Source organism: Bos javanicus, chromosome 22, assembly GCF_032452875.1.
Source record: "Bos javanicus breed banteng chromosome 22, ARS-OSU_banteng_1.0, whole genome shotgun sequence".
NCBI classification, from domain to species: Eukaryota; Metazoa; Chordata; class Mammalia; order Artiodactyla; family Bovidae; genus Bos; species Bos javanicus.
In genome coordinates, this window is record NC_083889.1 from 43,117,384 (window position 1) to 43,325,791 (window position 208,408).

At 46.9% G+C, this 208,408-nt stretch overlaps 3 protein-coding genes and 1 non-coding gene across 10 annotated transcripts; 2 read left to right on the top strand and 2 right to left on the bottom strand.

Annotated features, from left to right (window-relative positions):
• The first annotated feature begins 9,331 nt into the window (after positions 1-9,331).
• On the top strand, positions 9,332-28,959 carry DNASE1L3 (deoxyribonuclease 1 like 3). The gene is made up of 8 exons (XM_061397442.1): positions 9,332-9,776; positions 14,151-14,239; positions 17,374-17,463; positions 18,022-18,134; positions 20,651-20,763; positions 23,353-23,510; positions 28,374-28,470; positions 28,781-28,959. Exons 1-8 carry the CDS (start codon positions 9,636-9,638, stop codon positions 28,895-28,897), a joined length of 918 nt encoding a protein of 305 aa, XP_061253426.1. The 5' UTR covers positions 9,332-9,635; the 3' UTR covers positions 28,898-28,959.
• Positions 28,960-29,774: 815 nt separating this feature from the next.
• LOC133235693 (protein SPMIP1) lies at positions 29,775-41,506 on the bottom strand. The gene is made up of 2 exons (XM_061397466.1): positions 38,885-41,506; positions 29,775-36,477 (listed from the first exon to the last, which is right to left on the bottom strand). The coding sequence occupies exons 1-2, from the start codon at positions 39,405-39,407 to the stop codon at positions 36,359-36,361; spliced, it is 642 nt and encodes a 213-aa protein (XP_061253450.1). The 5' UTR covers positions 39,408-41,506; the 3' UTR covers positions 29,775-36,358.
• On the top strand, positions 41,394-41,466 carry TRNAG-CCC (transfer RNA glycine (anticodon CCC)). The gene has a single exon. It is a non-coding gene; the product is annotated as a tRNA-Gly (tRNA).
• Positions 41,507-45,003: 3,497 nt separating the features above from the next.
• Positions 45,004-184,514, bottom strand: FLNB (filamin B). Of its 7 annotated transcripts, none has more exons than XM_061397396.1 (47): positions 184,041-184,513; positions 124,593-124,841; positions 122,351-122,448; positions 119,776-119,923; positions 113,890-114,008; positions 112,997-113,074; positions 111,719-111,881; positions 110,938-111,135; positions 108,206-108,343; positions 106,341-106,467; positions 105,237-105,373; positions 103,726-103,919; positions 101,704-101,817; positions 100,969-101,112; positions 100,615-100,738; positions 100,122-100,282; positions 98,891-98,981; positions 98,459-98,628; positions 95,074-95,191; positions 92,179-92,441; positions 90,141-90,738; positions 88,938-89,111; positions 87,663-87,825; positions 86,557-86,717; positions 82,964-83,131; positions 81,878-81,970; positions 81,026-81,149; positions 79,746-79,902; positions 78,522-78,711; positions 76,055-76,302; positions 73,054-73,092; positions 72,171-72,273; positions 71,329-71,469; positions 68,240-68,368; positions 67,345-67,518; positions 66,448-66,606; positions 65,950-66,153; positions 64,899-65,051; positions 64,675-64,797; positions 61,755-62,021; positions 61,015-61,152; positions 59,544-59,659; positions 56,180-56,312; positions 53,258-53,434; positions 48,808-49,026; positions 47,471-47,674; positions 45,004-46,624 (listed from the first exon to the last, which is right to left on the bottom strand). In XM_061397396.1, the coding sequence occupies exons 1-47, from the start codon at positions 184,330-184,332 to the stop codon at positions 46,437-46,439; spliced, it is 7,869 nt and encodes a 2,622-aa protein (XP_061253380.1). In that variant the 5' UTR covers positions 184,333-184,513; the 3' UTR covers positions 45,004-46,436. The 7 variants fall into 7 exon arrangements, with proteins under 7 accessions (XP_061253380.1, XP_061253379.1, XP_061253381.1 ...); XM_061397395.1 differs by having other exon boundaries at positions 73,021-73,092; XM_061397397.1 differs by lacking the exon at positions 73,054-73,092.
• Between the last annotated feature and the right edge of the window lie 23,894 nt (positions 184,515-208,408).

The following is a 208,408-nucleotide window of genomic DNA, read 5'->3' on the forward strand; positions in this document are numbered from 1 at the left end:
CTTTGTGACACTCATGAATCACTAACTGGTTAAAGATTGACACCTTCTGCTCATAAATACCCTCCTCACCCTGTCTCTATGATTGATGTGGTTTTCAATGGTTTATGAATAATTTCCTAATGCGTGATGACCCAAAAGGGGTATCTGCCCCTAGAGAATACCACACACCTACTCAGGTCTCCTACTCACAGCCTGGGGTGTCTCCCAAGCTCTCATGTGGCTTCTGTGTGGAGTAAGCAGAAGGCCTCAGAAAATGGGGCAAAGCTCCATATTTACAGGGAGTCAGGGGAGGAGGACGTGGATGGCTCTTGGTGTTCTAAGATGGAGTACTGATGGGGCCACGTCACTGCTATGTACCAGGGAAGACATGGTACAGGAGACTGACCAGGTGCTCGGACTCCGGTGTCAAACAATCCTGGCTGCGCCCCTTACTAGCTGTGAGATCTGTGGCAAGTGAATCACCCTCTCTGGGACTCTAATTCCTTACAGCAAATTGAGGATAGTAGTAATACTTGGTTGTAGGGAGGCTTTAAATGCCTAGTATCTAGTCCCATCACTTTATGGCCAATAGATGGGGAAACAGTGGAAACAGTGGCTGACTTTATTTTTCTGGGCTCCAAAATCACTGCAGATGGTGACTACAGCTATGAAATTAAAAGACACTTGCTCCTTGGAAGGAAAGTTATGACCAACCTAGACAGCATATTAAAAAGCAGAGACCTTAGTTTGCCAACAAAAGTCCATCTAGTCGAGGCTATGGTTTTTCCAGTAGTCATGTATGGATGTGAGTTGGACTATAAAGAAAGCTAAGCACTGAAGAATTGATACTTTTGAACTGTGGTGTTGGAGAAGACTCTTGAGAGTCCCTTGGACTGCAAGGAGATCCAACCAGTCCATCTTAAAGGAGATCACTCCTGGGTGTTCATTGGAAGGACTGATGCTAAAGCTAAAACTCCAATATTTTGGCTACCTGATGCAGAGAGCTAACTCATTGAAAAAGACCCTGATGCTGGGCAAGATTGATGGCAGGAGGAGAAGGGGACGACAGAGGATGAGATGGTTGGATGGCATCACCAACACAATGGACATGGGTTTGGGTGGACTCCAGGAGTTGGTAGACAGGGAGGCCTGGCGTGCTGCGGTTCATGGGGTCACAAAGAGTCAGACACGACTGAGCAACTGAACTGAACTGAATACGTAAAGAGGGGGCTTCCCTGGTGGCTCAGTGGGAAAGAATCTGCCTGACAATGCAGGAGACCTGGGTTCAATCCCTGGGTTGGGAAGATCCCTTGGAAAAAGAAATGGCAATCCACTCCAGTACTTTTGCCTGGGAAATCACATGGACACAGGACCTTGGCAGGCTACAGTCCATGGGGTCGTGAAAGAGTCGGATACGACCTTATCAACAACACACACACATGTAAAGAGTATGTATAATACGGGGCCTAAAATAGAGCTTAATACCCTCTATACCCTAACAGGGTCCATAACTGCTATTAGTTTTATATTGTTGTGATTCAACATAAGCATCACATATAATATTGTTTCAAGGGGAGAAAACCCCCCAAATCAACAAATGCTGAGAGGAGTGTCAAACAGCAAGTGCTCAATAAATGTTAGCTGTTAGTAAGAGCTTTTAAATCAATCTACTTCCTGTGTCTCAGAATCACATAGCTGCCCTGTGAACACAAGGAAAAGCTCATTTAAGGCATTCCAAGAGGAGCTTCCCTGGTGGTCCAGTAGCTAAGACTCCGGACTCCCAATGCACGGAGCTGGGGTCCCATCCCTGGTCAGGGAACTAGATCCCACAAGCCACAACTAAAGATGCTGCGTGCTGCAACAAAGATTGAAGATCCCACCTGCTGCAAGGAAAACCCGCTGCAGCCAAAATAAATAAATAAAAATAAATATAAAAACAAAATTCTATGAGACACATACATAGTATTCATGCCCAAAATGCATCATATGATTGCAATCATGGGGAAACCTCAGACAAATAGAGGGAGCTTCAACAAGATAACCGGCCTGTACACTTCAAAAATGTCAAGAATATGAAAGACACAGTAGAGACCAAGGAGACAAGCCTGCTAAGAACAATGCTTAATCTTAGATTGGCTTCCAGATCAGAAAGAAAATCCTGCTATAAAGGACATTATTATGGAGAAGGAAATGGCAACCCACTCCAGTGTTCTTGCCTGGAGAATCCCAGGGATGGGGGAGCCTGGTGGGCTGCCATCTGTGGGGTCGCACAGAGTCAGACATGACTGAAGCGACTTAGCAGCAGCAGCAGCAGTGCATATATGTGGAATCTAGAAAAATGGTATATTAAACTTATTTGGGAAACAGAAATAGAAGCATAGACATAGAGAACAAACATGTGGATCCCAAGGGGGAAAGGTGGTGTGGGATGAATTGGGAGACTGCAATTGATGTACATACACCCTTGATATTATTGTAAAATAGGTAATGAATGAGAATCTGTGGTTCAGCACAGTGAACTCAGTGCTCTGTGAGGAAGTCCAACAAAAAGAAGATACGTGTATACACATAGCTGATTCACTTTGCTGTGCAGTAGAAACTAACCCAACAGTGTGAAGCAACTGTACCCCAATAAAAATCAAGAAAAAAAAAAAGGACATTATTAGAATAATTGGTAAAATTTGAATAAGGTCTGTAGATTAGGTAATAATATATAATTGCTAAACTTTCAAGTTTTATAATTGCTATAATATTTTATAATTATAATTGTCCTGTGATTATGTAGGAGAATGTACTTATTCTTGGGAATTCACCCTACAGGATTTAGGTTTACCGTAAAAGGTCATAATGTCCCAAACTTACACTCAAAAGGTTCAGAAAAAAATAATTTATGCTTAGAGGAAACGAATGATGAAAAAGTGAATGTGGCTAAAGTTTTGCTGGTAAATCTGGATGAAGGATATGTAAGCGAGGGGGCTTTTTTTGCAACTTTCATGCATGTTTGAAATTATTTCAAAGTAAAAAGTAAAACATAAATAAAACGAAGCTACCAAACCTTTAAAAGAAGAGTAAGAAACTGCAGTTAAGGAAGCAGCCAGCTCCCTGCTCACCAGTCAGCGGCTCTGAGAAGCCTCTTGGTCCTATTTCCCACTGCCCCTTGGCCCTGTTTCTTCACTGTCCCTTTTCATGGTGAGGCTGGAAAAGCCAACTTTCTATTAACAGGCCTGCCTGCTAAGTCACTTCAGTCGTGTCCGACTCTGTGCGACCCCATAGACGGCAGCCCACCAGGCTCCCCCGTCCCTGGGATTCTCCAGGCAAGAACACTGGAGTGGGTTGCCATTTCCTTCTCCAATGCAGGAAAGTGAAAAGTGAAAGTGAAGGCGCTCAGTCATGTCCGACTCTTCACGACCCCATGGACTGAAGCGCACCAGGCTCCTCTGTCCATGGGATTTTCCAGGCAAGAGTACTGGAGTGGGGTGCCATTAACAGGCAGCTTTTAGCATATTCCATAGAAATGGAGACAGGTCATAGGGCATGTCCACACAGGTGGTAACAAGAAAAGCAACAGGACCCAGCTCAGAGAAAAGGGCAGTGGGAAGTGGTGGGCCTGGGGCTCCAACAGCATCATTTGACCTGCCTGCTACCTTTTAGCCTAGATGCCTCATTAAAGCATCATGGCAAAAGGCACTGTATTGCCAGAAGAGACTCTTCCAGCATGGAGATGCTGCTGCTTCAAGGGGCAAAGAAGGGGAACTGGCTCCCTGGAAAAGGAGCAGTGCTCACTACCAGCCAAAAGAGGGTGCTATTTTCTCCAATGTCATCCTTCCCAAGTCTGCCCACTGAGTGCACAGATCTGCAGATCCCAGGAGCAGGCTCAGCATGAGCTGAATGAGGAAGAATCATAAAAATGCAAGGTTGGGAGAGGGAGAGGGTGGGAAGATTTGGGAAAATGGCATTGAAACATGTAAAATATCATGTAAGAAACGAGTTGCCAGTCCAGGTTCGATGCACGATACTGGATGCTTGGGGCTAGTGCACTGGGACAACCCAGAGGGATGGTATGGGGAGGGAGGAGGGAGGAGGGTTCAGGATGGGGAACACATGTATACCTGTGGCGGATTCATTTTGATATTTGGCAAAACTAATACAATTATGTAAAGTTTAAAAATAAAATTAGAAAAAAAAATGCAAGGTTGGATCTTGTCTTTAAGATTTTGATACTTTGATCATTATAGATGTATCTGCATTAATTTGAATAATTCTTAAAATTAATTATTCAAAACAATGCATAAAATATTATTTATCTTGATTACTGAGTTGTTTGGCACCCCCTTAAAGTTTGCACCCAAGCCGGTGCCTCATTTGCCTCACGCTAGCCCCACCCTGGTGAATCTAACCCACTAATTCCAACACCACCAGCTCAGAGTTTGCAACTGGTCACATGAGGTCTGGAGTTAATGGACCATTTTATACCCACATGATCTGGCAAAGGGAATTAATCCTGAGAACCTGAATTCCTGCCTTTTATGTCACTTCACTATCAGCAACTGGGGCCTGACTTCTTTATCTCTAGGTCTCAGTATTCCCATCTGTTAAGTGGGAATGGCAATCCTTTATCTGTACAGTTTGTTCTGAAGATAGAGTATCATCCTAATAGAATACCCCTAAGGGCCAGACACTGTGCTGAGTCTTCCCTTTAGCTATAAACTCACAAAATCTTTACAGCTCTAACATGTAAGAGCTATAATCATCCCCATTTTCAAAAGTGAGGAAATGGGCACAGAGAGGTTTAGACACTTGCCTGAGGTTGAACAGCTATAAATGAAATGATGCATGCTTTAACCTCCAGCATTCTCAACATGGGGTGATCTCCACCTTTGTGGGAGCATTTGGCAATGTCTGGAGACATGTTTGCTTGTCGTGACTCCGGATGGGGGGGTGTACTACTGCCATCTAGCGGATAGAGGCTAAGAATGCTATTAAACGTCCTATAATGCATGGGGCAGTCCCCACAACACTGAATTTTTTGGCCTCCAATAGCATTAGTACCAAGGGTGAGAATCCTGCTCCACTCTGCTCGCAAGGTCAGGGAGTTATGTGATAATTTAGCACCCAGTGCTCTGAGAAAGGCAGATGGTATGGAGTGGTTGCTGTTATTATTTCTTTTGTCTCAGTGGCCTGGGGTCTCCCTTGGTTATCCAGGGACCTGAGTTACCCAGGCTCAGAACCCTCCCATGGGTGGTAGAGAAGCTAGGCTCCAGAGTCAGTCAGAGGATTATATCATGCATTCAGCAAAGGCTTACCGAGCATCTGCTGCATGCCCAGTCCTGTCCCAGGCAGCAGACACATGAAGGTATCCCTGCCTGTGAGAACTGTCGGGGGTGGGGTGGAGAGACAACAGACAACACGCGCGCTCATAGGTAACAATACATCGTCACAGATACCATGAAGCAAAGACCTGTGTTCCATGAAAGAGAATAAGAGGGAAGCTCCTCATGGGCTGAGGGGGGCCAGGGAGAGAACGGCATTTAAGCTGAGACTGAGAAGTAGAAGGAAGGAAGAGCCCTGCAGGTGGAGGGAACAGCTGTGTAAAGGCCCGGCGGCAGGAACTGAAAGCCAGGCAGAGTGAGGGGAGGCCAGCGGGGGAAGAAGAGAATAGAGGATGTGACCTTGAAGGGGTGAGTAGGTAGAAGCCACCACAAGGAGTTTGGTCTTTATGTCAAACAAAGAGCCTTTGAAGGGTTCTAGTCAGAGCACTGACTGCCTTCCGAGAGCAACCTGCTTGAGGTCCAGACACAGCCTGGTGTGGAAGACGCTGTGTGAGATCCAAACCAGAGCCTGCTTCACCAGTTGGAAACAAAGATGTGATCTGTCACAATTATGCAACCTTACATAAAATGCATGCTTCCTGCCCCAACCCCCAGGCTGGTTGTGAAACATAATGACTGGAGTAGTCTGCATGCTATACAAGATCATTACTAGGACACACTCCTTATTACACACGGAATGGCATCAGTCACTGGAAACACCTGTTTTGAGTCACGAGGATGTCACCTGCCAAGAGTAAAAACTTTCCCACCGGCGCCTCTTTTCTTTTTTGCTGCTTTTGGATAACTTGACTTGTGACACTTTCACCCCCCCGGAATCCCCATGTTGCCTTCCTCAAATTCTAAGGCGTCCTTTGTCTCCACTGACTCCCGCCTCACCAGCACCCATGGTGAATGGCCGTGGCTGCCGGTGGTGTCTGGGGCCACGTGTCTCATCCTCTGATCCTCACATCTGCTCATTCACATGACACGTGTGCAAATCTTCAGTAGGGTCTATTGACAAGGACTAGAGCTTAAGTCTTTGAGGGAATCCGATTGTCCCTGCTCAATTAGGATGGCGCTTCCCAACGTGGATGGAGCTCAAGATACTAAAAGGAGTTATGTGAATAAAGGGTTCCATGGACAATAAATTCAGGACATACTGTTCCAACATAGTTAAGCAGCTTTGTTCCAGCTTTGCAGGACTTTTTAGGACATTTAATATGCTAACGTGTATTATAAATCTCCAAGGAGGGATATATACATATTCTTTTTTTTTCAGGAGCATCTATACCCTACTGTTTGGAAGTACAAGGCACAGGAAATGTCATCCATAGCCACTGAATAGCAGAAGGAAGGACACCTCAGAGTGTTCAGTGTGGGTCAGGCCAGTGTCTGCCTTTCTTTCCAGGCTCCAGGCTTCTGGAAGAGACAGTCTCAAACTTCCACTTCCCAACACTGGAGCCCAACAGAAGGAAAAGCAGAGGGTCTCTGCTGTGCCTGGTCACCAGTGCAGCTTTGTCACTCCAGCCCCTCATATTTATCAGGAACTCCTGGGGTTGGCTGAGAGTCATCTGAGGCTAAGCTGACCCAGAAGGGCATGTTGGCATGGGCACTGTTTAATCAACTTAAAAGAATAAAGAGCTTTTTAGCACTTTGTCTAATTACTAAACAAGTACATGCTTTTATTTAAAAAAGAAAATTCAAACAGTACCCAAGGGTATACAATAAAACCTGGAAGTTCTCTTTTTCCTCCTCACAGCCCCTGACCTGCAGGTTTCCTATTGAGTTTGGTGTGCCTAGTTTGGTCGGGGAGAATGCTGGTCTGGAGTGAGAATGAGTGGGACCAAATCGCAGCTTTGCCACATGCTAGCTGTGTATCTTCGAACACAAGCCTCAGTGTGCTCACCTGCAAAACGGAGGGACCATGGTAAGGGTCTGGGGGAGCATGTAATGAGATGAAACAGAAGGTACTCAGCGAAGCCCCGCACTTACCCTGATTCAGTTAAATTTGATTCAAGATTTTACTTCCAGATACTTTTTTAAAAAAGTTCAAGTGCTAATTACAAAAAGGGGTCAAACTCTTCATCTGTTCATCTGATTTTTTTTGACGTCCTATATAGAGAAACCATTATTCAGAGGTTCCTTTATTTTTCAAATTAATATTCAAATTATCAAAGTTAAAAAAGGCAAAAACATTAATTTACTCTCTGATCCTATAGGTTAGGTTATTTTTGATGCTGAGAATGAACACCTTTCCCAGGACACTGGCAGGGTGATTACTGCCTTAGACAATGTCATGCTTATAAGTTCGACATATAAAGGTTTTTTATTTCATTGATAAGTCCAGCTAAGATTGCCAGGTAAAATACATGCTGCCTAACTAAATTTGAATTATCTAAAATTCAAATTGACCTAGTGCTCTGTATTTTTATTTGCTAAGTCTAGCAACTCTATATCCAACAAACTTAAATAATTACCTCTAAGGGGTTATAGACCCATTTACAAACATTTTAAACTTCTTTTATACATCTATTTCCTTGTAAAGTTCTTCAGTTATCTGAATTAAAAAAAGCCACCCTTTTTAACACCAAATAATCCTAATACATTCAACTTATAAAACACTGTTAGCCCAGAATTCTTATAAATGTTCCAGAACTGTACAGAAACTTAGGAAGGTTTCAAATAAGAGTTACAAATCTAAATACATTCCCTCAATTGCACATTTTATTTTGTAGTTACAAGACTGCCAGTTTAATAGGTTAAAATCTTTCATATGTTACAAGGTCATAAAATACCACATATGTAGAAATTCCTTCTTGAAAGACACAAAAAACTGTACCCACTGAATTCTCAACCTTCCTCTGGTCGGAAGATACCCACTCACCAGGGAGGACAATCACCACCGGCTTTTCACCAGAGATTCAACGAGGCTTAAGGTCTGGACTGTGGCCAATGGGGAGATTAACATCCCCACCAGTTCAGGAAGTCATTATTTCCTTCCACATATTCAACCCTTTGGGATTATCTCCCTAGAACGCCTGGGTGTGCTTGGCTAGTGATTTGGCCAGGATACTGACTGGATGCATGTTGGTGATACCTGCACACTCTTCCCTGTGACTATGATCACACGCCCATCACTTCAAGAGGGAGTGGTCTGGAGACCCCAACACTGCCTTCAATTTATTACTTCCTCTCTTCACAGAAGACTTTTCCATGACAAAGTCTGCAAATCCTACCTGGGTTTATAAATTGACTGGATTTTGTACTTTTTTGTTTTTCAGATCTTCTCATCTTCCTGCCCAAATCTCTAAAAGCCATTTTGTTGTTGTTGTTTAGTCGCTAAGTCGGGTCCAACTCTCTGCAACCCCATGGATTGTAGCCTGCCAGACTCCTCTGTCCATGGATTTTCCCAGGCAAAATTACTGGAGTGGGTTGCCTTTTCCTTCTCCAGGGGATCTTCCTGACCCAGGGATCCAACCCACATCTCTTGCATGGCAGGCAAATTCTTTACCGGTGGGAAGACACCAGGGAAGCCCCAAGAGCCATTTTACTTGGACTGAAATCCTACAGTTCTTGCAAAACCTTCCTTTCACAGGGCCACACAACTCTCACAAACATTAACTAATATCAGATTGAATCATGGCTCTCCCCAAAGGCTTAATTAACTCTGTCCTTTCAGTCCAAAGACTGACCCATCCCAGCAGATCTGCAACTGCTTTTCTGGCAATACACTGCTAGTATTTGGTGTGTTAAATTGTATATAGCAAAACTTGCCTTAAAAATTATGTTATTCAAACCAGACTTGACTTTAATTTCGCCCATCAGAGTTGTTGGCGAGCTGGAATCTGGGTGTGTCCAGGGACAGCTAACTGCCAAATCCCCAAACCTGGCAGAATTCCCCACTGTCTCCTGCCTCCTTAACCTCCCACCCACACACAGAAGGCTCCACACCCCAGGTGCTCTCTGGGGTGGACCATTTCCGAGTTCATCAGTTTCCAGGAGAAGGGATATGGTATGCGATCACAGCAGAAAGGACCAGATGTCAGGGCTGGCTTCCTGCTGGGTTAAGAGTGACTGCAGAGACTGATGCCTAGATTAAGCGGACCAGTTTCCTCATCTGAGTGACAAAAACAGGGGATCCTAAAAACTAGCTCATTTCCTTCATTCCCTTGGGGAATGAAACGCGTGATCTTCAGTTCCTCAGAGAAGTGAAAGCAGCAACAAGGAATCCAGTAATTCTTGTTATCAGCAAGCTTTACAAGTCAGCAGAGTCTGAGCAGGTGGCTCAGAGCCCGCTCTCCAGATACTGCTACCCTCTCTCCGAGCCCTGAAGTCAGAGGAGCCACGATGCCTCTGCCGCTGGCCTGCCTGCTGCTTCTCCTCCTCTCCACCCACAGTGCCCTGGCCCTCAAGATCTGCTCCTTCAATGTGAGGTCCTTTGGGGAATCCAAGAAGGCAAACTGTAATGCCATGGATGTCATTGTGAAGGTAAGCCCATTTTCCTGTTAGAAGGACTGCTGGATACCCCTCACGCTTTCTCTAAAGCTTTCGGACTTTTAAGAGACTCAAGAGTTGTTTAACTGAAGTTAGCCCCTAGGGTGAAGGAAGCTTGTGCACTCTCTCCCTCCCCTCCACTCCTCTCCCTTTCTTTTTCCTTCTCTCCCCCTACAGCCATCAATCTTTTTCCAATTCCCAAGTCTAATCTTTCTCCCCACTTAGCTAAGACTTCCCTTGGGTAATCTGATCAATGTCTTGAGACTGTTCACATTCTTCTCGTGTCAGTTGATTCTCTTTATCCTATGCTGGCTGCTGCTGCTGCTAAGTCGCTTCAGTCACGTCCGACTCTGTGTGACCCCATAGACAGCAGCCCACCAGGCTCCACCGTCCCTGGGATTCTCCAGGCAAGAACACTGGAGTGGCTTGCCATTTCCTTCTCCAATGCATGAAAGTGAAAAGTCAAAGTGAAGTCGCTCAGTCGTGTCTGACTCTTAGCGACCCCATGGACTGCAGCCTACCAGGCTCCTCTGTCCATGGGATTTTCCAGGCAAGAGTACTGGAGTGGGGTGTCATTGCCTTCTCCACTTTATCCTCTAGGTTAATTTATTTTTGATGCTGGGGCTGAAACCCTTCCCAAGACTCTGGGTTTTATTACCTTAGAAACCCCAGAGACACCACGTTTTGGTGGGAGCACCAGGGGCCCTGGGCTCACCTTTCACTAGGCAGCCAGGTGCACCAGCTCTGCCAGTCCCTTCTCCCTGAGCCCCTCAGTGCCTTTCAGTAAGATGGTCCTCACACAACCTGGCCAGCATGCAGGGTTACTGTGAAAGTGTAATGAGTCCACGGTGAGAGCTCACACTGACAGAGCCTTTGCAGAGCCCACTCTGTGCCAGTCACTGTATTAGGCATTTTATATTAAGACAACTTATTTAACTTAAGCCATGATCACATCTGTCACGTCTTCATAAACACTATCACCTCCTCACCTACAATTTCTTCCCCATCAGTTTTTTTTTGTAAAATAACATCTTAATTTTTTAAATTAGGACTGTAATTTTTTAAATTATAAACTTATATTTTACAAATTAATTTTATTACACTAAAAATAGTCAATATGGACTATTTTGAAAATACAGAAACATATAAAGAAGTATCCTATCACTTGAAGGTAACAGTTGTTGGCACTTGGGTAACTTTGTTGCGGATGTTTTTCTATCCAAAAATAATACATAAACATGCATCTATTTTGCAGCATGGAGATACCCTATTCTGCTTTTATATAAGAAGCATTTCATACGTTGTTAATATTCTTTTAAAACACAACTTTTAATGCCTTATGCTGCGTTTCCAACGTGTTTCATTCAACGCTTCTCTATCTGGGGATGCTTAGGATATTTCCAGTTTTTCTGTTGCAATACATCTTCCTCTTTGATCTGCATAAGTAATAATAAGGGCTTCCCAGATGGCTCAGTAGTAAAGAATCCATCTGCCAAGAAGCAGATGTGGGTTCAATTCCTGGGTCAGGAAGATCCCCAAGAGAAAGAAATAGCAACTCACTCCAGTATTCTTGCCTGGGAAATCCCGTACAGTAATAATAATAATAACAACATTTTGTTGTTTGCCTCCTACATGGCTGGCCCTGTTCTAAGTATTCATTTATCCTCCAACAATCCTGTGAGGGAATGACTATTATTATGCCAATTTACAGATAAGGAAACAGATGCAGAGTAGTAGCAGGAACTTTTTTACAGTGGAAGACATTCCTCAAAGTGAGAAAACTAGATCAAAGTATTAATACATTTCCCTGGTGGCTCAGATGGTAAAGAATCTGCCCACAGTACAGAAGATGCAGGTTCGATCCCTAGGTTGGGAAGATCTCCTGAAGACGGGATCTTCTACCCACTCCAGTATTCTTGCCTGGAAAATTCCATGGACAGAAGAGCCTAGAGGGCTACACTCCATGGGGTCGCAGAGTCAGACACAACTGAGTGACTAACATTTTCTTTGACTTTTCATATACATATTCTAAAGTGCTTTCCAGAAAGATCTGACAGTGGTTAAGTGACTAAATCAGGAGGCTGGCTGGGAGAACAGCACCCAGCTCTCTTTGGTGAACTCTACAAGTCTGACGCCATGATATGCAAGCCTGTTGATGGAAGGATGCAGACTCTGACATAGTCTCACTCCTCTGTCACTACACTGGTATATCTTCAGCCCCTGGCACTTTTTAATGGCACCAGGCCAGTGTCAGTGGCCCTCTCTGCTCTGGCCTTTATAGAGAGGAAACTAGAATATATATGTGCTCTGGAAATAGGACCAGTGGCATAATCCCCCTGCTCCGTGTTTCTGGAACTGATGTGAAAAGACAAAATGAATACTGAGGATGCTCTGTCCTTGACAACCAAATTCCAGCCCACTAGAATTCCATACAAAGGAAGATCCCAGTGGCCTCCAGTGGGGTTGACACCCTGGTCCTCAGCTTACTGCTCATTCTGAAGGGGACCCTCCTATATTCTTTACCCACTGAGTTCTTCTTTTTTCTTTTTTTAGCCACTCCCTATGGCAGGCATTTGGGATCTTAGTTCCCTGACAAGGGGTCGAACCTGTGACTCCTGCAGAGGAAGCCCAGAGTTCTAACCACTAGACCACCGGGAAAGTCCCCACACTGAATTATTTCTTGCCTCTCAGGGCTTGTTCAAAAGTATCCTCCATGGAGCCTTCCCTGATCCTCTGGGCAGATGTAACTAATTATTCCTCAACACTCTCATAGGCCTGACTTTTATTTAGCACAACTGTCTTTGGTCTCTCACTGTAGCTAGTTCTTTCCATTTGTCTTTTTCACTGATAACGAGTCTTTGAGGGAGGGAGTACATTTTAATAGTACAGCATGGTGGGAAAAGGCAATGGCACCCCACTCCAGTACTCTTGCCTGGAAAATCCCATGGACAGAGGAGCCTGGTAGGCTGCAGTCCATGGGGGTCCCTAAGAGTCAGACATGACTGAGCGACCTCACTTTCAATTGTCACTTTTATGCACTGGAGAAGGAAATGGCAACCCGCTCCAGTATTCTTGCCTGGAGAATCCCAGGGACGGGGAGCCTGGTGGGCTGCCGTCTATGGGGTGGCACAGAGTAAGACACAACTGAAGGGACTTAGCAGCAGCAGCAGCAGCAGCACGGTGGGCTTTGCAGTCATGTGAACCTGACTTCACATCCTACTCTTATCACCTATACTGGCTTCACGACTTTAGTCTTTCAGTCACTCTGAGCTTGGTTTCCTCCTATGCTTAATGAGTTCAGAATCATAGCTGTCTCAGAGCTGGTGAGGTTCTGAGTAGGCTCACAATAAATGTTAACTCTTACAATTATTATAATTATACTTCTTCATTTCTGCAGTATCCAGCCTGGTATTCTTTACTTACTAAGGCCATAATATATATATTTATTATTATTATTATTGTAATTATTCAAACAAAGCCAACTTGCAGGACTTACAGGGATCATGCGCTTTTGGTCTGGATTCTGGTTGCCTAGGTTCACATTCTGGCTCAGCCACTTTCTAGCTGGGTGATTCTGGATAGTATCTCAGCTTTCCCAGAAAGAACCTCAGGCTCTTTGTCTTCACAATGTATATCATAATAGTACTTACCTCAGTGAGTGAGTGAAGTCGCTCAGTCGTGTCCGACTCTTTGTGACCCCATGGACTGTAGCCTACCATGCTCAGGGCGTCTATCATTTATTTCAGAGAAGAGGATAGTTAATTTAACAAAGCACCCAATCTGATACTTAAAACATAGTAAGTGCCCCCCAAATAATAAATCAATCAATCTAATAAAAAAATGGGCAATCTAAACAGATATTTCTCTAAAGAAGACGTACAGATGGCCAATGTTGCTAATTATTAGAGAAATGCAAATCAAAACTACAGTCACTCTAGTCAGAATGGCCATCATTAAAAGGTCAACAAATAGCAAATGCTAGAAAGGATGTGGAGAAAAGGGAACCCTCTGACATTGTTGGTGGCTCAGATGGTAAAGAATCTGCCTGCAGTGCGGGAGACCCAGGCTTAATCCCAGGGTTCGATCCCCTGGAGAAGGGAATGGCAACCCCCTCCAGTATTCTTGCCTAGAGAATTTCATGGATAGAGGAACCTGCTGGGCTGCAGCCCATGGGGTAGCAAAGAGTGGTACACAGCTGAGCGACTACAACTTTCACTTTCATATGTATAACTGACTCGCTGCTCTGTACAGCAGAAATTAACACCACACTGTAAATCAACTACAATGAAAAAAGAGTAAGTGCCCAATAAAAGGTTTCATTATTTGTAGTAAATGGCCTCACACCCCCGGGGAATTCTCTCTCTGCAGGTCATCAAACGCTGTGATATCATACTCCTGATGGAAATCAAGGACAGCAGCAACAGGATCTGCCCCACACTGATGGAGAAGCTAAACGGGTAAAGATGGGGCCCCGGACCCTCTGCCGGCTCAAAGCCAAGTGCAAGGATCTGAAAATCCCCTGGGAACTGAAACTAGTGTAGCACCAGCACTGGCCCAGACCACCAGGTCACGTGGCCCACGCTGCCCAGGGTTTCAACTGTATTAACTGCGGCCCTGAGAGTTTTCAACCAGCTAGTTCTAATATGATAAAACAAAAGAGGGAAATGGGTGAGGAATCAGGACTGAGAGAAATGAAACAGACTAGAAGCTGAGCTGAAGTACTGTTACAAAGAAAAGACTGAGTGCAAATATGAAAACATGATATGCCCACGGGCTGGAATATTACACTGCGATTAAAAGTCATGGTTACTACAGAGTAGGTTAGAGCTAAACATTCCAGCATGGAAAGATGGCTACAATACATGGCAAAAAGCAAGTCCAGAACTATACGTAGAAGAGCCCATTTTAGTAATCACACTACATCACACATGAATAAGGGTGTGGTGGAGTTTGCATGGGCATAAAAGAAAGACAGGAAGGATGTGCTCAACTGTTAAGAGTGGTTACTTCCTGGGCGTGGTGGGTATGACTGGAGAACCACTTGGAAGGGGGCTATGAAGAAATGGGAAACATTTGCTTTTTATTTTATATACCTCTGTCAGTTCAGTCACTCAGTTGTGTCTGGCTCTTTGCAACCCCGTGGACATATACCCCATGGACATAAACCTCTGTACGATTTGAGTATTTTACAAAGTCTGAATTTGATGATTTGATTTGAATTTTTGAGTATTTTACAAAAAGTCTTAAGCCTGAGAGAAACAGCCTTCGATGCTCTCCTTCACAGAGCGAGGCCCCTGGGCTGATGGCAACCACCCCTCTCTGGGCCTCAGTTTCTCATCTCAGAGTCCAGACTTGGAGCAAAGCATCTCCTTTTTAGCCTCACAGGTCTGCTCTTGACAATGACAGAGGGGATGAAGCCCAGGCACTAGGCACCTCCACTCAGCTCAGACCACGTGGGCTTGGATTCTGGCTTGGCTATGATCTTGGGCAAGTTACTGAACCTCATTGTACCTCATTTTCCCCATCTATAAATAAAGCTAATAATAGAACTCATCTTCCTGGGATGTGGTGATAATTAAACCAAATCATTCATGTAAATGGTTAAGCTGTGCCTGGTATGGAGCAGGGGCAACTAAGTGCTGGGATGTTCATCACTAGTAGAAGTAAGGGGATGCGTGTAATGGCAAGTGATGATCCAGAGGCCCGCAGGAAACAGCGACTGATGACCACAACGGCACCATACAGGCCAGGCATCCCGTCAATCCGTTTGTGTGTGCTATCTCATTCGCTCCTCACAACAGCTCTGTGGAGCAGGTTCTCCCACTACTTCCCTTATAGCTGAGGGACAGAGGCACAGACAGCAAGGATCTTCCAGGTAATCCAGCCAATAAATGGCCAAACCCACCTTTGTGCCTGGGTGGTGTCTGAGTCCAAGCCAGTGCTCTGGTCTGAGTCCCCTCAACCTTCTTTGAAGTGGCCCGGGCCAGTGTTCAGAAGTATGAGGGACCGAGGGGACGGGGGTTACAGGCACCACCTGCAGCTGGTCTGGATTAAGCCCTCCCACCCTCGGTGGTCTCAGTTCTCCCCACCCTCCCTAGACTGTGCTGTGGACTCCAAGCAGAGCCAGGCCTGTGTGTCTCCTAATTCTCTGTAAGCCAGGAAGGGCCTTCGTCACTTCATAGCCGAGTCATTGCAAGCAGTTTGCCAACCCAGGACTTGGCAGGCTAGATTTAGAACAGAGCCAGTCTTTCCAAATTGGAAGCCCAGCGGAATCCACTGTCTGCGCTCCTGGGGCCCCCACAGCCAGATGTGCCTTAGAATATTAATTTCCAGGAATTTCTGCGGGCTCTAAGTTGGCCCCTAAAAGCCCCCTCTAGTTTCTCCCAATGGAACCTGAGAATATGCCACAGCTTAGACATACCCCAGATCTTCTAGAGGGATGGTGAAGTAGACTCTGCCCAGGGTGGAGTTATCAGCAGGTTTGGCACACACATGTGAGTCAAGTCTTCCTGATAAGGGTGAGGCAGAGGATCAATAGACTTTATGACTGTATCCTCAGTCCCCAGAACAGAAACAATAGCCATTTGGAATCACAGTTTCAGGACTTGTGAAAAAAATGCCTGGGATGTTTCAGAGCAGAAAAGAAATGTCCAAAAAAAATCTTAGTAGGTCAGCCATAAAAAGGAACGCGTTTGAGTCAGTTCTTATCAGGTGGATGAACCTGGAACCTATTATACAGAGTGAAGTGAGTCAGGAAGAGAAAGATGAATACCGTATTCTAACACATATATACAGAATCTAGAAAATTTACTTACAGGGCAACAATGGAGAAACAGACATAGAGAATAGATTTACGGACATGGGGAGAGGGGAGGAGAGGGTGAGATGTAAGGAAAGAGAAAAAAGGAAACTTACGATAGCCAATGGGAATTTGCTGTATGGCTCAGGAAACTCAAACAGGGGCTCTGTATCAACCTAGAGGGGTGGAAGACAGGAGGGAGCTTCAAAAGGGAGGGGATATATGTCTAACTAAGGCTGATTAATGTTGAGGTTTGACAGAAAACAGCAAAATTCTATAAAGCAATTATTTTTCAATAAAAAAAATAAATATAATTTACAAAAAGTCTTAGTAGGAATCCTGCATATGATAAATGCTCAGGAGTAACCCGGTGAAGTTAATTCTACCAGGAAGTATGAGATGCAGTCCAGCCACGGGCCAGAACAACCTTCGGGGCTGACTACGGCCTGAATCTTCTATGGTCTCAGTGAAGTCCTGTACCTGTCTTCAGGTACAGGACAAAGCAGGTGGATTTGGGGGTGAGCAGGATCTCAATTCAAATCCCAGCTCTGCACTTGCAAACTATAAAAATGGAGTAATAATAGTACTCCTCTTATCAGGACAAGAAATAATGGCAGGTGTCACATTCCCAGTAAGTGGTGGCCCTTCTTATGAGACTCAAAGGTTATAATGAACAGAAGCCCTTCTACATGATGCCATTGGGCATACGGAAGCTGACTGGAGGGAGCGGAACCTAGGCAGAGAGAAACGTTTGTTCTTTAAGATGCAATGTAAAATCTTTTTGTTTTCCAGAAATTCAAGAAAAGGCATAACATACAACTATGTGATTAGCTCTCGCCTTGGAAGAAACACATATAAAGAACAGTATGCCTTTCTCTATAAGTAAGTATAAATTATGCTTCCCGGAACATGGTTTACTTATCAATATGACCGTGAATGGAATAAAAATCTTTTCCTCAAAACCAAATTTAGATGTCAAACCAGCTCTCAGTACTGATCAAATTACTGAGCTGTTAAAAGTGGGGCTGATGGAAAGGATAATATTAACTCTTCAAAACTAATTTGCTGGATGACTTGGTGACCTGGTCAGGAAAGTCAAAGAGTTCTTTATCCCCCATGGTCAAGTCCTGGCAGGGGATGGAAACATGAATTGCCCAGCATGGCTGCTCTGGGACATCACATTCTCATTTTCTTCCTACTAATAATCTCTGCTGAGTCTGACCTTTAAGTTTTGAGCTCCCCAGATACTCAGTTCCCCAAGGGCTCTGGCCCTTGTGGAGACTGACTGAGCCTTGTCCTCAGGTAAAAGATCCCTTTCGGCACTCAACTCTGCAGGGGAGGCCAATAAAGCTGTGGGAACATTCATCTCTGCTTCTTCAAAGAAGTAAGAAGAAAGCCAACTCATCTTGGAGGACTGTCTTTTTTTCTTTTTTCTTCCAGAGAAAAGCTAGTGTCTGTAAAACAAAGCTACCTCTACCACGACTATCAGGCTGGAGACGCAGATGTGTTTTCCAGGGAACCCTTTGTGGTCTGGTTCCAGTCACCCTACACCGGTGAGACCTACAGGCCCCTCTCACTTCTCACTTCCCCAGAGAGCCCATGAATGGGCAGCAGCCCTGAGTTGTGAGCTGTGATCCCAGGGTTTATGCAGCATCTTTAGGGAGGCATTTCGCTTGAGATGACCATTAGGGGTTCCTAACACTTGAATGCGGAGGACACAGTATAGTTTGATGACACCAGGCTGGCTGCTTAGAATGCCACAGCTCAAGACTTCCTTGTCCTAGAAGCCACTTTCTGGAATCAATAATAACCTTACTCTTACCTGGTAAGAGTAACCTTTGGAGCGTTTAGGCTGATGGCAATTATTTAGAAAAATCCCCCAGTCCCAATCAAGGACAGCTGCTCCTTCATTTGAAAAATCTGAACACTGGCCAACGAAGATGATCTCCCAACCTAGAGCCACACTGCCCCTCCAGTGATCACAGAGCCATCTCCCCCACAGACTGGGGGAAGAAGCACCCTGATTTCTGACAACAATAGTACTTGTATTAGTCACTAACAATTATTCATCTGTGATGAATGCCAGGTTCCTCTCATCTTTGCAACACCCAAAAAGATAGCAACTAGGACTGTCTATGCTTTATGATGGAGGAAGTTGAGGTTCAAATAGATGGAGTCACACACCCAAGCTCATCCAGCAGTTATTGAAGTGGACAAGCCAGGGCTGTAACACAAACTTCCATCTCAGGAGCCCACGCTCTTAACCACCATGCAATACTCAACAGAAAGTCAAGAATTACTTTGATTTGTAGACTGGAACTATAGAGAATCAGATCTTTTTTTCAATACCCACTACATGGGTACTGGACAAGACAGAAAAGGTCCCTGTCCTTGTGCAGCAGGGGAGACAGATAATAACTAAATAGTCAGAGCTGTACATATGAACATCTATATCTACATCACACAAATATTAACATCTTCAACTATGAAGTTAACTATTTCTGCACAGGGTTAATAGCTCAGAACAGAGTATTTTAGGAAAACAAACATGGAAGAACAGCAGGAGATTTTTCAGCAGGAAACAAACAAAAAACTGAGAAGGAGGTGAGGGCTACTGAGGAACCAGAAGTGCCTTTCAGAGAGGACATTCAATAATCGTTTTTGTCACGCACGTGATTCACATTCAGCTGATCTGGCAGCGTTAGGAGAGGCCCTTCCCACCAAACGATTCTTCTTTGAGAGAGTACTCAACCTTCGTGAACTGCTGAATAGACCTGTTTGTCTGGAGCTTCTACCCTTCCCTACTACCCTCGCCCCACAACACCCACCCGCACTGGGATGGCATTGCTCTGCCATGTTTGGAGTTTTCTCTCCATCTGAACAAGCAAATGTCTTTATGTCGCCTCTGTTTGGGATTAAAGAGGAAGGAGTTCGCCATTTATCTATCTTTTCTTCCTTCATTTATTCTCTCAATCATTCATTCATGAGTTCAATCAACAAACATTTCTGAGCACCTCCAACGTGCCAGGCATGGTGCTAGGTTCTGGAGCCAAGAGGGTGAACAAGAAGATAAGCCTGCCCTCAGAGAACTTAGGTTCCAGTGGGCTAAGCAGGTAATTTCAGAGCATGAAGGCAGTAAGCAGGGCTTACTGAATAGCAGGGTAAGGGGCCACCTTAGACAGGGCAACTGGGGGACACCTCCCCGGAGGTGACAATGGCTCTGACCAGAAGAAGCCGGTCACAGATTGCTGGTGGAAAGGCATTCTGGCGGCAGGGCACAGTGAGCACCCAAGCTCAGGAGGAGGAAAGGAGTTGGGATGTTCATGGGCCCAAAAAGAGGCAGGGGAGTGGGAAGGAGGAGGGAGGAGCAGCGTGAGAGACAGGCTACTGAAGCAGGGCAGGTCTTGGAGGCAGGCTGCTGGTCTGATGGACTTCCACTGTGGGACTTGAGCAGGGATTGCCTCATAGAACGTAGCTCCTGAGAAGAGAGGGCCCTCAGGTGCAGACCAAGGGAGAGCCTGAGGAGGAGGTGTTAAGAAAGACACCACCTCCTCACTTAGGCTCCCTCAGTCCCTCCTGCTGGGGAGGCCCACAAAGGGCCACTCTGCTTTTTAAATAAAATTGTTCAGGCTTCCCCGCGCCCCCCACCCCCCCGCCCTTCTAATTATAAAAGGAGTATAAACTGAAAACTCTTAATTTTTATTTAGAATGTTTTTTTTTCCTTAGTATAAAGTCAAACAGGCTTAATGTTTTTTTAAAAATGGAAAATACAAGGCATTTTTTTAAAAATGAGAAAATAAAAACACCCACAATGCCAGTGAGGAACACTGTCTACCAGCTTTCTCTTAGTCAGGAAGGGCAACTGGGAGAAAAGAGGCTTTGGTGTGCTGAAAATGGCAGCCTAATGACCATAAGGTTATTTAAATCTCGACCAGTGGACCTTCTGGAAATGGGGGGCCCTAGATGACACAGTCCGTGCCTTTTGAGGGGACAACCTGTTTCCCTGAAGCAGTGTTCATGGAATCTTGACAAGGAAATGTGTGACCTCTGCCTCCTTCCTGTTCCTCAGCTGTCAAGGACTTCGTGATTGTCCCCCTGCACACCACCCCTGAGACATCCGTTAGAGAGATTGATGAGCTGGCTGATGTCTACACAGATGTGAAACGTCGCTGGAATGCAGAGGTGATGACCCTCTATGTCTGCTGAATTCCCATCTAGCAGGGGCAGAATCTGGTTCCTGAGAGGGGATGAGCAATTCTGAGGGAGGGTGAGGAGGCGGGGTCTGTGCAGACGACCACCACTTGAGAGCTTCATTTTAGGCCTTTTCTCAGCCCAAAATATCTTTCTGCTTAAATGTGCCTAGGTACGCTCCCTGGGGGTCTTGGGAAATTCACACCCTGCTCCACTAATAATGGCTGCCAACATTCACTGAGCAAATGAATAGCTGGTGCCAGGCACTATGCTAAGGCTGGACATGGATAAGTTTACTTAATCCTCCCAATAGCCAGATGAGGTAACGACTTTGATCATTCCAACTTCACAATTGAGAACAGTGAGACAAAGAGATGTCAGAAATCTTTCAGTTATAAGTGACAGAATCCCAAAATGGCTCATGAAAAGAAAGAGCAATTCATTGGTTAAAGGCAGAGTTGGACAAGGCAATCAGGGCTTGTCTTCTCTCTCTCCAGTCTCCATCTCTTAGCCTCCCATTCCCCTGGTGGGCTCCATTTTCAGGCTGTCTCCACCCATATGATGGCAAGATAGTCACCAGCAGTTTCTAAAGCAACTGACAAGTTTTCTGTCCCACAATGGAACAAATATAATGGGATGGAGTCTCACTGACTAAGTCTGGATCACATGTTCATCCCTGAACCAATCACTGATGAGGTGGTTGAGATGCTCTGATTGGTTAAGTCTGTGTCAGTTCCACACCAACTTCACAGACCCAGGTAGAAGAGGAAGATGGTTTCTCAAAGAAACTAGGGGTGCTTTCACAGAGGGGAATAACAATATGTCCACCACCCGTCTTGGCCTCAATTATTTCCTCATCTGGAAAACAGCGGTGGCACCCCACCCTCCACCCCCAGACGCTGTGAGGTGTATGAAAGTGTGTGGCACATATGGAAACGATCCAGAGGGCTCTTCCTCATTCTTCTTTCTCCTTTTAAGATGTGACTCCAATGACACAATCCCTCCACCTCAGTTCTGCTGCTCAAAGTGCAAAATCAGTCCAATACAGCGTGGACACAGAGCTGGGTCATGGTGCATGCAGGGGTGTGTTTCACTGCTGTTTTGTAAAAGGCAAGGTATGAGAAAAACTCACTTGTTTCTAAATTATAAATTCCATTCACTCATTTGGCAAGAATTTATGGAGCATCTGTTAAATGCCAGGTACAGGGGAGGCCTCAGTGGTACAAAAGTGACCTAGAGGGGAAACTCTTGTGCTGAGCGAGGAAGGGGCTTTCAGGGAGGCTGATTTGGATTCAGTCCTTAACTTCATTCCAAGTCGAGTAGCCTACAGCAGGTCACTATATCCTCTACTCTTTCCACAGGGGACAAAGGTCCCTTCTACCTCTTAGTGCTTATTGTCAGATTTAAAATAAACTTCATAAAGTACTTAACGTTTGGCTTGGCACACAGGACGTGCTCAGGAAATCATGCCTACATAAATAGAAGCTGCCTGACACTCCAGTTAAGGATGACATCCTGTCTCAACTGCACCCACCAGTCTCAGGGAAAACCATGATACCCAGAGTCAAAGGAAAATGTTTTTGAAGAAAACTCTGAGGTCAGCAACAGCACCAAACAATAGCACTAACAAGGAAATCTGTTTCCTCTCATAAGAATACTAAAATTCTGTTCCAAAAGCCCTACAGGAGAAACCACTTCCGAGACAGAAGACTCTGACGGTGGCGTTGGGGCAGAGGTGGACAACTCATTCCATCAGCCCCTCCCCGTAAGCCTATTCGCACCTCCTCAATAGGCAGAATTCCCACGAGGAGTTAAGTTCCCAGCTTCACAACGAGAGAGGAAAGAGCAGTGCCAAACACACCACCTGAGTTCACTTTTCCTTTCTTGGAAACAAAAGGCGTGGATTCATTCAGATGTTTATACCCACAGAGGCAAAAGATGTGAGGGAATAACTGAGCTGTGTTCTTTCATCTTTAATCTGTACTCCCAATTGGAGTGACTCGGTGATTAAGAACAGGAGGGAGCAGCTACAACAAATATCCTTCTTCCCATTAAGAACATCCTTCCTTGTCATACTCACCCATCCAATACTCATCAGAACTGTGGCTCGGTTTTAAACTGTGGCCTCTTCTTTTAAAAAACAAAAAGAAATTAAGACCCTATATTAGTCTGCTTGGGCTGCCATAACAAAGTCCCAAAGACTGAGTGGCTTAAACAGCAAAAATTTCTGTCCTCACAGTTCTGGAGGCTGGATGTTCAAGACCAGAATGGCAGCAGGGTTTGGCTTGGTCTTCCCTCTGTGTCCATGTCTTAATCTCTTTTTATAAGGACACAAGTCATATCAGAGTAGGCCCACCCCATATGTAACCTCATTCTATCTGTATTAACTCTTTAAAGGTCATCTGCAAATACAGTCTGAGATACTGGGGGCTAGAACATATGAATCCGGGGGGACACATTTAGCTGATAACTGAACTCATCATTTACTGGGTATGCAAGGTGGAGTCCCTGCTACCAGTTCTGCATAAAAGTGTTAGACAACAATGCCTATATGAGACAGTTATAAATCCTGTCTTTCAGAATTTCATTTTCATGGGTGACTTCAATGCTGGCTGCAGCTACGTCCCCAAGAAGGCCTGGAAGGACATCCGCCTGAGGACGGACCCCAAGTTCGTTTGGCTGATCGGGGACCAAGAGGACACCACGGTCAAGAAGAGCACAAACTGCGCCTATGACAGGTAGGAGGCGTCTGCCAGACCACCATGAGCCCACACGGTGCCTGGTGCGCGTTGGGAAAGGCGGCTCCTCCCGGACAGGTGACGCTCCTGCTTGGAGAGCCGAGCTGCTCTGACTTTAGGCCCTTCCACTGGGTACTTTGTGAAGCATGCCAAGTGAATGGCCATATATGGTGGCCTTAAACACACAGCTTAGCAGTGGCAAGAGAGGGCTTTGCTGTTGGACGGGCCTGGATTCAAATTCTGTCTCTACCACTTAGTAAGTCAGGGACCGAGAGAGCTAAGCTCTTTGTGTCTTTGTTCCCTTAGTGGTAAAACAGAGACTATATTAAACAAAAAAGTATAAATCTTCTATATCTTCTAACACAGTATCTGGAATATAGTTAAGCGCTCAATATATTCACTGGCTGTTAAGTACTACATCACAAAGTCATACTGCAATTTATTCATTCAATTCTCTGTTACTGGGCATATTAGGTCATTACCAACGGTTTGCTATTAAAAGCAAAGTGTAACGAACCCCCTACATATATATGCATTTTGTATTTATGATTTCCTCAGGATGAAAGTCTAAAAATGAGAGTAGTTACTGCAAGATAATTTATACTTCTAATGCTTTACCATACACTGGGGGTGGGGGAGGGGTGGATGGGCTGCACTGTGCAGCTTGCAGGATCTAAGTTCCCTGACCGGGGATTGAACCTGGGCCACGGCAGTAAAAGCACTGAGTCCCAACCACTGGACTGCCAGGGATTCCTATGCTGTCCTGTGCTTAGTTGCTTAGTTGTGTTTGACTCTTTGCAACTCCATGGACTGTAGCTCGCCAGGTTCGTTTGTCCATGGGATTCTCCAGGCAAAGAATACTGGAGTGGGTTGCCATCCCCCTCCTCCAAGGGGATCTTCCTGACCCAGGGATTGAACCCAGGTCTCCTGTATTGAGTTGGATCTGCAATCCTTTACCATTCTAAATGCAAATATATACAACTAAATAATAGCATTCTTTAGTATTTATAAACTCTCCTTGGAGATTTTCAATCAGTTGCATCCTTAAGTTAGAAAGTGAGGAAGGACCTGAAGTGTGGGAACATTCATGACTGGCCCATCCACAGCAGAAACCACGGGTGGGGAAGTCCCAAGGAGCCCTGGTCCTCAGAGTGGTTGCTATTCCCTGAGCTCAGCACGCCACCAAGGAGCATGATGTGGCCCAGAGGACAGTTCTCACTTCTCTAGTTTTAAGTTCTGACTTTCATTTTCATCCCGTGACCTCCTTTTTACCTCTAAGAGCTTGAGGGCTAGTGTGCCTTCTGCTGACTTCATCATTCCAGCTTCCCTAAATGGAAACAGCCCTGGCCCTGGGAAAAGCAGAACAAAGGTGGGGAGTTACAGGAGACTGAGCGGCCTGGGTACTGCCCCCTCCATCCTATTATGAGGGGCTACCTCAAAGCTGGTTGAAAAGGGTTGCTTGCTCCCTCGCCCACTTGCATATGCCAGCTGTGTGGCCTTGGCAGGTAAATCCCTTCTGTGGTTCCATTTCTCTTCCCTGGCAGAGGAAAGGGAGGTGACTGAAAGCAATGCCACAGAAGAACAGTGCATCCCAGGAAAAGATAGATTAGATGGGGCAGTGGGGCAGGTCAAAAAAGATGTTTACTAAAGGACTCCCAGATTTTTTTTTTTAATTGTATTTTTTTAACATTTATTTTCATTTATTTATTTATTTGGCTGCCCTGGATCTTAGCTGCAATACGCAGGATCTTCGATCTTCACTGTAGCATGTGGGATTTTGTGTGTGTGTGTGTGTGTGTGGCATGCAAACTCTTAAGTTGTGGCATGTGGGATCTAGTTCTCTGACCAGGGATCGAACCCAGGCCCCCTGAGTCTTAGCCAGTGCACCCCAAGGGAGGTCCCCAAAGGACCTCCAGTTTTACGCACTTGTATGCCAAAGGATGACAGGGTTACATGATTTTTTAAACATTACTTTCTTGTTTCGTTGCTCTGAATTTTCTGTGTTTTCCGTAACAGTATATGTCTCTTATGGTTGTAAAGAGGCATAAAGGGAGAAGATGACATGGCCTCAGGGGCAGTCTTTGCTCTGTGTGCTGTGTGCTGGTGGACACGCCAAGATGCTCAGAGCCAGCTGGGCACTGGAGCAGCCTCAGGAAGCTTAGTGGGATCCCCTGACTCGCCCACACACAAAACCAACATAAGTCCAAGATAGGGGAGCCCTAACTATGCTGTTCTTCACACTCTGGGTCTGAAAGGATGGCTTCAAGAAACCTCCGCCTGAATGCCAAGAGTTTACTTATGGAGACGAGGTCAAAATTAGCCAGGTGGTGTTGGTAGCCAACAAAGGAAACTAGGTCAGCTGGCTGGAATCGGGGAAGGCTCAGTGGACAGTCATGGGTGAGCAGTCCGGCCCAGGCTGTCCCTCTTCAGCCAGCTGGTTAGGGCCATGAAGACCCTAACCACGTCACCACATTTGAGGTATATTGGACTCCACTTAACCACCACTTTCCGGTTCTCTGTCAGCACTGCAAAGCGACAGTACTATAGTCTTTTTTCTCTGTATTAGTCTTTAAATCTATTCCATTATTACTGAAATAAAATTAATTTCAAGAGAAAATTTGACAAAACTGAAGGCAAGGAAACAGCATTACTTGTCATCAATCAAAAAATAATTGTAAAAGTAAGCCCAATGAAAACCAAAAAATGTTAAATTATGCCTTCATTCTCTTGTCAGCAGAATACTCTGTCGGATGAAATAGGAGCATAGGGAAATATTAAAGATAAGCCAGGACCTTTTTCTAAAATTGAATCAGGAAAAATGAAAATAACTGCAAAGGAAACATCTTTCAGTACTCCAGACATTGCTATGTGCCGAGATGTCCACATCTCTTCCGCTGCCAGGGCTCCTGCTTGGACAGGGGACACTGTCCTGGTGCCCACAGGCCACAGCAGGGATGACCCTGTGTTTCAACCACAGGTGCTGTGCTGAGGGTCTTCGTCAGGGAGGGGGAGATGCCCCCTTCAACCCCACTTGAGTTCTTGTGGCTGGACTGACAATAAAGGTGGCACAATACTGACTAATAGGAGAAAAAGAAACAAATCTCAATTTGTACACACAGAGGGCTTACAGAAATGGGACCTAAGAAGTGGTCAAGTTGCAGAAATATCTCTTTTGACCCACCTCCTAGAGTAATGAAAACAAAAACAAGAATAAGCAAATGGAATCTAATTAAACTTAAAAGCTTTTGCACAGCAAAGGAAACCATAAACAAAACAAAGGAAACAAAACCTAAAACAAAAGAAAACGAGACAACCTTCAGAATGGGAGAAAATATTTGCAAACAAAGTGACTGACAAGGGATTAATCTGCAAAATATGCAAACAGCTCATGTAGCTCTATGTCAAAGAAACAAATCAAAAAATGGGCAGAAGATCGAAATAGATATTTCACCAAAGAAGACATACAAATGGCCAAAAAGCACATGAAATGATGCTCAACATCACTAACTTTCAGAGAAATGCAAGCCAAAACTACAATGAAGTATCACTTCACAAGGGTCAGAATGGCCATCATCAAAAAGTCTACAAATAATAAACATTAGAGAGCATATTGAGAAAAGGGAACTTTCCACTGTTGGTGGGAATGTAAATTGGTACAATCACTATGGAGAACAGTATGGATGCTCCCTAAAAAACTACAGATAGAACTACCATATGATCCAGCAATTCCATTCCTGGGCATATATCCAGAGAAAACCATGATCCTAAAGGATATGTGCACTCCAATGTTCATTGCAGCATTGTTTGCAAAAGCCAAGTCATGGAAGCAACCTAAATGTCCATTGTCAGAGGAACACATAAAGAAGATGTGGTGTATATATATACACAACGGAGTATTACTCAGCCATACGCAGTGAAATAATGCCATTTGCAGCAACATGGGTAGATCTAGAGATTATTAAGCGAAGTAAACCAAAGACAAATATCATATGATGTCACTCATGTGGAATCTAATTTTAAAAAAATAAAGATACAAATGAACTTATTCACAAAATAGAAACAGACTTACAGATCTCTAAAACAAACTTACTGTTACCAAAGGGGAAACGTGGGAGACAGGGATAAATCAAGTGCTTGGGATGAACACACACACTGCTGTAAGACATAACCAATGAGCAACCACTGCATAGTACAGGGAACTCTACTCAATACTCTGCGATAACCTGTGAGAGACAAGAATCTAAAAGGAATGAATACATGTATATGTATAACTGAATCACTTTGCTGTGTACCTGAAATTAACACAACACTGGAAATCAAATGCACTCCAATAAAACTAAATTTTTTTTACAGTGGTCAAAACAGAAGGCTTTTTTATAATTTTTAGACAAAGAACAACAAATTTGCAAGGAATTGAAAGGACAAAAACTCAGGTTTGGGTGCTCAATTAGTGAAGAATTTAAACAGTGTTGGCTTGGGGGTAGTCAATTAAATAAGTAACAAAGTTTGTTTATACAGAAGTGTTGGCCTGAATTCCCTATTTCTGGAGATAAGGGTGCCTGTCCTTCCTTCTACCTCCAGATTCAGGGAGTGTACCATTCAGGGGAGATTTATTTCCTGCTTTCAAGGAGACAGAAAGGAGTGTTCCTCTTACATTAGCTGTTTCTTCGTATGCCATTGTGGCCTATTTTGGGGGTGGCCTATTCTGAGCTTCAGCACAAGCTAAAACCAGGGCTGGACTTTTGAACTCCATGTGAAAGGGCCAAGCAGTTCAGTCATTCCAGAGGTCAAGCAAGAAACCCAGTTTGATCTCAGATAACAACAGGGTGGATTAATGGGATTCTTTTCTCTTTCCTTCTGCAGGATCGTGCTTAGAGGACAAAATATTGTCAACTCTGTTGTTCCTCAATCAAACCTCGTCTTTGATTTCCAGAAAGCTTACAGGTTGTCTGAATCGAAGGTATAGCTGTCATCTCATCTTTCTGTGCCACTGTCCTGGGAAGATGGGTTGGTGTCACCCAGCGATGGTTTAAGTCACCAATGGAGACCTGACCCTGGGCCACTGGGCCTTGAGTCTCAAAGCCTGTGATTCCATGACTTGAAGACCTGCCTCAACTTCTGACTGATCTGGTCCAGGGATGATGCTCCCAGTGTGTGTTCCTTTGGGTGACTTGGGGCATTTCATTCTCAGCCTCCCTCAGCTTGAATTCATTTGTCACTAAAATCAAGGTGTCTCCTAATTCCCAAATCTATCTCCCTTTTCTCTACAGGCCCTGGATGTCAGTGACCACTTTCCAGTTGAATTTAAACTTCAGTCTTCGAGGGCCTTCACCAACAGCAAAAAATCTGTTTCTTCAAAGAAGAAAAAAAAGGCCAGTCATGCCTAGGTACAAGGGTGCCATTTTTATTAACTATTTCTTGCCTCTAAATAAAGCAGCTCCAACAGGTATGAACTGTTCCCTGTGCTCAGGAAACAAGACTGGCCCAAATGCTTCCATTTTTCAACCTGAATCTACTTCATCTTAAGCCAAACTGGGAAGAGTGTCTTTTATTCTCCCTCTTGAGCCCAAACCTCCCTTGAATGTCTAGAAAGGAAACTGGGGGCTTCACATCCTGACCCCAGCAGGTGTCACTGCTCAAACGGCTGAGAAGCTACACGAAGAGGAACATCGGCTTTCTGTTTTGAGCATCCTGTTCCACAGGAAACGACCCTAAAGACCAAGATGCCAAGGCCCCAACAGTACCCCATGGTTTGGGCAATGAACTGCTTTAGGACCTGGCCCTCATGTGTGAGGTCAGGCCACCATCGCATCTCGCAGGGATGCAGGGTGAGGCCATTCCCACTGGTCTCCCTGCCTCCAAACAGTCCTCCAACTCAGCTAGCCCAGCGATCACCAGTGTCATCCTTTGAAATTCCAATCTGACCACAGCCCAGCCCCATCCCCAGCCCATTTTAAAATCCTTCAGGAGCTCCTGACACCACATGGAGAGCACCCAGGGTATCCGGATGCCCAGAAGGTCTCTATTTCCTGGTTTCTCATGTCGGCCTTCCCTTTGCCCACCATGGACTGCAGCCCAGCAGGACTGCCCCTTCCTTGCATGCCCCAAGCTCTCCCTCCTTCTGGGCTCAGCAACCGCCATATGCCATACCCTACTCTAACGTACACCTCGTCGTATGTTTACCAGGGCCACTATTTGGGCTCTGTGGGGGCCTGGGGGGACAAAGGCCCAGCAGGCTGGGAGGGACTGGAGGACCCTGTTATCTTTCCGCAGCTGCAGACTTGCAGAGGAGTCCAGCAGCAAGGCACCGTTTTATCCATATCCACGGTGACCATTTTGGTTTGTTTTGCTTTGTCTTCCCTTATATTGTTTCTTTGAGTAGTACATGAGCAGGACTAAATCTGTAAGCAGTACCAAGAAAGAAGCCATGACAACGGACACTGTGCCCAGCCCTCCATCTCTGGTTTCCTGTCTCAGAAGAGGTCCCTCTTATCAGCTGATGCATTCCACCTGAGAGACTCTGCAAAATAAGCACCATGTGTAATCTTGAGAAATAGAGCCTGGCATACTATATGCGCAGTCCCACTTTTTGCTGATTTTCCTAATTATATTGAGGGCGATGTGACTTTTGATATAACAGAGACTGTAAGCCTGATACTTGAGATCTGGTTACATCTGGCTGAGAGAATAAAATCAAAAGTGCCCTGCTTTAAACATGCCCTGATTTCTCCAAACATCCAGTGAACCCCAGAGGTCTTGCTGGAACCGGCGGTGGCAAGGCTACAAAGCTTCCGTGACCCCTTATGAGCAGTGCTCACAGTCCCAGGAAAACTTCCAGTTTCCAAGGCGCAAAATGGTCAAGCAAGCAATTCACAAATGAGCTCACTGCTGAAGAAAAGGTCATCCCTTTGTCCCAAAGGCCAGCAACGTGGCTGGGAAGACTCTGTGCCAGAAGGGGGAGGCAGGGGAAGTGAGCCAGACACTACCTGAGTCTGTCCATGTCTCTGGCCTGGTCTTGCCACCCTGCAGCCTCTTTGGCTATAAGACATCTCTCTGTCCCTGCATTGGAGCAACTTACTGGGCCCACGGACATCTGCCAGCTCCCATTCTGGGCAAACTATGCCAAGCAAGAGGGTACGAAGTGCGGCTTCTTCTCACGGGCTGCAACTTAACAAGCCCCAGACATCCTCCCATTGTTCTGGCTCATTTGGCCTGGCTGGGACAAAGAGTTCCTGTGACTTTGGGGGAGTGGGGTGTACCCTGGTCCTATGTATTCAGCTTTGGCTTTGTCCAGAGGGTTTGAAATCTTAGGGAACCAGTTACCATGCCGATTCCCCAGGGTCCAGCACCCTTGGAGTCTGTCTCAGTAGGTCTGGGGTGGCCCTGGAACCTGCATTTTTAATAAGCTCCTAGGTGATATGAGGGCTTCCCTGGTGGCTCAGCTGGTAAAGAATCCACCTGCAATGCAGGAGACCTAGGTTTGATCCCTTGGTTGGGAAGATCCCCTGGAAAAGGGAAAGGCTCTACCCACTCCAGTATTCCAGCCTGGAGAATTCCATGGACTGTATAGTCCATGGGGTCACAAAGAGTCGGACACGACTGAGTGACTTTCACTCTGAATGACCTAGGTGATATGAGGAGCAGATTTTTCTTTCATTATTTACTGGGGACCAAATTTTTCACCCACACTCCTATACCCTCCTAGATGAGAAAAGTTGTAGCATGGTGTACACCATCACCTACTAACTGGGGGACCTTGAGCAGCTCACCAGCCTTCAGTCTCCTTATGTATAAAATGGCGTTAAAAAAGAATCAACCTCCTGGAGGAAGTTTAAATAAGATAATGCACTTAAAACACTATGTGACCGACCACCTCAAAAGCCCTCAACAAATGGAGGTGTTATTTTTATTAATAAGACTTGTTTCGTTAAAGGGTAAGCCAGTCAAGCCTTTGGGTATATGTATCCAGTTATTTAAGGCTCTCAGTTATTTAGAATGAATTTCTGCCATACAAGGATCAGGCCAAGTTTCCAATTCTTTTTCATTCACCACAGCAAGTATTTTGGCGTAAGTATTTTGGCATCAGTCTTGAGAAATGGAGATGTCCCTACTTCCAGTCCTTGCTATCTTCTCATCCTCATCAACACTCCTTTCTTACCTCAAACAAACATGCTCTCTAGTGCCCTTCATCCTGTCCCTGTGGGTTGGAAGGGGCAGGGAGGGGGATGCAGAAGGGAGCTTCTCCAGTTCAGCCACCCTGGCTCCCATCTCTGCCTCAGGTTGCACAAGGCAAGTGTAAAGGGCAGATGCAAAACCAGGGGGAAAAAGAAGGACAAACTGGAGGTCACGTCTCTCTTCCCTCCCAGAAAAAGTACAAGGGCAGGGGCGTGTGTGGGTGAGAGAGGTCACACCTGTATCAGTTACCAAGTCTTCACCACGGCCCACAAAGCTCTGACAAAATAGTTCTTGGCTTTCACTTACCTTTCCAACTCCACTTTCAACCGGGTACACTCTGCAGTCACACGGCTTAGCTCCTTGTTCATGCTCTCACCAGCCTCTGGGACTTTTCACATGCTGTTTCCTTCCTCCTGCACTGCTCTTCTTCCCCTTCACTTAATAACCTTCTCATTCCTTGAAACTCAGCTTAAGCCTGGTTCATTCAGGGAGGCCTTTTCTGGCCAACTTCTCCCCAAACTGTTTTGGGATCTACGATTACATCTTCCCATGGTGCCCTGTGTGTTCCCTTCCTATACCTCATCACAAGTGTAATCACCTAGCCAATGTCTGTTCTCCGTCCCCAACCACTACCTCTATAAGGACAGAACTATGTCTTCTTAGTCACTGCTTAATACACTGTTGTTGGTTAAACTCAGGGAGTACTACAGTACCATCCTGGAGTAAAATGCAATAGTCTTTACAGAGTTCTCCTTAAAAAAAATATTCTTAGCAAAAGGTAGTAGACACTGGGTAGGAAAATTATTATAATTTTTCTTTTAGAAACCCTCCCAGATGGAAATATCTAATTTACAAAGTTCAGTTCTGATGCTCAGTCGTGCCTGACTTTTTGTGACCCCATGAACCGCAGCACGCCAGGCCTCCCTGTCCATCACCAACTCCTGGAGTCCACCCAAACCCACGTCCATTGAGTCGGTGATGCCATCCAACCATCTCATCCTCTGTCTTCCCCTTCTCCTTCTGCCCTCAATCTTTCCCAGCATCAGGGTCTTTTCAAATGTCAGCTCTTCGGATCAGGTGGCCAAAGTATTGGAGTTTCAGCTTCAACATCGGTCCCTCCAATGAACACCCAGGACTGATCTCCTTTAGGATGGACTGGTTGGATCTCCTTGCAGTCCAAGGGACTCTCAAGAGTCTTCTCCAACACCACAATTCAAAAGAATCAATTCTTTGGTGCTCAGCTTTCTTTATAGTCCAACTCTCACACCCATACATGACCACTGGAAAAACCATAGCCTTAACTAGATGGACTTTTGTTGGCAAAGTAATGTCTCTGCTTTTGAATATGCTATCTAGGTTGGTCATAACTTTCCTTCCAAGGAGTAAGCATCTTTTAATTTCATAGCTGCAATCACCATCTGCAGTGATTCTGGAGCCCAGAAAAATAAAGTCAGCCACTGTTTCCACTGTTTCCCCATCTATTTGCCATGAAGTGATGAGACCGGATGCCATGATCTTCGTTTTCTGAATGTTGAGCCTTAAGCCAACTTTTTCACTCTCTTCTTTCACTTTTGTCAAGAGGCTCTTTAGTTCTTCTTCACTTTCTGCCATAAGGGTGGTGTCACCTGTGTATCTAAGGTTATTGATATTTCTCCCGGCAATCTTGATTCCAGCTTGTGCTTCCTCCAGTCCAGCAGGGAATAATTTTTGCTGGTACTAACTAGGGATTAAACAGAAAACTAGCAGGGCCTTCCAGTGTAGTGCAGTTTCTCAAAGAACATGTGAGGGATATAAAATAGAACGGCAGGAATTCCCTGGAGTGGTTAGGAACCAAACGTGCACTCCCCAGGGAGCAGGTTCAATCCCTGGTCGGGGAACCTCGCGGCATGGCCAAATAAAATAGGACGGCATCCGAGACAGAAGAATTAAAGCGTAAAACAGAGATAAAGGTAAACCTCACTGCGGTTCCTCAAACGTACCCCCCCCCCACCTTCCTGCCTCAGGTCTTTGTAACGCCGTTCCCTCTGCCAAAACTGCCCTCCCCTCTTTGTCCTTCTAACCTGCGAGAACAAAGTCCCTCAACTCTTTAAGGCTTTCAAACACTTCCAGGCCAACCTCCCTTCACTGAGAGGAGCGTTCTAGTCGCTCTCAGACGCACGCACGCCTGTCCGCACGCACCACGCCGGCCCACGCACGCACGCACGGTCGCAAGCACGCACGCACCAGCCCCTTACCCGAGCTCACGTGGGCCCCCACCTGGCGCACGTGCCCCAGGAGGCTACGGTTTCTGCTGATTGTTACAAGCCCAGGTTCCTACCTCATCTGAGTTCCCTGATGACAGGAGAAAATATGTGTTAGTCCCTTGCAAAAAGTTCTTCTGCTGAGCCTTTTTTCTCTAGGAACCTCTTTTACTTCCCCATCAAATACCCTGAAAGTTTCATGTTATTTTTCCATCCTATTTACGATTCTTGCTTGTTTGAAATATTTTAATAATTTCATCAAAGTTAGAGCTGAAAAAGTCTCTATTTGGATGAGGGGGGGGGGCAGAATTTTTAAAATATGTATTTGGCTGCACCAGGTCTTAGCTGTGGCATCTGAGATCTTTCATCTTCCTTGCCGCTCTCAGTCTCTTTATTTGCGGCATGCGGGATCTAGTTCCCTGACCAAGGATGGAAGCCAGGCCCCCTGCATTGGAGCGCAGAGTCTTAGCCACTGGACCATCAGGCGAGGCCCTAAAAGGTCTTTAAAGATAATAATAACAGCAGCAGCACTTGCCATCTTGCCAAAGCTTACTCTGTGCCAGGCTGTTATGGGTTCTGTTGTCATGTCCATTTTATAGAGGAGGAAACTCAGGCCCAAACAAGTTAAACAACTTGCCCATTGTCGCACAGCTGGTGAGTAATGGAGGTAGTGCCTCTCGCAGGAGACAGTAGGCACAGGGCCCAGAGCCACAATACCTTTAGAAGCCACAGGAATGTTGTAATTTGTTTCAGAATAAGGAGGAAAAGAAATTCAAAATTTAGGTTGAAGACACATTTTTTGCATTTACTATTAATATAAATGTATTTGTACAAGTGTTGTAAAATATAATTTTTAATAATTTTTTTATGGAAGAGATTCGTTAAGGCAGAAGTACCCTAAGAACCCACAGAGGTCATAACCTGACCTTGGTGGAGTCAGAAGTACAATCAAGTAAGTATGCCCCCAAAGTTTGTGTTTTCACTAGTCTAGTCTAACTCCACATTGTTGCTGTTGTTTAGTCACCAAGTTGTGTCTGACTCTTTGCCACCTCATGTACTGCAACCTGCCAGGCTCCTTTGTCCATCAGATTTCCCAGGCAGGAGCACTGGAGTGGGTTGCCATTTCCTTCTCCAGGGGATCTTCCCGACTCAGGGATCGAACCTGCATCCCCTGCTTGTTCCATGGTAGAGATAGGTGGATTCTTTACCACTGAGCCACCTAGGAAGCCCAACCCCTGGTGTTTTTACAAGTGTGAAAACTGCAGTCCAAGGCCACACAACAAATGGATGGCAGAAGGCAAGCAGAGAAGACAGGTTTCCAGGGGCCAACCGTGGCAACGACCCTTGTGGTCCAACAGCACCACCTAGTGGTCTTTCTAGGAACTTCGCTTGAAGAGGGTGCAGGTCCAAATAATCCCGAAAAACAACTACCAGTCTACCCGTGGACTCCATACTCAGCAGTAGCGGAACGCAAACACACCCCCAGAGCAGCCGCAGGGCCAACTGGGCTCTGGCAGAGATGGGCTACAATTTTGGGGACCCTTTCTCCTCTTCTCCTGGTCACACACCACTCCCAGCCTTCTCAACAAGTCGTGTGATTTGTTCCACCGATTTGTTTCGTCAGCTCCAGGCCAGGGTAGTCAAGAGTGGGCGTGTTGTCTCCGGTCCTTCAGCCTGTCTTCCCTCATCCCCCAGTTGGGTATAGGGGATTCAGGCGAGGACTCTGAGGCCCTCGGAGATGGCAGAGCCACCAGATAGATGGGGGAAGCCTGGGTCCCCTGATCACCTTGTGGTGGGTGACCCGCTGAACCTCAGATTGCACTGTGCTGTAAGAAATATATCTTTATTTTGTCAATAAGTTTGAGCAACTGGGATTCAGGGCTGTTTGTTATAGCAGTGAGGCAACCCTGACCCTTGCAGGTTCTCGGGCTGGGGTGAGGGGAGGGCGGTGTGTAAACACGGAAACGACTTCCTCCCTAAAGTGTGGGCTCCACTGGGACAGAGCACTTCTGCTCTGGGTCCCTTCAACCGAATGTAGAGTAAGGACAGGGAGGTGCCCGCCCCTCCCCCGCCCCCACCCCATACTGGGCTCCACATAGCACTTTTAAAGAGCCCTCTCCTCTGCCCCAGGTCTGCTGGTGAAAGACTTGCAGGTTCCATTGTTTCCCTCCCAGGAGTGACTTGGCTGGCAACGGTGACGGCAGGGTGGGGAACTCTGCAAGTAGCTAGGGTCTCTGAGGGCAGACAGGCCGCAGCAGGTGAGGCCCCCTGAATCCCACCTTAGAGTAGACCTGTGCCCCTCCCCTGCTTGGCAGAGGAGGCAGAGCTGGACAGAACAGAGAGAGGGTGGGTGGGGCTGGCAGCCTCTCTGCCCTGCAGGGTCCACATGGACCATGGGAAAAGGAAGGAGCAGCTTCTGAGCCCCCAGCTCATTCACATCAGCTGGTCTGTTCGCCGTGCAACATGGAAGATGTTACTTTTGATGCAAAAGCTCTTTGTGATGGGCTGGAACCTGGCATAAGTCGGAGGCCTGGTGTCCTTCATGGCTTCCCCTGGAACACAACAAGGGCCTGGTGGTCCCGGGGCCACCGTGCCTCCTGCCATCCCAGCTCTAGCCCTGCACAGCATACAGCCACAGCAGCTTTGGGTGCTGGACAGCGAAATGCTCCGGTGCACTTAGTAGCCCCTGATCCCTATCTGAGGCCCCCCTCCCCTTCCTTCTTAGAATCTACTAACTAAACGGTATGCTTGGCAAAGCATAGGAACCTCAACACCCTGCTTTGGCCCCAGGACCAGGATCTGCCCTGATGGGTGGCACCTAGGGTTCTCTAGTTGTTAACTATTTTGACAGCATCCCTACCCCAAGCTCACTTCCCCCTCATCACATTTCTCCCCTTGTCCAGAGACTCCCCGCCCACTCCAGTGCTCCACGGCAAACACGTCCAGTGTCTTGGCCAAGGCTGAACTAAGCTCCCCAAATGCCCACTGGCTGCAAATCCTGCCTGTTGAATTAATAATAAAAATAATACCAGTAACCACTTCTTGAGCATTTACTGTGTGCCAGGCACTAGATGAGTGCTTTCTATGCATAAAAGTCACTCGGGGCTGACCCAGCTGGGGCCCAGACAGTGCCTTCAGCCCCTCTGTTCCATGGCTGTTTACACCCACTGGGAAGACGCAGCTCCTGTCTGTAACTGTTGGGGAGGGGACAAGTGGTCAGCAGAAGGTCTGTCCATCTGTTCCCCTTCTGGCCTATGAACCGGTTGGCTTAGGGGCATGAAGTCAGACACAACTGACAGAATGTTCCGGAGATTCTGGGAGCAGCTGTGGCTTCAACAGAACACTGTGCGGGAAAACTAAACTTTGTCCTGAGCCTGTACTGCCCTTGTACCCAGGGGATCATTCAGAATCAGCTCCTCTGACCCCAGCACTTGGGTTGCTGGATAAATGCAGGGTGTCCAATTACATCTGAATTTCACGTAGGTCCCATGCCATACTTGGGGCCTACTTACACTAAAAGGTTATTGCTTATCTGAAACACAAATGCAACTGGGCCGTTTGTATTTTAATCTGCTCCATCGGCAACCCTGTGCTTGGCAGTGGCTTCAGAAGCAGTGGGCATGGACCCAGGGGCCCAGCAGAAGAGGAGGAACGGGGAAGCCCTATGTGATGCCTATCTCGCTCTGTAGACAGAGGAAGTCAGGCCCTTCTCAGAAGAATCTGATGGAGGAAATTCGGCCTGGGACTCTACTCCAACACACCGTTCCAGCAGGCCTTCGCTGACCACCTTGTGTACTACCAGAGCAGCCCCTTAGCCTCTATCTCTTTCTTCTGATTTACCGCTTGTTAAAGCCTCAATTGTGACCCATGGACCAAACTGATAACATCAGTGTCAGCAGGGAGCTGGTTAGAAATGCAGAATCTCACCCCATCCCTGAAATTCACTGAAAGATCACAACCCACATTTTAACAAGATCCCCAGGTGATTCCCCAGGTGACAATAAAGATCAAAAAGCACAGTTCTGTAGCATGGACCACTGCCTGACTCTACTTCATCTATCTGTCACCAGCCTTCTGTGAGGGGCCATGTCTGTCTTGCTCTCTGCCAGACACTCCAGGACAAAAAGAGGAGCATATATGAGGTGCTCAATAAACATCTGTTGAATGAATGAACCAGAATTCAAACCCAGTCTGATAATATCAACCTGCATAGCTCTGTGCCTGTTGGTTCACTGACTCATTTTGGGGCAGAGCTGGGATTCAATGGCTCCACATCTCCCTCTGCTGGCTGCTCTGAACAAGATTCTACCAGGATTACATGCAGAAGGAATGTGTGTCCTTCCCACCTCATGCAGCTTTCTGAGAGCTAACTCCTGCTCAAGGTGTTCTCCTACCAGATTTCCCCCAAAACTCTGTGACAAAGGCAGGGAAGTACTTGTTTGTCCCCATTTTTTGGATGTGGAAACTGAGGCCCAAAGAGGTTAAGGTTCTTGCTTGAGCTCACACAACATGAAAGTCGTGAAGCCAGGATGTGAACTCATACTTCTTGATTCCAAATCACATCCTCATTCCCTAGTTCATATTCATTTCTCCCACAGTCCCTGAGTGCCAGCCCCAACCTGGGAGCTGGGAGGACATTAATGACCTTCACTAAGAAGCCCTGGAACCTCAAGGCCTCACCAGGCTAGAGGGATGCTCAAGGAATGGCAATGGTGCTTGCACAAACTCAGAAAGCTATGAGTGCATAAAGATGGGCTCATCTGCCTGAAGGTCACCTGGAAGACTTCTCAGAGGAGGTGACATCTGAAAGTTAGCCAGCAGAGGGAGGGCAGAAGAAAGACCAGAGTGTGAGAGATCTGGAGCCCTGCTCAGAGCATAGTGAACCAGAGGAATGTGATGAGGGGCAAGGCTGGGCCCGCCTGCCAAGGCCTGGAATGGCAAGAGGGTGGTGGCTCTTACCCATGTGCCAGCCGTACTCCCAGGATGACACTATCGGGTACAGAAACTTCTCCTCCGGCTTCTGCCGATACCGCTCCCGGAGGTATGAGGCACGGCCTTGGCCGTCGTGGGAGATGCCTTGGAAGAGCAGCTGCAGGGTGCAGGGGGGGACCTGCCTCATCCCTGAGCCCACAGGTTTGGTTTGATCTGCAGGCCCCCGAGTTGCTCTTTGGGCCTGCCAGCCTCTGTCTACCTTGGGTGCAGGGCCCTGGACACCCACTCCCCTGGACAGCTGATCCTGGAGCTCCCTGGTCTCTGGCCGTCCAGCAGGTACCTCCTTGCTGTCAGGGGAGCTGGTGGCCTGCGATGGCCCTGCTCCCAAGGCTGACCGGAAGGGGGCCTTCTGAGGCTGCTTCCTGGGCAAGGCTCCCTCCTTCAGGTGCTTGTGGCCATAGTTGAGGTTCCAGGCCACCCGAGCGGCAGTCTCCTTGCGGATGTGCTCCTGCCAGCAGGCTTGCTTCTGGGAGGTGAACAGATCCTTCATGGCAGTGTGGGGGAGGGGCCAGGGAGGGAGGAAACATTCTGCAGCCTGTGTTTGCACCGCCTGGGCCTCGTCTCCAGGGATACGTGCAGCCAATGAGGACTGAGTTGCCGAGGCCCTGATGGCAAGGAGGGGCTGGGCTGCTCGGGGCACTGGGGGGCCATCCTCAGGCAGCGGGACAGACAGGACCGAAGGCCACAGCCAGCCGGGCTGCCTGGCAGGGGGCCGCGTTCTCCCCTAAAGGAACCAGGGCCGGCACCTTTGCCCTTCATACCCAGAGGATCCCCGGTGACACACAAGGTTCCACAGCCTCTATTCCATCCGGCAAACCCAAGTGTATCCCTAACTGTGTGCCAGGCACCCAAGGGAGTCTAAAAGAGAGGTCCGGTCTCCACTCCAGGAAACTCTGGACACGTGGCTGGGAGCCAACCCCTCACACAGCTCTGCCACCTGACAGCTACACGGCCTCATCTGTGCAGCGAGGTGATGGTGGGAACTTAAATGCTCAGACAGTGACATTAGGACCGTGTGTAAGCAATGGGAACAAGCACCTGGCACAGAGGGAGCCCTTGGTAAATGTCAGCTGATGACTAACAAGTACCTGCTAGGCGCCAGCTGCTAGGCTGAGCTCCACGAGCCTTAAACCACCCACTCGATTCCTGGGGCTCTCATAGCCTCCTCCTCAGGTGGGCAAGGGGAGGCCTGGAGAAATGCTATGCCCTGGGCACACTGCCCAAGGGCGCCAGGCCCTGGGCTGGGGGCCTCACTGAATAACCCTACTCAGTGACTTCTTAATAGACTCCTTATGCCATTTCTCCAGGTGAGAACAGTGATGCTCAGCACTGTTAAACAGTCGCACTGGGACTGACTCCAAAACCCACAGCTCCGTTACAGACCCTCCTGGGAGACAGGCATCGTGAGAGAGGCACAGACGGGACGGGGCCCGCCAGCAGGACCGTGAGCTCAGCCTCCTGGACCCTCACACTCTGCCTCCCTGTATCAGACAGAAGTTTACCCAGTGCCCTGAGGCCACTCACCTTTCTGCTCTGCTGGGTGTGCTCTCATTTATTCAGTCAACAAACAGTCACTTTCTCTTGACCCTGTGCCAGGCACCCAGCCAGGTAATAAAGGTAGATGAGAAGGGACAGAGCCCACAGGCTTTCTGCCCTCAGTGTTTCTCCGTCCAGGGGAGACAGATACATAACCAGATGGATAGAAGGGTAGGCAGGGAATTAGGGGGATGGTCTGGGTAGTCTTCCTGGAGGAGGTGTCCTTTGATTGAGAACTGAACCACGAACATCGGTTCATTGCAACTCTTGCCACGAGGCAGGTTAAATAAGGATAGAGGGAGGAAAGTCTAGAGTTAGGGGGTCGGGGGTGCCAAGACCCTGTGGTCAAACGGTGCTGGGGTGGAGAACTCAAGAAAGCGTCCGTGGCCCAGACCGCCCCCACCCACAGACTGGTTAGCCCAGGTGCTCAGAGCACAAGAGGGTGGAGGCGGATATCCCTCTCCCTTGGAGCGTCGGAGATCCTGTGCCTTCCCCACCACCAGGGCTCCCCACGGTGCCACAGTTTGCGTGTCTGAGGCCACCCCTGGTGGTCACCGAGGTGACAACAGCCCAGGCAGCTGTCCTCTCACCCAGTGGACAGGCTTCCTGCCTCCATGGGAGGGTGCAGAGGCACCCCTAAAGTGCTGCCTTTCAGTGGGCCCAAGGACAGCCAACCACCCACAAGGCGACTGGCCTTCAGATTCTGTTCCCGTGTTAAGGTGTCCAACCTGGGCGAGGCCCCTTGGAACAGCTTCAGGACCCCAAGTTTTAGTTTAGACTTCCGGAGTTTTAACACAGCCTTGATCATCACTATCCTTTCTGAGCCCAGGCACACTCCCCTGTAAGGAATTGCAGATGATCCTAACAGTGCTTAGCATTGTTACTTATATTTTTCTTACTCTAGATTTTGAAACTGATTTGTAAGCCACCAGCAGGGACTTCCCTGGTGGTCCAGTGGCTAAGACTCTGTGCTCCCAATGCAGAGGGCCCAGGTTCTATCCCTGGTCAGGGAACTAGATCCCACATGCCGCAACTAAGACCGGGTGAAACCAAATAAATATTAAAAAATAAATAAAAGCCACCACCCACCCCTGGGGTGTGGGGGCAGCCCCCAGGCCTGCCTCTGGTCTCTGGGAGCAGGGTCAAAGGTGCACCTGAGTCTCCACCCAGCCTTCTGGCCACACCCCAGGCCACCAGGGACCCATGCTGTCCACTCCCACTGATGACCCCACCCTAATCCCCCACCTGTAACTTTGTCCAAGGGCCTCTCCTAGGACTCAGTACGTGTGTCTTTAAAGTAGCTTCTCCTGGAATTAAGCTCTCAGAAGAATCCTTTTAGGCACTGAGCGAGTAATAATCATTTTGTGAACCTTGTCAGTGATATTCTTTACGGCATCTTGTTGGTTAAGCCTAAGACCACTCTACGGAGTAGGTCCCATTACCCCATGTCACCGGAGCAAATCAGGGAGGCGCTGTTTTCTGTGAGTGTGTGCGATCGGCCGAAGGTCATGGATTTGAATCTGCCGGCCTGTGCTAATAAGCCCCCATGCTAAAGGGTTTCTCCACAAACCGTGCTTCCCCCTGTGAGGCACCCCTTCCACTTCACCTCGGGCAGCTGAGTCTCCTCAAAACTCACGCAGCCCCTCTCCCGGCAGCTCAGGGTTTGCCTAGGTCAGTTGGGAGATGGATGTGTTGTGAGATCTTTCTGAAGATTCATCCTAGAGTGGATTTCCCCATTATCTCCCCATTTTATGGATAAAGGCACTGAGGCACAAAAGAAGGTAACTGCCTGAGGTGGGCGAACTGAGACTGGAATCCAGACTTCCTGACCTGCTGCTTTCTGAGTGTTTCTCACACATGGGTTTCCTGTGAAGCAGGCATTTCTGGGGCTTGGTGCCTCTGCCAAGGCTTCCTTCTCTGCTATCACCTCACTGGCGCCCAGCATCAGCTTTGCCCTAAGAATGTCCACGCTGACAGGGAGAGGTGTCTGGTGCTTGGGAAGGCGACGGTCATGGTCAAGGCAGAGGGAGTAATGTGGGCTATAAAAGGCTGCAGATTCTTTCATCTTCCAGCTTTGTCCAGGGGAGACAAGCAGGCCCAACATACAGAACGCCCTTGGATGCGAGCCACAAGTCAGCCTCGTAAATTCCCCCCCTCCTGCAGGCCTGCTTGAGAGAACTCTTGAAGAAAGAAGGGGTGTAGGGTGGGCCACCCTAAATTCCTTGCACATGAGCTGGTCCCCTGTGGGCTCAGGGGCCCAGACAAAAGCCTTATCACAAAGCAGAAAGGATCTCTTTGTCTAGGATTCCTCCCACCGTGTGTTTGGGCAGCACCCTGAGGACAAAGCCGAGGGAAAAAATGGGACTCAGCCTTGCTTTGAGCGATGTGACATTTTCACTCCTTCTTGGAGTTATGATTTGCTATTGTGAGGAGCAGAAAAAAATTAGCCAAACAAGCTGTGTTTCTGGGAGAGTTTTCATTAGTTGAAATTAGTTGATTACAAAGCCCCATCTTCCCACGAGTTAATGGAGACTTGGAGAGAGTCCATCCTTTTGCTCAAGCACCAAAGCCAAAGAGCACTTGAATTAACAATCTTGCCCATTTTCACATACAAACTTGGGGGGTTGACGAGGATTAAGCACCCATTTCACCATTAATTTTTACTCTGCTAATTTCTAAGGCTGTGCAGTTTTCAAGGAAAATTAAATCCCTGTGTGCCCAACTCATTTTACACCAAACTCATCAAAATGTGGCTTTCAAGGCCCCTTTGAAGTCTTAAGACCAGACATGTGGACAAGGGCCCATGTTGATAAAAGGTTTCTTCCCTGGTTGCATCGCTTCCCTGAGTCGCAGAGAGAAACTGGTTGAGGAACAGGAGGGGGTCTGGGCGTGGAGGAGACGAGCCTGTTCTGAGCTGGAGGTCTCTGCATGGCAGCTGGAAGCTGCTGTGCGCCTAACTTCCACGGGTCACCAGAGAGCGATGGTCCAGCCAGCTCTGGGAAGGAAAGGGGCAGAGTCAACCAGTGAAAGTCAGAAAGGGCCGGGCACCCGGTAAAGGGTGATAAAGGGTAAGGTTTCAAAGGGTCAGGTTTCAAAGTTTTCAAGGTGTTTGTACAAACAACAGCTGGTTCCCATAGCAGCAAGTCCAGGTGCAGATAACAACTGCCCTGTGGTACTAGCCACTGACCTGTTGAGAAATGCACAGGTTTCATCCTGAGACGTCCTTCATGTAATTGGCAGGGGGAACGCCAGGAGCAGCACCTCTGTACTAACAAGCAGCCTGTGGAGGAGGCCCATTACCTCTGGCGGGGTTTGATCACAGACAGCAGTGGCCAAGACTCTGACAGCTCCCAGAGGGCTCACAGCACACTCTGACAGGTGAAGCAGCTTCCCCAAGCCACACTGCCAGTGAGTGGCAGAGCCAGGACATAATCCCTAAGTTACTTGATGCTAAAGTCCAGATGTTAATTTACCAATGCTGCCTCCCCAGAAACCAGTCAGGCTTCAACAGGGTGGGATCCTGGTCTCCTCTTTGGGCAAACGCAGCCTACCATGGCCTCTCCAGATGCACTGGAGACAGCCTGCATTCTGCAAAGCCCATGGACGTCCTGGAGTCCAGGAACAGACGTTCACAGCACAGGCCCACAGACAAGGCTGCTCTATCCAGAACAACGGGCAGAAAGACCCTCCATCCCTGCAGTCTTCCTCCCACCTCTCAGAGGTACACAATGCATCACCGTCCTGATCACCAGCTGGGCATTGGGAAGAAACACACCAAAAGAAGCCTTTCTCTCCACCCCTCACCCCCAGTGCAGGGCTGGGGGTCCAGAATGGACTTCCTGTCATCATGGCACCTGCTGGTGCCCAGGGGGAGAGAGAGGGATCCTGGGTTCCTGTTGTGTGTTTGCTCCCACAGCAGGATAAGCAGGGAAGTAGAGCTCCTACTCTGGGGACAAAAGGCAGGGGCCAGAATCCGCCCCCAGTTAGCCCCAAGACTGCAAACATGTTACCGCAGCATCTGAGTTAGCATCTTCACCATGAAATCATATCACGGCACTGCTGCAGCACAGGAAGCAGGGGCAAAGAGTGTCGTAAGCACACGGCAAGGAGAAGCTTCCCGAACAGCAAGGAGCAGCAGAGCGAGGGAAGACTCACCACCACCTCCAAACCCTGCTGTCCCAAGGACTGACAGGTGACGCCACTTCTTGCCTGAATACATTCCCTCCAGCGAGGGTTTCACAGCTCATCAGGAAAAAGGCTTCCTCTCCCTCATAAAACCACAGCCTTCCCCTCAGTGGGTTTCGTATCTGGGACTCTTAACCAGGGCAAACCTCAGCAGACTTCCCCGGGAGGCTGTGTTGGTGCCAGGGCGCCTCACCCTGATAAACTACCCCCCGGGGCCTGCGGAGAAATAGAACATCCCCCAGTGAAAAGAGACGAAGTTCCCTGTCGAGAGGCTTAATCTGCATCCTTTCGGCCAGGGTTTGGGAGGGTGGGTCAGAGCCTCAAACCACTTAGGGAAGGACACCATTCAAGAACACCCGGGGAGCTTATGGAGCAAATGTATTTAATAAGTTATAAGATACAATTTACAGTCGGCATTTGGTTCCAGTTTCACTTCCACGTCCCAGTTCATGAGGCCTGTGGTCCTTCCACATCAGGCTTTGGGCAGTTCCAGTTTCTAACAGGTAGGCTTTGCCAACACGCATCCCCAGCTGCTGCACCTCGGGGAGGGTCACCCACCGCGCCCCATGCCGCCCACGAATGCAATCGAGATGACAGCAGCCGCCTCGGGAGGGGTCGGCAGCCAGTCTGAAAGGACGGCCTGCTTAGACCACACCGCACATCTGGGCCCTGCAGTCAGCCAGCAACCCCCCAACACTTTCATTTTTATTCCAAAGCAGGTATGCAAGAAGGCACGCAAAATGCCTTATACCCCATTTTCGGAATTTTGCAGCTGCCCCTGGCTTTCCAAACAGCCTCGGGTGGCATGTTCTTGGGGCCGAATATGTTTTCCTTGTTTCTGCGAATGGCGAAGGACCACCAGTGAGCTGTGGTCCTTCCCTCCCCTGTCATTCCTTGACTTTCAGGCCAAAGGTCGGCAGGGGTTTCCCTTCTATAATTATTTTCCAGAAAAGGGCCACGCTGGGGCCGACTGGGGGTGGGTGTGGAGTGTCTTGTGGCGCAGGAGGCCTCCGCTAACCCTCAGACCCGTACGCGGTCTCTCCGGACGTGCTGGAAACTCAACAGACAGACCGATGGCTGGAGCGTGGCTAAGAATGGGGACTCATGTTGGTTTAAAAAAGCGGGGGTGGGGGGGGTGGGCAGGGAATCTTTGGCAAGTGGGGGACTGCTCACCTCTCAGACCCGGTGACTGAAATGGACTTTGAAAACAAAAGCAAAGATCTAGCTGTCAAGATGGTCACACGGAATGATCCCGCAGGGAAGCAAGCAGCAGGATGAGGGCAGAGGCACCAGGAGGCCGTTTCGGCCGGTCTGTCACCTTGGACTCTGCCCTTGGGGGCGGCGGGGGGGCGGTAGTAGTGTTAAAACAAAGGTGTCCACCTAGTACCCCTTTCTCACATGATACGGTCATCTTCTCTAAATGACAGCATAGACTAGGTCTCCTCTTTTTCCCTGCCCCTCCTCCCAGCCTTGTTTTGTAAACTAACTGATTTCATTTCTTAAAAATATGAGCCTGGTCTGTTCCGGTTCTGTCTGGAGGGGGTGATCTGTGCCACAAGAGGTCTGATTAGCCAGGCCTATTGCATTAATTTTCACTTCTTTACTCCCCAACATGTCCCTAAAGAGTCAAGTTTAGGACTTCTTTCTGTACTAAAAGGGAAAAAAAAAAAGAGACAATGTTTTGAGGATGGGGTTCTCAGACCCACAAACAGGCCAGAGGACTTTGTATAAAACGAGTTAACAGACAAGCAACAGAAGCAGCCGCCAGCATGGCTCCCGGGACCCGACGAGCAGTGTTTTAAGGCACGGTGACGTGGAACGGACTGCCGGGGATGTGCTCCTCTCCCCACTTCACGGCCAGGACGTAATCCCCCCGCTCCTTGACGACGTAGGTCACGTTGTACTGCTGGTTGCCCACGTGCTTCATGGAGACTTCTTCGCAGGGGGTGGTGGGCCCGTGGACCCCGATCAGCAACATGTTGGAACCTGGGGGTGGGGGTGAGGGGCAGAGGAAGGTGGTGACGTCACAAGGATGCACCCAAGAAGGCGGAGGAAGAGGAGGGGAGGTGGGAGCCAAAGCAAAGGTAGGGGTTACTGCCTACACTTCTTGGATGATGCTTGGGGCCAGTGAGAGGCAGGAGAGCAGAGGACTCATACAAGTTCAAATCTCTGCCCTGCTGCTTCCTAGGTGGGTGACCTTGGACATGGAACCTCACCTCTCTCTGCCTTAGCTCCCCCAACTGTAAACAGAGGGTGAAAGTGTTTTAAAAAAAAAGAGACTTCCTGGGCTACTGGTGAGGTTTAGAGGAATTGTTATATGTGAAGCCCTTAGCACATAGTAAAACGGCTATGTAAGTGCTGACTACTCTAATCTCATTTACTCTCTTGAGAACCTTGAGGAATATTATTATTCCCATTTTAGAGAAGAGTAAACTGACTTTCAGAAAGACACTTAGTAACTTTCCCAAGGGCACATGGCTAATAAGCACTGGGAAGGAAAGGAGGGAGGGAGAGAAAAATAAGTAAGTGGTGGAGCCAGGTTTCCAGCCAGATGTGCCAGATGCCAGGACCCAGGCAACGAAATCACATTGACACCCAAATAAATACCCAAGTTCAGACTGCAGTTAAAGCAGCTAGTGGCAGAGAAGAGGCCAGGTTACTGATTCAGTGTAATGGGGATAATGAAACCTCTCCTATGTACCTTGAGGTCATTTGAAAAACATCAAGTTGCAAATCATTTAAAAATACTCAGCACAAAATAAGATGATGAGCATGTGACACAGAAGGTGTCCCCCCACACCTCCCTTCCCCGGGCAGGGCCAGGGTGCCTACCGGCTTTGCTGCAGTCCACCAGGAAGGAGCTCTTCTGGCCCAGGAAGGCCTTCGAGAGCCCTGCGCCCTTGGAGGTCACCTTGCTGGCGTCTGAGGATGCCTTGGGGATGGCGCTGTAGCACGTCTCCGTCGAGGACCTGGTCACTGACTCCACCAGGATGGAGGAGGTCTCGTTGGCCGAGCCGGGGCTGACCAGACGCTGGCCTGGGAACCAGGAGGGAGCAAATGGGTGTGACTGGTCAGACAAGGCAAGTGCCCCGAGCAGAAATCCCAGGAGAGCCCCAACTCCCCAACAATGGGATCCAAAAGCCACCACACCTCTCCCACACCCCCCCAACACCTGGGTCTAAATGCCACAGCTTAGCCATCTCAACCTGCCCACTGTCTTCTGTGGAGTCCTAGGGTCCTGCTCCACAAAACTTAAGATCTGGCTTTCTGGGAATATTAGGAAGTCTGGCCTTGGTTGACCTGACGGAAATCCTTGATCTGGAAATCCCTCCCATGTAACCATGTGCCATCCTATGGACATCTTCCATTTATATAAAATATTTCTAAGCTGTGTAGAGGTATGGGAGAACACTGACAAAATATCAAAAATGATTCCCTCTACATATTAGAAAGTGATTCTTTTCTCTGAATTTTTTTTTTGGCGGGGTGCAATGCCCCACGGCATGTGGAATCTTATAGCTCCCCGACTAGAGAGTGAGCCCAAGCTCCCCTGCAGTGGGAGTATGGAGTCTTAAACACCAGACTGTCAGGGAATTCCCTAACATTTTAAGTTTATTTTTAATGTAATTGTCTGCTATGAACCTATACTACTTGCATGACAGTGAACCAAGCAGAAAGAGACATGATGATGGAATTCACCACAATATTTACGGTGGTTACCTTGGGTGGCGGGCTGTGAGGTGGTTTTTACTGTTTGGTACTTTTTTCAGTGTTCTGAAGAAGGCACGTTTTTATAAATTTATTTAAAAAAACAAACAAACCACTTTTGATTCTTTTAAAAGTGAAGGTTAGAAATGAGAGGATTTTTCAGGCCCTGATCAAAACAAATACATACGATTTCAAATATGTAAGCACTCCTCCTTTTCTGTTAGAGACCTAACATGTTTTCTCAACTTCTACAGCCCTGCTCTGCCTCCTTATTCTGCAGGTTTTGAACATGCCGTCCCTGCTGGCATGTCCTATTACTTCTTTACCCCAAGATTCAAGGCAGATTCAACGTATCTAAAATCATCCAGTTTCTACCAGTGGTTAGCTCTGCCGATACTGTAACAAGATCACCTCCCCTGCTAACAAGGGGAAGATTAACTTCAAAGTCATTTGGTCGTTACCTGTCACCTTGGCCTTGAACGGGCTGCCCACGATGTGGTTGGGCCCGCCATATTTGACGCCAATCAGGTAGTTTCCAGGAGCCATGGGGGTGTACATGACCTTGTACCCTTCGGGGGTTTCCTGGCAATCCATTTTAACCTTGGACGGCCCTTCGATGGTGACGGATAATGTCCCTGGCCCTGCTCGGGTGGTATTGATGAAAAATTCTGACTGGATACCTGGAAGAAAGGAAGCGGGAATAAAGATCACATGAACAGCTGGAGGGATTGGTGGTGGTGGGGGTCTGAGGGAGTGTGCTGGGGGCCCTGAAGCAGTGGTGGGGCACACAGAGGTCCCCTCACAGAGGGGTCACCTTGGTGTGGGAACCCACCTGTACTAGCTCTGAGTTCCTGGCACAGAGAACTTCAGGTCCTGGGGAATGGTGACCCCTTCCAAGGTCCAGGCAGAAGTGTGGCTGACCTTCTGCCCGCAAGCACCCACCCCCGTTCTCCTCCGGGCACGAACCATGGCCGAGGGCGAGAAGCCCAAGTCACCATTGTGCTCCCGAAGTGCTGCTTCAGCCCCCGGAGGCCAGCTCTGCCTCCAGGGGTGGGGCAAGCGTGGGCCCCTCTGACCTTTTCTTTCTCCTCTGGGTAGACTTGGAGAAGCCCAGGCCGCCCAGAGCTGCCTCCTTCCTTCTCAGGCTCCTCACCCCAGACACCATCCTGTAGATGGGCCAGCCGTCTTTCCGGGATCTGCCAGCCCCCGCACTGTGCCCTGAACACCAGCAACAAGAAGGCGACGAAACAGCAGCTCTGCTAATTACCACTCACACCTCTCTGACTCTTGATCCTGTGCCCAGTGCTCTACACGCCCAGTGATTCCTCTTTAGCAAACAACACTGAGGCTCAGGGAAGTTCAACCACATGCCAGTCGGAGCTACAGGAGAAGTGGCAGAGCTGGTATCGGAGCATGTGTGTGTGGCTCCGGAGCCCCAGCCTATCTGCTGGCTGGCTCGGAAGCCCTAACCCAGTTCCAGGACATTCTACTTCCTACCTGCCTGGTATACAAGGGCCCCCTGCACAGACATCCTGCCTTGTGATAGAAGGAAAGCTGGGCCAAGACAGAGTGCCAGCCAACGATCACAGTAGCGTTCCTGCCTGAGCCCAAGGCCCTGCAAAAGCCCCAGCCCCCTTTCCAGTTCCAGGCAGGAAGAGGTAGGGCCCAGACACCCGCTGCAGCGCCCTCTATGGGGCACCCTTGGCATAGCATCCCCGTGCAGGGCTGTGCTCTTCCCAGAGCCCTGGACCCCGCCCCAGCTGGGAACTATTTTGGTTTAATTATAGCTCTGAGGCCAGAGAAAGAATTATTGTTCTGGTTATCAATAAAACAAAGGAACTGCTATCACACAACCCCAAACACAACCCAGCTGTTTCTGGAAGCTCCTGAGGCTCCTGTCCCAGCAACACCCACCCCCATCTTGTTCCCCCCAACTATCTCAAATGTGCCGTTCAGAAGCCCTCACGACAGCTGCTGCTGAAGCAAGGCTTTGCAGGTAAAGGGAGGAGGCTGTGCAAACAAGGGACAGGATTTCCAGGAAGTAGCTGCAAGTGACAATAAGGAAAAAAAGAGATACTTTTAAAGTGAAGATGAAAAGACCTGGCCTTGCTCTTGCTCCATCCCTGAGAAGCATCAGTTCATCATGACTGTGAGGGCCCAGAAAGGAAGACCAGGTGCAAAAAGAGAAATAAGGAATTACAGGACAAGAGCAACCTATCAGGTGGGGTTCCTTACTATCCCCGTTTTACTAGAACGAAAGTGGAGGCTCAGAGAGGTCAGACCACTCATCCCAAGTCACACAGCTGGGGACTGACTGAACTGGGATTTAAATAGAAGGTCTGTCTAACCCAGAGCTAGTGCACTCACCCAAGAGTGGATGGGAGGAAAAAAGTCCACACACAGGAGTTCCCTCTCACCACTGCCTCCAGCTAGAACCAGGACCCAGGACATCTGTGGGCATGGCCCTGTTACGTATTATTTTTCTAGTGTAATATTTGCTTTTTCTGTTTGTTTTATGAAGTCCAAAATTACTGCTGCTCTTTTTAATTAATTAATTTTTTGGCTGCACAGGATCTTCGTTGCTGCTCTCAAGCTTTCTCTAGTGTCCCCCCGCATTGCCATGTGTGTACAGATGAGTCCCTGTGAGTGTGATGGAGCCCTACTACATCCTGAAGGTGGGTGAAGGGTGCTGGGCCAAGGTTGTGCTCATACACCTTGTGCAGAGCGGGGTTCCGGGAACATTTCATCAAGAAAATGGCTCTTCCAAGCAGAGAAGCCTGGAACTCCCTGGTGTAATTGCTGGCCTTCTCAGCCCCTCTGCAGCGAAGAGTCCCACCCCAAATTCTCCACATTCCCGTGCTTCAAAACCTGCAGAATGGACCATTCAAAGCTCGAGCAAAGAGATACAGCAAACCCACCCATAAAAACACAGGGAAGCCCGCTCTGTGCCGAGGGTCAGGATGCGGGCCCTCTGGCAGTCGTACACAGACACCTTTTCATTCCACACACACTGCAGCTGTGTAAGCCGGGGATGGAGATTTGGGAAAAGGCCTGGGAGCGGGAGGGCTAGAAAAACAAGACGCCTTCCCCTTGACAAGAGCAATATTTACACAGGGCTTGAAACAGACGCGCTCTGTACCTCCTGCTCCCGGCTGGGAGTCTCCCTGGAAGACCAGCTCCCTCCCTCAGCAGCATCCAGTGCCTGCAAAGCACAGTCTGAAACCCGAGCTCCTGAGAAGGCCTGTGTGCCAACAGCCTAGAGGAAGCACCACAGGCCCCAGCACTGCAGGTGTGATCCACCAGGGGATGAGGTGGCTGCTGGCGAAGCAGGAGACCGCAGTGGCCATGGTGGGGCCTGGCCTGAGGCCTGCTGGGGCTCCAAGTGCCAAGAGGACCCCGCCTGGGCTTCAAGGGTTGATGGTGCATCAGGGGCCAAATGCCCGCACTGCTGCTGCCTGGGGACCTTTCAAAGCAGCTGGGAAAACAGGGGTCCTGGTGTAGGACACCCCACAAAGCGCGCCAGGGGTGTAGCTGCTGCCTCGGGGCAAGTCAGCCACTTAGGAAAGCAGAACTAAGCGCCTAAGGGAACAGGCCTCGAGGCTGTGAACCCAGACAGATTTCAGCTCTGCCCCTCCAAACTAAGTAGTGTTGGGGAGCAGCCCAACCTTTCTAAGCCCCACGTTGCTAATCTGTAAAGCGGACATGTCCCAGGCCAAAGCAGTCCTGTGCCTCTTACAAAGGGCAAGCTGCTGGCCCAGAGCTCGGTGTGGAGTCAGACTAGCTGGGCCTGGGGAGATGGGGAGTCCTCACACAGACCCCGTGGGAAGTACTGCTGAGGCCACTGTTTTGGCCCAGAGTCTCAGTGTGGCTAGCCAGCTGGTCAGTCACTCCTGCACCTGGGCAGGTTCCTCGGGGCTGGTTGCCAGGAAACCACAGCTGCTCATCTCCTTGCCCATGGGCGAGAGGGGTCTCCTGTCTCACTCACCCAACCGGGGAACACTAAGAGCAGAATGTGTACACCCAAGGGACTCAAGAAACTGGGCTGCCTTCCTAAGAGAGCCCAAAGTAACACCCAGACGCCAGCCGTGCCCCAGTGGATCCAGGCCTGCAGAGAAACCCACCCTGGCACCTTGCCTGATAGTGACGCACTGGACATGGCCGACACCCACCTCTGTGTTCACAGCACGGACACTAACTGCAGCCACCACGCGGTGGGCAGATCTGTAGGTCTTGACACAGAAAGTTCCTTAGGATGTCAGGTGACAACAGCAAGTTGTACTACAACACAAACAGCACTAAGACCATAGCTATTTAATAAAAGCAAAACTCCATGTCTGCTTCTTTAATGAACTGACTAGCCAAGAAACCAAGTGATCAAGACTGAAGACCAACAGAGAGACAATCTGAAGGTCCTCCCTTGATGCGTTAGCCTTCCTTCCTCCTGGACCCAGAGGGAGGGAGGGGCGAAAAGCACGATGGAACTTTACCTATTTCCTCTCTGCCCATATTTTTTACAAGCTAACACGCCCTATTTGTGTCAAGGGTTAAAGATGAATTTGACTGTTTGGGGATTTTCCCCTCCTCTGTTAGGATCAGAGTAAGAAGGAGCCTGGCTGAGACAAGTCTTACTGCGGATCTGATATGTTTCTAGGAGCCCAGGGAGCTGGCAGGTAGGGGACCTCTCCGGAGGCCCGTTACATGCATCACAAACTCTGCGGATCCTCAAAACGAGAGATGCTGTGTTGAATTGCCTATCAGTGTCCTGATCCTAAAAGGACCTGGCAAAGGAAGACAGCTGACTGCAGTTTCCCTGGGGAGGGTAGGCAGCTGGCTTCCCAGGGCTTGCAAAGCTTCATCTGCTCTTCCTTGGGGCAGGCTCGTTGCACACGAGAGGCAGAGGCAGCATGTTACCTGTGGAGCCTCCCTCAAGCCCTGCGCCATAGGCCGACACCAGGGCGGGGTTCCCCGCTTGTCCAGGCTCCCCGACGCGCACTTTGAAGGGACTTCCAACCACGTGGCTCCCGTTGAACTTGACATCAATCGTGTGGATACCATTCTCGTGGGGGATGAAGCGAACAGCATACTTATCTGCGAGAATGAGCAAAGGCACAGGGTAAAACGGGGCCTGTGAACACAACCCTGATGGGTGGGGACAAGAGAGAGGAGGCCAACCTGAGAGGGCCCACCTGAGGTTACTAACGAGACCATGGTTCTCCCACAAGCCTAGCGCCCAGTGTTGGTGATCTAAACCAGACGGGCCTCTCTGCATGTCCCTAGGCTGCCCTGCAGGAAATGCATCCAGGTCCCGAACGCAGTGTTTAATCCCCTGTGGCCTCAGCCTCAGGGGGACGCTTCTTTTATGGAAAGCTCACTTCTGGCAAAGTTTCTCCGCTTGGCCACTTGTAGGGGGGAAAAATGGTTTCATCGGACATTAATGCTCCTTAAGTAAGCTCCAAGCTAGCAGCTGCCCCACAAGGCAACAGCCAGATTTCTCACTCTGTGTTTGGGTCACAGCCTGTGGCAAGAGGATCTGTTAGCTGAAATGGGCTCCTAGAATATCCTCCCATCACGCACCCCTCAACAGCCTACTTCTTTCCTGAAGGGCTCTCAGCTGGGAGGCAGAGTCTGTTCTCCTCCAGTCGGTCTCTTGGCCGCTCCCTGGCTCCTCGTACCCTCCACCCGCTTTAGAACTTCTGTTGCTCAAAGTTCCACCCAAACCCTCTTCTAGTCTCTTCTGGACTCTCCCCACATGGAACTGTCACCCATATATCCTTCAGCGCTGCACCATCCCCCACCAGGGAACCACTCCTCCTCTCAGAAAGCCAATGTGTTTCAAGGGAAATTGATCCCACCCCCAGGGATGGTCCTTGACTGGGTCAAGCTAATGGGGAAGAGTGAGGGGAGAAATCCCTTTTCCCCCAAGCCTAATTCAATTAGCACATAGCATTTAGCCACAGGAAGTGACCAGGAAGGAGCATGTGTGTTCAGTGAGATAAGAAGGGAGGTTTGCTGAAGACTTCTGCAAAAGGAGCATCTTCTGAGAAAGAATCTTGAGGAGAGGATGTTTCCCTTGATTAGCATTGTGTGCTGCTGCAGCTATCTTGCCACCAAGAGGAAGGCTGTTGCAAAATGAGGCCCACAGATCAGAAGAAAAAGCAGAGATGTTTGGGGCCATGGACAAAGTAGCTGAATGGCTGAATTAAATTGTCACTGAAACCCATCTTAGATCCTGAACAGATCCCTTTAATGTGTGTAATGGACCCCCTTTATTATATGAGTTGGTTTGAGATGGGTGTTCTGTAATTTATCAAGAGCTGACTCACTGGAAAAGATCCTGATGCTGGAAAAGATTGAGGGCAGGAGGAGAAGGGGACGACAGAGGATGAGATAGTTGGATGGCATCACTGACTCAATGGACATGGTTTTGGATGAGATGGTTGGATGGCATCGCCGACTCAATGGACATGGGTTTGGGTGAACTCCAGGAGTTGGTGATGGACAGGGAGGCCTGGCGTGCTATAGTTCACGGGGTCGCAAGGAGTCGGACATGACTGAGCGACTGAACTGAACTGAAACTCTGTAATAAGGCATCGACCAACCCTCGTCCACCCACGGCCACTGTCCTGAGTTTTCCTAACTGCATCATCGTCTTTCTACCCTATCGCCAAGCTACATGTAACCTTCCTGAATTCACTTTCATTCCTTATGGCCAACTGCACTCTGTCCTCAAGTCCTTCCTCTGCATTTCTAACACTGCTGATTAATGCTAGTTTCTCACATGGACCACTCTGGGAGCATCAGCTCATGACCATGTCTTTCAGATGAACCAAAGCACTCTTTCTAATCTGGTCTAATCCGATTATCTAATGCTAACCCAGGTTTCAAGTGTCTACCCTCACTGTGCACAGAGCAGGGCACACAGCAAACACCCAGCAAGGGCAGTGGTCGCAGGGCCCGTCCTCATGCACCAGGGCCCACACTTAATGTTACCTTCTCTGAGAAGTCCTCCTGACCGCGTCAAGGCAGAAACCCTTTTCCTCTCCTGCTCTGATCATCTTTACCATTAGATTCTCAAATCTCCTGTGCTGTTGGTGATCAGCAGGGATCCTCATCAGGGCACTGCATTTTTCTGGCTCACTCTCTCTAGGTCCTCCCTAGAGTCTGTGCTCCTCCTTGAGGAGCAGGAGTCATGTCTTCCTCAGTCTTACCTTCCTGTCAACTCTTGACACTTCATATTTGCTCACTGCAAAATGGTCTTATTAAAGCTGATTGACATCACACAATTCCATACACCAACCAAGGTGGCGAGCAAGAAAATCCCATGCTAAGTCCTATTGAGGACTCAGATTATCTCTCTTTTTTTTTCTTTTGGCAGCAAAGCTTGCAGGGTTATAGTTCCCCAACCAAGGATTGAACCCAGGCCCTCAGCAGTGAGAGTGCAGAGCGCTAACCCCTAGACCACCAGGGAATACTACAGATTATCATTTACATCAATCAACCTTCCCTTCAGAGTAAACTGAAGTCAAAGTGTATTTATTCATTTCATAAGGTCAACAGTAAAAATCTGTGATATTTACTTAAAAGATGAGAACATCACAATGAATGTCATGTGAAAGAATTTGAAAAACAACCGAAAATAAAGACATTTGTTAAAAAAAAAAATAGAAGGGGTGTTATATCTCAAAGCCTGTCCCTAGCAAATGTTTATACCCTCATTTGTAAACAGCGTCTGGCAATAGCAAAGGGAATCCGAAGGCCCCGGAAAGGCCGACGACTCCTCTGCTGGGGCAGTCACTTGCAGAAACATTCCTGGGTGGGGGCGCTGGCACTTACCTGGCTCCAGCTCAGACACGTGGCATTCCTCCACGGCTCCAGAGGGGCTGTGCACCTTTGCATCGATCTTGCCTTTTGCCCCGTTCAACCTTATAGCAAAGGAGGCTGGCTGATTAACTTTTAATCCCGATTCCTAGAAGTCAACACATGAGACTTGTTACAGCCCTTGGCTTTCTTGCTCAGCAGCACACACCATGCCAACTTAGGATTCCTAGTGGGGGGTAGTTCTCATGCAAATAGGCCTGGAACATGTTTTATTATATATTATCTGCCAACAAAAGAGCAGGTGAGTAATTCCACATTTCCAGCATTAAATATAGGAAAGCAGAGATAAACATCTGCACAGTCTTGTATCTAAACCATCTTGACTCAGACATGGTTCCTGGGTTTGGAGACTCGAGACATCCTGGTCAACAGGATTACAGTTTCAGCATCCCAAAGAAACCTGTACAAGCCAGAAAACCCAGGATCTTCCAGATCCACCCCCAGCAACCACCAAAAAAAAAGAAAGACCAAAAAAACCCTTCCATTCTCCACCCAGTTTTAGAAGTAACCTAGCAGCTGATAAAACCATGCAGTCACTAACATGAACAAAGTTTTTTTTTTTTAATCTCATGGGTGGAGATGGAGAGAACTTTTAATAAATCTGTAAAGGGCTACCCATGATTTTTCTTTCAAGCAGTACTGCACGGTGGTTAAAAATCAGCAGGACCTGGGGTTGCTGCCGTTTCCTAGGTGTGTAACTACTGCTGAACCTCTCTGAGCCATAGTTTCTTCATCCGTAAAAATGGGCATGATAACTAAAATCTACCTCAGAGAGCTGGTACAAGGATTAAACGAAGTTGTGCATTCAAGGCACTCAGCATAGGACCTGGCCCATACATCGAATAGTTTTAAAACAGAAATGTCAGCTTCTCCTTATATATTAACACACATTTAGAAGTTTTCAGTGTCCCCCCCTCCACCAAAAAAAAACATGGGAGAAGTATAGCTTTTGCTCTTTACTGGATGAGTTTCACTCTCCATGGTTTTGCCTGGAAATTGTATCCTCTGCTGGAAAAAAGGGATTAGAAGTTCAGATGCTTGAGGTATTTCAAGATTGGCCAGTCCTGAAGAGCAAAATTTTACAAGGCAACAGTTTTGATGTAAACTTGGTCGGACGGCTACTCAGATGATAACTCTCAAGCAGCACGGCTCATACTCAACGTGCCACCGAGGCACCCGAGGGTCTTGTGAAAATGCAGATTCTGATTCAGTAGGTTGGGGCCAGAGCCTGGGATTCCAGGTTTCTAGTAAGTCCCCATGCGATGCTGAGGCTGCTGGTCCAAGGATTACACCTTGGCAAGGCGCTAAAGCAGTGCCGTCTAGTTGAGTAGTCACTACTCACATGTGGTTTTATATATATATATATATAAACTGAAATATATATATAAATAAATATATATATAAGCTGAAATCAGTTCAACTGTAAAATTAAGTCCCTCAGTTACACTAGCCACATTTCAAGTGCCCAAGAGTTGCAAGTGGCTCACGGCTGCCCCTGGAGATATGGGACATTCCCACTGTTGCAGAACATTCTACTAGACCGAGCCACCCTAGAGTTACAGACGAGGGAGGAACGAACCCAAAATTACAGAGTCTTTGATCACCAGACCACCCCCATCCAACCGCCTCCCCTACAGAATGCCAGCCGACTCCAATTTTCTAAAAAGTCTCAAACGCGAGACAAAAACAAGCCTGTCCTTCCTAACCAGGCCCAGATGTTGCCATGTAGCCTGCTAGTAAACCTCCAGAAAATACTTTACATATCCCTTGGCATCAAGTAACAAGGGGAGAACAGGGGACCAAGTTGACACACAAGTCCGTCCTGTTGTGGCAGCGGGTTACAAAAGCTTAATGGACACACCAGCCTGCTGCACACTTATTTCAGTATTTCATGACCAAGCTGTCATAAGAGGATTCGACAGAAGTCTCTTGGAGGTGACTACTCCACATCAGCTCCTTTTGGATGGAACCATTTACGTTACCTGAATCCGCTTGCCACTAAATCCTCAAGAGGGAGATAAACACCTCGGAAGATCCAAAAGAAATCTTCGAGATGCATGAAGGCAGCTCTGAGCCCCTCAACAAACGCTGGGTTTATCTCCCTCCGTAGGTTTCAGTTAAGTTGGCCACAGAAGCGACTTCTGTTAAGAAGCCTTTAAATGAAACACAAGAAAAACATCTGCACTGCCATGACCAGTCAGCACCCGTGGCACTCACCGGAGGCCGCTCCAATCTGCAGACTGTGACTCTGGCTGGGGTTCTGATCGGGTTCCCTAATGTTTGGGACAGCTAGCAGTACCAGTTTCCCTTCAGGAAGAGTCAGACTCTCAAATATTTTAAACCGAGTGCATGGACCCAGGTCCAAAGATATCAATCATCAATCTGAGATACAAGGATGAGTTTTCATCCATCCATTATTTTCAAGACCCAGGGGCCACCGATGGTTCTAGAGAAATCCCTTTAACCAGAAATCATCTTTTGGGATTCTGGTATTATTTCACAGCCAAATTGCTATAGCTGACTCAGACAGCTAGTTATCTTCAGTGTCCTAAGACCCAAAGGGATCCCCAATGTTCTTAGTTTGCTGAAGACTCTAATGCAACCTTGAATGGTATGCCCTCTTTAAGCCAGGGTGAGAAACTGCACTTCCTGCCATTCTAATAGGTTGGGCTACGTAACCACCTGCCACAATGCCAGGACTGGCATTAAGGTGGCGGCTATTAAGAGCAAGGTTCTGGAGCCTCACTCTAGCTGGCTCCTATGAGCTGTATATTCTCTGCACCTCAGGTTTTCTATCTTTAAAAGGAGGGTCAAGAAAAACCTATTCACCAGGCTGTTGCAAGGACTGGGAAGTAACACCAATACAATTCTTAACACAGTGGCTTGCACACACTTATAAATAAATCAGCCTCGTAAAAGAAATCACAATTGACTTTCTCGAGGAAAAGGAAGCCAATGATAGCAAGCTGAACATCACAGAACTGTTAGTTTTGCGTTTGTTTTGTTTTAAAAGCCTTCCTTATCCCTTAACCAACGATTAACAGGCCTTCTTTGTTTCTCTTGGATAAATATTTAGAAAACAAACTCATTCCCAAATGCTAAGGAGTTTTGTTGACCATGGCTGCTTTTTGCTTGCCCCAACAGTCTCCTGTCCTAAATGTGACTCTGCCCCGGGAAAGCTCCCCTACGACTGGCGGCATCTGTGGTCAGAATGCGCCGGGGCCCTTGGCACAGAGTCGGAGATTGAAGGGGCCGTGGGAGTCCAGGGCCTCACTGGTCAGGCTGTGGCCAAGGAGATGGATGTTTCCTTGCGTCTCACCTGAAGGCTCAGAACAGTGAGGCGGCGGGCGTCGTCCGAGGGCGCGATCACCGGCACCACATAGGGACTTTCGGGAATATGCTCGTCATTGAACTTGATGGAGACCTCGTAGTTACCTGTGGGCAGAGGAGAGTCCCACAGTGTCAGAGATCCCGGGAGGGCAGTCCCAGAGCAGCTGCCTGGTTCTGGGAGAAGAGAGACCCCCCGGCACAGCCCACAGCACCCCCTGCCCATGGCTGTATAACTGGCTGGTTCAGAGAGGGTCACCCGGCTCACACCAGGCCAACGCGATTTTTGTAGTTGAATGAGGGCACGTATTCTTTTATTTTTTTTCCATCTTAGATACTGTGTTTAACAATTTCAAAGACTAAATCACTGAAGTGTGTCTTTTGTGCTTTGCCTGCGTATATGTGAGCCCATACACACATCAACATCTGGCCTGTATGCCCAATTTCTTTGCAAAAGAGAGGCTTATGACCAAGCGTTGTATCAGAAATTATATACTTAAGAATAAGAATGTTTCATGTAGCCAGGATCCCATTATTGATCCTGAACGATGAAGAGTAGGACAGAAACTGTGACAACAGGGGTAGAAGCAGAGTGATGACTAAAGAAAGTTCAAAGAGGAAGGGCGGGGACCCTTAACCTGGACCCAGCAGGGCTGCTGCACGAAGGTCTGTGCGCAGGACTCAGGAGATCCAAACTTGGATGGGAGAAACCTGTATCTTTATTTCTACTAACCCCTAACTGTACTTCAGCATTGCCCTCTCCTAGAAATGCTGACAAGAAACCACAGTGCATTAAGAATTGTGATTTTTGTCACCAAAAAACAATCACTTTTCAGTTTTATATGTATCCTGACACAGCAGTTATACTCATTACCACTTAGAAACTACAGGAGTTAACAGACCATCACCGAGTCATATGATTTAATGTATTCATGAAAACCTGTATACATTGCTAAGTTACTTATCTCTTCCTTTAAAAAGATTTTGAAAACAATACTTTAATTGATTTCTTTTATGATCCAAAGAAATTTATTTCATGTGTTTAAAGATATTTCCTGAGATGGTCCCCAGGGCCCTCACCAGATGCCAAAGAATCCATGGCACAGGACAGGTTGAAACCCCTGTTCAAGGGAGCTCAGAGGCTGAGGCCCCTCTTCCGGGGCAGACACACCGGCCACTGGTGAAGGGCGGGTCAAGAGAGGCTGCTCAGTGGGGACAATGAACCAGCTGAACAACAGCACACAGAGTGAGGCCAAGAGAGAGGCCAAGAGACAGGGAGAACAAGAATTCCTGCCCCTGCAAGGCCTGGAGGATACACCACAACTGGATTTCTAGGAGACATGCCCATGTGCCCATACAGAAAAACTCCTCTTCTACTGGTGCTAGCCTGACGAGTTTCTATTCCTTACAACCAACCATCCCCAAACAAGGATGATGTCCTCCATTGGCCCCTGAGTACCTACCAGGTTCCTGGGCAATATAAGACACACCACAAGATCCGTTTTTATGGTCATCGAATGTAATCTCGGCCTTACTGGGGCCCTCCACGGCGATGGAGAGGCCCCCGGCGCCTGCCTCCCGGGTCCAGATGCTGAACTCCGCTGAGACAGAGAAACATCTGGTCAGTGACTGAGCCCTGGTGCTGGGTTTCGTTTGTTCCCAGCGCTTTCCTCTTTCTCTAATCCCAAGCAGAGCCCAAGCAAGGGCACTGCAGATGTGTGCTAAGCACCATCCGTGACTACACAAAGTTCATGGCATCAGAGTGTCTTTTGAATACACGCAAACCAAGCCAGAACAAGATGAGATTGTGCAGACTGTACAGATTTTCCCACCCAGCAACCACTACTGCAAGGAACCACTGCCATCAGTTTTCAAGAATTCTAGCATGTTCCATACCTGCAAGATGCTCTGCAAACAGTTTCATGACCCTGATCCTCTCTGAGACACTCACAACACTCATCCTTAAATTACAGGCTCCAAGAAGTCCCTCAGGGAGACACTTGTTTAGTTCTGGATTAGCAAGCAACTCCCAAATGTCTTTAGCCACGGAAGCCTTGTTTTAAAGAAAGCCCCTTCATACCACCAGTCAGAATCACACATACAAAGTCTTCCTTTCAGCACAGGGTGAAGGGTACAGGGTGCTCACGCCGCCAGGCTGAGCTCAGTCTTCTCAAACAAAAAGAAAGCTGCCCAGAACGCTCACCCGGAACTCCGGCTTCTCCTCGCTCCAGGCCAGGGCCGCCTGCCCGGACCTTGTGGGCACCCCCCTCGCCCAGCGGCCCCACAGTGAACTGGAAGGGGCTGCCAGTGACGTGCTGGCCACGGTACTTGACGCTGACGGTGTGAACGCCCATCTCCTGGGGCACGAACCGGACGCAGTGCGAGTTCTTCCCCACCGGCACGATCTCCGCCTCGGTCACGCGGCCAGAGGGGCTGGTGACATGGGCCGACATGTCACTGCTGTCAATTTCTGAAAGGGGGCAGGGAGAAACAGAAGGGTCAGGACGAGGGCCTGAGGTGGAACAGGACATGCAGGGCAAGCAGAAGAAGGCAAAGTGAGTGCAGCCCAGGGGTGTGGGGTGCTCAGGCTTCCTCTCATCCCAGCTGGAGGCTTGCCCTCCTGTCTCCCTCAAACCCCCGGGTGCTTGTGGTCAGCATGGAGAGAGCAGGGCCCCTCCGGCCACTCAGTGCAGAGAACGTTCTGGGGGCACTGTACAGCCCTCCTGGCTGGAGCTGAGTTAATTCAGTCAGAAGTAACTCAGAGTTAATTCCATACAGAGGTATCAAACCAGAGCCTGAGCTGATAGTCACAGGGTGTAAATAACAACGATGATGGCTCAGATGTTTCTAAGCCAATGTGACATGGGGCTATCGGCATGCTTACAGGGGCTCTTTTCCACAGGTAACAACACAGAAAGCACTGTCAAGAAGCACTGGCATTTCTTCTAGGTCACAAGTCTAAATGCATTTAGAGGAGAAAGTGAACTTGGGTTGGTCCCAGTGGCAAAGGGAAAACCACGCGTGAGCAAACTGAAGACCAGAGGCTGCGCTTCCAGAAACACAGCGCCTTGGGTCCCCAGCATTAGGAAGCAGACTGTGTCTGTCCCACACGACGTGCTCAGCCATGCCAGCGACTTGTGCTTGCATGACACGGTGGAGTCAGGCGTGCCGCAAGCAAGGTGACCAAGTAATGCCATCATCGAGGGCAGCACAAAACCGCATCCTGCAGCCCTACGGGTTCCGGGTAGCAACTCATGACTCTGAGCCCTGAGGATGCAGGAAGGAGGTTGAGGGGAGGTGTCCCCACACGGCCTGGGTCTGCAGGGCCTCTGCTCCCTTCTAGTTGGCGAGAGGGGATGCTTTAGGTAAGGAGGGGCAAAGTGAGTCTCCACCAGAGTCATCAGGGAACACTGAAAAGAGGAAGGAGTCAAGAGTCAGATGAGACTTTAGAGAAAGGGTAACCGTCCTCATCACACAAAGAGAAGACACAGACAGATAAAGGGAACAGGAAACATAATTCCCCAAATAAGGAAAGTGAAGAAATGAAAACACAGTTCATCTGCCCAGTGACTGGAGAAATGGAGCTGCAAACTTTCTTTCCATCAGACTGATCAGTGTGAGAATGTGCTACTCAGTACCGGTGGGGAAAGGGAGAAACACCAATATGTTTTCTGGAGGACTGGCTGCTGAGGCATAGCGGCATTTGAAATGTGTGAGCCCAGCAATCCCATTCCTGGGCATCAGTCCACCGTGATGAGAGATGTCACAGGGCACTGATTAAAGAGGTCAAGGGATGGAGATGAGAGTACCTGAAATGATGGTGTATGTACCTAGAGGTGAAATGGACTCTTACGCAGCCAATCAAAGATGATGGGGAAGTGTATTTTAGTGTGGAAAGATGCCTACAATATAGTGAGCAAGAACTGCATCAGTGCGACCAGAGATGGAACCTGTCTGTCTAGGAGGCTGGAGCCACCCAAGGTCCAGCTCTGGACCTCAAACATGAACCACAGTCTCCATGGACGGTGGGATACCAGGTGACACTTACTTCCCCCGGTTTTGAACACATGAACTTTCTTTCTTTTTTTTTGACCACATGGTAAGGCATGCAGTATCTTAGTTCCCCAACCAGGGATTGAACCAGCGCATACTCCCTGCAGTGGAAGTTTAGAGTCTTAACCAGCAGACCACCAGGGAAGTCTGGCACATGAATTTTTATGATCATAATCCATGCATCTCTCTTTAAGGTCTCTTAGTCTGGACACTCCAGTAATGAGGTTTTTACCGACATCCAGAAAGGAAGAAACCATCAAGTATTGCTGCGAAGGCAGAGCAAATGGACATGGGACAAGTTAGGAAAGATGCGAGACACTGGAGTTTTATCTAGAAGCCAGAAGTTCATCACAACGTGAGCTTCATCTGAAGACTGTTTAGATTTTCTGTCCTCATAAAATCTACAACTCTACACACCGCATGCCAGAGGAGCCTCAAGTGACTTACACAGTCACTGCTTAATAGAAAGAAACTGGGCCACATTTCAGACAGACTAAGGCTGCTGACTGGCTAATTTGGGCAAAGGGCTAGCTGTGGCCCAGCCACCCACCCAGGCTCGCATCCCAGCCCTCATTCCAATTTTAAGAATGAAAGGGACAAATGGGAATCAGAAAGATGTCACTGGGCTGACACCTCTTTGCAAATATGAATATCAGTAGGGTCACTTCTCTCACTGTTAGTCCAGCTAACAGACAGTAAATTCTCAAAGCTTATCTATTTTTCCCCCATGGGATGTGATAAAGCTATTTTCACCTGGAAGAAGGATAAGTAAATAGATTTACTTATCATGGATAGGCCTCTGTGAAAACAAGTAAATAAATAAAATTAAATTCAAAAAGTAGGAAATGGCAACCGACTCCAGTATTTTTGCCTGAAAAATCCCATGGATGGAGGAGCCTGGTAGGCTACTGTCCACGGGGTCACAAAGAGTCAGACACGACTGAGCGATTTCACTTTCACTTTCAAAAAGTAGTCCCCCATAGCAGACACGGACGGTACCTTCTGGGCCAAGCCTGGACTTGGATTCCAGTAGCGCCCACTGCCTGGACCCACGAGCCCCTCAGGCTCACCTGGGATTTTCAGGTTCAGGTCACAGATGCTGCCAACAGTGGCCACAGACGGGGCTCGGCTGGTACGGGTGATGCTCTCCTTGACTCTTCCCTCCCCGCTGATTTTCACGGTGAACGGGCTCCCTGCAAAAACCGAGAGGGTCCTTGAGAGCAGCCCAGAGCCCACAAACAGTGTCTACGGAAAACCAAGCAAGGGACGCAGACAGCAGAGAGACCACACGCACCAGGCACGTGCTCGTCAGCGAACTTGGTGGAGACGATATAAACCCCAGGCACAGTGGGGAAGTAGGAGACCTTGCAGGTGCCGTCCTCCAGGTCCTCGGTCTGGATGTCCACCTTGCTAGGGCCTTCCACTGCCAAGGAGATGCCTCCGTAACCTGCAACACAGTTGCCCGGGGCCGCTGTGACAGCAACTCATCACCAAGGGGAGCAGAAAGGACCTCCACCCCTGCAAATGCTCCAGACAACAGAAAAGACAGTAACAGTGGCCCTGTGGGACAGCCCTGGGCAGAAGAGTCAACTACAGGTTTCTGCACTGAAATAAATAACCTGGCTGAATATGGCCTTGACCATACCTTTTTCTCAAGGCTCTCTACTAACATCCCACCGACCACCTGGGGAAGATACATTCCCCCTATGCCTCCAAGAAAGGCATGCACTGCCTGGAGGTTTATTACCAGCTGCAGGCCTGAGAATTTGACATTTCTAACTGCTCCTAGATGCCTTGGCTGTCCTGCCAGGGACCCACTAAGAGAGCAGATTTAAAGCTTTAAGAACTTGAGGAATCAACAGAGAACATCAGCCTATCAGGACCAGAAATTCTCCAGCTCCTTCCCTGGGGAATGTGACTTTGTCCAGAAGTCAGTGAAGCAGTCCTTCACTCACGAAGGCAGAAGATCATGACTCTGGAAGGTGGAGTAGCTTGGAGCACGCCAAGCTAATCCAGACCATCCAAGAGCAAACAGGAAGAAACTCCTCATTTCCTTGAAAGTCCTGCTCAGCTAAACATGACCTTGGGCCAGCTGGCCCAACATTCTTAGCTTAGGATGAGGCAAGGAGACCCTGGGAAGCTGAGAACAATGGTGGGAGTATTGATAATGAAGCAGCTCACGCCTAACCCTGGGCTGCAATGATAACCATGTCTAAAGATCGATAGCTTGAAGGATGCTTAGAAAGAAAAGAAAGCTGGCAGGATAAAAAGGCAAAACAATCGGAGCAAAAGAAGCCAGTTCCAAAGGACTGGGCCTCTTCCCCTGGGTCCACCCCCATACACACCTGCATCTCTCGTGTCCACAATGAAGTCAGACATCTCGAAAGTCCGGCCTTCTGACAGGCCACGGCCATAGACTTTGGCTCTGCGGGCATCCCCAATCTCCGACTGGACCACCATGATGGATACGGGGCTGTTGGCCACGTGGTTGCCGTTCTTCTTGATGCTGACCAGGTGTTCACCCACCTCCCGGGGAATGAAGGAGATGCCTGGACCGGAGCACAAATTGGGGTTTGTGGGTGGGAGGGTGAAGTAAAGGGGAGGAAGCAGAAGGGAGACAAGCTTGAAAGAATGGAAACAGGACTTCTTTCTTTACTTTCTAGCAATGTCCAAGAGGGTTGTCAACATTCCAAGGTGGAAGTGTTTGGATTCTGACCATGCATGTGACCCAGCGGGTTTATCACATCATATTTCAGGATGCTACCAATCTCCCATGCAATGGCTGGGATCCTCGACATGGTGGGAATCCCCAGCTCCCACTCAAGATGGCAACCTGGGCTCACCGATGTGATTGTTGGGCAGCCTCTTCAGGAGACAAGGCTCGTCACGACCGGACGGGGCCTTGATGCTGGCCGTCAAGGTGCTGAGGTCAGTCTCGCTGATGTCAAGCAAGAAGTCGGCGGCTGAGCCCAGCTTCACCTGAGAGCACCGTCTGCTGTCGTCTGGGAAACACCACCCCAACACAGCTCGGTTACACATGGTCACCCTGACTCTCCAGAGCCCTCATATCACACACCATTTACAGGTGGATAGGCAAGAATTAGTTAAGCAAAGTTAAGTGGAAAAAAAAAAAGTGCCCCAGACAATGATTAGACCTAACCAAGAAAGAATGACTGCTACTTATGCCTGGTTACTGGGAAGACTAGTAGCTGGCAGGAACTAGAGACCTGGGTCCACACAGACCATGTTTATATCCCACTGAGAGCAGGATTCAAACACACAGCACAATGGGAGTCAGGAGCAGAGCTCTGAGTCAGATAATCTCCACCTGAATCCCAGAATACCCATGAACCTAGCTGACCCGCTGTCTTTCCAACCCTCAGTTTTCCCATCATTAAAAGGGAGACAAAAATCTATCTAGGAGTGACGTTGATGGGCATCTTTGAGCTCATTCACTCATGCAATACATATTGTTTGAATGCCTCTCTTTGAGGGCTCTTTTTTGGACCCTGAAGTCAGACTGGAACAAATAAGTGCCTGAAATATGGTGCGCTTGCTTTTCCTGGGATTGCCAGCTGAAGGAGGAATTTAGCCCATCCGGTGTTGGCCTTGCACCCCTAGTTTGTTCCCAGGGAGTTGCTGTGAGACTTAATCTCAGACTTATGCCTAGCCTGCTGCTCCAGGTCTGAGGGGAGAGGTCCTTATCGGAGCAGAGCCTCCAGGAAGCCAGGCGACTCTACCTGTGATCTTGGCTGTGAAGGGGCTGCCAGGGATGTGTTTGTCATTGTACTTGACCAGGATGCTGTAGTCGCCCGGCAAGGTGGGCAGGTAAGTCACCGTGCACGTCCCATCTTTGTTGTCAATACAGCTGATTTCGGCCTTTGAGGGTCCCTCGATAGCCAAGTCCAGGCCACCTGTGAATGGGAGGAGACAGAGAGACCATCAGGGATAGGGTTTCTTTGTTTTAAAGTGGATCACCAGTCATCTGGAACAGCCCTGATGCCAGGACAGACAGACAGACACAAGCCATGGAAGCCACAGGCAAGGCACGTAGGTCAGAATAAAGTGATTGACACACAGTGTAAGTGTCACGGGGAGGACACTCCACCCTCTGAATTCTTCCTGCAAGTGACCCAGAGGTTCTGTTCTTCCAGATGTGTGGGACGAGGAAGGGATGGAACCCCACAGGCCAATCACACATACAGGAGAGAGTGTCACACACAGACTCACTGCTGGTTGGCTGATGCCACCAAGAAGATCCCATTGGAACCACACATGAGAAATGTCTGTGGTGACAGAGGGCACAGGCATAGAGCTTTATCTAGAATAAACTGCTACATCATTCACGTGGCCCTGGGGATACATGTATAGGTACAAAAAAAGAAAAATGGTATCTAATGAAATACACTTAAATTTCAGGCGAGTCACAAACAACACTTCATAGTATGACTGTGACTTTAATCAGAACATAAAGGACTTTAAAATTTCAGTTTCTGGTGAAAGACAGAGGAGCTCTAATAAGAGATTCATATGAGAGAAAAGACAAGATAGATGCTACCATTCAGGAGTCTTATTTTTAAAGGCTTCCGTGGAATTGCATTCCCTAAACTCTCCGATAGCCCAGAACTACAGTACCTTCTCCGGCGTCTTCGGTGACGATGGTGAAGGTGGCGGTTTTGTTGGCCACTCCGTACACCAGGCCTGGGCCGTACGCAGACACGCTCCCACTGTTGGGGTAGTTCACGTAGAACTGGAGGGGGCTCTCTGGGTTTGCAAAAAACACACACAGTGTTGGGACTCTGAAGGATGATTCACCTAACAGCAGGGGCAGGTGTGTCCTGGGCAGAGCAGAAGCAAGCGTGTCCTGGGCAGAGCAGAAGCAAGAGGAGACTGCGGGGCTCCATCCTAGGACATGCAAGGCGGGGCTCCTCACTGTGGACCCTTCTGTGATCACACGAGACAAACAGTCCTGAGGTGGAGGGAACAGCTCCACAGGGTGGGAATGACCCCCACTGCATGGAACGTGACTGGGAGGGCCTTTGGGAAGGACATTTGCTTCTGGCTTCCAAAATTTGTGCTTTCAGCCTCAGGAATCCATCTCACTGTGGTCCTCTGGCCCACCTACTCCAACCCCCAACCCTGCACAAGGACTTCCATTTTCAAAGTGGTCAGATGTAAATTAGGACAAGATGCCACAGTCCAATGATGGGGGGTTGGTTAAATAAACACTGGACTTGTAGGTCATTAAAAATAATGAGGGAGATCTATGTATACTAACTCAAGAGATTATCCACATGTGTTGCATTAAAAAAAGAAAAAGGTGTTTTTACTACTGTTTAATCTTTTATAAGACATACTTCATTTGCAATGAAAATACTTGTTCACCAAGTTGAAAGATGACTGGGTTTTTTTAGTATTTTAATATTAACCAGATCAAGGTAGGGAACTAGCAAAAGGGGAAAAATTAAAATTTAACAATTCTTCCTAAAACTTGTGTCCTTTTTTTGGTATGCTGGAGAAGGAAAGACTTTTAAATGGGAAATTTTTATTCTTTTATGCTTTGGCTAATTATGATTAATTAAATACTTGGTAAAAGTAGAAGACAAAAATAAATAGGATAATTGCTATATAATATTAATATATCTCATTATAGTAATACCATATATAATATTAATACCTGCTATAATATCTATATAATAACACCCTATATAGTAATATGGTGCTAGTGGTAAAGAACCTGCCTGCCAATGCAGGAGTCATAAGAGACTTGGATTCGATTCCTGGGGCAGGAAGATCCCCTGGAGGAGGGCATGGCAATCCACTCCAGTATTCTTGCCTGGAGAATCTCATGGACAGAGGAGCCTGGTGGGCTACAGTCCATATAGTAATATATACCCATTAAAATAGAACCTTATGTAATATTAATACCATTATCCCAGTCCAAAATAGGACAAAATCGCATGTGTATTTGTTGGTATAGAGAGACAGTTGTGGAAGTAGAAGGCATATGGTAGAAAGACATTTTTTCACTTTTTCTGTATCTGAATCTTTAGAATATTTAAATAGAAGCAGGTAAATATACTGTCCTTTGAACAAATATTATCCTTACACATAAACTAAATCAAACATCAAATTGGGAGAAATATTTGCAACTCCTATCACAAACGGCTAATCTCCCCAGTATTTAAATTGCCCTCAGAAACTGATATGACAAAGGTCAATAATTGAACAGAAAAATTGAGCCAAGGATACAAATGTCTAGTTCAAAGAAAAAGAAACAGATATAGTACTTAGCCATATAGAAAGTTGCTCAAGGTCACTCATAGGAGAAATGCAAACAAAGCAATACTGTTTCCTAACTATCCGTTTGGCGAAGATCTAGAAATTTGATGGCACATTCCACTGGCAAATTGGTGGAAAAGCAGGTGCTCTGTGACATGGTGGGTGGATGTGTGGACAGGAAGAGGCTGGGTGAAGGGTGCTTTGCTGAGACCTGTCAAGCAGATGGCTGTGATTGCATCCTGCGATTTCTCCCCTGAAAACCAAATCTCTTGGATACACCCTGTAGGTGTGAGAGGATGGATGTGAAAGGCTATTCACTGCAGCAAGACCAGTGGTCACAAAAGGCAGGGAAGAACCCTGTCTCACGGGACAAACGGTGCACACGTGATGTCCATCTGAACGGTGGGACGCCGTGAACACACTCTCCTGTATTCAGACACGCAAAGCTCTCCAGGTTATAACGTTAGATGAAAAGAGTAAGGTCGGAATAATGAGCAGTGAATGCTACTGTTTACAAAACAAAGAGGGATTAAAAATCTGTATTCCCATCTCTCGAAGAGTCTTAAAACTTATTTGGAAATCTAATGTAAAAAATCAGTAATGATAGGGTTCAAGGAGAGGGCAGATAGGGGATATGGGTGGGAAAGAAACCTTCCTCCACATCATTTTTAAATTATCTGGCTAGGTTACATACTTAAAATATTACACTAAAAAATAAAGAACTATTTAAACAATTTAAAGAAAAAGAAAGTAACACTGTGCTGGGCTTCCCCAGTGGCTCAGTGGTAAAGAATCCGCCTGCAATGCAGGAGATGCAGGAGGTTCCATCCCTGGGTTGGGAAGATCTCCTGGAGGAGGGCATGGCTAACCACTCCAGTATTCTTGCTTGGAAAATCCTCACGGACAGAGGAGCCTGGTTGGTTACAGTCCAACACGTCACAAAAATCCGGACGCAGCTGAGCACAAGCACACATGTGCCACCAGATGGAGGTGAAATGTGAGCTGGCTTTCCTTGTCAAGGGCAGAGTGACAATAAAACAACATATCCTCTTCTCACAACCTCTTCTCCTGTCCCAAACCCTGATGCTGCTTCAGGCTCTGCAGGCCAGGCTGGAAAGTCCCTCGACAAGTCTCACGTTTTTTCTCCCTGCTTCATCCCTTGGCCATGCTAGGCACAGTGACAAAGACAGACAATCCCAGACCGAAGGGCCTGCACTGTGACCCAGGACACTCAGCCGCATCGTCCCTGCTGGCAGTTAGCCGGATCTGCTGGGGTCACAGGCTGCTTGGTTCTGCAGGGAGGCCCACACTGCATCCGCAAATCTGCCACCAAGAACCGCACGGCATCTGACTGAATGACTGAAGACAACCTCCCGGGTGTTTCCGCCCTGACTCCTGCAGTTTTGTGGGGCCGCGCGGCAGCGGCACGGAACCCGACTCACCAGGAATGTGGCTGCCCATGTACTTGATGTGCATCTCGTGGAGGCCAACCTCCGTGGGGGCGTATCTGACAGTGACTGTGCCGTCCTTGTTGTCCACAATCTCGGGCGTGGCCGTCTTCCCGGAAGGCATGTGGACCTCTCCTGTTGGAGCACAGGAGACAGGGCGGTGACCCCACCAAAGACTGTCCCTGGAGGAGCCGAGCACAGAGGCACAGGTGGCCTTCACAACAAAGGTTCTCAGACTCAAGAACACTTACTGCTGCGTAAAACACCAAGCTCCATAACAGGAAGCAGAGACACACCTGCCTTCATTCTGTTCTCTTATGTTTCTACAAAATGCAGGAGGCAACTCACAAGCAAATCGTCTTTTGAACTGACAGCCATTAGAAGCTTAAACAGGACTTGAGAAGACCACGAGACCAATCAGATCAGTAAAGCATCAAGTCAGAGAGAAGCAGGCAATGAAAGAAGGCAAGGAAAAGTAACTCTTACACAGCAGACCTCAGGGACAATGTCACATCTGGAAGAGTGGAAGAGGAAGAAAAGGCAGGAACAGGCCGGGGAAGAGGAACCTGACAATCGAGAGAGATATCAACACAGTGGCTCTCCCCCTATAGACAATTTCTGGCCCTTTCTTCAGCATGCAAGTTATAAATGAACCCGCTCTTCAGAAACACACAGAACATTCTGTGATCTCAGGGGCTCATGGACTGACTCCCTACAGCCAGGGATGCTGGGTTCTGAACCCAGGTCTGGGGAACAGGTGGAACCAGCCCCTGGGCACCGTATGGATAGCTAGTGAGAGCCGGTGAGGACAAGAGGGCTTTCCCAATAGCGCTTACCGGTGATTTCTCCTTTCCTGACTGCAAATGGAATGACCAAGTCGAAAGGCTTAAATCCCAGGCCGTTCATGTTGCTCACTGGGACATAGGCCTCTTCTGTTACCTAGAAACAGGAAGTAGCGGTCACTGGGTAAAGTGGACAACACCTCCCCAGTGTGGGCTGAGGAAGCTGCAGGGGGCGGGTCAAAGCAACTGGGAATTTTGCAAGCTCGTCCAGCCAGGATTCAAGGATATGGCTGCCCATGCATTGTGGGCTTTGCTAACTGGCTCTGGGGCCAGAGTGGACAGCACCTGAGGGATTGGAGGAGTCATGCTGACCAATTGCTAAAAATTCCTAGGCTGTTTGGTTGTGAAATTCCCAGCAGTGCCCATGAGGAAAGTGGAAAAGTGAGAGACAGCAATGTCTGTGAGTCCCAAGAGGTTCCACCTGGAAAGGTTTAGTTGCTGGTGGCCTGGAAAAGAAGGTGCATTTTAAGTGGCAGAAAGGAGCAGCAGTGGCTTTCTCCCTGAACAGAAACCAGATGTGCAAGTGGCGGCTTTGAGAGTCAGCAGGGGGGCTGAGAACAGCTGTCCGTCTTTCTCTTTAAATGTGGAGACCAACTACACCGAGCGTGATCACAGACATGGGTGCGGGCGATTCGTGGAGCGCAGACGATGACACGGGTGGGTCTCATTAGAGAGAAAGCGGGGGTCATGGTGATGGGCTGATCAATGGGGACAAACCAATGACCAGGACACCCAGAGGGCTTAAGCAGTCCCCCAAAAGCAGGCTGTAGCTTTTCTAAAATGAAGGGTGAGTAAACACAGACGTGGAAAAGGGAAAACGTAAAAACAAAAACCAAAAGTGTACCCAGGGCCTGAATCCAGGGGGACATGCATTTACCGGTACTTCCTTCACAGCTGCGACTTCCCCATCTGTGGCCTGGTCAGTGGCAAATGCAAGTTAGTTGGGAATCACACTGGAGGGACATCACTACTCAGTAGATTCTACCACCCAAGGTCTCCCCTCCACCCCCATCTATCCTGCCCAGCAGGGACCCACTCACTGCAGAGGGAGCCCATATTCTTCCCTCCCTTTATGGCCAGCCAGCTGGCCTCCTCTCTTCGAATTTCATATCCACCTGCCCCCTGGACCTGTGACGCCGCTTCTAGGAAGCAGAACTAGCGGGAGAGTCCATAGGTATGTGATGTATGCAAGGGATTTTACTGGTGCTATTCATTGTTGGGAGAGGCTGAAACAACCCACATGTCCCTCTGTAAGGGAGCTGGTTAAGGAAATTATGTAAGTGTGCACAGCGGACCCCAGTGTAGCCACTCTGAAAAGGTGATCAAGTCTGATCAATTAATATAGAAGGGCATTTACAGCACATTGAGTGAAGGAAGCAAAATGCAAAGCAATGTGCACGGTGTAACCTGATGTGTTGTTTTTAATATTTTGCCATTTATTTTTAAAAATTATTTATTTGGCCATGCAGCATGTGGGATCTTAGTACCTTGGCCAGAGTTCAAACCCATAGCCCCTGCATTGGAAGCACAGCATCTTAACTACTGGATCATCAGGGAAGTCCCTGACGTATTCTTGGTGGTGTTGTTAATTTAGCCATGCCACATGGCATGTGGGATCTTAGTTCCCTGACCAGGGGTTGAACCTGTGGCCCCTGCATTGGAAGGATGAAGTCTTAACCTCTGGACCGCCAGGAAAATCCCGAAACTGATACGTTTCTTGTACAGGTTTTAAAAAAAAAACCTAACACTGGCCACCCCTGCAGCATGAGATTAGGAAAGGGGTCTCTTGTTACTTGGTATGCGTCGATACCTCCCTGGTGGTCCAGTGATTAAGACTCTATGCTTCCACTGCATGGGCCACAGGTTCCATCTCTGGTCAGGGAACGAAGACCACATGCCACATGGTACAGCCAAAACATAAATAAAAATGTAAGAACTAGAAATCCTCCCCTATGGAGGAAAACTTCTGTGCCCAAGTTTGGTCTTTCCTGTGAATTCTGGCATTTCAGAAAGGTGCTTCACTTACAAAGGCAGCTTGGTAAACTTCAACATTTGAAACAGCCCTATTCCCCAATTCCCAGACCGTCTCAGATTGGAGGCGAGTCCAGGACACCTCAGCCAGTAAGATCTTTCAATGGCTATGCTATAGCCTTTGATCAATGACTCCTCAACGGCAACAGGCAGAGAAGCTGCAAAACCCATGCCTTGCTGTGCGCACCCATGTGATGTATGTAAACGAACCAGCCTGCTGGGACTCCCGCACACATTGGCTACAAAGGAAGTACTGGATGTTCATGTCCCTTTGGCCCCAGGCCTATAGGGGGAGGCAGGGAAACTACCCACAAGAGGCCAATTAACAAAAAGTCACCCCAGCCAGGAAAGGCTGGAGCAAGTTCAAAGAATGAAGACCTAAATCTGTGCCCTGAGTGTCACCCCCTTCTGCCTTTGGCAGTCGCTGGGCGAGGAGGGGAGCATTTACACAAAGCAGTCTTGCTTTGTATGCATCCCAGGGCTGAAGAGACATTCATTCCTAAAGAGTTTGGCGGCCCCCACTTCAGGTTTCTGACTCATCTGCTAGAATGGTCCTTGGTGTTCTCTTCCAGATTTTCTCATTCCCACCCTCTAAATGTGGTCTCTAATCCCCAGCACATTACTCCAGTAGGATGGCAACCTCTGCCCAATCTAACCAACCAGAAAAGACTCCTGTGGGCTAAAACAGATCCTTAAAGCTACAACTGGGACTTCTCTGTAAATTAGGACATAAACTCTCTAGCTGCATCTCTTTCTCTCCTGAAGGAGAAAAACATTCCCAAGTCAACAGTGTCAAACGCTGACAAGAATCTCCATCCTTGAGACATAAAAGGGCTCCAGGTCTCGGGCACAATGTTTACAGATAAGCAAACATCTATGGAAAAGAATAAAGGTACAGCTGTGTATAGAGTGGGAGACAGACGTGACCTTCTGCTGCGATGGTCTTCACGCCCTTCTCTGTTGCTGTGTAAAGTCAAATCATTAGAAGGAGCTTTGCAGGCCATGCACAGGGCCAGACCACCGAGGTCTGTGAACCTTGTGGTCTGCTCCTGTTACATCAAAGGACGTCAGTGAGGACAGTGCTCAGCGACAGTGCCGAGCAGGCAGTCTGAGTTCAGCAGACTTCAGTCTGCTCCCTGCTCCTATGTGGCATTTGTAACAGGGCCAACAATGCTTCGTTTTAGGGGTGAAATGAAGGACTGCTCCTAAGGTTTCTAACCCCTTTTCCTGGTGTAAGAACCTAGGTAATCAAAGGAAGATCTAAATGTCACTGAGACTTGAAAATTAAAGGGTCTAGCCATTCTCTGGCCCAGAGGATTTGCATAATGCCTTCCTTTTATTGCAGATGTTCCCAGCTTCAAAAGACAAGCTATTTCCCTCTCATCATCAAAGTTCTGAATCTTTCCAAAACACAACTGGAGGTACTTTGAGTCCTCGGACATGAGAGACAAGTCTCTAATATCAAGAGCATGGGAGCCTCTCTCCTCCAGGGGAGAAGGGAGGAGGAAGAACCAGCAGAAGGAAAAACTGTAATGTTTTACTTATGGACATTTTTTGGGTCAAAGTGTAATTTTTCTGAACTGGGCTTAGGCCACAACATGGCCTAAGACCCAGTAGCATGATGGATACTTTGATTGCCAATATGATTCCTTAAAACCACTTAGAGACAAAGTGTCCCTGGGTCTCTAGAGATTATTGCAAGGTCCTGATTGCTTAAGGAGATTTTTTTTTTTTAACAGAAAAAAAAAAAAAAACTGGCCCAGGAAGTCTCAGTTGGGGTTTAACAATCAGCAGCTGTTACTGTCTGTGCTAACAACTGCATGCTCTAGAGAAGGGAGTTTCCTTACCATGACAGTGAAGGGACTGTTGGGAATGTCGACGCCACCAAAGCGCACATAGATGACGTAGGTGCCCGGCTTGGCAGCTGTGTAGAAGATGTCATAGGTGCCGTCCTCATTCTCGATGACATCGGCCTCAGCCTCGGTGCCGTCTGGGGTCAAAACTGTGCAGGTCACTTTGCCCTTCCCGGCGGTCTTGGCATCGACCACAAAGCCCACTTCCTCGCCGGTTTTCACAGTAGAGGCGATTCCAGGCCCTGGAGAAAAGTTTAAGAGGAAAGTATGGGAGTTTAAACCACAGACATCTGCCGTAGAGGCCCAAGAACAAACCGCACACCTTTGTTGTATCTTTGAACGAACGTCAGACCCTCAGCTGCTGCTGTGCAGAGGGATGACCCAGAAATGCCCTAGAGAGAAGATGCTTCTCCAGAGAGCATTCTATCCATCACTTATTAACTAAATAAGGAACATCTGTGAGTTCTGAGTATGCTAAACCTGCTTTGCTGGCATTCCAGGGTATGGGCATGAAGGTTGACTTTCATCAGCGAACACATACTGGGCATTTAAGTGCCAGATACATACAAAGGGGAGCACACCACAGTCTCAGCTCTCTAGATGCTCAAAATCTAACTGGGCCGATGGAGGCAGGTGGACACAAAGAATGACAGTTCAGTCTGCAGTGGAAACACCGAGGGAGGACTAAGTCACACACAAAATAATAATATAATAACCAGGAATCCCCTAGCAGTCCAGTGGTTAGGATTCCTCACGTTCACTGCCCAGGACGTGGGTTCCATCCCTGTTTGGGGAACTAAGACCCCAAGAGCGGCGTGGTGCAACAACAAAAAGCAGTCAATGGCTGTTCTTCAGAGAAGCCTCCTAGGTGAAAGTTTAAAGATACATCCCAGGGTTGCCCCACTGACAGAGGCATTCTTGAGAAAGGGCATTCTGAAGGATGGGCACTCTAGGCTAAGGAAGACTCACAACCTTTGCCTCCAAATGATGACCAGTGTCTGCCTCCCCTCATCTATGGCACCCCTTTACTGATGATCCACAGATCAGGGAGTGCAAGAAGCACGCTGGAGAAAGAAACCAAAGTGTGTGGAAGCAGCAGGGAGTGATAAGAGCATACTGAGACAGTGAGCAGTAGAGGGAAGATGACAGTCTGGCCCTGAATGACAGACTAAGAGGAGGGGCCAAATGAGACCCCAGGCTGAGCAGTCTCCTGCCTCAGCTGGGAGAAGCAGAAGAGCCTGGAAAGCCAGGAGGAAGTCCCTACCTCTTGGGAGTCCCTTAAACAGCAAGAAGATCAAGCAAGGCAATCCTAAGGGGAAATCAATCCTGAATATTCATTGGAAGGACTGATGCTAAAGTTGAAGCTCCAATACTTTGGCCACCTGATGCGAAGGGCCAACTCAATGGAAAAGACCCTGATGCTGGGAAAGACTGAGGGAAAGAAGAGAAGGGGGTGACAGAGGATGAGACGGTTGGATGGTATCACCGACTCAGTGCACATGAATCTGAGCAAACTCCAGGAGATAGTGAAGGTCAGAGAAGCCTGGCGTCTGCAGTCCATGGGGTTGAAAAGAGTCGGACACAACTTAGCGACTGAGCAACAACAACAGATTACCAAAACACAATCCAGCTGTCCCTGGAACAGCATAGACCTAACAGAGGGCAGACTAGCCAGTGTTAGAGAATTTCTCAATTTTGTGGTGGGTGCTGAGCCAATATGAACAATTTATAACCTTGCCAAAGGTTTGGCTTTTATAACCTAAAAGCCAAAAGCATTTCTCCATTCAGAATAAGATGAGAGAAACAGGAAACATCCAGGGTGGACCTCTGTTAAAGTTTTATTTAAAGAGAAGCAAATCTGTTTACTTTCAGAGAAAGGATTCATGGTTTGAAATCTGCTTGAAGCAGCATCAGAGTTGTCTATGATATTCAAATGGTTGTGTCTTAGAAATGGAAGGAACTATGATGCTCAAATATTCCTAGAAAATTCCCAAGACACTCAAACAGTTATAAACTAGTTATATTAACTAGTCCTGAGTACTGAGGAAAAACCTAGGTTCTCTAATGGGTTTCTCTAGTGCTGGCTTGAAATGCTCTTGAGTAAATCTCTAAAACTAAACCATCTACTCATGAAAGGCGTACATTTGATATTTTTTATGAGAGCTGCCATGACAGTTGAAATCTCAACAAATCACCCACTTTGAAAGTAATTATAATAGTTTCTACGTGCCAGGCACTGTGCTAACCACTTCTCAAGTATGACCTCATCTGATCCCTCTGTAATAGCCCTATGAAAGTCTCTGATCCTTGGAAGAACTTCGTGAACTTAAATGTTTTCCAGAAAGGCCTTCCATCTAAGTCTGACTGAGGCTGAGAATAGCTGAGCATCTTGCCCTGATCACACAGGGATGAGACGGCATGCGCTGGCTTTGTGATGCCCAAGTCCTTGAGCTGCACTCACCCGTGGCCAGGCACTTGCTGGCATCACCCGTCTGTGTGGCCCGGATGCGGTAGGGAGACAATGGGATGTCATCCCCACCGTAGGTGACCCCAATCATATACCGTCCAGTCTTGTCTGGGATGTAAGTGACGGCATATGTGCCATCTTTATTATCGTGGACAATGGCTCTTTTGGGTTTCCCCTCTTGGTCCTGTGGATCACAGAGAAATGCTATTTAGGATGTTGTCATCTAACCATTCAAGAAAAACCTTGACACATTAATTAATGTGGGGAAAGAATTTCTGGTTTAATCCATTTTGGGAGTGGTGGGAAGCAGAGGGTCACAGATCTTTTAACACTGTGATGGACATGAATAATTTTAGTGACTTTTCTGTCAAAGGAACAAATAGTTCTATCTCCAAATCCACTGAAATGTAGGGAAACAAGGGGGCAGAGGCTCCTGCATGCACATCATCACCTTCACTCCCCCTTCTCTCTTTACTAACGGGACCCTAATTCTTAGCTAGGTGTGCTGTTCCCAGAACATGAGATGCCACTTCCTAGTATCCTTGGCCACAAGGTACAGCCATGACTCGTGACAAACTTCCAGTACACAAGAAGAAGGTGAAAGTCTTAGGAGGGACTTCTAATTGGGCTGCTTAAGAGAGCTGATTGAGTTGGAAGGTCCCTTCTGCCTCTCTTCCTCCTTCTTGCTTGCCAAGTGGGTTGGATGGCCAGCATACCAGCAGCCTCAAGGTTCATGAGGAGAACTCAGGGACAGAAGCCACATGCTAGAACAGAGGAGCAGAGAGGTGGAGCCTACTTCCTTCCTAAGTCACGCAGCACACAGGGACTTTACCTGGCCTCCAAACCTCTCTAACAAGAGAGAACTATGAATGTGTTTAGCCACTTTTATTTAGGGGTTTACTGTGATATACAGCAGAACTTAGTCCTAACTAATCCAAAGAGCAATTTTAAACATTCAAAAATTTAAAATGTAGAAGCAGTTATACTAGGGAGCAAAATACACGAGATTCACCAAAAAGTGGTGCCTGGAGTTAAACCCCTTAGATTTCTCAGGCGAGCATGTTTGTTCCCTGCACAATTACTGACTCTCCAGTGGGGAAATCTGACAAACATTTTCGTGAGATCGGGAATTGGTTGTTAAAATCTGATTCTTATCCCTGACTGAGAAATGAGATCTTACTAACGCAGTCTGGCTCCAGAAAAATCACTCAAAATTACCGTTATCTGAACAGCAAGCAGGCCTTCCCCAGCATCTCTGGCATCGATGGCAAACTCCACAGGCAGGCTGGCAGGCACACCGTAGGTACTGAGGCCAGGACCACTGGCGGTCACTTTGCTAGCATCGTATGTGGGAAGGACCTTGACCTTAAAGGGACTTGACAGACACATGCACATCCCAAGTCAGTATAGACACACTTCAGTCCAGCTACATCTGACCTCTCTCACACAAAAAGACTGGGATCGAGTGGCAGGATTTCTACAGCATTTAGGACTCAAGAGCCTTAAATCCAGAGAAATTTACAACCATGTAACCATCATATAGCAAATCAGCTTTCCCTTACTGAATTCCATGGGACACCAACTAATATCCATAATATTTTGGGAAACATGGGGTTAAACACATATAACCCACTTTTGTTTTGCTAACACAATGGTCACCAAAATGGAAAGAAAAAATATTAAAACTGATGCTTTCAATATTATCCCGTCCTCTTATATATTTTAGTGTGTTTTAGATGATTCAAAACCTATTAATCAAGCATTAATAATACTACAAATGTAACTTATGATTTATACATTTCCACAGAGCTAGAGCTTTATGTAAAATATATATATTAGGAGTATAGGTGAAACTTCAAATTTTAACTATGCTAAAAAAAATTCTTTGTAGACTGTTCTGAGAGATAAAGAACTTATATAACATGCTTTGTATTAATATGAACAACATCTCTTGAGAATGCTATTGTCAACCAAATTCTCAATTAGTAAAAAAGTAAAAAAATCTTTGCCCTGATTAGAAATCAAGTTGCACAGTCACCAGAAAGAAGACTTTAATTTCAGCTCATCTTTACGTTAAAGGTGGCTGAAAGGAACAAATGTAAGGGAGCACCAAGAGAGAAGGAGACACAAACACCATGGCTAGTGTATTTTTAATGCTTGTGTAAGGCATGCAGGTTTTTAGCGATGCTGACTGGATGGATGGATTGATGGATGGATGGATGGATACTTGGATAGATGGATGTGTGGATGGATGGATACATGGATAGACAAATGGATGGGTAGATGGATATATGGATAGATACACAGATGGATACACGGATGGGTGGATGATGGATGGATAGATAGATGGGTACACGGATAGATGAATGGATAGGATAGCTAGATGGATAGATACATGGGTAGATAAACAGATGGGTAGGCCACCAGAGCAGAGCTAATCATGAGACAGGAGGTTTTGAAATTGACTTGGACCCCTTCTCTAAGGGTCAGGAGCTTACCTACGCGGGATCTCTTCATCCGCGTACTTAACAGAGACCATGTAAGGGCCCTCCTGGGATGGGGTGTAGGTCACTGTGTGTGTGCCATCGCCATTGTCCACCACGTTCACTGGCTCCACCAGGCCTAAAAACAGACGAGAGGACTGATGGAACTGCCTGGCCTGCCCTTCACTCTGCCCTGGGCTGAGTTCAAAAACCATTACATTCATCCCTGAGAGCTATGGGTTTCCACCGATGAGTAACACACAGGCAAGCAGGCCATAATCAGAGGTCTAAGAAATCACAGGAGACAGGATGGCCAATTCATGGTTGCACAAATGCAACCATGAACCTAAGAGACACCTTTAGCTTTTTGTTGGCTCAAGTACACTCAGTCAGACCGAGAGTATAATTAAGGAGACTGCCTGCACTTGTTGCTGGAGGGTGCATGCTGCAGACATGCTATCCTTTCAAGCTGGTTAGGCATGCTTGGGATGTGGCAATTTCAGTCTACAGCCGAAAGAAGGCCAAAGAATCCAGAACTCGGAACCGCAAAAGGTAACCAATGGGCCGGCCAGTCAAGACTTGTATCCACCTTTGAGCAAAAACCACTATGGCGCCAGCATGTTGGGTGTAGCATGCAGGGCAAGTGAGAGTACATTAAATCATAGTCAAGGCATGCATTAGGTTGATAGATTCTAGATCCCAGTTCTAATCAAGAGTCAAGAAATGGTCAACTGAAGGGGAGCCTAATCAAAGCATGCCATACTCATGATGCAGATGAGGCAGGCCCAAGGCAGTTTCAGAGGCAAAGGCAGCAAGAGGCATTCAGGTTCCATACATCAGAGCAGCAGCCAGTGGGAAAATGCAAACCTGTCTCCATAAAGTCACCCTTCCGGTCACGCTTAAAGAACCCTGAAATGGCTTTCAAGGGGCTGCGCCTTGACCAGGAAATCGTCTGATCAGCTAAAATTAAAAGGCTGTTATTTCGGTGTCCTCTGTAATAGAGGTAGATGTCTAAATAGAACTTTTTGCTCTTTCTTTCTTCTTCTTCCTCACACTCTCTCATGCACACCCCACCCCCAACACACACACGCATGTGCAGAGGTCTTGAAGCTCAGCAAGTCAGTGGAATCAAATTCCAGCCCTATGACTTCATTTCCCCAAAACCACTTCTGCACTGAGCTTCAAAGGGCATAACCTCATGCTGAACCCCATTAAGGAGAAAGTTCCTCTTCAAAGTAGGAAGCCCTTATTCACCACTTCTGTGAAACCAAGAACACATCATTGAGGGAAAATCCAGATAACTCAAGAGATGAGGCAGAGAACAGCACATTTTTATATGCTGGGAGAGGACATGCGATCACCTACCAAAAAAGGTAAATTTCAACACACATCCACATTTGTTCCAAAAGGGCCTGCTGGCCACACCCAACCCAAATTGCTTTCCAGGCTGCAAAAGGGGAGGTCAGACTGCCAAGGAAGCCCATTCCCTAAGAGACCTCTCTCTTGGGAGCTGGGACAACGACAAGGCGGTGTGCCACGTGGACTAAGTGTTGGTCCTTTCCAGAAATCTGGAGTGTGATCCTACATGAGCACCAAGGCAGCCTGAAGAGAGTCCCACAAACGCCAAAACATACAGTTCTGATCATTTCATATGAGAGAGCCCAAATAGTGCTTGCTTCATGTCACTACTTCAGAAAAAATATACACATAAAATTTTAACAAGACATTTAGGGTTACATTATTAAAGGAGGGGAAAGATAGGCTGCTAGAAAAATAACAGACCTGCCTACTTTTTAAGCATGAACTTCCACTGTTTAGCTATAAACAGAGCAATAGAGTAATTTAAGAAATTTAAGTTCATGACTAAACTCATAAGCAAACAGCCTGCTCTGGATCAGGCTGTCCCTGTCCTGGGCAGGAGAGCATTGGCAGGAAGGAAGGGTGTGTACCTACCTCGTGGACCCATGACCCTCACTTCCAGAGGGGCCAGGCCGGCCTTGCTGCTGTCCACCGTGAAGGACTGCAAGACGCGAGCTCGGACACCGGAGCCCAGCCCAGGGCCAACGATCTTGACCTTGCTGGGGTCCACAACATCCTTCACAGGAACCCTGAAGGGGCTGCCTAGAAAAGAGGTCACGGGATTCTAAGTACAACCTCCTTAGTGACTGGAGAGCTTGTGTGCACCCAGAACCGCCCTGCTGCCCCACTTAGGCTCTGTGTCAGCTCCTTCTGCCTTGCTGTGTGCATCCATGTGTACCTACTGTGTGCAGACATGGTGCCAGGTGCTAGGCCCATAGTACTGAACAGCACTCTAAGATTTAGGTAAACCAGTCACTACACCATCACATGTAACACAGACTGGGGCTGTGTACAAGGTGTCAGTAGACTCTGAAGGTAATGAATCCGGACTTGTGCCACAACTAAGGTCAGCTCAGTTCAGTTGCTCGGGTGCGGGCAAATAAGAGAAATAATTAAAAAAAAAAAAAAGACTATTGAAACTTGCAAAAGGCAGGGAGGTTGAGATTTGAGCAAAACACTAAATACAGAAATAAGAGCTGGGCCAGAACCCTTTAGGGATTCCTCTATCAAGGAAGACCAAGAAAGACCTCCCCAGAGGTCAGCCAGAGACAGGAGCTGCAGTGTCCCCAGGACCACACCTCAGGCTGTCAAGTCCATCACCAAGGAGCGACATTCACCTCTTACAGGAGACCTCAGGCTCCCCGAGACACCTGGCAAAGTTAATGATGTTAACTGCCATGTAAGTTGAGGCTTCTCTGCTTTGCACCACACAACATTTGTACTTTATAGAATCAAGGGTGGTAAATAACAAAGACCATACAAAGAACCAAGGCTCTGGCTTCCTCCCACCCCCCCTCCCCAATAATAGCCAGGCTTCAGTGGCATCTGGTTTTTCAGCTAAGTGAAGTAAACAGCTGACCCTGGCAAAGGCAAGCACCATGCTCCATGCTGGAAACAAAAAGGAGTTTTATTTTAAATACAGCTGAGGAATTCAATGCAATGGCAATGAACAAACTTTAAAGCCAATCACCAAGTTAGCCTCCCATGGAAGTGGTCTGAACTTAGCAGGAGAGTAGCCAAGAACCAACAAGGTAACTTAAGATCTAGAGTGGTAGCTATCAAGCAATCTATGCCACTCTCCTGCTCTGTGATCCAGGCAGACATGACCAATCAATCACAACAGCCTTTCTTCCTGATGCACTCATTCCAGTCAATCTGGTGGTTGAAACAGTCACCACCAACAGACCACAGCTGGCCCACCAGAGGAAACCAATATGCCACTGTGGGTAAGACAGATACCTTGTTTGTGTCACACCAGAAAAAACCATGCTAATATTTAACCAACCAGAATTCCTAGGAAAATAAATTAGAACCAGGGTGTTGAATGTTTCATGGCAGAAACTCTGCATTCTCTTCACTGTGAAGCCCGACACTAAGACAACCAACCAATGCTTTATTGAATGATTCTGTCTGGGAAAATTCTAGGGTCTAGAAGTTGGCATTTGGTTCTGGGAGGCAACAAAGCCTGAAAAATGTAAATAAAAAAAAAGAGGCACCATCTACATCTGATGAGAAAATTCCAATCAGGACTCTTGCTGTTGTTATGCTCCAACTCGGCCATTTAAATCTAGCTCATGAGTCAGCCACAGGGGCCCAACCTCTCACCTGATTCTACACAGGGAATTCCAAAGCTGAAGGCATCCAGAAGACCTTCTCAATAAAGTCAAAATAGTTTTGTTGCCATCAAAACCAAGAGATGCTCATCCCCACTGCTGTCCCCCAACAGGAGTCACCAGGTCATCCCCCTGGTGACAGCCATCCACCCATTCTCAAAGCTCTACTTTCCCATCCCAAGAACTGCACACTTGCAAAGCTCCAAAAGGTCCCCTTGGCTCTGTATTGTCTTGAGCCCGGCTGCCTTTGTAAATACTAGACAAGAAGCTCACAAACGGCAGGAGCTTTGTCTTGTCCGTGGCTGAATTCTCTTTGGCAAGTGATTATAGAAATTAAAAACTCTATATTGAAAGAGCTGTAAGGACAAGTTTGAGGAGAAATGTCATTTTAAATGAATTAAGGCTTCAACAATGGCATCACCGACTCAATGGACATGAGTTTGAGCAAGCTCTGGGGTTGGTGATGGATAGGGAAGCTTGGCATGCTTCAGGCCCTAGGGTTTTGCAAAGAGTCAGGCACAACTGAGCGACTGAACTGAATTGAAGGCTTCAACAAACATCTGAGTAGAATGAATTTGAGTTGAATGTCAATATTTCCCAATCAATATGCAAAAGGAGGAGTGATTATGGGTGTGTGTGCATGTTTGTATATGATAACCGGCAAGAAGTCAGGGGACATCCCACCTTCCTGGAAGTCATCCCAGAAATCCAAATGTAGGGCCCTCACCCTGCCGCCTCCTTGCAGTCTCGTCCTGGCTTATGGCCTTCAGAACAAATGACCCACCCAAGGTTTCTCCTGCTCTCACCACACCTGAGACAAGGTGTGCTAAGTTGCTCAGTAGTGTCCAACTCTTTGCAACACTATGGATGGTAGCCCACCAGGTTCCCCTGTCCGTGGGATTCTCCAGGCAAGAACACTGGAGTGGGTTGCTAGGCCCTCTTCCACAGGATCTTCCTGGCCCAGGGACTGAACCTGCATCTCTAATTTCTCCTGCATTGACAGGTGGGTTCTTTACCTCTAGAGTGACCTGAGATAAGCTGACCAAGAGCAACCCTGGAGTCCACAGTCTTGTGTCCGCACCATGCGCACTCATCTACCTTCTGGATGTGTGCTGGGTGGCAACCACTTCATTCAATAAACAGAACTAGACTCTATGAAGATTCCTTGGCCGGAGCATGAAAGTTAGAGAGCTCTTCACTATATAAGTCATTTTTTTAAATGTCTGAATCATTTATAGCAGTGGTTCTCAACTACAGGTGACGTTGTCCCCTAGCACAACATGTTATGACACAACAGATGTTATGACAACATCTGGAGACATTTTTGGTTGTCACAATATGAAATACAGAAATACCATGTAATGAACAGGGAATTATTATTAAATTATTCCTATTTTTCACAGTAAGTGTCCATATTACATCATTAAATAGAAATTTACATATAAAAATTTGAGTTTGTGTGTCTTTATTAGCTACCAGGACTCTCAATGGAAGAAAGAAAATAAGATGTGTATAAGATGAGTAAGAACTAACCACAAAATAAACTGGAAATTTTTAACTTTGTGAAGAATCAGCTTTTCTTTAAGATCTAGGTCCTTCAACATGTGAACAACCATGCTGTTCAGTCAAAACTGAATTTTCACAGTCAAAACTCTAAGCCAATGTTTTTTGCCCTATTACTGATCCTCTTGGGAATTGAAATATTCTTGGAAATGCAGCCCGAAGGAAAATTCTCCCTTTGCAGCTACTTTAAATATCAGACATTTTTTCCTACTCAGAGAGATAAGCTAAATCAAACCTGCTTTCATGCAAAACTCAGTTCTCCTTTGGGTTCCCCTCAGAAGGACAGCTTACCAGGAATGTGGGCACCTCCGTATGTGATATTCACGTCGTAATCTCCCGGAGCAAAGGGAACGTACTCTGCACTGCAGCTGCCATCTTTGTTGTCTCTGCAGTTTATCTTTGACTCGGACGGTCCCTCCACAGTTATGCCGAGACCCCCAATTCCTGCCCCTCTGCGAAGTGTGAGAAATAAGGCCAAGTTGTACTAGAGGTTCATGCCAGTCTGCTTACTGCCAAAATTCATGTAAATCCCTCTATAAACTATCCAACCTAGCCAACTGGACTCAACTTCTGTGATACCTCTCACAGTGTAATATGAATTTCTCAACAGTGTAATATAAATAAAAACAGCTTTAACCCCTCCTTTTCAACGCTTACCCTTCATTTGTTTATCTTATCTAATTGTATTGGCTGGGAATGAAAGGACAATTCAGGTATGTGACTTGTGACCAGTTTTAATAGGAATACTTCTAATATTTCACTTAACTATGACATCGGCTCTACATTTCTGAATTATCAAGTTAATGAGCTTCCATCTGGGCCTGCTTTTCTCAGCAGTTTTATGACCATTATCAACAGCTTTTTGGTACTTTTAAAAGCATACCTGGTCTTCCTCTGTAATATAAGTCACTACAGAGGAAGATGCCTCACAAATCATGAAATAAAAAGCCTCTCAAAAGTTGGGAAACCATAAGTAAGTAAGAACTTACTTACAAAACAGAAAGAGACTCAGAGACTTATAAAACGAACTTATGGTTGCTTGGGGGAAGGGGTAGTTTGGGAAGATCACGTACACACTGCTATATTTAAAATGGAAACCCAACAAGGACCTGTTGTATAGCACACGGACCTCTGTTCAGTGTAATATGGAAGCCTGGATAGGAGGAGGTTTGGGAGGGAATAGGTTCATATATACGTATGGCTAAGTCCCTTCACTGTTCACGTAAAACTAACACAACATTGTTAATCAGTTATACCCCAAAACAAAGAGAAAGTTCAAAAGAAAAAAAGAGTTGGGAAACCATGATACACCTATAAAACGTTTTGAGAGCACTTAAAATACCTAGGGCTACTCTCCTTTTACAGAGTCAACACACGAATCCCAGGCCTTTGCTTACCTGGTAACCACCGTGAAAACGTTGGGCTTGTTGGTGAAAGCCTCCTTCAATCCAGGTCCTTGAGCTTGAACCCGAGAAGGCTGGCAGCCTTCGGTCACGGCCACTTTAAAGGGACTATTTGGGACAGGCACGTCATCGTAGGTTACCTCCACTACGTGGAGGCCTGTTCAACAAAACACAAAAAATTTTACTTGCATAAGAGCCACTTGTCTGCAGAAAATAGCACTCTAGCTTTCAAGCCTATGTGCTACTTCAAGCTATTCGGAAAGGACAGGTTAAATAAATAGCAATGCTGCTATGATTTGAGTTTAAAAAATACAAACTCTTTATGCTTTTGTTCACTTGGCAATCACATACCAATCCCATTTCCTAACACACACACAAGGCCTGACCAAGCAAATATACCTAAGTTTATTTTCAAGACAGTCATCTTAAACACACCATCTTGATATGACAAAATACCCAGTCACTAATCAAAAGACAAAGAAAAGCCATGAAATAGAAAAGCATTCACGAAAAGAAACAGAAAATATCTACACCATAACGTCCAGGGATTATATACACAGGGAATAAGGACATATGCTGCTTATATTTTTTTAATGATTTTATGATTTAACAAAATTTTTAATAATTCCTAATATTAAGAAAGAAACTGGACTTCCCTAGAGGTGCAGTGGATATGAATCTGCCTGCTGATGCAGGGGGCTAGGGTTTGATCTCTGGTCTGGGAAGATTCCACATGCCAAGAAGAAATTAAGCCCGTGTGCCACTACTGAGCCCCAGTCTAGAGTCCGTAGGCCACAACTACTGAGCCCGTCTGCTCCAACTACTGAAGCCCACATGCCTCCAGCCCATGCTCCTCAACAATGAAGCCACTGCAATGAGAACAGTAACCCTTGCTCGCCACAGTTAGAGAAAGCCCACGCAAAGAAAGCAACGAAGACCTAGCACAGCAAAAAATTAATAAATTTTAAAAAGAATCATGTTAAGAAATTGCACAAATGAGCAACATGCCATGACATCACCCCATAACCTGCTCAGATGAGTCTGAGGCTAAAGTCAGCCCAACTGTTGTTACACAACAGAGCCAAAACACCAGGCACCAAGCAGGCAGAGGGCTCTGTTGGGGAGGCAGGTTTCCACATTCCCCAGTCACTGTGCCCATACTTCTGCTGAGGCAGGCAAAGCATAGGGGGCAGGACTTAGCGCCAGTCACCGGGAGAGGCGGTCTAGCACAGATCTAAGCAAGAATCACGTTCCAAGAAGACAACTCACCTTTCTCGAAGGGCGTGTATTCCACCTGGTAGGTCCCATCAGCATTGTCTGTGACGAAACACTCCGTGGAGGCTCCGGAGGGGTTGGCAATGTGGGCCTTGATGTGGTCGCCTCCGACCTGCGTCAGGGGCCGTGAGTCCACCGTGAAATCGGTGGTGGCTTCACGAAACACGTCTGTAGAACAATCACACAGGTAAGAATGTCCCTGGTGGTCCAGTGGCTAAGACTCCGAGCTCCCAATTCAGGGGCCTGGGTTTGATCACTTGTCAGGGAACTAGATCCCTTGTGGCATAACTAAAGAGCTCACATTCTGCATGCTGCCACTAAGACCCAGCACAGCCATACAAATAAATTTTTAAAAATATTTTTTAAAAAGAATGAATATCTCAGACAGAGGCTGTCTCAGCAGTCCAGTGATTAAGAGTCTAAGCTTCTTATTGTAAAGCAATTATCCTCCAATTAAAAAAAAAAAAAAAAGATTTCGAGTTCCCACGGTAGGAGGCTCGGGCTGTATCCTTGGTCAGGGAACTAAGATCCCACATGTGTGGTGTGGCCAAAAAGGAAAAAAACAAAAAGAATGTAGCTAACACCTCTTATTTGGCAGCAAACCCTAGAGGCATGGTTCTCAGCACTTTATTCTAATTTCAGTGACTGCTAAAACAACCAGTTTCTTTGTCTCAGAATCAGGAATATTAATGCCCCTCCCCCCGACCGTCAATCTCCCTGGCAAAAGATGATTCTTTCAGGGTAGGCTCCCCAAGTAACAACATAACCACCTGCCCACTTCTTGAGAGAAACGTGAGACTCAGGACAGGCCAAAGGGTGAAGACAGCAAGAGCGGTATCAGCCAGCAGCACATTTTAAACCTTTTTCAGATAAGTGCCAAAAATGCAATATGTTCTGTATCCATATTTGAAAGAAAAAAAAATTAAGATCTCTAGCTTTGCCAGAAAGAAAAGAGGCGGGGGAAATCTGCTGACAGTGCCGGGATTCTGAAGAAAGTGGGGCTGGGCATCAGAAACACCACGTGCTCACCCCTCCGCTCTGGTCTCCTCTACCACTCGCTGATGCAGAGACCACAGGTGAGTTTTCTTCTCCCTGGCCTGATCTCTGCAGACATTTGAGTTTGCAGCCCTGACATTCTGAGCTTCAGGGGCATCCCCTATTACTCTGGTGGCCTCCTTCTTTTTTCACGAAACCTACCTTTTCCTTCTATTCCCGGCCCAAAGACTTTGACCCTACTGGTGTCCACAGCGGGCTCCACCTTGACCCTGGTGGGGAAGTGTGGCACCAGCTCCCCGCCGTACTTCATGGTCAGCGTGTACATGCCGGCCGTCAGGGGCACATAGGTCACCGCATAGGTACCATCTTTGTTGTTCTCGATACAGACTTCGGCTTTTGCCCCTGAGTCCGAGACAGCTTCCAGGCCCAGGGTCCCTGGCCCAGCTTCTGAACAGTCCACGCTGAGCAGCCCGGGCTCGCCCACCTTCCCATGCTCGAGGCCCGGGCCGGACGCCACGACTTTGGAGGGGTCAAAAGGCATTTCAATGTCGGCTTTGAAGGGAGAGCCAGGTATGTGGACTTCTTCGAAGAGAATGTTGACGAAGTACTCCCCGGGCTTTGTCGGGAGGTAGGAGACAGAACAGGTCCCATCGCCGTTGTCTGAGCATTCAATTTTGGCCTCGCATGGGCCTTCCACGGTTAGGCCGAGACCTCCAGTTCCAGCTCCTTTGGTGTCGATGGTGAACTCGGCAGGCTTGCCCACAAGACCACCTCTGAGGCCAGGACCATGGGCCTTCACCTGTTTGAACACAGGATAAAAGTCAGACTTGGCTTTATGCTGGTATCAGCCACCGAGCAAGCCTTGCTTTCAACAGCCAAGCCTGCACTCGGCACTCAACTGCCCTTGGATGAAGTGGTCCTTCTCCCTGGGGACTAATGTGTCACACTTGCTCACCCACAGTGCCAAGTTACTGCCATGTTTCCCTTACTGGACGCTGAAATGGCCAACAAAGGGAGACCTGACTGTGAACTCACTCAGCATGGAAGGGCCCGGCAGAGGCGTGGTCCCATGTCCTGCCAGCCTCGCCTCCAGTGCCGAAGCTGGACACCCAACATCCAGTCCAACAAATGCACTCCAGTTTCCTGGGCTGAGCACTCGCTGAATGCCTTTCATAGATTTCACTGTGGCTTTGGCTGCCACACCTCCCTCAACAAATTCAACATAATAAAATACTAAACTGTAATGGTGAATACATGTCATTATATGCTTGTCCAAACGCATAGACCACATAACACCAAGAGTGAACCCTAACATGAACTACAGACTTCAGGTGACAACGATGTTAGCATAGATTCATCCACTGTAACAGCTGTAGCACCCTGGGGAGGGTGGTGACCATGTGGAGGTTATCATGTGGGGCGAGGGGAATCTCTGTGCCACCCTCTCAATATTACTATGAACCTAAAATTGCTCTAAAGGATAAAGTCAAATTAAATAAAAAGAACAACATTTTAAAAAAATGCTTTTAAAAGAGGGAGAGGATGGGGCTTTCATGTGAGATTCAACAAATGAGACACTTTTATAGGATTCATGCCATGCAGAACACTGGAAATACTTTGGAACTTTTGACTCAGGGCCACAAGGAAGACATGATAATGAGAAGAATCTATTTTTCTTTGTATTAGCCAAGTTTCATTATAATAGCTTGTGTAGGATGAGCTCACTGCATGTGCCAGACGCCAGACTGAGGCCTCCACACCCACCATAGGACCTCACCCTGAAGGCCCACTTTGCAGGGAGTACCGTTATAATGCTGATAAATGAAGGACAGGAGTCCCTCACCAAAGGTTCACAGCCAGAGAGGAGGAGCAGGACTAGGACCCAGCTTCGCATAGGACCCTTCATGCTGGATTACAGGAGACAGCTATTATCAGTCACTGAGAACTGACTTATGGGCTTGTTCTCTATTTTGTTAATGGTTTTAGTGCAGTTTAATTTCATGGGTGTTGTCTTTTTTATTGGGGGGGCCATGCAGCATCTCAGTTCCCTGACCAGGGATTGAACCTGCACCCCCTACATTGAGGGCAAAAAGTCTTAACCCGTGGATAACCAGGAAAAACCTAGAACTGCCTTTGACTACAAAAGACTTTTCTAAAGGTTTTCACCAGGCAGAACCGAAGAAGGACTGTTACATCTGCCAAGAGACGACACATTCTGGAACAAAAATGAAAAACTGACCTTGGTGGGATCAGGTGGCAGCGAGGCCTCCACCATGTAAGGGCTTCCGGGCACAGGATGTCCGTCATAGGTCAAGTCGATGGCATACAGCCCTTCCTCCCGTGGGATGAACTTGGCTGTGCTGCTCTCCCGGCCTGCCATGGGTGCCACCAGACACGGCACGACCTTCCTTGAGGGGCTCAGGATCGTCACGTCCAGCTTCCCCTGGCCTCCTGCTCCCCTGGTGTCCACGGCGAACTCCTGGTCCTTCCCAACTTCGACTCCTGCAAAGAGAAACAAGCCAGAAGGATGAGCTGACCCTGCAGGAAAAACACTGCTGAGAGCAGACATGGTTCCTTGGACACGGAATGTTTTCTCAGCTTCTGCAACAAACGGTTGACTCAGGATGAGAGGCAAGACTGAATAAGGATAATCAGCATTCTAGCCTCAATAATAACCAGTACAAGAACATGAAGTAACCATTGATGATAATGACAGCCATCATGCACTGAATGCATTTTCTATACCAGGCATGCGGATAGCATATCATCTCTCTTAATTTTCATCACAACCCTGCAGTGTATGTATTAGCAACCAAAGAATTTAACAGATAGGGAAACTGAGACTTGGGGGACAGGGGGTGTGAAGTGAGTCATCTGGGGTACCTATCTCACAGACCACAAAGCTGGGACACTGATCTAAATTGACTTGACCCATGATCTGCAGTAAGTTATAACCTGATACTGTTACCGCTTCTCTGCCTACTTTCATTATTAACTTTGCATCAAAACACTCCCAGAAGCCAATGTTTTATTTACTGGTTCTTGGCAGCAAATTCCATTCTACAGCCAAAGAAGGCAGAAGTCACAGAGCTGGCCAACGCAGAGGCACTGAAGCAAGTCCTGAGAAGTGACTCTCTGTACTGTGCTGATACTTGAAAAGTATTTGCAAAGCAGGGCCACAGAATACCCATGTGTTCCATTTGACAATAACAAGGAAGGGACTTTGCATCAAAACAAAAGCACTGGGAGCCCAGGGCCCCTAGCACAACCCATGGAAGTCCTGACTGGGGCAATACAGGGCATGCCAAGATGAATGGTGTCAAGCCACAAACAAAGACGCCTCAGAGATCCGCATCCCAAAGACTCTTTCTAATTGGCTTCGTTCTCATCCTAGTCTGAGTCAAAATCCTCAGTGTCTTGGAGAAAGGAGTACCAAGGGGACACGTGAAGGATTAGACAGTGGCTGCTCCCCAGGGACAAAAGCCAGCATCAAGCTCTTGCTTCAGAGGCCCTGGATCTGGGAGCTAGCCTCACTCACAACTTGTACATTTGGGTCACAGCACCCTGAAAGTGCTCGCCAAGCGTTCCCCCAAAACCCGAGGAAACCCTCATAAGCACAAGAATGCTGTCCTATGGATGTATACACAGCCCCATGTGACCCCGAAACTAGGAAAACACATGCCACTGAAATGCAGCCAGGCTGTGGCTACGCCGACAAAAGGATCGAGGTATGAATGTTCTTCAAGATACACTGTTGGCAAAAAGGGAAGCTGAAGACATACGAGTATCTCAGGGCAACTTTAGTGATAAGTAAATTTTGCTAAACATTTTCTGTTCGCAGTTAAGTATGTACAAATGCATTAGGTGGCCAAAGTATTGGAGTTTCAGCTTTAGCATAAGTCCTTCCAATGAACACCCAGGACTGATCTCCTTTAGGATAGACTGGTTGGATCTCCTTGCAGTCCAAGGGACTCTCAAGAGTCTTCTCCAACACCACACTTCAAGGCATCAATTCTTCGGCACTCAGCTTTCTTCACAGTCCAACTCTCACATCCATACATGACTACTGGAAAAACCATAGCCTTGACTAGATGGACCTTTGTTGGCAAAGTAATGTCTCTGCTTTTCAATATGCTGTCTAGGTTGGTCACAACTTTCCTTCCAAGGAGGAAGCGTCTTTTAATTTCATGGCTGCAGTCACCATCTGCAGTGATTTTGGAGCCCAGAAAAATAAAGTCAGCCACGGGTTCCACTGTTTCCCCATCTATTTGCCATGAAGTGATGGGACCAGATGCCATGATCTTCGTTTTCTGAATGTTGAGCTTGAAGCCAAGTTTTTCACTCTCCTCTTTCACTTTCATCAAGAGGCTGTTTAGTTTCTCTTAACTTTCTGCTGTAAGGGTGGTGTCATCTGCATATCTAAGGTTATTGATATTTCTCCCAGCAATCTTGATTCCAGCTTGTGCTTCATCCAGCCCAGAGTTTCTCATGATGTACTCTGTGATCATGTGTTAAACTAGAGAAGCTAAGCGAGCAGCATATCAGTGCCTCTATTATGCTATTCTCTTTACTTTATTATTGATTCATTCAGTTGTTTCATTACGTGAAATGAGCTTGTACTAATAAGATCCCTAACAAACTAAAGGATCATCTGGATGGGAATAGGGAGATGCATCATAGTTGTGGTTTCTGAGTGCCTGGGCATTGGTTTTTACGCTCGACTGTTGACCCTAAGGTAGATTCAGTGATCAAAAACAGTTGGTACAATAGACATTTAGCGGAAAGCGGCATGCCTCCAATTCTCCTTGTCATAAAAACCTTCCCTGTGAGGCCAGCAGTTACTGAGGGCTGCCTCTGAGTCAGCTCCTGAATTACTGGCTCGTTTAATTCTCACAATAGGCCTGTGAGTCTTCTTCCCCGACCTCCACTGAACAAAGGAGGAAAGGGAGGCTTAGTGAGGTGAAGGGACAGGCAGGGTCACAGAGATACTCCACAGCACGGCCCTAAGTCAATCGCGAGTCTGCCTGACTGCAGAGTCTCATATGGCAAAATTTGCTCCTCTGCGAATTATCTTTGAAGGGACTCTGACTGCTCTTCAATGACCCGTCTCCCCCTCCACTCTTGACACACTTACTGTTTTCCAGTCCATTAATTTTTATCCTGCTCAGATCCAGCGGAGCAGCCACACCCACGGTGAATGGGCTCTTGGGGATAGGGTCACCACCGTATGTAACCAGAACCTGCATGTTGCCCTGGAACAAGAGAGAAAACCAAGGACACACGTGGGTACCAACAGACTCACTCGATGTTTCAACCTGCCTTCCAGGATTTTCATTCTTCCCAGAAACGCAGGGTATATAACCCCAGCAGATTTAGAAGGTGTCTCAGATATATCTAAGTTTTTAGCCCCATGGCAAGAATGACATAGAAATCAGACAAAAAAAAAAAAAAGCAACTCTCAACAAGAGGGACAGCTTCAAGAGCACACCACTGAGGTGTGCTTTTAAGCATTTCCTCAATTCCATCTGAAAATGGTGCTAAGAGGTGGTCACCATTTTTCCAGGCAATAAAACTACAGCTCAGGGAGATGAAGTCACTTGTCCTAAGTGTGAGCCAGGCCTCACACCTGTGGCAGCTGAACCTGAGTCCCAGATGCTCTGCCACACAAGCTCCTCATCGAACACACACCCAGCCCGGCCACGGGCAAGGCAGGGTTGTCTGGGGGCCTCTAACTGAACAAAATCTTTCTTTCCCATGGCCTGGGATTTCAGGCCACTACGCTGCAAAAACGAATTTGCAAGAGTTCGCCTGGAGCTGTTCTAAGACCCCCCGCACAGTATGGAAACTCCCACATCGATGTCAAGGAGAGAAGAGTTGCCAGTGAGAAGGTGGACTGTGCCTATGGGTTCAGCAGGCCCCCTGCCAGCAGCACTGTGGCCGAGGAGGCATGGCCAGTCCCGGCCCACTCACGGCTGGCTTCCTCTTGCCACGGTCGGCTGAGTGCCTCCATCCACACCAAGGCCCCATGAAAACCCACAGCTGTCTCAGCGGATTAAGGTTGTCCTCACCTCAAACATCTGGGTATCACGTAAGAGGATGTGGGAGGGTAAGGAGCAAGGGGGAATCGCCAGAGGGCTGGCTGGAATTCAGCCCCCGCTGAAAGCTGTCACGGATGGAGTTTTAAAAGGGTGTAGCTTTTGACCTATGGAATATTTTCTTATATTCCTTTTGTAATAAAGAAGCAGGGAAAAGCCAAGATAAAAATGAGGTGCCTCTATGAAGGAGGGAGTATTGACTTTCTAGGATGGATTCTGCACAAAATCACTGGGTTCCCTGCCCCACGAGTGTCACATCTCAAGGCTTCCCTGGTGGTCCAGTGGCTAAGTCTCTGTGCTCCCAATGCAAGGGGCCCTGGGTTTGATCCTTGGTCAAGGAACTAGATTCCCATATGCCTCAACTAAGAGTTCTCAGTTGCAATAAGGATCCTGCATGCCATGACTAGGGATTCCCTGGGGGCTCAGTGGTAAAGAATCCACCTGCCAATGCAGGAGACGTGAGTCCCATCCCTGGGTTGGTAAGATCCCCTGGAGAAAGAAATGGCAACTCACTCCAATGTTCTTGCTTGGGACATCCCATGGACAGAGAACCCTCACGGGCTACAGTCTACAGCGTCACAGAGTCAAACACGACTTTGTGACTAAACAACGAAGACCCAGCACAACCAAAAATGAATAAATAAATAAAATATATACACATATATTACTAATATTATTAGTAATGCCATATTACTAATAGAGCACTGGGTCCAAAAGTCCTTTCTGAGGGGGCAAGTCAAAACCTGAGGCTGCCCTGACATCTGCTACTTAGCCACTTTCCAGCAGCTCAGCCGAAACCCAACAAGGCTTATAGATACAGGATCAAGGGTCTCAGCATGTTTTTAGAAGAACCTATGATCTTGTGATCTTGACCAGTGAGCGTGGCCATGTACCTTCTCCTCAGGAATGTGGAGAACTGAAAACAAAGATGCTATCGAGCTGGTGTCGCCAGTGCTGAGGCTTCCATCAGCCCTGATAAGCATCAGCAGGAAAACAATGACCTACATAGCACTGAGGTCCTAATGAGAAAATGGCATTCACCTATGAGAGCTTCCCTTTTACCATTACTAATAACCAACCCTCTTGAGGACAGAAAGAAACCATAGAGACAGGGCAGTGGTAGTTCCAAAGTCCTTTCTGGGGATGCAAGTCAAAACCTGTCCTGATGTTGGCAACTTAATTTCTAGCAGCTCTGCCGAAACACAAAAAGGTATATAGACACAGGATCTGAAAGAAGCAGACATGGAGATGAAAGGCCACACAAGAACCTGCCCTAGAGAACCTCGCACCGCCAGGGAGGTTTTCATAGAAAAGATTCCATCTCCAAGGATGTGTAGCCCCCACTGCACGGGGACACCCACACCATTCCCTCATCCTCACTGCACCCCTCATTCTGCCCCACTGCACTCCAGCGAGGTCCTCACTGACAAGGCCCGGGGTAGGAGTGATGCTTCTTAAACAGTGCTTTGGCAGAAAACATTGCCCTTCCTCTCTTACAAATGGCATTTCTCATATAGGGGGGGCTCTGCTTCAGGAATGAAGGGGGAGTTCCCTGGTGGTCCAGTGGCTAAGAGTTCATGCTTCCACTGCAGTGGGTGTGGGTTCACCCCCTGGTTGGGGAACAAAGATACTGCATGTCACACAGTGTGGTCAAAAAATAATAATCATTGTCAAAAATTGTTTTAAAAAATGAAGGATTCTCAGAGGTTTGGAGTGACTGTTTGAAACACTATGCAGAAGTAGCATAATCTAGTTTTTTCTACAGGAGTACATGCTCCACAGACCCTAGAGGTGTAGGCATGAATCAAAACAACATTTTTAACAAGTAGGCATAAATTCATATGGAGAGGTAGATTTGTAGGCCCTTCTTGTCTAGAACAAACAGCAAAGCATGTGGCATGACAAAATCCTGTCTGTATTCCTCTATTTTGTAAAAGGGAATAATTTAGAGCTTGAAGGACTGCTTCAGGATTGAGGGACTAAAAGCTCTTTGAGAAAGACCCCACTGTACCCCCTTGTAAAAAAAGGGTGAGGTAAGGCAAAAAGACCAGCAAGGATAAACAGAGGTGTGGCGATTCTTTCCCCCTGAGTAACTAACAAAAGACTCAAAGGCAGCTGGTAAGGAGGGGACAATGTCTATGAGAGAGAGGCAGACACTAGGTCCAATTTCAAGAGCTCAGCATTTCTCTGCTAAAACCCAGAATGGAGGCGGGAAATTGGGGTGAGGAGGGACGGCAAGCTTCCTGCCGGTCCTTGGGGAAGCCTCCTGGCCCTCCTGGTAGAACCAGCCAGGCTTCGTGTCAGCGTTCCTAGAGAGGTTCATAAGGAAAGGGTGAATCTCTTCTCTCACATAGGAGCACGGATCTGAGCTGAGATTATCCCCTGGTGTCCAAAGTGACCCAGCCCAGCCAGGCAGGGCCCTACCTGCTGGGTGGGTGTGTATTTAACGGTGTGAGAGTAGTCATAGTTATCGATGATATCCAGATCCTTCACGGCGTCGCCAGGGCCAGGGCTGCTGAACTGCACGTTGAGCGGGGCCTTTCCAGCCCCCTTGGTGTACACAGTGAAGTGGGTGGGTTTCCCGTTTTCCACACCTGGGAGGAGACAGTGAAGTGAGGAGACAGGCTCAGCTGGAGGAGTTTCACTTTTAGAACTAGTCTGACAGGTTCATCAACAGCAGCTTCCAGAAGGCAGGAGGTGGAGACAGGGGCTGGCACTCAGCCACGCCAGCAGCTCAGCTGAGCACAGCCTCTGCTGAACTGAAGCCCAGACAGAGCGCCTGCTCTAGGGGAGGCAGGTCACTTCCAGCCCTGGGCCCACTGCTTCCAGGGTGAGCTCGCGCACACGCCCTCTTACCTGCTTTGCTGAGCCCTGGACCTTCTGCCTTCACTTTGCTGGCATCGTGGGAAGGGTCGACCTTGACTCTGAAAGGGCTGGTGGGGATTTCCTGTAGCAGAGATACAGTCTCAGGAGGAAAGTCCCTGAAGCCATTGCCTGAGCTTAAACTTCTGCCCAAAGCAAAGACAGAGACCTCAGCACTTCCAGTCTAGCGGGTGGTGAGTAACTTCTAAGTAATGATCGGTCAAGTCGTTACATGCTAGCATCAGGTAAGGGCCATCAGTGGTCACTCATGAATCCCTGGATCCCTGACCTCACAGTTAAAGGTCCTGAGTGTCCATAAACCACCCTGAAAACTCTGAGCCTTTAATACCAAATGCTGAGTACTTTTAGGATGCAGAAACACTAACAAGAATAAAACCTCAAACAATAATACATGGGATCAGAGGAAGGAAATGTCCTTCAAGGACAGCAGAGAGCTAGGGTTAGAGGAATGCAAGGAACTGATTAGCAAGGCACTGACTGTAATGCTTCCAAAAGAATCCTGCAGGGACTTCCCTGTGGTCCAGTGATTAAGATTCTATGCTTCCACTGCAGGGGGCAATGGCTTTGCTCCCTGGTCGGGCAACTATGATGCCAAATGTCAAGTTTCCTGGCAAAATATTTTTGAAAATATAATAAACCTGATGTTAGAAAAAAAAAACACCTTATACTATAAAGGCAGGACAGGTCAAATGGATGAAGACAACTCAAGACCAATATTTGAGGCACGGAGCTTTCTCCTGAGGTCCCTATGTTTATGTAAGATGCATCTGAATCATCAAGATTCCATGGTTCCTAAAACGGGTACTGCTCCTCCTGGTCTTCATTATCACATGTAAATATGAACCCTACTTGAAACTTCTAAACACTTCCTATTAAGGCTGAGGCCAAGGTCATTGTTTCAAAGACAATGAAGTAGAACACAATCTAGAAATTCATTACATTTCATTCAAAAACCTGATGATAGTTTATAAAAATCTAACTTCTTTCCAGAGCCTGGCTTTCAACCACTGACTGACTATGCATCCCTACTTTCATTAGAAAGTGGTAACATTTTAGTTTTGGGTGTTGTTATTCCTTCTTGGTTTTAAGCAACCAGAGAGAAAAACTATTGGGCACAGTTCTCAAGATACTTTCTCTGTTGCTAAAAAAAAAAAAAAGGAAATATACACACACAGGTGGCCAGAAAGAACCCATGCCCACACACCTGAGAGGCAAAGAGAACTTTGATGGTGTATCGCCCGGCAGCAGGAGGCACATATTTGACAGTAAACGTATCATTGGCGTTGTGAATAATGTCAAAATCCACGTCTTCCTCCTCGTCACTTAACACCCGGGCATCACATTTAATGCCAACGCTGACATCACCTGGAACAGACCAGCCTATTAGCACTGATTTACAAGAAACAGCACGTCCCATGTAATCACTTCCAGCTCAAGCTCACACCCCAGAAAAGCAGCTGGGAACTTTCCAGTAAGTGACCTGAGAAAGGGATGGTATTCAAATCAGGGTTTTGGAGCAGGAACGGAGGATTAGCAAAGATCTCACCACTGAACTGACTCAGACACTCATTAGATGAACAATCATCTATTCAGGTGGACTGTTTCTCAGTTCAAAGTTCATTGCCCTTGAAACGTTACAAAGAGAACTTCTTTCCCAAGAAGCAACAAGGAGCGCACTGGGTAGAAACCCCTTTCACCTTCGCCAGCCTCAGTACAGTCCACGGTGAAGTGAGTAGGCTCGTGTGCCTTCAGTCCACTTCTCTCCACTCCTGGCCCAAACACTTTGACCTTCTGGGGATGGCTACCCTGTCCGATGCTGACCTAGAGAGGACAGGGACAAAAGCTGTAATCAAGTTCTGCTCCATGTGGACCCAGTAAAGACACCATCAGTTGTTAGAACGTTATACGTGGGGGCAATCTACAGCACCCGGCCCTTTTGGCCACGCCATCTTCCAAGGCACACCAAGCATGGTGTTTCCATGTATCTGCATTGACCATCAAGCATGGAGCCCAGACCTGCCTCAGGACCAGGCTTCCACTTCATAACCTACCCGGTAAGGGCTGTGCGGGATGTTGACACCTCCCCAGACCACGGCAATGGTGTGCTTGATGGCCTTAACTGGGGTGTATGAGCAGGCGTAGGTGCCATCCATCCGGCTCTTCATCTGGATGTCAATAGGCTGGCCGTCCCCGTCCTGCAGAAGAGCAGGGGCCAAGTACAGAGCTGGCTCTCACACTGTCTCCATCAAACAGGGTCATGGGTCTTCCCAAATCACCACTCACTCATCCAACCAAATTTCACGGAGCGCCTACGATGGGCCATGTTCTCAAAACAGTGAACACAAGTGATAAAACACTATGTGCATTTATTATCTTTAATTGCTAACAACAAACGGTCTCCCAAAGGAAAGCCGTGGTCACTCAGTGCTTCTTAACTGTGATTCCTGCCTTCAAATCCTGGGGCCAAAATTCAATTAAATGAGAGAAACATATTTGCTACACTCTTGTTTACAAACCCTCCCATCACAGCCACACTAAAGGACATTTATGGGGAGATCTGAAACAGACAAGCCTGATTTCCACAGAACACAAAGCATAAAGATGAGAAAAGCACCCTGCTTTACATATTAGAATCCCCTTTAGTCCTCACATAAACCCTTTGAGATAAATAATCATTTTTGCAACGTGTGAATGAGGAAACTGAAGATCCAAGGGACTGGTCACTCGCTGTTATATGTATCCCGTTACCTGACAATTACCTGCACAGGTGGCAGGTCGAAACTTACCTGAGCAAATATCTTTAAGGGAGCTTTTCCGGCATCCTTAGGATCCACGGTGAACTCAGCCAGGTTGTTGACAATGCATCCGGATTTCTCCAAACCTGGCCCGTATGCTTGCACCTGGGGCAAAGGGTTAATAGTGACTCCCTGTCTTTGTAATGCGCTAACTACACTATCAGAAGACGGGCGCCCAGGGAAGGGGGAGAGAGGAAATGACGTCTGGCTTCACGGGACAGTGTCCTCTACACATGAACTTTCAAGTTGTGAACTTTCAAAGATGGGAATATGCGTGCCAGCCCCTGTATGTCATCTGTTGTAAGGTACTACTGCACCTTTCAAGGTGCTATACTGTATGATTAAAACTGTCTATTTTTTGTGTTTGTTTTTTATGTACATATTTGTATGAAAAGTATTATAAATCTATTACAGTACATACATACATGAATGCTCAGTCGTGTCCAACTCTTTGCAACCCCATGGACTGTGGCCCACCAGGCTCCTCTGTCCATGGGATTCTCCAGGCAAGAATAATGGAGTGGGTTGCCATGCCCTCCTCCAGGGGATCCTCCTGACACAGGAATCGAACCTGCTTCTCTTGCGTCTCTTGCATTGGAAGGCAGATTCTTTACCACTGCGCCACCCGGGTAGCCCTACTACAGTACAGTACCATAGAGCTGATTGTGTTAGTGAGGCACCCAGGATAACATCCTTCGACTTAGGAAAGTGCTCTAAGAACAGAACTCATTCGTATATAAGAGACTTACTGTACCTACATAACAGGATGGTTATGGTAGTTAAAATGCTACGTAACCTGGAACTTGGAGTAGGAAGTGGCAACCCACTCCAGTATTCTTGCCTAGAGAATTCCATTGACAGAGGAGCCTGGTGGGCTACAGTCCACGGGGGCGCAAAGAGTCAGACACGACTGAGCGACTGAACACACACACACACACACGCAACCTAGAACTTAAAAACATGCAGGAGAAAAACTGTAAAACCTGGCCCCACACCAGCCCATGCTCCCTGTATTAATGTGTGCAGTAACCAGTGCACAGACCTCCAGCTGTGCTCAGTTTCAACGCTCCTGCTTGGAGGGGGTTCAGAGCCTTTCCCACTGACAACATCCCAACAGCCTGCAGCCCCCAGAGAGCAAAGAACCAGCAGCTGGACAAAGAGGAGCAGCTACCAGGCTGGACTGATGTCAGCCTACGGTCAGCTGTCCATGTGGGCCAAAAACAGCACACGTGGGGGGTGGGGGTGCCGCTGAAAGCCCAGCTGGCTCAGACTTCATGCTTATCAGCCTGCGAAACGATTCAGAGAAGCTCCTGAAGACACTGCAAACACGGCTCCAACTGAAGAGAAAGGGAGCTGGGGGTAAAAATTAACAAGTCTTTATCTAAGGAGCACCTTGAGATAACACCTATAGAAAGTGGTAAAACTGAAATGGGATGCTTGGGGTACAAGAAAAATAGTAGCTTATGGAGCCCCCTCTGTGGGCCAGGCACTATGCTAATAAGAGCTGGTTTTGTTCATGTTACCTCCTTGAATCATGCCAGAAACTGTAGGAAGTAGCCACTGGAATCGTTCCCATTTTATAGAGGACGATACAGAAGCCAGAGAGGTAAGTTACTTGCCACATGTTAGAGGTACTTGTTTTTCAGTCACTAAATCATGTCCAACTCTTTGCGACCCCATGGACTGTAGCCCATCAGGTTCCTCTGTCCATGAGATTTCCCAGGCAAGAATACTGGAGTGGATTACTATTTCCTTCTCCTAGGGATCTGCCCAATCCAGGGATCGAACCCACATTTCCTGCACGGCAGGTAGATTCTTTACCACTGAACCACCTGGGAAGGCCGCCAAGAGGTACTACCAGGCTTCTAATTCAGGTCTTTTCCGAAACTTCCTAAGCTTTAAAAGGCTCTTCTCTGTGATTTCTTCACATGCTACACAAGGAAACTCTGTGGGCACAGGAAAGGATGCCAGGAGCCAGAGGAGAGGGGATACAAACACGACACACTGACTCACCAGGTCCGGGTTGTAGTCTCCCGAGGCCGGGTGGATGTAGGCCATGAAGGGACTGTCCTTGATGTCCTCATCGTCGCACATGATGTGAACGGCATATTCGCCCGGCTCCTTGGGCCAGTACTTGACATCACACGACCCGTCATTCTGGTCGTCATACTCAATCTTCGCCTGGGAGGGGCCTTCAATGGCAAACCCTGGGGACGGGGTGGGAAGACCCTCTGGTTACAAGGTATCTAGTCTGGGTTATTACCAACCCATTCCTTCTGCCTCCCTGAAAACCAAGTGCTAGCCAGAAGATTGATATCTGCTAGGGTCCCTTTCCCACAAAATCAAGCTTACTAAGTCTTCAAAAGAGATGGAAGGTTGGATTTAACATATTTTTTTTAAACATCATTGAACGGAAAGGTCAACCAGCAGATCTTTCTGTTGGCAATATGGTAACACGAGCCAAAAACCTTAAAACAATACCCACCCATTGCCCCCACCAAATCCACTTCTGGGTTTTTATCTGAAGGAAATAACCAAGGATGTGTGTAAACAGTCAGATACAAGGATATATATTCAGCATTGTTTTTATAGCAAAACTCTTCAGCTATTTTGCTGAAGGGCCTAACAGTAGTTATATCCACGCCTTGGATTTCCATAGATGCCATGGGAAATTGAGACAAATCCTATATTCACCTGAGGCAGAAAGACATAAAGATACTTCTGCAGCAGATCAACATTTGTATGCCTATGTACAGGAATAAAGTCTAGAAGGATATACTGAAAGGTCTAATACTGCTTCTAGTCTATAAGGATATACTAAGATGTTTATCATTTCTCTAAACAGAAAAATTAAATCTGATTTCCTAATTTTTCCTCTTTGCTTATTTCTATTTGTTAACCTAGGCATCATTAAACTGTTGAACCAGATCTGACCCAATGCATGTTTTTGTAAATAAGGAACACAACCACACCCCTTCACTTACGCATTATCTATGGTCGCTATCAGGCTACAATGACAGTCACATAGTTGTGACAGAGAGAATACGACCTTCAATACGGAAATATTTGCTATCTGTTCCTTAACAGGGAGAGGTGCCGACCCTTGTTCTAAAATGATCAAATCTACATCAGATGCTTACTTAAAATACATTCAACTATGCTTCAAAGAGTATTCACTTTCCAAATTTCTAATGTCAGCAAACTTCATTCATTCATCTAAACTAAGGATTAGTCAATAATATATCCTCCATGTGTCAACTATTTTCCAGGTACTGTTTTAGGCACAACATCCACAGGCAGCCTTTGCCCTCATGGTCTAGCGAATGAATGAATGCTGGTGCCAGAGGCAGAGGACAAGCAGAACATGGGAACTGCAATTCATCAGGAGTGTCCAGAGATGGTCTTGGGTGGTCAGGAGGCTAGGAGGCTCAGGGTAGTGAGGCTCAGAGGAGGCCTCAATACACAGCCTAACACGTGACTCAGTCCCCCTGCAATCTCAGCCACCAGAAGCCACTTCCACTTACCCAGAGACCCCACTTCAGAACCAATGGACTCCACAACGAAGTCTGCTGACCGCCCAACAATCCCGCCGTGGAGGCCAGGTCCCCATGCACGGACTTTCTGCATGCCTGCTTCAGGGCCAACTTGAACTTCAAAAGGGCTAGAAGGAAAGGAACAGAGGAAGCATTAAAGAGAAGCAAAGAAAGGGCTACATACAACCACAAGCTCTTTATACACGCTCTTTCCACTGGCCTTATCCTTTTATCTGCAGCCCCAAGCTCCAGCCAAGCCCTTCCTCCATACAGGTTCCCCCACAACCATTGTTATGTCAACAATATCATGTAATAGGACTGTTTCAAACCACACTGCCTGGCACTATCCTGGTCATTTGCCTTGTATTCACACCAGACTGTGAGCCCTGGAAGGCCAAGCGAGTGCCTACATTCCATCTGCTGCCAGTGCTAAAACAAAAAACTGGGTTGAATATGCTTTATCTCAAACATGAATAAACGTGCTTTAACTTCGGCACAGGAGATTTAAAAAACATTGCTTAGATTCTCAGAAGCTTAAAATATACACAGACATCTCTTGAAGTAAATGGAATTTATTCAGAGCCTAAAGCTGCCCCCAGGAAAGCTGGAAAGCATGTGAATACAGGGAAGGCAAGTGAAGCCCACAAGGCAGAGCTATAGACTGTGCCCCTCGCATCCTGACCGCACTCACAGCGAGGATTCTAATGTCAACCATAGCAGATCCTGCCATTTTACCCATGGCATTCATGAACAGAGAGGCACACATCGAAAGAAAGAGAATCTGTTTAAATTAGGGGTATAGACACACAGCCCATTTGCTCTGTATCACTGTTCCTCCTGGCTTGTCTGCCTCCCCACAGCTTTAAACCGCCAGCTTTTGATTTGAAACGAGGCAGCTGAAACCACAGCGACTTTCTGCTGCATTTGAGAACAGGCCAAATGACTGTGTACTGTTCTGAAAAAAGAGAAAAAAAAAAAAAAAGCTTTTGACAGAGCAGCTCCCCTTCCCTCCTGCGGCCTGGGAAATGAGCACTACAAGCCTGTCCTGGGCCGAGCATGCCTCGGGAGATGACACAATTCCGGCTAGAGACTCACCTCTTTTGAATGTGGTGTCCCCCCCACGTGATGGAGACGCTGTATTTCCCCTGGGTGCTGGGGTAATACTCAAATGCATAGACTCCATCCTGAAAGCCTTTCTGTTTCACCAGCTCCTCCAGACCCTCTGTGGGAAGGAAGCACACCGTCTTTCCAATAGGCATCCAGACTCAGAACGAGAATCCATAAGACAGGAACAGAAAGACAGCAACAGCCACAAAATAAAACCATGTGGATGGTCTCAGAGTGTGGGATTCCCCCACCCCAAATTGGGAGGTTACTCCAAAGCTGAAAACAGACACATGTCTACTTCAAAGTAAGGGGAAATTGAAGATTTCCCAACTCACTGGCTTTAGAAAGCTTTCTCATGTATGAGGGGCCTATGAGGTCCTAAACCCCTGAGGCAGGTAATATTTTTCAATGATCAAAAAGCCATCCTTTTTAGCTGCCCACAAAAATTGCACAGGGAACTCTACTCAATATTCTATAATAATCTAAATGGGAAAAGAATTTCAAAAAGGATAGATACATATGTATGTATAACTGAATCAGTTTGCTGTATACTTGAAACTAATATAACAACATTGTTAATCAACAATGTCTCCTGCATCAGCAGATTCTTTACCAATGAGCCACTGGGGAAGCCTACATTCCAACATAAAAAAGGCAAAGAAAAGTTTTTAAAAATTGTAGAAGGAGTAAATGCTTATGAGTATTTGGCATTAGGATCCTGGCATATCCTTTTCAACTAAAGCTGGACAATGAAAGCAAGAATGCTCTTGTATGCTATCTCCAAGAAGACAGGTTTCAGAGGCTACCTCACAAACTCCAGACTGAGCCATCAGGCAGGAACTTGTTTTATGTTGAGCCCTGAGGTTTGGCTGGGAAAGCCATTTAGTCAAGTAAGAATCCAAGGTCAGAAAAAAAAAAAGAACGCCTCCTCAGTTCCTGTAGCAACAAGCCAAGAGGGAGGCCAGCCCCAGAGCAGCCTGACTCCAGGTCTGGGCAGTCTAGAACCTTGGCTGCCTTCAGGGCACAGCTGCCCCAAAACTCAGTGCTCTGAGATCAAATATTAACTTTCTGGAGCTCAGAACACTCCTGCCACAGCCTGTTAGGAACATAGGGGAGTGAGAACAGTCCCGGAAGAGGAAGCAAGGATTTACAAAGCCTGGGAGTAAAACTGCCGAGGCTACTGCACTCACAACTGGAAAATGTCGAGCTGTTTCTCTGACCCAGGGCGGGGAACTCATGAAGAGAGTAGATACCTGTTCCCCTGTCTCCTTTCTCAAGAAAGAGCGAGAATGAGTTGCAAGGTGCAATGCACTCTTCCACAGGTGGCATTTATCTACGGAGAAGACTTAATCGTAGGGAATTTATTCTCCTTCTATAAGCACTCATCAAAGTAATTAGGTATCTGCCATAATTTCATTGTCTATAAAATGTAACCTGTAGAGGGGTAAATTACTGGCTTTGGAGATCAGGCTTATTCCAGCTTTGGAGATCAGGCTAATTCCAGCTCAGATGCTTAAAAGCTTTGTGACTGTGGACAAGACCCTTCCTCTCTGAGCCTAGGTTTCCTCAGATTTAAAAAAATGGGCCATTTCATGTTGCTGTTCCAGGTCCAATATTTATTTCTTTTTCCGGAAATCCTAACATAATGTGAGGCTGTCAATCCAACACTGTTCCCACATCCAGGGCAGACATTACTAAACAATCAGTTTCCTTCTACATGAGCAGAGAGAGCCTCCAATCTCTGACACAGCTCTCTGGGATAAATTGATCAGAACTGGCTGTGTGATGAGACCCATATGTCATGGCTGTCAAGCTGAAATCACACTGAGACAGGGAAGCAAAGGAGCACTTACTAGGACCCTTAATGGTGACGCCGAGCTCTCCACTTCCAGCAGCTTTGGTGTCAACCTTGAAGTCTGCAGTTTCTCGGATGCGAATGCCTTTAGGCTGCAGGCCTCGGCCACTGGCCCGGCAGGCGTTTGGATTGCAGGCTGCAAGCACAGTTTCGACATCAATTTAACCTTTTATTCTTTAGTCTGAGTTGAGTAAGCCAAGGTAACTTTGAGCCACCCGCCAAGAAAACGTTTGCTTTGCAGAGTGTGCAGCAGCTGCCCGAGACCAGGGGTCTCGTTCAGGGAGCACACCAGGCTAGCAAATAAAGACACAATATAACTTTGTCCAGGGACTGGGGAAAAGTTACTTTGGCAAAGAAAGCAGGAGCGCACAGCATGAATTCGCTGGACTCCTGGTATTTGCTGAATCCTGGCATTTATCCTCTCCGTGGTAAAAGAGAGTTAAGACCTGGGGTTGGACATTGCTCAAACTTCACTGCCATACTCAAGGGTCCAGTAATTGGGAAGACTGGGCTTTTTCAGGTCTACTTGGAAAATGTAGCACTTGAAAACATCTGACCTGGTTCCAAACTTTGGATCAGTCGTTTCTAAAAGTCTAAATGTTGTTCTCTTCCACAGGAAGAGCCAGAGGATGGTGCAAAAAGAGACCAGATCAACCCCACCTCAACCAAGGCAGGCAAACATATCAGTGCTGTTACAAGGTCCTTGGAATGCAGGTGGCTACTCTATAATTAGGAGTAAACTCCACTCTCAATTTGATTTCTGGATCCAGTTAAAAAACCTAAACTTGTAAGTCTAGGGAAAAGGTAGCTTCTAACATTCCTACATAAGAGGTTCACAAAACGATTCCATGGGGTTTGTCGAAGGTTGATAAAAGACATCGATGTGCCTGGGACTTTTTTGGTAACATGAGCGACCTTATTAAATACAGAAATGGGAGATTAATGGGTAAAATGTCAGGTGGTTCCTTTCCAAACCTGACACTGCATATTTGACAGGCTCCCTCTATACACTAGGGTGTCACAGACTCCAGAAGACAAGATTGCTTATTATAAAATCATTTAAGTGGAGGAAGGAAGGGTCAGTACATCAACAGAAAAACTCTATTAAGTAGTAACTAGTACAAGTGATAGATGGATATGCCAGAAATGAAAAAAGTAATCTACAAGTGAAAGGAAGTCAGAAAACATCATTAAAACTAGGAAAGCTGTTCAATATTCTTTCTTGCATTGTGTCAAATGAAGTTCTGTTTCTGAATACGTTTATTTTTTCCCTTGTCAAGGGGAGAGAAGTTGGTCATACCAGAAATAAGTCACAACAGGATGACAGGACTTCCCCTGGAAGGTTTAAATGTATCTTTAAAAAAATAAAAGTCATGGAAATCCTGAGTATGGGCAAGAGTCTCAACATCAGCAGGATAACTGCTCAGTTCATATAAACACTAAATGGAACTAAAAAGTTTGAAGGAAACTACCAGATTTTCCAGCATCTTGAGATGACCTAGAGATGTGTAGATGTAATCAGAGAGTGAGTCTGGGGTCTGGCCAGACAGGTGGGGCTAACACCTGCACTGCAATTTCCCACAGTCATGAAGAGCACAGGCCCGGTGGACACCGGAGGCAGCACAAGGACTGGCAGAGATGCCCACCCAACCAGCCCTTACCCAGTGAGATGCCTCTGGCCCAGTGCTTTCGACTAGGAAGCCAGCAGCTTCAGGCTCCAGGCTGGCCAAGAGGCAGGATTCAGAAGAGGAAGCCAGGTCTGCAGACGCAGTTGCACAGAACAGAACAGGAAAGGCAAGTACTGGTTAGAAAAGGCAGCAGAGTTGGGGGTAAAAAAAGAGAGTAACTAAATCAGAAGGACAGAGTCTAACATTAGAGAAAAATGCATGCTTCTGGCTGCAGCGGGAGTTAAGGAGCTGACAGAGACCACGGTTCTATTCCTACTGACGTCTAGTCCAGCGGCCCCCAACCCTTTTGGGCACCAGGGACTAGTTCTGTGGAAGACAATTTTTCCATGGCCCGGGGTGGAGGCGAGTGGTTTGGAGATGATTCAAGCACAGTAGGATTCATGCTCTTATAAGAAATCTAATGCTGCTGCTGCCCTGACAGATGGGAAAACTCAGGCAGTCATGCAAGCAATGGAGAGCAGTTGTAAACACAGATGAAACTTTGCTCCCTGGCCTGCCGCGTGCCTCCTGCTGTGCAGCTCGGTTCCAGGGGTTGGGGACCACTGGTCTAGTCCATACTCATACCTTACGACACCTAAGCCTCAGTGTCTCAGGCGCCCACTGGGAACAGCAACAGCCCCTGGGTCACCGTGGCTGGTGTCGTGACTAGCTGCTGTCATGCTATCTGCCTGACAGCCAGTAAAGGAGGCCACGGGGGACCTGCCATGTCCCTGCTGTTAACCTCAGCCACAGACACCCTCTCCTCACACAGCTTCCATCCTGCATCTCTCAGTAAGGACCATGAATCCCGGCAGACGTGTTTTGGGGGCGGATGAAACAGGTTAATATAAGTAACGCACTTAGGTCACTGTACAGCGTGTAGGAAGCTATTAGTGTTAGTATCTTGAGGACAAAGTAGACACTAGTATTAATGTCTTGAGGATACTTCCTGCCAAAGGGGCCCTGGCAGCAAAATGACAAGTCTGAGTTCAGTGCTGGGCCCTGTCATGCACAGCCAGCCTGAATGCCAGAACCAGAGGTGGTCAGCTACCCCAGCACTCACCTTCCCCAACCTGAACAACGAAGGGACTCTTGGGGATGGTGTCCCCAGCAAAGGAAACCTTGACCACGTGGGGGCCAGGCTGCATTGGTTTGTACACACATCGATACACTTGGTTTCCTCTGTCTTCCACGAGCAACTCCACGGTGTTCTTCCCCTGGGGATCCTCCACCTCCACACCAATGTCGCCCACGCCAGCACCTAGGAGAAAGAGAGAACAGGCCATGAGTCCAAGTCGCCCTCTAGAAAGTTCCCTGTTAGTGAGAGCAAAAGCAGGTATAAAATGCAAACCACAGGAGACAGAGAGGCATTCAGAAGATGCATACCCAGACCTGTTTCCTAGCAGAAATAAGGAAGGTGGAGAAAGGAAAGTTGCTTATGGGGAGGAGGGTCATAACCAACTTTCATTTTCCCACAATCCCTATTTCCTAAAATTTCTATATTGAAAAGAAAGCTGAAAATTCAAGAATTGTGTTTTATTCATTCCTTTGCTTACCCCTCTTTCCCACAGGACCTTGCATAGAATTTGGTCCAAGAGATGATTGTTAAACCTTAGTCTCTTTGGAGTATTAATTTAGTCAAGTCAGAAATTGATTATTAATAGTCAAAGTTAAGATTGAGTATGAGATTTTAGAGAAGAAAAGCTGGTTTTGAAAAATCTAGAAATATAACCAACACATTTGAAAAAGCAATTTTGTAGTTTTGTTGTTGATTCAAAAGACAAAAAGTCCAGCATCTCAGGTTTCTAAGGATTATCTCCGGCTCTGGAAGAGGAGAGGTGTACCTGCTGTGTAGATGTCAAAATAGGTGGGCTTATTGGCGATGTTGCTGGCAACTTCCAAGCCTGGGCCTTTCGCAGTGACTTTACTGGCATCTCCCTGGGCCTTGTCAACATTCACCTCGAATGGGCTCTTGGAGATGTGCTGTCCTGCAAAGAGGACTGTGACCTACAAATGACAGGCAGGGGAGACATCATCACTTCTTGTTCGGTGAGACCACCTCCTCCTCCATCTTCCTGATCATACACACAAAGGTCCTGGAACCAGGAGCTCTGGGGAAGCAGCCTCAGTGGGACTCCCATCCGACTCTACCAACCACACAGCTGGGCCTGGGACATCAGGCCTTTAGCCAACTAAAACACACCAGACATGCCTAGACTAGCCTCTATAGTGGCATATGCACAAGCACTTCAGTCTCTAGACACCAGATTCTTTAAGGCAGCTGCAAAAGGAACCACTGTCCCTGTGGAATATCACGTAGGATTTCAAATCTAAGAGTCAAAGTATTTTTCACAGGAACAAGACCATTTTCAGATACATGGATTTGAGACATAAGATAGATTTCTATCTAAACTTTGAGTCGAAGTCCTCATCTTTTAAATTCTTATGGTTATCGGATTCGGTGGGCCACTGGCCTCCACTCTAGTCAGCTGGCCTTCTCCGCATCCAGGCTTTGATGCTGACAAAGCCTCCGGAGCACTGTGAAGACCGATACTGAAGGAAGCGCTAAAGACAAAGAGCCCATAGCTCAGCATTTACACGCCAGGCTTGCAGTTCCAGTTGTTAGTCATCTCGGTGGAGTCAGAAAAATCTTACGACACTGCAAAGAATTTAATGGAATTGAACCAATCTGCATGGAGTAGCGATTATCTCAAGTCTGATTCACAGGGATCTGAGATTTTTGACAATGAACATGGATACTTGTATAAACAGAAAGAGAAATCAGAAGAGAATTTAAGGGACTTTCCAGATGGTCCGAAGGTGAAGAGTCCACCTGCCAGTGCTCAACCCTTGGTCGGGGAAGATCCCATGTACCATGGAGCAACTGGGCCCACGCACCACAGCAAGAAAAGCCACCGCAACGAGAAGCCCGCACAACGCAACTGGAGGAAGCCCCCACTTGCCACAACAAGAGAAAGCCTGCAAGAAGCAACGGAAATCCAGTGCAACCATAGATAGATAGATGATAAATAGACGCGAACTTAAGAAAACCACGCTTCTTCTGCATCTATCAAAGCAAGCACAGAGAGCATTCAAGCAAAGGCCATGATGTCTTATCTTACTTTGTGCAGTCCGGTGACCTTGGGCAGATACTCCACAGAGTATGTCTTGTTCTTATCGCTGTCAGGGGTCACGAGTGCCTAGGAGGGAAGATGAGTGACAGTTAGAGAAGGCACCGGTGTGAGTAAAAGTGTGCTGTGCTCGCCAAGGGCCCATGGCAAGGTGCCAGGCCAAGAACCTGCCCTGGCTCTTCTCTGGCCCACCACTCCTGCAGGAAGCTCCAAGAGGAGCAGCCTGAAGTTATAGAAACCATGTCACATTAGCACACAAGTCAGGCCTCCATCGTCTCAGGGCTGTTACCTTTCCAGATGAGAGACACTATGAAGCTAGGAACCTAACCCTTTATTGGCCCAGTAGTTATTAAGAGCTTATGAAACACCAAGCCCACGGACAGGTGCCAAAAATAAATCAGGCACGATTCCTGCCTCAGTGGGAGAAACAGACAGTCACGCCGATAAACGTAGGACTTCAGATGGTGCTCAGCGCTAGGAATAAAATACAGTCTCAAGAAGATAGGCAGACAGAAGAAACAGTATGTGCAGAGGTCCTGAGGGAGGAACCAGAGGATGATCAGCATGGGGAAAGCGTCGGGAATCAGTATTGCTACTGGACTGTACTTTATCAGTAACAATAGTTAAATGCAATATTTTATTGTATTATATAATGTGTGTCCTTGGGTATCAATTTATATGATACTTTAAACACAACCCTTAGGCAAGTGAATTTAACTGCTATAAGACTCAGGATTCCTTTTTTTTTTTTTTTAAGAAAAAAAAAAAAGCTTTTATTTTGAACTTTAATAAGAAAAATAGAGACACAACTAGTTCCTGGCCCTGTTATAAGGGCCAAAGTTTCCATGGGATACTAACAGGAGAGGCAGCCTCCTCCAACATACCTCCTCTTTGTTCCCTTCTGGGTCCTCAACAAACACCATGACATCACCTTGCCCGGCGCTGATTGTGTCCACGGTGAACTTGGCCGGCTGCTTCACCATGTTCCCAGTGGGCTCGATACCTGTTCACAGGTTTACACAAGCACATTACAAACTGGCTCAGGCCCCAACAGTGTCTCCTTCAGGGAAATGAGACAGGAAACCCATTCCTGCTTCTGCCATGTGGGAGATGGTGACAAACCATGATGGGGATAATCAGGTCAAAAACTCACGAATTTGGGGACTTCCTTCATGGTCCAGTGACTAAGACTTCATGCTCCCAATGTAGGAGCCCAGGTTTGTTCCCTAGTCGGGGAACTAGATCCCACATGCTACAACTAAGACTCAATGCATCCAAATAAATTTTGTAAAATAACTCAAATCTTGTCCTTGGTATTTAAGCAATATTCAGTTCTGAAATATTCAGAGAACTTCAGTCAAAAGGCTACATTGTATGACTGTGAAAATGATGTGGGAACTAGAAGTAGGGCTTGCCTTGGGGAAGAAGACAAAGTGTGATTCATTTTTTGTTAAAGACCACTTTTGTTTTGTTTTGTTTTTGGCTGAACCATGCAGCTTGCAGGATCTTAGTTCCCTGAGCAGGGACTGAACCCAGATCATCACAGTGAAAGCTCCAAGTCCTAACCACTGGACCACTAGAGAATTCCCTAAAGATCATTTTTGTATTACTTAAAATGTTTTAAATATTGCACTTATTTTTAATTAAATTTGTAAGTTGAATGATTGAGCAAATTAATTTGAGATAGAGTAGCATACCAGTGTAAGAATTAATAATACCCTTTACCTAGTTTCCCAAATGGATACATCCCACAAAACTCTAGTACAATATCACAAGTCACGGCACAATCCAGATACAGAACATTTCTACCCCACAGGGAACTCTCATAGCGATCTTTCATAGCCATCCCTTTTGTAACCCTTCACAGTACTAATCTGCTCTTCATCTCTAATTTTATCATTTTCAAAATGTCATATAATGGAATCACACATTATATAACCTTTGGGGATTAGCTTTATCCACAAGCATCATTCTCTGCAGTTTCATCCAGGATGCTGCCTGTATCAGAAGCCTGTTCTTTCTACCATTGAGTAATATTCCACGATATGGACGCACCACTGCTTGTTTAACCATTCACCCAGCGAAGGACATCTGGGTTGTTTCCAGTTGTCTATTACTGATAAAGCTGCTATAAACATTCATACGCAGGACTGTGTGCAAATGTTAAGCTTTTATTCCTCTGGCTAAATGTTAAGGAGCGAAATTGCTTGGGTTTCTCTCAGTGTCTTGAAGCTGTAGATTTATGTTCTGTTTTTTTTTTTTTTTTGCCAAATTTAGGAATTTTTCAACCATTCAAGGAATTCACTACAGTGCCAGTCTTCAGACCCAGGATCTCTAGCTGCTTTGCCTTAATTTCTTTCTGAGACTCCTTACATTTACCCTGTAGAAAATTCCCAGGGGTTTTAGTTGCACTTAGTGGGAAGCATTAGAAAAAGTACTTCTACTCCATCTTCCCAGAAGTATTACTTTTTTAAAAGTTTTTATTATTATTATTATGGAGAATCCTCAACCTATACAGACAAAGAGAGATATTAAAATGAATCCCACGTACCTATCACTGAGCTTCAACTACTGTCAACTCACAGCCTATCTTGTTTCACCGCTTCATTCTCACCTCTTTTCTCCTCTTGTATTATTTGGATACAAACCCTAGTCCTCTTAGTTTTCATCCATAAATATTCACTACGTATCTTTAGAAGATATTTTTAGAATGCCCACATCAAAAAATAAAGATAATTCCTTAATAATATCAAATGGAATTCCTTAATAACATCAAATTTTCAGTGTTCAAAGTCTTAGAAGTGTCACAAAAATAAATAAATAAAATATTTTGGATCTTAAAAAAAAGTCTAATGAATTTTTTTTAACAGTTTAAATAAGACCAAATAATGTTCACATGTTACAATTGGTTGCTAAACCTCTCAAACCTCATGTACTCCCTAGATTTCTCTTCATCTCTTCTTTTCTTTCCCATTGGTCTGCTTGAAAACAATGGGTCATTTGTTACTATAGCTGGATGTATATTAGCTTTCCAATAAATAATTTAAGAAAAACTGGTGATTAGATAGTTATATAACATATCCTGTTAGGTAAAAAAATGCAAATTGAAGAAAATATACAGTTTGAACTCATTTCAGCATAGAAAAATGTCTAGAAAGGAATACCTCCAACTCTGAAGGGAAAAAATGGGGCTAGCAGCTAAGAAATAGGACTTTGAATTGTTGCTTTCTAACTTTTTCTTTTGCTTAAAATTTATATAACAATTATGTCATTTAACAGAGATTTGATCATGCACTTAAAATATTTATAAATATTTATAAATACCCACTCCATCTAACTCCAACAGCCTGCAGAGTCAGCCTATCCAAGGCCGGAGACTGGGCTCATCTCTGGCTAACCATGGTTGGTTAGGAAGCAGAACCACATCTATTTCAGAGACAATGTTTCCCGTGCAGAGAAACCACTGTTCCCTAGGATTACTCAGAACTAAACGTGCTGAGGGCTTCCTATGCAGTGGATGCTCCATACAGAACACAGGTTTCACTAAAGGCTTCTGCTTGCCCATGGATACACGCTTTCAGCATGCTGAAGCCTGCCAGGGAGCCCATCACAAAGGCCTGCTTGTGGCTGTAGGTTCATATCACGCCAGCCTTCCCTCCTTCCAGTCAATGGGTCTCAGTGAACAGATCTGCAAATGCTGACCAGCTAGTAACTGCAACTTGGTTAACACCAACTCTTTAAAGAAGATGAAACATTCTCTAGGTCTTGGTTCTGTCAGCAGAAACAAAGCAACATGGCCACACAGGAGAGAACAAATTGCCCCTCCGCTTTGTTTCATCAAGGACAAGGTAATACCTAAGGTGCTGCCCACGTGGCCTCACATGTGGCCCTGTTCCCTAAAATGACCATTCTGTCTTTCTACTTAACAAAAAAATTAAACATAGAATTACCATATGATCCAGCAATTCCACTTCTACATATATCCCCCCAAAATTGAAAGTAGGGACTCAGATACTTGTATACATATGCTCACAGCAGCATTATTCACAATAGCTAAAAGGTATTAAAAAACCCTGAATGTCCACTAACAGAAAAATGGAAAAACAAAATGTGGAATATGCAGACAACGAAATATTATTCAGCTTGAAAAAGGAGTGAAATTTTTATACATGCAACAACATGAATGAATCTTATAAACCCTATGCTACATACAGTAAACCAAACACAAAAGGGCAAATATCAATACTGTGTGAGTCCACTTACAAGGTACCCAGAAGAGGCAAAGCCATAGAAACAGACTGAGGCCAGGAAAAGGGGACGACTGAGGATGAGATGGTTGGATGGCATCACCGACTCAAGGGACGTGAGTCTGAGCAAACTCGGGGAGATGGTGAAGGACAGGGAAGCCTGCTGAGCTGCAGTCCATGGGGTTGCAAAGAGTTGGACACAACTTAGTGACTGAACAACAACAACAACATAGAAACAGAAAGCAGAATGGCACTTGCCAGGGCCCGGGGAAGTGGGGATGGAGAGTTGCGTTTAGTGGATACAGAGTTTCAATTCGGGAAGATGCAAAAAGTTCTGGAGATGGAGAGAGGTGATGGTTTCACAACACAGTGAACATACGAATATACTTAATGTCTTAGGTGCACCTAAAAAGAATTGTCTTAGGTGCACCTAAAAAAATGTCTTAGGTGCACCTAAAATTAGTGAATGTTATGTTATAGGCATTTTACCATGGTACAAAAATACAAAAGATACATATATGTGTGTGTGTGTGTTTCCTCCCTAAGTATATAAAACTTACAGAGTCAAACGAAGGAAATGGCAATGACTAGCCACATTCCTTAGCTGCAACAAGAGGTCATTTTCTAGAAAACAGCACTGTGAAAGGAAACCGTTTCACATTAACAACAGGGAAACTGGACACCAGCGATAAGCTTATTGCAAACAAGCACTTTATGCCTTGATTAGATTCAATCCATTTGACCAATTTTGTTGACAAAGAGGTTTGGCTGTTTGCAACTTTTCTGCCTTTAAGGGAAGCATAACCTTTCAAATCAGATTCCTTATTCCTGCCAGCGTCTTTGACTATGGCTCAGAGAGAGCACTTTTAAAGCATGCAGGGACGTGCCAACCTTCACTCGACTGCACTGTGGGTACGGCTTTGAACAAAGTCCCCTCTCTCGATATAACACAAATGATGGCACAGAGCCCACTTCATTGCCAAAAGGACTTCAAATGGCAAGTAGGTCTGTTCCAGAACTCTCTGTCCTCTTAATCATGCTGAAAAAGACAAGAATGGGGCTAGAACAGCGCACACTCAGCACACTGCCCTGGTCGTGTGTCATTTCAAGACTAAGCTGATGCCAAGTAGGGCACTGCTAACTTCAAAGGGAATGAGTGGATAGACAAGTGCTCTACATTTTTAGAAAGTCAATGCCATTTAAAAAAAGAAGAAAAGAAAGTTAGGGAAAATTATTCTAGATTAAGAGTTTCAGATAAAGTAACAAGCAAATGTAGAAAGTGAGTCTTAATCAGATCTCGGTGTGTAAAACAAGAAAAACTGTAAAACAGACAACTGTAGGACAAGAGAGAAATTTAATTATAAACTGCATATGAGCTGTTATGAAATTATTGTCCTATTTTCTTATGTGTGATAATGAATACTATGGTTACATAAGAGGATGTTCTATCCTTAGGAAAGGTTTGCTTAGTTCTGAGGAGCAAAATGTTGCCATGCCTGCAATATATTTTTGAACAGTTCAACAATCACACACATGCACACACACACATAGCAAGAGAACACATTAGAATGTTAAGAGCAATAGGCAGATTATAGGAAATCTGGGAAAACATGGGAAATACTTTGTGTGTGTGTTACCCTAATTGCAATTATGAAAATAGAATGTACTCTTCCCCCTCACCACAGAAAAGAGAATAAATTGTATCCTGTTGTACTAATTTTTACCAGAAACCACACTGGGCTGAAATGCAACTGTTTTCTGTAAAAAAAGCTAACAGGCTTGAAGTCAGGTGCCAACCAGAAAACCAAATTCCTCAGAATGCCTCTGACCTACTCTAACGTTTCGAGCAGAACACTCCTGGCAGCTGGCTGGGAGATTATAAACAGGATGTCTTAGCAAGGAAGTATCTGCCAGGGGTTAACAATAGCTCCCACTGCATCTGGAAACCTGCAGAGCTTTCACATAACCAAAAGGAGAAATGAATCTGCAGTCAGAAGACCCAGGCTCCTGCTACACCCCACCATGGTAATCTGGGAGACCTCCCCATTCACCTTCTCCCTCCACGCCAACGTCCCTTTTCCTTTGTGGATTGGGCCTCTGATTGCTCATCTGAAAAATGGAAGGAAGAGCCCTTTCTTTATCTCAGGGTTACTGCATCCAAATCACAAAGTATAAACTCATCCATCTCCATTACATTAAAGTAGCACTGTTCTTAGAAGCCTAGATTCACAAGACAGAAAAGGATGGAAATAAACACAAGGACCTTTAGGTAAAGAAGGAAAAAAAAAAGCTATCTGACAAAGGAGGCCTGGGATGTCTTTAAATATTAAGCTTACACATTCTCGATCCTGAATAATCAAGACCACAGTGGCTGATTCATGTTGCTATATGACAGAGACCAACAGCATATTGTACAGCAATTATCCTCCAATTAAAAATAAACAAATTTAAATAAACACACAAATAAAAATGAATAATCAAGACCAGAGGACAAGCCTCGAATCCGACATGACCAGTGCTTACCTCTACCATAGGCCCTGGCTTTCTTCGGGTTGAGTTTGGGTTTAAGGGGAGCTCCAGGCTTGAGCTTGGCTTTGGGGAACTGGGACAGGTAAGTCATCACTGAGTGTTCATCCACATCCGGGTGAATAATTTCTTCAGGAGTGATGACCTAGAATAATAACAGGGTAGATGAACACCCAGAACATAGCACTTTGCAAGTACTGACGTTTTTGCAAACATCTCTTAAACTAACAACTACAAGTATAAAGACATTGAGTCAGCTTCTCAATAAAGTGAAACTGCATCAAACTGGCATGCCAAGATTAGTTTTTGTGTGTTTTTTTTTTTTTTTAAAAAAAACCTTTTAGAAGTGTCACCATTACCTTTGGAAGCTAAAGACCTTCTCCAGACAATTCTGTATGTAATTTCCAGAGGTTCAAACCTCCCCACAAAAAAGGCTACCCACTCTCCTTTCCAGAAAGACTAATCTCTATCAAGTAAGGCAGAAGAAGAAACAAGAACACATGGGGTTAAAGCATATTGCCAAAATATTTACTCTTTTATCTAGTGTCTACATTTCTATTTACTCAGCTTCTACTAAAAATAAATAAATAAATAAAACCAAAATGAGATAATGCAATGACATTAGATATGTGGTCTAAGAAACAGACTGAATGCTTGTGTCCTCCCCTAATTCATATGTTAAAGGCCTAACCCCGGGTGTGATGGTATTAGGGGGTGGGGCCTTTGGGAGGTAAGTAGGTCTGGATGAGACCATGCGGGTGGAGGCCCCCCGATGGGACTGGCGCCCTCACAAGAAGAGGAAGAAAGGCCTGTGCTCAGTTTCTCACCACCACCTGAGGGCACAGCCAGAAGTCAGCTGGCAGCTGTGTGCAAGCCAGCAAGAGAGCCTTCACCAAGAACCTAATTTCTTGGCACACCTTTATCTTGGACTTCCCAACCTTCAGAACTGAGAAATAAATAAATGTCTGTTGTCTAAGCCACCTGGTCAATAGTACTGTTATAACAGCCTGAGCTAAGACACGTCTCAATACGTTTAAAGCCATTTTCAAAATAGGAAAGGGGAAAATTTCTCCTGACATTCAGCTTAGGAGCAAGATTAGATCCTTGCTAAATAGGTGGACTCCCTGAAGGTGTCATAGCCCCAGTTCCACCACTTGATCCAGCCCTAAATAGCAAAAACAAGTTCTCCTGCACCTGCACCCAGTAAACCATACCTCTTTGGAGTAACAGAAGTCTCTCATGCACCAGATCAACCAAATTCAGATGAACAACATTATGTGCCCAGCTTCTCCCACTCCATGGTAAAAGAAAAAAAAAAAAAGCCCAAACAGGAAATATTCTGATAATTAGCCTGCGGCAACAAGATAGCTATTTGGGTTTGTACACTTGCCTCCAATACATTCCGCAAAATGCAGGATGTGCATTGATTTGGCATTTCTTTTAGGCAGCTCCTTCAACAATTTTACACACTGCCAAAATCACATGAACACCAAAAGGAGATGGATTTCGGTTTAAAGGGAGATGAAAAACAAATCATACAACTTCTTGAAGGTGGAAGAGCCAAGGAATGGGCCTTGGAGCAGAGACATGATGCCAAAGCCAAACCAAAGAAATACAGGCAAGATTTTCTACCTTCCAAGGGATCCTGATACAAATACACTGACCTCAGCTCTGAATACCAACTTAAGACCTTAAAAGAGTCTGTAATGAGGTCATTCATTGCCTGGCACGGGCTACCCATAACTTTTCTTGACCGAGTCTTTGAACATGGGAGTCATGATGTCAGGAGATGCTATTTAAACTCCTTGGAGGGCTTAGAAGATTGGACCTCAACTAAGCAACGTGGCTACAGCAGATGGTGTCCAGGACATATTCAATTTCTAAGTTCCCTTGTTATATTCCTGTGTTAGGATTACAGGCAATACAAATTCTCCCACAATTTCCATTAATGGCAGATTATCTTGGTTTACATTTCTTTAAGAGTTCTAAGTGACTTTCTTAAAGATACTGGATTTACAAATGTTTCATAGCTGAAAAATGGTCAAATATTGGCAATTTCTTATGGTTAAGGTCAAGATTTGCAGTCTGGCTTCCAAACATGGCCTCTGTGATCTTTGGAAAAGAAATATACTAGAAAATCTGTCACATGTAACAGTAAAGATTTTTAGGGAATCTACAAGTACCTAGGCAGTGCAGTGATAAAGAATCTGCCTGCCAGTGAAGGAGATGCAAGAGATGTGGGTTTGATCCCTGGGTTGGGAAGATTGGCTGGAGTAGGAAATGACAAACCACTCCAGTATTCTTGCCTGGAAAATTCCATGGACAGAGGAGCCTGGTCAGCTACAGTCCCTAGAGTCGCCAAGAATCGGACACGACTGAGCAGACAGACAGACAAGTATCTAAGTCAATGAGAATCTATTAAAATGGATAAACTGAGACAGATGGAAGAGGGCCCCAGACAATGCTCCCTGAAAGCTGACCACTGGGGAGGTCAGACTGCCTGCAAGACCACGAGGCATGCACAGGGCATCAGAGGAAGCAGCTTGGTGGGACATGCACGCTGTACACGTACCTGTGGGACGCCTAGCCAGTCGTCTGCCTGCTGCATGGCTTCTCGTGCATTATCCACAGGCTTTCGTGGATCCCAGGATTCCCAGTCTGGGCAAAGACCTGTTAACAGCACACAAAAGATGCTCTTGGTGTTAACTAACTGAGAGGTGAAAGCAACTCAGTGCCTAAACTAAACTCAGTCTCTTGAGAGAACAGTTTCTTCCAAAAATCTTAGTGAACTGTATGCTTTCTGGGCCAAATGTATCATGGGTATGACTACACCAGGGTAGAAATCACTCTGCCTGAGCTGAGACTTCTTCCGGTTGTTCTTCTTGCATTCAGATAGAGATTATCCATTCCTTGACGGGGTGGTATAAACAAACAAACAAAGCCTATAAAACCATTTGGGCCTGGTGTCTTTTAGGAAGTGAGATTTTTTTGACACATCACACTCCTATTTCTCTGCTCTGGTGACCAAATGTGTTGGGTTGACATCAGCTGAGTGTCCTATAATTTCACTGAATTCTGACAGTATCTACCTAAAAATAGCATCAGAAGCCACAAGTTAAGGGCTCAGTTCCACAAGATTCCCTGACCCCTAACTCATTCAGAGCTGGGCTTCTGACTACAAATCAGAGGTTCCTACCACCTGCTCCTCAGGTTGGATCATTTCCTAGAGTGGCTCACAGAACTCAGGAAAACAGTTTACTTACTGGGTTACTGGTTTATTATAAAGGATCTTATAAAATGGAAGAGATGCATAGGGCAGGTGGGAGAAGGGGCAAGGAACTTCCATGTCTTTTCAGGCATGCCACCCTCCCAGGACCACGCGTTCACCAACTGGAAGCTTCCCAAACCCTGTAGTTGAGGGATTTTTATGGCAGCTTCATTACATGCACTGATCACATCACCTAATGTTAGTTACTAACTCAGTCTTTATCCTCTCTTCCCTTCCTGGAGGTCAGGAGACAGGGGCAAAGGTTCCAATCCTCTAATCACTGGTTGATTCCCCTAACATCTAGCCCCCATCCTTAAGGGCATTCCAAAAGTTACCTCATTAATAAACTCAGGCATGGTTGAAAGACACCACCTGGTAAATTTCAAGGGTTTTAAGAGCTCTGTGCCAGGAAAGGTGACAAAGACCAAACATATATTTCTTATTATAAGTTACAATATCAAAATTCCAAGCCTGGATATAGCTACAAAGACTGGACTAGGATCCTGTACATTTAAAACATTCACTTGCTCAAAGATCTAAATCTAGAATCATCTCAAAATCTTTGTACGCACAAGAAGTACAGGATTGGACTAAAAATCCTAAACTGGAAAGAGGCATCCTAAAATGTGTCTTTGGGTGAAAGTAAGGACAAGGGCACTGGGAAATGAACTAATGCTGAGCTTCTAGTTACTTCTGGATGGCACAGCTTACAGGCTCTCAAGGAAGACTGGGGACTGGGACCATCCTCCTTCCCTCTCTCCAGTTGACACCAGCTAGTTGTATTCATTGAGAACCACTAGCTTAGTTAATACTAATGTGCCCAGCATATACAAAGCAATCAGTAAATCAAAAATATGATTGTTAGAGTAGATTTTTTATTAAAAACAATTTTGGAGGTGCACACAAACACAAGCTCTGTTTTTTCTATTGAGTGTAACAGCAAACTCTACTCATCAATCTAAACCCTCCAGTGAGGGTAATTACTACCTTGGTGTACATTCAACCACTCAGAAAAGAGGAGCCCATCAAGGGTGGAAAAGGCTCCAACTGGATTACGACCAAGAACTATTTCACAGCAATGCAGAAAGAAAAGGGAGTAGAAAGCCATATATAGTCAACCCAGTGGTTGATAAAAACGGGTACTTTCCACTCAATAAATGTTTTTAGATTTTCATGCCAAACCACCTAATAGGGCACATGTTGAAGCCAACGGGAAACTAGGCACCACTGTGGGAAGCGGGGGAAGAAGCAGGACTTGGGGTCTGGAAGCTACACTCGAGGTCTGCTTAGAGCATGAAGGCCTTCATTCAGAATTTGGGTAAATAACTCCATGCTCAAACAAGTCTATGGAAAGTCTTGTACGACTTTTCATCAGAAGGCAAATGAAGCCATTTTTAGTTCCTTTAGATACCTTGCAATCAGCTAAAAACCAGGACAAATACAGCAGTCACAGCAAACCTAGCTTTCCCACTGAAAACCAGGTGATTTAGGGGTCAACAATCCCCCCACTCTGGAAGAGATGGCTCTGGCAGCCATGGGCACTTACCTGGAGCACAACTGTCTACCAAGGCTCCCAGGGCTTTGCCGTCTTGCCAGTTTTGGTTGAAGTTGGTGATGGGCAAGTAGGGGATCTTGTTCTGAATCCACCCAAGCAGCCTCTGCTTTGGCGTCTGCTTCTTGGCATCATCGTCTCCTTCATCCTCCCACACGGGCATGGAGATGGAGTAGTGGAGGATGAGCGTCCACACCAGGCCCAAGATGAGCTTCAGGTTCCCATCCACGATGGCTTTGCTGTCTGAGCAGAGAAACACAGGCAGGGTCAAGCCTCTAGCCACCCAGGTGTGAATCAGTCTTTTTAGAAAGTAAATGAAAGCCTCAACTGTTAAGAGACCCACACTGAGCTATTTAAGAGTGAAAGGATGTCATGCTGGCATCAGTTTCAAAATACTTGAGGTGCAGAGATGATAAAATTCCAAAATGTTGTTAACTGGTGTCAGTGGATCATGAGTACGTAAGAACACATTATTCTGTGGTCTCTAGTTTTGATCACTGTTTTGGTTTTTTTTGACGCACAGATGATGGGATCTCAGTTCCTGCCCAGGGATTAAACCCACACTCTGTACTGGAAATGTGGATTCTTAACCACTGGACCACTAGGGAAGCCCCCCCATTGTTTCTATTTTTAGATGCATTTGAAATTTTCCATTATAAAAAATCTTTTTTTTAATTTCAAGAAATCATTTCAGAAATATAGACAATGAAAAGAGGTGGCTGCATTCCTGTTAACCAGGCAGTATGCCAGCTAACAGACTGTGTATACATGTATGTGTGTTTGTTGTCCTGAATTTACATTATACTACATGATCAGTCTTGAAATCTTTCTTTTCACTAATCACAGTGTCACAGATATCTTTTCCCTATAAAAAGATACTTCTGGTACTTCTCTGGCGGTCCAGCGGCTAAGACTCCATTCTCTCAATACAGGGGCCCAGGTTTGATCCCTGGTCAGGGAATTAGATTCTGCATGCCTCAACTAAAAAGATACCACATGAGAGAACTAAGACTTGGTACAGACAAAAAAAAAAAGTTGCTTCTGTTTACACACCCATCTACAGATTTCAGAGGCCATTGTCCCTCAAATCTCACCAATACTGGGTGTTACCAATCATGTTCATCTCTGTTTCTCTGACAAGTTAGTCATTCATAAAAGGAAGTCACTAACAGTTGAGCTAAGTGTTGCCAGGAGGACAGGTGACTAGACAAAGGCATGGCCCCCTTTCTAGTCATTTCCCAGCTTAACAGGACATGCCCTGCCACTGGCCAGCCCCTCCTGGAACTCTCACTGAAACTGTTTCTACTTCCCACTCCCCTTGGCTTCCCTGTGACTCTATCCAACCTCCAACTACACCCACCAAAATTCAAACATTATCTCCAAGATAACTATCTGTCTGTCTGTCTCTCCATGTCTTATAACCTTTTCCCACCAAACAACCTCTGTTGCAATCCCCCATTCTGCCAGGACCCCAAAGTGAAAATGTCAGAACCTTCTTGGACTCTCCTTCAAAGCCTTGGTGCAGTTCTCACAATTCCCTCCCTACCTCTTGGCAAATCCTTTCCTACACTGTCCCCCAAATGTGGAGCCCCTCCTCCCCTCTGATTCCTCAACAGCCATGAAACTCCACCATTGTTCACAGAACCCAGACCCATCCTTCTGGTAGGGTACCTATATGCCTCCCAATTCACCAACTGCCCAGAGTCAAATTCTTTAAACATTCAGCACCTTGACAGACCCACATAACCTCTACCTGCTTTTCTACCTCTGTCACCATCACCCACCACCCTCTACAATCCAGGCTCAAAGACTCCCATTCCTGAAGCACATCTTGCTTTGAACCCCCTGGACATCTCCACCTGTTCTGTATCCCCTTTGATGGGAAGGCCCTTTACCCTAACCTCCTGCAGGATAAACCCTGGGGCACCATTCAAGGGCCATATCTATTACAAACAGTGCACTTCACTCCCACCAGCCTATGTGTGACCACACCAGGGTCCTCTTACGGCAAGGACCACTCTACCCTCAGCCTCCTCCAACCCCCAGGGCTGTGAGCACTGGACGGGGAGTAACTGAGCTTCTTCATCTTGCAGCTCCCCACGCCCTGTCCCTCCCACCCACTGACCACAAGCCACCTGAATGTTGGTTAAACACACATCAAAATTCACTGAATGAAACTCAACTGCAACCACATGAAAAATAAACTCACATGCTCTGCAGGAGTAAATGGCATGCCATTCAAAACTGAAAGGGTGGGTATTTCTTGTTTTTAATCAAACTGTTTACTGTTATGTCCTCTTACAAAGGTAAAAAAAAAACCCTCTTAAAACCCCACACCCAAACCCACAGAAATCAAAGGTAATTTCATGGTTACAGATTTAGTCACAACAAGACTTGATCCCATAAAATGACAGAGTTAAGGGCTGGTAAGACGCACTGAATGTAAGTGATCCTCATTCAAAGTTAAGGTACCCAGCGATTTTCTACACGATGAACTGTACGACTAACGTTTACACGTGACTGTCCGATAATTCACAGGACCCAGTAACAAATGAAAATGCAGGATTCTTTGTCCAGAAGCATTAAGAATATCAAGACAGCAACAGCAGAGCATGAAACCAAGCACATAGAACCTTTGTGAGTATGGGGCCCTGTACAGCTGCCCAGTCTGTGCAACTACAATGGCAGCTCTGCTTCTGAGGTCCTGTGGTCAATAAAGGAGCAGCGATCTGCATGAAACACTGAACCCTCCATATGAGCATCCTTGGACGCTCATATTCATTCTCCTGGACCAACTGCCAGTCCTTGACCATAACTGAGATTTTTGGATTAGATGCCCTGTTACAAGTCTGTCTTTAAAGTGCTACTGATTAGTGAGTTACTACCTATGGATGGCAAAAAAAAAAATCGGGTCAAACAATTTTCCATGTCCACTTCCTTTATTCAACTTAAAGAGCACAGAGCAGTTTTATGGGGGGAAGGGAGGGGATAGAAGCAGAGAGTATGCGTACTTATTGCTAATCAGGGAAACGAGTGTAACACGCGGGGTCAGATCTTGCAGCAGGCAGTATCTAACAGGTCAGAGTGTCACCCAGCCACGGGCATCAATGTGCAAAGCTCAAACTTTCCTGAGTGATGTGCTAACTGCTTTACAAATGCAAACTTGCAGATTTCATCCATAAATCAAAACATGAAACCAGTTTGCTCTATTTTTACCCAGCTTACACATGTTGGTTTAAAGGAATGAGACATGAGTCTTTTCCAAAACGATTTTGGGGGAAATATGACCCAGTAAAAGTCGGAGTCAAATTTATGAAATGTACAATGCCCAGAACGTCTGTTTCCAATGAATTCAAGGTGGGTGTTCAACCGGGAAAGCCCCCATTAAGGTCTCATTGGGATAAATGATACTTTCGTTCTGCTATTCTAAGAAGCTGGAAGGAGAGCGGTCCTCATTCCAAAAGTGATTTTGACAGGTGAGAGTTCAAATGCTTCACCGAGCTCTTGGAACAATAAAAAGATGGCGACTTGCCCAAAAGGCCTCCCCCATTTCCACCCACATGAAATAGGAGACTCCCTGCGCCTTGAAAATGAAATGCTACACAGCGTCACAGTGTCCCTGTGTAACCATTACAGTTGACTACAGAATTTGCAGCCGTGAGCGTGCTCTGGGATGTTTATGCCGAGTGTAAACATGGAGCAGAGACGTAAAAAGAGGCAAGGGCCAGGTCAGCTGGAAGCCTCTTGGGCAGCATTCCACCTTCTGAGTTACTGAGCCTCTTTTAGGAATAAAATAAGGCAACGCCCAAGCTCCTATAATCTGCTTAGATCGGGTTGGTAACTGGCCACAAGTTTCTCCTCCCCAGATCCAGCCAATCACAGTCCCCACATAAATGGCTCGAGACAACACTAGCTCTCAAGCCACAAACACCTTCTGTGAACATACCTTCTGCAACTACTTCAAATTAGCCTGAGTTATATGTAAGTGAGGGTCATGTTAGTGCTTTTATGTTTGTTTTTTGGGTTTTTTAAAGCTAGAAAGTTAAACCCCATCTATTACACATCCTTTCAGCACGCCAGTTCCCCAGGCCTGGTAAGCAGCATTTTGGAATGGGTGCAGATATGAGGACAGAAACCAGCTCCTCTTAGGCAATCTTCAGCAGCATTTGACAAATACCTCCTTTGTGGACAAGTCCCCACTGGGTCAGAAAGACGGTGCTGTTTCACCTCTCTCTATTCTTACAAGTAGAGGTGTGTGGACCCACACAACCATCGATACTCCTGCTACCTTCATGATGTCAACCTTCTCTCCCAGCTGTTGCCAGGGTGTCAGAAGTGGGGACCCAGGAGGAGAGGCCTGGGGGGGACACCATCCCTTATAAGGACAGCAAGGCATTCACTAGTCACAGTGCAGCCGGCTGCCAGGTCAGAAGCAGATGACATGTGGCTGAAGGAGTCCAGGACAGGTAGGGGTTTCAGGAAACCTCCTTCTAATGTGCTCTTGGGGACAACTCATCAAGGCCATGTGTGTGTGCTCAGATCCTTCAGTTGTGTCTGATACACTCTGTCTCAAGTCACGTAGCCTTGGGCAGCGGGTGGGCCTCCTCTCAGGCCAGCATCACAGTCACTGAACGGGACCTGTCCTAAAAGAGGCCAGGCAGGTGATGGAAGCAACCTGGGTCCCAGGAACGGGACCTGTCCTAAAAGAGGCCAGGCAGGTGATGGAAGCAACCTGGGTCCCAGAATAGGGTGTCCCACCAACCTAAAGACTGAAAAAAAATCCACTGTATTCTTCTAAAAAGCTCTTTGTCACAGCAGTTTGACTATAATAAGAAGATGCTCTGGGCTTTGAAGACCTGAAGTCACAGGGGCCTATTCCCATTTATGTCAGTAAGATAAAATATAGACCACAATGAAAATAAGGGTGGATCGGGGCATGGGGGTCAGCTGGATTTCTGATTCTGTTTCTTACTCATGAACTACTCAAGGATGACAAAGGAGCTGTTTGAATGAACACGTTTTACACATCCCTGCGTCAGGGTTCAGTTAAGAGAGTTCACTCAGAAGGCCTTTTCATGCTAGCAATTTTTCACGAGAAGATTCAGTAGACCAAGAGTGGTCATTGGTGTCGGCACATGAGGTGAGCTGAGAAAGGTGCTGAGGCCCCATCTGGATTCAGTGAGAAAGGCTGCTGAAGTGGCTTAGTAATCCTGCCATGAACAAGGCACGAGGAATATAGAGACACAGATCACTGTGCAGATTAGCAATGTCTGCCCTGGGCATGGCATGAGGAATGGTGGCTAGTATTTCTTTGCAGCAGAACAGAGTAAACCTTCTCAAAATCCCCGCTTCGAGGTTTCACCTACATGTCCATAAAACATTTCTTGCATGTCACTTTAGACGTCAAATTTTCTAATTTGCCAGCTACTCCTTCTGTTCTTTCTCACTTGCTGGACAATTTTTGCTGAGAATAATTAGAACAAATTACAGTATTCCATAAACATCTTATTTTTATTTTGGTACACAGTTTTGGGTGGACTTTCAGATCTTAGGTACTATGATAGTGCATTGCTTCATAATTTATCCGAAACACCTACTTTCTGATTAAGAGGTATCTTTTATTTAAAAGTTACATTTATGGGAATTCCTGATGGTGCAGTGGTTAGGACTCTGTGCTTCCACTGCCAGGGGCCCAGGTTTGATCCCCGGTTGGGGAACTATCTGCATTATTCCAGTGGGTTTTCTTTTCAATGCCATTTTTGAAAAGTTACCACTTTTGAGGATTATTTTATATTCAGTAATGAAGTCACACTGAACTAAACAAGATGGTTTATAGACAGTAAGTCTCTTCCCATTTACTATTAGTAGGAAATCCCTAAGAAGTTATAACAAGGAATCTAACCTGTTAGAAAGGTAAAAGAAAGAAGGAAACATGGAAAGATGCTCCAAAATGGTCAAAGCAGCGCATCTAAACCAGCTTTTTGACCCTAAAACTTCAGGTCCCTGCGTTAAGTCATCCCACTGCCGCTTCACAGTTCTCCTGAGTGGCCAGCAGGACAAGGGCCGCAGGGACTCCTGAGCTTGAGCCCCGAGTCAAGGAGCCCAGAGTTCAGCCACTGGGAGGTGCGGGTAAACCCCAGCGTGAGCTGGAGAGGCCTCAGCATGGAGGCGTCTGTCCCTCCCTCACAGCTTCCGGCCACAAATGCTCTGAGAACACGTCCAGCTGAAATAATAAACGCTGGCTGTGAATGGAGGCCCTCATCACCTTTAACTCCAGCTCAGCTTGTCACTGTTCATCCTGTGCAGAGCCCAGAGGGAAGCCCACAAGGCAAGGAGCACGGGCAGGAGGAAAGACCCGAGAAAGACTTCTAAAAGTCCTCTCCTGACATCAACAGCAGCCAAAGCAGGACAGCAGCCCCCCTGCAGACCTCTCCTCTGGGCCACAGGCATTGCCTCATGTGACCCTCACAGCCACCCTATCAGGATGGCTTTTGCAGTTAACCCCATCTTACAGATGAGAAAGCAGAGGCTCACAGAGGTGTCTCCCGAAAATGACATAGGAGAGCCTAAATTTAACCACAGTTCTCTCTGCTGCGCTCTGAGCCCAAACTCTTTATTTTTTAAATTCAGATGCTGATACTGTTAGTCGCTCAGTCATGCCCGACTCTTTGTGACCCCATGGACTGCAGCCAACCAGGCTCCTCTGTCCATGAGATTATCCAGGCAAGGATACTGGAGGGGTTTGCCATTTCCTTCTCCAGGGGATCTTCCTGACCCAGGGATTGAACCTGGGTCTTCTGCACTGCAGGCAGATTCTTTACCTACTGAGTTACCAGGGAATAGCTGATCTAGGACATGCTGGCATAAAAAAAAATTCCTATCAAGGATTTCTGTTTTCTTTCCCATTCAGGAACTACAATATGCTTCTTCTCAGATATCAAAACCCAGTGTTTATTTTTATTATCAATACTACTCTAAAGAGAAAGAGGATAAAGCAGAACTATTTCTTTCAGTGCATAAAGTCATCAAGCTATATAGATATTTTCTAAAGTCTTCTGTAATAGTAATGTTAACTGATGAAAATGTATTTATGCATCATTTTAGCAAGAAAAATTATGGAATTCCCCAGAGCCCAAACTCTTATCCTCCTGACTTTTCTGAACACACGTGATATCATGACCACTCTCACGAGGCAGGCACAGTTATGACTCTCACTCTACAGATGAGGAGACTGTGCACAGGCACAGGCCGCACCCCCGGGCAGCATGGCCAGTGAGCAGCTGAGCTTGGGAGGGGAGAGCAGCAGGCCTTCTGATCTGGCCCCAGTCATTCCCACCACCCCCAAACTGCTGAGGCTCCAGGGAAAGAACGTGGTAAATAGCGCGGAAAGAGACAGCTCAGGACCTGGGAGGTGCAAGCAGGAGGCGGGGCGGGAGCATTAGTCCCCTCTGCCTCATCCATGACTGACTCAGCCTCCGTGGCACCCTCGGGACTGGAGACTCTAAAATCCCCACCCTGGCCCTTCATCTGGCAAGTCCTCCACGTAGAACGGCTGCTCGGCAGGGAAACTGAGTTACAAGGGAGACGCTTCAGCTCTGCTCTTGCGGACCCAAACCAATATATTAACCTGCATTCTCCCTGGAAAACAGAAATTAGGACGCATGCTTGAAAAGCTCACTTTACTCATCTATTCTTGCAGCCAACAAATAACTTCCTAACTGCCTACTGAGTGTCAGGCACTGTGCCAAATACAAATTACACTTTAAAATAAGAAAATAAGTTAGATTGGCTTTAAAATATTCCACAAAAAGATACAGCATCATTATAATGAAAACCAGCATTAGCTTCCCACCCCAAGGCAAGACACTGAAGACCTTTTAAGGCAAAAAAAGAAAAAGAAAAGAAAAACAAACAAACACACACACATAATTTTTTGCCTTTTGTGTCTCATGCTAGGCTATGTCCCTTGAGGGTTCTTTATTCCTTTTACAATTAAGAATAAAAACTAAAAAATAATAACGATGATTAATAGGATAGGGATTCATTCTTCTGCAAACTTGTAAAAGTTGAGCCTTGTTACAAAAATCAGATCAAGGTGACTTCCTCAGTTTTAAAAGAGAGAAATCGGTTTGCATTTTTCCCCCCATACCTCACCTCATGTTACAACTCATATGAACCAGTTATAGAAATGGCAGCCTGCCCAAAGATTGTGAAGTCATAAAAGGAACAAAACTCCCAATTTAAAGTCTTGAATGGGAACCAAGCTGAGGGAAATTCCAAATAATTTATGACTGCTGGCTCTCACCATTACCAACAGAAAGAAGATGAGACTGGAGGAGAGGAAGTTCTCAAGGGACAGATACCTATATTGCCATTTTCTGTATCGGGTCTTCAGCTCTGTTCAAGGCTGGGAAATCCCTGAATTTGGACCTTCAACCCACAATTACATGAGCCTCTGGATACACATGCCACCCAATCACAACAGAGCTGTCTCAGCCCAGACATGGGGCTCCTTCCTGTAAATTAATTCCACACCACCAGCATCTCCCACTCCACCGTGTAAAGAGAATGGGCGTGGGGGGCAGGGCTGAACCTACTTAAATAAAGGGGCGCTCACTTGCTGAAATAACTGGTAGCCAAGTAGCCCAGAGGCCAGTGATCCTAAGTCAGTCAGTGAGCCTGGTCCCCCTCCCAGGCGCAGCCACGCCCTGCCCGTGGGACTAGGATGGGTCACCACCCTGCTCTGTCTCTTCATCTGTAAGAGGAGCGTCATAACTGGACTCGTCTCATTTCTCATCCAACAGTTGTGAGATAACGTAGTAAAGCAGGTAGCAGTCTGACCGATGAGGGTGCCGCCTCTTCAGCAAGGACTGTGACAACCACCACTGTGTCACTGTAAACACACACGAGTGTGGGGACTTCCCCATGTCCCGTGAGCACTGGGAAAGATTCACTGCCATTCAGTTCTGGTTCCAGACCACTCCGAAGACCAAATATCCCAGAACTCCGCCTTCCAACGCAGCATTCCATCTGCTAACAACCACAAAAGCCAGCCCATCAGGGACCCAGGATTAAGCCTGATAGAATCAAGATGTTCTTTGCTCAGGGAACTGCTGAATGAACTGGCAGTTTGCTAAAATCTTCAGGCCACCCCGACTCCTCCAGCAGATTCCTAAGAAGTCTGCAGAGGCCAGGCTGGGCCACTGCTGACAGAAAATTAAAAGCAAGGTCAAAAAATTCAACTGGAGGCACAAAGTATTCAGCGGGGTTCCCTAACGTGATTTCTTTTCCTAGTGGAGGAAAGAAGAAGTCTGGGTATGAAAATGGCCTTTAACCATTAAAGCAGTTCATAACTATAATAAAATGGCGGGGGTGGGGGTGGCGCGAGGGAGAGCAGAAACTGAAAACAATCTAAATGCCTTCCCAAGAATAAATGGTTAAATAAAGGATATAGAACACTCTCGTGCAGGAGAATAACAGGCAACAGGCCTCTGTGAAAAGAAGGAGAAAGATACATGTATTCCAGCAGAGACGGGCCTCCATGATATATTAAGGGAACAGGGCAATGTGTAGAAAAGCTTAGTTCGTGCAATCCTGGTTTTGACAAGGCATGACTCTCCGTCTGAGCAGAAAGATCTGGAAGTCTGCACCACAAACAGTGCTCACTGGCTCTCCCTGGGTAAAAGACTCGGGGTGATGGCAAAGATGGGCTTTCTGTCCTGTTGTTACATGCTCCTATGTCGTTTGAATTTTTTTTTTTTAATTTAAACCTTACTCCTTTTTTTGTATTTTTTTTAACTTATTTTGTTTTGGGGTATAGATGATTAACAATGTTGTGATAGTTTTCAGTGAACAGCAAAGGGATTCAGCCATATAAATATGTGTATCCATTCTCCCCCAAATTCCCCTCCACTTTTATAATAAATTTTGACAAACACTCCCCAGAAGAAAGCAGCATAGTAATGCAAACATTAAGGAACTCTTTGTTTGGACAAAGTTGCTTGTCGGGATCTATAGGCACTGATGTGGGAAAATTGACAGGTTTTATCAAATGATGAAAGCCATGGGTATGACAAGTTGGAACTGCAGTAAAGGGGTGGCCAGCCAGGGGAAAGGACATAATTGGGTTCATATATCTATAAAACTGCTCTAGAAGAGATATTTCCCACCAACACTGCCATTGCATCTGAGTGGAGAAGCAGGGGACAGCGGTGAGGGGAGCAGAAGGGAGCCAGTTTCTCACCTTTTCACAACACCCTTGATCGTCACCTTAGGCGATGATACCAACCAACAAATGAATACATGAGGCTTGCAAGGCTTGCAAGACTGTCCTTGTGGTGACTTCCTCTGCTCATCTTCCCATATTTGGCCATCCAACTGCTTTCCCATTCCCCAGCTAGGTACACCTATCCCAGACAAGCAAGCTCCATGCCTCAGGAGGTGGCCTTTGGCCACTTCCAAATAGCTTGCTGGAGGAGTGGAAGATGTTGAGGATTACATTGCACAAAGATGGAGACATCTGGGTGCCTCTGGGCATGTCTTTCAAGCCAACCAAAAAAAAAAAAAAACAACCATCCACCTTCCTGCTCCCTTCACATCCCTGTAGCCTAAGAGTGTCCTTCCCATGATGCAGAGGCCCAGCCTCTCAGTTATACATGAAGACCTGGGGTCCAGCCCAGTGCAATTCCTCCCACTGATTTCTCATTACTGCTTTATGAAGTATCACTGTTAGTAGTGTCCAGAGTCACGTAGCACGTAAGAAGAGGAGGGGATCTGAACTCCAGTATCTGCACTGATCATTCCACCTGGAGACAAGGCTGGGCTGCAGAGGAGGGGACCCAGACGTGGACATGATGGTATCGCACAGGCTTTCAGAACCAGCAAAAGTCAAGGAGGAAATAAACGCTGAGGGGTTACATCATCCTCCTAAAAGAGATTTGTCTCCGGGCCCTGAACTCTGTCCCATGATAAATGGCCACGCAGTAAGATAAACAGACCAAGCACACAGCAGGTCGGCGTTGCTGCTAAAATGGGAACACGTCCTAACATTCCTGAGGCACAGGGTCCGAGTGCAGGGCCGGTGAGTGACACGCTAAACACGCAAAACATCACCCAACCGCAGCTGCCACCGAGGCTAGAGACACACACCCTGCTGTCAAATATCTTCATCACCAGTTCTTCATCTAAAGAGTCCCACTCTTGGGTCAGAAGCTGCTTCCTGCCTTAGCAAGAACACCAGCACTGCCTGAACTTGGCTCTGAGGCACATCTGTCCCACAAGTCACATTCAGAAACCTGGCTCTATCTTCTGACCACCTGGGTCATTTTCAGTTCAGTTCAGTCACATCCGATTCTTTGCAACCCCATGGACGGCAGCACGCCACACTTCCCTGTCCATCACCAACTCCCAGAGCTTGCTCAAACTCATGTCCATAGAGTCGGTGATGCCAGCCAACCATCTCATCCTCTGTCGTCCCATTCTCCTCCTGCCTTTAATCTTTCCCAGCATCAGGGTCTTTTCCAATGAGTCAGTTCTTTGCATCAGGTGGCCCAAGTATTGCAGCTTCAGCTTCAGCATCAGTCCTTCCAATGAATATTTAGGACTGATTTCCTTTACGATTGACTAGTTTGATTTCCTTGCAGTCCAAGGGACTCTCAAGAGTCTTCTCTAACACTGCAATTCCAAAGCATCAATTCTTTAGTGTTCAGCTTTCTTTATGGCCCAACTCTCACATCCACACATGACCACTGGAAAAACGATAGCTTTGACTAGACAGACCTTTGTTGGCAAAGTAATGTCTCTGCTTTTTAATATGCTGTCTAGGTTGGTCATAGCTTTTCTTCCAAGGAGCAAAAGTCTTTTAATTTCATGGCTGCAGTCACCATCTGCAGTGATTTTGGAGCCCAAGAAAATAAAGTCTGTCACTGTTTCCATTGTTTCCCCATCTATTTGCCATGAAATGATGTGACTGGACGCCATGATCTTCGATTTTTGAATGCTGAGTTTTAAGCCAACTTTTTCACTCTCCTCTTTCACTTCCATCAAGAGGCTATTTAGTTTCTCTTTGCTTCCTTCCATAAGGGTGCTACCATCTACATATCTGAGGATATTGATATTTCTCCCAGCAATCATGATTTCAGCTTGTGCTTCATCCAGCCTGGCATCTCACATGATGTACTCTGCATATAAGTTAAATAAGCAGGGTGACAATATACAGCCTTGACATACTCCTTTCCTGATTTGGAACCAGTCTGTTGTTCCATGCCCGGTTCTAACTGTCGCTTCTTGACCTGCATACAGACTTCTCAGGAGGCAGGTAAGGTGGTCTGGTATCCCCATTTCTTTCAGAATTTTCCAGTTTGTTGGTATCCACACAATCAAAGGTTTTAGTGTAGTCAATGAAGCAGAAGTAGATGTTTTTCTGGGCCATTTACTAGTCTCCCCCGCTCCTACCCCACCTTAAACAAACTTTTTCTCTTTAGCCAAATGAATGAAAGAATGAGTGGATGATGCACTAGTTGTTTTTTTGTTTAAACTACCTGTGGAAATACGCACGTAACTGTTTCAACTTTCAATGTCGGTCGCATAACACCTGAAACCATCTTGAGTATCACAAGCACCACAACTTGAGAAATGAGTGCAGTAGACACTAACCAGTTTTCTAAGACAAAAGGGTTTCTGTGGCCAAACAAGCTGAAGACATATGGAGCTGAGCAATTTTAACCTGCAGCAGGACTTCTCAGAGCCTCTACTAGCCAATGTACCTGGACAGTCTCCAAGAGAACACTAGGATGTCACACGGGACTTCCCAACTTTATGTGACTAGATAACTTTTTAAATACTATCCCAAAGGACACTATTAGTCTCCAGAAGACATTCTGGAAAGTCTACAGTAAACTGCCTTCAGATCTCTATAAATACTTCTCCTAAATCCTCCCATAGGCTGGGAAATTGTGTTTTAAGAAACCGGTAGGTGTGGGGGTGAAGGAGACAAAGAGACACAAAAAGAAAACAGGAAGAACTTACAAAGGCTGTCTTTAATCTACAACTGCGGTGGTGGCAGTAATTAAGAAACTAGACTCTTGTGACTTGGAAGCCACCAGTTCCACAGATGAAGGCAAGGTCTCAAAAGGTCGGTTCTCGCTGATAGTGTCAAAGGGCGGCACACTCCTTAACCACGGTGTTTATGAAATTCCGGCCAAACCCACTCACTTCAAAACCACACTAAGAAACGTCTTACTGATCCTGTGAAAATTGTAATTCTTAAACAGAGGCAAGCCAGCCTCCTCCTGCTTGGGTTTGCTTTAGAGCTTCCAATGTCAAAATCCTTCAGCCATTGCATTGTCAAGCAAGAAGAGTCAGAGACTGAACCCAGCAATTTGGACTGGGAGAAATGGTGGGGGGTGGGGGGTGGGGAGGGTCATCTTGATGTGAGCAAGAGGAATATTAAATCATGTGATCTGGGGAAATCTCCAGAACCTCCACCCAAATTCCACTTAGCTGTCAATGTTCTATACAGGGGAGATGGGAGAACTTAGGAAAAGTTAACAAAAATATTTGTGAAATAACTGAACCAAACCCAATTCCTAGTTGCTACTGAGGAATGAAATACTCATAAGCATAGTAATAGCAACTAGCCACACAGTGTGAGTGCTAATACAGTGTGGGTGCTAATTAAATCCACTCTCTGTGTAGTTCTGGATCCGAATCTGAGGTTTACTCAACTGTAATAAAGCGTCCTAGGGTCAGGACCCAGACTCTGCCTGCAGCATCAATGTGATCCTGGTACTCAGTACGATGCCACTCACATAGGAAGAAGAAGGCATCTTCTACCCAAGCAACAACCACCCACTCATCAATAAACCAACCAGTCAACAACCCACTGATGCAAGTGCTCCAGCCACTCCCCACAGCAGATTCTGACTCAACAGCAGAAGTCGCCCTGGGCCCTTTAGGGTCAAGAGCTCTGTGACCTCAACTAGGTATGGTCTCCAAGCTTGAAGAAGTCAAAAGTCAGACCCTTCGTCCTTCATCTTCCCAAAAAAGACTTTTGGGGGTTTACGTCTCTCAGCGGGGATTTGAGGCAGGAGGCAGATGACCCCCTATCCCCACCCCACAGGATAAAGCAACTGGAGAGTCATTCCCTATTGCCTAAAACTCCAAGATAAGAATAGCAGGACAATTAAGGGAGAAGGCTGGGCCCAGCCCAGACCACATACTTCTCGTTCTTGAAGTCAGGAGATCTCCCTGACCACACATGCGCAGAAAACCTCCTGGTAGGCCAAAGGGTAGTTATGTCAAGGAATGTTCTACCCAGCTGCCTATTCAGTAAAATGCATCTTGGCTAAGAGATAACTGTGCACATGTGGGAGAATCCTGAGGTATACCAAATATGGACTGTGAACCAAGCAAATGAAAATGACTGGCCAAAAGAAACTGGAAGAAATACCCCATAAATTAATTCAGACCACTACAAGGGCACAATTCAGGGACTCTCCCTCTGCATCTGCCCATGTGTCTATCTACACATACTGTATTTTTTTTCCTGTTAATAAATACTTTGCTTCACTGCTTTCCGTCTTTGTGGAAATTCTTTTCTGCAAAGTCGAAGGCCAGGGCCCTTGTCACTGACCATTGGCCAAGTAGACAGGATCTGGTGTTTTCACCACCATGACCTAGCCTCAGTTTCTCTGGGAACCCAAGTCCCACTCCAAACCATCGCAGGCTGAGGCCACCTCAGATCATCACCAGCCAACCTGACCAGACAACCAGTAAACAACAAATCTTCTAAACAACCAATTACCAAGCCCAACTGGACCCCTTAACAACCCTCAAGTCACCAAATCCCCTCTCTCCTCCAAAACTGCTGACCACCTCTGAATGCATCCCCAGCTCACCATCCATCAGCTAATGTCAGGCCCACTTTACTGGCTACTTGATCTTAGCCCACATATCAAAACTCTACCCAAATTTCCCCACTGACCCTACCAGGGCCGTCTCATGGCCCTCAGGCACAGCTCCTTGTCAGGGATCTACAAAACAATTTGAAAGCTGGGTATAGGCAGATTAGGGGTATTGGTACCCAAAAGTACGATAAGCAAAAGAAATTGAAATTAATAAATGTTTTATTAAATGCCTACATTTAACATTATATATTCTTTAGTAATTGTTAACTTTGGCATTCACAGAAATTTCATTACCTTTTTTTCCCCAAAATTTTTTGGCCACGTCACAAAACATGTGGGATCTTAGTTCCCCAACCAGGGATCAAACCCACACCAGTGGAAGCATAGTCTTAACCACTGGACTGCCAGGGAAGTCCTAAATTTCACTACATTTTGAAAATGAGTTATAGGTTAGCTTTCTCATATCCCAGGAATCCCCAAATATGCATTATGACTGCTGAAACATCAGTCAGTAGTAAAATAAAGAAGTATTCATAGCCGAATAATATAACGAAGAACAGATATAAGTAGAGGCAAAACTATTTTCTTTTACATTTCAAATTATTATACATTACACATAAATATATTCTTTTTGCAAAGTGAGAAACGGGTGTGTTTTATTATAGTTGATAAGATGGGCTCAGGGCCAAAATTCTCAAAACATTCTAGCAGCTCTGGACACAGTCCAAACTCCTCTGGAAGGTCTCAGGCCCCTTGCAGCAGGTCTCTGCCTGGCTCCCCTAGTGGGGAGCCTCACCCCACGCCTCCACATGTCCTCTTCCCTGCCCTAGCGGCTGGGCCAGCAGCCACCCGCACACCCTTGCAGGTCTTTGCACAGGCTGTCCCTCTGCAGGGAATGTCCTCCTCTCCCACCGTTCACTCCGTGGCTCTTTCTTAGCCAATGCTGTTCAAGATTCAGTCTCCTCTGACACATTCCCTTTCCCTTTGGCATCACGCTTCATGATATACATCAAGAATATCCCAGACTTCCCAGGTGTTCAGCGGTAAAGAATCCACCTGCCAGTGCAGGAGACACAGGTTGGATCCTAGATCTGGGAAGATCCTATACACCGTGGGGCAACTACATCTGTGAGCCACAACTATTGAGGCCATGCTCTAGAGCGCATGAAGCCCAAGCACCTAGAACCTGTGCTCTGCAACGAGAGGCCACCACAATGAGAAGCCAGCGCAGCTCAACGAAGAGAGGTCCCTGCTCACCCCAATTAGAGAAAGTCGGCGCAAAGTAACAAAGCCCCAGTGCAGCCAAAAAAGTAAAAAAATATTCTCCCACAAACTAGACAGAAGTGGAACTAGAATGAAATTAAGTGTCCAAGACACTTAGCAAGACAAGCCACCATCCTCAGCTGGCCTCTAACTTCCCATGACTGATGGCCTAAGTCAGGGACTCTTGCAGGAGAAAGTGGGGTAGCTGGGGTTGGGGTGGGGGAAGGTTATGAACTGGAATAGGAAAAAACGTTTAATCTTTTGTTTTCAGTAACCTCTGACTACAATGTAGCAAGTCTTTTCTATATGAATGTAGACCATAAAACACAGGTGTACTATTAGAAGCACCTGTGGTTTTGCCACCAACGAAATCAGTCTTTTCCCATCATATTACAGTGTCAGCAATATCTCAAAATATCCTCTGTACTCAACACTATGTCAAGATTATGGTAGCCATTAGACTTGCTGCTAGATTTTGTTACTAAACATTTCAATACAGATGTGCATTTCTTACTAGATCCAAAATTTATTTCTGGTAACTGTATTTCAACATAGCTGGTTTCCTTTGTAACCCCATGTATAGTATCTGATGCATAAAGAAAAAGTGCAGTCTTCAGAGAGTCACAGGAGTCTAAGACACACAAAGACAAGAATCCTGGCTCCAATTAATAATTTTTAGAACCAGAAGTTAGAGGACTTCAGTGACGGACATTTTGTAAGTGGACCACAGATCAGTGGAAGTATATCTGCCAGGGCAAGGTCTCATTTTTCTCTCATGGGACACTTGGAGGTCACTATGAATGGGTGTCTTCACCAATATGGCCTACCTACCACCACCCTAGTTATCCTCTCAGGCCATAGACACAGACATTTTTGTCACTTTCTGCCTGGACAGCTTCTGTTGTTCCCCTGGGTCTATAGTAGGGAACCTGAAAACATTTTCTATTAAAGGGCCAGAGACACTTCATCCTTGGAAGAAAAGCTATGACAAACCTAGACAGCGTATTAAAAAGCAGAGATATCACTGTGCCAACAAAGATCCGTATAGTCAAAGCTATGGTTTTTCCAGTGGTCATGTACGGATGTGAGAGTTGAACCATAAAGAAGGCTGAGTGTCAAAGAATTGAGTCCTTTGGACTGCAAGGAGATCCAACCAGTCCATTCTAAAGGAGATCAGTCCTGGGTGTTCATTGGAAGGACTGATGTTGAAGCTGAAACTCCAATACTTTGGCCACCTGACACGAAGATTCACTGGAAAAGACCTTGATGCTGGGAAAGGTTGAAGACAAAAGGAGGAGGAGGGCGGCAGAGGATGAGATGGTTAGATAGCATCACTGAGTCAATGGACACGAATCTTAGCAAACTCCGGGAGATAGGAGAGGACACAGGAGCCTGGCCTGGTACTGTCCATGGGGTTGCAAAGAATCAGACACAACCTAGCAACTGCACACCAAGTTTTAGGTTTGATTGGCCATAAGGTCTCTGTTGGAACTCTTCAAAACTACCGTCTGAGTGAGAAAGTGGAGACAATATGCAGGAATGGGTGTGGTCTGTGTGCCAATAAAATTTTACAAGAACAGGCAGAGGGCCAAATTTGGCCCCAAAGACCATAGTTCAAACTACAGCACCACTGCTAACAACAGAATTGTTCTGTTGTTAGAACTTTCTGCCATGATGGAAATGTTTTATATGTGCACCTTCTAATACAGTAGCCACAAGCCACACAGGACTACTGAGCACCTGAAATGTGGTTAGTGTGACTGAAGTGCTCAACTGTACATTTTATTTAATTTGTTAATTTCAATTTAACCACCCTAAGTGGCTGGCAGGTAGCACATGTCTAGACAGTCCTATCCAAGACCTTTTCCACCCTTCTGAGGTTCTTCACAACCTGGCCAATGGCACAATGGATGGTCCATCTCAGCCTCAGCAAGTCCGAAGCACTGAGGCCAGAGGCTGATTCCAGACGCTCTCACATTCCACACTCCCCACACTCTGCCCGAGCAGTTCTGCAGCTCAGAACGTCCTGTCTCTTGACTCTGCCCCATCCAACGCCACCTTTGCCTCAGGCCTTCCTAGACACCCCAGATGAAATTTACTGCTCTCTGGGAGGCACTGTGAGAAGCCGTGTCCTATAAAACCTGCCATAGCAACTTGGGCACATTCTCTGGCTGTTTTTCTTCTCTGTGAGAGATTTGAAGATAAGGCCATATCCCTAGAACAGGGGCTTTAAAATTAAAAAGAAAGCACTAAGTTTGTGAAATGAACAAACTGTAATTAGACCTGAGTACCTAACACAAGCTGTCATTTAAAAACTTCTTTCTGGGGAAATTCTCTGGCTGTTCAGTGGTTAGGACTTCATGCTTTCACTGCTGCAGGTCCAGGCTTGATCCACAGTCACAGAACTAAGATCCCACAAGCCAAAAAAAAAAAAAAAAAAGACTTCTTTCAGAAATTAAAAGATTTACCAGATGAATTTCAGATCTACAAGTACAGAGGGATACTACCACTTGGGTTAACACCCAGCTTGACTATCACAAGACCTTACCCTCCCAAGCCTCAATTCTCCTCATCTGTAAAATGGGTTGACAGTGTCTAGACCTGGGAGAAACAGAGAACACTTAACTCCCATTCATTGTTGGCATCAGTGCCGAGAGACATAAGCAGCAGTGTCCTGGGAGACACAAATGCCTGCCCCCGACTCCATGAACACAGGGAATGGGAATGGAGGAGGCACATAAACCAGACTTGGCAGGAGCAGAGTGCAAAAGCAGCAGGACGAACACGGGAATCTGAAGCAGCCTTCTGTACGGTCTGTCTCAGGACAGGCAGGGCGCGGTGTTACACAGCAGCTGCGCGTCCTCGTATCCTCTGAGCACCCTGGCCACACCAGCTCTGAAGTCACTTAGAGTGGTGGGTCACTGTGCACAGCAGACGGTCACCAGCCCACGAGCCACTAAGCTGAGGGCCGCTGCCCCAGCTGCTGAGATGACAGTCTGCCCTCCCCAGAAATGTCACGGCCACTGCCCACAGAACAGTCCAGAGGCTGCAGCTTTTTGCAGCTTCTGGGGCCTCTCTGAACAGATAAGAAAATCCTGCCACTTGTTATCCTGGTTTTTCTGACCCAAGGCCCTGTTTTCCCCTCTTACTCAGCTGTCTTACTCACCAGGCTGGGTGCCAAGTAGCTGGGCCATTGTTAACAATCAAATCCACCCTCAGAGGGAGGAGGGGGAGAGATCAGCCACCTCTGAGGGAATTCAAATGATTGGGACTGGGGCCCTTTTAAGTCTAGTTACAAAGAAAGGCTTTGAACTCCGGCAGCCTTGTTGGAAGGAGTTCTGAATTTGAAGGAATCCCAGTCATTGCATATGTTTGTACTGCTATATATATATATATATTTATAAAGTGTTTTTTCCTGATCATCATCAAATTTCCCTAGTTATCAAATAGCATGTTGCAATCAATTCAAATTATATTCGAAGTGTGAGAAAAGAAGAAGTCTCCCCCAGCGATCCCATCCCTCCAGGCAGCCCCCTAAGAGATCAGGGCTGCTTTACTGTTAACGATGGTCATGACTGTGGTCCCAATCAGGCTTCGCTAGTCCAACTTGTCTTTTTAACCCTCAACACTTCTACTCACAGAAACCATTTGAGTTCCAATCCAGAAAATACAGTAATAATATAAAAGCACACTGCCCCTTCTCCAAAAGAAAATACAATTTGCATTTCTTGGAGGTGGGGCCAGAATACCATTAATGGTTAAAGTTTTCCCATTGGTTCTAAGGTCGCAGCCAGGGTTCAGAACCACGCAGCAGCCAGACCACACATGAATCCAATTACACCAGAATCCCCACCCAGGAGGTCATCCCTCGTCCCTCTCTTTGACAGCGAATGAGGCTGAGTCAGACCCCAAGAGGAGTGAACGAGGAGAGAGAAAAGAAAACAAGTGTGGCCTGGAGCCCAGTGCAGCCCTCAGCTCTTGGGTCAAGCCTCCTTTCTCACAGACTTGTCTTAAAGTAATGAAACTATATTCTAAACAAAGAAAGGATGATCCTGCCAGTTCCTTGGAAGAATGATGCTGCAAAGAATCTGAAGGGTCCTCTTAGAACTGCACTGCAATTCTTTTTCTTTTTTAGAGAATACCCATGAATAATGGGTAATACCTTTTGGACAGCAAGGGGATCAAACCAGTCAATCCTAAAGGAAATCAACCCTGAATATTTATTGAAAGGACTGATGTTAAAGCTGAAGCTCCAATACTTTGGCCACCCGATGCAAAGAATCGACTCATTGGAAAAGACCCTGATGCTGGGAAAGACTGAGGGCAAGAGGAGAAGGGGGTGACAGAGGATGAGATGGTTGGATGGCATCACTGAACCAATGGACATCAGTTTGAGCAAACTATGTGAAATAGTGAAGAACAGGGAGCCTGGTGTGCTGCAGTCCACGGGGCTGCAAAAAGTCAGACACGACTGAGTGACTGAACAACAACATTAACAGTGAACTCTCGTACACAGGAGTAGAAGGGTGTTGCAGAAGTGAGGGGTAAGCCATGCCTGAGGCACTTGCATTTTATAGACAGGTCAGAGAGATGGTGAGGGTCCCAAATGATAAATGGCCAGGCTGTGACAAGGTATACTCAAAAGCTAAAGTCTGACCAGGCCAAACTCTTTCGATGACATCCTCTAAAATACCCAGTCAACAAAAGCCACCCACGGAGTAAGAGCTCACAAAATACTGAACATCTTGGCTATGGCAGTTTGCCCACAGGAGGCATAAACATCGTGGTTTACAGATGCCAAAAGAGAGGCTCCCAGAGGCTGTACTATTTGCCCAGCACACAGGGACACTGTCCCAGTGAGTGGTGGGGCCCCAGGGGGATGATGTGGAAGAAAACAGGGGCCTGGGAAGATCCATCTCCGCCTCCCCATTATGTGAGCCAACCAGGAGACTCAGGGTCAATGCTTCCAAATTCTAATTTAACAAGAAAGCCAGAGACCATGGAGGCCAGACCTTCAGAAACGATGCTCTGAGCTTCCTGCCTGCTCACCAGAGCCTTCACAACCTGGCAGAGCATGCCTGCCAGCAACGCTTCCAGGAGCAGCCCTGCTCCTGTGGGCAGCGGCTTAAGCGAAACCTCCAACAGGACGCAGAAACCTGAATGCAAAACCTGATCAGAAAGAACTCCCACCCGTCTTTTTCCGGAATGTTTTATGGGAGATTCCAGATAAAATGAAATGGCTATAGTTACCACACTCAGGACTTGTTTGACAGCCCACTCATGCATAACAAATTACCCTTATAAAAAAAAAAAAAAAGTAAAGTTCACTCTATTTCAAGGTAAAAGGGAGTTTTGTGAGTGAGTAAATCCTAAGGACTTGTGCCCACTGCCCAAGCTCTCCCACACACACGCACCCAGTAGAGGGCAAGATGCCAGAGATGGTGCAGGCCCAGGTGGTACCAAGTGCACATTTTTGAGAATTGCTCTGAGCAGTTTAATGAACGATATCCACATCAGCCTCCCTTCCTCCCCAATTATGGGCCCACTCAGAGCTGCAAAACAGTCCTGACACCCCCTTTGTAGCTCTTGGAGTGTTCGCTGAGAGCAAGCCAATTTTTCCAGGGCCTTGGGCCAACGGTGTAATCGCACCCCGCGTCAGAAGCTTCTGGTTGTTCTTCAGGATTCAGAAACCTGGCTGGGGGCTGCGTACGGCTGAGAGGCTCCATCAGGCTTCCTGTCAGAATAAATTCCTCTACACCCCACCTGTGAAACTCCATTTCCATTTATTACCAAAACTGGAGCTCTGGCTTTTCCAGCTGATGACATCACTGACAGGCTTCTGACAATGGCTGAGAGCTTAAACCTCCCGCTAATACCTAGCAAGAGCACATTCCTCACGAGTGAGGTCAGGTTAGCTAATTACTAATCTGGCCCCTACCCTGGCGTGCTAAACCACAGCCTAATGAGATGCCTTAGCAGATCTCTCCTAGGACACTCCTGAAGCTGCAAATAGCACCCTGCAGCAAACACGAAAACCCTGGGCATTTCTGAGCAGACAGCTGGACCTAGGGTTGCCAGATTTTGCGAATAAAATACAGAACATCCAGTTACATATAAATTCGTACAAGCAACTGTTTAGTGTGTGTCCGGTTCAATGACTTGTAATATGAGAGAACCGCTTGCCATTTTTGGAACATACTTCTACTAAACAGTTATTCACTGTTTATCTGAACTTCAAATATAATTGTTTTCTCTGGCAGTCTTGGGGGACCACCACGGGGGACTCTTAACCCCTTCGTTTGACGTCAGTTTCCTAAACTGTCAGTTACACATTACAACAAATGTGTAAGTTGCTCTAACTCCCAAAATGTGAAACGGTGTGGGGGAAAAAAGGCACACATATCAAGTAGTTTTTAGGGGAAACAAAGACTGGGGGTGGGATGTGGGCTGTTGAATTACCTGTAGGTAAAAATCAATGCGGGCTTCCCCTGGTGCCTCAGTGACAAAGAACTTGCCTGCCAATGCAGGAGACTCGGGTTCCCTTGCAATGTTTTCCAGGTCCTTACCCCAACTTACCCCACCCGCTGGGGCTTCCCTGGTAGTTCGGCTGGTAAAGAATCTGTCTGCAATGCAGGAGACCCTGGATCAATTCCTGGGTCAGGAAGATCCCCTGGAGAAGGGATAGGCTACCCACTTCAGTATTCTTGGGCTTCCCTGCTGGCTCAGATGGTAAAGAATCCACCTGTAATGGGGGAGACCTGGGTTCGATCCCTGGGTTGGGAAGATCCCCTGGAGAAGGGAATGGCAACCCACTTCAGTATTCTTGCCTGGAGAATCCCCATGGACAGAGGGGTCTGGCAGGCTACAAGCCATGGGATTGCAAAGAGTGGGACACAACTGAGAGCCTAAGCACAGCACAGCACACCCCACCTTAAAGATGCCACAGCTAGAAGCTGGATGATGCACTGTGAATGTGGTTTCTGCAAGAAAACCATGGGCCTCCAGCCAAGGCAGTGACTGTCAGAAAACATCCTGGTTCTACACAAAACAGTGGTGATCTGCCACCACACATGGGTTCCACAGATACTGAAGAAGTGACTGACACAGAGTGAAAAGCTCAGGTAACATCTGTGGGATGAATCTCCCTGATTAGCACCTTATTTCCAGAATAATGGTGATTCTGAAAGTGGCCAGTGGTAATCCATTCACTTAACCTGCTGTCAGCTTAAGTATACCCAGCACAGAAAAGCATAAATATATATAACTTAAAGATCTCATTTCTTAAATTAGCTCAGTAAACCAAAATGTTATACAGAATCTGTTAGTATGGACCAATACTCGTTTGTTGAACAGTGAAAAATAAAATCAAGAATATGTGTACTTGAAAATATATACTTACAGGTTTTAAGTGAAAATAGGATTTAAACCTCTTTTTTAAGGATCAGAAATCCATTCAATCAACATGCATCCACAGAGTAATCAGCCCTGTGTCAAGCACTCCACACAGTCATCTCCTTTCATGTGTCCAACAACCCTAAGAGGCCAAGACCATCATTATCCCCATTTCACAGACAGGGAAACTGAGGCTCAGAAACTTGGTCATACTGCTGCTGAGACGTAGGGGTGGAATTTCGGACAGCATCTTTCTGACAGGGGGCGGGGGGCAGGGGGATGTTTGAATACTCTCCAGCCCTAATCTTTCTACCTCCAGACCACATAGTGAAGGAGCTGCTCAAGGTTCTAGACTGATTAGAAAAACTGTCATGCACTCCAACCCAGCCCTCACGTGGAAATCCCTCCTCGGCAGCTTCTTAGGGACCGGGGGCCGGGGAAGGGCTAGACCTTTCTGAGACACTTTTCCAGTGGATCCTATTCAAACACTCCCTCCCTGGCCACCCAACATTTTACTTCAATTAAAAAAAAAAAACAAAAAAACAGCTTATAACATGTGAGAATTGCCTGTCCAGCATAGAAGAGTGATTTTCTGAAGTCAGTGGGATATTTAAGAGTCCCAATAATAGTCCTAGCAAGCAACTGCAGGAGGTGCTAAAAAAATTATTTTAGTGGATATTTAAAATACGCCATACTACCCCTGGCTGCAGGATGTAAATACTTCTCAAGGGAATCATACAAAATAGGACTGTAAAGCTTCCAAATTTGGGAAACTGTAAAAGCCAATGTTAACAGTACAAATGGAAATGAACCTGCCACTAGCTACATTTTAAAAAATAAAAATTATTCACACACCCATATAATTAATTGCTAATTACATAAGAGGCAGTGTTGCCAGCTGGAGATTATAACCCAAGATGTTCCCCCACCCCCCAAGAAGCTGATTAATGGGTGAAAACTGTTGGGGACCAAGATATTCATGCAGTCTCAAAGATCACTTATTGATTACACCAGGAGGAAGGTGCTGTTTCAATGGAGAGCTGGCAAACACCATTTCAATGGCACTGAGCATCACAAATCATAGGACAAACTGATGCGATGGGCCTCTTGGCATGATGCAAGGGAAAGTGCCCATGACCTTGGGAAGTGCACCTGCTACAAATGTTTAACTTGAACTTAATCCTGAGGAAACAGTCAAATCTAAAATATAGAACATTCTACAGCCTCGGTTCTCCAAGTGTGGTCTGCAGGCAGGCAGCCCTGGCGTCACCTGGATGCCTACTGGGAATGCTAACTCCTAGGCCCCTCGGTGTCTTCCAGAATCAGAGTGTGTGCTTCACCAAGACATCCTCCAACTCTGTGATTCTCACGCACGTCACATTTAAGAAGCACCCATTCTACAAGACAACTGGCCCAACTTCTTCCAAAATGGCAATGTCAAGGTAAAAAAAAAAAAAAAAAAAAATTAATTATTTTTTTTAAAGATGGGGGCTGTTCTAAATTAAAGAAAAAGGCTGAAGTAACTTTGAAACCAAATTCAACTGAATAATCTTCAACTGGTTCCTGGGTTTTTTTAATTGACCATAAAGGACACATGGGATTTTATGTGAGATACTATTACTGTATCAGAGCTAACTTCTTGGGTATGCAGTGACATTGTGGTTAGGAACCTTGACCTTCATCTTAGAGACACCTGCTGAAGTATGTGGGAGTGAACGGTCATGATCTAGGTCCTTTCCTATGGAAAGTATAAAATGTAGAAAGACGTTTATACTTACAGAGAGTGACAAAAGTACGCAAATGTAGAAAGACGTTAACAAGCGGAGACTCCAGGAGAAATTTACATGGGAGTACATTATACTGTTCTTTCATATCGTCTGCAGGGTTGAAAGTTTCCAGTGAATTTGGGTAGAGCAAGAAAAATTACGTTATTGCTAAAATTAAAAATGTTTAAACAAGTCAAGTATTTGGAAAATAAACATAAGGAAAAAGTTCGTTACAACTCTGACTTTTGAGCATCTGTGTTAATTAGCATGTATTAATTTTCTTGGCAATACAAGAAAGAGTACACTTTCTTCCAAAGACCAACTTTTCTCCCAGGTGTCAAAATATTTAAGAACAGTATCAACAGCAACTGCTTAGATCTAGGGAGGCTGAGAAGGTCTCTCATTAGAGACTGGTTTCTCAGGAAAAATCTTACCAAGCAAAGGAAAAATAAATCTGAAACCGTTCAAACTTTATTTTCAAATTCAATCCCTATATGTTCCATCATTTGGCCATAAAAAGGGATGAAGCATAGATATAAATCGGTGAACCTTGAAAACATTCTGCTCAGTAAAAGAAGTCAATCACAAAAAGACCACATGTTGTATGATTCTACTATATGAATGTACAGAATTGGCAAATCTATACAGAGAAACAAATTTGTGGCTACTGGGGCCTGGGTGGAGGGAAACATGGGGAGTGACTGCTAATGGGTTTCTTTGCAGGGTAGGGGGCAGGGATAAAAGTGTTCTAAAATTCTATACTGGTGATGGTAGTACAATTCTGTGAACATACTAAAAATAACACAGTTTGAAGGGGTGAATTTTATGACATTTGAATTATATCTCAGTAAAGCTGCTTTTTTTTTTTTTAATCCTATCCATTACTCCAGACTCTAAGTTCTGCTTCATCCTTCCCAGCAGAAGGCAGTTACAGGGAGGACCAAGAAAAAAGAAAAGAAAAAGTGTTAGTCAGTCGTGTCTGGTCTTTGTGATCGCAGGGACTGTAGTCCACCTGGCTCCTCTGTCCATGGGATTGTCCAAGCAAGAATACTGGAGAGGCTTCCCATGCCCTTCTCCAGGGGATCTCCCTACCCAGGGATCAAACTCGGGTCTCCTGTACTTCAAGCAGATTTTTTACCATCTGAGCCACCAGAGAAGCCTTAAATTCAAGACCTGACCAGGCAGGACCAAGACAAGCCAAATCCCCGAGGCCTGGGACCCGGTGGTCTGGGATCTAACCTAGCCACAATGCCCTGTGTGACCTTGAGCACATCCTGTCCCTTTCAGACTCTTACCTTCCAGGCTGTAAACTCAAGAGCTGACCACAAAGCATTTCAAGGCTCTCCACGCCACTCTATGAGAACCAACTACCAGTTTTTCACCACTGTTTTACACAGCACAGTTAGTGAACTTTCACAGATTCAATAATAAAACTGCATTCAGTTCATCCAAGATCAAGTTTCAGTTACACAGAATTGCTTTACTTCCTTTAGATGACCTCGGGATTGGAGCATGGCATCTCTATTCATACTTAGCATTTGGGCTCAATTCAAAAGACATAAAGACAGAGGAGAAAAGTCATTTTCAACAATGAGCAAGGATTTTTATAGAAGCTTCCCTCAACACATTTTCAGGATTTCATTTCAGCAGCAGTATCATGACCCTCCACCCCCAAGTGTTAATGCTGGAGGAAAAGGCCAGCCAATGACCTATGAATTCAGTAATTAGGGTTTTTCACACCTAGTAAAGGTCGGTTTGGCAAAGGGACAGCCCTTCGCTCGGGCTCATCCCTACAAACTCATTTCTTGTCTTTTAAGCAGCAGGAGCCAGACACTGCGGCCACAACGGACAAAACTCTCTGCAGAGCCAAAGGCAACACGCTGGAAGTAATCAGTGCTGATTAGTGTTTGGGGAAATCCTTGGCCTAAGCACACTCTTTGATTCAGTTTTTCCAGTCGAAGCCATCCCGAGTCATGGGGCCTGGAAGGAGGAAATTCCCATTCATGCCTCTTAGACGGTGCCGTCTCCTCTGCAGGAAGGAAGGGCCCACGTTGGAGCAGACAGGAGTGCTCAGAGAGGTCCCGAGGTGCTGAGCCTGGGCGGTGCTTCCAGGCAGGAAGTAGGGACCCTGTTGCTGGACTGGAACTCCGTCCAGTGAAGTCTAGCTTGGGAGACAGGCCCTTGACACTATTTATACCAACAGCTAGGATGCAGAGAGAAGGCTTCTCACCCAGATGAGGAGAAGCATCTGTCCCTCCTGAACCATCAGCCTACATCACATCTTCTCCTAGAATTGGCTCCACCCACCCAGATTTGTCTTAAAGGGCCCCAGTCTCAATCTCCACAGCTAAAGGAACTGGGGTGGGATCTCCAATATGAGCTGAATCACATTCTCCCTTGAGGAGTGAGTGAAATGGAAACAGTCAGGAGCCATGGGGCAGTCGTGATGTGTGGGGTGCTAGTAGGGCTCGTCTAAAGAGAAAAGGAAACAAAATAGACTCCAGGGAAACAGAAACCAGAGGTAGTCTCCATGGCTTCCTGATTCCTGGTTCCAAGCCTTCCTGAGCCCCACCGCAGGACTGCCCCAGGTCTGTGAACCCACAGTTGTCTGTAAGGGTCACTGGTTGTTTCTGATGCTAGGCACTGGGTAGGGTAAATGTAACAGGTGCCCCTAAGCACAGAAGTTGGTTCAGAGCTAGGCATATATGACTAGCTGCTGCTGCTGCTGCTAAGTCACTTCAGTCGTGTCCGACCCTGTGTGACCCCATAGACGGCAGCCCACCAGGCTCCGCCGTCCCTGGGATTCTCCAGGCAAGAACACTGGAGTGGGTTGCCATTTCCTTCTCCAATGCATGAAAGTGAAAAGTGAAAGTGAAGTCGCTCAGCCGTGTCCGACTCTTAGCGACCTCATGGACTGCGGCTTACCAGGCTCCTCCGTCCATGGGATTTTCCAGGCAAGAATACTGGAGTGGGGTGCCATTGCCTTCTCCACTATATGACTAGAGGGGTCATCAAATCCTGGGACTTGTATGGGAGTCACAAACAACAATTCTGTGTTTGCCACTCATTCTCTCTCTTTTCTGGCTGGACTTGAATCTGGGAAGCCAAAAGCTATTCTGCCACCACATGGAGCCCAAAAGGACCAAAAGAGATGAGAAAATCAAACCCTTATGACTCATTTGAAGCTGGGGACCCAGCCATGCTTGGGAGGAGCTCTACTTTGGGACTTTTGAATTCCTGGGAAAAGTGGCTTTTTTTTTAAGTAGCTTCATATGGGTTTCTACCACACACCACTTTAAAAAAAAAAAAAACTTGATAAACCTTCCTAACAAAAGAACAATTTTATCACTTAAACAGGCTCAAAGAGAGTTTCTCTCACTTCACTTAAAAAAATGGTGCCTAATATATCACGAGAATGACTTATCCAGTCTACACAGCTAAAGTGAGAAGCACATTTTCTCAATATTACTCAACACTGCAGAGAAAATTCCGTGAAATTTCCCAATTCCATTCCAGTCCATCAGAAGAACTGAAGAGAAGTCTAATGACTTTGGTCAACAGAACAACATGATCCAATCCTTGGCCTTCTAGAATGAATTCGCTCCCAGCACCATGCTAGCTGCCATAAATATTCCCAGCATTAAATCACCTGTAGGGTAAGAACTTGAGAACCGCTTCACGGCGTAAGATGAAAGAAAGGACAAACTTATGGACACGAAAGCTCCTACAAGGGGAATAAACCACAACAAAGACTAAGAGACACAATAATCAAGCGGCGAATGCGAATCAGGAGTTCAAGAGTGTGAAAGAGGACAGTAAGTTCTCTACAGCTGCATTCCAGGCCAAATTTAGAAATCAAGCTGGGATGGGTCAGAAACTGTTCAGAAGTCAAGAAGATGTGTTCAACCTCGGTGGCAGAAAACCCACAGAAACCAAACCCAGGCAGCTTTGCCGAGAATACAAAATAGGCCTGCACCTGGCAGTCCCACAGAGGGTCGAGAAAAGAATGGGGTCAACTGGGAAACTGAAGAAATGAAATGGTTTACCCGACTGGCCGCAGAAAGAATCTCAGGAATGCTAAAATCTCTAACCTCTCTAATGAGATTCTCTAAAAAGAAAGCAGTGAGGCCATCCAGGGCAATGCAGCCAGCGGGGCGAGTCCCTTACGGGGCTTGCTTGACAGTGTGTGTAGCTGGGACCACCCAGCCGCTGACACTCCAGACCGGCTGTGAGGCCTCCCAAGGGAAGCCAGCAAAGACAGCCACGCACGGATGTGTGAGGTGGGTTTGTAAAGCACAGCCCAGAGGACTCTGCACAATCACACTGCTGCTTCAACCTCAGCTTGCTACAAGGAGGGTCCACAGATCCCAAGGCTGCAATTGAGGCTGCTTGGCAAAGGTTCAAGGCAGGTAATGTTTGTTTTCCAGCTGAAGACTGCCTGAGATACCAAAGCAGTGGGAGTGGATAAGCTCCCCGTTATTTGGAAGCTAAGTTAGGAATGCAAAGGTTGGCTTAGGCCTCATGGGCTTGCCCCATTGGTGGTGTGGTTTGGGCAGTGGGGAGGCTTGTTCAGGAAAAGCAAGGAGTCACACCCTACCGAAGCCTGCCAGCATCCCAGCCTGGGTATGCTTTGGCTCCAAGACTAACCAGCACACCAGGGGCACTGGGCGGCCTGAGACGGATGCACACAGCTGACAATTCATCTCTGGAGATCTTTGCTCACATGCCTTCTTGTTTTATAAATGACAATAATCTGTATGGCTTCTCTTCTGAAAACACACAGTACAAGCTCATTCTGTTACAAGGAAAGTGATACTGAATCAAACTAAATTCTTTCCTCCAGAAAGACACAGCACAGAGCTCTGGTCTCTGGAGTCCACGGACTTGGTGCTACCAGTTCAGGCTCAGTCACCTGCATACCAGTGGAGTGATCTTCATTGGAGCTTCAGGTTCCTCATCTGTAAAATGGGGATTAACACTATTCCTCTGACTGTGTGCGAAGACTGAAATGAGGCATAAAAAGCCACCGAGTACATACTAGGCACTCAGTCACTAAGGTTAGTACTCAAGTCACATCCTACCTCACTTATAATGCATAATACTCCAGCTTTTTTTTTTTTTTAACAAGCAAATATCTATTTTGTGATCTAAAACAATGAAGATTTAGAGAGAAAAGAAAAAAATCAAATACACTCAACCTTCACCTATGAAGAGGATGGGATGGAGGGGGAATATGTTTTAAAGAAGCTGTGCCCTGAGATCTAAGTCCCTCCCTCCCCATCAGGACTTGCATGCATAGACCAGGAGGCTGCCCAGCCCACTGAAGGAGAAGGCCAAACGCTCCAAAACAGTGAAAGGTAAACAGCCATCAGGCTGCTGGTCAGAGGCCAGTTCCATGGGGGTGGAACGCAGCTGTTTACTCACACACCCCTCCAGATTCAGCAATTGTCCTATTGGTTTTTACTCCCTGGGTCAGAGTGTACTGCTGCTGCTGCTGCTAAGTCGCTTCAGTCATGTCCGACTCTGTGCGATCCCATAGACGGCAGCCTACCAGGCTCCCCTGTCCCTGGGATTCTCCAGGCAAGAACACTGGAGTGGGTTGCCATTTCCTTCTCCAATGCAGGAAAGTGAAAAGTGAAAGTGAAGTTGCTCAGTCGTGTCCCACTCTTCGCAACCCCATGGACTGCAGCCCACCAGGCTCCTCCATCCATGGGATTTTCCAGGCAAGAGTACTGGAGTGGGGTGCTATTATCCAACAAATACTAATCCTACAGGCAAGTTGAAGAGGTGAGACATCCCAGCACAGCCTGGAGTTTTGCTGTGGCAGAGTCCCAAGGATCTGGCTCGCTTCTGGTGCATCTCTTCACAATGTGAGATCTCACCTCCTCGCTGGGAACACGTGCAAGTGTTGAATAACTGAGGCCAAACCCTGAAGCTCCCCACCTACTAATAAAACACCAATAAAATGGTATGGTACCATTCTGGGCAAAGAGGAGAACAGGCAATAAACTCACTGGCATTCTTTCAAGGGCAAATCAGAGTACTTCTGAATTCTTTGCAAGGAAAAGAAGCCCCGATATGTTTCCAAGAAGTCTGATAAGTTTCCAAGAAAGCCACTGTGGTTCTAGTTTGTTGCTCAGCAACTTGACTTACAGTAGAGAAAAAGTCTGGGAGCTTTCCAGGTGGCTCAGTGGTGAAGAATCCACCTGCCAGTGCAGGAGACACAAGTTTGATCCCTGGGTTTAGAAGATTCCCTGGAGAAGGAAATGACCACCTGCTCCAGTATTCTTGCCTGGAGAATCCCATGGAGAGAGGAGCCTGGCGAAATACAGTCCATGGGGTCGCAAAAGAATTGGACACAACTCAGTGAGTAAACAACATAAGTCTAATAGGAAATATCCTACGTGGGAAATCAAGGTGTGACAGTGGTGACCTATTCCCACCCAGTCAGGCCTCTGGGCATCACTTTTCCCATCTATGAAATGGGGGTATCTGCATCATCAGGCCTTCGCTAGATGTAAATTGCAAAGAACAGAGACCCAAGACATCATTTTCCATAAGAGTTTACTAAACGTGGAATCACATTTCTATCATTTTTTTTTTTCAACTATCAAATCCTAATCTAGCCAAGTCCTTCCTATCAGTCTGGCTTGCGTCAGTTGCTCAGTTGCCCAATTCTTGCAAATCCATGGACTGTAGCCCACCAGGCTCCTCTCTCTATCCATAGGATTTCCAAGGCAAGAATACTGGAGTGGGTTGCCATTTCCCTTCTCCAAGGGATCTTCCCGACTCAGGGACTGAACCTGTATCTGCTGTGTCTTCTGCATGGCAGGCGGATTCTGTACCTGCTGAGCCATCAGGGAGTCAGAGGCTACCCAAGTCACATACTTTCCACTCACTGTTCTCATGATCCTTAAACAATTCTTACTTTTGCAGTAAACAAAGGGGTTAGAGAATCAAATCGTTCAGCATCTCCAGAGATCTGTCTCTTCTGCGTGCTATGCTCCTGCTGAGACTCAACAGCCATTTCCAAGAAAAGGCAGCTTTTCCCAAGAAGGGGCAGGACAGATGACTGAGGTGAAAATTGCTAGATTTGGGTTGGTTCATGAAGACTCACATCCCAAGTCTAGGTAGGCCTCAGGCTCAGAGTGTTAAACAAGGTTTTCAAAAATGTAGTAACATTTGTTTCCATGGATTTTATTTTTGGAGTGACCTATCCTTTATGGCTGGTTTTAGAAAAGGCAGAGGAACCAGAGATCAAATTGCCAACATCCGCTGGATCATGGAAAAAGCAAGAGAGTTCCAGAAAAGCATCTATTTCTGCTTTATTGACTATGCCAAAGCCTTTGACTGTGTGGATCACAATAAACTGTGGAAAATTCTTCAAGAGAAGGGAATACCAGACCACCTGACCTGCCTCTTGAGAAATTTGTATGCAGGTCAGGAAGCAACAGTTAGAACTGGACATGGAACAACAGACTGGTTCCAAATAGGAAAAGGAGTACATCAAGGCTGTATATCGTCACCCTGTTTATTTAACTTATATGCAGAGTACATCATGAGAAACGCTGGACTGGAAGAAACACAACCTGGAATCAAGATTGCCAGGAGAAATATCCATAACCTCAGATATGCAGATGACACCACCCTTATGGCAGAAAGTGAAGAGGAACTCAAAAGCCTCTTGATGAAGGTGAAAGACGAGAGTGAAAAAGTTGGCTTAAAGCTCAACATTCAGAAAACGAAGATCATGGCATCTGGTCCCATCACTTCATGGGAAATAGATGGGGAAACAGTGGAAACAGTGTCAGACTTTATTTTTCTGGGCTCCAAAATCACTGCAGATGGTGACTGCAGCCATGAAATTAAAAGACACTTACTCCTTGGAAGGAAAGTTATGACCAACCTAGATAGCATATTCAAAAGCAGAGACATTACTTTGCCAACAAAGGTTCGTCTAGTCAAGGCTATGGTTTTTCCTGTGGTCATGTATGGATGTGAGAGGTGGACTGTGAAGAAGGCTGAGCGCTGAAGAATTGATGCTTTTGAAGTGTGGTGTTGGAGAAGACTCTTGAGAGTCCCTTGGACTGCAAGGAGATCCAACCAGTCCATTCTAAAGGAGATCAGACCTGGGATTTCTTTGGAAGGAATGATGCTAAAGCTGAAACTCCGGTACTTTGGCCACCTCATGGGAAGAGTTGACTCATTGGAAAAGACTCTGATGCTGGGAGGGATTGGGGGCAGGAGGAGAAGGGGACGACAGAGGATGAGATGGCTTGATGGCATCACTGACTCGATGGACATGAGTCTGAGTGAACTCTGGGAGTTGGTGATGGACAGGGAGGCCTGGCATGCTGTGATTCATGGGGTCGCAAAGAGTCGGACACGACTGAGTGACTGATCTGATCTGATCTGATCCTTTATAGCAAGTGATAGTGGTTTTCCATTTATGATTGTGTTCTATAGTTTCCTTTTGAAATGAAAGAACATAAAAATGAGTAGATATAGGTGGTCCAGTGGTTAGGATTCTGAGCTTCCATTGCAGGGGGCATGGGTTTGATCCCTGGTCAGAAAACTAAGATCCCACATGCCTTCAGGTGTCATGAGGACAAAAACCAAACAAACAAAACAACAACAACAAAATGAGTAGATTTAAAGAAAAAACATGCAGAAAATAATCCTGGCACTCTTAGCAGGTGGAAATCATGATGGTAATATAAGAAGATCAAAGGACTTTGAGGCTGGTCTGGTGGAAGGCTGTGGTCATAAACAGCATTGTGGCCATTTTATAATTGTAATAAGAATACTTATTATAATTTGTGTGGACGGTGCTGTGGGAACACAAGAAAAAATGATGACCTCCACATGGGGGATCTGAAGACAGATTCTCCGAGGGAAGAGGCACCTGAATTGGTTCCCGAACTAAGGAAAAAAATGAGTGGGGTCTTGCCTGGTGGTCCAGTGGCTAAGATGCCAAGTTCCCAAAGCAGGGAGCCTGGGTTCAATCCCTAGCCTGAGAACTAGATCCCACATGCTGCGACTAAAACCTGATGCAGCCAAATAAATAAATAATAATAAATAAATAAATAAATATAAATATATATATATATATATATATACATATTTTTTTTTAAAATGAGTGCTCAAATAGAAGAGGCAAGAGTAAGGGCCAAGGTTCGGGCTATGAAGGAGAGCATGCTGTCAGGGTAAGGTGCTCGGGGCAGCTGATGTGAAAACTGAGGCCATCACCAGCAGCCCACTGGGCACAATGGGCTTTGTAGGCTCTTCACAGGGTAAAATTCAAGCCATTGTAGATGAAGGGGAGGTCAAGTTCAGGTAGTTTCCTGGAGACAGTTAAGAACTAAATGGTTACCCGGAGCACCACACCGCAAAGGGACTCGAAAGTCAAGTCTGGGCTCGGCAGGAAAGAACAGTATGGGCATCCAGCAGTGTCTGCCGAGAAGAGAGAAAAGTGCAGCCCGCTAATTGCTGCCCCGATTCTGGGTCAGTGCTCAGAGCTTGCAGATGAGGAAACGGAGGCCCAAGGGCAGGGCTGACAAAGAGCACAGTCAGAAGAGCTAGGTGTGCCCGCTCCAAGTTCTTCTCATTCTGGGCTCCGCAGTCCCCTTTCATCTGAGTCAGAGCATGCAAAGCCACGGACTCATTACAAAGACAGCAAATCTGCTCTTAGGTCTTAAGTCAATTAATTAAGAGGCTTAAATTTATGGGTCCAAAACAATTATGCTTTATAGCATAAGGGCCCTGGTGAGATCACCAGAGAGAAAAGGATGGTCTCATTTGAAAGTACATCACAATAGAAAGTTAATCCCAGTAAGACTCATTCCCATGCTGCCACCTCAGGTCACGTATGTTGTGCTGAGCCAGACATCATATGTGGTCAACTCATCTGTCCAGTGACTAGGGTGGTCTCCTCTGGCTGGGGCTTTGATAAGGGAACAGTCTTGACTCTCCAATGAGGAATTCTCGAAGCTTTCACTTTACACCTAACAGAACCTTCCAATCTGGAATAACACTCAAGATGACCCAGGCTGCTGGTTTGTCAGAAGTCCAAGCCCCATAACCACGATCTTTTTTTAGTTTTTAATTGGGAAGAGTCACCAAGGCTGAGCTACATTTTCCTCTCCTTCAATGAAGACTCTGGAAGGTAATCAAATCCCCTATTCCTCACTCATTCCTTCTTTCAATTCTTCCCCTTAGAAAGGGGAATGGGGTGCCTCTTGCTGCCATTTTATACATTCTTGAGATGGCACTCTAACAAATCTGCAATCCCAAGGGTCACAAACGATGTTAATTTTCAAAGGCATGAAAATTATGTCATTTAAAGGCAAACTTTAATATCCAAGTCTAACTAACACCTTTTAATTATACAGATGATAACGTAAAAGAAACCTCAAGCATGCTACAATTTATGCTCTTTTTTTTTTTTTTTTCTGTTTGATCTGCTTGTGAGGTGAAGAGGTAGTCTTGCTTCAAGGGGGGACAGAAGTGATCACTCTAAGTCACAGGCCATATAATACCACAGCCAATGATACCAGTTTCATGAAATGAAGGAGGTTTCTAAGTAACAAAGAGCAACTTAAGGTAGAAATGATTCAGTATGAGAAACCCCTCTGAGGTCCTTTCTCCCAGATGTGGGGGAAGACAGGACATGTGATCTAGGTTAAGCCTATCCCAACACCAGTGATTGGTTGAAAAGAGGGCAGATGACATAGGCTGGTCCAATCAGAGAGAACCTCAGGGATTTCCTGAGACTTCCTGGACCAGGGCCTGCCTGTGGGAAGCGCGGGTGTGGCTATGGGGGCCAGGAACTTCTATACCAGCCTGTCCATGAGACAAAAGAATCTTAGAGAAACAGAGCCAAGGTTCTGACAATCCGGAAACCCCTAGATCAAAAGGTACCTGCAGCCTGCCCCACTGCTGGACTTTCCAGCTGCAGGAGCCAATGAGCTTCCTTTTTGAATGAGCCAGGATTAGCTGGGCTTCCTATGACATGGAACCATGCACACCCTCACTGATACATTTGCTTTCAGTCTGTGTCTTCTGCTTCCTGGCTATGTGGCAAGTCACTAAACAGCTCAGTGCCTCAGTTTCCCCATCTGTAAAGAACAGAAAATACATACTTCATAGGGCTGTTAGAATTCACGAGATACTTGATGAAAAGCACCACTTAGCAGTCTCCAGCACACAGCAGATGTTAGTTCTCCTACCTCTCCTTGAATGATGGCTTTGGGACACTCTATTTTATCCTCAAGAAGCACCCACCACTTACACCATGGTATAAGGACTTCAGGAACTTTTTCCTATAAGTAAACTAGTTATAGAATCTGTTGACAGTGAGAATGAAAACCTTTGTGGTGGAGGACAGACAAATGAAAAGTGACTAAAGCCACAGCTGCTTTTACCAACTAGCTTAAAAAGTACTCTCTTTTTATGGGGAAAAAAAAATCACTTCTTGTGGCTAGGATGTACAAGAACTGGAACTCTCATACACTGTTGGTAGAAACGGAAAATGGAAAACAGTTTGGCAGTTTCTTAAGAAGTTAAACATATACCTACCATATGATCCAATCATTCACTCAGGAAAAAAGGAAATATCTGTCCATATACAGACTTGTACAAAGTGTTCATAATAGCTTTATTTGGAACCAATCCAGACATCATTAACAGAACTACAGTATATGCATAAAGTGAAATACTGCTTAGCAATAAAAAGAAATGAACTGTTGATGCATGCAATATCAAGGATGAATTTCAGAATAATTACACTGGCTGAAAGGAGGTTTTTTTTTTTTTTTTTTTTTAAGTATATACTGTAGGGTTCCATTCATATAATATTCTAAAAATTGTAAACTGACCTACTGACAGAAGGCAGATCAGTGACTGTGTGCAGATGGGAGGGAGGAATTACAGAGATGCAAGAAATTCTGGAGGCTGGATAGATATGTTCATTACCTTGGTTATGGTGGTGGTTTCACAATGCTTCACAATGGGTGTGTGTGTGTATCTCAAAACATATCAAACTGTACACTTTTTTATATAGACACTGAGATAGAGACTCAGCAAGATTTCTTTCAGAGCAAAATAGGGGAAACATGGCACATGACTGACATTTAGAAGCTGAGATTTTGCCCTTAGTTCAGCACATACAATCATTTCTATCTCTTTTAAAAAATATTTGTATATATACATTGCAAAATGATCACAATAATTCTAGTTAACATCTGTCACCATACGCAGCAACACAGTATTATCAACTATAGCTACCATGCTGTATGCTACAGCCCCAGGACTCGCTTATTTTATAAGTGGAAGTTTGTAACTTTTGATCCTCCTCACTCATTTTGCCCACCCCTCAACACTGGCCTCTGGCAACTATCAATCTCTTCTCTGTATCTATGAGTTTGGTTTTTTTATGTGTGGGCGTATATGTGTGTTTTCTTTTAAGATTCCACATACAAATGAGATCAGATGGTATTTGACTTATTCGACCTCAAGTTTCATCCATATTGTTGAAAATGGCAAGAATTCATTTTTTATTGCTGAATATGTGACGTACATATATCACATTTTCTTTATTCATCTATTGTTAGACATTTAGGCTGTTTCCTTATTTTGGCTATTGTAAATAATCCTGCAGCGAACATCAGGTGCATATTCCTTTCCTGAGTGTTCCTGTTTTGAGATAAACACCAGAAGTGGAATCACTGGATCATAGGGTGGTTGGTCCCCCTTTTAATGTTTTTGAGGAACTATCATACTGTTTTCCTCTGGTGGCTGCAGTATCCAAGGGTTCCCTTTATTCCACATCCTCACCAATACTTGCTATCTCTTCTGATTTTAGATAATAGCCATTCTAACAATTGTGAAGTGACAGCTTGTTGCTCCATTTCCCTTTCATTTTTTTTGGATGCACCTTGGGGCATGAGGGATCTTAGTTCCCAGATCAGGGATGGAACCCATGCCCGCTGAAGTGGAAGTGGAGTCTTAACCACTGGACCACCAGGGAAGTCTGTCACTGTGGTTTTGATTTGCATTTCCCTGATTAGTCAAGGCTATGGTTTTTCCAGTGGTCATGTATGGATGTGAGAGTTGGACTATAAAGAAAGCTGAGCGCCAAAGAACTGATGCTTTTGAACTGTGGTGTTGGAGAAGACTCTTGAGAGTCCCTTGGACTGCAAGGAGATCCAACCAGACCATCCTAAAAGAGATCAGTCCTGAAAATCATTGGAAGGACAGATGTTGAAGCTGAAACTCTAATACTTTGGCCACCTGATACGAAGAGCTGACTCATTGGAAAAGACCCTGATGCTGGGAAACATTGAGGGCAGGAGGAAAAGGCGACAACAGAGGATGAGATGGTTGGATGGCATCTTCGGCTCAATGGACATGGGTTTGGGTGGACTCCAGGAGTTGGTGATGGACAGGGAGGCCTGGCGTGCTGCGGTTCATGGGGTTGCAAAGAGTCGGACACGACTGAGTGACTGAACTGACTAGCAATGCCAAGCATGTTTTTACATACTCACTGGCTGTTTGTATGTGTTCTTTGGGAAAATGTCCATTCAAATCCTCTGGCACCATTGTCTGGGGTTTTCTGCTTTTGAGTTCTTTATATATTTTGGATATTAATTCCATATCAGATACAGATTTTGCAAATATTTTTTCCTATTTGGTAGGTTGCCTTTCCATGTTGTTGATGGTTTCCTTTGTTATGCAGAAACTTAACAATTTGATGTATTCCCATTTGTTCATTTTTGCTTTTGTTGCCTTTGAATTGTACACTTTTAAACGTGTCATTTGTTATATGTTGGTTATAACTCAATAAAGTAATCTTTTTTTAAGTTAAAAATTTCTGAGCTTATACGTTCAGCTGCCTGGAACACCAAGACCACAGCCCCCATAGATAGGAACCACAAAACCACAAAATAGATAAGCTTGATTTTGGTCACAATGCAAAGGTGTTCTTAGAAAGTAGCTAACTGGTAACATTCATTTCATCAACAAACCATCCCCAACTCTGGACTTTGTCCCCTACTTTTAAAGACAATGCAAACATACCAGCAATCCCTTGAGATAGCTCCTTGAGAAATACTGCCTTCACTTAGACAAAAAGCCATTGACTAGAAGCTCCCAGAGGCAAACATTAGACATTCTCTCTGCCTTTGAGAAACCCAAGCCTGCCGTGTTCACAAACAATGGAGGGGCCTTACATTCTAAGGTTATGAGCTCAGGAGTTTCAACACACACTTGGGGAGTGGGAGGGTAGAAGCCTTGCAAAGTATAAATGTCTTCTGTCCTAATATCATCCTGACATCTTGAGGATGATCTGTTTTCTTTCTAACAAGCTAGGCCCAACAGGCAGACAACAACAAAACCTTTTAACTTCCCTTGATCACTTTCAATAATACACTGTACCGGCACTGAAAGTGTGTGAAGTTGCTCAGCTGTGTCCGACTCTTTGGAATCCCATGAACCATACAGTCCATGGAATTCTCTAGGCCAGAATACTGGAGTGGGTAGCCATTCCCTTCTCCAGGGGATCTTCCCAATCCAGGGATCAAACCCAGGTCTCCCACATTGCAGGCAGATTCTTTACCAGCTGAGCCACAGGGGAAGCCCACTGAAAGTATAAAAGGGAAATAATACACACACACACATAAAGGCAGAAAAACAATACAATCACCATGCAACTGAACAACTAAAATGTTACAAAGAGTGGAAAACCCCTGCACATCCCTTCATGACAGCACCCTTTATCCCCTACCGCAGGCAATCACTATCCATAGTGTGGTGGTAATTATTCCCATGAACAGAGCTGTATTTCTATTATCTATGTAAAACTTTATATAAACAGTATCACAGAGTGGCTATCTTTCTGCAGTTTGCTTTTTCTTGTAAACATTGTGGAACTGATGCAGGGTGATTAGCCTGGAGATGGCTGCTGATGGCTGTGACCATTCAATTGACCCATGTCTGATTTAAGCCACAGATATGATGGGCACTCCTGGGCCAGCTGAGATCTCCTCGCTGGAACCACCCGTCTACACAAGCACAGGTCTCTTCTTTTCCCTTTTGCCCCTGCCCCCGCCCCAGACTCATCATGCAGTGTGCACCCAGAATGGAAGTTCAAAGGAATTCACGTCTCCATCTTTAAGGAGATGGAGAGAAGAGGAGCTGGTGGGTCTCCAGCTTCCTGTCCTTCCCCAGGTAGACAATTCTCGATGCATTCTGTACACTCCTCAGGAGATCCCAGCAGAACTCAGTCCCTGCTGCCCACAGCAATGACCTTGATAATTTACCTTAATATTGGTTTCTCCTCCTCTCTTCTACTCATCATCCCTCCTTCCTACTTTCTGGGATCATCCTACTCCCAAAAGGCACCTCCACCTGGAGGCAGGTCCTTGCACCCAGCCGATTCTCAGAAGACCCCAAACTAAGCAGCTGCTGCTGCTGCTGCTAAGTCGCTTCATTCATGTCCGACTCTGTGCGACCCCATAGACAGCAGCCCCCCAGGCTCTGCTGTCCCTGGGATTCTCCAGGCAAGAACACTAGAGTGGGTTGCCATTGCCTTCTCCAATGCATGAAAGTGAAAAGTGAAAGTGAAGTCGCTCAGTCGTGTCAAACTAAGCAGAGTTATAGCTTATTCATTTTTATTGCTCTGTACTCCATTTTTATTGACATAATTTTAAAGGATATGCCCTTTATGATGGAGTGCTTTAAGAAATCAAGTTTTTAAGTGATACTTGATGACAAAGTATCATCAAATGATGAAATACAAAACTACATCCAGTCTGACTCCTAAGCTATTTATAACATGTTATATAAATACAGGTGAGAAAACCAGAAGGGGATGGTAACAATTCCTTGGTTATCTATGAACAGTGAGGTTATCAGCAATTTTTCCCCTTTTACTATTTTTATGCAATTTTCCAACTTCTATGCAAAAATGTACATTTACTCCTAACTAGGAAAGAAACAATAAATACAAATTATTTCTATTTTACAAATGATATGCAATCAGTAGGATTCCTACCAAAAAATCTGTGTGAAGGCAGAGGTCTTAAGAAGACAGGATAAGTAGAGATGGTTGGATAGCATCACTGACTCGATGGACATGAGTCTGAACAATCTCCAGGAGTTGGTGATGGACAGGGAAGCCTCGTGTGCTGCAGTCCATGGGGTCACAAAGAGTCGGGCGCAACTGAGCAACTGAACTGGACTGACCTGAACTGAGGCAGGATAAACAGTAGGAAGGATCTGAGAGGGAGCAGAGGGTGTGGACATGACCCCTGGGTATAAAACAAGGGGGCTGAGGGAGGTAGAGAGATAGAGGAAGACGCCTGTGGAATAAGACACACATCTTCCCCATCACACTCCTCCTTCCCCCCAAGCAAGTCCCAACCCCTTTTCTGATTCCACTTCCTACAACAGGCCCACCCAGTACCCAGCCTACTTGTCCTTCCTGGAACAGTTCTGATAGAAGTCTGAATAGAACCTGTGCACCTTCAAGGAAATGACTGTGCACTCAGCTCTGAAAAAGGCCTCATGGTCTCAGGACAAACCATCCTGCTTGCCAGACATGGACTCAAAAGTAGGCATGTGATCTAATTTGGGACGATGGGACATAAGGAGGATCTGTTACCACCTTCCAGGAAAGTTGTTCTTGGCTTATAAGAACTCCCAGGAACTGTCTCTCAACCTCAAAGGAAGAAATCTCTGCTATGGGAAAACACACAAGGGGAATCAGTCTCAGGAACAACGAATCCATGAGAGCAGAAACCCCAAGAACCTATGTCCTTGATGACATCACTGAGTCACTGTGTCCCAGAAACCCATAACCCACTCTGTCTGGGCTTGCTGACATGCACAATCAATTTTTTTTGTAAGTGAGCCAGTTCAGGGTCCCATTCCTCGCAACTGAAAGGATTCTAAATGCCCCATTTTCTCCTTGAGGACTCTTTTCTTTTTTTAATTTTATTTACTTATTTTTGGCTGTGCTGGGTCTTCACTGCTGTGTGGGCTTTTCTGTAGTTGTGGCAAGCAGGGGCTACTTCTAGTTTTTTTGTGAGGCCTTTCTATTGCCGTGGCTCCCCTTGTGGAACACAGGCTGTAGGCGCACAGGCTGCAGTAGCTGCGGGCTCTCAGGTTCCTCAGCTGTGGCGCATGGGCTTAGTGCTCTGTGGCATGTGGGATCTTCCCAGACCAGGGATGCAACCCATGTCTCTTGCATTTGCAGGTGGATTCTTTACCAAGTCACCAGGGAAGCCCGAGGGCTCTTCTTGCCATCCATTTCATCCATACACAATGTCTTAGGGGTCCTGACACCATTTGTCCCAAACCTAACACCAATCAGCACCAACAAACCAAACCCCAAATCTGACATCTCCCTTCACCTCACTCACCCACCAGCCTAGAGCAGTAAAAACGTAACCCTTTCAACCAGAAATGTGTGGGATTGATTCCCTGACAGTGTTTTCCAAATACTTCCCATGTGGCAAGTACTTTACTCATTAAATCTTCACACCCACTCCTGCAGGTAGAAACTATGATTATCCTCAGTTTACTGGTGAGAACTCTGAGCACTAACCCAGAGAAACCAGGTAACCCAATACTACATCACACAGTAAACGCCAGATTCGACCCCAGAGCTGCCCGACTCCCAAGTCCTCACTCTTAACCATGAGCTCCCCATTCCCAGAAACCCAAGGGAGGCACGTCATGTCATCAACTAGCTGATGGACAGAAAAATCTGACTCAGCCTCATACCCCTATCCTCTATCTCTCTACCTCCCTCAGCCCCTTTGTTTTATACCCAGGGGTCATGTCCACACCCTCTGCTCCCTCTCAGATCTTAAGACTACTTAAGAGCATACCATCCATTCCTGGAGAATAGCCAGAGGTAATTCAGAGATCCAATCCTGTGTTCATCGTGCTTTGTAGGAACTATGGGACATGCTAATCTGAGGGGAAGGGACCATACTGCAAACAGTATATCCAGCATATTTGTTTTACTTTATCTACTGACAGGGACTCCAAGAGAGTTTCAACTCAAAGCAAGCTTTAGGGAGGCAAAATCGGTTACCATCACATAAATGGTTAAGATGGATTGTTACTGTAAGAACTATGACACAATTTCAACTAGGATACAATAGTTGAAACAATGTATCATAGTTCAAGTATGATATAATTTCAATATGTTTTGTTTCTTTAGAATTATTCTGGATTTGTTATGTTCTCACTCAGTCTTGTTCGACTCTTTGCAGGTCAACCCCATGGACTGTAGCCAGTCAGGTTCCTCTGTCCAGGCAAAAACACTGGAGCAGGTTGCCATTTCCTACTTCAAGGGATCGTCCTGACCCAGGAATTGAACCTGCATCTCCTGCATTGGCAAGTGGACTCTTAACCACTTTGCTAACCTGGGAAGCCCAGAATTATTCTGGACTGAAATAAGTTTATTGTTCATTCAAAATACTCAAATTTAAAAATTATTTTCTTAGCCACTCTTCCAAGCCCCAATCCCCTCTATGCTCCTAGCCTCCAGCACAGCTCCCGGTGCACAGCAGAGGCTCCACAAGTCTTTACTGAACAAAGTATCTATGCATTACTACTCTGTGCTACAGGTAAGAAAACTTTATTCTCCTTCCAATTCTTTCTCAACTCTTTGGAGTAGGTCAAGGAAAAAGGCTGAGTGTGCTGTAGGTGACTTTGAATACCTCTTCACCTCTGGTTAATTTTCCTTTTAACCAAAAGAGTAGGCCTCCTGCTGAGAACAGGCAAACAGCACCAGCTGGGATTTAATGACACTGTTTGGGGTTTATTTATGGTTACCTTCGATTTACCTAGTGACACTGCTTTTCCATATTATGAAAGTCTCCTTTCCAAATACATTTGTTTTAAAAGTGAGTCAGTCAACTGCGGGGGAGGGGTGGTGAGTGAAAATTGAATAAGAGACATGGGAGATGGCAAAAAGAATAAAGGTGGTTCATTTACAAATAACTGGATTTGGGGAGACACAGGCATAGGCCAGATCTCCCACTTTACAGATGGGGAAGCAGGCTGAGAGGTCGGGGCTCTCCACCCGGGATGACAGAAGCAGGCCTGGGGTTAGGGCACAGTGCCTGGTCCTGCCATCTGCCTGGGACCGGAAATCCTGACAAATCCAACTTGCTCTGGCCCTTTTCCAGGACCAGAAACTGGTCTCCAGATGCAGAGCTGATCTTATTGATAACACCTAACCGTTGGTCAACTTTAAGAGCTGGCGAAAAAGAAACAATAGCCATTGTATAATGGTTTAAATTTTTGCTTTATCACATGCAAATGGTACTCTGGCTGACTAATATCTTCCCAGTATCAAAACATAAAAATCGGGCTTCCCTAGTGGCTCGGTGGTAGAGAATCCACTGACCAATGCAGGAGACTCGGGTTGGATCCCTGATCTGGGAAGATCCCACATGCCTCAGAGCAACTAAGCTCGTGTGCCACAACTACTGAGCCGGGGCTCAGAGTCCGGGAGCCACAGCAAGGGGAGCCCCTGCAGTGAGAAGCCCACGCGCCCCAAGTAGACAGTAGCCCCCACTGGCCACAACAAGAAAAAAAACGTGCAGCAATGAAGACCCAGAACAGCCAAAAATAAAGAAGTAAGAATAAATACAATCATTAAAAAATAAAAATCTGCACTAGTCACTCACTGAAGTAACCCCCCACCCTCCACAAATTCTATCTCTGGGAAAGATGTTGGGTGTTCCCTGCCCCCACAAAAGATGACCTAAAAAAATGACACTCCCTAAAAGTCAAGTATTAGAAACGTGGCCCAACAAAGGACACAGCAGGCAGCTGCACTCAAGGGGTAACTGGGAGAAGCAGGTAGTTACATGAGACACAGATCCCTTCAGTCTGTCTGGGCCAAGACCAGCATACTCCTGACAAGAACTGAGAATCCTGCCTGCCCCCCAACCTCCCACATCCCCTGGTCTCAGCAGCCACAGTCTGCAATGCCAGATGCCTTCCTTCACCCCATTCGGGCAATCTTGATGCTGTCTATACAGGCTGTTGTCAGCCCAGCAGTCCAGTTCCCAAGAACTGCTGTAAAAACATGTTGGTGGCTCCGTGAGACGAGGTTAGACAGTGCTGGGTTCAAGACCACACACAGGGCCCCACAAATCCTGACAGGTGGCTCAGGCCATGATCCACCATGATCCCAGATGTCAAAGGGCCAGGACTAGAAGAGAAAGACGGCGGCGCCCAGGGCCAGGTCAGCCAACAAGCCAGGCTGAAGGAGTGGGGCTGGGGCTGCGAGAGCAGCTAGGATAAGCTGCTGCGCTTCAGGCGGAAAGTGTTCAAGGCAGTCAGCATCACCTATCCTCCAGCACGACTGGTTTCTCTTCATTCTCCTCCACTAGGGGCTGAAAAGGGTTAGTGGGAGGGGCAGGGCTTCAGTATAATAATGCAATGCTGGCTTAAAACTCACCATTCAAAAAACTAAGATCATGGCATCTGATCCCATCCCTTCATGGCAAATGGATGGGGAAACAATGGAAACAGTGACAGACTATTTTCTTGGGCTCCAAAATCACTGCAGTGACTGCAGCCATGGAATTAAAAGACACTTGCTCCCTGGAAGAAAAGGTATGACAAACCTAGACAGCATATTAAAAGCAGAGACATTACTTTGCAAACAAAGATCCATCTAGTCAAAGCTATGGTTTTTCCAGTAGTCATGTATGGATATGAGGGTTGGACCGTAAAGAAAGCTAAGCACTGAAGAATTGATGCTTTTGAACTGTGGTGTTGGAGAAGACTCTTGAGAGTCCCTTGGACTGCAAGGAGATCCAACCAGTCCATCCCAAAGGAAATCAATCCTGAATATTCACTGGAAGGACTGATGCTGAAGCTAAAGCTCCAATACTTTGGCCACCTGATGCAAAGAACTGACTCATTAGAAAAGACCTTGATGCTGGGAAAGACTGAAGCAGGAGGAGGAGGGGATAACAGAGGATGAGATGGTTGGATGGCATCACTGACTCGATGGACATGAGTTTGAGCAAGCTCCGGGAGGTGGTGGACAGGAAAGCCTGGCGTGCTGCAGTCCATGGGGTCACAAAGAATTGGACATGACTGAGCGACAGAACAACAATAAGAGGCAGAACAGTGAGCTGGGGTCAGCCAGTTCTCAAGTGGCAGAGTCAAGACTCAAACCCGTGAGCAGTCACCTGGACTCTGGACGGTGTTACAGCCACTTCCAGGAGAGCAATATCAGGAGAGAAAGAAATGGGAGCAAAGGACATGCTGGGAGACAAAAAGAAAGGCTAAAGAAGGGAAGGAGGACAAAGGAGCTAGTCTATGTATATATACACACTAGCCAAACAGGAAAAAAGGGAAAGTCAGGGACTGTGTCAAGAACAGTTGGCACCTATTTTCTATTCTTAAGGGATATTTGTCCAGAAGACTAGGAAATGCCACTGACCTATGACTCCTGCCCTCAAAAATCCAGGCTACTTCTTTGTCAAAAAACACCCTAAAAGGTACGAGGTATCTTTGACCAATTTCTGAGTCACCAATTTCTTTGACCCACCCTTCCCCTTAGAAGATAATCAGGCCATTTCTTCCTCCAGTCAAAAGTGGCCACCACTAGCCCAGGAATTAAGAGGAGGGAGGAAGGCAGTGACCACCAGTTCAGGTCCCTTAGTGTCCACCAAGGGCTGGGTGGAGTGCTTTACAGGAACTGTATCATTTACCCTCAGTAAGACCAAGAGCGGGGTACTAATACAGCCTGGGGCACATAACCTGGGATAAGTCAAGCATCTTGCCGCGAGTCTCCTAGGTATTAAGTAGCAGGGTCTAACTGACCCATACTCTTAAGCACTTGAGGAAATGACTCAATTTATATTTAAAAGTGGTTTACAGTCTATCTCCTTTGCCTCAAACAAGACCAAGACAGGATGGTTGCAGGGATCTGGTGTCCTGAGCGCTGTTGAGAAAATGTCTCCAAGAAACCAAAGAACAACTCAGGGCTGCAGACAATCTTCAGACATCTGAGAGTCTGCAGGCAGGCAAGGGTGAGAATTCCATGGACAGAGGAGCCTGGCAGGCTACAGTCCATGGGGTCACAAAGATCAGACACGAATGAAGCAACTTAGCCCGACGGAGTGAACCAACTACATTGTTACCGAGCATATTTGAGACATTTAAACAGCTAAGGGAACTGAGCAACTAACAGGTATCTTTCAGTTCACAAGACAAGGTCACAATGTAACCAAAGATAATTACTATTATTAAGAGACCCTGGCAGTCCCAATAAAAGTTGATCCTAAAAACTTTTAAGAGACAGAAGTGGCTGCAACACCCCACTCTGTGGTTGACCAAAACATATTTCTAGACGAAGGGAGACTTGCAAACCATGATGAGCCTCAACCAAGACCTCCAATTTTAATGCTGACCACAGTTCAGCAATAACTCAAGGATGAATCTTGTTACAACCATCAGTATGATCAAAATGATTTCACAAAACATTTCCAGCCCACAGTCTTTTTCCTAAGAAAATGCATCCCCTCTTCCACATTCTGATCAAAAGAGAGCTGAAAGCAAAACTCTGGAAAAACAGAAAAAAAAAAAAAAGACTTAACATTCTTCACAGGTGATGCATTTTTTTCTTTATATTTCTATGTTCTTGTTTCTAAATTTTTTTAAACAAAGAACTACAAATGCAACTTTTCATTTCATTAAAAAAAAAACAACTTATTAGCAGTGAGTTTCAAAGACATGCTGAGCTGACATGTCCTCCTTTGAGGACTGAAATCTCAGGAGAGGGTTCGAGTCACAGCTTGCCACATACTGGCTGAACTGGGCGTGCCTCAGTTTCCCTGTCTGTGTAATGGGGTTACCACAATAACCACAGCTCGGGGTTGCAATGGAGTTTCATTTAGCCATTATTGAAAAGGATTTATCCCAATGCCTGGTACCAGCACATGCTCAATATATATTTACTATTAACAAAACTATTACTATGATCATAGTGTCTTTCAGTGGCTTCTTTTGATGTTCATTTTTCTGACTCTCACATGGCCAACCTGGAAAACGCCTTGTTTTCTAACAGTTGAAGTAAATTATGGATGTTCGAAAAATGACTACAAAATGCTGAATTCTTTATGTTCAGCATCACTGTCCCAAAAGATGAACATTTGGGGGCTTCCCGGGTAGCTCAAATGGTAAAGAGTCTGCCTGCAATGCGGGAGACCTGGGTTCGATCTCTGGGTTGGGAAGATTTCCGTGGAGGAGGGCATGACAACCCACTCCAGTATTCTTGCCCAGAGAATTCCATGGACAGAGGAGCCTGGCAAGGTCCAGTCCACGGGGTCGCAGAGTCAGACACGACTGAGCGACTACCACTCACTGTCCCCAAAACTGAGGTGTTCTGCTGGGACCCCAGATCCAATTGTCCACCGCACATAACTCCTATTTCTCTGTAGCCTGATGATCATACATTTTTTGAAAGCAAATACGCTGCAAACAAGTCAAAGTACCAAACTTACTATTCAACCCATCTATGCTGGAGGTTGTTTATTTATTCGATAAGTTATTTATTATATTCCTACTAAAAGCCAAGCCCAAGGCCCCAGAGACAGCACCTGACCTGGAGCAGTCGTCAGCCAGTAGAAGAACAAGACAGGCAAGTTAGGAGACCAACACAGCTCAGTCAGCTATGAACTGGAAGGGCACCAGGGGAGGGGGGAGCTGTGGGTGCCCTCCCACCTTGGCTGTGACTCCCCACGGCTTTCAAACAAAAGTCCTAAGAAGAGGAGAGGTGATTACGGTAAGAGATTTGTGCCCCTCTGGAAGTGTAACGTAACACCTCAATCACTTCCTGTAAAGGACTTCCCAGCAGAAGAGGCATTCCCCAAGATCCAGCTGTAGTGGAGATGGGGAAAGTGACAAGCCATTGCCCAGTGCTTGCAAGCCAGGATCCACCAAGGTTCCTTCTCCCAGAACACTTTCTGGGTTCTGCCCTGGGATGGCTGGAAGCTGCACTGAGCAGCCCCCAGTCCCACCAGCAGCACACCCTTGGTCTTCCAGCCTCTGCCTCTTCTGACAAGGAATCCTGTAAACAGAACCCAGAACTAATTCCGTTCAATTAACAGAACTGCCAAGTCACAAAGGCCCTTTAGGGTTGGAGCCCCAAGGCCTCAGCACCTGAGGACCCCTGGGGCAGCAGGGCCTGGTCCTCCTCCTCTGGCTTGCTTTTACCTCACTGAGGGAACAATCACTTTCTTCCTGTGCATGAAGTACCAAGCTGGACCTCCCTGATGATCCAGGATTAAGAATCTGCCTGAAATTCTGTCTCCCTGAAATTCAGGGGACACAGGTTCGATCCCTGGTCTGAGAAGATCCCGCATGCCAGGGGGCAACTAAGCCCGTGTGCCACAGCCACCGACCCTGCCCTCTAGAGCCCACGTCCCACAAGAGAACCCACCACAATGAGAAGCTGGTGCTCTACAACTAGAGAAAGCCCTGTGCCGCTGTGAAGGTCCAGGACAGGAAAAAAAAAAAAAAAGCACCAGTCTGAGCTGTGCTCCCAGCAGGCTGTAGAATGCCAAATAATTCTTGTTTTCCCAGAATATCTGATAAATCACTTCAGGGAGGTGCGCACAAGCAGTGCAGTACCAGCATGATAAGAACTTGGTTATTTTCTTCGAGGCTGCAGGGGAGATGGAGGAATCTGATTCTAGTCACTGAGACTGCTTTCATACCCCTGGCTTCATGGGAGGCCTGCCTCTGCCTGGGTCACCATAAGCACGAGGCAGAAAGCCGCACCACTCCCATTTGTTGAAGGAAAGCTGACCGCTGCCTGCCTCTGCTAATCTCAAAATCTTAATTTATGGGACGCAGGGAATTTACACAGTCCCTGCCACAGTCCCCACCCATTTCCCTATAGCTCAAAAGCCAAAATTCCACACGGGGTTCCAAATAATTCCAACCTCTTTGGTTGCCTTTATATCTAAACGGAAATTCCAGAAAAGTTGTCTGGCGTGGCAAAAGCTGACCAGCCTTATGAAAATACCCAGAAAGGTGACCCATTTAGTCAAAAGAGCTTTCAGATCTCCATGAGAAAAGGAATTCATGCCAGCATAAAGGGCCTTCAGAGAGGGAGAACAGGAGTGTTGTGTTAACGCCCAGACCTTTCAACAAGCCAGCCCTGCGATTTCTGGGGAGGCTGAGCACCTAGAGACGGCCAGCAAGACCAGCTTGATCGCTCAGGAGCTGTACTGCAGGAGAAGCCCCTTAGGGACACAAATGCAGGCCTGGAGCACACGGCTTGGTGCCCTGGTGGTGCAGTAAGGGGCCTGCCCCCCAGGCTCCTTGAATATGAGCAATCAACAGCTGGCTTGGATTGGAAGTTTGTACAAGGGCTGCTCGACTGATACAGGCTGAGTGCCAGCCAGGAAAGAAAAGTTCTGCTCAGTGGCAATCGCAACCCAATGCCCCACCTCCACCCTGCTGCCCCTGCCAGTTAATGTTTACAGGTAGCAGAAGGAAAGGATGTGGGGTGAGGTCACTGCTGACAAAGCACAGCTGTGCCAATGTCGACTGTCACCAAGGATCTCCCAGTATAGCTGGGTCTCAGCAAAGCCCACCCATATACCCACAGGTGGTGGGCACTGCAAGCCCCACAGGACTGCAGCAAGGAGGCAGCCTCCTCCACACTGCTGACTTCCAGGCCTCGCAAAGAAAGCTCTGCCTGGCTCCCCCAAGAAGACTTTCAACTGGTCCCTGTTGTCCAGACCTGCAATGAAATCACTGCCCCTGAAAACCAAAAAAAAAGGCAGGAAAGAACCAGAGAGCCGTCTCCAAGAACTGGAAAGAAGACCCCCATGAAAGCTTCATGGTGCCAGAAGAGGTAAGGCAAATGGGCCCCTCAAAGCTGTGTTTTATAGAAGGAAATTTCAATTTCACACTAACCAAGTCCAAATGTTCAAGTAAAATAAAAGTGTTTTAAATAAAATAGAAATGAACAGGAGTAAAGCAGTAGAAAATCTCTCACTGTAACATTTGCAGGCTTCCCCGGTGGCTCAGCAGTAAAGGGCTCACCTGCCAATGCAGGAGATGTGGGTTCAATCCCTGGGTTGGGGAGTTCCCCTAAAGAAGGCAATGGCAACCCACTCCAATATTCTTGCCTGGCAAATCCCATGGACAAAGGAGTCTGACAGGCTACAGTCCATATGGCTGAAAAAGAGTTGGACATGACTTAGCAATTAAACAACAACAATATATCTATTTTCTGAGTGTGGAACCCAACTTTGACACTACAAAACAAAAACTACAGCTTAATGGAAGCAAGGATCATGGCTGGCATGTGAAGTGAGGTAGATTTGAGCCTTGGTTTTCTCATCTATAACTTGGAAATAGATATAAAGCCACTCTCTGTGCAGGGTTCATAACGAGGATTAGAAGTAATCAAAGCAAGGCACTCAGGATAATGCTTAGCACACAGCAGGCACAGGGAGACACTAGATCTTATGTTAGAGATATGTGTGCACACAGCAACATTCGGTACACGAAGGGCATCATGGTGGGCATTCTTGCAACCAAGAACAGAGGAGCACAAGCGTCCTCCTTGCCACGCTGTCTATCTGCGCCAGGATTGGACGGTGGGGGAAGGAGGAAGTCAACACTCTGTCAAAACAGACTCTCTTCCCAGAACAGGGACTCAATTTCTGAAGAAAAGTAGTCAGGCACCTTATACACTCAAGGCCGCTTTCCCAGCCTCCAAAGAAGAAAGTACTGCTGTTTATCATACAATAACGTGAGTCCATTTGGTGATTATCAAACATGTTTAATGCATAACTAGATTTACAATAGTAATGTAAAATGGCTTGTAGCAGAACATCATAAAGTGTTACTTAGTCGCTCAGCAGTGTCCAACTGTTTGTGACCCCATGGACTGTAGTCCACCAGACTCCTCTGTCCATAGAATTTTCCAGGCAAGAATACTAGAGTCGGTTGCCATGCCCTTCTCCAGGGGATATTCCTAAGCCAGGTATCGAACTCAGGTCTCCCATATCGCAGGTGGATTCTTTTACCATCTGAGCCACTAGGGAAGCCTAGAATGTCATGAAAGACAGTTTTTAATCTTTTTTTAAGAGCAGGAAATACCACACCATTAGATGGAAATGGCTCATCCAATTGGGTTTAATCATTTGGTTCAATTTGTTGGGGGAAGAGGTCATAATTATAGATCTACCTCTTCAATGGAGAAAAATTAAAGATGAAAACTAAATGCAGGGACTTTCCTGGTGGTCCAGTGGCTAAAACTCTGAGTTCCCAATGCAGGGGCCCGAGTTCAATTCCTGGTCAGGGGACTAGATTCCACACGCTGCACCTAAGAGTTCACCGGCCACATCCAAAGATCCTGACCTGGAGCAGTCAAGTAAATTTTTAAAAAATAAACAAATACAGATTAATAACAATATGGGGAAAAAAGGAAAAGGAAATATAGATATGCAAGCTGTCAGGGGCCCCCAAACAGGGTATATGCACCCCAAGGATGCAAAAGATAATCCATTACAGCAGAAGAAAAACCAGATCTTCTAGTTGGATTTGCTACCTAAAAAGAAATTAAACTTTAGTAATATTTAATATACAGACTGACAGTGGTATATGTATACAGCTTATAAACATACACGTACGAGAAAGGGGTACGTTCAATTTTTTTTTCTTTTTTGATAGGAGTAACTGGAGCAACAGTGAAGAGATCCTCAGATTAGCTGAGCCATTTCAGCTGGGTTCACTTACCTTCCCCCTAGGCTCCCTAAAGGAAGATGCTCTACTGGCAACCTCAAGCCTCAAAGGGTCCTTTGTGAGCCAGCCCCTGCCTACCTCTCCACCACCCCTCCAATCTCCACCTGACACACTCTTCTACTTCTGGGCTCACCTGACTAATTATAGTCAGGCTTCAGGTTTCAGCACAACAGCCCCTTCCTCCAGGAAGCCCTCCAAACTACCCAGTCCAGCTTGACAGAAGGTGCTCTTCCCCCTCAGAGGGCTTGTCATCTTAGTCCTTACTATTACATGGTGGTCCGCAGACTGACAACTGGGAGCCAGTCTGTTCTGGAAGACCAGAATTCAGAGTTCACCCCATATCTAGTGAATCAGGCTGACATTTTTAACGGGCCCCCATTTTCTAGTTCCCAGGTGATCTGTGTGTGCCTGAAGGTTTGAGAAGGACACTCCCTGCTGACTTGTCTCTCCTCTGTGCTGAGCAGTAAGGCAAGCCAGGGACATGACTCTCATTATATTCCTGTGGCCCTAGCACCAAGCCTGGCTCAGGGCTGGTCTTTCATATGCTGGTTAAATGAGGAAAGGAAGAGAGAAAGGATTTTGAGAGGCACCTTGGAAATTCCAAGCTGGAGGGAGGGGGATAACTAACACACCGTTTGACGGCAGCAGGACTGGCCAGAGAATAGACTGAGGATAAGACAAAGTCCACTATAGTAATAATGACGACGCCAGCATTATGCTGTAACTTAACCAATTCAAATCGAATGCTCTCGGCAAAACTATGATAGGAACTATCATTCGCCTCCATTTTACAAACCTTTCTGAGGCTCAGAAAGGTTAATGCAGTGGACTAGAGTTGCACAACGGTTATGGGTCAGAATGACGGTGAGAAACAGCTTCAGGTATGTGCTACCCTGAAGGCCGTTTATAGAGAAAGCAGGGCGATGCAGTACCCTGGCCATGGAGCCAATGCAAGCAGGGCCCCAAGGCTCCTGAGCAGCTGCTGCCCAAGGAGCAAGGCAGCCATCCTTGACTAACCCAAGATATGGCTTCACAGCACAGAATCAGGACCCCCTCTCCGGGTGGGGAGCGAAGAGAGAGTGCCCAGGAGACATAATTTGGCTCCAAATCAAAGCTCTCCTTCAGCACAGACTCTCCAAGAAAGAAGGCAGCTGCTGACTGGCATGCTGGCCCCACCATTGCTGGAGGAGCTTGCAGACGTCGAACTACCATCTGGAAATGATTTGGCCCTGAGATTCCTGAACGGGTGGGAGACTGGAATGACCAGCCACTCCAAACTCCTGTCCAGCTCTCAGAAACAAAGCCGGAATGAATGGGTCCTGGAGGCAAAAAATCATAACACAACCAGAGGTCACCCCCTGCAAAGGAAGGGACACCCTCTGGGCAATCCATAACCCTATTAGAGCAACAGGAATCGCCATTAGCCAACCAAGCTGGTCTCCCCAGCATGGTATCAATTTTAAATGTCCTTTCGGTGTGCAAACTCTCCAGTGTGACTTCTGAGAATATTATTGGACAGCACTTTATTTATTTAACCAAACACACAGCACCGACAGTTCATGTGCCATGAACTGCTCTGAGCACTTTAAAAAATATTAACTTGTTTAGTTTTTACAACAACCTTTTAAGGAGTAGCTATTATCCCGATCTAAGCTATAAGCAAACCAAAGCACAGAAGTTTCTTAATCGCTACTTAGTGGCAAGTAGGATTTGAACCAAGAATCCTAGCTCTTAACAAACTGACACTAATGTGTTACGTTGTTACAAGTAGCCCAGAAACTTCTCAGGAAGCCTGCTATCTTGCTGCTCTTTAAGCCTTTCCTAGATGAGAACTAGTGACTCAGATGGTAAAGAATCTACCTGCAATGCAGAAGACCTGGGTTCAATCCCTGGGAGAAATGGCAACCCACTCCAGTATTCTTGCCTAGGAAATCCCGACAGAGGAGCCTGACAGGCTACAGTCCATGGAGTCGCAATGAGTCAGACACGACTGAGCGACTAACACTTTCTTTTTCTTTCTAGATGTGAACTACACTGCCTGAAAGACACACTGGTGTTTGCTAAATATTTACAGGACAGAGCAGGATTTACTATTACTTGCACATTATTTTGGTGGGAGTGGGACGAAAGGAAAGAAAACGGAGTGAGTGACCTACCACCCTGGAAACTCTGCCCAGTGACCGGAGATCTTAGGAACATGCACCCCGCCTATTCTGGGGTGCTGGCCCAGCACAGGTACTTTAAGCAAACATCAGGGTCAGACCACATCCATTAAAAAGGAAAGAATTCCTTTATATAAAGGATCAAACCAAAACATACCACCCAAATTTCTAGGCTGCCCTGACTGTCATTCCTGGGTTGGGAGACTCCTTCTCCAAGTTGGCTGCACTGCCCAGGATCAGAAAAGCTTTTGGAAAAACAAGTAAATAAACCTGCCAGCTCCTGGCAGACAACTGGAATTAAATATGCTGAGGCCTCATTATGAACTGCCCAGGGTATAAGAAGTAACTTCAACTTTGGGATGAAGCCGAGGATGGGCCCACCTCACAAGGAATCACACACACAAACAACAGCCAGGGAATTCGAGGCAGAAAAGCCACACTGCTCTCAGCATCCGACCACCTATGTCACACACTGGCGCCTATACCCAGCTCTCATGAGTCCCACAACCTATGTTGTTGGGAGCTACCCAAAGTATACAAAACCCTGCATAGCTACTTTCCCAGATCACAGGAGGGAAATTTCTCCCATTGGTAGTAGGAATCTCCAACAAACAAACAACAAAACCACTGAAGACAGGGCAGCTATTCCCTCAACAAATTCACCTCAAAACAAGATATAAGTTGCAAACTCAGGCTTTCCCACTGGTGCTAGTGCTAAAGAAACCACCTGCCAAAGAAAGAGATGCAAGAGATGAGGGTTTGATCCCTGGGTTGGGAAGAACCCCCTTGAGAAGGCAATGGCAACCCACTCCAGTATCCTTGCATGAAAACTTCCATGGACAGAGGAGCCTGGCGGGCTACAGACAACGAGGGTGCAAAGAGTCAGACACAACTGAGCACAGCACAAAGGAAAGAGAAGGGAAGGAGAGAGAAAAGCAAAAAACCAAGCAAACAAAAAAAGGTGCAAACTGATTCTGCTCACTTCCTGACATGACACTCATCTCATGGACCCTCTTCACAGTTCGGAGTTCTCATCCCTCACCTAAGCCCTCCCTTTGTTCAAGGTCAGAGGCTCAATGCATGGATGTCCAACCATAACCCCTACACCCCAGAGTTACAAAACTTTGTGTTCATATGAGCTCTCTGGTGGGACAATGGGGCTGTATTTTACTCACTTCTGACCCTGAAAAATAGGTCAGTTAAGCCTCAAGATCAACAACTTGTCAGACCTAGGTTCCAGTCAACATTCACCAGCTGGGTGACACTCACAAGAAGTTACTTCACTCCTGTTTCCCCAACTTTAAATAGAGGCAATGATACCAACCGGCTTCCCAGGTGGTGCTAGTGGTAAAGAAAAGTGAAAGATGAAGTTGCTCAGTTGTGTCTGACTCTTTGGGACCCCATGGACTGTAGCCTACCAGGCTCCTCCCCAATTTGAACCCACCTGCCAATGCAGGAGACACAGGTTCAATTCCTGGGTCAGGAAGATCCCCTGGAAGACGGTATGGCAACCCACTCCAGTATTCTTGCCTGGAGAATCCCATGGACAGAGCAACCTGGCGCAGTACAGTCCATAGATAGCAACCTAGAGTAGCAACCTAGAGTCCACAGGGTCACAAAGAGTCGGACTCGACTGAAGACAATGATATTAACCACCATCCCCAGTAATAACAACCATTTTCTAAGCACTTGGCCTGGACTGGGAAGTGGTGGGAAATCATTACATAGACAAGGAAACCAGATCTCAAGGATTCAAGGTGGCGATCAGCGGGGTCATCAACAGAACACACTCATTTGGAGCTCATTTGTCATCGTCAGCACAATGTAACACAGCATAAGCAGGGAAAGCTTGAACTGAAGTCCTCGCAGGATGTGAATTTTTTTCTGAAGGGCCTTTACCCTGCACAGTCCCAGGAGCAGAGGGAAGAGGCCTCAGGCATTACCGCCTCAGGGAGTCCTGGCCCTTGGCAACTCTCCCTCCAGGCTCCAGAGGCTGGAAAACCTGTTTGCTGTAAGATCTTTCTGGAGAACAACTAGGCAGCCAGTGACGGGAGTCATAAATGTGATCACACCCTTTGACCCAGGAATCCCACTCTGGGGAATATGATCCAAGAAATTATTTAAAAGGAGAAAATAAAACAGTGTAAACTGTGGTAGGAAGAGGTTCATAGCGAGAAACTGCCAAAGTCCACAGACCACAACCAGGGAAGGGAACGCTAACCCTGAAATGCCAGGACGGTAGAAGTCGCTGTGGCCTGGCTGGGTTCAGGAATGAAAATCATGAGGGCTAAGGGGAAAGATGTATGGGGCCAGACAAAGTCTAGAATAACGCCCTCAATTTGGGGGCGCTGATGGGAAACCATGCCGCAGGCAGCTGCAGCCTCTGTAAACAGCTGGCAGACTAGTCGGTCCAGGATTTTCTAGTACTGTGGTTTTGTTTTTTTTGTTTTTTTTTTTAAGAGATTTCATGTCATGTTCGGACACTCCTGGTTTACTTTAAATTTCTTTGTTCAGTTAATTAAATAAATACACATTTTCAAAGCAAAGAAGAAGGGATCCATGTTGAGCCCAGCCGGCCTTTGAGATTCCTCAGAGGGATCTGAGGAATCTGAAAAGAAAATAATTCCCAGAGAAACTGAGGTTCTCCTTTCCTCCTTGCAGGAGACTGGTGCCCCAAAGGCGACAGCATGTCACACAGCTTCCCAGGGCAGGGACGCTACCCTCCATGGGAGGCTGACTGGGCGGTGGCCCAGGAAGCAGCCCTACCTGCCAAGACAGGCGTGGGGGAGGGCGGTGGAGAGGACGAGGAGGCTCAGCCTCGGAACCCAGCTTTAGGCCTGCTTTCCTCAGGAAGAGACCTGAGGCAGCTACTCACGGCACGAGGTTCGTCTGGCAGAACGCAAACACACACACACAATGTAGCTGCACACACATTCTCTGCACAATGACATGCTCTCCACACACATGCTCTGTGTACATACACTCTGCACACAAACACACTCGCGCGGGCACACACGCTACACGCCCCTTGCCCCGATCCTTAGAGTCCACACCCATCGGCCGCCTTGTGACCCTTCCAGAAGCCCTCAACCAGCCGAGGTCACAGTGGGGACCTCACCCCCACTCTTCCTCCCCCGTTGCGGGTCGGGGGGAGGCGAGGGAGAGGAACCCAACGCCAACTCCCTCCCCCCTCTCAGGAAGACCCTGGTGTGGGGAGGGCGGGGAGAGGAAGGCAAAGTCTCCTTTAATTGTCACCCACTTCCTTCAATTCTCAGCTGGACCCTCGCTAGCCTGGGCAAGCCCATTAACCCTCTGGCCCCGCCTCGTCTGCAACAGGGGTCTAACGGCGCCCCAGCTCGCAGGCTGCGTGAGGAGCGAGATGACTGGGAAGGCTGAGGGCACCCAGCGCGCACTAGCTGGGGCTCCTACAAGGCAGCGGTTACTGTGACCACCACCCATCTCTGAATGACACCTTCGGCGGCGACAACGCGGGCAGAGCCGAGCTGGGAGCGAGAAAGACACACCCCCGCGGCTCTCCTTCCCACCTCGGGGCCCACACCCCTTCCGGCGACCGCCAGGTCCCCGTCTCCACCTGGGCGGGAGGCCCAGGATTCAGAGAACAGTCCCTCCCGGGGCCTTCCCACCTGGCCTCCCAGCCAACGCCCATTCGGCGGCCACGGGGCGCAGAGGGGCGAGCGCTCCAGGGAGCGCCGGAGGAGGGCTCCACCCCCCAGGGACCGCGGACCTGAGGCTTCCAGTCCCCCGGCTCCCGCTGCGACACCCCAGCTCCTGCAGCGACACCCCAGCTGCAGAGAAATGCCACAGCCCCGACTCTCCCCGTGCGGCCTCAACCCGAACCTTCAACCCACCGCCCCCAATAGGCGCACAGCCCCGGCGCACGGCAGGGAGCGAGCACACGAGGAGAGCGCCCTGGAGGATGGATCTCCCGAAGGGGCCTAGGTCCCCTTTGTCCTCGCGCCCTCGGGGGACAACGTCCCCCGGTCCCGGAGCCCACACGGAGCCCGCGGGTGGTCGGCGCGGTGGTGGTGGTGGGGCACCCGACAGGGAGCTTCAGCCTCCACAGGGGCGCACGCGCGGTGGAGGCTGGAGGGCGAGGGGTACCGGCCGGGCCAGGGCACTCACCGATGGACACGAGCTTGATGCTCTCGCGGTCCAGGAACTCGAGCGCCACGGACACGTTCTCCAGCTGCATCTGGCGGAAGGTGGGCCGCTGGTGGTACTTGCGGTACATGTGCTTCTGGCTGAGCACCTCCAGGAGCGCGATGAGCCGCAGCCCGTCGCTCAGGTCGGTCTGCAGGTTCCCTATGCGCTTGTTCACGCACTTAAGGTGCTCGTTGCACCAACGCGTGAAGGTGTTCTGCTGGATCTTCTTCCAGGGCGCGTCCTCCGCCAGGTCCTTCTCGGTTACCGGCATTCTGGCGGCGGGGAGAGCGCTATGCGCAGCGAGTTGCCGGAGACTGGCGTATGGAAGCCCAAGGGCCGCGGGGAGCGAAAAAAACCAAAGCGGAGCGGGAGCGGGGCTCGAACTCGCTGCCACCGAAGCCGCAGCTAGGGCTGCTCTGCGCCCGCCTGCCCGTGGCCGCGCGAGGCGTCTGGCCCCGCGCCTGCGCACTGAGTCGGCCCGCCCCTGAAGCCCCGCCCCGTCCCAACCCTCAGGAGGGCGCTCCCGGGCCACGCTCGCCCCCTGCCGCTCGAAGCGGGCATTGCGGCCCGCGAACTCCCAAGTCCTCTGGGGTCCCCGCGCTCTGTGCTCACCGCCTCGGTGAAAGGAAGCTAGGCGGGAGATGTCCGGCTTCTCAAGAAGGTCACCCGGTTCCAGAGTGAGGGGACGTGCAGAGGTAGGAACCTGGACAGAATGGGCAGGGACGGTGGCATGGGTCACACGGGAGAGGTTGGCGGGGAGGGGTATTTCATCCACCTGCAGGTTCAATAAGTTTCAATAAGACCTTTTATTGAGCTATTGCTGTGTGCTAGGTAGGCTCTGTGTTAAGGACTTCCCTGTAGCTCAAACGGTAAAGAATCTGGCTGCGAGGCAGGAGGCCAGGGTTCGATCCCTGGGTTGGGAAGTCCCTCTGGAGAAGGGAATGGCAATCCACTCCAGTATTCTTCCCGGGAGAATTCCACGGACAGAGAACCCTGGCGGGTTAACAATCCACGGGTGCCCAGAGTCGGACGCGACTGAGCGACTAACACAGTCCACAGGCTCCGTGTTAGGCACTAGGAGCATCGTGAAGGAAATGGACTTAAAAAAAAATAAATTTATTTGGCTGCCTCGGGTCTCAGTTGCGTCATGTGGGATCTTTGGTTGGAGCGCTCAGGCTCCAGAGCACAGGCTCAGTAGTTGGGGCGCGCTGGCTTAGTTGCCAGGTGGAATGTGGGATCTTAGGTCCCGAACCAAGGATTGAAATTTGTCGCCTGCACTGGAAGGCGAATTCTTAACCACTGTGACCAGGGAAGTCCCTGAAATGGACATTTTCCTTCTCATATTAACTGAACACATATGAATTATAGTATTATCGTTCATAGTATTTATTGACTGCCTACTAACTGAAGGGCTATCAGCCTTCTTATCATTCAGTTCAGTCCCTCAGTCGTGTCCGACTCTTCGCGACCCCATGAATCGCAGCACACCAGGCCTCCCTGTCCATCACCAACTCCCGGAGTTTACTCAGACTCCTGCCAACAAATGGTAAATAAGACAAACTTATAATTTAACCATGAGGAGTTCATAGACTAATGGGAGAAAAAGTATAAATCAACTATCACAAACACCCTAATGGTGGTGATAGAAATGAACCATAATTTGCCATGTATATTAGTTCCTTAATGCTGCTGTAACAAACTACCAAAACTTTGTCTTTAAACACACATGCACACCTTGTTATCTTGCTTTTCTGTAGTTTAGAGTCCCTCAGAGGGCTCACTGAACTAAAATCAAGGTATTGGAAGGATCCATTCCTTTCTGGAGGCTTTAGGGAAGAACCCATTTCTTTGGCTTTTCCAGCTTCTAGAAGCTTCCCAAATTCCTTGGCAGAGGCTGCTTTCTCTATCTTCAAAGCCAGCAACATGAGGCGGAGTCTCTCATGCTGTCTTCTCTCTGGTTCTCTGTAGTCACATCTAATTCTTTTAAGGACCCAGTTGGGAAGAGGTTGGGCAGGATGGATAGCTGTCAAGGGCTTCCAGCTCTGGGAGGAGCCCGCAGATGTATGGTTGTAGCCTTATGTAACGGATCATTTGTGTACAAGGTGAAGCACTTTCTTCAGATAGAGTGCCTCACTCACTGGAAATGCCCAGAAGAGTCTTGAGGAAGAGAAGGTATTACCTGGCCCTGGCCCTGGCTCTGGCCCATTGTTAGGATCAGTAACTATTGGAAGAATCATTCCCCTTCTTTGTGATTAAGTGAAGAAATTTGCTGGAGGTCAGCTGGTAAGGACTGGACAAAGCTGGACGTGAACCTGGGTCTAACACCAAAGTCTGTACTATGCCTAAAAGCTGTCATGCTGTTCCCAGCCTGGACCTTGTCTTTGTCTACACAACCTGAGCAGCAGATTCACTAAAGGCACTGTGGGTAACCTTGCCTACCCCATGTGCGAGGCTTCTAGTTCCTCAAGCTTTCTTCCACCCAAAGGCATCCATCAAAACTTATCAGCCAGTCTCTCACTCCCAAGGGGACCTCCTCCCTGCTAGGTGAGACTGGAGCTAATATGATCAACTCAGTTCACTCAGCAGCTGATAATGTACTAAGGTTCTGCTTTCTTAGGAGATATGTCTGTTTTCACCAAGTCTTGACACAGATAACTAAGTTCTGCATATAACTATCTAGTCCACCTCACTCTGAGCTGAGACGTCCCTGTCTTAGGATGAGTCTGGTGATTCTCCACATCCAATCAGGAGACACCCAAGGGAGCAGTTTATGCGGAGTGAAGGGGACTCCATAACCATGGTGGAGGAGGGTGATCAGTGGCTTTGGTGACAAGGGGAGGAAGCACACAAGGTCTTCAAAGGGCTCTCCATCAACATTTGATAAAAGAAGAGGGCAGGCATTTCTGCAGGGAGCATTTTCACCAATGCATTCCACAGTTATGTCGACAAGGCTCTCATTTAACAAAAAATAATAGAAATAATAAGAATAGTAGTAATAGTAAAAATAATAATGGAAGCTTCTGCTTCTTAAGTGCTGATATTCTCATTTAATTATCACAGCAACTCCAGAAGATGTTATTATCCCCATTTTACAGGTAAGGAAACTGAAGTTGAGAAGAGTAATCAGATACTTAAGGTCACAGAGTGACAGAAACTAGATGCTAAGGAAGGGCTAAGAAAGACAATACAGTAATCATGATTAAGAGCAGGGACCCACAGCTACCCTGATTTTGTTTCTTTAGCTGTAGCCTACATTAACAGTGTACCTCCTAGGAATTTCTGACAAATGAGAAACCACGTGTATAACACTTGGCGGTACATGTCAGCTGAGAGGGCCGATACTGCTATTATTGTCACAGACATCAAACAGCGAAATCTGAAGGTTCCAGGTTTAGAAGCCCACTTTCCAAAGGGAACAGAGACAAAGAACCAGGACTTACAAAGTGAACTTCCATTCTCACCAGATGCACCTCTCTGCTAGGGTGGGGGCCTCCTCAGTTGTAATTTTACACCAGTGTCCACACCCTGCCAGAAAGAAAGAGAAGCAAAATAGAACTGAGAATATTTGCTCTGTCTCCACCCGCTAGAGGAAGAGGAGCTGGTTCTCTCAGGAGCTCCCTGGAGAAGTGGGAGGGTTCACCCTCCTCTGCCAGCCCTGATTGCAGAGGTCCTTGGAGCCACGTGGGTCGGGTGCTAAGAGGAAGCCTACTCTGGCGGGGAGGGTGACAGAGGGGTGTTGGGAGAGCTGGCCTTCCTCTACAGGGGTGGCAACAGCAGAGGTGTTTTACAGGTCCAGGGGCCCCACCAGGCAACCCTACCCTGAGATTTTAAGATTAGGTGGGGGCTGCTAGGAGGCAGGTTGCTGCGAAAAGGTACCCCAACTCTCCCACTCACCCACTGGCTAAGGTAACGCTCAGAACAGGCAGAGCAGTGTTCATGAAAGCCATTCTTTACTGGAGCCACTCAATGGGCTACGTGATTGTGATTTTATCTCTGATCCTACAGCTGTAGTACTTGGCCACTTCCTAGTGCCAGGTACTGAGCTAAGCATCATGTCTGGGAGGGTTTTTTTGTTTTTTTGTTTTTAATACCATCCTTATCACTACTAATACTTTTTTGGGTGGGGGGCTGTGTTCGGTCTTTGTTGCTGCCCGGGCTTTCCTCTATCTGTGGAGAGCTGGGGGCTACTCTCTGGTTGCAGTGCACGGACTTCTCTTTGCAGTAGCTTCTCAGTGTGGTGGTTTCTCTTGCTGCAGAGCACAGGCTCTGGGTGTGTGGGTTTCAGTAGTTGCTGCACATAGGCTCAGTAGCTGGAGCTCCCAGGCTCTGGAGCACAGGCTCAATAGTTGTGGCTGACGGGCGTAGCAGCTCCTCCATGTGGGATCTCCCCGGATCAGGGATCAAACCTGTGTCCCCCGCTTTGGCAGGCAGATTCTTCACCAGTGACCCACCAGGGAAGCCCTGGGGCTTAATTTTTTAATCTTCTCAAGAACACTTTGAGCTTGATGCTCAAAGTGTTATTATCAGCCCCATTTTACAAGTAGGGAAACTGAGGCTGAAAAAAAAAAAAAGAAGAAGAAGAAATCAGGTCACTTGCTCAGAGTCCCTTGGGAATCAGGTGTCAGAACCTGGATGCAGACCCTGAACTAACAAACTCCAGAGGCCAGTTCTGAGTCTCTAAGCGCAACTGCCAGGAGCACAGTTTGCCCAGTGGTGGCAAAGGACTGAAGACAGTGGCCACTATCCACTGGACATCCGTGTGGTATTCATTCAGCAGGAGCAGGAGTCAGGGTCTACTGAGGGCCTTGGATTCCTCCCGCAATTTCCTAGGCCAAGATGGAACTCACTGCCCCAGACCCCACCCCAGTCTTGTTGGAATCACCAAAAAAAAAAAGTTTGCAGATGACTGGGCCCTCTTCCTCAATCCCATCTGGCTTTGACTTTTTTGGAAGATTTATGTGAGTCTGGTCTGCTTTTCTAAAGTGCAGACAAATGTCACAGAGTACTTTTCAGCTAAAGAAAACCCTGTCTAGCCACTCTCACCTGGCAAACCCAGTCAGCCTTCCAACTGGAATAGAACTGCCCTTTTGTGGATGGCTGGACCACTGACAAAGCCCTTTTCCATCCTTATCTTGTTGACTCCCTCCTCCCCCACTGCTCTTCAGGCCAGGATTAGTAGTATTACTCAGAGCGCTCAAGGACAGCGATTGTTTATCTTTATCCCTAGGGTCTAAGAGAGTGGAGGCCTTTGTGACCACTTACTGAATTGCTGGGGGAGGAGGGAGTCACTGGCCACTCAGAAAGGTTGTGACCTGCTTAAGGTCACATGGTTAGTGTCAGGGTCAGATTTCAACACTATGTCTTCTGACTCTCAAGCCTGTTCTCTAGGACTCCTTTCAGATAGTCAAGCCTGTTTCCTGCAGCACACTGTCTCTAACAGCCAAGTGTCCCTCGCTTGTGGGTAGAGGTCACGTGGTGTGATCCTGCCAGCAGCTCCCACGGCACCAGGTGCCACCTTGGACCTGCCGAATCTGAAGCTGCAGTTTAACAAGGTCCCCGAGGCAATTCATGTGCTCATTAAAGTTGCTAAGTCCCACATTACAGTACATCCATCTGGTGGACCACCTTGGTACTTTTTTCTTTTTTTTTAACACAAGAATGTGATGGATCTACACATAGGCTGATGTGAAAGGATCTCAGAATTTATTGTAATGTGGGGAAAAAGAAAAGCAAGTTACAGATCAATGTGACTTTATATGATTCAATTTGTGTACACATTTTTTTTTAAATGAAGGTAGAACTAATACATGTGAATATATGCACAGAACTGATCAGCCAGGCAGCCTATTAGGGTGCAAGACTAGAAGGGGAACCCAAATAGCCCTGGTCTAGACCAAAACACAGTGCTGGTTAACTTGAGTGTTCACGCTCACTGAGACCTAACCGGCGCTCAGAGGGAAATAGCCTCCTCTGGAGGAAACTAGAACATTCCCGTCCTTGGCACCACCACGCCAGAGTCCAGCTAGGCGACGGCTCTCTCAGAGCCTTGGTCTGTCAGCTTGGTCCCTGGTCAGAGCTGCATGCTGGTTTGTTTATTCATCACCTGAATCTTGGGCTTCCCAGGTGGCTCAGTGGTAAAGAACCACCTGCCAGTGCTGGAGCCACAGGAGGGTTCAATCCCTGGGTCGGGAAGATCCATTGGAGAAGGGAATGACAACCCACTCCAGTATTCTTGCCTGGAGAAGCCCATGGACAGAGGTGCCTGACGGGCTGCAGTCCATGGGGTGGCAAAGAGTCAGACACGGCTGAGCACACAACACTCGTCACCTGAACCATATGCCCTTTAGCTCCCAGAAAACTGCCTGGACAACTGCAGTTTCAGGAAAATTCCAAGGAAAAAACAACAGTTTATTCTGTATATGTAATAAATTCTTTGTTTCTAAAAAAAGAAATTATCTATTTTATGAACAGAAATGTCAGTTTCTCCACATCCTTGAACCACTCTGAAACACTGTTTTTAAAATATCAAGTTGAGGGGATCCCAGATTATTAGCCTGCCTGGAGCACTTCTTGGAGAAGGCAATGGCACCCCACTCCAGTACTCTTGCCTGGAAAATCCCATGGATGGAGGAGCCTGCTAGGCTGCAGTCCATGGGGTTGTGAAGAGTCAGACACAACTGAGAGACTTCACTTTCACTTTTCACTTTCCTGCATTGGAGAAGGAAATGGCAACCCACTCCAGTGTTCTTGCCTGGAGAATCCCAGGGACGGGGGAGCCTGATGGGCTGCCGTCTATGGGGTCACACAGAGTCGGACACGACTGAAGCGACTTAGCAGCAGCAGCAGGAGGAGCACTTCCATGTCTCAGTCTGGTTCTGTGTGTACTTAAAAAAAAAAAATAGAAACTTTGGAAGGACTTACAGGAAACAGTTACCTAGGAAGTAGAATTATAAGAAGTTTTACTTTCTACCTTAAGGACTTTCTTTCTACCTTAAATGTTTCTCTGTTTTGAAACATGCATCGTTGGTGGGAATGTAAAATGGTAAACCCATTTTGGAAAGCAATTTCTTGAAAAATTAAACTTATGATCCAGCTCTTTCACTCCTAGGTAATTACCCAAGGGAAATAGAAGCATGTGTCCATAAAAAGACTTGTACTTGGGTGTTTGCACCAGCTTTATTTGTAATTGCCCCAAACTGAAACAACCCAAAGGTCCATTAACAGGTGAATTGACGAATGCACTGCGGTGCATCCATACAATGAACTAGTCAGTACTCAACAATAGAAACTAAGGATCTGACGCGCAAAACGCAGCTAAATCTCAAAATTAGTAACCTCCATGAAAAAAGCTAGACAAAAAAAGAGTACATGCTGTGTGATTTCATTTATGTAAGCCTCTAGAAAATGCAAGCTATTTATAGTGACAGAAAGCAGATCAGGGTGTGCCTGGGGATGTAGGGGGAAAGTGGGAAGGGATGGAAGGGAGAGGTTACAAAAAAGTATGAGGAAAATTTTTGGAGTGATGGATATAGTCTCCATTTTGATTGTAGTAATGGTATCATGAATATACATATTTGTGTATATATGGAGATATATATATATATGGATATATATATATATGGATATATATATATATGGGTTTCCTGGTGGTTCAGATGGTAAAGGATCCACCTGCAATGCAGGAGACCTGGGTTCGATCCCTGGGTTGGGAAGATCCCCTGGAGGAGGGCATGGCAACCCACTCCAGTATTCTTGCCTGGAGAATCCCCATGGACAGAGGAGCCTGGCAGGTTACAGTCCATGGGGTCACAAAAGAGTCAGACACAACTTAGAGGCTAAACAACAACAGCACAGGTATGTGTAGCTGGTACTGTGAGTATATCATAACGAAATAGAGAAGGGAGGAAAAGGAAACATGAGAGGGGAGGAGCAAGGGAAGGAAGGAGAGGGGGGAGGGAAGAATGGAGGAAGGAAGGAAGGAAGGAAAGAAAACAGATCCGTTTTATGTTTATGGGTAGAAAAAAGCAAAGGCACACCCATATTAAAATGTGTGCTCCTTCACTTCTAAATCTCCTAGTCTCTACCTGTCATTGCAGGGAATGCATCCAATGTGCTCTTTAATTCAGCTCATTTTAAGACTATCTGTTCCCTTTTTTTCCCCGTGTCCCCCACCCCACCAAGTGAAGCTAAGTGGAATCCTGCTGAAACGAAGTCAGATAAGGTTTCCTCGCTCCATGACGGCCCCCAGCTTCTCCCCACGGAGGTTACAGGCTGTGAGGAATGTGACAGCGTGTTTACTTTGGAGCAGACTTTGGCCAGTAAATACACTCTGAGCTCAGGCCAGAATTGGTCCAGATAGAAGACAGGCCCTTCCAAAATAGCTGGAGGTCAATCCCCTGTTCAAAAGCTCCATATAGATCTTTAGTACTGAGGCGAGGGGAAGGGCTGGCAGTAACCAGAGCATTCTCCTTAGTGTTGCTAAGCAGAGGGAAAGCTCTTGGCTACAGAAGCTCATTGAGAAGTTACAAGAGAACAATCAGAACATGGCTGGCCCAGCGTAACGAGGTCTCTGAGGGGCCCCCGTTCTCCAAGTGTGAGAAATTTGCACCTCTGTTGGCATCGATGGTTGACCAGCCATTCAATCCCAGGTTGGTTAGGACCAGAGGGAGTCTACTGGACCATGTGGCTTTCTAGAATGCAAAACTTCTCTGGTGACAACATGGCAACAGCTCACCAGGGTGCTAACACATTTTGACACATTTAATTCTTACACAACCCCATGAAGTAGGAACTGAGGCCGCATGAAGTAGAACTTGGTTAACTGAGATGTTGACCAAGCATGCTATTAATAGGGCTGACTCCAGGGCCCCTGCTCTGGGTCACAGCCCCATATTGCCTCCCAGGAAAACATAGGCAGTCCAGGCAAGGCAGAGATTCTAGACTCGTGTTCCAGCTCTTTGTGACCCCATGGACAGTAGCCCACCAGGCTTCTCTGTCCTTGAGACTTTACAGGCAAGAATACTTGAGTGGGTTGCCACTTCCATCTCCAGGGGACCTTCCCCACCCCTGGATCAAATCCGAGTTTCCTGCATTGGCAGGCAGATTCTTTACCACTGAGCCACCTGGGAAGCCTCTAGACTCAGACCCACGTTCAAATCTGAGTTATGCAGGAATAATAGTAATGCCCACCTCACACTTACAAAATCGGGTAGGTAATGAGGACTGAGCACAGCAGGTGATCGGGGAGCGGTAGCTGTCATCATGTTCATCATCACGTCAGTATCCAGAAAATCTTCATCCCATGCTGCTTCCCAATAAAAGAGAAAGAAGGCACCTTGCTGTTGATAGGGGTGGGCGTCAATGACAGACTTACAGTTCCTCTGCCAGACACTGTTCCAACTGCTGTAGATGCACTCACACCTCACAGAACCCAGTGAGGAAAACACCATCAGGTTGCGGGTGGGGGACGCTGTAGAAATGACCGACAGTAAAATAGGCTCAGGGATATACTGTATAATGCAGAGAATAAAGCCAATATTTTGTAGTAACTGTAAATGGAAAGTAGCCTTTAAAATTTGTATAAAAATTATAAAACTTTTTAAATAAATGAAGATAAACAGACACATAAAATACCATCAGGCAGGTGAGGAAACTAGGCACAGAGAGGTCAAGTTACTTGCCCAAATCACACACTTGGGAGACAGCAAGGCACGGCCTCACGCCCAGGCACCCACGGAGCCCGCCCTCCGACCTACCGCACCACGGGGCCTCTACCGTTTCTCCCTCAAAGTCTGGCCACGCTGAATCATTTCAGTTCCTCAGATGACTGAGCTTTCTCTCACCTCCTGGCGTCTGCACTCGCTTGCTCCTTGTTCGGCAGCATTCCTTGCCCTTTCCTCCCAGCCTATGCTGAAGTGCACTCAAGCCCAGGGGGTCTTCCCTGTTCCTTCTCTGTGCTCCCGGCCCCAGGCGTCCCCAGGGATGGGTTGCAGTTGGCCCAGGGCTTGGTGAAGCGCCCACCAGGTGTCAGCTGTCCTGAACCACAGCTATTGAGCCGATGGTCGGGGATGAACTGATTCAGTATTACATTCATTTCCTGTGGCTGCTGTAACAAACCACCATAAATGCAGTGGCTTAGCTCAACACCAATGTGTTCTCTTTCAGTTTTAGAGGCCAGAAATCCAAAGTCAGTTTCCCTGGGCTAGAGTCAAGGTGCTGGTTCCTTTTAGAGGCTCCAGGGGAGAATGTTTCCTCGCCTTTTCTTGCATCTCCTGGTCCATGACTCTGTCTTCCATCTCCAAAGGGAGCAGCGTAGCATCTTCCAGTTTCTTTCTGTTCTGCTTTGTCATCACATCATCTTCTGTCTAAAAGAGATGGGTGGAGGACACCCTCTTAAAATGACTGTTGTGATTACATTCAGCCCATTCTGATAACCCAGGATCATCTCCCCACCTCAAGATCCTTCACTTAATCATGTCTGCACAATTATAGTCACAGCGTCCAGACGTGGACTCCGAGGGGCTATTGTTCACCTACCACAAGGGTGAAGTGTAAGGGCTTCCAGCCTGGAGGTCTCCTCTTGAGTCCAAGTGGTTCTAACTTGCTGTGACCAAGTGACTTATCTTCCCTGTGCCTCAGAAGGCAGAGGGAAGGAGGAGAGTGAGCAGAGCAGTTTGAGGAACTGAAAGCAATTCAGGCCAGCTGGAGGATGGGGTCAGGGAGGAGTCGATTGGCTTCAAGCCCCAGCTCTGAGTCAGTTTCTGCATCCGCGAAATGGAGACAATAACGGTCCCTACCTCAGAGCCCTGCCTGTCATAGGATGGAATGAGTCAAGCTGTGTGAAGTGTTGAACACAGAGCTTGGCATAAAGCGCTCGACACACGTTGCACATTAGGTGTTGTCTTAGTTGGGGTTTCCTCGCAAGCAGACCCAAGCCTCGGATTCAAATGCCAGACATTTATCTGGAAAGTGATCCCAGGAAGTACTGGCAGGGGAGGTGGGAGGTGAGACAGGCAAGGTGGCAGCCCATAAAGGGTGAGTTAATGAGAGGGCTGCTCCTGGAATGTGGAATGGGGAGGAGCTGGGGGTTTTGCCATCAGTTATTGGTGGAGGGCTACTGATCGGGGTGGGGGTGGGGGTGTTCCTTTGAGGCCCTTCTGGCTCTCCTGTGCAGTCAGAGTGGGGACTTATCATGATGACTAAACAAGTTAGTTTATGGAAAGCACTCACCTGGTGAGCAAGCGACCAGAAAGTCATCGGGCAAAAGGACATGGCTACTGGCAGCTGGAAGTAACTGGCATAGGCTGAAGGGATCTGGGTGTGCGCTGAGTGTGTGGTATTGTCCTCACAGGGACCATCCCGCCCAGGAGCCTTGATCCTGGGGACTAGCGGCAGTGGCCATGACTGAAGAGTGCCGCTCAGGGACTCCCCTGGTAGTCCAGTGGTTAAGACTCCATGCTTCCAATGCAGGGGGCAGGCACGGGTTCGGTCCCGGGAACTAAGATCCTGCATGCCTCAAGGCATAGCCTAAGTAAATAAATAAAATAAAGTGGCTCCCTGTTTTGGAAATGGGCAGGACCTTCTGGGTCCCTTGAAGCAGGTGGGACAGGCTTGTACTCAATGTCACATACTTTCTCCAGGACAGGCTGGGGTGGAAACAGGAGCAGATTCCACAGGTCTTGACTGCAGGTGCTTGACAGGCCAGCTCGGCGCAGAGGGCCCTAGAGATAGATAGGAAGGTGGTGTCTGCGGGCGAACTCCTGATGGGGGCCACACAACTGGAAAGGCAGGCATGTCCCTGGTCCACACAGGGAAACAGGGAGGTGTGAAGGGCCGCGGGAGGAGGGGAGGGGGGTTGTCAGTAAGGGCAGGGAGAAAGATGACCTTTTAAAGAACACCATCTATGAGGCTGTGTGGGTCTGGGTGGAGGGCAGGGCTGTTGTGGCTTTCTGAGATGTTTCAGGCATGAATAATGCTCGGATTGCGGGGGTGGACGCAGAAAGTGGGGATTAGTCCTAGGAGACGGGGAAAGGCCAGCTAGGCTGCAGTCACTGCGACTTGAAGCCTCGGAGGCCTGTCCCTTAGCGGTGAGGCTGCTTCCAATTTCAGGGCCTGGCAGGTATTTCAGGCCATGGGCTGAAGCCCAAGGAGCAAGGTTGGTTTCTGACATCAGGCCGAGGCTATGGGACACTGCACCCCAATATCTTCCCAGGCATCTCTCTGCTCTAGACCCTGGAGAAGGGAATTCCCTGGTGAACCTATGGTGAAGATTCTATGCTTCCAATGTAGGGGGCCCTAGGTTCCATCCCTGGTTGGGAAACTGTATCCCATATGTTGTTTGGTATGGCCAAAAAAAAAAAAAAAAAAACTTCAGAAAAATAAATAAATAATAAAAAATAAACCCTGGAGAAGTCCAGCTGACAGAATGTGGCCCACTGCTGAGAACTGGGATTTGGGGCAGATCTTGACTTCTTTTGAGCTTCTTAAAAATAGGCCTTTTTTGAGGTACTCCTCTAACCCTGGGCTCTCCCTGGCTCCATGATCTGTAGCTATGATCCTTATCTGTCTTTTAAGAGGCAGAAGAGGAAAATTCAGTGCTGCCTGTTAGCCTCTCTGACCCAGGACAGCCTGCGGTTGAGGACGAGACAGCCTGGGTTCTGATTCCAGCAGGATCACACCACGTGACCTCTACCCACAAGCGAGGGACACTTGGCTGTTAGAGACAGTGTGCTGCAGGAAACAGGCTTGACTATCTGAAAGTGAACTATCTGAAAGGAGTCCTAGAGAACAGGCTTGAGAGTCAGATAGTTCACACTTCTGGGTATATATCCTAAAGAAATGAAATCACTTTCTCGGAGAGAGGAGCTCACACGTTCACTGCAGCATTATTCACAATAGTCACGATGTGGAAACAACCTGCATGCCAGCACTGGATGACTGGATAAAGACATTGTGAAGCAAAAAAGCCTTTGGCAACAATATACATAGACCTTGAAGGCATTATACTAAGTGAAATAAGGCATCACGTATGCATGCTAAGTCGCTTCAGTCATACCTGACTCTTTGCGACCCTATGAACTATAGGGATAGCCTGCCAGGCTCCTCTGTCCATGGTATTCTCCAGGCAAGAACACGGGAGTGGGTTGCCATGCCCTCCCCCAGGACATCTTCCTGACCCAGGGATCGAACCCGCGTCTCCTGTGGCTCCCCGCATTGCAGGCAGATTCTTTACCACTGAGCCACAAGGGAAGCCCCTATAGAAGGCAGACAAAGACAAATACTGTATGTTCTCACTGGTAGAATGTAAAACAGTTGAACTCATAGAGATACAAAGTAGATTGGTGGCTGCAGGGGCCGGGGAGTGAGGGAAATGGGGAGGTGCTGGGTGCAGAGGTGCATGTTTCCAGACTCACAGTGAATAAATCCTGGAGATCTAACATGCAGCATGGTGGCTGTAATTAACAGTACTGTATTATATACTTGAAAGTTAAGAGAGTAGATCCTAAATGTTAGAACTACAAGAAAATGGTAATTATGTGAGAGGGTGGGGGTATTAACTAACTTTATTGTAACAGTCATTTCATAATATACATATATATATCAAGTCAGTGCATTGTATAGCTTAAACTAACATATTGTATGTCAATAATGTCTCAACAAAGCTGGACAAAAAAGAGATCATACTGTCTTCCGCACAGGGCTATTCTGGGTGAACTGAGGGGTTTTGACTGCCAAGAGCCTGGCACAGGGTCCAAACTAGGGTAAGGGCTTGGTTACTGGGTGCTAGTTCTGGTCTGTGGGTCTTTTCTTGCTCCCTTCATCTGGAATTTCCCTTTTCTCCCTTCAGCTCAGTGACTAACTCCCAGTGAGCCTAGTTGTAATCTCCACCATGGAGCAGCCCTGCTCCTCAGGTGGTATAGTTCCTTCTGTGATCTTAAAATGCCCGAGGTGCTGAGGCACTCCCCACACTGGGTTAGTTCTCTACCAGACTGTACCTTCCATGAGGAGGGGCCTGGGTCCATCTCAGTCACAGCTGTGTCCCTCTGTCCGGAAAAGGGTCAGCCACATAATAAATGCTGAGTTAAAGAAGGAAACAAATGAGTGGAAAGGTGAATGGATGGATAGATGAATGAATGGATGGACAGACAGATGAATGAATGAATGGATAGGTGGGTGGGTGGATGGATGGATGAATGAACAGATGGATGAATGGATGGATGGCTGAGTGGATAAATGGGTGAATGAATGAAGAAATGCCAGGCTGAAAGATAGCACCTCATCCTGCAGGCTGTGGGCATGCTGGGGTGTGGGGCATCCACAAATGTGTGGCCTGGAGCCTGACAGTTCAGGACTGAGGAATTTATATCCTGTCCCTGCCCTGGGTGGGGTGTTTGCTCTACTCCTATTTCCACAATGCAGTTAACTGCAAACACCCTCCTTCCAAGGAGGCAGATTCTAGAAAGTCAAACAGCCCTTCATTCCCTGAGGAGGAAAAGACTGACAAGGTCTTGCCATCTACCAGTGGCTGGCTTCAGGATCCTCAAGTTTGCATTCCCCTAAAGCTCACAACCCCATCGTTTTATTTTTCTTCACATATTGCAAAACATTATACTCACTAGTCTTCTGTATTTTCATGGGCATTTACAGTCTCCTGTGACTTCTGAACTTTATCCTCCTGAAAGATATCATTCATCAAAAGAAATCATATGTGCTCTGCACTTGATTTTATTTTCATTTGACATATTACTTTTTCATGATAACAGATATTATTTATTTGTATAACCGCTGGTGTGGTGGCCAGGCCCTTGCTCTACAGTATTGTGATTTGTTTAATCATCCATCATGTCAAACAGTTTGTGTGGTTTATAGGGTCTCATTGTGGTTGGGTGCAGAATAGTGGCCAGTGTGCCACCTTTGTATAAAAAAGGTGGAACAAAGTATGTATGTTTACCTGTCTGTGGATAAAATACCTCTGGAATGATTCATAAGAAAATGGTTAACATTGTTACTTGTGGGGTTTGAGATGGGGAAAAAAGTTTTGCCTTGTATCCTTTGATACCTTTTGCACTTTAAACCAGAATTTTTTTTTTTTAAGTTACTTTAATTAACATTAAAAATACCAAGCTTTTGGGACTTCCCTCACAGTCCACCTCACAGTGGTTAAGACTCTAAGCTTCCACTGCAGGGGCTCAGGTTCAATCCTTGGTTGGGGAACTAAGATCCTACATGCCAAAAAAAGAGAAGGGAAAAAATCCAGGTTTCCTGCCCTGTCCCACTTGAGGGTGGCTTAGACTTATGGACTCATTTCCAAAAGTCGAGTTTGGAAAGTGAAAAATAGTCATTTCACAGTGGAAAAGCCTGACAGATACCAGCTTACACATAGGCTCAAGGAGAATCTCACCAGTGGTGTCATGTGGGTGCTGCAGAGCCCTGATAGGATGGGATGAGAAGAGCACCTCATCTCTGTGGTGTTCTTTTTAAAAATGTATCAGTTCAGTTCAGTTCAGTCGCTCAGTTTGTCCGACTCTTTGTGACCCCATGGACTGCAGCACGCCAGGCCTCCCTGTCCATCACCATCTCCCGAGATTACTCAAACATGAAAACTGTATAACCCTGGTCTAATGGGGAGAAAAACCACACAGATGGGTGGGCACTCGACAGGAGACCTGCCATTCCTCCTTAAGACTGTCCATGTCCTTTTTTTGGCCATGCCATGTGATTGCGGGATCTTAGTGCCCTGACCAGGAACTGAACCCAGACCCTCAGCAGTGATAACACCGAGTGCTAACTACTGGACCACCAGGAAATTCCAAGACTATCCATGTCTTGAGAAAACAGGGAGAAACTGTTGCACACTAGAGGGAAGACGTGACAGGTAAACGTCATGCTCTTCCCTGGACTGAGTCTTGGAACAAAAAGAGGACATTAGTAGAAAAATGCAAGTGAAAACCAAATCAAGCCTGGAGTTTAGTTAATAGCCATGTGCCAGTTTCTTGGCTATGACAAATCCACTTTGGAAATATAAATGTTAATAATGGGGTGATAATGGTGTATGGTTATATATTAATAGGAGAATGGCTTCCTTCTCAGGAAATAAATGCTGGAAAATTTAGAGGTTAAAAGAAAAAATTAATGGCTAAAACTGGCTAAGGGAACTCTCCATATTATCATTGCAACTCTTCTGTAAATCTAAAATGATTCCAAAAGTAACAGTCCACTTAAAAAAAAAGATTTCCCAGGTTTTAAAGAGGAGTAAAACAAAGTGACTAACCCTCCTATACCCTTTTGGAGTAGAAGCTTGAGGCCCCCTTTTTTCTTCTCTGTCTGTGGTTGCAGGAGCATCAGGTGTGATGAGTCAGGCAAGGACGGGGACATTTCCCACATTTCCATCAGAACTTCTGCTGATGCAGGTCTGATTCAGGCCTGGTGTGTGTCTGGGTTGGGTGAGGCTCTTTCAACATGAGAAATTGCTGTTACCAGACAAATAAAATGAATTTCCTTGGTATTGAGGCTTGCACTGTTTTTTCACCTTATATGGCATCCAGATGTTTTCTTCGGTGGAAGTGGCTTCAGGATGAGGGGTCTGGAGGGCAGAGGTTTGGTGCCATGGGTCTACTGGCCAGCAAGGTGCCAGCTCAGGTGGGCGTTTCTGAATCTCAGTTTGCCTGATTTGTAAAATGAGATGATAAACTCCTCTCTTGTAAAGAACATGGAAAAGCACTTTGCAAAAGGCATGATCAGTTCAAATAGGAGACCTCAAACAATTCTATTGTGGGATTGAGGGCAGCATGTGAGCTGTTGAGAGTTGAGGGTGGGAGTTGGGCATGGCCCAGGGCAGCTATCTTTAAAATATGCATTTATCTGGGGGGAGAGGGGTTGGAAGGAGAGGAATCTCAGATTTCAGTTTTAAAATTCATGAAACTTGGGGTGGGAGGGAGGTTCACAAGGGAGGGGACATGCGCACATATGGCTGATTCACGTTGCTGTATGGCATAAACCAGTACAACATTGTAAAACAATTATCCTCCAATTAAAAAAAAAGTCCAGGAGTAAAGTTACCAAATCTGTTTTAAAAAGTGAAAAAAAAAAGTCATGGAACTTGACGTTCTAGTCCATACAGGGCACGCTCTAAGGGCCAGGGTCAGCTCCACAGGGATGCCCCCTTTGCTTGGAAGGGCCCACACTTGACTTAATGCTCTGCGGTCACCGTCTTGAAATTCTCCATACCCTCTGAACGAGGGCCCCTACGTTTTCATTCTCCACCAGGCCCTGCACACTACGTAGCCTGTCCTGCTCACCGCCCTCGGTGTGCGTGTGTGACGGCTACGCGCTGACTGGGGATTCGCGAGCAAGGAGAGGAGTGGCTGGGGCTGGAGAGGAGACGTGAAGCTGTGGCCTTGGGAAGCAACTTTAGAGAAGAAGCTGGGAATGGGAGGTCGGGTTTTTTGGGAACTCTTGTTCTACGAGGAAGCTTGCCTTTTATATTCCTAAGAAACCGCCCATAGACGTTTCACTGCTGACGGTGGGTTGGATCTATTTTCGCAGGGAGTCCTGTGTCAGGACTGGGATGGGGGCGTGGTGCGGTGGGCGGCGTGCGCTGGGTGAGCCCTGGATTCTAGCTGCCATGTTGGGTGTGTTGGCCCAGAGAGGAATACAGACTAAGAAAGCAGGGTGGAAGGGCTCCAGCCATTCTCCTTGATCCTGCTTTTAGGCTGAGTGCAAGCCGGGGATCTGTTTTGTTCTTGGGTCTCCAGTTCTGGGCTTTTGAGGCAGCTCTGGGCCTCAGCCTTTTACTTGGTGCCAGAAGTCCACTTGGAGGGTGGCCAGCCCCCTCGCCTGCCCCTGACTTTATCCCCGACCAGGCCTCTCGCTGTGGCCCCACCTGCGCCCTGCCCAGCCCCACCTCCACACCTTTGCCCCCACCTGAAACCACAGCCTCCAAAGCTCCACTTCAAATCCTACCTAGTCCTTAGGGCCAGGGTTACATCCACCCCCTCTCTCTGGACACTGACAGCACCTGGATGCTGGGACAGTCAGTATTTGCCAGGCCACCGTCTCAAGGGCTGCTGGTTTTCGAGGGATTATATGTTGGGTCTCCACCTCCCCTGCAGTCCCCATAAAAGCACAGCTTAGTCAGTGGCTAAGGGTGTGGGCTCTGCAGTCAGAGACCTGAGTTCAAATCCTGTCTCTACCAGTATGATCTTGGCCACCATACCCAGACTCCCTGAGCCTCAGTCTCCCCACCTGGAAGGTGCGGATGGTGTTGTGGGTTTGTTGAGAGAATGTACAAGGGAGAGGACAATTAACTGTGGCTGTCAGTGTTATTATTATTGTTATTGCTATGACTGGGGGTGGATGAAGAGGGTTCTGGACAGACTCAAAAAATATAGACAGTAATGGCCAGGCAGACTTAGTGTGTGTGTTACAGGCCATGTTCTAAGTGCTTTTTAGTAGGAGTCGTATTATCCTTATGATAACTGGGAAGCTGGTATTATTATTTCCCCCATTTTATAGAGAGGGAAACTGAAATGCACAGAGGTTGTTTGTTTAAGCAGTTTGCCCAACATCACAGTGACAGGTGGAGCTGGGATTTGAATCCAGGCTGTCTGGGTGCAAAACCTGTGCCCTCCCCACTAGCTCTGGTAGCCCTCGGCCACCACCACCATGCTGCCCCCTATCCCCAGGGTCTGGGATGAGCCATTGCCAGCTCTCCTGACTCCTCTGGAAGTGCGGGCACCAGGAAAACGCCCTTTGTCTTTAAATACTTTAGCTTTCCAGGTAGCTAATATTTACTGAGCAAAAAGAATGCCCCAGGAACTATGCAAAAGAGTAAGAGATCTTTATTCCTCAAGGCAACCCCAGGAGTTAGGCATTACTGTTGTCTCCATTTCGCAATTGGGAACTGAGCTCAGAGAGCTTAGATCACTTGCTCAGGATTGCACAGGAGGACCAGGCAGAGTGGGGACTTGAACTGAGGCTTATGCTGCTCTCCTTCCCAAATGGAAGCAGACAGTTGGCTCCTTGGGCCCACTGGGCTCTTCTGTCTGGAAGCCAGCCGACAGTCCACAGCAGCAGACTTTGGGAGGCTGGACGATGGATGGCCCGGCCCCTCCCTGCCTCTAAGAATGTGATGAGGTCAGGGTGGGCTGGCCCCAAGCCAGTTCCCTCTACCACCCCCTCACCACCATTCCCCTACCCACTCCCCTCACCAGCACCCCCAGGCTAGAAGAGGCAAGCTCTGGATTTCTGGAAAGCCTGGTTTTCCTGGAAGGCAGGATGAGGAGGATCAACTTCACTTCCCAGTGACGAGATGAGGGTGAGTCAGGTTGGGCCTGAAGTCAGTGTTGGGTGTTGTCCCGCCTGGAGTCAGGGGGCTGGACCAGATGACTTCAGGGCATCATCCCCTCCAGGCCTGCCCACCTTCATGGTGTAAGACCTGACAGAGCCTGGGGTATGGCTTTAGCCTTGCCTATGTGGGGCATCCCATCTCATGTTTAGGACCCAGTCTCTTCTCAGTTTGGGAGGGTTTTCAGATTTTGCCTAGCTTTTCATTTAGACATTGTTTTTGCTGCACTGGGTGATGGCGTCTGTTGATGTGAACACTGAGAGGGGTGTAGACTGGATGGGGCTCCATTGCCTGGCCCTTTGCCCTTCTGGCCCTGGAAGCACCTGTTCCCCGCACCTGTTGCAGCCACCTCTCACACCCATTATCATTAGGAACCAAGGTGAGCTCCCCCTGATGGCCGCCACAGTTCATAATCTGAGCATCCAAAGCAGGGTCTCACGTGTGTGTTGGGTGTCATTTCTTGGTGGACAAGGTAGTCACGATGATTCCTTTTGGATATGAAGGTGTTGGAATTTCTGGGCCACTTGGGAGACTGGAGGGCACCAACCCCCTGGGGTGACCCTGAGCCACCTACTGACCCAGAAGGCACAGCCCTCACTCTGATCAAGACTTTAACGAGCCCTAGCCACTGGTCTGAGCAAGAGGTCACGTCTAACCAATACCCACATGGTGAATGTCACACAAGGAGCTCATCGTGTCTATTCTGTCTAGGGTTTTCTGAAACCCTAGTGGGGAACCTAGGGGGAACCTGCAAACCCTTCTCTCTCCTAACAGGAGAGAGCAGAGTGTCCTCCTTGCCACCCTGAGAACTAATGCAACTCCTTAAACAGGCCCTGAAGCCTGCATGCATGCTCAGTCGTGTCTGACTCTCTGCAACCCCATAGATTGTAGCCTTGCCAGCCTCTTTTGTCCATGGGATTTTCTAGGCAAGAATACTGGAGTGTGTTGCCATTTCCTACTCCAGGGGATCTTCCTGATCTAGGGATCAAACCCACGTCTCTTGGGTCTCCTACATTAGCAGGCGTGTTCTTTACCACTGAGCCACCTGAAATAAGCCAGAAGACAGCATGTGCCCATCAGCAGGAAAGAAGCAGAAGAGCCTGGGGTGGAGAGTGGTTGTTAGCTGGACCCAGTGGGACATCCGGGCCTGGGCCTCAGAAGGGAAATCTGGTGAGGGCTAACGTGCAATTGGCATTTACCATGCCCTTTATGAGGATTATCTCCTTCAGGCCCCCCACACCCCTCCCTACCCACCCCTAGGTCTCCTCAGGGGCAATTCCTGGTACAGAGTATGTGCTCAGTAATTATGATGAGTGCATGAACCAAAGAATGAAAAGATACAGCCTTTTCTCTCAACATTGTTCTGCCTTTCCTCTTGTATTGCTGAATTTTGTATTTCATTGATTATAAGAAGCACATTTCCCCAAATTTTTACCACCTCTGCAGTCGAGTCAATAAATCTCACCATTGCTGTTGACACAGTGGCAGTCAGGGTAAAATTGTCATTGCCTAAAAAATATCTTGACCCACTTACGTCAACTCCGTTTTTCTTTTAAGGTACTCATAGATCATACACTGTATGATCAAGGAAACTTCCCAATGCTAAAAAACCCCGAACATCCTAAGTGATAATAGCTTTCTGTCAGTTTAATCAGCAGACTTATTCTTAGTGGCACATGAACTAATGTGTTCTTATAATCCATAACATCTTGGAGTCAGTGAAACATAGTATGTTAGGAGCCTCTGATGACCAAGAGTGAGAACAGCTAACCAGCACTCTTTCCAGGCTCTACACACACTACCTAATAACCTAGATAATCACTCCCTAAATATTATATTCCCATTTCATGAATGCAGAGACCGAGGCACAGAAAGATCAAGTAACTTTCTCAAGGTCACACAGCTAGTGAGAAGCAGAGCCAAGACCTGACCAACAATTTTCACACCAGAGCTTAACCACTGGCCCATTCTGCCTCCCACTCCAGGAGCAAAGAGTGGCACTGTGGTTATCATGTCCTTTTTAAACACCTCGTGGGGTGATGTGTCCGTGTGCCCGCATTCACTGAGCACTTACTGTACGCTTACTGTGTGATGAGTCAGCCCTGTGCTGGGGACTGCGGAATCCTGGTGAAGAAGCTCCAGGCCTTTCTAGGTATATAGAACTTTTTCCCACCATGTGTGTGTATGAGCGTGCACGTGCTCAGCTCATCTGACTCTTTGCGACCCCCCCCCCACCAGCTAGGTGGGCTACTCTTTGTAGCCCACCAGGTACCTCTGTATATAGGGTTATCCAGGCAAGAATACTGGAGTGGGTTGCTACTTCCTTCTCCAGGGATCTTCCTGACTCAGGGATTGAACCCATGTCTCCTGCCTCTCCTGCACTGGCAGGTGGATTCTTTACCACTAGCACCACCTGAGATAACGGTCACAGATAATATCAGTGCCAACTAGGTCCTTTAAGTAATAGTAGGAGCAGACTGGGGGCTTCCCAGGTGGCACAACTTTAAGTGCTAGTCAGGCACGACTGAAGTGACTTAGCATGCATGAGCAGGTTGGAGGGGCTTGGCCCATGGAACAATCCAGGAGGGCTTCACAGAGGTAGTAATGTAAACCCAGTACCCTCTTCTGGGGCTTCAACCAGGATCTAACAGTGCAGCTGCTCTCTGAGACAGCAGGAGGCAGATGGTGCAGGGAAATGGTGCCCTTGCCCACAGTTTGCTTTGACCCTTCCTGGTTACCACAGAGGCATTCAGCCCTAATCTTGGCAGAGGCCTCTCTCCTGAGCCTGGCAGGCTACGAGTCAGGGGAACACGATGCCTGGAGCCTCCTAGAGAGCAGACACCCAGCCCAGCTGCTGTGTTCTGTCTGGGCAGGAACAGCCACCAAGTCTCAGATCCTGCCAGCAAGGGTGCCTCCTCCGTACTGAGGTTGCCGCCGTCTTCTCCTTGGCTGGCCTGGATCCAGGACTGGTTTGTTCATGATTACTCAGGTAGCACTGAGTTCAAGCCCTAGATCTGTCATTCACAAGCATGAGGTCGGCTCACCATGCCAAGCCTCAGTTTCCTCTTTTCCAGAATGGGTGTGTTAATAGTACTGACTCTGCAGTCTTTCCGGAAGGACGTGGAGACAAGGCCTGGGGGCCTTGTGCTCAGCATAGCACCTGGCAGCTAGTGGGCACTTGGGAATGGGAGCCGGTTGATGGGACCAGGCACTGTGCTGGTGCTGGGCGGGGTAGGAGTTCTTCCGGGACCAGAGAATGGACTCTCAGGAGCTGGACAGAGTACTTCCGCTGAGCCTATGTAGAATGGGGACAACACATTCATGATTCAGTAACACAAACGTGCATATGCATGTGTGCTCAGTCGCTAAGCCGTGTCCAACTTTTTATAACCTCATGGATGGTAGCCCACCAGGTTCCTCTGTCCATGGGGTTTTCCAGGCAAGAATACTGGACTAGGTTGCCATTCTCTTTTTCCAGGGGATCTTGCCAACCCAGGGATTGAACCTGCACCTCTTGCGTCTCCTACATTGGCAGGTGGATTCATTACCACTGAGCTACCTGGGAAGCCCGGAATTATTCTGGACTGAAAGAGGTTTATTGTTCATTCAAAACACTCAGATTTTTTAAAAAAATCATTTTCAAAAACAACAACGACAACAAAAATCATTTTCTTGGCCACTCTTCCAAACCCCAATCCCCTCTATGCTCCGAGCTTCCAGCACAGCTCCCGGTGCACAGCTGAAGCTCCACAAGTCTTTACTGAACAAGGTATCTATATATTACTACTCTGTGCTACAGGTGGAAAACTTTATTCTCCTTTCAATTCTTTCTCAACTCTTTGGATTAGGTCAAGGAAAAAGGCTGAGTGTGCTGTACTACTACTACTACTAAGTCGCTTCAGTCATGTACGACTCTGTGCAACCCTATGAACTGCAGCCCTCCAGGCTTCTCCATCCATGGGATTCTCCAGGCAAGAACACTGGAGTGGGTTGCCATTTCCTTCTCCAGTGCATGAAAGTGGAAAGTGAAAGTGAAGTCGCTCAGTCGTGTCCGACTCTTAGCGACCCCATGGACTGCAGCCTACCAGGTTCCTCCATCCATGGGATTTTCTGGGCAACAGTACTGGAGTGGGGTGCCATTGCCTTCTCCGAGTGTGCTGTAGGTGATTTTGAACACCTCTTCACCTTTGGCTAATTTCCCTTTTAACCAGAAGAGTAGGCCTCCCTCTGAGAACAGGCAACAGCACCAGCTGGGATTTAATGACACTGTTTGGGGTTTATTTATGGTTACCTTCGTTTATCTGATGACAATGCTTTTCCATTGTGACAGTGACAGAAGGTCTCCTTTTCAAATACGTTTGTTTTAAAAGTGAGTCAGTCAATTGCAGGGGAGGGGTGGTGAGTGAAAATGGAATAAGAGACATGGGAGATGGCAAAAAGAATAAAGGTGGTTTGTTTACAAATAACTGGATTTGGGGAGACACAGGCATAGGCCAGATCTCCCACTTTACAGATGGGGAAGCTGGCTGAGAGGTCGGGGCTCTCCACCCAGGATGACAGATCTCCCACTTTACAGGTGGGGAAGCCAGCTGAGAGGTCGGGGCGCTCCACCCGGGATGACAGAAGCAGGCCTGGGGCTAGGGCACAGTGTCTGGTCCTGCCATCTGCCTGGCACCGGAAATCCTGACAAATCCAACTTGCTCTGGCCCTTTTCCAGGTCCAGAAACTGGTCTCCAGATGCAGAGCTGATCTTATTGATTACACCTAACCGATGGTCAACTTTAAGAGCTGGCGAAAAAGAAACAAAAGCCATTGTATAATGGTGTAAATTTTTGCTCTGTCACATGGAAATGGTACCCAGCCTGACTTATATCTTCCCAGAATCAAAACATAAAAATCGGGGATCCCTGGTGGCTCAGTGGAAAAGAATCCATCTGCCTGCCAATGCAGGAGACTCGGGTTTGATCCCTGATCTGGGAAGATCCCACATGCCTCAGAGCAA

Bases quoted from the DNA above. Each gene is read 5' to 3' on its own strand.
- DNASE1L3 (XM_061397442.1), top strand. From the start codon at position 9,636: ATGCCTCTGCCGCTGGCCTGCCTGCTGCTTCTCCTCCTCTCCACCCAC. The intron at 17,464-18,021 runs GTAAGTATAAAT...TTTTTCTTCCAG, and splicing joins CAGTATGCCTTTCTCTATAA to AGAAAAGCTAGTGTCTGTAA. The intron at 23,511-28,373 runs GTAGGAGGCGTC...TTCCTTCTGCAG, and splicing joins ACAAACTGCGCCTATGACAG to GATCGTGCTTAGAGGACAAA.
- LOC133235693 (XM_061397466.1), bottom strand. From the start codon at position 39,407: ATGAAGGATCTGTTCACCTCCCAGAAGCAAGCCTGCTGGCAGGAGCAC. The intron at 36,478-38,884 runs GTAAGAGCCACC...GTTGTGTTCCAG, and splicing joins GGAGTACGGCTGGCACATGG to GGGAAGCCATGAAGGACACC.
- FLNB (XM_061397395.1), bottom strand. From the start codon at position 184,332: ATGCCGGTAACCGAGAAGGACCTGGCGGAGGACGCGCCCTGGAAGAAG. The intron at 81,150-81,877 runs GTTTGCATTTTC...GTCTGTTTTTAG, and splicing joins GGGTGACTTTATGGAGACAG to GCCTGGTGGAGCCAGTGAAC. The intron at 62,022-64,674 runs GTGAGCCTGAGG...GCCCCCTTTCAG, and splicing joins CCTGAACCTGAAAATCCCAG to AAATTGACAGCAGTGACATG.